This window comes from Conger conger, chromosome 3, assembly GCF_963514075.1.
Source record: "Conger conger chromosome 3, fConCon1.1, whole genome shotgun sequence".
Classification (NCBI taxonomy): Eukaryota; Metazoa; Chordata; class Actinopteri; order Anguilliformes; family Congridae; genus Conger; species Conger conger.
In genome coordinates this window covers 55,289,618-55,577,975 of record NC_083762.1, presented here as the reverse complement: position 1 = coordinate 55,577,975, position 288,358 = coordinate 55,289,618, and the positions used below count along the sequence as shown (strand labels likewise).

At 41.8% G+C, this 288,358-nt stretch overlaps 7 protein-coding genes across 44 annotated transcripts in view; 3 read left to right on the top strand and 4 right to left on the bottom strand.

Moving 5' to 3' along the window:
* Positions 1-78,260: 78,260 nt before the first annotated feature.
* Positions 78,261-103,766, bottom strand: si:ch211-269e2.1 (cohesin subunit SA-2). Of its 2 annotated transcripts, none has more exons than XM_061234718.1 (32): positions 103,486-103,766; positions 101,635-101,758; positions 101,184-101,259; positions 100,639-100,803; positions 100,390-100,486; positions 99,778-99,854; positions 99,607-99,678; positions 99,039-99,243; positions 98,570-98,721; positions 97,902-97,975; positions 97,299-97,422; positions 96,294-96,392; positions 94,983-95,062; positions 93,868-93,975; positions 93,406-93,523; positions 92,940-93,063; positions 91,158-91,261; positions 90,834-90,926; positions 90,432-90,521; positions 89,665-89,868; positions 89,035-89,111; positions 88,830-88,917; positions 88,593-88,673; positions 87,345-87,437; positions 86,215-86,389; positions 82,996-83,135; positions 82,523-82,624; positions 81,829-81,983; positions 80,842-80,970; positions 80,157-80,356; positions 79,570-79,681; positions 78,261-79,472 (listed from the first exon to the last, which is right to left on the bottom strand). In XM_061234718.1, the coding sequence occupies exons 2-32, from the start codon at positions 101,673-101,675 to the stop codon at positions 79,364-79,366; spliced, it is 3,564 nt and encodes a 1,187-aa protein (XP_061090702.1). In that variant the 5' UTR covers positions 101,676-101,758; positions 103,486-103,766; the 3' UTR covers positions 78,261-79,363. The 2 variants fall into 2 exon arrangements, with proteins under 2 accessions (XP_061090702.1, XP_061090701.1); XM_061234717.1 differs by having other exon boundaries at positions 103,490-103,766.
* Positions 103,767-104,988: 1,222 nt separating this feature from the next.
* LOC133124017 (mediator of RNA polymerase II transcription subunit 14-like) lies at positions 104,989-134,635 on the bottom strand. The gene is made up of 30 exons (XM_061234822.1): positions 134,145-134,635; positions 133,048-133,074; positions 132,650-132,755; positions 132,157-132,330; positions 131,244-131,373; positions 129,529-129,657; positions 128,163-128,270; positions 125,803-125,935; positions 124,928-125,078; positions 124,508-124,619; positions 123,818-123,943; positions 123,278-123,356; positions 122,621-122,780; positions 122,122-122,316; positions 121,266-121,400; positions 120,727-120,803; positions 120,253-120,413; positions 118,506-118,652; positions 117,958-118,049; positions 116,155-116,307; positions 115,353-115,622; positions 114,801-114,929; positions 114,208-114,319; positions 111,760-111,942; positions 111,184-111,422; positions 108,511-108,690; positions 107,628-107,735; positions 106,952-107,077; positions 106,171-106,360; positions 104,989-105,720 (listed from the first exon to the last, which is right to left on the bottom strand). The coding sequence occupies exons 1-30, from the start codon at positions 134,315-134,317 to the stop codon at positions 105,647-105,649; spliced, it is 4,179 nt and encodes a 1,392-aa protein (XP_061090806.1). The 5' UTR covers positions 134,318-134,635; the 3' UTR covers positions 104,989-105,646.
* A 3,112-nt stretch (positions 134,636-137,747) lies between these two features.
* Positions 137,748-204,907, top strand: LOC133125293 (probable ubiquitin carboxyl-terminal hydrolase FAF-X). Of its 14 annotated transcripts, XM_061237100.1 has the most exons (48): positions 137,748-138,547; positions 142,248-142,339; positions 153,806-154,059; positions 160,385-160,530; positions 160,898-160,977; positions 161,537-161,649; positions 162,005-162,223; positions 163,475-163,590; positions 163,718-163,969; positions 164,143-164,281; positions 165,352-165,504; positions 166,113-166,217; positions 166,532-166,738; positions 167,765-167,901; positions 169,642-169,680; positions 170,931-171,064; positions 171,880-171,970; positions 172,182-172,524; positions 174,772-174,867; positions 175,644-175,855; positions 176,679-176,919; positions 177,380-177,529; positions 178,965-179,085; positions 179,754-179,884; positions 180,569-180,847; positions 181,847-181,972; positions 182,574-182,711; positions 183,057-183,223; positions 183,648-183,756; positions 184,524-184,670; positions 184,952-185,098; positions 185,513-185,720; positions 186,285-186,505; positions 187,067-187,257; positions 188,916-189,089; positions 189,401-189,542; positions 189,974-190,724; positions 192,267-192,390; positions 192,836-193,070; positions 193,502-193,631; positions 193,993-194,178; positions 194,536-194,756; positions 195,150-195,238; positions 195,750-195,906; positions 196,967-197,179; positions 200,089-200,196; positions 202,621-202,716; positions 203,873-204,907. In XM_061237100.1, the coding sequence occupies exons 3-48, from the start codon at positions 153,964-153,966 to the stop codon at positions 204,017-204,019; spliced, it is 7,827 nt and encodes a 2,608-aa protein (XP_061093084.1). In that variant the 5' UTR covers positions 137,748-138,547; positions 142,248-142,339; positions 153,806-153,963; the 3' UTR covers positions 204,020-204,907. The 14 variants fall into 14 exon arrangements, with proteins under 14 accessions (XP_061093084.1, XP_061093088.1, XP_061093085.1 ...); XM_061237104.1 differs by lacking the exon at positions 142,248-142,339 and having other exon boundaries at positions 187,070-187,257; positions 203,876-204,907; XM_061237101.1 differs by lacking the exon at positions 142,248-142,339 and having other exon boundaries at positions 187,070-187,257.
* Positions 204,908-212,568: 7,661 nt separating this feature from the next.
* Positions 212,569-216,722, bottom strand: rpl8 (ribosomal protein L8). Its single transcript, XM_061235664.1, has 6 exons — positions 216,617-216,722; positions 215,630-215,773; positions 215,135-215,276; positions 214,251-214,469; positions 213,444-213,559; positions 212,569-212,771 (listed from the first exon to the last, which is right to left on the bottom strand). Exons 2-6 carry the CDS (start codon positions 215,765-215,767, stop codon positions 212,613-212,615), a joined length of 774 nt encoding a protein of 257 aa, XP_061091648.1. The 5' UTR covers positions 215,768-215,773; positions 216,617-216,722; the 3' UTR covers positions 212,569-212,612.
* Positions 216,723-227,968: 11,246 nt separating this feature from the next.
* On the top strand, positions 227,969-253,032 carry LOC133124808 (ATP-dependent RNA helicase DDX3X-like). 10 transcript variants are annotated; one of them, XM_061236308.1, is made up of 21 exons: positions 227,969-228,300; positions 230,545-230,599; positions 232,307-232,354; positions 235,825-235,881; positions 236,935-237,006; positions 240,711-240,827; positions 242,363-242,501; positions 243,113-243,226; positions 243,355-243,454; positions 243,575-243,710; positions 243,863-243,960; positions 244,403-244,501; positions 245,009-245,169; positions 245,666-245,810; positions 246,050-246,194; positions 246,642-246,692; positions 248,015-248,196; positions 248,288-248,405; positions 248,618-248,771; positions 248,917-249,041; positions 249,663-253,032. In XM_061236308.1, exons 1-21 carry the CDS (start codon positions 228,256-228,258, stop codon positions 249,734-249,736), a joined length of 2,235 nt encoding a protein of 744 aa, XP_061092292.1. In that variant the 5' UTR covers positions 227,969-228,255; the 3' UTR covers positions 249,737-253,032. The 10 variants fall into 10 exon arrangements, with proteins under 10 accessions (XP_061092292.1, XP_061092289.1, XP_061092288.1 ...); XM_061236305.1 differs by having other exon boundaries at positions 240,711-240,899; positions 248,917-249,035; XM_061236304.1 differs by having other exon boundaries at positions 240,711-240,899.
* A 3,720-nt stretch (positions 253,033-256,752) lies between these two features.
* nyx (nyctalopin) lies at positions 256,753-260,120 on the top strand. Its single transcript, XM_061233954.1, has 2 exons — positions 256,753-256,782; positions 258,703-260,120. Exons 1-2 carry the CDS (start codon positions 256,761-256,763, stop codon positions 260,118-260,120), a joined length of 1,440 nt encoding a protein of 479 aa, XP_061089938.1. The 5' UTR covers positions 256,753-256,760.
* Positions 260,121-267,761: 7,641 nt separating this feature from the next.
* LOC133124929 (peripheral plasma membrane protein CASK) overlaps positions 267,762-288,358 on the bottom strand; it is a 166,170-nt gene continuing 145,573 nt past the window's right edge. For 6 of the 15 annotated variants that reach the window (XM_061236509.1, XM_061236511.1, XM_061236508.1 and 3 more), the window contains 11 exons: positions 287,474-287,542; positions 286,313-286,381; positions 285,021-285,056; positions 282,454-282,492; positions 281,646-281,842; positions 280,964-281,079; positions 275,042-275,122; positions 274,442-274,522; positions 273,220-273,422; positions 272,422-272,505; positions 267,762-269,326 (listed from right to left, as the gene is read on the bottom strand). In XM_061236509.1, coding sequence (XP_061092493.1) covers positions 269,150-269,326; positions 272,422-272,505; positions 273,220-273,422; positions 274,442-274,522; positions 275,042-275,122; positions 280,964-281,079; positions 281,646-281,842; positions 282,454-282,492; positions 285,021-285,056; positions 286,313-286,381; positions 287,474-287,542 — 1,152 coding nt within the window. In that variant the 3' untranslated portion in view covers positions 267,762-269,149. The remainder of the gene's footprint in view (positions 269,327-272,421; positions 272,506-273,219; positions 273,423-274,441; positions 274,523-275,041; positions 275,123-280,963; positions 281,080-281,645; positions 281,843-282,453; positions 282,493-285,020; positions 285,057-286,312; positions 286,382-287,473; positions 287,543-288,358) is intronic. The other 9 variants (XM_061236520.1, XM_061236513.1, XM_061236516.1 and 6 more) reach the window with 4 other exon arrangements.

The window sequence follows — 288,358 nt, the reverse complement described above, 5'->3', positions numbered from 1 at the left end:
CATAAATTCTTCAAGGATCCTGCCACATGTTGTTCTCTGCCTGGTGAAGCCAAGGAGGGGGATGGGCAGAGTGGTGTCCGACAGACTCGCCAACGTTCAGTTTAGGAGCTGGCCTTTGAGTAGACAAATGTTTTCATTTTTTGATGGGCATCTGTTAATTCACGGTTAGTGTAGAACAGAGTAAAATAAACCAGGACCAGCTGATGCGTGTTTTCTCCCTGGCACCCCAGGGGCCTGGCGTAATTGAGCGTATACCATATAAATCCCCTTTTACAGAGTGATAAAACACTATAAACACGACCGCGCTTGAGCCAGTCCCATGAGCTCCGTGGCGTGTGAAGAAGTGCTGTTCAAATATTATTGGAGAGAAAAACTTCAAACAGGTCATAAAAGTAAGAAACTGTAGATATGCATTTTAACTTGATACAAAAATAAAGCAAACTTGAGAACTAAAAACAGCCAAGAGAATCAGGAAGCAAGTTATAAAAGGATAGGTCTGTTGTAACTGTTGCTTGTTATGAGGGGCCGTGAATTGTGCATGGTTTGTGAACATTTAGCATGCATGCAGTATAGAGGCATACAGTGGATTTAGCCAGAGCATAGTCTGGCGTGAAGCATATGACATTACTTATGCTTAGTTGTAGGCATGAGAGCGATCTGTTTCAATATTAGACACTTTCCTGTGTGGAATGTTGAGGTCACCAGAGGTGAAGCACAGGCTTGTAGGAGAAAACAGGCTATAAAATATTTGCCAGCTATGCCAAAGTCTTGCTTCTACCCCATTAAATATTGCAGTAAATTACTGAAAATGTCCCATAAAATGGTTGTGAAACTCAAGTGTGTGTATAATGTGCTCATAGTGACATGCGGGGGAAAAAAAACACAGTTTAAAGAAAGACAGATGGGTCAGGCTGCTCCGTGTATAATAGTCCACCTGTCGGTCATGACCACCAGGGAATATATCCCGCAAATGTGGCATTGTAAATACACAAATGAATAATTATGACATTAATAATAATGATTATGACTTGCAATTATAAAATACCAAATGCTAATTTTAAAATCATAATTCTTATTTGAGAATGCAGATGTACGTTAAAGGTGTCAAAAATTTACATTTATACAGTGTAATTTTAAAAATACATTTTTTTTCATTAATTTTGACATCCAGTTGGTAGGTCAGAGCTGTGTTAATCTCAATTTGAAAAGGACAATCTTGTGAGAAGAGGAATTACACAACGATTAAATTAATATTCTTTAGAAGTGTTGTTCTGTTGTGCTGTGGAGTAATGATGTAATAAAAATTCATGATGTGAGCATATTAACTGCATTACCGAGTCTCTCGAGTTTTGTGACATGAATAAAAAGAAACAATTTTGATGCCTAATTATTTTTGCTCTTGACAGCCTGATAGCATTGTAGCAGGTAGTATATTGTAGGGCATGCAAAGACACACAGCAGAAAGAAATCTCCCAATTATCGGCAGTAATGAGGCCATCATTTAAACATGTTCACCCTCAGAACCTTGAGTGTAACGATACATGCCAAACATGGAACTTAATATGAGACTTATTTCCCTCAGAAACCTTGTATACTTGTTAAGATTTTTTTTTTAATGTATGTTTATATGTCACTTCCTATTTAGAAAACACAATTCATATTATACTTACCTCAAAAACCATCAATGTGCAGCACTTGAGTCGTTTGTCCATCACACATCAGCTGAAGTGGAGAGGAAGGGAATTATTGTTGTGTTCTACAGGTCTCTTTCACTGAATGAACCCACCTCCCTGCATAGATTCACTGAACAATATGACCCAATTCAATGCCTGTTGGGTCCTTCTGAAAGGAAAAATGTAAATAGTATATAAATGTACAGTAGTTAAAATAAAATCTAATATACAGAAAGATACATAGTTTGTATATGAATCAGGACAGCTGCAATTTATGCAGATTTGTCAGCTGCACATTGATGCTGCAAATTTCCCATTGGACCACATCCCAAAGTTTGGATGTGGTAGATTCAGATCTGGTGACTGGCAAGGCCACTGAAGAACGTTGAACTCATTGTCACGTTCATAAAACCAGTTTGAGATTACTTCTGCTTTGTGCTTTGGTGCATTATCATGCTGGAAGTAGACATTAGAAGATGGGTAAGCCTACATTGTGACAATGAAGGGATGCACACGGCAGCAACAATACTCAAGTAGGCTGTGGCATAGAAGCAATGATTGATCAATAGGCGTAATTTACATGCGGACCGCGAGGGAGGTGTCCCCCCCAATATCTGAGAAAGCCTTATCTGTCCCCTGCAATTTTTGGCCCCTAAACTGGGTCAGATGCGCAGTGCCCCATGTCCCTTCTCCCCCAAGCTAGGCTACAGAAATGAAAGGCAAACTAGTCACTTTTACTTTCCGACTTCAACAACTAAACGTGAACACGGCGCAAGAAAATTATCAATCCAGTATCAAAGCTGTTACCGCCCAGAAGGTAATGAATCTATTATATACTGTCAATTCAACAAACATATCATCTTCATGGTTACTCACTTGACCACATGACAAATCAGAGAATATATCCCAAACACTATTCATTAAATTATCTCTAATACTTACAGTAGCCCATTTTCTTCTTTTATGATATGCAAAGACGGTTGGGAAACGTTTGCATTTGTTTGCTTGTCAAGTTTTTTTGTTTAATAATATGATTATCCATCATCATATTTTACTTGGCTTGTTTTGGTGGTGAAATATGAACATCTGCTAGTTGGGATTTCAACAGTCTATGAGATCCCTAACTGCCTAACTAACGACCGAGGAAGAGGAGTGAGATACAGCGAAGTACAAAATTGTTTGAAGTCATTGACGCTTTTTGCACTGCGTGAGGCTGACGTTTCAGTGAGTAGACTGTGCGAATTTCAGAAAGCATTTTTGGGGGATCTGCTGCTCTGAGTATGAACAATTGTGTTTTACATGTTAACAGTAGCTAAATGCTGACCAAGAAATTTAAAACGTGAAGTAATTCAGATGCTCTGTTCCTAAAAGTTTAAGCACCAGATAGGTTTGTAAGTCGGGTTGGTGACAATCAGATGATTATTGATTTAGCCAGCAAGTTAGTGTTTGGCTGTAACTTGCTCCTAGTCCAGCGACTGAGTTGGGAAATAAGTAATAGACTAACATACACATTGTATTGGGCAAATAGGTTGTGTTCCCTTTAAAATTATTGCCTTGTTTACCTCTGAGAAATCACTGCAGTACTGCTGCATGTAAAAATAGTTTTTAGGCTACGCAGTATATGCACAGTGACATTCGCTATTCGCTAACATCACAATCACAAAAAACGAAAAACATTTATCATCTCTGTCTAGATGTCCCCCCCCCCAATGTTCAACAGAAAATGATGCCCTTGGATTGATTGATTGATTGATTGATTGAAGTGTGCCAAGAAAACATTCACCACACCATTACACCACCACCACCAGCCTGGACTGTTGACACAAGGCAGGTTGGGTCCATGAATTCATGCTGTTGGCGCTAAATTCTGACCCTACTATCTGCATGCCTCAGCAGAAATCAAGATTCGTCAGACGAGGCTACGTTTCTCCAGTCTGAAACTGTCCAGTTTTGGTGAGCCTGTACCCACTGCAGCCTCAGCTTTCTGCTCTTAGCTGACAGATGTGGAACCCGACATGGTCTTCTGCTGTTGTCGCCCATCCAGTCTGGCCATTCTCCGTTGACCTCTCATCAACAAGACGTTTCTGTCCGCAGAACTGCCATTCACTGGATGTTTTTTTTTACGCACCATTCTGAGTGAACTCTGTTGTGTGTGAAAATCCCAGGAGATCAGCAGTTACGTAAACCAGCCCTTCATGCACCAATAATCATGCCATGGTCGAAATCACTGAGATCACATTTCCCCATTCTGATAGTTGATGTGAACATTAACTGAAGCTCCTGACCAGTATCAGCATGATATTATGCATTGTACTGCTGCCACACTATTGGCTGATGAGATAATCCCATGAATAAGTAGGTGATCAGTGCTCAGTGAGTGTTTAAAATACCATACAATAGGAGGTAACTCTTCCCTGTTGCATCTAGATGGGCTCTCATAGGGCTCAAAAGTTATTATGACAAGTTAACTAAGTAGTGCATACACTGTAAAACCATTATAGATCTTAAATCACAATAATCTGTATACCTATTTTGGGAAGCACTGCAATATATTTTCTGGCCTTGATAAATATATTTTCTTCCATACAAAATATATTTGTTCATTACAATGTACTGTATTTAATTTCTATAAGGAAGGATAAGTAACTTTACTTGAGCACTGGATGACCCTTTGACATTTTCTTGGATTAACTGCATTAAGCATCCATACATTAAAGGAGGCCTCAATAAATTAACAATTAACCCTCCAAGCCTCAATCTTGCCCATCCCTTTGCATGCATCTGTTGAGCTGAGCAGTACTAATAATAGCTGGTTTCATTCCATTAGCCTTCCATCTATTCACACAGATATTAAAGAGGCCCCTGAGCCCAAATTATCTCCAACTGTTTACACAGGATGTCTGAGGACCCGGAGAACTTCAGGTGTTGATGAAACTCCAGGGTACGGCTAAAGGCTAGGCTAGGGCACCTGTAGGGTGGCTAACGGTATCGAGCGTTCTCTTGTATTTTCCTCCGTAACAAGCGGCAGGATTGCATTCCACTTGGACCTGCTGTAGGGTTTCCTCACCTCCGCCAGGATTAGGTCCAGCCGTGTCAGTGGAGCCCTCTGGGAAATCAGCCAGCTCCAGACAGGTCACTGTGCGCTAGCCCATGCATATATTCATAGGCTGAATATTTCACATCATTTCTGAGCCGGTGGAATAAAATTCATTTCATTTACACCCTCCCCTCATTTATTCCATCAATGCAAAGGGGGGTGGTGCATTCATATGTCTGACATGGTTCTGAATTCGTGCATGAACTAAAATGTATATATGGTATGTGGAAAACTGTGAACTGTTTCCACATCTGTGTTCAGGTAGTGGCCTCCCTGGGAGTCCATTTTAATGGAAGGTCTTTTTTTTCCAAACCGGAATTCAGGTAAGATTGAAAAATTCTTATATAACGCCTGTACTGCAATCATTTTGCTATAAGTCCTCCCAGAGAGTAGGAGAGTAAGTTCACCTCAGCCATAGCATACCAGGGCCCTGATTGCTGACCTAGGACCAGGACGTTTTAGCTCACAATGTCTTTTTAGGATATGGACAGAGGAAAACTAATTCTAGATCTACACATCTATTCCAAGAGGTTTCATGAACATGCCCTGTGCAAATGAGCAGTTAAACCAATTATTGGTTTTGCCCTGTTTTCAATCATTTCCACTGATTCACAAGTTTGAGCACACAGCTTCTTTCTTCACACCATGTTAGAGAAATAAAGTAATACATTAAATGAAGAAAAATCTGTTTTATTTGCTACCCAGTAAGCACACTTATGTGAGTTCAGAAAACAAAGAGTAGCTACATGTATACCAAACAATTTTGAATAACAGCTATTGTAATGTGCTGAATTTTGTGTGTAAATTGAAGGCCGCTGGTTACAGCAGATGGTATTGGTACACTGACTTAATCCTATTGTTAATCATGATTCATGAAAATTATTTCAAACAAATCGAGACAAATAATCAGTCTGTACTTATTATAATGTCTGTACTTTTCAGCTCAGGAACCAGCACTGCTGAACAAACCTAGGTTGGTGGGTTTCGTGTGATTTGCCTGTTCTGACCAGCTCTGTCTTTCGACCCCGCTCATGCATATTCACCAGTTAAGAGACTCAGGACTGCCGCCAAAGACCTAAACAGCAGTGGTTTTAATGCCTGTTCAGAAAAATAGGGGAAATCTGCTGGAAAGTATTCCGGTAGTCTCCAGGAGCTGCGTGCAGAGGCCGAGGAACACGCACCTCCAGCCAAACCCATCTGCATCTGGCAAGAGGGTCTGAGAGCCACCTGCTCTGACCGGTCCCTGAGTCCCCAGCCTTCCCGCCCTCCTGAACATAACGGCATGCAAATTGCCCGACAAATTATTCCGTCAGGGATCCGATCGGGCTATGTGATGTAGCCGATACCAGAAACGGCCCGTCTCTGTTCCCATATTAAGCAGTAATAATGCCCTGCTACCGCAGTTACCACCCGGGCCTGTCACTGCTGAAGGTCCGCCAGCCCCCACCCTCCCCCAGAGGGACCGAGCCTCAGATGTAGATCCCCTCTATTAGCGCAGTCACCCGATCCTCGGAGCGATTATCACTCCCCTGTCGTCAGCCTACAGGTGGACTCTTGCATTAAGTGAATAAATTCATTGGCCCGAGGGGTCGCGTCCCCCTGCACCCATTGCTAGACTCTGAATGGAAACAAATCACATGATAACAGGCTGGGCAGGGATCGGAATCAAACCCCCAGCTTGTTTCAGGCAATGACCCGGCACACGTTCAAGGCCTTGTTGAGCGTACACTCAGTGAGCACTTTATTAGTTATTTATTACTTATTTTCTAGACTTCCACTTTAGTGGTTTGACGCATGGTGTTGGAGCAATGCTCTCCTCCATACCGCGTAATGTGTGGTTATTTGCCTCACTGTCACCTTCCTGTCAGCCTTGACCAGTCTGGCCCTTGTCCTCTGACCTCTCACATTAACAAGGCATTTCTTCCCGCAGAACTGCTGCTCACTAGATGTTTTTTTTGTTATTCACATCATTCTCTGTAAACTCCAGAGATATTTGCATTTGCAAGCTGGTGTACAGGTCTACCTAATAAAGTGCTCAGTGAGTGTATATTGACACAATTTGTGATGCATTTTATTCCACAATGCATCAAAAATGAAAGACATGAAAGACAAAAGCATTCTCAGTCCCTGTCCCCACCACACAGAGACAATACTTATACTATAGAGACAATTCAATAATATACACTCACTGAGCACTTAATTAGGAACATTTTTACACCTACTTATTTGTGCGATCTAATCAGCCAAATTGTGACTTTGACCGAAATGATTGTTGGTGGCAGACAGGGTGATTTGAGTATCTCAGAAACTGCTGATCTTCAGGGATTTTTCACGCACACTAGTCTCTAGAGTTTGCCAAGAGTGCAAAAAAATTATCGAGTGAGCAGCAGTTCTACAGACAGAAACGCCTTGTTAATAAGAGACGTCAGAGGAGAATGGCTAGACTGGTCAAAGCTGACAGGAAGGTGACAGTAAAGCAAATAAGCACACTTTACAACAGTAGTATGCAGAACACTCAATTTATAATAACTCTCAGTGGATAGGCAACAGCAGTACAAGTCTAAAAACTTAGTCTAATAAATATCTAATAAAGTGCTCGGTGAGTGTATATACATAAATTTTTTGGCACCAGGAAGAAATAAGGTGCTGTCCACCAGGGGGAAACACCAGCCCTTCATGCAGGTATGGCCACAGCTGAGATTCATTGCAATCACAGTGGGCAATTATCTTGTTATGAGGGCTACAAAAGAGACTTTCAGTTGTGGCCAATGGTTTGAGTTCTTATGTAATGGTTCTGTGCTGGTTTTGTTTTTAAATTGGACTATTTATTTCCCTTTGTAAGATATTTGGGTTGCCAGATTGGCAGATCTCAACTTTGGTTGAGAATTTTATTACATTGTTTATTTTATTTAATAAACAGCAGTAGCCAACCTGTATTTCGACTTTTAGTGTCTGTTCACCCCATGATGCCAAGGCCCTCTTCAGCCCGACAACGCAATATTTTAATTAGACCTTGTAGTAAAATGAGAAATAACTGGGTGTGAACATTTTCTGAAAGGACTGTGTGCACCTGTTTCAGTTTCTATGATGTAATTTTAAACATTCTGCAGTCTCTACCCTTTGGGCTTAGGTGTGTTTTTTTCTGTTCTATTTTCATGTTGCTTTTCTTCTCATTATTTGTTTTGTTAAAACTGCCCCCCTCCCACAAAAACACTTTACTCTGTCAGAAATCTTTTTTTTTTTTAACTCACCGTAAGCTTCTGTCATGTTTTACAGCAGTGCTGGTGGGTTTGCGAGGGGATTTTCCTCCAATGTGCCCAGAGCATTTTAGAAATGGCGGGAATTGGCACAAAGGCTGTCAACACAACCACTGCCGGCACGCCTTTAGCTGCGCTTCAAATGAAAGACTGTGCAACTCATCCAAGATCTGTTACTCTTCTTTTTTATCTGTGTGTTTGTTTCATGTGCAGATCACGTGAAACGGGAAACCTGAATACGGATCAAAGTGAAGTTAAACTTGCAAGCTGCTCAGGTACTGTAGAAGCTGAGGTGCACCACTGGCATAGCCAGCATATCTGAAGAGGGAAAACACTGATTTAATGAGCAATTAAGCTGACGAAGGCTGGGATTAGACCAAAACTTCAAATATCTATCTAATGTTAATGAAGTTGGTCTCTCTGTTCAAGGGCTCTTACATGTCGAAAGCCCAAATTTGTGATTTTCATTAGGTCAAATATCCTTTTTAATAAACACTAAATTACTGCAGCGTATCCTGTTTCCATTTGATACATCACATTAGTCGGATTGTTTAATGAAACAAAAATCTAATTAGCCCCTTAAGGATTGCCCCTTATCTTGACACAAGCCTAAAAATGACATACCCAAAATAAAATGGCTTCTATTCTTGAACCCTTTTGACGAGAGGCAAAAATCCTGGTCTCTTCCTAAAGGTAACCCTTTGTCAGTCAGAATTACTCCACATATTACTCAAACAAAGCTCAAACACAGTGAAAGTGGAAGCTTTTTTTCCCTCACTGAAAAGATTTTCTGTTTTTGACTGGATACAGATTATTGTAGCTGTGGCTGGTGCGCTTAGAAATACACAGGAGTCAAGTCACAACACTGGACAAATCCCCTTTCATTCTGCATTCTGCCTTGTTTTTTCTAATCTATGTCTGGGCAGTTTTCCAAAAAGGATGTTTATAGACTCCAAAACGACACATGGAAACTAAATTATACTATGGGTCTTATGAGGTGTAAAATATTGCATTTGGCTTACTAAACTATACAACACCTTTTATCCTGAAAAAAGGTGTTTGCACTTCCCCCCACCTGTCACCCTCCCCTACCTCTCTGTCATAAACTCCCTCTCCTTGCAGCTATGCTCAGACACCAACAGGTCAGCAGAAAAAGGTACAATAATCACAATAATACCATCTTCCATCCATCCATTATCTGAACCCGCTTATCCTGATCAGGGAGCCTATCCAAGCATACATTGGGCGAAAGGCAGGAATACACCCTGGAGAGGTCGCCAGTCTATCGCAGGGCACACACACCATTCACTCACGCACTCATACCTACGGGCAATTTAGACTCTCCAATCAGCCTAACGTGCATGTCTTTGGACTGTGGGAGGAAACCGGAGTACCCAGAGGAAACCCACGCAGACACGAGGAGAACATGCAAACTCCACACAGAGACGCCCCGGCCGACGGGGATTCGAACCCAGGACCTCCTTGCTGTGAGGCAGCAGTGCTACCCACTGCACCATCCGTGCCGCCAATAATACCATCTTGATTACTAACATTCATTGAGGTCCATTGTTTTTGTCAAATATCAAACTCCCATCAACATGTCAACATGTCCATAATTTCATATGCTATTTATTATTAAAAAGCAAGCTGGCTCCTTATTTATAAGCATACTGAATAATAATAAAATATTTTGAGAATGTATATCAGTGAGCATCTAAATACAATCGGTTTACAACACAAATGATTGTGTTGTCAGCGGTGTTTCCACTGTCTTCCTCAGAAATATTTACTTGAAACTCTTTCAAATTAAGTTTATTTAGACATAGGCATCACAAAATATTTGTTTTGTTGTAAAATGTCAACAGATGACTCTGTTTTTTTTATTGAAAATGCTACATTTTCGTTATGCAGGTCGAAATAATGTTGTGTTGTTTTATGCAAGCCTAACAAATTATACACCATTGGAAACGTAATGTCATTTTCTAAAATGCTTTTTAGTCGTCACTTCTATAATATTCCCGTCGTCGGTTCTTTGATTATACTGAATCTTCTCACACACGGATGGGGGTAACGCATTTTCTCTGCAACTACATTAGAAACGCTGGGCAGAGATGGTTGTACTTGGACTCATCATGTTCCATAGAGCCTATACAACAATGACGGACAACAATGATAATTGCTCCAGAGAAGTAAACAATGGAAATTCTATCAATGTTTCTCTGACTTTGAACATTTTTATAATGATAAACGATTATGCATTTGCTCCGCTGGACAATTGTCATGAAAAGGACACTGACATTACCTTATTTCTTGTAGTATGTGGATTTAAAAAATGCAGAGAAGGTTACACTTGAGTTACACTTTACATAGTCGGAAAGATAAGCATGGGATATGTTTCAAACATAATGTAAATGAGCATTTTAACTTGGGCAGTAATAATAACATAACTTACAACACACAAGTGAGTGAAGAGAGAATGATCTTTTATTTTCTGCAATTCACTGTGTAAAACAACAGACAATGCCACAATGTAGCGGAATAGACTGAGAAAATAACGGCCCTTCAGGGTGGTAAACAGCCCTCCATAGGACAGGGTGTCACGCAATTCTTTCCTCCCTCATAACCAATTCGTTCATAGGGTATTATCCCTCACATATTTGTGGTACCTCAAACTATTTTGATAAATTAATTTGACAAACTTTACTTGTGAACTAGTCAGATGGTAGCTCAATCAGCTAGCTTGGTCTTTGCTATCTCACTTGTCAGCTACTCCACTCCACTCCACAGAATGCTAACTAGAATGCTCTCATTCACTTGCATTAAGCTCATTCCATGGAGGTTTGTTCAGTGCATAGAGGTTCGTTCGTTTGAGTCTCCGACATTACGTCCAGTGGCTACGTATTTGGAACATTTTGGAAAATAAGTTGTGAAAAATGCCGCTTAACTTGTGTTTGGAAGTGCAAGTATTCTTATCAGCCAGTTAGCTAGGTGAAATAAATTAATATTGTCATATTTGCGGTACCTCAAAATAAATAGGGTTATTCAGTCAACTGAGCTTTGCAATCTCACTTTAGCAAAAAATTGCCAATTTGTGGTCAACTTAACTGTAAAGTTCTGAAATTGAAGAAAGTATATTCAAGCAGCAACTAATACTACAGGTATTACCAAATCAGAATATTAACATAACTTAAAACGTCTCCTGCTATCCACACTCTCTCCACAGATCACAAGATAGCATGCTCTCATTCATTTTGTGGTTATGCCAGCTCTTGAGGCACATTATAACAATGTTAAATTGTTTGCTTATAAAAGGAATACATGGGATATGCATATTATACCTCGTTTTGTTGGTTATTTTTCGGTTTATGGACTTTTGACCCCCTAAAGTAGCCTTGGACACCCCATTTATATAGTTCTAGAAACACCACTGCTTATGATAGACCTTACTGAATGAAGCACAATACCATACCATGGCTAATTTAATGGAAGCATGGTTTACTTTGAAATAAGCAGAATATAACAGTGAATTGAAGTTAAAATAAAAGTTGAACTTATATTGAAAATGAAAACTCCAAATCACATACAGTAAATTAAATTTCCCTTTAAGAAACTGTATTATCAAGTTATGAATTTGATCCCTGTTGGTTTAACTTTTTGGAATGATTCAAACCTGCCTTACCAAGATCTTCAGATCCTGTTTTAATGAAGTAAAAAAAGGAAGTTTGACAGGAGAGCTCTGCTATGATTATGTCACCACAAGAGAATTAATTTGAATAACGCTGGTTGGATTAGCCCCAGTCTAAGCCAGCGCACAGGCTGTCTGGTAGAGAAATGGTTTCGTCTCTCAATTGTCAGAGGATGAACATAAGGCACATTTGCATAAAAGTCAGACCACATGTATATTTATTTTACCTTTCCCACTTGATTTCATTTTTAATGGTTACATCCAAAAAATGGAACATAACACAAAACTTTGACATCGCGTGTCGAGTGATTCAAAGTTCATTTGATGACTGTTCACTCTTTTCTCTTCCTTTTCCTGTTGTTTTTATGGAATGACACAGTTGCTCACGCGTAGCGTTTGAATCCTAAGGACCTCGGGGAGCCGATTTCTCTCGCAAACACCCCTTTCAAACGGGGATTAAGAGGATTAAAAACCATAAAATGACCAACCACAAGGTCCCCCGAGCCGTCACAGCTTTCCCAGCTCTGCACACCCGGGGACAGACTAAAGACTGGTTTACAAAGTTCCCTTGAAAAGGTACTGCTTAGCATGACAAAGAGCCCCACAATTTGCTGATCCACCAGAACAGCAGACAATGAACTGGCCGCAGCCTACCCACCTCATTTTCATCCGAACAAATGGCATTACACTTGGCAATGATATTGTTCTAAACTCGAACATGGAGCTCCTCTTTCTCAGCCGAGCTCAAGGTGTCATATTAATTATTTAAATCTGCAGAAAATTTCAGCTCTATCCCTCCAAGGCCTTCTTCAGAGCCAGAAGGTCTGGAATCTGCATTAGTTTTGTTAATTAGAGCTGAGGCAAGGCTTTGATCTCATGGAACATAGGGAGAGAAAGGGAACTTCCTGAATGCATTATTTTCCTTCTAACCTATTTTCTTTAAAGTTTTTTTTAAATGTGTCTTTTAACACTGAAATGCTCAATTTAAATTTTGGCTGCACATATTGTCATGGCTGTGCAGAGTTCAGGTCTTCTCATGGTTAACAAATCCAGTCAGGGTCAGTAACAAAGATTATTTCTGTGTGCCATTAATCCACCCATGAAAGCTGACAGAACCATTTGCTGACATTGTTACAGTATGAGATGCATGGCTGGAAGCAGGCGTAAATGTAGGAGGCACACGTGATCACCTCTTGATCAATTTACCTTGAAATGTACAGCCCTCACAAGTCACACTGGGAATCTCAGACAAACACAAGCTTAGCATTGTAAGGGTGATGTTAGAATGCATTTTATGTCTAATCTGCAGCTGAGAGGCTGAAGAAGAAGGGCTTGAGAAATCATGTAGCTGTTCTTCTGGGGACTAATTTCATGAAAGATAAATGTGACTGTACTTTCACATGCAGATTTTTATTTTATTTTATGAAAACATGCTTTACAAAATCTTGTCGCTTGCACATCACAAAAAAAATCTACAGCAATTATGGGGTAACTGCCTTTCCCTCAGGTATATGGTGTTCATGATGCTTGTACAAAGAATGTGAAGAACACCAATACTCCTCCAGAGTAAGTCATATTGTGTATATAACACAATTAAAGCCAAACTCAGCATTGCAAGAAGCTGAATTGGGCGTTGGTTAGGTGTTGACTTCTTTATTTCTTTGCCTACAATGTCCTTTATAATGGCACACATGGCTCCATTCATTATGCCACAGAATCCCAATAAAATATATATTTATACTTGTGCTGTGCATTTCAGTGCTCAGTATTTAGTTGGGTTCAGCACCCATTCCCCTCTCAGTTTTTTTCTCTCTCAGTTGTCTGAATAAATTAAGTTCTACTAAATTCTGTGATTCTGAGCTACACATCACTATTTACTTAAATAACTTTGACCAACCTCATGACATTGCGTAATTACAAAATATGAAGACATTGTATTTTACATTGCTGTGTATGGCTATGTCATTATCACCATTTATATTGTGCTGCTTATAGTGGAAAAGTAGCTACTGTTTTGTTTATTGTGAAAAAGAAGGTCAGTTGTAGAGGTCTGCAAGCAAAAGGTCTGCAAGATCAATTCAAGCCAAACTGTTCACCAAGCTTGGCAATCCAAAAACTGAAGGCAAGCTTCAAGGAAGACCACAGCAATACACTACAACAATACAATGATTATTAAACTGTTAGCATGTCTTTAGGTTGTTGTTTCTGTTAACAATAATGATATTAATCAAATGAATATTTAAAGCAGTAGTTGTCACCAAATTATGATAATATTAGTGCATATTCTGTCATTGCCTGGAATACAAGCTGTGACAGCTTTCTCTGTTGGGTTCCATGTATCTCTTCTTTGAACAGTGAAATTGACGAGTTTATGCATAAATGAAGGCTGATTTTATGGAAAAGGGAATGAAGTGCTCAATTTCCCCCATCAAGGGAAAAAGCCTGGGACTGCATTATGAGACCCATCTCCTGACACGCTGCAGGATCAAGCTTTAGAAAGAGAGAGCGAGAGAGAGACAGAGACAGAGAAAGAAAGATGGACAGACACTTGAAATGCCGTAGCTGAAGTGTGCCTCTTCCCTCTCACTTGGGTACAGAGTGTGTCATACACGCACTGTATCATTACAGTCTCTGATGATCTAATGAGTGCCAGGCTTTCAAATCAGATTAGAGCCTGTACTGTACACACAAAATGAATAAGATCCCTTCACTTGTGTGTCAGACTGACACTGCATGTTGCTGCTCTTGCCAAAGGTTGCTTAGTCCTACACGGAAGCCTTGATATCCATGGGCAAGGGGGCGGGGGAGAAAAACAGACTGTGCCAATGCTGAAGTTTGAGCATGGTGATGACAATCTGGATTGAAAGTGACAGGGATTTCATTCATCAGTGGTCAATGGTAACCTACCCTGTAAGACATTGTGTATGACTTCTTCACTATTCACTAATTCACTAAAATTCTTACAAAAACATTAACCAGTTGAAATGGTTTTATTGTAGGGGGGGGGGGGGGGGGTCCAAAGAGCCATGGTTTAAAAACAGGTCAGATATGTTTTTGTTTGGCCCATTTTATAATCCATTTTACCCCTCACAGAAATTTTATATACAAAATATATATTGAAATAAATGTTTTATTCTGAAGTAACTCCATGACTTCTAAAGTATCCGACTGCAGTGATAGTTCTGTCTGGTGTTGTCTCTAAACAGTTGTCCAAGGATGAAGTTTCAGAATGAAGGTTCATTTCCACCAAGAAGGAGAACTCTCTCATGTTTCACAGATATGCTCCTTACACACCTTTATTGTTGACAATGTTTCAATCCCAGTGGATCTTCGTCAGGTCTAAACAGATCACGTTTTACATATTATTTTTCCTGTTTTTACCTCTATACCAGTGCTGAACATTCAAGTCTCCACATTGGATCACTAGGATCGGATTATCAGGTGGTCTGTTACATGTATATCTATGAGTGTGGTAGCACATGATCTGTTTAGACTTGATGAAGATCCACTGGGATTGAAACTTTGTTAACAATAAAAGTGTGTAAGGAGCATATCAGTGTGTGGGCTATCTCCTTTTAATTTATGTGCTTTTCAGCCCAGCACCTTATAAAACTGGATGTGCATCTGCTGCCGATCTTTAAGTCTAGCTATTCACAGGACAACAATATATCATACCAAATATCAAGAAATTCCAGAAGCTAATGTTTGAAGGCCATTCCAGACATTGAAGTTGAAGAGAGCTTGGGTATTCCATCAAGACAATGATCCCAAGCATACCTCAAAATCAACCATGAAGTACCTCCAGGAAATACGTTTTTGAAATAGCCCTTGAATATTATTATTATTGAACTGTGAGATGAACAAAGAAGCTTTCGCAGAAAAGGATTTTTGGTACTAATAAAACAATCCTCAACCATAACGTTATCGTAAATTGCATACTAGAGAGATATGAGTCCAGCTCTTGATGGGAGTCATGATAAACAACACAAATTATATCATGGTAAACTCCAGAAGCCACAACAAATTCGTCAATAGTGATAGAACACTGTAGGTGAGGATTAACAGTACGGACACGTGACCACAATCAAGGATCCATTTATTACATTCAGGTGATGGCAACAAAAAGATAACCAGGTTAGTGTCTTTACCTTACAAGACTTGAGCTCGATGTGAGGAGACACACTAGTAGCAGAGGAAATACATGGCCTAACGGATGAAGGCGAGGGAATTGCCGTAGCCGGTGAGAAGGAAGCCGACCTCTGCGAACATGGACTGGCTCACTGCACCTGAGCTTGAGTAACTTCACAAGCAGTCTGGAAAGTCACGGCTTCCACAGAACAGATCCACTTGTTGAGGCTTCTAACGGTCTTGGCTAGAGTTTGGATAGCTGGGAGGAGAGCTTTGGACGGGTCAGCGCGGGATGATCCAGGCTCTTCTGTACGGATCAGACGGAATGACCCCGGCTGGGAGACTTGTTGGTGCAGATGCAGCATGGCACTTGCTCCTGTGCGGAGATTGTGAAGCGGTACCACCATCTTGCAATTCCACCTGCACAGGATTGGTGGTACCTCCACTCCCAGATTTAAGACTCGGCCATGATGTGAGTAGTTTCATGGGAGAGCTATTTCATCACCAAAGAGAGTTCCACTGCCCTGACAGGCATGGGTCAACCCAAATACTCTAATTTCTGACACACATACTCCCCCTATAGCTACATCAGGGTCCAGCTAAACCAGGCGCACCTGGGCTCACCTATAAATCCAGTGTCTAACCCTTTATGTTGAACAGGCCGTTTTGGGTGGCCGTTGAATGTTCACATGCTCTGCATTGATTGGATAATTGACTGGCAATAACACAAGTGCCCCTCCCATCTCCTTCCCACACTCCAGAAAAGCAAATAAACAAACATGGTGTCCATAGTTTAGCTAGAGAGCTGTACAGTGCATTGCTCTTACTATTGCAGCTGATTATACTTGTAGCTGGAAAGATAAAAAATGGCCTGACATAGCATATTTAACGTGGCCAGTTTTGCGAGCTATGTTTGTAATCTCATCTACTCTTTTGTATTGTACTCTATGGTCATGCATGCATTATCACAAAAAGGCAGGCCTTACCTCATCCTTAGGAGAGGCTCAAAATGATTGTCCGTTTTCACCCAGCCAAATGGTGATTCAGAAACACGCCAATTCTGAACTGACCAGTTAGCCTGGTGATTTTTTTTTAATACAGCAACAGAAAAAGTGAAGTAGAACCAAAATGTTTTCCCAGTATGTAAGTATCATGTCATATTGCCCAACCAATGCCAAAATAAAGATAACCTATTGGCAATGGTTTGAACTGTATATTTCACAATCTATTGTGAAGTGATACTGTGTATTGAAAATGTATTTATTTCATTATTTTCATAAAATTTCCTTGAGGGAACATTCAACATTGGGGGGCCCTTTTATTAATACCACCCCCTCCCCCATTCCGCATTGGTGAATGAAAAGATAATTGCACAGGAGCCCAACTAGCCTGTGGTACTAAGGTTTTATGTTGACCCTCCATGGCCTCTATATCTGCCCACTCCTCAGGCCCATAAGACCAGGCCTCAATACATACAAAGGATTGCAAGGGATTAGCCCATAAGACATTTGGCGTGCATTGTTCTCTTTGCGTAAATGAGGATTGCCTGTCGCACGCAGGGGGGACTCTTGATCCAAGACACCTCCGTGAGGAAATCTTATAATTACCTCTTCCTCTGAAAAAATGACAGCTTTGGCCTGTGGATCTCAAATCTTGGACATTAGCAATTGAATAGAAAGCCTTCATACTGTATGTCATTTTAATCTTTCATGTTTAGATCCACCAGATGGCTTGTTATTGCAGGATTGGGCTGGGGGTGAGGGAGGGGGGTTAAGGGGGAGGGAGACAAATGGCTCCTGTCTTTTTTAAGGAGTGATCCTGAAGAATATGCATTCACATACAGTATGCTCGAGATAACTGTATAACTGTCTGTTTGGTTTTCATGTATGCTGAAATGTTTTTGGTTCCTGTTTTAACTCAAATCAAAGCAGAGAAGTAAATATGCAACATGTATGGCCATAGATTCATACTTTTTAGCTTTTTATATACTTTTTCTATATATCAATAATAATAATAATAATAATAATAATAATAATAATAATAATAATAAAAATAAATAAATTAATAATAATAATAATAATAATAATAATAATAATAATAATAATAACAATTAGATTAGATTACCAGTTTAAAGCCATTAATCCCATTGGTCGACAAAATATGCAAAATGAATGTAAATATGCAGGTACCTACTTCTCATTATAATTAACAAGCTACAGTATTCAGACTGCAAAGGCTATACATTTCGCTAGTTAAAATAGTAGGGAAAACTGGTTCCATCATCCTACTTTGAAAAAAAAATAGAAAGAAATATACAGTGTAGTGATGATCGATAGAGAAATCACACCCAACACCCCTTGGCTTCTTTCAGGATGGTCCTAAATATGAGATGCATGCGTTATTTAATATTGACTGCAGTAACTTCCTCAATGCAAATCATCTCAAAAGTTAACTTTAAAAAAGCAATAATCCAAACCTTGGCTGGGTTTTGTGTTTGAGTACAATGGATGGGGGGGGGGGGTGAGCAAGGGATTTCCCCCCCTCTCCTTATGTTTTATTTCATTTCGGAGCTCTTTGCATTCCCAGCTCCCCCCTCTCTGCGTCGGCTTCCCAAAACGAAACAATAAGGTTTAATCTCCGACCACTGACAATGATGCATAGGCTGCGCTGAAAACACTTATCAGGTATTGTCATTAAAAAGCCATTTTTCCATACCACGTGTGATGGAAATACAAAGAAACCTCCAAAGTGTAATGGTTTAATATCTCCAAAGCTTTTCATTGGCATCTCCAGCCTGCAAGCTGCTGGGATTGTCTTCTCTTTTTCAATTGATCCTTTCAGCTCAGTTCAAAATGAAAAGCGCTACATAGATGCAGTTCTCCATTGTTTTGCTCAAGGACACCTGATTGCTCTTTTTTTTTTCCTTGCTATTTGAAAAATGGCCTAAATTCAATCTTAAGCACAATGTGGTTTGTCCCTCACAAAGTTTTAAGAAATGTAAGTCATTATTTTGTGAATTTCAACAACAGTTTTATGTATGCTGGGGCATAGTCAGACTTGAGATACTTGCATACACTTGCAAGTCATCCAGATTCCAGAAATGTGATATCAACTATTTAAGTGAATTTGGTAGAGGGGGTGGAGTTTGAAGGTGGGCCCCATATTAGATCCAAGACTTTTAAAAATACTTTCAATTCCAGAATTATTGCCATGTACAATTATCATTTAAATAAACATATTCTTCTATAAACCTCATTCTTCTTTGACATCATAACTGTTTGGGACTGCACTGGGGGCGATTCTAGTATTTTATGTCAAGGGGGGCTGAGCCCTGAGTTGTAGCTACATGGATAAATAAAGCTAGGGGGTCCGGGGGCACACTCCCCCAGATAATTATTTCTTGAAATAACCATTTAAAGGCCACTTCTGGTGGCATTTTAGGCAATAATTTTGGACAGAATAGGGCCTTTTATAAAACTGAAACACTACACTGGAGTCTATATGTCTTACTTATCTTACTATCAGAGATCATGTATTTCTCACAGAATAGATGGTCCTTGTCTTAACAATCCAAGCAATTTATCAGACTTTTAAAGGACAATGTCAGCACAATGGCCACTAACTTGTTTCAACACCCCTTGTTGTAACCAGTCTACTGTAGCCTAACTTGTCATTGTAGGCATATATCTGTGTGGGAGGTGGGCAAAAACAAGAAAAAGTGACTACCTGATGATCACCTGGCTCCTGTGCTGTCTTTCAGTGGCTCCTCCCCATCCTACTCTCTCTCCCTCCCTCATCTGTGCCCTCTCAACATTTCCTGTCTCCTTTACTTTGACTTCTTTTTCTGTTCTTTTCTCAACATGTTTGCCACACAACATCTTCTCAACATGTTTTCTACTGTTTCTGTAAGAAATGTTAGCGTAAGAAAGGTTTTCAGCAACGTGTCCCACAGGTTAATTTGTTTGTCCAGTGCTTAAAAATGTGAAATTGTGATGTAATAACCTTATAAATATAATAATGTGCATATAGGCTACAACTGGCACAGCTGAGGAATAAGAGAGCAAACCAACTATTTTCAGAAGATTGCAAGTTGTTGGTTTAGAGTGGGTGTTCGACTGCGATTCTAATGCTAGCAGTTGCAAGTACAGTAAGTAATTTATTTATTGAATGTTTAAATATTTATTTAGTTGAGCCATACCAAAACTGCTGGACTTTGTCTGTATTCATTGTTAGCTTACAGGGCTTACTGTTTATAGCTACAGCAACTTAACTGACTAACTGGTTTATAAAAGCAAGATACCGACTACTCTGCACTTCAGAGATTAAAACAGTTAACTTTGGATAAGGATACGTTAGCTAATTTATCAAGAAAGCCGATAGGAAAGTTAGGTTTACAAATTAATCAACATGAGTGTGGTGTAAGTGTAATGGAAATATAGTAAACACGTTCATATTAACATTATGAAATGTGGATTTTTTTCCATTTAGGCAGTTTATTGTGTGTATTTCTACAGGACTTGCATTTTAATGGGTAAAAGTATTCACTTCTCTCGATTAAAGTGAAATATAAACATTGTGGTGCTTGAAAACTAAATTCTTTTTTTTGAGGAAATGGATCTTGATATGTCATGTCTTTGTGAGAACAATTTGCAATGGCTTATGATTTCTTTGTCGATTTATTTACATACATCTATGTTCTGTTGTGTAATATATTTGATCTGTCATAGATTTTTATTTTATTCAACATTATCAACTGTGGTTGAGTTGTCGACATCCCAAATTATTGTTGCATTCATATTTATATAATACAAAAACTGTGACATAATAAAACTGCAAACCAGCGACACCAGATTGTTAAAAAGAGTCTCCTCTAGCTAGAACAGCAGTTTAGATGCTTATCAGCCTCTTATTTGCAAAGCAGGGCAATAAAACTCCAACCTCCCCCTTGCCACACAACACTCACCTCACCAAAGACTCAGACAATAAAAGGCATATTCTAAAAATCCTTGATACCATTTCTCTACGTCAAAAAAAAATCATGTTCCAATATAAGAACACAAATATGCAATTCAGAAGTCGCATGAATAAACACATTGGTTTTTTTTTCCTAGGTCACTTTTATTGCACTCCCAACCAACATATTTCCCGGTTTTGGTAGACATTTTTCTTTACTAATTATTTGATTCACATATTTATGGACCAAATATCCCACTTGGTTATGAAGCTACAACTGTTTTATGACTAATATTGAAGTTTATTTCATAATCCGTTCAGCCATTTCGGAGAAAACTATATATTTAAGTATGCCTAAGCATTGGGGTGTCTCGGTGGCGCAGCCTGTAGAGCGCTGACCGCATGCCGCGACGTCAGCGGTTCGAATTCGACCGTCTGACATTTGTCGCATGTCTTCCCCTCTCTCTCGCCCCCATTCTTCCTGTCTCTCTATACTATACTGTCCAATAAAGCTGAAAAAGGCCTAAAAAATATCTTTAAAAAAAAAAAAGTATACCTAAGCAGATGCCATGTTGAACTACTTATTGTTACGTAAATGCATTGCTAGGTCATTTCAGTACTGAACTAATGTAAAGCTTCATGTACGGAGTTTCCTACCCTTTCCAATAAGGTATAATCTGTCATATTCAGGTGACGGACAGTTTAGGAATGTTGCATAGCAGAATGAATATACAGACGTCCGTAACCATCCTATGAGCATTTGTATTGCAGGCATATCTTTGTCCAACATAAGTTTGTATGTAATACACTAAGCTTTCACCACAGGGATGGGCTCTATCGCTGTAAAACTATATTTTTAGCTTATCCTGGGGGTATTTATCCAGCTGTTGTGCATACATTACTATAGGATACATCAATATCAGAAGGCAGTTTTTAACGTGTGTGCGTTAAAATAGTGCTTTCGGTCTGAGTATATTGTGATCTTGTATTTTTGTAAATAGTTTTATGTTCATTTGCCTCCTAAAATACAACCCTCCGTCCATATATTACGAGGTAGTGACAATTACAGGATTTTGGATTTGGACTTGATAAACTTGTAATTGTACTGGCTAGCAGGGCTCTGGTTAACCTAATAAAGTTCCATTTTAAATGTGATGTAGGATGGTTAGAAAGCATTAGGCTGAGTAATCCTGTTTGGAAAGCTTTTTGGATACTTTGGGCATGTTTGATAAAAACATAGCCTACTCTCATACTGTATATGCGAATGAAACACACATGATTAATTTTCTTTATATTTTGCATCAAAAAAGGATATGCAGATGTTTTGGATTTGGGGACACTTGAGGACATCTGGGTGTAGTTTTGGGAAATCTTTTGTAGATTTTGAATGCCTGTCGATATCTTTACCATATTTTGTATAAGTTGACAGCAGGTTAATACACAAATAAGTATGGGATGGTCATTGACTTAGTAATTGAGATATTCAGTGCTAAACTATAAAAGCATTCTGTAATGACCCCAATGTCCAAGAAACAAATCCATGCTCCCAAGACTGAAACTTATGAAATGTTTCAAGGGGAGATGATGATGTCATATGAAGTTTAAGTAAAACATCAGGCATGAAGTAGGCTAATTGGGTTAACATGTTTTTTATTTTCCTGTTTAACCTATAAAATTCATTGTCCTATTAAACCTATAAAATTAAAATGGCAAAAGCAAGATGGAGGGGAGAGCCAGAAGAATACACCGTAATCATGTCGGTAAAATTGAATCAAAATATGGGCTGTCAATCTGTGCAAAAAGCCGTGTTTTAAGCAGTGTAAGTCACACATGATGTCAAATTTATGCTAATAATTATGGATGCAAATTATTCCAGTCTCTGACTGAAAGTTTAACCCCTTGCAGTATATACTGTATGCAGAAAGGAAAATACCCAACACACGACAAGCCAGCAAAAAAGGAGGATCAAATAGGTGCTCTACAAACAAATAGACAATATGAGACTCCCAGAAAACTTCACAGGGATTGACACAAAACAAGAAACAGTGGAGCACACAGAGCTCAGAGCAATGCACTTTGTTTAAAAACACTCAGAGGAAGACTTTGTTTGATGTTGAAACAGCACTGTCCCCTCTCCGTTAAAAGGAATGCATTTCTCTGTGCTTTGTGTACTCCATCATCTCTTATTTTGGGCTAGTCCCTGTGAATATACTATATACTGTATATATGTATATAAAGTCTAAATGACACTGAAAATGTTGGAGAGTCCATGCAGAGGCCTCTAATGCAGCACAGCAAAGAATAACTACTTTCATATGCATATGAGTCATATTGCAGCTTAGTAAAAATACAAGAATGGACAAAGTGACAGGGACTGTCCAGATGGTGTGTGTGAAAGCAGGAAAACTTTATTCAGCTCTGTGCAATGTGCAGTGTGCTTCGCTAATGAAATCCCTGATGCACTAATGACTGCTGGCCTTCCCTTGACTCGTGATGTCACTCACTCACTCCGGCCCTCCCTCGCCTTTCCCTGCGCCGCAGAGCCAGCCATCGGACAGCACGTTCGCAGCTGCTGCTCGCGCTCAGTAGGTGTGGCGTCGGTAACCCCGTGCAAGGTCAGGATACGGAATCTGAAGCCCCTGGAGTGGCGTAGCCAGGCCGGCCCTCTGCGCTCCTGTCCACCCGGACACCGTCACCCTGCCTGTGCGGAGCAATCAATCAGCTCCTCTCTCGTTCTTCAAGTGGCCACAACATAACCATACACCTGCTAAAGTGCTCCTTGGTACAGCTATTTTGAGAAGAGAAATAGCGTCAGGCTGGCTGCTGTTTACTCGCTGTCGCCATGTCAACCATGTCAGGGGCCATGTCTAGTTAGCGGGGGGTTGGGGGGTGGCTGCTCTGTGTTCCTGTTGACTGAATAGTAGATACAAGTTTGGTAAAGCTGTTTCCCCTCTTAACGTGCATTAAAAAGATAAAAATGCGAGAAATAATGACGTCACCATCCAAAGGCCGAAATGCGACCTCAGCGCAGTTCGAGCAGCTGCTGGAGTAATTATAGTTAAATCAACTGACAACTGTTGCCTTCAAAGGCGTGCACACTGACAAATGAAAGGCCCGGTCTCTGTGGGATTTCTCCCGTCGTACTCGGAATCGCCGAGCACTCTGCAGCCGTAAATTGTTTGTGGCGTTGCGCACCTCGAGTATCACAGAGAACCCCTGCCTAAATAAAAGACAACTGTCAGTCCCAACAGACATAAAGATGTGGCAGTGGCACACAAAAAAGCCCAACTCAGATCTCCTGTGAATTCTAACTCCTCCATTATTTAACGGTTTCAGGGCTCCTCTTCCTCCAAAATGACAGTTGTAATGTTAAGTTCACTTGAACAGTGAACAGCAGCAAATCAAAGAAAGAAATAGCCAAACCATCACTTTCGATACTGCTATGGGTAGAAACTCCTAATATAGTCCAAGGGTCTAAGTTACCCCACTGTGTGCAGGCAGGCGAAACAGCCTCTATGGAATTTTCACCAAAGCAATGAGGCAGTGTTTGATTGGCAGTCTTATGTGCAGGTCATTGTTAGTTACTGTATAAACTAGGGGGTGTGCTGAAACATAGATGCATCAATGCAAATGTCACAGTTGCATCGATGTGACATGTATGAATCATTTGTATTCAATTGTAAGCACAATTGTCAACAATTGTCAACTCTGAAAGGAAAACTGTTTGTTATTTCAATGTTAATTCACATTTCAGCTAATCGTATCCTATTGTAATGTGATTAATTGTTATTAATTGTATCATATCGTAATAAATTGAGAAATCATATTGAATCTTATCGATGTTCTGTGTATCACTATTGTAAGATATCGTGATCACATTGCACCATTACACCCTGATTATAAACCCTCATTCATGTTGTGAAATGAGGGCTTAATGTCACAATAATTGAAGTGGCAAAAAGTAACCAAATTATTACAATGTAGCAATTATACTTTACTTATTTATGTAAGTATTTATTATTTTGTTGTTGCTGTTGTTGTTTTGTTTTTTAAGGTCACCAGATTCTGTAATTTGTACTGTCATTTTAAAAGAAATCAGCCAAACAATGGTGATAGTGTGGCATATACACTCAGTGAGGACTTTATATTAGGTATTTATTCGACTTATTGGTCGGCATTGTGGGCATTGAAAAAACATGATGAAAGTATTAATCATTCTTTCGCATTGAAGAAGTAGGTGTGTTAAATGTATTGTTCAGTTTTAAACTGGTTGAGAATGTTCTCCTCTTAGTGTGTCACACTTCCATATCCAGGCAGTTTGCACCGCAGGCCTACAGACAAGTCAGTGCACATTTTTGACAAACGTTCGGTTAGGTTCACTTAAATTAGAGTGCCTTTTAAAGACTATTAGATCATATCTGGTTTTAATTTAGCTAGCTAGCTAACGTCACTTAGGTAGCTAGTTTTCATTCATAAGGTGACATGATCGATAATGTTAGCTAGCTAGTTTGTGTTCATAAGGATATAGTTGTACTTTTATCTTAACTTGGCTAGCTAGGTAGCAAAAATTATTATTGGATAAGTCAGCATCCCTACCTTAGCTGTTGATAGTTGATTTACTAAGTTAGCATTTCTGTCTGCAGGACTGCTGCTCACTGGATGTTTTTTGTTTTTCGCACTAGTCTCTGCAAACTGGAGACTGCATGAAACTCCCAGGAGATCAGCAGTTTCTGACATACTCAAACCACTCTTTCTGGCACCAACAATCATTCTGAAAGACAGCTGGACTTGTTGACCAGGTCTGCATGCTTTTATGCATTTAGTTGCACATAATTGGCTGATTAAATATTTGCATTAAGAAGCTGGTGTACTAATAAAGCGGTCACTAACAAATATTTTTCTTTTTAGGGGATTCTTCTTGAATTTTTTAAAATTCACATTTTTAAAATTTGAGGCAGAACAAGACTGAAGGTGTAAACCTAAAGATCATTTGGCAGATGCCCATGCCTTACAGCTGAGTGTCTTTAAAATGAATAAAAACAGCATTGATGTCTTTTGCTGCAGCTCATCGCTTTAGTTTTTAGCTTTGGCTGTAGCTTCAGTATTTTTTGATCTGCCAGACTCCAGGTGTATGAATGAACTGAATTCTGTGTGATTGCAATTAACCAATACACAAGGACATCTCTTCACAATTCAACAATTATTTCATATTCACGTGTTTTATTAAAACAGTACGGTTATTTCTGTGTACCCATTGGGTGTTTATATCAGGCAGGTAACATTAAATTGTACAAATGGGAGCACAGAGACTGTGGCCTTCAGAGATGGTAAGTAAGAGAGTCCTGGAGGTTCTGGATTTTGTTTCGAAGAGTTGCCTTGGGCATGTCACTAAAACTGATCTAATCAAAGAGATAAATAAAGAATGAACTAGCAGATGGAACAGCTGTGTGAGCCTTCCAGCTGTGCCACAGGTATAGAAGGGGACAGACTCCACCCCCATCCAACCCCCCAACGCATTTCCCTGCACCACATCCTTCAATAGACCCTGCAGCTAATGCCTTTACCACCTCCTTGACAGTTACATACCAGCCATATTTTAACTAGTTGGGTGTAATTAATTATGTGCATTTACATAGTGCTTTTCTCTCTGGCCAGCAACTCAAAACACTTTTCAGACACCTCAACCACCACCAAATTGTAGCACCCATGAGGGTGATGCAAGGCGGCCATTTTGTGTCAGACAATCACCACACATCAGCTGTGTGGACACATCAGGTGGGAAGAGGGAGAATGATTTTCTAGCAACTTACTGTAAATCAGGGGATGTTGAGAAAGCTAGGTTGGGAATTCAGCCAGGACACCGGGGAACCCTCTACTCTTCGCAATGAGTATAATGGGATCTTTAATGACCACAGTGAGTCAGGACCTCGGTTTAATATCTTGTCTGAAAGCCGGCATCTCCTACAGCACAGTGTCCCCCCCAGTGTACTCTTTGTGGTTTGTGGTTTATTTGACCAGAGAGAAGATCGCCCCCTACTGGCCCACAAATACCACTTCCATAACAGCTTAATTCTTCCTATCCAAGTACTAATCAAGCCCACACCCAGCTTCAGCCATTTGGCTGAATAATGTCGTATAGTGTCATTTGTTTGGCAATGCAATTTGAAGTACAATATGTCTTACAGACGAAAACAAAATATCTTTCTTCATCGGGCTTCATATAAATTTCATGAAAATAGTACCTTTCTAGAAAGAAAAATATGCCCAGTCAATGTATGAATGTGTGTAAAACAGCCAGACATGATTCTCCCTGATCACCACTCATTTAGTCCTCCTCAGCCTCAGTGATCATTTCCCTGTCATTCCAATGTTCATTTTAAATTATTTAGCTGTGCACATGTTTTGAGTGGTGTAAGCATAACATTAGCGCGTAATGAGGAAAAAACTGCTTTAATGCACACTGTCATGTTCAGGGAACTTGAATAGAGAAACTGATTTCGCCATAATCAAAAATTCTGCTTCAATCACAAGCATGTTCTGACAGACCGAATGTTATTGTACAGTATGAGTAAACATACATTGATATGTTTTCTTCCATGATAATGGGAAGTGTAACAGTGTTTTCCTATGCCTTCCTAACATTCAAGTGAAAGTCTTATAGAGGCACAGTAATCTCTTTTGGACATTCAGTGGATACCTTCAGTGGCTTTTTGGCAAGATCTCAATAGTATTATGCACTGCAGAAGCGTTTGAAAAAGAAACTGTATTCCCTCTTGGGCTACAGCTAGTTGCTAAAGACAACAAGTAAAAAGCGTGTAAACACTTTGACATTGCATTATATCAAGCCAAGAATTTGACTGAAAAGCTACTGTAAGATAATGTTCAAACCACAGGATTTATCAACCACAAGGAAGAGCATATTCATTACTCAATAAGAAATAATCTTATCCAACTCCCAGCAGAGAGGGAACAAGATAATGATAAAGGAATAAGGAATTACCCCTCCGTTCTGAACCGCACACCAACATCGTCCCCGGCTGTCAAAAACAACCGCAGCCACGCTGTTTCATCTCGGCAAGTTTAAAGACAAATTCAGAAATACTCAATTTCCACCCCAAACTCGTTAGGTCTTTGTACCTCATTAGATCAGGGATTTTTTTTTCCCTCACTCTTTCTCTTTATCTCTATTCCTTTCCCCCACTTTATTTTGATTTCCTTCGAAGTCATCATTACGGCTCTTACATCCCCACGCTTGCGGTTTGAAGTTTTTAAATTGAGATCTGTGATCACTCGCAATTATCTGCTGGGTTAAATTTTTCCTTGGGAATTCATCATTTGCATTCAATTAGACAAATTGATCAATCGGCCCGATGCAGATGCCAGGAAGAAAGCACTTCACAGCAGGCCTTCCACACAAACCTACCCAGCCTAATCATCTGAGGTCAGCTGAGCAAAAAGTTTTTCTCCTGGGAGCTGTACAGTAAGGAGAACTTTATCAGGAAATAAAGTCAGCTGTGGAGCATATTAATGCTCATGTGCTGTGCATGAAACATGTAATGTTTTGTTTACACAATCTAGTCAAGCAGTACACATTCTGCTTGACCAAAGAAATCTGACAATTGACATGTGATGCAGAAAACTGAAAATAATTCATTCCAGTCACAGTTTACTATAAGGCTACATGAATGACATGAATTGGTATTAACTAATGTACAGGCAGTTAAAATTAATTCATTAAAGTACAGATATATTAATTAAACATGAAATTGACTTGTCATTAGTTAATGTATTTGTTAACTAACTAATTTGTTAATTAGTTAACCATTAACAAATATATTAGTTATTTTGTTTTCCATTCCAATCTGAATTTGAATTAAGTAGGCCTAATGAAGTTCTTAAGTGAGGAATATTCCACTAAAAGGTGGTCATTACATGGTATTAACGCACAATACGGGGGCCTCCGAGTGTGTTAAAACCATGCAATGACCACCTCGGAGTGGATTATTCTTCTTATACTATGGTCTTTTACCAAAGACAAAAAGCAGGGGTCGTTAATATTTTTGGCCAATTTACCCTCAAAATAAAGTTCAGCATGTTGCTGTGGTTACATATGTTTGGTGAGTTCTGATCAAAATCAGAAGCTGGGCAGCTGGCTAACTCCTGTTTTTATGACTATATTTTAATTTTTTTATCTTGGTTAAATTCAAGGTTTTAAACGAGGCTTAAACTGGTTTCTTATTTGCCACTTCATATTCGCATTTCCCAGTCCACCTTACATTTTTTACACCGGAGTTGTAAATGCCCATGTGCAATTTCCATAAAATCATCTGGGGCTGCACATTACATACTATATCACACAATTTAGACAACAAAGCCAGCTTCTTTGTTTTGTGCTGGAGATAGCTAGCCACTAAAGGAAAGGATTATAGATAATTGAGAGTTGTCCGTTTACAAAAAAGGCCCTGTGCAAAAGTGTGGGAACCCTGTCAGTTAGTACTTTGTAACTCCTCAAGCAACTATAACAGCTTGCAAATGCTTCCTGTAGGCAGCTAAATTCTTTCAATTCTCGCTTTTGGAATTTTCCTCCATTCTTTCTGGCAGAATACAGAAATATTCTTTGGCCTCTTTCATGTACAGCATGTTTGAGATCTGTCCAGAGATTTTCAATAATATTCAAGGGACTGTGGTGGCCATTCCAAATTTTTCTCCAAAAGATACCTTCTTTTGTGGTGGCCAAAAAGATACATTTTGGTTTTGTTAGTCCAAAGCACATTGTTCCAAAAGGCTTCAGGCTTATCAATGTTTTCTTTTGCATACTTCAGATGTTTAATTTTGTGATGAGGTTGTAGGAAAGGCTTCTTTCTGGCAACTCTGCCATGTAGGTCTTTGTTGTTCAAAGTACAATGTATTGTCGTCCTGTGAAAAGCTAGACCTGTGTCTTCTACTCTTTTTTGCAGCTCTTTTGCAGTGATGTGTGGGTTCTTCTGAGCATTAATCACCAGGTGTCGGGCCATTCTGTAAGAACATTTTCTTAGCCTTCCAGACCTTGCCTTGACTTCTCACTGTGGAAATAGGCAGTTTGAAATGTTGAGAGAGTTTTTTGTAGCCTTCTCTTTCGTGGTGTAAATTAACCATCTTCATTCTGACATCCTTGGACGAATGTTTAGAGGAACCCATGGTCATTAACACCAGACAGAACAGCCGGTGCACTTGGATACTTCAGAAGTCATGAAGTTACTTCAGAATAAAAAGATCAGCCCTGGAATTTATACTCACCTGACTAATTGAAGCCCTAACGAGTTAATCACCTGGTTCTGGGCCTTCCCAAACTTTTGCATGCGGCCCTTTTGCTTTTTTTTTCATCTATAAACAGTGAAAATGGAAATTAAAAGCCATCTTGCTTTAAATTTTGCAGAAAGGTATCATGTTTAACTCCTGGTCAAAAGGTCTAATGTAACATTTATAGTTAATGTTTATTTTGTTCACCAAGATATTAATTGGAAAAGGCTTTTTGACTAGGTGTGCCCACATTTTACGACTGTAAATAAGATGCAGTAAAATTCCACTTGCTTATCAGGGGGAATTTTGTTTTACACAGATCACAGAGAGCTGTCAATGTGTGGAAGTGCTTGCCAGATCATGTTGTAGATGCAGAGAACCTTCTGGTGTACAGACCTGACACAGTGCTGGACACTCTCCAGGTCGAAGATAAATGCAGAATATACTGTACTGAATGGCCTGCTCTTGTCATTATGAATTCTCAAGTTCTAAAAAATGACATCATGGCCAGACTTCATAAAAGCATTAGATGAGACAGGAAGGGCAGGATCAAACAAAGTGCTGGATTCAGTCAGTAACACTTTAAAATGCACAAGTTTCCATTCTAAAGTAATTTTCCGGGTTTCAGATGTGAAGTGCTTAAAAAAATACCCATTATAAATATAAAAGGGTCCTGTCAACAAATAGCTGCCTTTATAAAACTGCAAAGCATACATCAAAGTATGGTGACCAGTGCCCTTATAGTGACTTATACTGACAGTTAAAGGTACAATAGGTCCTAACGGTCAAGAGAGGAATTGCAGCAACAAACACCCTCAAACCACAACACTGTTTATCCCTCCCCCTTCTCTGGGAATACGCTATGCTATAGTACAAAATTTTCCCCAAACAGGTGACTTGATGCTGACTCTATGAAATGTTGACTTTATTGTGCTACACAACAGTATTTCTATTTTTGTCATTTTGAAAATCAATTTAGCTAACTAACTGTATTATGAGCAAGCAAGTTATATGGCTATGTTACTAGCTGGCTATATAACAAAGATATGATCGTCTACTGCAAACAATGCAACTGTCTAATCAACTCCAATCAGTGATCTGAGCAGTCAATTGTAAGTGTTCACAGGTTTCTGCAATGATAAGCCACACACACACTGCAAACATGTCCAAATTAAATCACTTTACCCGATACAAACAATAAGTGAAAACACCCTGGAAATTACAGCAAATAAAGTTAAAATATAAGTACTTGGGAACTAGACAGCTCATATAAAAAAGGAGTGATTATAAGTTCAGTCAGCCACCCTATCTGACAAATGTTCTTCTAGAAACCATGGGCGAACCAACCAGTAATGGCAGCTACTGCCAGCAACACATGTTAACTAAGGACATAGGCTACATAATGGGCATATTTCATCATAATCATCATCCCTCTGAAACAACAGGGAAATTATTAGCCAATAGAACTGCTTAGACTCTGTAAACAGCATAGACTCAGCTCACCATACACAATACAAAGTCTATTTGTGAAATGGCAAATTGGAAAAGTGTCATAACACTTTGGCTTCAGCTAGTACAAGTATCTAAATTCGGCAAGTGACATGAGCTGTCATGTCAACATACTGTTTGACAACCTGTCATAACATTTACTGAAGAATTGACAACAGTGTTATGTCATGTCATGTTGTAACAGCTGTTATGTCATGTGTATGACAGTGTTATGTCAGCCTTATGTTGAAGGGTTCAAATAAAATGTTACCTTATTGCCTATATGGCTGCTGCTTGTCATAGCTCCTCATGAGGAGATCGTCATACGGCATCGAGTCCCCGAAAGGCAATTATGCAAATAGAATTCAGGCCCATCTACTGTACACAATAGTTAGTCTAACAGAATGTTTTTTCTTTACCTTTAAGTGTTTTCCTGTTGTTATTTCTGGATGCTTTGGTAACAAGAGTGTGTGCTTCTGACACAGATAAAGCAAATTTAGAGTGAGAGAGAGGAGACAGAGGGAAAGAGAAAGAGAGAGAGAGACCTTATTAATTAACCTCCAGGGTCACACGCTGTATCCCCTGCCTGTCTTCTGATACAGAGATGAGAAGAAGTCAATTGGGGGCAGGATTTCCACCTGACAGGGTTGTTGTTGGTAGGTGGCCTGAGTAAGACCCCCCCCCCCCCCATACACACAAACACACACACACACACACACACACCATGGATCACCCGAAACATGACACTGTGGGTCCTCTCCACGCATTTTAACCTACTCTCTTTAACTGTCAACAGTCATGCATAAATTATAATCTCCAGGCTACACTGTATTTATCCATATAATTACCTCCCAGGAGGCTCCTGTGAGTGAATTCAGCAGCACACCATGTTCACAACACGCGGGCCCATTTGTCCCTCTGATATTTCAATATTCTGAATCTGCAAAGTAGGTAAAGTGATAATGATACATGCATATCTACTGTAGGCTTTTCCTTTCTTGCCTCGTAAAGTGACCTGACAGGTTTAGTTAGCGTGTGTATGCGTGCACATATAGTACATACTGTACAGTGGAGTCCATAAGTATTTGGACAGTGGTACAAATACTCTGCACTTCAGCGCATTGGATTTGAAATCCAACAATTTGAGGTTGACTGTCACCATTAATTTAAGGTTATGTACATCCATATCAAGTGATCCGTGTATTACATCCCTTTTTGTACATTGCCGCTCCTCATTTAAGGGGACCAAAAGTAATTGGACATTTTATGTTTCTGCTGTTTTTGATTAGTCGGGTGTATTCAATTGCTTCCTTCGTGCAGGTATACGAAATAAGAGCTTTCAGTTTCTAGGCTTTTGATTGCCTTTGGAGTTAGTTTGTCAACATGAGGAATAGTGTTAAGCCAATGAAAGTCAACACAACCATTATGAGGCTGTGAAATAAGAAAAAACAGTCAGAGACATAGGCCAAACAAGATGCTTTCCAAAAAAATTTATTTGGAACATAATTCTGAATGTACATTGCAAAAAATACCTCTGGTCTCTTTCTCTTCCTCTGGACAATTCCCATCAACAGATGTGGTTTTACTGGGAGTGAACAGCCAGCGATGATGTCACTATCTCTCTCGATATATTAAATCTGGCTGTGGAGGATGGAGAGATTTAGAGGTTGGTGCAGTAGAATGCATTGTCTCACTTTTTTTCAATTGTCAAATCATAATATCTATTAAGAAACACATGGCAGGGTAAATTTTAGACTGTCATGGTTTGCATCATACAGTCTAATTTATATTAATATAATATATCATGTTATAATATAATCCTCAGTACCCTAGACATAAAACACTGCTCCCATATGCTGCTCCAAAGTGACATCACTCCATACATCTGCATGCATTTAATCAGATGACACCCAGTATATTAAAACACAGGATCCACTAACAGACTACTCAGGCAGAGCTACAGGCTAGAAGATGGGGGGAAGAGAGGGGATGGGAAAAACAAAATAGTGCCAACAAATCAGAACACTGCAACCGGCAGCCCTGCAGGGCAACACACAATTGGTTCTAACATTGGCCTGGATGACTGAATCGCATCGCAACATCAGCTTCCCCTGCTGATCAACCCGGGCGCCCTCAAATCCGCCTGTTTAGCTGAGTTGTCTTCCTTCAGCTCATGTCTGTGTGAAACCATCTTGTGAACTGCAGTGTGATAAGAAGAGGCTGTTGGCATCACATGCTTTGGCGGAGAGGTTGTTATTGTCTGCTCTGAATCAATAGTGGAGGCTATGGCAGTGAGTGCTGATAAATACTGTTGGTCATTCCAAATTGTAGAGAAGAAATGGGAAAGGGTTTTTTAAAAAGGAATAGGGACAGAATGCAGGAACATTTTAAGTGGTAAATCGACTGTGATAAGAGCAGTCAATATGCCTAAACACATTCCATGAAATGCATAAAGTTATCAAAATGCTTATACACTCACTGAGCACTTTATTAGGACACCATTTTTACAATTTGTCAGAAAGAGTTTTATATCTGAAAACAAATTCATGTTGTGGAACATCAAAACATTATTCAAGGTTTCAGAATTGTGGAGTTCCAGCTTCTAGGAAAAACCATAACCATAATTATATCCTATAATTGTGTTAATTAATACAACTGTAAAGTGACAAAAATGTAAAAAGGTTTTAATTGTAGTTTACAGTCTAAGGCTAAGTTTTGGGAAAGGAGAATATTATCAGCCTGGGTATACTATACAGTAAGTCTCCCCTAACAGATGCCTGAGTCCACTGCAGTGTACTGTATATTGAATTCTAATACCTGGCTAAAAAAGCCTGACAGCGGAACTTGACGTGGGCATTAAATCGTTGCCCCAAGGAATCCCCATCCAGGTTCTCCTGACAGAAACGCTGTCATTTCTTCCCATGCCTCACCCATCGCTCCTGACACTGGGTCAGAATTAGTCCCCACATTGGATGTAAATTACCTCTGTTCCAGAATGACAGTGAGAGGGGGGACTTTTACAGACTATACATTTTTATTTATTGTTTGTTATGACTGTTTCACGCGAGATGCTGTTGGGAACCAAAGGGGACAGGCCACGCAGTTTTACATGGAGTTTACATTTTCTATATTTGACTGGCTAGGACATCTACCGTGACATTCCTTGGCATTAAATCGTATACACAGCAGAAGATATTATGTCAATATGTAGGTCCTCGCCACAATGGTAACCTATGTTTCCAGTCAACATTACCACGGCAATAAACCAAATGGGGGCATTCCATTGCTGTCCAATAACTTTCCGCGCCTGAAAAATAAAGATGTAATCATCAATACGTACACAAGGGTGGCTTCTGAATGATATTAGTGGCACTGACAGCATGGTAAGCAGCATAGGTCTGCAGTGAATTATATTGCTGGTAACAAAAACAAGTAGAAATGCACAGTATGATTTGTACAGTGTACATCATGCAATGTTGGAGGCCTCCAAATGAGAATCACATACTGCCATAGACGATCTTCCTCATCTTGATATGCTGCGCATGCCAGATACTGCTTCTCCATCACTACAAACATGACTTGATGATTGTTAACTATACTGTATATACAGTATATGCTAATCGCCCAACATCATTACTAGAGCTTAGTAAGCTTGTAAAATGTTGCACTTCGAGGAAGTCAAAATACATGTCAGTAATGAGGAAAATTGCTGGTGTTCCTTAACCCAGTTTTCTTAAAATTCAACCAAGTTATTTTTGGTAATTTCAGCAAATTAAAATACTGTATATGAATGGAAAAAAAAAACAAATGTCAGCATCAATATGCATGGCAATCTGCTCAATTCGTCCAACACTTTAAACACATATACATTCTCCCACAAATACCCCAAATGGATCTCCAAAATAAACATTAAATAAAAACTAACACAGAGACAAAGCTAAAACTAAACTGAATTGGTAGCATTCATGAATGAAAAGTACTAAATTAATTTTCATGCAAACACAGCTGTATAGTCCCAAGAAAGACAGCAAGTCCTGACTCCATTGTTAATTTGTCAAAAAAAATCAATTGAACATTAACATTATGTTATACAAGCGAGAAACAATTTAGTCTGCTCCAAAATTTTACGCTGAGTTAAGTTTCACTAAGTTGATAATAAGGTCAATTAAATGCAAGATATTCAATGTATTTTACCAATCATTTACATGTCCATCTCCCCAGCTGAAGTCTACTTGAGTAATGCATTTTACATTAGCAATGCAGTCACACCCGCTCTTTATCTTGTAGCAAGGCATAGCTAAGCTAAAGACCTAAGTTTCCAGTGTGTGGACTGATGAGGGCTATATGGACGACATCACACCCACACTAAAGAGATGGGAAGGACTCTGTCTCTCTGTAAATTCTCTAATTGAGAGCATTTAACAAGCATCAGTTTAAGGTAACATAAGAGGGGGAAACATAAGCCAGAGGCTCTGCAGAACAATTAGCATGGATTCCCAGTGGTGCATGTTAGAAAAAATGGAGGTATTTCCTGAAAGAATTCTTTTCAAAGAAAATATGGCTTAATAATATTCCAGTAGTTAAGAAAATATATCCATAAATCACAGGTTTAGAGGTGTATCATTTACACCAAGGCAGTCAAACACCACACATTGCCTTTTTTCAATGTGGATGTGCTGTGATTTATACAAGGGCGTAGGTTTTATTTTAACATTGAACACAATTGCATATCATCCCCACGGATGTTAAGGAAGCCAGTGAGGTAGCCCATAAGTAACCAAATGATCACAGTTGAAGAATTGCAGAGATTGGTTGCATCTTGGGGTCACCAAGTCTCAAAACCACAGAACCATAAAATGGCACCTACATACCAACAAACTCTTTGGAAGGGTGGCACAAAGACAGGCCTTACTGAGTACAATAAACACAAATGAACAAAACCAAGCATCTGCCAAACCTCATTGGAATTAGGACTGGAAGGTAAAACCAAAATTGGCCATACACACCATTGGCATGTTTGGTGGCAAAAGAGGAATGCATACTAGGAGAAGTAACCATACCTGCTGTCAAATAGGGAGGTGGGTCAGTGAGCATCACGCATGGAATGAGCAACGCACATGGATTGTGTTGAGCCATACCTAAAATCATTTACTTACATATTCATCAATATGTTGCTGCTACACAAGGCACCAACCGGCTCATCAGGAGCAATTGGGGGTTAGGTGTCTTCGACACACCCTGGGCAAGATCGAACCGGCAACCCTTGGACTGCCGAACAATTGCTCTTACCTCCTGAGCCAACGTCCCCCTAGGTGTTGGTTATATATGCAGCAGATCCAGTACTGTAGCCTCTGAGGGCTCTCCAGCACTGTCTCAGGGGCAGGGAGTGCCATCCGGACGATATGACATCTCAACTGGCCAGTGCCGAGAGCGGAGGGCACCTGGGCAGGACATGAAAGCCCAAGAGGAGGAAAAGGAGCGCAGCGCGCTTTCAACAGGGGCCCGGACTAGAGACAAGCCTCTGCCAGTCCTGCAGACAGAGGTTGGGGATTGGAGGCGTTCATAGGGGGTGAATTTGGCACTCCATGCAAGCTCTGGTGGTTTAATGAGTGTACAGTTTCCACTGTACAGCAAGCGCCAAATAAAAGAAGAAAGGAAAGGGGGGGGATTTGAAAGTGAATATTAGATGTTTTACCATCCTGCTGCTCCCCCCTGTAATCGCAGTTATGAAATCAGTGGCGATAACAAGGGTCCCCCCCCCCCCCCCCCACCTCCCTTTCACCCTCGCCCCCATCTCCATCCATCAACCCCCCACCCACACACACCTGATCAACTCACACTTGGCATCGATGATCAAAAGAGTCAAAAGGCAGCGGGCTATTACGCCAATGACACTTCGAGTAAGAGTCCGAAGAACAAAAAAATGACATGACAGCCATTAGAGATTTAAAGTGGCGACTTTAAAGGAGTCCTGAAGGACGAGTGTCAGGAGAGAATCAAAGGGGAAGAAAAAGTTAAATCTTCATAACGCGACTCTCTACAAAATACGTTTTGCCGCAAACTAGCTCGGAGATCGCAGTCCAAAAAAATATGAAAACGTACGTTGTGGTAGAGAACAAAGAAGACTGGGTAGTTTTGTTTGAACTTTTCAGAGTGAAAGCTAATGGGAGCTCTGTTCAGATGTGCGAGTATGTATCCTTAGAAGAAGCGACTGGTTTTCCAGGAAAAAGTAAGAAATTAAGCCTTGTACTTTACTGCCATGTCGTCAACTTGAAAATGTGCAAAGTTTTTGAGAAGAGTCCCGCAATTAATGAGAAAGGGCCACTGGCTTTAACACCAAAGCAGAGAATTCACATATTCCTGTGTTTCTAGTACAGGCCTTTCATAGGACTCTACTCTAAAGTTATTTCAAGTTAACATTTCTTAGGTTAAAATCAGCAAAACGAATAAATGGAACACCGCATAATGATGACCAGGGCACTGAATCCATCTTCAGTAATTCTATATTATTAATTTAGCTTCATCATTTTTCATTATAATTAATATACAGTAATAAGCAAGCATGTAAGCCTCCTTTCACTGGCTGACTACTCATCCACTTTCACTCCAAGAAATGTGTTTTGCTGATTGTTTTTTTTAAATATAGAAATGGAATATATTGCAGTATATTGTGAGTATGTAGACTTCCTTGGCAATATTACAATACTGCAAAATGTATACTTGCTATATGTATAGTACAGTATATTCTTTCAAGATTTAGTATATTCAGTTTCACTAAGTGTTATAAGGTAACAAAAATGGCGGACCAAAAAGGCAACTCTGAATACACACTCGGACACTGGTAAAGGTGGTAACAGTCTTTAATGAAGCGGCCCAGAGGTACAAAAAAATCCAGGGGAAAAAAACTCTTCAGGGGCGCAAGAGAGGGGGGAGTCTGGAGAACAGAAATCTACTAGCAGGCTAGCGAGAAAAGAACACTTGTTAAAGTCCATCACAAAATAAGGCTACGGCTGACTGAAAACAAAAAGGAGCTGGGGGGTCAAAAAACAGATACAGCCGAGTACAAGTTACTGCAAAAAGTTCCTTAGCTGATTTGAAGAACTGAGAGGCTTGAGGAGAGTTCATTGCTTGCAAACAGACGATCTGACGAGGGGGAATCTTCAGAGTCACCCTCTTGTACTGGAGCTGATGAGGAAATCTGAGCCTGGTGTGCATGGGGGCGGAGACTCCTGAAGCCAGCATGAGCCACGCCTACAGCCAGTTGGCAGGAACTGCTGACCTCATGACAGTACCCTCCCCTCAACGGGAGCGTCCTGGCGACCCACCCGGCCTGTCATGATTGGCCCTGTGGAAATCCCGTACCAGTGAGGGATCCAAAATGAGTGAACGAGAGATCCAGCCGCGTTCTTCGGGCCCATAACCCTCCCAGTCCACCAGGTACTGATACCCACGCCCACGTCGGCGGACATCCAGAAGCCGGCGGACTGTGTAAGCGGGGTGGTCGTCGATGAGCCGGGGTGGTGGTGGGGGGTCAGCAGGGGGGCAAAGGTCACTGGAGGAAACAGGCTTGATTTGGGAAACATGGAAAGATGGATGAACCCTCATGGAGCGGGGAAGCTTTAGTTTAACCACACATGGGTTAATAACAGCAGAGATTTCAAATGGGCCAAGGAAATGTGGAGATAACTTCCTAGAGTTAGTTCTGAGGGGAATATTCTTTGCAGACAACCAAACTTTCTGACCTGGTTCATACACGGGTGCCGGGGTCCTGTGACGATCAGCAATCTGTTGGTTGCGCTCAGCAGTGCGGAGCAAGGCTGCCTGGGTCTCCCTCCAGATCCGATGGCAGCGACGAAGATGGGCTTGCACCGAGGGGACAGCAATGTCATCCTCCTGGACTAGGAAAAGGGGGGGCTGGTAGCCCATCATGGCCTTAAAGGGTGACATCCCAATGGCCGCGCAGGTCAGAGAATTGTGGGCATACTCTATCCAGGGGAGATGGGAGCTCCAGGCTGAAGGGTTGCGAGCAGCCACACAGCGCAGGGCTGATTCCAGATCTTGATTGCCTCTCTCACACTGACCATTGGTTTGGGGATGAAAGCCTGTGGAGAGGCTCACCTGAGCGCCAAGTGCGTGGCAGAACTGTTGCCAGACGTGGGAAACAAACTGTGGTCCTCGGTCAGACACAATATCCAGAGGGATCCCATGCAGGCGAAACACATGGCTTGTGAGTAATTTAGCAGTCTCTAGCGCAGAGGGAAGTTTTGGGAGAGCAACAAAATGCACCGCCTTAGAGAATCGATCTACTATGGTAAGTATGATGGTGTTACCTTGGGATGGCGGGAGGCCTGTCACGAAATCCAGGGCTATGTGGGACCACGGGCGGCTGGGAGTGGGGAGGGGTCGGAGGAGTCCAGCAGGTGGAGTGTGGGAGGCTTTCCCTCTGGCGCACACAGTACAGGCAGCCACAAACTCCTTCACATCCCGCTCCATCTTAGGCCACCAGAAGTGTTGTTGAAGAAGGCCTAGAGTCCTTGTAACTCCCGGGTGGCAGGAAAAACGTGAGGTGTGGCCCCATTGGAGAACCTGTGAGTGGAGGGAATCAGGGACAAACAGGCGGTCCGGGGGACCATTACCTGGATCAGGTTGTTTCCGTTGGGCCTCCAGGATCTGGCTCTCAATGTCCCAAGAAACAGCTGCGACCACACAGGATGATGGCAGAATGGTGACCGGACTCTGAGCAGCATCTTCAGCAGGGAACTGACGAGAAAGGGCGTCAGGCTTGACATTGCAGCTGCCAGGCCGGTAGGTTATGGTGAATCTGAAACGACCGAAAAACAATGCCCAACGGGCCTGGCGAGGATTAAGTCTTTTGGCAGCTTGAATGTACTCAAGGTTTTTATGGTCTGTCCAGACAAAAAAAGGGTGCTCAGAGCCTTCTAGCCAGTGTCGCCACTCCTCTAAAGCCAACTTTATGGCTAGTAACTCTCGGTTTCCTACATCATAATTACGTTCAGCAGGTGTGAGGCGGCGAGAAAAGAAAGCACATGGGTGAACTTTCAGGTCTAGGTGTGACCGTTGAGAAAGCACTGCCCCAAGCCCCACTTCTGAAGCGTCAACTTCTACAATGAACTGCTTGGAGGGGTCAGGTTGCACTAAAATGGGTGCTGAGGTGAATCTCCTCTTGAGATCAGAAAAAGCCTGCTCTGCTTCAGGGGACCACACCAAAGGTACAGCTGGTGAGGTAAGACGTGTGAGTGGGGCGATTACCTTGCTGAAGTCTTTTATGAACCGGCGGTAGAAGTTGGCAAATCCAATGAACCTCTGAAGCTGCTTAACAGAGGAGGGGCGTGGCCAGTCAACAACAGCTTGCACTTTTTCAGGGTCGGCCTTGATTCTTCCACCCTCCACCACGAACCCCAAAAAACACACAGAGTCTTTATGGAACTCGCATTTCTCTGCCTTATTGAATAAACGGTTCTCCAAGAGTCGTTGAAGGACCTCCCGGACATTCTGGACGTGTTCCTCGAGAGAGTGAGAGAAGATTAGCATATCATCAAGGTACACAAAAACAGAGCGATTGAGAAAATCTCGCAGGACGTCATTAACTAGAGCTTGAAAGAAGGCTGGGGCATTTGTTAATCCGAATGGCATTACAAGGTATTCAAAATGTCCCATTGGTGTCTTAAAAGCCGTCTTCCACTCATCTCCTTCTCTGATACGCAGGAGGTGGTAGGCATTGCGCAGGTCCAGTTTGGTAAACACTGTAGCTCCTTGTAGGAGTTTGAAGGCTGAAGACAGAAGAGGTAAGGGGTATTTGTTTTTAATGGTGATATTGTTAAAGCCAAGGTGATCAATGCAAGGGCGGAGACTGCCATCCTTTTTGCCTACAAAGAAGAAGCCCGCCCCCAATGAAGAAGTGGACATCTGAATGATGCCAGCGTCGAGTGACTCTTTAATATAAGTTTCCATGGTCTCTCTCTCAGGTCTAGAGAGGTTGTATAGGCGGCTAGCAGGGAGGGGGGCTCCAGGACGACGGTCAATAGAACAGTCATAGGGGCGGTGAGGTGGCAGGGAAAGGGCCCGATCTTTACTAAAGACTTCTGCAAGGTCATGATACTCAGCTGGAATGGAGGCTAGGTCTGGGGGTGTAGGAGTGGGTGTCTCCAGGAGGCGCTCAGAGGGGGGCTTGGCTGAACGAAGACAAGTAGAGTGACAGTAAGAACTCCAACTAACTACTTGGTTTAATTTCCAATCTATGTGGGGGTTGTGCTGACTTAACCAGGGATGGCCAAGGACCACTGGGGAATTGGGCGAGCTAATGAGGTGGAACTGAATAGTCTCATGGTGATTGCCGGAGATCAAAAGCTGGAAGGGACTGGTCTTGTGAGTTACCCTGTCAAGGAGTCTCCCGTCAAGTGCATTAGCGTCAAGGGGGAATTCCAGCGGTTCTGTCTGAGTGTTGAGCTGACGAGCCACGTCACGGTCCATGAAATTTTCTTCTGCCCCGGAGTCAATTAAAACCAACACGGGGAAGTTCAGCTGTTTAACGAATAAGGTGGCTTTAAGCTGTAGTCGTGGGCAGTCTGAGGGCGAAGGGTCACTCACCAGTACACCCACGGCTACTGGTGAGCTCTTCCTTTTGGGCACTGGGGGCACGAGGCGATGTAGTGTCCCTTCTGTCCACAGTAGAGGCATTGGCCTGCCATCATACGCCTCTGGCGCTCTTCAAGGGAAAGGCGGGCTCTGCCCAACTGCATGGGTTCCTCAGCGGGGGTGGCAGAGGCTGAGGGGGAGACTGGGGGCTCACTAGAACAAGGGGGTTTGACAAGGGCCTGGACTCAAGACAGAAACTGACTGCGGCCTCTAGAAAAGCAAGCACTACTCTGAGTCCTCTCTCTGCATCTCTCTCTCTGAGACAGTTATCTAAACGAACTGAAATAGATATTAAGGAATCTAGAGTCTGAGGTTCATCGCGGGTAGCTAACTCATCCTTTAAAACCTCACTTAGCCCTCGAAGAAAAGTCCCACGGAGAGACTCATCATTCCAACCAGAATCAGCTGCTAGTGTGCGAAATTCAACTGTGTACTCGGCTACACTACGGCTCCCCTGACATATGGACAGCAACCTCTGAGAGCAGTCCTGGCTAGTAACTGGATGGTCAAAGGTTTTACGCATTTCGGCCATAAAGTTAGCACATGAGGCAAACAGGTGTGGCTGTTTGTCCCAGACAGCTGTGGCCCAATCTAGAGCATTATCTACCAATAACCCCATAATATAGGCAACCCTAGCCCTATTGGTAGCATACAATGAAACTTGCTGTTCAAAAACCAAACTACATTGCAAAAGAAAAGACTTGCACTTGCCTAACTCGCCTGCATAACGCTGGGGAGTGGGAATCAGGGGCTCTCAGGGAATCAGGCCAGGGTTGGGAGCTGCTGGAACGGGTGGATCCAGTGGAGCTGGTGGTGCAGTTTGGGCCGGGGTTCCATGGCTTTGTTCCAACAGGTTCCCGTATTGACTCACAGTGAGGGTTAAACTCTTCAAATGATCCATCATCTCTCGTAACAACTGGTCATGATGTCCAATGAGGGTTTTCTGGGAGGCTATTGCTTGTTGCCAGGGCATGGCTTCCGCGCTGGGGGGTGCTCTAGGTGATTCAGAGTGTGCTGGGTCCATGTGGCCAGATCGTACTGTTATAAGGTAACAAAAATGGCGGACCAAAAAGGCAACTCTGAATACACACTCGGACACTGGTAAAGGTGGTAACAGTCTTTAATGAAGCGGCCCAGAGGTACACAAAAATCCAGGGGAAAAAAACTTCAGGGGCTCAAGAGAGGGGGGAGTCTGGAGAACAGAAATCTACTAGCAGGCTAGCAAGAAAAGAACACTTGTTAAAGTCCAACACAAAATAAGGCTACGGCTGACTGAAAACAAAAAGGAGCTGGGGGGTCAAAAAACAGATGCAGTACAAGTTACTGGAAAAAGTTCCTTAGCTGATTTGAAGAACTGAGAGGCTTGAGGAGAGTTCATTGCTTGCAAACAGACGATCTGACGAGGGGGAATCTTCAGAGTCACCCTCTTGTACTGGAGCTGATGAGGAAATCTGAGCCTGGTGTGCATGGGGGCGGAGATTCCTGAAGCCAGCATGAGCCACGCCTACAGCCAGTTGGTGTAGGCTCACCTACACACAGACAGAGGGAGACACACACACACACAAAAGGGAGGGAAAACAAAAACACAGACACTGGGAAGGCAGGAACTGCTGACCTCATGACACTAAGAGGTTTACCAACCACAAATCCCCAGTTATATTCTATCTTCCTGAAAAAATACATATTTAAAGTGTCCCTCACTCATATGAAAAGCCAAAATATTTGATCTGTCAGAACAGAATGACTCCCTGCAAATCCATTGGATCATTCCCCAACTAATGAATTATTTAAGTCAAACAAACATGTTTACATGCTGATTAGACTTCCACTGTGGTACTCCTCCTGAGTAGAAGCGTCTCATTCTGATATCGCCCCCTACAGGACGTCCCTGTCCCGTCGCACAGCCGCGCCACCACAGGACACTCCTGTGTCCCAGCTGTCGGGTTTCGGAGCAGTCCTGATCCAGCTGTATCCCGGCTAACGCAGGTCTCCTGGGAGGTACCATCATCTGGCACAGCTGGGCCAGGAGACAGGCCCAGAGAGAGCACGTTAATGCTAATGCTAACCTGCTCCTTCCCACAACTCTCCCTCATGTATCTTTTATTCATCTGGTCCCCAGGCGCTGATTCACTGCAGTTAGTTAATATGCAGCTCAGGGCACCAGCGGTGCAATACAGTGGCCCTCTTCCACCCAGAACCGCCAGCCCTGAATGCGTGAAGCTCCCCAGTCAATGAGCGATAGCTGGAGATGTTATCCACGATAGGGAACATCTCAAACACTGCCTTTTTATGTAATTTCATAAAGTTCATAAGGGATTTCATTGGGATTTCCTCTCATGAGCTGTCCATGTATGTTATCCCCTTGTAAAATAACGAAATAAATAAAGCTATCTGCATTTTTTTATTGTGGTTTCAGCATAACGTCTTTAAGGAAAATGAATGATGATGCAGTTATAACACTTTTATCATTTACTGTAAGTGTTCCTCAAGATGTGTACTCTTGGTGTTAACAAATATCATTTGACATATTCACATGTGGAAAATGTAAAGACAAACTAAACCTCTTTATGGTGGACAGCATCATGTATGCAGCACACATCGACGCTGATGCCAGGGAAGGCTCACTGGAATCTGTTGCCTTTCTGTTGTGAATAAAATGTTTTTGTCATTTCTTTTCAAACATTATTTTCAAAAGTAATTGAAGTCTCCGTCAGAGCACGTCAGAGGACCTATTGCAGAAAGACCCCATCAGAATGGCTGTAGCCATGCTCATTTCCTTGGTTATAATCCTCGTTACCATGAACAGACTAGGGGCTTGTCTAACTGATGCGATAAACAACAACTTTCACTCACGGATCACAATTTTTTTTTAAACGCATTTCACCAAATCACTCGCAATTCACAAAAATCTAGAACTTCAGAGTTACCACAAATCCAACTTCTCCCTGCAAGTTTGCCATTAATGTTGCTTGTACAGAGAATAAGACCAATGGATTTTGAACCAGAGATTTTGTGATCGTGCTCATACATTTGATTCCTTTTCAGCCGTTGAATAGATTTTGAAATACAGATTTGTTGCATGATGTACTTGATGCTCAACTCAGTCCCAGTGCTCATCATCAAGTGGGCTCCAACATCTCTAAAAGAGCTCACAGCCCTACAGGTCCTGGCAGCTTCCTTGAAATTGTAGGTCAATGTCACAGAATTACTAAAGTGCCAACATTTAAATGTGTGAATAGAGGTACAAAGAGAATACATTCCAAGCTTACAAACCTTGTATTTCCCCCTGGGGGGTTAGCACTAGACCTGGGTCAAATTCCTAATTGTTTTAAATTCAAATAGCTTTCTGCACTTTACTGGTCTTGTCTGGTGTTTGCACCAGGCTAGATCAATTGAGCACAGGTGGCAGGCCAAAGGAGAACTCAATGCTCAGAGTGGTTTGCCAAGAGTTCTTGCTGCTGTTGATTGTTCCCATATCCCGAGTTGTGCGCCATCTGACAATGCCTATGTATGCGTGTGCCAAAAGGGCTGTCACTCCACCTGCATTCATTTCAAGCTCACCAAAAGGCCATCGATGCTATCTATAGTGGATGCAACCCATAGTTGCATTCGGTCAAATTGACTTCTGCTATCATCATTTTGCGACTGGAGGCATTGAGGGTTAGCTTGCGGGTGACAGTAGGTATATAAATACAGCAGGTAAACAAGTTTCTTATCAGATATCCCGAAGAGCAGCTAGGTCCTTGAATCCAAATCCAGCCCTGGTTTTCTTTTTTCCAGGTAATTAGTGCTACTGATTGGCTAGACTGTCTTAACTCCTGACTCCCAGGTAAAGGGAGGGTGAAAGACCAGCAGTTCTCAGTCCTTAAGGAATGTGAGTTGCTGGTCCCAGACCTACAGCCATTGCCTCCTGAGGCGAATCCATGCACATTACACAGCGCGGCCTGTGATGGAGTGGATGGAGACACTGATGCCTTAACAAGACCAGTGGCTGTCCACTGCACAGTCTACAGTTCTGTGTTATTATGATGCCATTGCGTCTGCTGCACAGCATGTGCAGACAAGACACTCTGGTTGAGAGAGGAGAGGAGGAGACTGAGGCAGACAAAGAAGACGAGGAAGAAGAGAACGACGAACATATCCCAGTTGCCGAAGAACAAAACAGCAGGGGCCATTGCTGGTCGGCTATTAATTGAACAAATCTGTGGATGAAAGATAACTTCACAAGTAATATAATCATTTTCATTTGATTTGTATTTCTCAGACTTTAGTTTTTGCAACCAAATGTTTTAAATTACAGAGTACTGTATGTCATTGCCGTATATGGCAGGCAATTATAAGCTTATTGTTCACAGAGGGAAAAAATAGAATAGAATTATGATTTTTAACATATAACATTTTTCTTTGTCAGACTCATGATTAAATCTTTGATTTTCCTTTTGATTGTTTCTGGAAAACTAAACACAAGACAAGTAATCAAAGAAAATAAATTGTTTATTACATCATCACTCAAATTACAATGTCACTTTGAGATAGAATTGTGCCATTGTTCATACATGAAGATTGTTCATGAGGTCCTTCGAGGGGGTTCCCTATTAAGTCATGAATGTGGGATTGGTACACTCAATACCCAATGCCCCCCCTAAACCCCCCCCTCATTCAGGAGAAACAACAAGAAGGTTCCAGTTCTCTGGGTCTATGTTTTTCAACCCCCCATTATTCCAACCATGATTTTCATTTTCTTTTTCATTTCCTAGTTGCTCCGTTGACTCCTCTTTGTCCATAACCGTCAATGAATAACAGGATAACATTTAACATTAGGAGCACAATTCTCAAAAGACTACAAAAGAGGCTACATTACAAAATGACAAATATTTTTGAAAAATATTTTTTGATAAATTTAATGCCATTTCTTCCGAATTGTTTATGTGTATGTGAATAATAATGGAGGATTATTTGGTCATAGCAAAAAAGTTCTACAATCGGGACCTATCATCTGTAAACGGAATGTTCAAGACTTCACAAGCCCACACATTGACACAACGGGAGACAGGGGGATGGCAATGATTTCCGGGCAGATTATTTTTTTCTTGCAAGTTCAAAGCACCAGATTTGTCAGATGGGATCATGAAACTAAATAGCAATTTTTCTGTGACATGCTCCAAAACAGAGATGGAAAATGGTTGCGTCTCCCAGATTTTAGACTACATAAGGTTTGGGGTTAAGTTGGCCCACTACTGTTGTACACTTGAGCAAGCTGTGTAAATCACTCTGATTGCCAGTGTCTGCTTAATGCCTTAACAAAAAATGTAATGGAAGAGTCTGCTCATTAGGAGGACAGTGTTATGGTGCAGTCACACTACTACAACTACTAGGGATATCAGTCCTGGTGGGCCGTAGCCTCAGCTGATCTTTGGTGATTTTGAGGAGCCACTAAGTACATAATGTAAATCACGGATTGGCTAAAAGGTCCACACTTAATTATCCGGTTGGGTATAGATTCCACAGTTAGCTATTGATGGACACAGTGAACAAGACCCTCTTGCACAATTAAATGGTTTATTTTGCATCTGTGTTCTCCAGACATTTTCCTTTTGAAGTACACATTGTCCACAGAGAAGCACCGGATTATGCCTTTTTCCAGTTTTATGTACCTCATTGTGGACATCCTCTGGGGCTGGAGTTTGCAAGTATATATGTATCTCTGGAGCAATGCAGGGTTAAGGGCCTTGCTCAAGGGCCCACAACTGTGAGGATCTTAACATGGCTACACCGGGGCTTGGACCACTGACCATCCAGTTCACAGTCATGTACCTTAGTCACTAGGCTACGGGCTGCTACATGGGGGCTTGATGAGGCTGCTACTTGGGGAAAGAGTCATGCAGAAGGGGCTTACGAAGTCAGATATCACGGAGAGCATGGTACTGGGGCAGGCAACAGCCCTGTCTGAATGAGACCACCTCGGCAATGATTAGCTCAGACATAATAGGAGTGGCTAGCTGTCTGTTTAGTTGAAATGGATCCCCTGGCCCTTTTTGAAGGGGAGTTTTTTTCAAACCTGCCCCCTTATGATGCTCTATCCACACATTCTGGTGCTTCTCCCCCCTTCCTCTAGTACCCCCCCCCACCGCTCCGCTCCCCCAAGGAGTCCTCAGTACCGATCCGATTTGCGATCGAGCGTCGTCCTGTTTGCCGTCTCTTTTTTTCTCCTCACTGTGGTCTTTTCTTATCTTGTTCCACACTCTTCAGGCTTTTGTGGTTAAATTATGTATTAAGGTCAATGTCAAAGCGCGGAAGACGTGTAATCTACAGGGAGTTTCCCTTTTTATTCATTATTACAGTGAAGGCTGGAGAGTGGCTGTCAGGGAGCAGAAGACACGCACAGCGTGCAAGCTCGTGGCACGGTGGGGCTCCTCGGAGCCCCCTCTGCCTCCTCTTTCTCTCAGGAAGGACCCCTTGATACATTTACCCAGCTAACTTGTCTCACTTTAAATAAAAAAAAAGAGTCCTTGCGTCTCCACTCCAATCCGAAAGCTGTCAAGTGCACCTGCATAGCAGTCTCGTAGATAGAAAGTAAAATGAATGCACCGGAGACACGTCGGTTGTCATGTATTCGTTTGGGATCCTCTGAGTGGAAACCATGTGGGAGAACAAGAGACCGATAAAAAGAGAAGCTTCTCGCCCCGTAAAATAACCACACTGTTTCTTGTTTGTTTCGTTTTAATTAAAGGTAAAGGGCGGTTTGAGGCCAGTAATGCAACAGGACTTTTTGACGTGTTTTTGTTTGTTTGTTCATGTTGGGGAGCTTTACGCGCATCTCTCTCACAAGTCCACCTTAAGACAACAGCACCCAGGCTTCCAACACCTGCCAGTTAACGTCAGCAGAATGCTGCCCTTTGAGATAAAGACAAAACACTCTCGCAAACCTTCTTTAAAATTTTAGAAATAGGCCCGAATCGTAACTGTAACAGGTTTGCGAATCTTTTTTGCCTGTTACTTCTTGGCAGCGTAGCCCTTTGATAAATTTGAGCCGGCCCCTCTCGGAGGCAAGCGTAATTATTTTCTGATTAGATTAATTGAGTTACACTTCAGTACTCTGCCCAGCCTTTGGCATGCCCGGGAGAGCTTCACTCGATCAAGCTAACAATTACGTGATTAGCTGTTGTGGCCTGCTTCAGATTCTACTGTAGCAGAGTTATGTTTATCTAAGTGAAGGGAGGTGTGTGTTTGGGGGGGTGGGCATGCCTCTTCCTGATGCTTAACAGCACCCTGCAGCCAACACACACTCTTCTTCTTAAAAGCCTTCCCCTTTTATTGAAATAAACTCGTCTAATTCAGATTTGTGCAACCACGTGCCGCAATGATGAACAATTTACACAAAAGGGAAAAACAATTTTCACTAATCATTCTGAATTTGATTTCAGAATATTTCCTGTAAAAAAGGTGGTCATGGTTAAATCTGTTTTGATCCTCGTTGTTGGAAATTTTCATATTTTTACAAAAATAGGGATGAGTGTGATGCTCAACATTGTTGCGCATGAAACAAATGCATTCAGTCCTATTTCAAATCACTAATCATGTTTTAGGGCAGATATCCATTGATTAGTAATCCTTAATTACAAATGAAATGTATTCCAGCGGAACAGGTACTTTGAGATTCCAGTATTATACATATTAGTTTTTTTGGAAAACTCCTCATTGTATCTTTCTACCAAACCTAAACTTTTGTTGGGAAGCTTTCCTACTCAAAGGCTGTGTGAATAATAAGACAAATTTCCGAGTTAGTTCTGGTTTTCAGCTCACAGAAACAGATACAGCTCTGTCAGGCTCGATTATATTTCTCTGGCCCACAAAATTCATCAGTTTCCTCTTGTTAGCATAGGCGGTTGATGGGTTCTGTGAAACAATAGGATGGACATTAACAACAGAGACAGAGTTTCTCTGTGGACAAGCCAAATTCTTGGTAACTTATGGAGGAGGCAAACGAAGATAATGAGGCCTTGTTCTGAAACTTCTGAAGAGTGACTGATTTCAGTGGATATGCCCGGGAAACACAAAGAATCATCTTTGCTGTCTAAGCAGACCACAAATTGCGTCACGTTTCAAATTAAGACAGATAAAAGGAGCGCAATGTGACTTTCTGTGTGCATAAATTGTGCATAAAAATGTGTGCATAAATTGGACACAGAATTGGTTGGGCGGGGAAGTTTGTTTCTTGAGTTTGAACTTTGTTGGCTGAGGCTTTGGCAGGCCCTCCTGAGAGAAAATGGATGAGTTTTTTTTTTTTTCTGAAACATATTTCTCTCTTATTCGTCAGGACATTAACAGCGTCATGCTCTTAATGTTTTGATGTTGGAAATTAACTTCTGACAAGTCAGCCAAATGAAAGCCAACAATGCACCTACCTCGACCTGCACCTCCAGTCAGGAATCTAACACTTGCTGATTTAACATGAGCTACACGTAGGACGAGACCCAGAATTAATGAATGCTAATGAATATTAATTACAGGTTCTCTGGCACCAGAACAAGCTACAGGCCCTGAAATCTCACACAATTAAATGGACATCAGCAGGAACAGCTAGAATCTTCCATGAAGGAAACATTTTCAGTCTTAAAAAGCCACATTTCAAAATATTAAGCCTGCTGAATAGTCTTCTCATGGCCCATCCTGTATTTTATATGACACTGCAATGTGTGGAAGAATTACATCACTAATTGGCAAATATTGGAGCTTAATCTAGATTCTAGAATTGAATCTAGCTAAACCTCTAATCTAATGTTTGTTTTCCAGTATACTTTCAGCTTGTGTACCCATTCTCTATACTGTAGTAAAGAAATTGCACTCTTACTTGTGTGTGTGTATGTGTGTGTGTGTGTATGTGGGTCTGGTTTTTACTCCTGGTGTTTATTCTTTTGATCTACTGTGCGTGCACATTACCTGAAGTGCTTTGAATTTAAATCGCATTGCTGTGTAGCTCTTTTCATCAGGTTGACAGTTGCAGGTTTAATAATATTCAACTTTCAAATGGCTATGGAATGTTAAATACATTTTCGAATTTTTAATTAGTATGTACTTACTGATTTCCATCATCAAGTCATTTTCACGTTTTTTTCATTTTCAAACCCACATACAGTTTGAGCCATTAAATCACTCTGGTAGAGCCTCAAAACCAAATCACAGAACTGGTATAGAAGTCAAGAGACAATGTGCATTTTATCATTGGTTTATTTTACTGCTTATTGTTGTTTAATGTGCTAAATATGAGATACACACAAACAAAGAGATAAAGAATGTGTTGCTAAATAATCTAATACAGTATTGTGCTCTACATCAAAGCTGATTCAACAACAACAATGTACTGTATGTACACCATAATGTACCTCTGCTGCCTATTTATTTATTTACTTTTTTGTGAAAAGATAAAAACATGCAGTTGATGATTAGGGGTTTTAGTGGGATGAAATGCCTGGCTAAATATAAGATGAAACAAATGTAGTTTTTTAAAAAGGCATTAGATGTTGTGCTATGAATTTGGTCTGGTTTGGACATGTGTCACAGATAGGAAAATAAAGCCTGTTGAGTTTTCAACCATTTTACAAACAGTCCTCTGTTTAAATGCATTGGGCTAATGCATGGTCACAGTTTCTAATACGTCTAGCTGCTATTTTCAGTCTGTAGAAATGAGTGTTCCCCATCTGTTCTCACTAGCCTCAGGACCTCTCTTGTGTCACACTTAATTCCTTCCCCCAAACAAGTTTTATGGAATCTATTCAAATCCATGTTCTCACCAGCTGTGTTTTCTATACCAGTTGATCAACTATGCACACTTTCCTAATACTAGCCATGGGCTACTCTAAGTAACATTTTGAATAACATTCTGAGACTCAGATGTATTAGAAATGGCAGGTCATGTTTTATGTGATGTTGTGTTGCAGCGTTTTCTAAATCATTTTATATTTTATATTCACTTCAGGTTTCATCAGTTTTTCTGAGATTACCTAAACCAGATTATTCACCAGTAAAACTGTTTAATTGGTGGTTTTTGACATATATGATAAAAACATCATGTGATATATTTGCGTAATTCCTTGCATTATATTCGTCAATTGTCCAGCAGGCAGGTAGATTTCTTTAGGAACAAGGAGTCAAAAATACAAAATGAAAATAATAAATAACGTTCATGTTGGATAAAAACTATTACATTGAGAAAAGAATGCATTTGCATCCAGCAGTGTGGTAATTAACACCGGGATATCTTGAATTACATTTGTAAATCTTGACACTTTGGAAGGGGGGAGGGGGTGGTAAGGGACAGTGGTCTCCAAGGTCTGAATTATTCTTAGCGTAGACCAATTAATAGCCTGTATCTTCTTTTTATGTTAACTTCAATTAAGGCTCTTTAGAATATTTTCTCTTAAGTTCTTTTCTTCTTTATGAATTGAGAATGTCAGAAAAACAGATCAAAGCAGAACACTGAGGTCCAGGCACCATAGGTAACACTGTTTTGCATAAGAATCTGCATATTGCAAAGTACATTTTCATTGAATTTTGCATGAATTAAAAGGCGGGAGAATTCAATGGTATGGAGTCTTAGTTGCATTATGACAGTGGGTACATGACACCTTATGAGCTCAAACAGATATAGATATTTTGGTGCTACCATTTGCATATAATTGCAATGATTGTAGGTGGAGTTTTTCTCGCCTGGTCCTGGATATAGAATTCAGTTTATGTTTTTGACACTTTCTTTTGTGGTATTTCATTTCAGTTTTCAAATAAATGCTTTCCAGCACAGAATGGGGAATAAGCTAAATTAGACATGGGAATTTGAAATGATGTTTGCTTCAGGCTGTCATTAGCTGTTGTGGTTGTTAATAGAATTAAAGACCACATACGGACTTAGATTCAGCTAATAACATAACTCCCGAAATATGCATTTATTTATTTGTTCCAAAGGCATACAACGGCTTTGTTTGTTTTGTACATCTGCAACTGTAAATTGAGCTTTTAAACCCTTCTGAGCAATGACCCTCTCCTCTTCCCCCTTGTTATGTCTCGTAGATGCTTTTGTGTTTTTCATTTTTATGGATTCAAATCCGCATATAGCTTATGGCAAGAACAGGCAATCCCCATGCTGTCTGGAGTTTCAGAACAAAAGCTTCCTCTCCGTTGTGCCTCCCTGGTTTTTGCCACAGGAACTGTTAGGCCCATGTTTTCAGATGCAGGGGTTCAGTTAAGATCATACCAGGTTGGGAAATGACTGTGCTTCCTTGACTTTTCCACCAGTTGCTAAGGCTCCGGGCTTCCTGCTTTCGGCTTCGAATTAAACAGTTCTAATTATACTGCGGAATATTTGCCATTTAATTTTCTTTTCAGGGTGTATTCCTGCGCTTGCCGTAAACATGTGTGCATTAGCATTATTTTTGCCCCACTTAATGTTTTCGATGTAATACAGAAATATATTCAGAATATTAGGTATTAGTGTTTTAAATGGCACCTTAAGAATGTGCTTAGGAGTGTTTTTGTCCTAAAATGCTTTAGCTCAGCTCAACCATGAAAGACTTTAGGGTTGATTGCTGAGGGAGTCATTTCAGGACATAAACGGGTGTACTGGCCCTAAGATTCGGCATTGCATCAATGCTACTAGAAGCTACCAGAAGCACAACAAACTCTAACCCACATTGGAGTGTGCTTGGACTAATTGCTGCAGTTTATTTGCTTCAGATGACGAAGCATCAATAAATCAATGTGGATATTAACTGGCCAACTGTTAGGGAATCAACAGTGCGCGTTGCCTGTCTATCGTCTCATTGACTTTCCACTAATGTTCATTCTCCAGATATCGAATGCATTTCAGTGTTGACATTACAACAAAAGCCAGTGATGAACAACCTCTGGTTGCAGTACCCCTTGGCTCTTTCCACATGGGGAGGTTGAGTGTATAAACACAGTGCTACCAAGAATTCACACACTAGCCACTCAAAACACAGCCAAACTCCTTAGGGACCACTTATGTCTTGTACACACTCAATATGTCACAAACCGGTCCTCTAACTTGTTCATATTTTCATATACAATTATAGGTGTGTATTTGCATCACCTCAGTGCATTCTTTTTCCACTGGATAAACTGTTTTGAATAAATCTAATTGAATGCACTCTGCTTTATTAAAGCTTCTAAAAATCAATGCCAAATAACAAGACATTTTGAGTACTCTAGTGTACTGTATGCTGAACAACATTGAACATTTATAGAATTGTTGAATGCTGCCTGATTTTCAGTTTTTTCCCTCTATCCAAAATGTGACTCAGAAATGTGATAGCAAGGAATCACAGGCTTATACATTCAGATCCAGAATTATTGGCACCCTTATATACACAAAAATACTATAAACTAAAAAATAATACTGTTATTGACATAAATAAATGAGTCATTTAGCTGACATTTTATCTCCAAAGCGACTTACAGTTGATTAGATGCGGGGTTAAGGGCCTTGCTCAAGGGCCCAACAGCTGTGCTGATCATATTGTGGCTGCACTGGGGCATGAACCACCAACCTTCCAGGTACAGTTCATGTGTACTTTAGCCACTATGACCTAAACGTTTTTTTCCAACATGTGTGAAGTAGTGTGCTTTATTAATGATTGAAGGGAGTCAACAAAGTCTTGCATTTTTTAATACTTTTTAAATACTTTGTGCAACCACCCTTGGTAAAGTGTGATTTGTGCATATTTATCAATACTTCTTGAGCTCACTGTAGTTTTTCCATATGTTTCAACATAACATATACAGTAGATAATATATTTGTTTCTTTTATTATTTTCAGCCTTTCTCCTTCCTTCTTCATCAAGGGTGCCAATAATTCTAGAGCTGACTGTACGGACTGCAAATCATTTTCTAACATATAAATAGGCTACATATGTATGTTACTGTAAGATGGATCCCATGTGTCTTGTTTGACCTTGGTGGAAAATCCACATTCTTGGTTTGAATTAAAATGGGATTTTCACATTACTTTTGTGAGGAATTTTGGGCTATTATCGTCACACTGTGTGAGCATGAGTTTGATATACTTACAGTACCAATTTGAGACAATTTTTCAAAAGCTGTCTTTACAGAGGGGACTTAATACAAACATCGATACATTTTCGTCAAGTGCTGTTTCTGTTTTGGTTTGTGTTGATAATCTTAGCTTCTCTGCACATTACTGAAATTTTTTCAGTTGCCTTGTTCTACCCACACACAGAGCACAGGTAATCTCAAACTAACCATCCACAGGATGTACTGCCACCTAGTGGGCAGATAGTGCGATGTGCTGAATGAATATGTACGGACAGCTGAGCATGGGATGTTGTTGATTTCATTGTCCTGCCTGAGCTATGCATAACCTCAGATATATGTCCCTATATTGCACAAATTAAGTAGAATATCCAGCATGTTTATCCTAAGGCAGTCAGAGGCTGTATTGTCACCTTACTCAGCATTATAATTGAGATTTATATTTATAAAGCCATATTTGTCTTATATTTCCCATCGTCAGACTATAGAGATGTCTGTATATGTGTGAATTGCCACAGAACAATTAGTCTTTAAAGCTAAAGTACTAAATAAAGTGATACTACGCTACTGTGATTGTATTCTATTTTGAATGCATGAGGACAGTTGATCCAAGAGCTTCATCAGGACGAGTTTTTGTCTTATTTTTGGGCAGCAGGCAAGTAAAAATGATCACTGGAGTGTATGATTAGTTTGTTAACTGTATTTACTTTTTGTAGAAATTGGTTTGAACATGTATGCAACTGTGTATTTTATAAGAATATACTGTATCTTAGCCCTTTCTTTTGCACCTGGGATAAGAGAAAATATTTACATGGAAGGGTTTGCTCAGATTCTCATGATTTGGAAAAGACAGCTAACACAATATCAACCTGTTACAAGGAGTGTTTTTTATGTTTGAAATGCAATTGCAATTAATGCAAATAACCAGAATGAACATTTACTTTAGTTCTACGCACTGCTTTGCTACATTTAATATAAAACAAGCATACCTGCGAGACTATACCTGTTCTATGTACAAAAGTACATTAAATATAAATCCACCAATAAATACTTGTATTTATCAAGGTCAATATACTGCACGCAGGCACAAAGGGACTGTCAACATGCTGATGTTTCTGTGTTTTTCTCCCTGCTGTTTTGTTTCATAAAATACATTAATAAAATTACAGAAAACATACCCAGACACAGAGAAACATTGCCTGTTTCCTCCCAAACGTTCTTCAATTATGCCATCCAGAGAGTTTTTCCTTACCACTGTCACCTTTAGTTTGCTTTGCAGGGATTTAGGCCATGGTATTCTATGAAATGTATTGTGACAAATTCTGGGTTGAAAAAAAAAGTGCTACGGTATACCTGTATATCAATTGAGAGGAAGAGAGATACACAAACAATGCTTATGATTCTGTTGTAACACTTGACTGTAATAGCGTTTCACATGAAGTGACCAAATTTACAAGAGATTAAAAATAACAGGTTCAAGTTTATGACAGCACCGTGCATACTGACTTATAGTGTGCATCGTTCATGGAAAGTGTTGCCAAATTAAGCTAACACCAAACACATATTTTCTGGTGTAAATACCAAGGAATGTGTGTACAAGGTTAAGTACAACGGCACTATGAGTAAAATTAAACAGGGCAGACATGTTCTGAGAGAATTCAGGCTTTGCAGCTGCAAGAAGGTGTGGCAGCATTGCAGTATTAAGCTAGCTAGATGTCACTGTTAACGACAACTATTCATGCTGGCCACTCACAGGGCTGCTAATGCAATGGCTTTTCTGTGATTCTGTCCTGCTATGTTTTGTCCTATTTTCCCCCAACAACTTCCAGGGCAGGGCCTCTTCCTTCCTCGGTGTGAAAAAAACACTGAAAATGTTGCTTTTCTTTTTTTATAAGGTGAGGTTGAGTAGAGAAGGAAGAGATTTCTAAGGAGACGGTCCAACCAGAAATTGTTCTGAATGATGCTGACATCTCAGGATTTCTTTAGGCTGGGATAATTTTTTTGTTGCTGTTCTCGATGTTGTTGCGGTTATGCTGCAGTTATGGGTGAACTGATAAACTTGCTCAACTGTTGAGAACTCTTGACTAAAACTTGAAGATACATACACTCTGAGTGCTTCAGTGCATATGTGTGACAAGGATTAAGGCAGCAGACAGAGCTAAATTAATCTAGCGCAGTGGTTTCGAACACAGTGTCATGGAGGACCATGTGTATGCTGGTTTTTTATTCCAGCCTCAGATTATATAACTAGGTAAATTATTTACTGCATTACGGCTGTAGTCTTGCACACAGCCTATGCAAAGTGAAATGTGTTATTTGTCTTGTCTGAATAACTGTCACTTATATTCCGTGCTTTAATGCAGTTACATGCATATGGCTGAATGAGTAATTAGAATAAATTAAGGTAGCATTAATTAGTTGGAATAAAAACCTGCATACACACTGCCTTCCATGGCAACGAGTTTGAGACCACAGATCTAGAGTGAGGCCTTTTCACTGAGGTGCAGGATGCCATGGAAAGATTGTGATATAATATCTGGGCACTGCAGGACCGAGACCAAGACCAAGAGTTCAAGACCCCTGGTCCATCTTTTCAAGTGTTCAGCTGACTAGGACGTGCTGGACTATATTCTCTGTAGAATGAACTCCGTGCCCGCTAATCTAGTTCTGCTTTGTTCTGAATAACTCAGATGCATTTGGAGCAATAGTTCCGATTCAGCGCTGAGCAAAGCATGACGGGAGAGTGGCTTTAAACATTGCAATGAAAAATGAATGATGATGTAATTCATGGACCTGGAATGAAAGAAGTTTGGAATGTGTGTTCAAAGGTGAGGCCTTGGGTAATAATGAACCTGCTTCCTTATGCAGGGGCAGAGGAGAAACTACAAAGACCTTGGCATAATTAGCTAATCCTGACCAAGTCCTTTCCCCCATCTCACTGCTAATATGTGATGAGTGGAAAACAAGACTATAGTTAGTAGCTGCAGTATATCCTCCAAACATTTGTGATTTTGGAAGAAACAAAAATGTTTCAAAATTCATTATAATCACAACAATTGAAGGACATTTGAAAATAAAGCAGATAAAGCTCTTGTTTCTTTGGCAAGGTACAGCAATTTAGATGATTTAGATAGTGATGTGGTGCCTATTCCCTTACATTCACAAATGGTACAACTAAACATCCTCCAAACACTGCCAAGAAAGCTTTCAGTTGTTTTGATGGAATTATAGGTGTGAGTGAACTATAATAGAATTGGCTCATCCTGGTAAGGCAATGTCCTATTGCTTGGTGGATGCATTCTGCTGTCGACTTCTCTTGGCCAGCATGACAGAATCCCATTGCACACTAGTGACCCCCACTGGTCCCCTGGGTGCCTGCAGGCCACCTGTTGAGCAGTGCATGAAGCACCTTCCTTCCAGGAAACCAACTTTATGGATCTTGAAATGAGTAAAATTTCCACAGCCAGAGGAAAATGTCTGTCCAGGGAATTAATAACTTTGTTCTAAACCATATCCAGTTGGCTCATACATTATAATTATTATATTATAGGCAAATATTTCTGAAGGAATTACATTTACCAATGGAAGGAATAGCCATCCTGGAATGGAAGATAGTAGGTTTGAATAGATGTTCAGGCTCAGTTTTCAGAAGCTTCTGGCTCTTTAACCCTCATATTATGTTTAGGGTCAATTTGACCCCATTTAGTGTTTGACATCTCTTAAAAATCGGTTAACCTTGTTTCATACTATATGATTTTTCTTATTTTTCTTATTTTCTAACATACTGCTATATTAAGTCCTGTACCAACTTCTGTTCTGATCCTCTGTAACTGTATTAAATGTAAGAAAATTACAACCATTTTTATCTCAGATTTCTTTGCGGATGATTCTGGTGGCACTTTCCCATACAGGCGAAACTTTCACTTACTGGACCTTAGGCTCTAAAATGAGATGTTTCTCACAGATTTTTTATATTTATGGATAAAAGGCTAGTGACTTTTATAAAAAATAAGAAGGTGACAACCGAAGTGTCAAAATATTTCTATTACATTAGTTTGTGTTTATTTAAACTGTTGGGCTCAAGTAGACCCCAAACATAAAATCAGTCATAAAATCTTAACATAATAGGAGGGTTAAGTGTAGATGAGTGGAGATCAGGTATCTAGTTCTGGCAGTTAGCAGCAGTTTCTGCTGGTACTGAGATTAAATTCTGAATGTAAGTCATTAAGCGAACACACCTTTGCAAATTGGCTGCAGTTTGAAAGGGAACTACAAAAATCTGCATGCACTGTGGCCCTCCAGGTCTAGAGTCTCAGATCTCTGCTGTAGATGAAAGCAGTTTCACCTCACAGGGAAATGAAGTGCTTAAGAACAGAACAGAGACTGAAAATATATTAAAAACATAATTTGGACTGTTATGTTCTGTTAAGTTACCTATAGAATAGTTTTTAAAAACAATGTTTTGTTATGTATTTTTCATTCAAATTACTAAACGTTTCAATTGAATTAAAATTCATCCTGAGGACGAATTTCCATTATTTTGTTATTAAAAATGGTTTTAAATATAATTTTGGTATCCATTTTTTTCTTCCTTTGCTTTGTTGTTGCTTTATTATTTGTGGAGTGTTTTAATAAGTCAGCACCAGTAGCTAGTACAAAAACCCTTCTGTGATTTATCATTATAATATGCTTTATTGTTTGAAGATGAAAAGAAATGACTGTAAAAGGACTTGAATTTGTATTATGTAGAATGGGTATATCTTGTGCATATGGGGAAAAAGAAAAGGGGTCGGGGGGGTTCTTCTGTTCCCACCTTCATCGAATTGCTTGTTGACCTTCTCATTTCCTCTGGTTGGATCTTATAGGGTAGTTACAATTGGAGAGCTGACAACTTGAAATTCTTATGATCAAATTTTCTCTCTTGTCTTTGAAGACCCTAGGTTCAATTGCCTTTCCCTTGAGGTACTGTATGTTATTGAACTGAATACAATTATTTATTTATAGGAAAACCCCCAATATATATTTTTTTATCCCAGATCAGCATGATGGATGGTGTGCTGGAATGCCTTTATGCATGAAATAAAATGGAATTGTAGCATCTTTTGAAAGACAATGAGCTGATTCAACAGCTTAATAATTTTATTTAATAATCTTGATATTGGAATCTTTCATTATTTAACATCAAGATGTAACCTGCTAGGTGGCTAGTTTTCACCTTTTTTCCCCAACATCCATGGTCTTCTCCACCCTCACACTTACATTTACTGTAATATTACATGTTACATTTTTCTTTCATTTTAAAGAGGAGGTAGCGTACCATTTCTTAGGAGATTGCTTAGGAGCTGTCCAGAACAAATCTGTTCAGATACCTTACAATTCAGGTAAATGTATTACATTCACAAAAATGTATGATTCATATTATGATATCAGAAGAAAATAATGACTTATAAGAGTTCTCTGAACACGTTAGTTTACAAACATAGGTGCTGCAATGCTTTGTCCTAAAGACCTATAGTATGTGGTACATTGAGAAAATTCAATGATTTTCATTTTTTAAAAAGTGTTTTATTATTTAGTTATAAGGATCATAATTGTCACTGAAGCTAGAACAGTCGTAAGGATTTTAGATATGGTCCTGAAGCAAGTTTTCTTTTCATTACAGTTGCATGTCAAATTACATTTCAGGACAACTCAAGTATTTGGATTAAATAGTTGAATTAATATTTATTATGTAAGCAAGTGTTAGGAACCCTTTTTAGGTTTGGAACCAAGTGGATATGCTTCAGGTACTACAGTGCAGGCAGTAGCACGCACTACCCTATCTAAGAGGGAGCACGATACATCCCCCCTACTAAACAGCAGGCATACCAGGAAAACCCCCCACTACCACAACAGGTGGTACCTGGGGTGGTGGAGGGTGAGCTGCAATTTGTGTGGTATGCAAGCAGAGTATGCAGAAGCAGCGCAGCCAATGAGCAGTACAGGGGAGGTCTGACTATTGGTCAAAGAAAGGCGCTCCCAAGTGATATGAGCATGTGGTTGGACGAGTGAGAAAATGACTTCTGTGTATGAGATTGTGATTGGTTGATTTTGGCTGTGTATGTGACTTTTGAGGCCTCACTTCCCTGACCGTGCATTCCATGTGCCCGCTCATTTTTAATTGCAGGAGTATCTTTGTGTAGGTTTATAAATGTGCCATTAAAGCATGTTTTCACTTAACCAGAGTACTATTGAACCATCCAGATAGTTTCGCTGAGACAGCTTTTTGGATACAGTTCACCATGGGTCTCATCTTTCATGTTTCAATGTGGTGAAAATTTGCATTAGAAAAACATTTCTTTCCAAATATACCTACACAGTTACTTGCAGACATCAACTTAGCTCAAAACATAGCTCACGTTTAATCAAGAGCTAGTTAACTGTCCGCCCAAGCATGTGCAAGTTTCCACCAAATCGCACTTGTATTCTGGGTGAAGTGCTTCGATCAATAACTTGGCTAACTGTGTATATTCGGCAGAAACTTACATGTGCTTGTGTGGACAGTTAACTAGTACTGTGTCGAAAAGCACAAGCAAATGAAAAGTGATGGAACAGAAGCTGAAAGGAAATCGGATTCCATTTTGTCTTTTCTATCTGAAGGTATTTGCTTTAGTCGTCTGTACCCTGTATCCTCTGATTCAGCCTGGCCTTGCTCGAATGGAGGCTGAGAGCAGTCCTACTTCTCACACTGCATGGCCCCATACCTGCTGAAATGAAATAAAGTCTTCTTGTTACAATTGCGGTAATTACAGCCAGACGCGGCCAAAAGGTGAACAAATGTGGATGTGTCATTGTGACAGGCTCGGAGTGTTCTGGAAAGCAGGACCAGATGGTTTTAAGGACTCTTGTAACCAAGGCAACCATAAAGACTTAACACCACCCTCCCACCCCCCACCGCTTCCTTAAAATTCTTACATTCAATTTAAAAACAGCTTTGAGGCCATTTGTATTTATGATTAGGAATCCCTAATTCCAACCCATTCCTTATTCTACTTTCACCTTGCGTCTCCGAAGCATTGCCACTTAAAAATGTCCCTTGATTTGTTTTCTATAAAACATTTACATGTTAACACCATTTTATTCAGTTACAACAGCAAAATATAAAAAAGTAGTTTTTATTAACACCACATGATTTTTGATTTAAATGGCAGGCACATTGTTTACGAGTACTTATACGTGCCCACGTCATGCTGTCGGTACATTGCAGTGAACTGGTGAACGGACACAGTAGAGCTTATCAATAGAGAAGCCACTCAGAGGCACTGAGAGAGAAGGAACACTTTGACAAATACCACAAATTTGCCTTCTATTCTGTGCAATTGCTCAAACAGACTTCCAACAGGCAGTCTGATTCATTGTTATTGAGAACAATTTTCTTTGATTTCCTTTGAAAAATAAAGTGAAGAAAAAAAGATAAACTTATTCAGTATTCAACATTTCTGATAATGTAACATGAGACGGAGGACCCACTAGCACAAGAACCAGATTGTGTGAGAAAAGCATGGCCATGGAAATATAATAAAACACCTAATTGAGGAAAAACCTCAAGATCGCCTGGCCTAATAGGTCCTGTCCTCCTTTGAAATAATCTTCGTAAACATAAAAGGTTACTGTATTTGTTCAACTTAATTTCATGCAAGCCATGTCTTGCAGTTATAAATCAGGCATTTTTGTAAAACCGCATACTTAATTATAAAATCTGTCTGTTGAACCTTTTAATGAGGTTAATGCTGTAGCAACTTTCCATTTAATTGCAGTTTTCTCTGTTGCTATATGAAAACATGATTAGTCTTCAAAGCCAACTTGTTAGTAAACAGAAATCTTGTGAAATGTTTTATGTTGCTGACCCAGACATTCCAGTGTGGAAAAATATTTTATTATTCTTTGTGTATGGATATTATATGTAAATTTGGCTGATTTCCACCACCGATTAAGAGAAGAGGAAAGCTTAGCTGGAGCGGTGTAGAACCGTGTGGAAGGGTTGCTTCGGTTGCAAGAGGAACGGTCGTCTGAGAGGAGGTCTGTAAGTGGTACCTTTTACACAGTTTTAACAACAGTGTTCCCCTGGGATCTCGCACAGGTGCTATATTTCTGCTGACCAGGTCTCCCTGCGGATCTCCAGCAACACACACTGGGATTTTTATCGATGAAATAAAAATCCTCCGATTGTAAACAATTTCCACCTTGAGTTAATAACACTACTTGCCTAAACCTAATTGCCGGGTAGCTGCAGCCCTTCACGTTACAAGTCACACTTACCTTGGCAACCTTCCCCCCCAGTTTCCTAAATAGTCACCCTTTTATAGCGGAATTGTGAAAATATTTTCACAGTCTGGCAAATGAGAGTGTCAATGTTGAAGCCGGCTTTGGGCCTTCCTTCAGGGGGGGAAGTAGAACTTTGGAATGCTTTCACTTTATCGCCCATGTAATGGGCTCCTCTTTCTTGACCCAAGCCTGCCAAAATAGACAGAAATAAACAGCCTTAGCCAAGGGCTCATCCACTTCGCGTTTCTCACCTAAATGTAAAAAGAATGACATTCTAACATTCTACAAATTACATTTCAATTGACCCGTATCCGTAATAGCTGTCAATTAAAATGTTAAAATGTGCGGTGTGAAATGGGCTATGAGTGAAAAGCACTATTAAAATCATCCTGGCAGACGTTAAACTCAATACTTATTTAACTTCTCAAAACCTCATGCCACACAGTGCAGGGATTTCCATCACTAAGCTCTTTTGCACATATCTATAAACAGGTTTATACATTGCAAAATGCAGCATGAATTTACCTCTAAATGTGGTTATTTGTGTACAGTATGGTTCTACTGTATGTAGTGTATTGGGGTAGAATGTACTCTGTCAGTGTTGACATAACACGTTCTGTTACAGTGTGTTGTCGTGTAAAAATCAGTGATTTAAAGGTTGGAAAAAACACTGAATTAAATCCTTGCCCACAACATAAATGAAATTGGCTGAATTAAAGATAATGTTTATTGTCCTAGGGTGGAAAAGTCATATTACTTATTTCAACATATTGTAGGTTGATTTTGTATTGTCATACTGAAAGATCCATTTGCAGCCAAGTTTCAGCTTCCTGGCAGAAAGAACTAGGTTTTGGGCAGAATGTCTCAGTGCATGCTGGAGTTCATGAATACATTGACCTTAAAAAGAGCCTCAGGACCTAGAGATGCTAAATAACCTCATAACATCAATGATTCACTTATTTTTGCCTTAGTTACAATATCCTTTTCAACATACTGTATGCATCTTCTTCGGACACCAGAAACCGATGTGCATGGCCAAATAGTAACCTCATCTGACCATAATAGTACGTTTCATATGAAACTCCAAAGCCATTTCAGGCACTTACTTTTGTGAAGAACCATTTCTCTGTCAAACCTATGAAAAAAGCAATTGGTTTTGAGACTGTGTCTGGTGTTAGTTCTGGAGACTTTTTGGGCCCAATATGCAGCCTCCCATTCCCAAAATGTGGCTTAAGGAAAGATACTTGTTTGAGTATACAGTCTTCTTTGTTTGATTTTATCAAGGGGTGTGCATAATTTTTGAGTGCTCTGTATTTATTACATATCCATTCATGTAATTTAATAAAAATAACTGTAAAATAAAATAAATGTTCTGAAGAGTATAATCTAGTACTCAAAATCCAACCTCTACTATAATCCAGCAATGGTCTAACAAAATTGCATTTTATTTCTAAAACTCAAAACTCCTGAAGGCATATTTCATGCATATTTCATATGTCATGAATCCATATACCACAAAATACAGTGCAGTACGTAAGTATTTGGACTGTGACAGAAATTCTGTTGTTTGGATTCTGTACTCCAGCAGATTGGACCTGAAATTAAATAATATGTAAGTGAGGTTAAAGTGTAGACTGCCAGCTTTACATCCAAATCATATCATCTTATGATCCATATGACCTGCATAGGAATTACAGCCATTTTTATGCATGGTCTCCCCATTTCAAAGCCCCATAACATTGTGTCTTCCTTTAAGCAGGTACAAGAGCTTTCAACATCTAGTCTTGATTCTAGGCTGGAGTTTGTTATTGGTGTTTGTTAATTTATGGGTAGGCGATGGTGCTAGCATTTGGGGGAGAGCTTCTTAGCTTGAATTACACATAGATTCATGTAAGCAAACAAGCCTGCTGTTTGCAGATCCAGACACCCCTCAAAATCCAAGATCACCGCATGTGCTGGCCTTTCTTGAAACACCTCCAAACTTGACTAATCCTCTTACTGCAGTCAACTCAAGCTCTCCTCACTTGACTGAAGTTGCCGACTCCTGGCTTCAGATACTTCAACAGGCGAGCGTTCCAGAGCGAATCCTTTGTAATGCAATGCACTTCACCCTGTCAAAAAAGTCAGCTCCTATATTCATCTCTTTCGACAAAAAGAACAAAATTAATACATTTTCATTTTACACTGAAGGAGAACAGAGTGAAGGAGAGCAGAATATAAATCATAGCTGAAATGCATAAGAATATTATTATTATTATTATTATTACTACTACTACAACTACTACTACTACTATTATTATTATTATTATTATTATTATTATTATTATTATTATTATAAAAATGAGCAGTTCCCAGTCATGCAAGAGGAGCAAATGAGGTACTCTTAACTCAATAACACCAAATCTTTGTCTGACAGCAATTACATCAATTTTCCAGTCCACAGATCCAACGCAATGATGCATATGTATGTGCAATTTGCCCGAATGTGTGGAGGATGGGGGTGTACTGGAAATACCACTGATTGACAAACATTTCCCACGTCTTATTCATAGAAATGGATCTCAATTCTAGCAGAACAGAAAATAACAGTCACCTGAATGCATACTCTCTGCCTAATACACATCCCGGCCCGGCACAGCCAGTGTAAATGCTGTGCATTTTTAGCTAACAGGTGTTTAAGTGTTTCTAGGACAGATAATCATAGCATCATATGCCTCATTTTAGTTCCCATTGCCCCTAAAAATTACAGCTGTGACTAACAGGAAAGGAAACCACAGATGAGTCACAGATGTGCAGCTATCAAGACTCAATGCAGATTTTTTACACACACACACACACCCATACTGGCATTGTGGCACTTATTACTAGGCAGCATTACTGGTATCTCCCAACTCCTGAAAACACAGAACAGACTTTAATTATGGAATACATTCTGAAAATGAATTAGAGCTATCACCTTCAAGAAGAAATATATAAAAATAATAAAATAACAGATTTAAAACTTCCTGTAAGTGTGGTTGTATTTAAGACTGTTTTCAAACCATTAAGCGCATTTGAAACAGCAGCCTATGAAACAAGAAACGTCCCTTCACTGTGTAACAATAGTCAGTTTATGTATTTATTTGCAACACATATTCTGTTTCTGTTTGACCAAAGTAATGAGAGTGCATTCTTCTGTATCTCCTCATAGAAGGCTTGTGTGCTGAAAATGAAGGGCCAGTTGATCATTCAAGTAATAGCGCAAGCCACCTCAGAATTTTTTTTTCTGTCTCCACTTCGCATTTCCAATGTACTATTGTAGTTTGAAATAGCTTACAAATTATTAGGAGATTAGCTTCAATTATGTGAAATTATCTGAATACAATCATTGAGTTAATTTGATTTAGTAACTGCACCAGCAGAAGATTTCTCTAGCAACATGGGTCTTTGATTGTGGAGTTAGTGAGATTGGTGGGTCAATGCAAGCAGGATGTTGATAATTTGAGACATACAGTAACTGGACGGACCCACGGACTGACATTAAAATGTGCTAGCCAGCCACAGAACATTAGTGGGCAGGGTGGAGGATCTGTCCGTATATTACATTATGAAATATACACTTCTCAAATCTCCATAGTTTCCTGGTATTATTTTCTTGTGGTCAACTGGAAGGACAGTCTTGTAGTCCATAATTAAACAGATATGAGGTCAAATTCATAGAAGAATATAACTGACTAATGGCAATATAATGTATATTTATTTTTGACTAGAATTACGGTATGTCACCCATTAACCTTTCTACATGAAACACAAACATTTTATTGAACTCTCTATAGTTATGCAACATTCACTGATGATAGCGCACTCACATAACTCGTCCGTACAATGGTCATTTTTCTCCTGAGGAATGTGGTTTATGTTAATGGTTGCTTATTGACTATCTCAGACACTAAAACACTTTGATTGATGTGAATTGGACCAATAATAATAGAGAAGACGACAAACAGCTGCACAACATCCCAGTGTTTGGAAGACCATGTTAGCTCACGATGGTCTGAACACCACCGTACAAGCCTGCCCAGTTCGTAGTCTCTTGTTAGCAACCGCTTCCCCACCACAATGTCACAGTGGAGCACTATTAGCATGTCACTGTATGCTGAAATGGATCACACATGTGACTTGTACCGAGTTTTTATGAAAACGGAAGGAATTATACTTTACACACACACACACACAAAACTGATCTGGAAGTCTTTTTTCAGTTATTTGTGAAAGTTGCACTGTTCGGAACTTGGTGTTCTTGGCGTTCAGAACACGGTGAGTTTACGTTAGATATTCCATTTTATTTATGCACAAGAAAATATGCTTACATCAGAGTGCATGAATGCACTCATATTAGTTTTAAATAAGACACCCTATGCACCTATCTAGCTTACCTTCATTTGCACACTTTCTAAGCACAGTAAATGTGTTTAAAATATTGAGATCAGTTAGTTAGAGTGTAGTTTTAGATTTGATTTTGAGCGTACATATCCCAAGCATGAATAGGCCCCAAACTGATTCCTGTGTGCCAAGGATTTTTTACTGATGTCAAAGCCAGCTGCTTTAAGTTCTTTCACTTCTACATTTCCAATGTCTTTAAATGAATCATTTCAACGCATTAGAACAATGCATTTGTATTCTTGAATTCTCTTGGCTTTCTTAAAATGCAGCAATGATTTATGCGTGATCGTAATAATATCAGTACACAGTGACAAGCTGAGGACATATGCCTCTTACCTTACTTTGGAATATATGAAATTAATAACAGTTGCTCTGTCTGCTGAGCAGAGTCAGGGATCATGGATGTGACCAGGCTTAAGGAAACACATTAAACAGCAACTTTAAATCAGACTACTTTAATTCAAACAAGCTTATGGTCACCCGCTTGTTTCCCGGAGACTTCGTTATTAAAATGAATTGGTTCCAGGTAAGAAGAGTTGGAATTTTATGCTGAGTCCTGGCTGATATCCATGCATGTAAATCAAAAGTAATGTGTTTGAACTCCTTAACACAAACTCCATGATATTAAAACGTTTTCAGGGTTGGTAAGATGACCATGTTTCCATTACATGTGGCTGCAAAAACTACAAATACTTAAATATGTAGTAATCTTTTATATATTTTATTGTACAAGATGCATTTACTGTACAAACCATTAGCAGAGGAATCTTTCACGTCTGCTTTTCAGTTTAAAAAAGCTTCAGATGCAATTCATGATAACTGTAACAGCAAGGCTTTTTTTTTTTTTTTTCACAAAATGAGTTTTACATACTATCTCTTCATTTCAAGATACATTTTGATGTATCATCATCTTCAGCTTTTACATTGTGTGCATTAACAGAACTACACTCGCATCATATAAAAGTGTTTTTGTTATTTGGAGACAGCCATTGATGAGATGTGCTTGATTTGTCCTTCATCTTCTCATCTCTATTAGTTGCTTGTTTACCTGCTTCAGCTGGGGCATAGCATGTGACTGAAGTTCTGCAACACTAAGGCTAGCAGAGAAGAGACAGGAAGAGAACAGGCAGGAAGACAGAAAAAGAGAGAGACAGAGAAAGAGAGAGAGAGAGAGAGAGAGATGCATTCTGGGTGGCCCGTTCTTGCACTCTATGAAGAAGTGCCGAAAATAAGCTAGCTCTACAGCATGTGGTTTCCTCCCCTGCGTTCACATTAAAAAAGGCTGTCAATATGCATCCTGCCATAAAAGAAAGTAGGATCCCACAGGTAATATAAAGACTTCATTTCCCAGGGTTCTGGGCAGGAGTAATACAAACATATCATGTGTTATAGCAACCACTGCTGCCCAATTTAATTACAGTGGCAGCAGAAATGTAAATATAGCAAATGTCATGGCATTGGATTATGTGACATTGGAGGCCTCTGACGCCAGGGTGGGTATACAGACAGAATAAGTGTTCTGTAAATGCATGGGTGGTCCTTACCTTGGATACTAGTACAGAGAGGGCAAATCAGCCAAATCCAGGAATCTGGTAAGGAAAGCAAACAATTGAATTTGAAAATTCAAAGCCCTCACAGAAAACCAAGAATACATAGAAAATGTAGGCCCCCCAATAGAGCTGTCGTGCATTCAGACAGCCATGTGATCATAGAAAAGCAGGTAAGTCTTACTGTAACTTGAATAAACACATTTTCAGATGCAGTTGCCATCCAAACTGTGTTCATTTGAGCCTTAATGACAGATTGTAGGTGTGTAGGGTGTTTGGATAAAAAAAAGGGCTTTAGCCGTTTTAGCTTTACACAGGAACTTTACGTGCCCACCCGGGTGGGGTTACACATTTGCTCAGTCTTTTTCTTTGGCCATTTCTTTGGAACAGCACAAAGAGGTAAACTTGAACATTGGGTTGCCACATTAACAGTCCTACAGATGGGGCATTGCCAGCTGGAGAGGGGAAACATCATCTGTATTCAGAATGGACGACTCATAGCGGCAGGCCTCCAGTTGCTTTGCAGAGGAGATGCGATTTGGCATCCGCAGTTTAATTTGTATTGTGGGGCTTAGGCAATTGCTGTGACCGTTTTGATGAATGAAATAAGTATTGCCGCAGAGTAGATTTGACTTCCACCGCCCCCCCCTTCCGCCCCCCCTCCCCCCCAGAATCATAAGAGGAATGATTTATGTGTTTTTTCTGTTATTTAATTTCGTGAGGGAAGGAGGTCAAAGAGCACTGCGTTCATCCAAAAATATAAGGCTTTAATTTTATTGCCCTGTTCACAAGTCACATCAGCATTTCACTTTAGTTCACTTTATAGAATTAAAACAAGGGATTGACTTTCATTACTGGGATATATACAGTGTGTTTAAAATTCCGCGTGCCACATGAAAGCCTTCCAGTAATACTGATGCGGTGCTGGAAAATCAGACATCAGCAGCAAAAGCACCGTTTTTCAAGTCCTGAAGGGAAGATGATTGGTCCCTTAGCCTTGTCTTTTGTTCTGGGCTGAAAGAACCTTGCTGCCTTTAACACATATACTCTCTCCTCTCTGCTCATGCTAACTCTCTAATTAGAGCATTGAGAGATATGATGAGCACTTTTGAGCCGCTATACAGAGACTCTTTTACTGAGATACGGGAGAGGAATTTTTAGACAACCCCCTACACAACCTCAACTCACTACAATGGCTTTGCCTATCAGTACTAACTCTCCTTTGTGTCAGCTATTTCTGACATCACTTCCTCTCCTCTCCTCCACCTTTATTCATTATACGTTCTGCTTTGTTTAATGCGTTGTCTGTCTATTTGTGATCGATGTCCAAGTGGGTGGACAAGGTCAACCCAACCCAAAGTCAGGTGCAACCCAGTCTCTGGAATCAAAGCCCAAGTTAATATGCATAAAATGTACACATACAATGACTTAATAAAACCCCTTTCAAATACATACTGTGTCTGCAGATAACGGTATATTGTTTCAATGTGTATCTGCAGTTAAGATTTCCACTCAAACCTCTCACTTGTGGCATGGTGAATAAATTCTTTCACTGTGTCCACCACCAGTTGACTGTGATGTGAGAGAGGGGAGGTCACTGCGTGTCAATGTTGTGTTAGGGAGACATATTGAATTCACACACTGGTCTCACATTTCAGTTTCAAAACATAACCGCACTGAGCAAATTACAAGCTATGGAATTCTCTGGGGGATAGAGGAGAGATGATTCAAAACAGCTGATGGATAATTTATTACACAAACAGTTCAATTACACTGACTTTCAATGTGATTTACTGTGAGTTTTGGGAACTACACAGATCTTAAGTTTCTACGGTGGTCAGAGTATTGGCTCAATAGAATTACCTAGCCCAGATCTACTGTCTGGGTGACCTGGATGCACACTCTCAGGCCAAGCATACCAAAGGGCAAAGGACCTTGGCACATGCAAGAAAAAATTCAAATTTAACGGGAAATAGTGAAGGGAACTTTGCAAATCCTTCAAAGGAATGACTGCCGTTGCACATTCCATGCAGTGGAATAGTCAGGCCAGTGGTCTCCAACCCTGGTCCAGGACAGCTACAGAATCTGCTGGTTTTCATTGTTAGTCTGCACTTAAAGGTACATTAGGAAATATGTTTGTGTTAAAACTTTGTTACAAGACCATTGTAAATCCCTTCCAATCATTGAAAAAGGCTCACTTACATGTTTACTCACCCTCTGTCTGTGTTTATAGTCCTTAAATTGGGGTTTCAAAATATACAGTTGACGGCCCGACACTCAAACATTGTATAACTGTACAATAATTAAATCTCATTGGTTGAAAATTGGTTCTAATTGCCACAGCCAATGACATTTCAACATCAGCGCATTTACAGAGAACGGGGAGGGATAAACAGTGTTGTGGTTTGAAGGTGTTTGTTGCTGCTATTCCTCTCTTGACCATAAGAAGTCCGAAATTGCCATTTGTACCTTTAATTAATCAATTAGAGTAGTTGATTACACAGTTCCTCACTCACCTCACCTGGTTACCTGGGAGTCAACAGGGTGCTGATTGGGTGAAAACAGAAACCACCTGACCCAGTTGCTCTCCAGGACCAGGGTTGGTGACTCCTGAGTTAAGCTATCACAGATAGCTTTTAGCCACATCCTGTTGTCTATGTTCATTTTCTGTATGAGAGCCAGGTACGTAATAAAAGCAATAAAAATGAATTGATAAATACCACAATGTGTACTGTCTATCCATCCATCCATTATCTTAATCCACTTATCCTGAACAGGGTTGCAGGGGGGCTGGAGCCTATCCCAGCATACATTGGGCGAAAGGCAGGAATACACCCTGGACAGGTCGCCAGTCCATCGAAGGGCACACACACCATTCACTCACACACTCATACCCATGGGCAATTTAGACTCTCCAATCAGCCTATCCTGCATGTCTTTGGACTGTGGGAGGAAACCGGAGTACCCGGAGGAATGTGTACTGTATTTAAATTGTGTTTTAAATATTGAAATACTGTCGTTCTTGAACATGAAGCACATATCTTGGGAATTATTTTAATTATATCAAAGAATGCTTTATCCTCATCTGATATGTGTTTTTAAGAATCAGTTGGTTAATATTACATATGTAATGTGCAGAGAGAGAGAGAGACAGAGACAGAGAGAAAGAGACAGGGAAAGAGAGAGAGAGCTTCAGCATCCTGTGGGGTTTTCATCCAGCCTTGAGAATGTTTAAGATATTTCTCCTTATTATGCCAAATAACACCACTATTCAAGCCAAAGGAATACTGCCTTAATCTCAGAATGTTCTTGCCATTAGCTTCTTATAGCCTGAAATGAAATATTGTGATTTTTCCTAGACCTCAACATATGTTCCCATTTGATATCCTGTGGTATTTCAATGTCAGAGGTGGAGCAATAAAGATCAATAAAGCAATAACTTACACTTCTTCTGAAGACCATTTACTCAAGTTTCCATCACATTTTATTCCTTTTATAAATGTCTCATGGAATACTGGGATGCCTGGTCTCATTACTGCTATACTTTGTATCTTTAGATATCTTTAGATCTGCACTTCTAAATTTAACATAAAATAAAAGGATAATCTCAGGCCCTGAAACTTGTTAAGCAACCATAGCCCCCCATCTATCTTAATCCGCTCAGAACTGTATAATTCTATATTATCCAATCCACATGGGATTGAGAGTTCCCTGTAACAGCAAAGATGGGGCCTGTGTGAGAAGGATTAGTTACAGTATGCTCTACATGGGCAAAATATAATATAATAACAGACATTACAACTGCCTGATATTTGTGTGATAAAGTTCTATACAGCTACATAATCGAGACTGATATAAGCTTCTATAACCATCAGGAGCAGATAACCCGGTCTGTTATGCAACTCTATTGTAGGTTTACCATGCATTCATAATGTTGGTTACCATGGAATTGCTCAAATGCTTATCAATGTCACACACATGCAAACATTTGCAGAATAAACACAATAAACATTCTAATGTTCGGAGGTTTATAGAGATTAATTTGAGTTTAGACTGAGCAAGTTATTTTAAATTGGGGACAGATTAATGTTCTTAACATGGGGGTACAAAGGACAACTCGATTAAGCTTTTGTCATGGGAGGCGAGGTGTAAGCAGGTATTCAGGGCATTTAGGCACATATTACAGCAAATATTTTCACAAATAAATTGACCAAAAAATGCATGTGCATAAAAAGTTATTTTTTATTACAATTATCTTTGAACAAACAAGTGCACCAGCATTCATTGAGTACACATCACACATCTAGATTTGTTGTGTTCTATACCATTTTTTATTTATCCATACATACATACATACATATAAAATAATTTACAATATAAAAATCTTGTCATGTAGTATAAGAGGTAATTATCTGTGAGCAGAGCACAATATAGCTTGGATAGACAACACAACAGCATAACACAAGTTATTGCATTATGCTACTGCCATGTCTGTGGTTGTAAAAACACAGTCAGCTTGGTACATTTGTGACAATTAACCTATCAATATTATGAGTATTATGATAATGGTCAAACTTCTGCACTGAAATAAGGTTCTACTGACCTCATGCAATGATTTAAATGCAGGTTAGAAAACATTTGGAAAAAATATATAAGATTGAGTAACACACCAACCTAAAAAGAAAAACATTTGCAGTAAAGCAGGTCTGGTCTTCACACGCAGAGACACTTCCAGACCATGAAACCCTACAGCAATGTGGATCCAGAATGTGCGTGAGTTGGAGGATTACTCTTAATGATGCTGCAGCGTTGTGTGAGTGATAGGTAGTGTAGGAGAGCCGCAGAACCGGGGGTTCAAAGTGCAGGATGTAGCTGGAGGCTGTTTGCACTGCACCATGGGAAACTGGCCCAGAGAAGCTGAAGGCAGTGAACAGCGAAAAAAGCATCTTTCTCTGGTCTTTATTCATCCCTGTAATCCAGCACATGATAAATGAATTAAATCTATTGTTCCCATTAAATGTCCTGTCCCCATTTTATAGTGACACCTATACACAGCAGTAATTCCCTAATAAATCAGACATCTGAATGCTTGTTGCATACAGTAAATGTGTGTGAGTGATTTTTATAAACATGTACATAGAGTCTAACAGATCACTCAGCCTTCATGCTTAGGCCACCCTATTCTTGGGGGGGGGACTTAGTTTCTACCCTCTCTTTAGGGACCACTCCCATTAGCGGGCTTCATGTGGCTTAGGCAAGACACTCATATGTTTCAAGTTGGTACTAAAACCTCCAACTGCAACATAAAAGCAACATAAACAGAATTACAGAGTGCAGGATCAAAACCACAACCTTTTTCTGCATCAAGAAAGTTCCACACTCTACTAAAACAACTTTTTAATGAACTCTTCAGACCTGACAAACCCAATCGAAACAAAGAGGAAGCGTGGAGCTTTGAACCAGAAACCCCTGAGATTAAGAACTGGAGAGCCAGACAAGAGTAAGAACTCACTCGTCATACTTACAGTTTTAAACACAAAACAATCCACCAAAGTGAAATGAATTGGACCACGGAAGGTTCTAGCCTGCAACTTCTTGCAGCCGAGACCAAAGTCGAAGTCAATGCTCCATTGTGGAACTTGTCCACCACACGTTTGATCTCATAAAATGAATGCAAAGAAGAGGGGGCATAAGGCAAAAGTCTCAGCTCAAAAGACCATAGAGGATCCCGAGACACTACTGTTTGTGACCTAATAACAAACAACAGGATTTCAACTGATGTAATCCTAGATTTAGTCATCAGGTTCCACAAGAAATCAACCACCAGACCCGGTTTAGGAGTAGGCTTTTAATTCTACCCCAGCACTACATCAGTGACTAATCATGGTTTTCTATTTGTCTTTCTATGGTGTCTTTAGTGCTGGGCTAAAACAAAAATCGGCACCCACACTTTTCAGATACAATTGGAAACCCCTATGCTATAGGGGCTCCAGTTTCCTGTATTATATCTTATATTCTACCCTTTTCTAGTGAAAAAAACAATATACATTCTGTTGAAACAATTAAATATGTGGACAAGAATCAAGTATCTCTGAATATTCACAGTAAAACATTTTATTTTGTGAAAGCAATCTAGTCTAGCCCGTGATTTCTTTTTTCTTTTTTTTTTACTTTGATTGTATTTATTGATTTATTCTGAGGCAGCTGTGTGTGTATCAACAAAACCCAAACCAAAGCTTCTTTCTGTAGAGAGAACTCACCACAGGAACAAACATTTTACACAGGAAAAGTAAGTTCATTGCATGTCACGCTGGCCAGCAAGAAGATCACTGAAACATAACACAAGTCTGTGCTGCAGTAACCCTCAAAACACTGGTCTTATATCCTGGTTTAGATGTTTTCAAAGAACCGGACATCAGGCACATGTCCTACCTTATCTGGGCCTAAGTGCCTATCTCTGTGTTTAGGAATGCCATACAGTGAGGTCCGTAAGTACTCCCTGAAATTAGAGGTAACAGTCTGCACTTGAGGGCAGACATTGACATGGCGTGAATCATGTAGTGTAATTACAGCCCTTTAAATCTGTGTCACTGTCCAAATACTTATGGAACTCACTGTATGCTTCATTCACAAACAGCACTTGCTCTTACATCTCAGACCTCACCAAAATAAAACACAAACATACATAACTACTCTTATTACAAGACAAGACTGCGAGCCCATCACAGGGTTAACTACACCTGTTTAAAGGTACATCCAGATTTTTCTTTTTACAATGCTTCACCTGTTTAACTACTGCAGTAAGACTACCGTGTTTTGTAATTCGCAGTATAGTTCATTGACTATTTTATGGAGCATGGTTAAAAAATAATTATCATAAAGTTGCTTTGTTGCATTTATGTACATATTTACTTTCTGTTAATGTAGAAAAAAATGTGTATGACTAGCTAATCAACTGGATACATTTTTCATCAAGAATGAAAAAAAAACCAATGTCATTTTAATTTTTTAATTGAAGGATGATATAAACAAAATACACAAAACCAGTATTCTCTGTGTAGTGTTTAAATTTACATCTGCACAATGATTATATCAAATTGAATTATCACACCATTTGGCTGCTTTCTATAAATAAAGACACATTTTCCCATGAGAAAAAAATGCACCATCATAGAAAGGTACAGATGTTGCACAGATAACATGATAACACTTTCTCACCACTTTATAAAATTAGCTGCCATAAGCACAAATAAACAGTTGTTACGTTTAATTTTAACAGTCAAGTAAAGCTATCCTTGTGGCCCCTGTATTATGGGAACAAAATGATACATTACAAAAAAACTATTTTACTAATTGTCTGTAAAACCGCTTTACCCACCCAGAGAAGTATAATATTCAAAACAAAGTAAAAAAAAAAAAAAAAAGAAAAAAAAAAAAGGGTTAAACTAAACTCAGGGACCATGTTATTAGGTATACCTGTACACCAGCTCATATCTAATCAGCTAATCATGTGGCATCAACTCAATGCATAAAAGAATGCAGACATGATCAAGAGGTTCAGTTAATGTTCAGATCAGAACGGGGAATCAATGTGATCTCAGTGACTTTGACTGTGGGACTTTGTACTTCGAAACTGCTGATCTACTGGGATTTTCCAAGTCTCTTTACAGTCCTACCCAGTACTAGAAAGGTGTACCTAATAAAATGGTCAAATTGAGTATATTCATCACAAATTTTAAATAACATTTAAATTATTGCTTTAACGTCAAATAAAAAAATTAAAAACACCACATAACTGTACACACTGTTAAAAGGAATCATTTAAAATGCACCCAGTAACTATATCCTGAGTTCCCATTCCCATGTCAGATAGAGTGACACAACACATCACCAAACTAACAGTTTAACAGTTTCCAGAGCTTACACGCTGCTTCTATGAATACAACTTTGGCCAAATACAGTATATCGCAAGCATATTGCACCCAACTGCCATCGATACAGGTAATTACAGTTTCCCAAGTGGACAACAGTCAAGGCAGTCGAGATGACATTCAGCTGTCAAGAGGATGCAAAATGCTGGTGGACCAACGGCTGGTACGAATATCAGCTCCATAGCTACTTGCTGGGTGGAGAGTTACAAGGTGGCATTTATTTACTGTGCATCACAATGAATCACTGTTGAATTCAATTATGGTTGAAAAAATGGATTTCACTATAAAAATGCATGTTTACATAAATGTACAAGGAAAACTAGTATACACTCAGATCACTTTATTAGGTACAACTGTACACCAGCCAATTGTGTGGCAGCAACTCAATGCACAGAAGCATGGTCAAGAGGTTCAGTTGTTGTTCAGACAAACATCAGAATTGGTTAAAAAAAAAATTCTTTGACTATGGAATGATTGTTGGTGCCAGACGGGGTGGTTTGAGCATCTCAGAAATTTTCACGCACAACAGTCTTGTTAATGACTGTAGTTAATTAAAGTAGAATGGCCAGACATTAATTGAAATAATCATGTGTTACAACAGTGGTATTCAGTATCTCTGAACACACAACACATGGATGGGCTACAGCAGTAAAAGACCAGTAGGTAAAAAATAATAAGTCTAATACATACCTAATAAAGTGGTCACTTAGTAATATATATATATATATATATATATATATATATATATATATATATATATATATATATTTATGTGCCAATATCATCTTCAACTGTGACGTGGTCCACAATGAATGGACCTGCTCTGGGTCACGTGTTATTTGAAAAGTTTCAAAAGCTTTGAGAATTACAGTACTGACAACAGTACCGTACCACAGTATATAGTTCTAACCTACAATACCAATACGTATTGTCCAGACTGCAGGACGAGTACGTGATTAACCATGCCCTGCATTAAAGAACTAACCAGAGAGACTTGTAGCATCTCTTAGCTTACTTCTGGTATGCACTTAAAAAGTCCAGTCACAATGTTAAAACCTGTGAGAACTCAAGTCTGAGCAGTAAGAGAGATAAGTTGCTTTTGTCACCGTAATGCCACCTGTGGCACAGGGTACAGACACAATGCAAAACCGTTCTATGTCCAGAGGAGAAATCAACAGCTGACATTATAAACAGACGTCTTTCTATACTAGGCATGGGGGAATCATGAGCTTCATAGGCAAAATAAGAATCCCTGCAATGACCTGTAATTACCAAAAATGTCAGATGCGAAGGCAAGCAAATCATTTTTAAACAGAATTGATGTTTCAATGCCTGCTGCAAAGAGCATGGCATTTACATGGAAATACAGCATCAGACATTGTATGATCAGAATATGTATATGACATGTTTCTCATTTTCTTTCTTATACCATTTATTTTCATAAATCATGTTTTGAATCACCCTACTATGGTATACTTAGCATTCAGCTTACCTTAACCCATTCAAGTTATTTCTTTAATATCTACCTCTTTCACAGGCAAAATCAGGTTTGACCCCATAGTGGCTTAGGTGCTTGACTAGGACCTGGAATGTTGGTGGTTCAAGTCCCAGTGTAGCCACAGTAAGACAAGTGCAGCTGTTGGGCCCTTGAGCAAGAGCCTTAACCCTGCATTTCTCCAGGAGCGATTGGCCCCTGCTTAGACAAATCAACTGCCGCATTGGATTGAAGTGTCAGCTAAATAACTGTAATGTAATGTAATTGCCACAGTTTAGACATTCTTGGTATATGGCATTCGGAAGTGCAGGACTCCGGGCAGACTTCAAAACATAACACTGAGTCCGTGATGTGATGTCAGCATCCAGACAGAGTCTCCAACCGGCCTACAGGTCAACTTCCACCGTGTCTACATCCACGTCATCGTTGGCGCCATTCAGCTGGCCCTCCGGTGTCACCGTGGTAACCCGCAGCTCCGCCTCCTCCCCCTCTTGGCTTTAAAAAACAAAAAAAAGGTTGAAATTGTTTTCAGGCTCACCTCGGTGAATAGGATTGCTCCGTTCTACACCTCGGCCACGCCCGTACGTCTCACCTTGTGCTGGATTTTAACGCTTTCTTCCCTTTGGCCTCTGCAGATCCCGACAAGGGAGGGGTCTTCATGTCAGGGCTCCTGAGGGGAAGCCAGGCACCGCTCTGCACCTCTCCTGTCCAGAGAAAACAGCAACACTGTCACATGACTAGCTTTAGCATGGTCACACTCTGGCACAATTTAGTCACTTCAGGAAAGGAATTGAAATGTAATGAATTATTTGATAGAAATTTCCCCAGTGGGCATTTTGCAGTTCATAAACTGAATTCAGAATAATTTTGATTTAATTGAATCAGGAACCTTTTCAAATGCTTTATTATCCCTTTTGGCTAAATACAACCCTATGCATGTACAGTGCTCCATCTCTGTGTATCATGAGGAGAATGGTACTAAACAAAACCTCATCCTGTGAACTGTGGTACATTTGCAGGTCATAAATACTGCAGATAAGGACTGCAGATAAATGACACGCCTAGACGAGCTCAGTGGTCCATTCCTGCCATTACATATTCTTATATCCTTCTTATGTTCAGTTATGTTATTATTATTGTTTCGTGTTGAGCTTGGCGTTCCTGGGCGACACCACACACCATCAGAGGGAGGCTGCTTGATTGACGGGGAACGGGAGTGGTTGGAGGGCTGCTTGAAGGTATCAGAGCTGATGAAGGAGACGGCATCTTCTCCGTCGGCCGTGGCCAGCAGAGACGCTCGGTAGTAGACCAGGGGTAGCCAGGACTCATCCCTGTTGTTGACCGTGTGTTCCCCGGCATACCTCTGCAGGTAGCTGTACCTGAGGGACAAACCGCAAGCACTCAATGATGGACCAAGCATGCCTGTGTTCGTGTCCAATGACAAATCTCTTACAGCTTTGATAACGTAAAGACACTGCCCAGGGTTTCGTCAACAATTGTCCTTGCATTTGAAATGCAAACTTCATTTAGCTGCTTTCTTCCCGACACAGATTTTTGTTAATTTTTGTGATCGCTGAAATTTCCAAACAGTGCTGAGGAAGAAAAGTAAAGTGAAACTAGTTCTAGGCTTTAATCAAGAATCAAGATTTCCACCACTATCAACTCTCTATAACCAATATCATGACTACATCTGGCTAGTTAAGGGCAAATGTTGACTGAATAACCAATATGATGACTATATCTGACTAGCAGACCTTAGTGCTGTAACTAGCATGGTTCTGAGCATGTCGGGGCAAAGGCTTACCGCGCTCCGCACAGCAGGCCATGAGCTAGACCGTCTGGTCATGGAGTTCGGCACACTTACACAGTCTTCTTGTCAGGCCTCAGTAGCTTGCTGGAGAACTCGCTGAGGATGGTCAGGTACGAGACGTAGGGCGGGGAGTGCCGCTCAGACTTCTGCACGAATCCCTGGAAGACAAACTCAATGCCGTCCCTGAAACCCAAGAAGAGAGGTTCAGAGAGACACACACTCCACTACAGTTTTTCATTTTCATTTCACAAGCTCTCTGGAGATTAAATAACCTCTTTTGCAAGAGAGACCTGGGAAAACAGAAGCAGAGCCAATGACAATAGACTGCTGAATAAATCAATTAGCAATTCATTTGGGAGGATAACCAGAATTAATAACATCGAAAAACAGTTGATAGTGGTGGAAATAGTGAGATGAGAAGGGCAAGGTGGATTGGACTGGATGGGAAAGAGGAGGAGGTTGGTATAGGTCTTGGCAAAAGTAAGGGTGGAAATAGCATTCAGCAAACCAAATGTCCGGAGGAACCAGTGGAGGCTGGTGAGCCTCTTTAAAGAAACAAAAACATAAAACATAAATCTTTTCAGTGTGATTTTTAGTGCTTACACATCACCCAGTGGCATGTTCAATCAGAAAGCGTTTTGCAACTGTTTCTGTGTTGCATACGTTTCCTCCAAATGATGCGCAACATTTTGCAACAGGTATGTTTGCTCCCGTTTGGTGGGTGTATCAGGGGTGTAGCCCGAATCAACAATGATGTAGGCCTATGCTTTAAATCCCAAAGAATGACTTTGCAGAGCAAACTGTAGTCACTCCACCCATGGTTTGCAACAGGATGTTCAACGTAGCACATTTTGCTACATTCTGTCGGGGCTGAACATGGCCAAGTGGAAATGCCTCCACTGGAACACTGACCTATGTTTGGCTCAGACAAGTCACATGGGGTCTACAGACCAATCAGGAAAGGGTACAGTTTGTGTGCCAAGAAAGAGCCAACATGGCTGCCAAGTGCTGGGGGAGCAGCTCTGTGTGAGAGACCAGTACCTGTGGATCATGGCCAGGGACTCGCGGGACTTGACCTGGTCCCACCCGAAGGTGAGGGAGAAGCGACGGGCCAGCTCCTTGATGCTGCTGAAGGTTTGGACTCCAGAGCTGCAGGTAGTCCCACTGTCCTGCTCCTGTTTCAACCTGAGGAACAGCTGCCCAAACACAAAGACGTGAGTGTCTGACCTCCCACCGTCTCACAAGCCAAAAATCAACAGAGCTACACTGCTAAAAAGTCTGCCTTAACACGTGGTTTCATTTTGTGACTTAAAATCTTTTTTTTTTTTATCATTAGTAACAAATAGTTACTGTGTGCTTGACAATTTACATTTTCCTACCACATTGGCAAATCATGAAATGGGTCTAGCTATCTCACCCCATTGGCAATATTTCTGTCTTATTTATCAAAAATGATGAATGAATTGAAATAGAATTTTAAGCCAGAGCCAGAGGTTATTGGGATACTTTTGCGAGGTGGACATGCATTTAAAACATATAACCAACTGTGGTTTAACATAAGCCAGCCCAGAACATAGCCAGCACATAGGCCTAAGAGACAGGATGCTGTCACAGTTTCCCCAACAGAATATACTGGAACATTCCACTTGCATGGGGGGGGGGGTTGTTCCCATGGGGTTTTAAACAAGATGCAAATTCTGTTTCTTTGAGCAAGGTACCCCCCTCCCCCACATACCTGCTGCAGACACAGAACCAGGGTCCTCGCGCTCTCAATCTTGTCCATCTGCCTGGTCCTGCTCAGGGTCTCCTTGATGATGTCACCAAAGTCGTTGTAATACTACGGTTACAAAATGAGCAAAGGAACTTATCTAAATATAACAACACATCACAGCTTGGGATTAATGCACGTGCTGGGCTCGCACGCATTCAAAGGCACGTGGAAGGCTTTTAATCTTCAAGTCGGAGGGCAGCACGATGTAGTTTTTATTCGTATTCATTTGGAAGAGCGAGGGTGTTAACACCAGCATCCTGGTCAAATTCCAACAAATTGGCCCTCTACTGTACATCTTCCTCTTAATAATCTCCTTACATTAGACTGGTTGTGCAATCTCTTACTTTCCCAACCCACTTTGAATCTCCGGGTAGTCTGAAAGAGACTGTGAGTGTGAAAGAGAACTGAAGCATGCTTAAATAAAGGTGAAGAAGAACCTTCATGTACTGCTTGAAGACCTCTGCCGCCATGCTCATCTCCAGGACAGTGTGCACGATCAGCTTGCAGTAGGCGGCCAGCAGGTTTCTGCGCTTGTGGAGATCCTCAAGCTTATTCATGGCCGAGTCGCTTTCGCTGGCTGTGCAGAGGGACAGATACAGTGGATTTGTAGACAGAACAGAACTACATTTCCATACATTCCAAGTGATGTCAGTGTGCTAGTTCGGGAACAGGAACAGAAAAATGCAACTGGTCATAAAATGTTGCCTCTTCTCTTGGGATTTTTTCCCCCTCTCACGCCAAGTCCTTGGAGGTCGCACACTTTGTGCAGTTTCCATAGCCCTATCTCCAGAACTCACAACTGTGGAGCTCTCTTAAATCCCAAGGGTCACAGAACGCCTTGCGATGACTATTTCGACCCACATGGAACCTTGCATGTGTCCAGTGCTACGTTAGCTGACCACAAGTAATTGCAGTAAAACAACTTCTTTCAAGCAGCAAAACAACATTTCACAAGCAACAAAATTAAACTTTTTGCAACCAGCGGAAGGGACAACCTTTAGTGTCCCTACGGAAAAGGACTTAGGCCTAAAACATCCACTATTTACGGCTCCCAAAAGCTGCACAGCAATCATAAAGTAAAGTAAATAAGAGTAAATAAGGGTCAACTTTGAGGGACCCCACCTCCTGAATTCTTGGTCCAAGTGACTGAATTCTGACAAAATGCCCTATTCGTATTTAAAAAATGTATTTATTTGTTTTAATCATAAATTTAATTGTCATTTTATGAGACTGATTACGTATTGTGTTATACTGCTACACCTACATAACTGGTGCCGCATGTGAAGATTGTTAAGAAGGACACATGTTAAACATCTATCATCACTATGCTATATAGAGGTATATTCCCTACAGATGCACAGCCCCGCTGTGAGGAATAGGCCCCAGAAAAAGAGCACCTAACACCCAAAAAAGTTATTTAAGTGACCACTACATGAGGATTTGATCTTGGTCTGTAGGAGACCATGTTTCCTGCATAAATTACAGAACAGATTTTTTTTACCAATCATTGGCGTGAAGGTTTTGTCACCTTCCAATCAGAAGTAAACCTGAAGTGTATCGTCGTGCAGAATAGACACACAACGCAGACCTCCAGCTTTCGTGTTTAGAAAAGAAGAACATACTTTACATCAAAGTAAAGTGTTTTATTATTTTATTATGTTACCCGTTTGAAGAAAAAAGTAAGCATATATCTTTATCCCGTGGCTTAATGAACACTTTAAACCTAAGAAGAAAAAGTGATTGCACTGGGTCTTTAATAGGAAAAAATCCCCAGCACATTAGATTTACCGCCAATCTGGCTAACGCTAATGTGCTAGGGAAAAAATGACCTTCCTCAGGGTTTGGCAGGACATCCAGCGTGTGGGTTTTTTCTCTTCTTATTTACAAGGCGATGTTGTTATAAGCAACTGGCTACAACTACAAGGTGCACGAACATGAATACTTTAAAAACCGCACAGCTAATGAAATAGCTCGCTAAACGGAGCTGAAGTTAATAATACTTTGTCTTGGAAAGCAATCACTCCAATATCTTATCTTAATGGCCGCTCTTTGTCCCCGACTGATTGAATAGCTGGGTCACCTCCTAAATTAACCATACATCATTATAATCCATCTAAAACATGGAACAAATTACATAACTCTCTGATGGCTGTTTCATTACTGCTCTCGGTCTGGCAGCCTCTTATTGCACTCAGAGTAATTATTGGCTGCTTAAGGATATTTTTAGTGAGGCCCAAAGTCTTAGTAACATGATTATCGATGTGTTGTGTTACCACTTGACTTATTACAGATCTTTGTATAAATCTTTGCAGGTGGCATAGTTTGTAACAAAGGGCTGCTTCTACTCAAGAGCACGAATGTACAGATTTTACCATATTAGATGCATTTTTTGTTTTTAAATAGATGGCTGTGCTAAAAAACCAAAGAATTAGCCTGGACACATTGCCATTTGTTAATGCGGCGAAGGAGATCTTAAGGAAAAGTTATATATAACAATATCTCCCAGAAAATAATAGGGTTAATTCAAAGCATATTTCTATGGTAAAATACGAAATTATTTTATTTTTAGATAATGTTTTTATGTGGTACGGCATAGTCATTAAATAAAGGAACATGCGTGCATTTTATATATGAATCCATTCTGTTTATATCTGCAGTGTGTAAATTGAGTTCGCTGGCTTTCATCTCTATCAGATTATCACAATCATTTATCCTGTGAAAGCCTGCCATCTGCTGGTTAACGGTAATACTGCATATTGCTTAAAAAGGTATGAGCGGAGCTTGGCATTCTATCACTAAATATGTGATAATGATTTTGGTTCGACAGAACAACATTTCGGCCATGTCCCATTTGCTAGCATCTTTTTTGAGCCAAGAACTAATGTTCTGCAAAAACACCTTGACACTGGTAATGGAACAAAAACTGAGAGTAAATCTGAAACAAATGGCATAAATTACACAGTTCATAACCAAAGTATTTTGTCCTTGTGAGGATTATTATACTATTAGTGCTCTCTATTACAGTATAAACCGATTTGCTCGTATCTACTGAAAAACAAAACTTACAAACACCATCCATGGGACACTAATGTAAACATTTAAAACAAAAACCACCAAAGATATTGCAAGATATAAGCAATTTTTTCTCTAATGTTCCAGCTTGACTCATACACACAAGGGTCTCATTCCAATTGCCTATTTTTCACCTCCTTCTTCCTTTCCTTGCATCCTTACCTTACTCACCTGTTGGGGGAGGCTGGGAAGCTAGAAAAGGAGGTGAATACAGGGGAATCAAGAAAAAACGTGAATAAGGCAAATGTCCTTGCTCCTTCATACTTCAGTTTTAAACAAAGTCAGTTACAGACATGGCAGATGGTGAGGTGGATCCCCAGGTCGATTACTTATATGCCACGCTTTTCCCGAAATAATACTTCAAAGGATGCAAAGGACGTGCTTATATCCTAGCTCAAAAAATCTCCAAGAGCCTCCTAGCTCCTGCCTCCTAGCTACTTGAAGGAACATTTAACGCATCGGAATTTCATTAAAGATGGTGGACCTGTATGGCTTTCCGGGTCAGATGAGGACCAAGGAGACAGGGAAGGATAAAATAAGCGACAGGCACACGCCCGAGGCGACAGGAAGAGGCTTGGGCTCACCCCTGCTCTGGCTGTCGAGCTCCGCTCCGGTAAAAACGTGCTCCATGATGAAGGCCAACAGCGCCCTCTGCAGTTTGGGGTCGGGGGTGTAGAGGACGGGTGCGCCAGCGGAGTGGTCCCACGCCTGGAGCTGACAGCTGTGAGCGGTGAGGAGGTCGCACAGTGACAGGAAGGCCTACAGGGAAACGGACTCAAGTGAATGCTCACGGACTGACCCACTCGTGCATTCTTAGTCAGGGTGAATAACAGGGCATGTCCAAACAATCGCATGCTTCAAAACAACAGTGTAACGGCACCGAACCACATCACAAGTTGCATACGTCGTGACAACACACCAGACCTGGGTCAAATACATAATTATCTTGGATTAAAGTACTTTTCTACGCTTTACTGAGCTTGTCTGGTGTATTGGAACCTATGAAATATTCTCAATAAGTGAAAACTCTGCCTTCTGGTCCTCTTGGTTGGCTCAATTGCTCCAGGCGCGATCAACCGAGCCCAGAAAAGCATTTGAAACCAAAACAATTACATATTTGACCCAGGTCTGTGACACACCATGATCAGAAGTCCTGTTGTTCAGTGCAGGAAATTAACTGGAATTAAATAAATGAATTGCAAAAATAATATATGATTGAGATTTTTTAATAAATTAATTTAATTTCAATCATACTCTCAAACACAGGCAATAAATTATCAAAAACCTGTTTTCACTTCATTCTTCATTATGGGTTATTAAGTGTAGATTGATTGGCAAAAATGGATAACATTTTATCGATTTAAAATGAAATCTAAAATACAGTGTGCTAAGCCACTGTATGTGTAGTGCTCTGTTGTGATCAGAAACTAGTGCTGTGGATTCTCTAGCAATCTCCTATCATTACAATTTTCATGTGAAGTGCACAAAGAGCTGAAATTTAATCACACCACATCAGATGCAATCATGAGAAAAGGAATCTTGTTCTATCCTGATTGGCTGGATCTGGTTGTGGGCAGGTGCAGCCCTGTGACAGGAAGTGCAATGGAAACAGGAAATTGAACAGATTTGTAGTTCAAAGTTCTGGTTCCAGTTGAAGTTCTGTTTGTAGTTCCTGGTAGTGGAAGTGTTTGAAAGAGAGAGATGACCCCCCCACCTGTTCCTTCACTGTGAGGTTACTATGGGAGAGACAGCGGTGGCACTTTTCGCAGAAACCACGGAGCTGGTTCCTCTGAGTGAGGGCTTTCTCCTGAAATCACACAACAGCCAGAACTGTGAGACGGAAAAGGACGTCCTTTCAGTACCTTGGGAACCGAGTCACAAAGCTGAACAATCACATCACTGTAGTTATGCACAGAACAGACTATGACTTGGTTGGAACGTGTGTAACAGAGACTAATTTGACAGCCGCAACAGGGGGAGGAAACTTGGCAGTCTTGTCTGATGAAAGCAAGTCGCAGGCTTTTGTAAGCACAGAAGCCTTCAGCTCCAGGACATGCGGTCCCACTTGTTTCAGGCGCTTAGACCCTACAGCAATTTAACTTCTTCAGCATGATTCCCTTTTGATTCCTACAACCGCTCCGTTTCCCGCTGAATTTGAGAATCCAAAATGGCCGAAATTTGGAGGCAAACGCCAGTGGCGTTAGAAATGCAAATCTCTACACAGTCACCGTCGATGACGAACGTTACCGCCCCGCGCTGTCAGTTATTGATTAAAGGGCCTTTGGTAAGGGGCAGCAATCAATGGTCCGCTCCTGCAAGAAAATTCAATGTCCCCTTTACACCTGAAGCGCTCGTAACCGCCGCTAACGTTTTACACGGGAGGTCAAAGGTCGGGGAGGAATGCAAGAAATATGATTACCCAGAAAACGGCAACACCGGGTTTAATAATAAAAAAAAGGCAGATAGGAGGGAAGGCGCGTGAAGCAAAACATGTACAAGAAGCTATTAAAACCAACACAATCCATCACCTGTGTCTACCACACTTAATTACATTGGATGAATCCCCTTCACTGGCATTTGTTTGCCTTATTAAAATCCGCTGGGTGCCATCCTTCATGCTGCCGAAGGGTAGGACTCAGCGTTACCCCACCTGCATTCCAGATTTTTAATAAAAAAGATAAGATACTTAACTTATGGTCTCTCACTTTTAATACAGGAGAAAACTAAATTCCTCCCCCATTTTAACTGTGCTAATTCATTTGGCTAAACCAATTTGCAATAAGATTAAATCCTATGAGGGAAGTGCAGTTTGGGGTGGGTTGGGTGGCTAGTAAAGGTTGATATTTCACTGGGGTGGTGGAAGGCCAGCTAGACTGGGACAGTTGAGGGGTTTGTTAAATATGTAGCAATCCATGAAAATTAATAACAAATAGCTTCCCGGGATGATAGAGTATTTACATACCCTGGAAAGTAAGCCTTCTCCACAGGAGCCGAGCTGCCACAGGACTGCGTAGCACACGCACTGCAAGGCCTGTACAGTGACCTGCGGGTGGGGGACACGTCTTGTCAGTGAGCGAACAGATTCCATCAAAGAGTCTAGTCATCAGCGCCACAGTCAGCTTCTACATAATCAAAATGGTGCTTGCAGTGATCACTTTATTAGGTAGACCGAAAAGACACATGAAGGTGTGGTGTATACCTGGGGAGGCAGAGCTCCACGCTGGACCTCCGCTCCAAGCAGACGAGAAACCGAGTCATAGAGCCCCCATCTGGATAGGTCCTGAGAACTGTGGAACCGAGAAAAGAGGTGAGAACCCTGGGATTCATCCTCTCTTTATCCTCCCAAACACCCTGAGCTGGGTTGAGCAGTATTTGCTGAAATCGATCAGATACAGGATTCTTACTTTTGGAAAGTGGTGACTCTCTTCAGGATGGACAAAATCTCTTCTGTCTGCACTTCATCAGCAGTGAATGTGCCATCCTGACAGACACGAAATAAACTTTTCCGTTGTTCATGTTTAATGTACAAAGCATAGTAACACATCAAGACATCAAGCCCTACTGTAAATAGCTACAGCATATGTGTATGAATTTAATTTAATTTAGCATATTAATTATAGTTTTTGAATTCAAATTGCAATTCTGCATCCTGTTTGCTGCCTAAATTCAGTTGGATTGGGATTAAAGAGGCATTCATGATTTAACTTTGAGTGATGCCCTGAGATGCACACACATACACAACAACACTAACAACCAAAGGGACATGAGTAGATCAGATGTATGTACTTTACACTCCAATAAGAACCCTGTGATTCCAATCTAGATAAAGGGTTCTTTATCAGGGTTAATAGTTCTTTGTCTGGGAGCTTTCACACTTCACACTTTTGATAGAGGGTCTCATAAAGAACTGAAAATGGTTCCTCTATGGAAACAAGCCAAAGTACCCATTGAGTCCCCATTCAGAACCCTTTTTTCTGAGAATGTACTGTACAAAGTTCGTATTCATCCACAGGTAACCAGTTTCCAGTGCCCACCTCCTCCACCGTGTCTCTCAGCAGTGTGTCCAGCCTCTCCGCCCAGCCCTGGACCATTTCGTCCAGGGCCAGAGACGCCAGGCTTTCCCACGGCACGTCATCGGAGCAGAGGGCCTGGTACGTGCGGGCAGCAGCCTCCAGCACTGCGCTGTCTGTGTGCACCTCCAACACAGCAGCCATCTGAGCCAGCAGGGCCTTCAGGTGCTGAAAGACAGGCAGGACATATGCTATGTCCATGAGCAAGTCCCTTAACCCCGCATTGCTCCAAGGGGGACTGTCACCTGCTTGGTCTTATCAACTGTAAGTCACTTTGGATAAAAGCATAACACATTTAATTAAAAACTACAAAACCCATGCTGTCACGCTACAAAACAAAACAGGAAATGCGCTGTCACGCTACAAACCAAAACAGGAAATGCACTGTCACACTACAACCCGAGTAGGAAGTGTCCTGTCACAACCACAAAACAAACCATAAACACATCCAGACACAATTGTCAGAAAGTAATTATGTTTGATAGGAGTGCTAGGGGGCTGGGACTGAAAAGGAAGGTCTTAATTTTAAATGTGATGATGTCTGATAGTTCTCTCTTAAATAGGACTTAAGTAACCTACATTATTTTCTGTAATGCACAGAACTGTTTTCATAAAACTGGCATATGCATTTGGAAGTCACACCTTAATGTACATTTGGGAACAAATAACAAACACACTGAAATGCTATAATAACAAGAGTGTGCTACGGAAAGAGCTAAAATATAAAGTACCTTTTCGGAACATGCTGTGTTACTGGCGTCCATTTGGAAATACTGAGGTATTTTTAGGAAGCAGGACACCTTCTCTGCATCACCTGAGTACTGCAAGGAGAAAAACAGTCTGCTGTAATGTGATCAGAGGGCTCCCTCTTACAGAAACATAATTTTCTGCCATATATTTTGAATATGTTGACTTCTTTATAATTATAACATATTTCACAGTAGTGAATATTTAAAAACAATACACTACTGATTCAACTTGACAGTCAATATCTGAAAGCGGTATTGGTTTCAACATTACAGTATATTCACACCTGACATGGTGGAGTATTGCAATTCTATTGTGAATATATAGGCAACTGTATATATGTTATTTCCATATATGGTGATTGGTGAAAGTGGTCTATGCCCTACCTTAGATAGTAAGTCAGGAAGAACCACCAGGAAGTGTTCGGTCAGCCTTGTGCAGTCGTCAGTCTGGGCCTTTCTCTCTCTGGCACTGATCACCTGTCACACACACATACGCGCACGCACATGCACACACACACACACACACACACACACACGCACACACAGTATCAGCGAGTTACACTCCTAACAGGAAGCCTTTGTCTAGGCACTTCCTTGATAATAAGAGCTAGAGGAATGACTGATGGCACTATTGTGCAGAAATAAAAGGCTCTCTGCTGAGAAAGATAAAAAAACGTCCTCGACAGACAGAAAGTCTCGCAGACTGACCTTCTTGCTGGTGCCTCTCCCTGCCTGTGGCGGACCCTCAGCGGCCTGCCTTACTGATGCCAGCAAGAGTTCAATCACAAGGCCTTCATGAGCGCTGCCCAGACCTGTGGTGAATAAACACACAAACACACACACAACAACACATAAATACACATACACGACACAAACACACATACACAACAACACATAAATACACATACACCACAACACATAAATACACATACACAACAACACACATACACCACAACACATAAATACACATACACAACAACACATAAATACACATACACCACAACACATAAATACACATACACAACAACACACAAACACACATACACAACAACACACAAACACACATGCACAACAACACATACACCACAACACATAAATACACATACACAACAACACACAAACACACATACACAACAACACATAAATACACATACACAACAACACATAAATACACATACACAACAACACACAAACACACATACACAACAACACATAAATACACATACACCACAACACATAAATACACATACACAACAACACACAAACACACATACACAACAACACATAAATACACATACACAACAACACATAAATACACATACACCACAACACATAACTACACATACACAACAACACATAAATACACATACACAACAACACACAAACACACAACAACACACAAAACAAAAGTACACATATAGACACAACTACACACCGCTTAATAATGCAGACAGCATTTCAATAGACACACACTCACATGTTTTAAAAAGCATGAACACGAAACATGTAAACTCACACGCACACAATAAAAGGCACAGAGAAAGACAGACAGCAATCAGCAAGTCTTTGGCAGGTGGGGAAATTCATGAAGCAGGAGTTAACTGGATACGTTAACTGGATTCACAGAGTGAAACCTGCAGCTTGGACATGTACTTAAGTAAAAACTGCTGTTTTATTCAGCTAACTCTACTAATCCTGCTTTGTAATATATCCCCCAGGTCTGTGTGTATCACACAAGCATAACACACAAATAACACACTCTGACAAATAAAGTTACAAAAAGGGCCTAAAAAAGTACAAATGCTTGTTGCTTTGGTGGTACCCTATATTCTAGGTGCATAAAATTGTACCCCTAGCTAGCAATATATAACTAATTTGTACCTTTTTTGCTTGGAAATTGTACTCATTTGTACCCAAAGAGAACATGACTGTACTTTCAAGGTACATTTGGGAAATGTTATCCATGAAGAAGAAAAATGTACCTTCGCTGTGACTTTATTGAATGCACAAGAACAGGCATGGCTGCAAAAAGGGTGTGGTATTGGATGGAAGTCAGGAAGGAGGAGGTCTAACCTTGGAGCTATGGTAGCAGACTCATGTTTTTGAGGTTTTCATATCATATTTTCATATCATCCCGAAGCATGCTTGATTTGCGTTCCATACTGATCCAAGGAAAATTATGACAATTTTTGCTGAAGCATGCATAATTTGGGGTCGAACTGCCATTTTTCTGAGACATTAGTAAAACGTTTTCCCACGTGACATGACGTATGATGTCGGATGACATTGCTAAATGTTAACACAGCTGACCACAGGAGGCGGAGGGGCAGGGGGAATTGGGCTCTGGGGACAGGGTTAGGAACTTCACTGCTCTTTGCGAATGTTTTGTTGGCATTTTAGATACTAAAACCAGGAAGAGACCGCTGATGCCTGTGGGCCTTTAAGGGGTGTGGTACTGGCAGGAAGACTGGGAAGGAGAAGAGGTCTAACCTGGTCCTGAGGAGGAGGAGGAGGAGTGTTGGAGCAGCAGTGAGGTTAGAGAAGGCCAGTCCTTCAGCAGAGCTCCTGCGGAGTCCCACAGGCTGTCCACCAGATACACCACATGCTGGTGGAGCTGAGAGGAGAGCGCAGAGCATCAGTCCTCTAAAACCCACATAAATACTGTATGTACATAGATACATATGTATGCACACACACACAAAATATACACACGGAACATATACTCACTCTTTTACACACGCAAACACACACAAATGAATACTCTCTCACTCTCACACAGTACACACACACGCAAACACAGTTAGAACATACACTCACACCTATATACACGGAACATATACTCTCACACAGACACAGAGAATACTCTGAAATTCTCACACACACACATTCACACACACTCTCTCATACAGACACACGCAGAATACACACACTGACACAGTAAAGCGCGCTGTCCCACCTTACTCTCCCTGTAGAACTGCAGTAGGGCCCGGACCCTGGCACCCACCAGGTGTCTGTGGCGATCCAGGTCTGATACCCCGTCACTGGGCTCAGGGACAGCAGGAGTGCTAAGTAACCTGGGACGGTCGGGAGAAAGGAGGGCCCAGGTGAGTGTGCGTTCCTTATCAGTGAGTGTATGTTCATCAACACAGCAAGAACGAGCATCTTAACAAGCATTTTAGTCTTATAATATGACTTAAGACCTGTTTTATTCTCTCAAGTAGAATGTATTAACTTGTTATACTGTTTCCTTGTCAAGTGACATTTTTTACCCCATTGGCAAATCTTGAAACAAGTCAACTGTCTTACCTCATTGGCAATGTTTGTTTTAATTGGTAAAAAAAAAAAAAGTCTTAATATAAGACAAAAATACTTGTTGAGTTGAGATTGAGCTGAGCTGCGAGGTTGCTCTTACACTCACTTTATGTACAGGAACTCTCCGGCTGTGGCGGCCAGTGGCCTGTGGGAGGAGTAGACAAACTGGTACATGTGCTTACAGTCCTCCGTACTCAGGATGTCCTCACAAGACCTGCAGGAGAGAGAGAGTGAACTGAGCCCGATTGAGCAATGCCTTTCATATGCTGAAGAGACAGCTTAAGGGGATTAGCCCCCGAAATAAGCATGAGCTGAAGATGGCTGCAATACAGGCCTCTCCAGAGCAGAGCATCTCCAGAGGAGACACCCAGCAACTGGTGATGTCCATGAATGGCAGACTTCAAGCCATCGTTGCATGCAAAGGATATGCCATAGAATACTGAACAGGACTACTTTCATTTACACAACATTGCTGTGTCCCAAACATTATGGCGCCCTGAAATGAGGGACTCACTGCTGTAATTTATACATGGTGAAACCAAAATGTATAAAAATACCCTTTAATTAAATCTGAGAACCTGTACTTTAACTACATGGGTATAAACATAATGGATTTTGTCCCAAACATTACACTTTACTTGCATATAATCCAGAAAATATATAGGATATATATCAATGGATAGGGAGGGAGGACGCACACCCAAAAATGCAGGGAGGTGCAGACTAACAGAGAGCAATCATGATGAGAGCAAGAAAAATAAAATGGCTTCCTTGACTGTCATGGGAACAACTCTGGCCCTCATGTTGACAAACGGCAATAACATACTCCGAAGGCAATCAAAAGTAAATACTGAAAGCTTTCTTATACCAGCACTCCAAAGCGATTGAATATGCCTGACTATTCAAAAGCAGCTGAGAAGTCAAATTACTTTTGGTCACCTAAAAGGGGTGGACTATGTCTACAAAGGTATTTAATTTCTACACGTATCACCAATATGGATGCAAATACCCTCAAATTAAAGGGGATAGTCTGCACATTAACCTCACCTTTCCAATGTTTCCAACAGCAAAGGAGTCAAAGGAACAGAAAGTGTACCAACATAATAGAGTGTGCAACTGTGTTTCTCTTTTTAGGCATTTTTCAGTGAAATTATTTGAATTTGTCTCCTGAATTGACAGAAATGAAATCTCTGTGAAGACTTGGCATGAGGTGTGACTCACTGAGACATGACCATTAGGAGCCTCATAGCCTGCACTGCCACTTCATGATCCTTATCCAGAGTCATGGACACCATCCTTTCCTGCAGGAATACATATCAAATATAAAGGGGGATAATGTACAAGCAAATATATCAGCAATTGCCTCAATACAAATTTAGAATGGCGTATCAATTGTATTCATGCAGCAAATTTCCACCTGCGGTCTCCTGGCAAGTGAAGATTTAAAAACAATCAATAAAACTGAAGATTTATTGATTGGAGAGGAACGGAAAATTGACATTTGATTGACATACACGCCCACTGTATGTCACTACATGATGACATAAAATTCCTTTTCCAGGAAGTGGATGGAAAAAAACACAAGTTTTCCAAGTATGTAAAAAAAACATACAAATATAAAAACATAAAAAACATTTGAAAAAAATACAATTTCATCAAAAGAGAACTTGGAATATATACTTTAAGAGGTGTTTGTATGGTTATGCATAATTGATTTTTGATTTCAGCTTGTCTTCATCTTCCTCCTCCTTTCACATTGCCGGTTCATTCTATCTGTTAAGAACCGCCCGTTGTTTCCTTGCACGCTGACGCAACGTCTTGGCTACGCTTCCGGAGCTGGTGCGGGGCTCGCGAGTAATGACATACCAGGGTCACACCATCGGGGTGGCTAATGACCTAGCTGAGGGGCAACACTGCCTGGGGGGAACCTGGGGGCCCTCGCAGGCTGTCAATCACTAAAGTCCCGCTAATGGGTGAACTTTCCCCCCTAACCTGCCACAGACACGGGCCCCTCGCACCAGAGAGGGAGAAGACTCTCTGACTTGCATGGCTCCTCAACAGCTCTTCTCATTCTTGTGTGGCTTTTCAACATGGATCATAACAAAAGAGAGCAGACTAGACTCAAGACCAGTTACAGTGAAAGCACTTGCGTTTATGGTATTTATGGTCAACTAATTTACAAAAGAAGGGGGATGTATGCAAATAGAATCTTCTGGGTTTTATCTTTAGAATGGGAGTCTGTGGTAGGGCCTCTATCTGGCAACTGGGATGGTGTTGTTATTGCCATAACAGGAAAGAGGAGCAAAAAGATATGAACAGGGAGAGGAGAAGGGACAATAGAAACAGCTCAGAGGAGAGGGCCTGCATGTATATGGAATGTTAACACCAGCAGAAAGCTACAGTTTTCTACACATTGAGGTAACTGCACTGGAAAAAACTGGAGTTCTAAATCCTTAATATTGAAAAATAAAATCCCAAATCGTCAAAAAACCACCACCAACTTTAGTGTCTAGAAATTACAGACCCACCAACCTTAAAACGGCTTGTGAAAAGGTCCAGTTTGGAGTTTAAAAGTGTATCGCCGTAAAGTCCCTGGAGCCCCAACACACACTTTAAACGGACGTCAGGTTGCTGGAATAAAAAAAGGATTTTAGGCTCATTTAACTCATGCTCTGGGGACTGCCTTAAGAAAAAAACCCATGTAGGGCTCTACCTTCATAGTCTAAGTACATAGTCAAAAGCACAAGACCATTTAAGGCATGGTCAGATGCCCCTTTGCTAGTTTCAAGACAAGATAGTTCTAGCGCAAAGAAAGGTCATTGTTAGTTTCAGAGCGAGGCAATGACATTTTTCCCTCCAGCACCAAATCAAAATCAGGTAAAAGTCATGATTACAGTGTGTATTTGGTACAATAAAATATGTCATATGTTATTAGACACTGATAATAATTACACTAATCTGATAATAATTACTGAATCTTAATGCCACAAAATGAGTGTGCTATTGTTGCTAATGGTGGTGCTAATTTCAAGATGCTACGAACATCCTCATGCAGAGGCTAGACACATTAAAGCACCATCCAATTTTGTCATGAGGTTACTGTTCAGCAAAACAACTAGACAATAGGAAAGACTACTCAATTATAATCCCAGTAAATTCAGTATAATGCGTTACAACATTTGACATATCTGCACAGGCATTCCGAATCGCGATAAGCTCTCTTTCCTGACATTTCCATAGATAGAGGCTAGGCTAGTATTTATGAATAGTTCGCTGACAGAAATACCCATCCACTGGCAGCATCTAAACTATCCATTATTTCTGATGGAATGACATCTCACTGAGGGAGCTTAGTCCAGGACTAGGACAGTGACTGCCATCAGGGCCGCCATCACAAACTCGCACTAATTGAACCCAGAGGTAGCATGCTTAAATTTTTTTTGACAAAACAATGACTTAAGGAGTCGAATGCCATCTGGACCTCCCTGTGTTTTTCTGCCACGGCAACGTACAGGAGACTTCCATAACCCTGCACACCTTGTCGTGCAGCATCCATCCCAGGTATTTTAGGTAGCTGTCGTTGAGGAACACCGGACTGTACAGCCTCATCCAGATGCCCAGCTCTTCCATGCAAATTGATCTAATCTCTGGAATCAGGTCCCTGCAATTACAAGCCACATTCACTTAAGGACTTAAAAATCTACGCTCTATTAGTGAGCACTTTATTAGGTATTTATTAGACTTCTTTTTTAGACATATTAAGTCTTCTGCTGTAGTCTATCCATTACTGTCCCCTTCCTGTCAAGTTCGACCAGTCTGGCCCTGCAGAACTGCTGCTTACTGGAAAGCAGTTTCTGAGATACTCAAACCACCCTGTCTGCCACCAGCAATCATCCCACGGTCAAAGACACTGAGATCACATTTTTTCCCCATTTTGATGGTTGATGTGAACATTAACTGAAGCTCCTGACCCGTATCTGCATGATGATATGCAGTGCACTACTGCCACATGATTGGCTGATTAAATAATTGCATGAATAAGTAGGTGTACTAATAAAGTGCTCAGTGAGTGTACATGCATTATAGTGATTGCCAGCTTTGCCAGGACAGAGTAAAAGTTGATTAAAACGGCCATCTTACCGATATCTCTTAAGAAAGACCCCTTTGAAAATGGCATCCATCATGTTTTCTATTTCGCACCTCTTTTCTTGCAGCTGGGTAATCAGAAAAAACATTTAAAATATGGCTCGGCATTCAGTGAAGCAGAAACCATGGCCAAAGATCCAGGGTAAAGTCCAGGGGTCAGAAAGTAAAAGTCCAGCCAGTTAGTTTTTTCCACCCATGAACTCCACCCACTGACCCCTAGCTGAAGAATTGTGCTAATTAGCTTATTTTGCTGACTGGAACAAAATACAGGGGAGGACTTTTACTTTCTGAACCTGGACTTTTCACCTCTGATTGTGGCCCTCCAAGGCTTGAGCTTGGGACCCATGATCTATGATATGCCTGCCAGATCTCAAGAGCGTGTAATTCAAATATACTGAGATAAGACAAAAAGAAAGGACACAAATTCATATGAGGCAATCCTATTTCTGACTAGCGCAACAAACACTTACAGAAATTGAATATACTGCAATATACACAAATGAATGTGAAGAATTATATAAAAAAAGATATAACGCAGTATCTGAAAATTCCAATAACTTGTATAAAAAAGAACACACATTGCGAATTGTCACAATATTTTAACATAGTTCATTTAAATATATTTAATTAAATATATATTAATTTCCAGCAATCTGTCTCACCTCAGTGATCTTAGCCTGAATTCTCTCGAGGCGGATTCCGGCTCTTTTAGAAGTAGCCTTGCCCTTCTCCACCTCATAAAGCCTTTGACTGTTGTCCACACTAACACTGAGATTGAGGGCCACACCCACCAGGGCACTGAGGAGTTTGGTGGCTGTGCGGAAGGAACAAAGCAGCAGTTTTGACAGAAAAATAATGTTTAGACCAGGTTCACAAGAATCAGATTCACAACAAAAACAGCAACGTCAAATTGTCTTTTTTTCAGATTTATCCTATTTTCTCCACATTTAGTAGCCAATTATACCCTATCTATTCCAATTGCCTGTGTGTTAGCTAGGAACACACAGCCTACACCCTGAGGTGTCACCCTGAGAACGACATTCCTTCTCCAAGCCGCATCGTCCCACCCGCGAAGAGATTATCATCGATGCAAGTAGTCGAGTTCAGTAAAGCAATAAAGTCAGATGTTACCTGCCAGCGTGCAGGTGTGTCTGAAGGCCCGCACCCTGGAATCGGACAGCTCGGTAAGCAGCGAGATCAGCGTGTCCATCAGGTGGCTATCGAAGATGATGCTGTATTGGCACTGGGACACCAACACTGACACAAATTCGCAGAAGTTGCTGCGGAATCTCTTCCAGTAGAGGCCAGGCATGGTGAGGGGGTACTCCCCACTGTCCTGAAACAAGTGGCGGGAAACATGAGGACCCCTCCTACCTGTACGATTCCCGCTGCCATATTACCTGATTAGAGAGATCCTTTTAAGAACAAAATAATGTTAAACTCTAGGCATTACTGATATCAACACTTAAATGCCCATATGCTTGACTTTTTACCCAGGGCACAGAATCTGGCTATGGGTATGGATATTTTCAGGGAACTGATGTATTGTGTAGGATTTTTTTTTTTTTGGATGATTACATTTAAAATGCGATTTCTATGATTTATAATATTATGCCAAATACATTTTTCTGAAAATTATTGTGGACTGTGCCAAACTACTTTGATGCTAACAGTAGAGCTAGATAAATCATAACCTTACCATGTCCAAAGGCCATGTGACTGTAAGAATCCAAGGAAAAGCCAGGAACTTTTTATACTGTAAGCCAGACCCCTATAACAGATTGGAAATTCAATACACACTTCTCGATTAAGGCGTTCCAGAATTTAACACAGCAATGACACAGGACATGTACACACAGATAACTCCTACCTCATCAAGTTCCTCCACCATTTTACTCATCACCTCGGTGTGCCGTTTGTTCTGGAACATCTCGGCCGTGACCACGCCTGCCACAGAAGGAACAGGCGTTATGGCTTTCATCAACCAATGCAGACTGGGTTCCTGGTACCAATAAGCTGTCCTTGCAGCTAACGGACCTGACTAAATAAGCTATTCAAATGTTATTCAGACATTAGACAGGACAAACACAAAGGAAAAAATCCAAATATTTACATTATCTGAGTGCACAATGTATCTGTGTGCAACACAAGGCCTGTTTAAAGGGAAATACATTTTGATGGTAAATGTATCTGTACACTGATAAAGTTAGTGGTGAAAAGTTCATTAGAACATATAAGAAAACTTTTGTTATCAGTCTCCCACCCGAAAGAAATCTCCCTACATGTTTTGAATCACCATCACAGCCACATCCACATCCACTCAATGTACTAGAATTGCACGTGGGTCAAAGGGCCATGTTTTGGCCACAGGACAGGCAAAATAAGATATATAGACACCAACAACAACAACAACATTATTTTTAGCACCCCAAAAGTGGAGGGATTGGTAAAGAAACAATACTGACAAGCAAGTAAACATTACCTTTGCATCCAGAGCACTGTATGAAGAAGCTGATGAGGTCCAGCAGGGCAGTGTCTCTGTCAGCATGATAGGCCTCAATCCAGTCATCCACCACTGCCTTCAGAAAAGAGGCGTGGGAAATGTAATATAATATATTTGATGTGCAAAACTTTACGTGGCCTGGGAATGGTAAATACAGTAAAATAGCAGTCTGTGATGACATAATATTAAAGAAAAGGCTTTTTTTCAGACACAATCATGTGGGTGTACCTGAATGGCACTCCTCCCCATGGTGACCACCTCAAACAGGGTGACGGCCTCGATGTCCCCATTTTTAAGATGGTGGCGCTCCGCCCCGCCTGGACTGCCACCCCTGGGCTCGGAGAACCTGCGCTTGGAGTTTTCTGACACCTCCCGTGCCCTCCTCTTCCCTCTCTATGCATGACACACAACTTCTAGATACAGTGGCTTCAGAAAGTATTCAGACCCCTTCACTTTTTGAGATTTCAGTTCTAGATTTTTAATAAATCTGCAAAAATTTCTAAAAACTTTTCACTTTGTCATTACGGGTAATTCAGTGCAGAATGATGGGCAAAATTTGCAATTTGCAAATTCAATCTACAACACAAAGAAGTGTGCAAAAAGTGAAGGAAAGTGAATACTTTCTGAAGCTACTGTATACAGTAATTCAGGTACACAGTTCATATATTTTGCCACAATTTGAAAGGTTATTGTGGCAATAATTATTCTCTCCTCATTGACAAATTATAAACTATAATCTCTGTTAAATCTCAGGAATAGGAGTGAACACCTACCACATTCTTTTGTCTGTTTTCATTGCCATTGTGATTTGTAGAACCAGAGGAAGTGACTTCAATGACTGAGTTCTCTCTGAAATTCATAGAAATAACGGCCAAACTGCATGCTTGTAACTGACTGTTGTTGTGGATGTTATATTTTGAGATTTACAATACTGTAACAGCATAACATTTCTGCCTTTTAAAACACCACTTGGGCTGTGAAACATGCATTACCAGATTGTAATTTATAGTGATCATTTAGCATGTATATTTATTTGCAAACATACATTTCCTTGGATAATTTTAATCTCAGTAAGTTTTTGAAGATTTTTGGCACAGGGCATATGCATAAAACATGGAAAATCATAAATATATAAAACGTATTTATTTGCCATTTCCCCGGGAAACCCAAAAGTAGAGAGGTATTGAAAACTTTTAATATAATTTAGATGAGCATGTGTCTTACTTTTGAATTGAGGATCTGGAGGCTATTGGTTCAGCTATCATCTCTTTTCAGGTCATGTTCATACTTGGGCAGTGAATATATGTCAATGGTGCGTTCAAACCGCTGTCCAACAAAAGATCAAACCCTGGAGAAGGGAAGAAATGAACTTACCAGCCTGAAATAACAACATTGTGTTTATACTATATACAGGCAGAAAGTTTTTAATTAATACATGTATCCCGTTTAAAAAATATTTTAAAAAAGATTATTAATACAGGATTTTACAAGATTTTGAGTCTTGACATCTTAAACCTGACAGCACACTGTCTCAATGGACCGCTCAGTTCGACAGGTGTGTGTTACCATGCCAGTAGGATTCTCTCGGGTGAAGCTAAATAATTGCCATGACTTCAGCACCCGAGAGGTTGGTATTCAGGTAAGACACAACACACAGAGCCAACCGCAGTCAAACAAAGAGGAACTCACAGTGCAAAACTGGACTATCATTTATTGAGAGGTAAGTAAAAAAATAAAAATAAAAACGTGGCATGGGCAGTGGTCAACTTCAGAGTTAGCCAACTTAGTTTAACATCATTACTAGTCTACGGTTCTGAGGTGACGGGAATTAAGCCTGAATCAGGAATATGCGCCTAAAGTTTAGTAAACCTTGATTTAACATGAAACACTACGTCGCAATATTCATGCGCGCTTTAGGATAATGTGGTTGTAAGGTGCCTATATATATACATATAACTTAGCGAAGTTACAAAATAATTCAAACAGGGAGTAATGTTTGAAGAATTAATAAAAAGGCTAGCAAGATAGCAGTTAGCTGATAACATATGCTATATAATTTGTAACGGTATCATGTGGGCTAGACTAACATGTCAACATTTAACTGTTAACAGTTAACGTTAGACAAACTGCTTTTACTGGTTATCTATCAGACGCGAGATAACGTTCTAGCCCAAGCTTTTAGTCAGGAGACATAGCTTATTAGACTAAAGCTAGCTAATTTAGTTCTAACGTTTGCGACCGGTTGGTGTCAGAAAGCAGCACAGCTGGTCTGGATTTTCGGTCTGTCCGCAGCATGACAAACTGGCTGGCTGGCTGATCCGCAACAAAGGTGGTGGCGAATCAGACAAGGAAATGCCATTTTGCTTAGAGCAAGGTTGCAGACTTGTAAGAAACGCTAGCTACCTAACAAACATAACTTAAATACAAATAGTGAAATCATTCATATCAACAGATTTCTATTTATGCAAACGAACCAGTGCTTGTGATAGCACTACCTACAGCTAATATTTGGTCCCATTGTATGAAATATTTACTTAAAACAAGGCTAATGTTAGCCAACTAGCTAACTTCTCAAGTGAAAAAGCTGCCGGCTGTGATTATCCATTGGCTACAATCACAGACATGAACCTCAGATCGAGAATATGATTGGATACCCAAGGTGTCACTCGGGATTCCTTGAAATTTGTTCCTCCGGCTTCTGTACCCTTCCCCCACAACTCTATTTTGAAAACACACTAAAACTTGAATTCTGCTGCAGTGGTTTTGTAGCTAGCAATAACTGGCCAAATAATCTACCCAGTGACACTGAAGTCTGATTGACTGCACTGAAACTCATATCGGTACATTTAAGACGCCCATTTCGGTAACAAGGGTACCTTGCTAAGTTAATGACAGCAATTTCAGTTATGGCATGTCTGTCATATAGTCTAGCTAACGATAGCATGCTAGCTATACAGTGTCGTGCCATCTGACAATCGTTGAGACAGCTGGGTTGTAATAGTATTCCATTATTTTACACGGTGAGCAATTAAATAAACCATAATACATGTGTGCAGAAACGTAAATTTCCCTTACCTACCGATTGACAGCATGCATATTTGGGTGGGAAAACAATCCTTGTACAGTAGCTAGCAACCAATATGTGAATCTCAAGTACGCCATCCTGTGGTTTTCTCTTGCAATAACAAAGCAACAATGATCAGAACAACGGAGGGAGGAGCGTTTACAATCGGATAAAATACGTAATCCAAATCTTCTCACGGTCTCAATAATGTAATCTCAGTATACACTGAATAATGTCATATCAAAAATAAAATGTGGTTCCTTGATAACATTAACTTCAGTACTCCACTCTTTCTGACGTGTCGCCGTTTTCCAATCACCGTGAATCCTACGACTCAAGTTTTTTTTTCTTTACCTTAGGGATAGTCGGAAAACTACGAACCTTTCTCTTCCATGCACAGAGCAATACTTGCGATTGTAAGATAAAAACAGGAACTTCCTTTATACCTTTTGTCAACTACACAGGTAAAATTCAAATATGTAACAGATACATAATACGCTGCTCCAGCCCCACTGTAATCAGTTTAACCAGGATTCTTCATACCTGTACACATGTAACCGACAGTATTTCTAATAAGTGATGTCCATCGAACTGTCCAGACATTTACAAACGGAAATCAGAATGTTGCTTTACCATAACATGGCTGCAGTACAATATAGTTGTAATTTAATTCATTTAATTGCATTACATGTAATCCAATTGTGATATCTGATGCAATGATGCAATTGAAGTTGCTCAATTTCACATTAGAATGTAGCATCCCCTGGCTTAAAGTGACGAATGCACTTTAATAAGTTTTACGATTGCGAGACCATACCGGGATCTGATTAAAAGCGAGTATACGCTGCTTCCCAGTAGCTACGTTTTTAGCAATTAATGTAATTGAAATAAATACTATGTAATGTATCGCAGGGGGATACTCCCAGTTCAAACCGTATATATATATATAGTCACACAGCAAAATGAAATAGATCTAAAATGACATTTGAAATGTGTCGGCGCAAGGCAAATGCATACCTTGTTTCATCCTGTAAAAAAAACTATTCAAATATTCCTATCAATGTCAATACAGGTTTCAAATGAAGTTTGCTGGGTAGTGTAGTATTATACTCTAGTTGTATAATCTAGTAGAGTGTTTCTCAACTCCACAGCCAGAAGGTTTTTGTTGTAACCAGGAACTCGCACACTGGTATAGTATACAGCACAGGTGTCAAACTCCAGTCCTGGAGGGCCACAATAGTCTGTTGGTTGTCACTCAGCACAAGTGGTTCATTCAAGTTATTGATTGGCTAAAGATTCCATACACATTGTTCTCAATGCCTTATTTGACAGCTGATTGAATGGAACCACAAAAACCTGCAGACACTGCGGCCCCCTGGGAATTTAGTTCGACATCCCTGGTATATAATATTACAAGTGGAACTTGTTTTAAAGGAATCAGTCATGGCATGTGAAATTGCAAACTAAAAAATCCATACAATCATGCAACTTCAAAAAGCACAACATTTGATGTGTCGTTTTAGTTTATAGGTTTATTAAATAGTGCTTCAAGACAGACAATCAGTCTTAGATTCTTGCTTTAGCCCTCATAGGCAACCATAATAAAACAATGCTTATAAATGCGGATTTATAGTAATAAAATTGACAGCCTTAACAGAAAAGTGTTTAATTTCTGTCATGACATCAGAAAGAAAGGATATTTACTGACAACATTAAGAAAGAAAACTGCTCCAATTCCTCAATAGTATTGGTATAAAAATGAATCTGAATAAAGTTTCTTGCAAAACATCATCTGTATTCTTTTTAAAACACTGTAATATACAAATGTACAGCTGTAGGTATACAAACCTCAAACTCACTGGCTTATTACCTTTTCCCAATGAAAGAAATAAGTCTGAAAAATACAATTCTCATTTACTTCAAAGAGATTTACCGCTTGCAAATTCAAGAGGTCCTTGATTGCCTCTTTAAATATTACAAAATGTATTTGTATAGAAAAACAAAAGGTTTGATCGCTGATCACAGTCCACTCTCTTTCCATTTCTGATGAATGGTGTACACCTGGGATAAGCGAATCCTATAGCTGCAGTTGAAAGGTTTCTTGACTTGACCGCCTAATTTGTAACCAGTGCATACAATGTCCAGAGCTGCTTCGGAGAAATGGAGGTCAATCTATGGACGTCCACCAGGGGACAGTGTGAGGTTGGCCATGAGATCATGAACAGAAGCAAATATTGTGCATTCACCTGAGGAGGGAAAGGAAGGAAATAAGAGATTAAAGCCAATTATGATATAGACGGAAGCAACAGAATTACAGTGGGCAGTATTTTAGCACCCTATGAAGGCTTTCTTTTCCAAATAACATTTCACCCCAAGATTGCATTCTGGAATATCTGTATAGATGCTTTTCTTTCCTTAATTACAGCTTTCCTTCTGCTTAAAAGGTAAGTTATTGCATCATACACTTAAATGGAATAACCTTAATAACAATAAAATATTGTACCAGTGAAGTGCCTTTTACCAATAGAACAAATGAACCTCCAAGACAGAGACAGAGACAGAGACAGAGACAGAGACAGACACAGACACAGACACAGACACAGACACAGACACAGACACAGACACAGACACAGACACAGACACAGACACAGACGCAAGCGGGTTCACGGAGTAAACGCAGACAGAAAGGCTCTCACCCTGGCGGGGCGGGTGCACTTCGTTGAACCTCCTGAGGATGGTGCTGACCATGAGAGCAGCCGCCCCAGAGGAGCTGTGCTGACGCGGTATGTCTGCCTGCTGGGTCAGCCCTGTGGCCATGTCGTACACGATGGGCACTATGATGCTCATGGGCTCCTGGGGCGCTACCAGCCGCTGGGTCAGCTGGAGCTGGGGGGGTTGGACGGGACATGGATTACAATCTACACACACTGTTCTTAGCCTTTCAGTCGCAAGAGTGCCATATGCCACTGTAAAATAAGTTTTCAAAGAATCTACATGAATTTATTTATTTTTTTGAGCCCCAATTAAAACCCTCCTATCTTCCCAACTTTCTCAATTTTCTCAACCAAAACCAAAACCCCCTGGGATTTGAGTGGAGCCACTTCATATGGACTGAAAGGGTTAAGGCAAGGTTTTGGCATGTGTAAAAGTATTCGCTCCAGAAAAATCAATACATGGTAGACGCAGACCTGGGCTCAAATAGCTAGTTTTTTTTTTGATACAAACACTTTTCTACATTTGACTAAACTTACCCATCTGCCCCTCCTTGCAAATGCCTCAAATTACTCAAATTCCCCAGGCAAGATCAATGGAGCACACAAGAGTATTTTAATAACTACCATTTGAACCCAGGTCTGATGCTTACACCGGTTTCCTACAAGACAATGGGTGCAATGCATAAAAAAGTATTGGTAGAACCACAGTGTCTTTCCTTGTGTTGCCGATTCTCTCCCAGTATAAGAGAGCGGGTGTACTCACAAAGAACAGCATCTTGGATTTGAGCACCACAGCTATAGTTCCCGGGGGTGCAATGGGCGGGGCGCTGGGGGGAATGGTTAAGCAGAACTGCACGTTCCATTTGAGCTGGGCCGCCTGGTCTGGGGACTGAAGCACATGAGAGCCAGCATCATGGACCTGGACACCTGGACACCAGCCGTGTCCACCCACCCGTCCACCCCCACACACAGTCAAACCGCAAAGGCATGCTTTCCCCACATTTGCTATACATCAACCAGATAAGTCAGGTTCATACTCTTAACTTTGAATGTTCCATCACTAGATCACTGAAGAGGAAACATCCCAGATTTATGCGCATTCAAGAAGGGGTTTGGCCAAGGGGAAAATAGCAGTGACAATGGATGTTCTGTTCTTGGGCACACCTCTGCATTAATACCCGTCAAAAGAGTGAATGAATGCAGCACTGGAAGCATCTGTTGTTAACAAGAACCTCATGTTGCTAAGAAAAAGGAAGGGCATGGAAAAGTTGGAGCTGACCACCTGGTTACTATACACCCATATGTTACGTCTATCAGAGTTGAGATCAATTCCACTTCCATACAGTCAGTTCAGGAAAATGAATCCGGAAACTGTGGGACATTGATGCATTTCCTGAATTGAACTGGACACTGATGGTAGCAATACTCAGCAGACTCACCAGCTCCAGCTTCATGATGCGGACACAGTCTCTGAGAATGTTGGTGGGCGCGCCCAGAAGCTTAGTGAAGGCATTTAGCGTGTTGTACTTAAATGGAGGGCCAGCCACCTGATGGGGGACATTGAGAACAAGAATGATATTAACTACAATGTGAGAATGACTCCACGTACCATACACTCATCTTGACCCACCAGCACAAGATGAGCCCCCAAACCAGACACCTGTAACTGAAGTGACTTACAGAAGCTGCATTTAACAGGTCCAGAAAACAACTGCTAGAGCTAAACATAAGCAAAGCTACAAACAAATTGGTACAACTGCAGTGAAATGCCACACAAACTGCATAACAAAGGCTGAATCACATGTTTCACTTCCTCTCTGCTCTGGCCCTGCTCTTGCATGAAGCGACATGGTAAGAACACGGTAAGATCACTTAACACCACCACCCACGACCGAATGCTCACACGCCCCAAGTCACTGCTCTCGAAAAGATGCAGGACACGCTTGACGTCAGAGATCCGCCTCGGAAACAGCAAGCGCAGCCCAGGGTGAGTAGGCAGGGAGTGAGCCTCCTTTCAACTGTCAGGAAGTGGGTCTCACAGGAAATCAGCTGAACGCCCACCACACATCAAAGCAACAGAGGGGGCTTTAACAACCCTCATGGACTCATTGAGAGGAGTTGGTAGGTGGTTTCACACATTAGCCTGTTCTGCTCAGTCAGTCTTCTAGCATCGATCAGGCCGCAGTTAGCTCAAGTCTGCTTTACTTGCACGTAAACACAATGGGCTTTTTGCATTCAGATCCTTTTCATATGGACATCTTGTTTACAATGTTTTCTTAGTTTCAAGAGGAAACGTGTGCATGTAGGTGCGTGTGGTCTCACCCTTGTCTCAAAGAACTTCTCCAGCACCTGCAACTCCTCCTGGGACCATGGGCCCACATTTTCAGGGGTCACCTTCAACTGCAGGGTCTGGTAAGTCTTGGGGTTCAGTGCCACCCTGCACTTCAGTGCATCGGTCTTAAAATTGATGACGCCAGGCTCATTGGAGGTAAGGATGTTGAGCTGCAGAGGGAACAGTCCAACCATAAACCAAACATACTACCCACATGCATAAGATGAATCAATCCCACAGTAGACAAGCACTGTAGACAAGCAGGAACAAAGCAGTGATCTACTGGGCCTTCAAGTGGCCACTCCCCTCAAGTGCGTTTTTATATATATATATATATATATATACACACACACACACACACACACACACACACACACACATATATATATATATATATATATATATATATCAGACTACACATTTAAATGGAGAAACAATAAGCAAGCAGATTACTTCAAATGCTGTAGGTTAGCAGGATGGGGGTGGGTTTTATGTGCTTCCCAAAAAATGGCTACTACAATGTAAAAGTAACAAAGTAATACAAGATAAATCCTGTAGAGCTGGTATGTGGTTGACAGAATTTTAAGTGAGGCAATGAACACTGAATCATTAGCATTCACCTCCAGAGCCTCTTGTACAGATATCTGAAAGGCATGGGACCAATGGTTCACCACCTGTCCATCAGACCAGCACCCATCTCCATTTGCCCACATGGTTAAAGTAACAAAGCTACAGCAGATGCAGTGACCTCCCCTGGTAATTGGACTCCTGCATTCTGCGTGCATCCCCAGAGAGAGCAGAGGTGGACAGGCTTGAGTTTCCCCAACCTGCTGAGAGGGCCTGCTTAGCATAATGTCAATTTTCACAGGAGTCATTCCGGGCCATTCCAACTCAACCAATTAAGAAAAGCCAACTGAGCTTGCAGATTAAAGTGCGGAAGACTGCTAATGAGAGAATCAAACACTTCAGCTGACATTTACATTTTAAAGTACAGACATGTCATTAGAGAAGAATAAGAAATACAGAGAGATATGAAGACCTGAAGAGAATGGCTCAAAAGAAAGAAGAGAAAGATGGAGAATGATGTCAGAATGTAAGTCAACTAGATGTATGCAGAGAGACTGGGACAGAGAAGAATGTAAAGACAGACAAATGGAAAAGGAAATGTATAGATATGGAGATTGATAGGGTGGGGGGAGAAAATAACACAATAAATAGAAAGACATGCACAGACAAATAGATAAGGGTTGTTTTCACTGAGGTCATAATTTTATATAAACAAAGGTTTTAGTGCCATTGTCCTTCCCTCTGGTTTCCCTGCTCAACATTACAGTAATAGTAATTTACTAATTTAATGCTGCCTCCTATTTACCAATCTAGCTTTGTGGTTTTTTAAAAGCGCAATTTGTGTGATAGTCAGTTGTCGGAAACCAAAGACCAATGACCAAGATGTGAAATTGTATACAATTTCCAAAATCATTTTAAAGCAAGAAGATTGTGGAAGGCTGCAGTCAACAGTCATTCCAAGAAACTTCAAACTTGCAACAAACATTTTGTTCTAGGCAAATTCAATGAAAAAATGTGAAAAATTAATGCTCCCCTTAATTACTAAATCAACCAATTAACCAATGTAATTAATAATGAGATCCAGCTAATTTAATACCAGCCAGGGTTGATTGCAGCTGTAACTTCACTCATACTGAACCTTACCATCAAAAGTAGTCACCACAAAACTTGTACAAGCACACTACGCCACAAAGGAAATTTAGATCAGTGTAAAAACAGTCTGAATAAAAACAGACAGTGTATCAGTCTGTATTTCAGTCTATATATCAGTCTGTATTTCAGTCTATATATCAGTCTGGAAAGGCTTTCAAAGTCATTTCTAAGGTTCTGGGACTCCATCGAGCCACAGTGAGAGGCATCATCTCTAATCAGAGAACAGTTGGAACAGTGGTGAATCTTCCCAGGAGTGGCTGGCCTGCCAAAATCTATCCAAGGACACAGAGACCGCTCATCCACAAGGTCACAGAAGATCCCAGAAGAACAACTGAAGAACTGCAGGCCTCTCTAGCTTCAGATAATGTCAGTGTTCATGACTCCACAATAATGGGATTCCTGGGAGAGTAGCAAGGTGGAAACCACTGCTAACCAAGAGAAACCTCAATGCTTGTCCCTGTCTAATATTACATTTTGTCTGAAGATCTGAAATAAATTGTCATTGTACTGTACCTTACAAACTAACAGGCATAGTCGGCTAGCTAGCAATCAAACGGAATAATTTGGAGTTGTTGGCAACTTGTTGGTCAGCTAGCTAGGTATCTAAGAGAAAGATGAGCAGTTGGACATTTAAAGACATTTGGATAGAAAAGGACATGTTCAGACAAAGGAAAAGATGGAGAACAGGCATGTACACAGACAGACAGATGGACATTACATTACATTATTGGCATTTGGCAGACGCTCTTATCCAGAGCGACGTACAACAAAGTGCATACCCATAACTGGGGATAAGTTCGCTGAAAGACCCTAGAGGGAAGTACAATGGACTCAACCTATTAAGAAAAGCCAACTGAGCTTGCAGATTAAAGTGCGGAAGACTGCTAATGAGAGAATCAAACACTTCAGCTGCCATTTACATTACAATGGACGCAGAGGCTTACGTTGGGCTCCTGCTGGATGATCCTCTGCAGGTGTCTCCTCATGATAACGGAGCCAAGGAACCGCTCCAGTGGGGAGCACAGGTAGCTGGCGGCCAGCCCGGGCACCAGGCAAGGTGTGGGAGACGGCAGTAGTAGCACATGCAAGGCACTGTGGGTAAGCACAGTGGGGATGGAGGCCGCCCAAGAGCGCTGAGGTAGCCTACGATGGGGTGCCATGTTGGATGACATTGCTTGGGAGCCTGTTGATGGAACAAATTCATTTGCATATAAATAGGCAGGGCACTGTGAACACCATGGTTTTCTACACTGTCTCCAGTCTGTGGACTGAGAGTCTCTTCTGTAGACTTGAGCCTCTCAAGTAAACTACATAGCTAACTGGGCACAAAAAAAAAAAAGGGGGTCAAGTCAACAGCTCTAGGAGTGTTTCAACGGACTAATGTATAAAACAGAGGAAATTGTTTGGATGAAGACTCAAGGGTCAGAATGTGAACTATTGCAAGTGTTCAATTATTGAACGTTTTATTGGCTAAAATGGCATTGAATGCCATAAAAGATGTAGTGGACTCAACGACTTACTGGTCCCAGCGCGTGGAGAGTGTGAGACATCCGGAATGGGGGAGTGAAGCGAGGGGTTTCCTGGCGACATCCCGTGGATCCGTGCCCCAGGGGAAGGGCCAGGAACCTGTGGCGACCCGGGCCAGGTGCCAGGGCGCTGGCTGGGTGAGACCATGGCATAAGGAGAGCTGGGGTCCAGAGCTCCTGAAACATAAATGCAAGCTATCAGCTGTATCGCCAGTGAATACTTCATTACATCCATCACCAGAATGAAGTTGCTGCATTATTGCCTAGCCCATGTATGCGTATTCATTTATGCCACTCTCTTGGCCATGTGCCCCTTGAAGAAGAGATATTGCAGCGTGTAGTTCTGCGCTCGATAAAGGATAAGTAAGCGAGGATTGAGGGGTGCGTGGCTATAAGGAACTAAAACACGACAGGGTGGTCGATGTGTTCCTGAAAAGCAAAGCAAAGAAGTTGAACACCATGAAGTGGTTTATTTCCATACAATTGCACAGCTCAGTGGTTTACTTCTCTTTACAAATAATGCAGGGGTGCACAACTCCGGCCCGTCAGCGAGCTTGTTTCTGTTCTAACCGATTACCTTAATTTATTTTTCTGACAGCTCTAGAAATGATGTTGGTTTACTCCTGTACTTGAGCACAGTACAATCTTTAGGATACACCTGCAGTCTGCACCTGTAGCTGGTGCATATAGAAATGTCTAATAAAGACATTCAGTTAAATAATAAAGTTTAACTGAAGTTTGCACAAAATCCTGAAGCGGATCGGCCCTTGCTGAGCACCGCTGAAATAACGACATCTCTACACTGTGAGGTACACTCCCAATTCCAGAAACAAGACTAAAGCAACACACAATGGCATATGCCAGAGAGCGCATTTAAATTCTCCTTTTGTAAAGTTCTTGGGCCAGGCTTCAGGAGAATGAAGAAATGCAGTTAAGGAGCAGAGAAAATAAATTAGGAGATTGGGCTGCTGAAGCGAGAGAGAGACCGTCTGACCGACAGACGGAACTCAAACCAAGCGCCACGGCAGACTGCTGTGATACGAGACCAAGAAGCTGGTCTAGCTTCATCACTGCCTCTTAGAACTGATCTCAAACCTATAACCAGGAAACCACTGTTCATTGCCATTGGTGAAATAAGACATCACTTTCACTTTAGAGCCACAAACAGGAGGAAATGGTGTGTAGTCTCACTATCATCCTTTTCTGAAGGTTAAACTGAGACATTCCAAGGTATATGCCCATAGAACAATGACTGCAATATGAATTCTCAACTTATAAATATCACACACACACACACACACACACACACACACACACACACACACACACACACACACACACAAAGATGACATTAAAGATATGAAGTGGTGATGAATGAATACTTTAGAATAGCACCAGTCACTCTTGCTGTAAAATTCATATTGTTGTTAAATCCCTGACCCTTGTCATTACATCAAAAAATGATTAATGACTCATGTTGTAGCAAAAGGAGCTGAGGTATTAAGTGCCCACCTGGAAATATAGTAATTTACACATTGGTAGACTAGACTTGTAGACTATCTGCACAGACTTTCAACAGGATATTACATTCTGTGATCATAATAATGAAGAGCATTTTATATGGCACCTTAAATCACAAGATTTCAAAGTGGTGCATGCCTTAACTGCCACCACTGTGCAGCCCCAACCTAAGCACATAAGCATCCAATGAGAGGAGTCCGTCAGCCCGCAATCATCCTATTAACCAGCTCCATCAGACATCAGCGTAACAGTCGGCATGCACACAGGCATAAACAGTACAGTGGAAATTCCACCAACACCTCTGACCAGAAGGGTGAGGGTGACCATAAATGCATTCCTTTAAGGTCTGATTTAATGCAGGCACATCTTTCCTGCACTCATTAGGTGTAGCTGCTGGTAGGCCCAGTGTAAACGTGCTTGCAGATACAAGCATTCAGAGGGAGAAAATGAACGCAGACATACACATTCACAGTGTAAACTTCCCTCAGGTTTACTCTCACTTCGGGCATATTACAAATTCAGTCACTCGCACATCATTACACCCAATACAAACTAGGCTGGCCATCCTTAGGCACATGTGGACTCCATGTTTTTATATAAAAGCATTTCTATATTTAAGTGGACTCCTGTCGTTTAATGCGAGTGGCTTCTCCAGACTACAGAGAAATTTTTCCTAAATATTTTCATTTTCTCAACTTGGACCAAAATTCTTTTTAATGAGATATGGTGATACATTTCAATGAATTACCCTTGGGCGTATCACTTTTTGTAAAGAATATAATTGTGATAGGCAAGTCTTCAAACTGCGTGATCCTTTATACACTGTCTTTCATGTATAATTTATGTATGATTTTTCCGCATTCGACATTTGGCAGTAAATAACACTATACAGGTGAAATGACACAAGGAAGACAGACGTACCTGGAGACTGCGTGGGCATCATGGTAGGTGAGGGTGCCACGTTGGCATGGTATGGGGCAGGCGGGGAGGTGAGGGGAGGGTACACTCCGGCCCCTGCCTGCTGCTTCACAAACTGCAATAATGGGAGAGAGGAGAAGCAAGAAATACATTTAATTTCTATCAATTTATTTAATTTATTAATTTATTAATTTATTAATTTATTAGTTTATTAATTTATTAGTTTATTAATTTATTAATTTATTAAATACATTTCCAAGAATCCATCTTGGTGGTATTTGTTTACCATATCTATTGGATCATGCCTGGCTTCTCGTAAGACATACAATGGTGAATGACTTAGCCTATATTCACCATGTGAGCTTGATATGATATGATGTTCATGGCTGTAGACAACTGATACTTGTGAATTGTACCTTACCCAACCAGCGTTCTGTTGTTGTTACTATGACCTTTGAGACCTTACTGTATGTCAGTTGTGCCAACTAAATGTAATGTAATGGAATGGATGCTGAACAAATTAGCAGAATACAGGCAAAACAGAGCAGCAGCAGTGTGTAGCTGCTCATTGGCCTGTATGATGAGGCCCCTCCCACCTGCTGGGGCTGCAGCTGGTACATCAAGTCCACGGAGTCCCCGCCCACAGGAGAGGGCGGGTTGTCATCCTCGTTAATGGAGCGTCTTCGTGCATCCTGGTTGCTGTCCACAAACATGTTCAGGAAGGTCTGCAGGGTGACAGGAGACAGGACACAAGCACATCGACACCCACACCACATCAGCAAAAACACCGCCTTATCATTACATTTGGACTCATCAGGTCCATTTAATAATAATAATATCAACAACATAAACACTATTTGGCCTGCAAAAACACTTCATGTAACAAAAGTAACTTGTTCATGTTCATGATTGACTGTTTCTGTTTTGTATGAACTTATTGCTTAATGCTCAACAAATTCCTGAAAAAGAACTAGAGATAATGTTATTATATGGTTGACACAAAATACACAATAAGAAGAACAACAATAATAACAACATACAATATAATATAAGAACACAGATTTATTTGGTCAGTAAATGCTCTTGTTTAAAAGCAGAGACATAATTCTAGATAAGAATTATTCTTCGAAGCGAGAGAGAGGGTATACCTTGAGTCCTGGAGCTGGGTAGAAGCCCTCCACGATCTTGGTGTTGTCGAAGAGGCTGTAGGCGCCGTCGCGGATGGCCACCACGCCCCGGCTGCGGCAGTAGATGTCGATGCAGTACATGTTGCGGAAGGCCAGCCGGATGTGGGTGGGCGACTGTGGCAGGATGGAGAAGCACTGGTAGGCCGTGTTGGTCCTCTGGGTCAGGCCCAGCATCGGCACTGTGGGCAGCTTGTTGATGGCATTGAGAGGGGCCTGGGTATCCGACAGCACCTACGGGAAGGAGGAAACTAATTATTGGCAAATCCCTCTTAAAATAGTCAACGTTTCATAACATCATTTCTATTATGCTAGCAGAAAAAAAGAAAAAGAATAAGTGGATTCTAGCAGCCAGGAACGACTATCCAGAATTTCATGAAGACCTTCTTTCATCCAACAACCACTCTCCACACTGGGAAAGTTGGAGAATTGAAGGTTCCCATAGCACTATGATTGCACTCAAACCCAAGACAAGGAGTTATGATTCATTGATTAATTGTAACTAGAGTTCTTTAGGAATGTGCTAAAGAATACACTCAATTTCTACACAGAAACAATCAGCATTCAACACTAATGTCTAATACTTGGTAAGTCACCCTTTGCCAAATAGGTAAATGTATAACGTCAAAGACATGGCTGACGATATCAGTTCCATTTCCTGAGATGTCGTCAGCCCATTCAACATTACACAGTATCAGCAGTTCCTTCAGATGAGGGTCAATATCATGAAGTCGCTGTTGTAATGGACAGAAGTGGATGGGGATACCTGCAGCAACTGCAACACTGTGGGAGTCTTGTTGAACATTTCTTGCAGCTGGTGCAGGATGATGTTGTGGCAGTTGCTGCAGCCGGAGTTGGGCCCCACCGTGCCGAGAGAGATGTGGAACCGCTGAGTTGAGGAGTTCCACTGGATCGTGACCTGGAGGAGAGAAATTGGAAAGCCGAGTCTCACCAAACCTGATAAAACTGTTCCTAATCCGGGATAGGGACATTAGCATACACTAAACTATGTGCAACATTATACGAGACAAGTGGCAAGCTTTCATTTTAAATATTTTTTATTGTTTCCGAGTACATGGTCCACATCAAAATCATGACTAGCAAATTCCATTTGTTTTCTTAATGACCATTCAGGAGTTTCTGGAGATCCATCACATCCTTTAACTCTGGACTCTGGATTTGACATGTTGGACTTCTAGGAATATGGCAACCATCACCAGACATGCACATCAAACACCTCAATCATTCTCAAAATGCTGAGCAGACATCAAGCTGGTGCCAAGAACATTAATACTGAACCATAATACGCCCCACGGGCAAGCAAACTGTGGTGAGATTCCCAAGGCTGAGGCAATGACGCTAAACTAAGATTTGCGGGGAGCAAGGCAAGACAGAGCAGTCTTTGTAAGCACATGAGTGCCCAACCAGTCACAATACAGCTTCTGTGCTTGCCTACAAAATTTTCTGGGGAATAAGAGCAGGCTCACCCTCAGACCATAACTCAAGGGCAGCATTTTTCACAAATTTCACTGGCTAGGAACAAAATGGATGCTCTGGGCAGTTACTGTGGAGCTGCATCACAAGCTCATATAAATACAATATAAAGCCTCACTAAACTCTCACTAACATAATCCTTACAGTGATGGTTCAGTAGTCACAGTCACATTTTATATTCTTACCACAATGCATAATGAAATAGTAAGTATCAATACTACTCTGCCCTCACAGCCTGACAAAGCCTGCTTTGGTGTCTGTTTCCCGTTTGTCCATTTTACCATTTCTGTGGACACAGCAAAGGTTTTTTAATATATCCAATACTACCTAGGAGCTTTTGAAAGGAAGCCCAATTTGTACATCTTAATTTCGACTACGTTTTCTTTCATCACAAATGAGAAATAGCCTTTGTTTCAAAGAGCACCTCACTGCCAAGATGTTAAGTTATGATACGCAAGATGTGAATACTCAGTGAGCATTTTATGAGGTAGGCCTAATGAACCCCAACTTGTTAATGCAAATATTTAATCAGTCAATCATGTGGCAGCAACTAAATGCTTAAAAGCATGCAGACGTAGTCAAGAGGTTCAGCTGTTTTTCAGACCAAATGTCAGAATGGGGAAGAAATGTGATCTAAGTGGCTTTGACCGTGGTATTAAGAACGCGTTGTTAATGAGAGTGAGAGTTGTTAATGAGTCACAGGAGAAGGGCCAGACTGATCAAAGCTGACAGGAAGGTGACAGTAACGCAAATAACCACACAACAGTGGTATACAGAAGAGCATCTCTGAACATACAACATGTCAAACCTCTAAGTGGATAGGCTACAGCAGCAGACTTATTAAGTCTAAAATATGAGTCGAATAAATACCTAATTAATTTTCCAAGTGCTCACTGAATGAAGAGCTGCCATTTGTCTGCTGACCGTTTACGGTAACATCCCATCCATATTTGGAGCGGTTTGTTTGGCAACATACACCCTGCGAGCGATTCACAACCCAACCCTGGCAGGAGCTGAGGCCTCCATGCCTGCAACTTTGCTTCCATGCAAAGGAGATTCCCCGACTCGCACTCACCGAACTCCCCCTGGAGCTGCCGTAGCACAGGACCAGCTTGCGGTAATTAAACAGCCGGATCTCAGCGAAGAGGCTGAGATAGGAAGGGATGTCTGTCGGGGGGAGGGAGGGTGGGTGAGAAAGGAGACAGGAAAGGGGGTTGAGACATCATGAATAAACATGCGGGAGAGTGCTGAGCTGCGACACGTCACACACGCGAGACGTCTCCGTTCCCAGCTGGCCTGGCACTCGCGCGTCGGCAGAGTTGCTTTCGCTGGCGAGGGAACGCTGTCCACACATGCCATCAAATGAGTCTCTAGCTGAGGAGATGGATTATTCCAAAAATAACAGTACTTTCTGTTTTATGTAATGGAACACAATGAAAATAGACTATTAAGGCATGTATGCGTGTGTGTGTTTGTGTGTGTCAGACCTGGGTGAAAAACAATCAGTATTTCAATCCAAAACAAATACATATTTGACCCAGGTATGGTGTGCGTAAATAATATGTCGGGTAAAATTACTTGCATGAAATATAGTCATTATATTCAGGGCCGTGTTGTGCTCACCTGGCAGGGACTGAGCAAAATCCTGCACACACTGGTAAAGCCGGTTGATGCTGTCCCAGTCGTTCAGGAACATCTGCACCACTTTGCGCCCGCCCACAGGCTCTGACAGAGGGTTCTCATAGGTCAGATAGACACGGCGGGTGGAAGCTGTGGACACAAAATGCTGAGGCGTAAACACATAAAACCATGATCCCTACAGTATTCACTTCTCACAAGATCTGGGTCAAATACGTGCATTTTGGATTCAAATACTTATCTGTGCTCTACTGATCTTGCCTGGCACAGAAGAGGCAAGCAAGAGCACCAGAAGGCTGAATTTTCACTTTGATAGTATTTCATAGGTTCCAATACACCAGACAAGCTCAGTAAAGCTTAGAAAAGTATTTGAATTCAAAACAATTACGCATTTGACCCAGGTCTGCTTCTCACACGGAAAGGCATCTGCAATGACATCAGATCCTCTCCATTTCCTATTCTTGTCCCTCCAGCCATTTTGTTCAGGCTCATTAATATTCCCTCGCTGCCTGCGAGACACTTAAAAGGCCCAGAAATGAGCTCCATTACACCCGATGCCCTCGCTTTGGCCACTCACCCACATGTCATTAACTCAGACCAGATCCAGAGACTGTTATTAGTCATGTTGAAATATGACTAGCAGATGTATAGCAGACACGAACACAATAAACAACATATAACATTAAACCGCAGCGCACCGAACAGGAACTACATACAAATACCATAACGGCACACAGCAAGGCAATCCAGATATTTCCACTACCATTTCTTAATTTAGCTATGCAAAACACAAACCTCAAATGTTTTTCTTTTCTGAAATTATAAAAGCGAAAGAATGCTTTTGGACTGTCAACAATTCAAATCAAAGCATTTTTATCACCTAAGAGCTGTTGCTCAAAACAAAGCAACATTTCTCTACTATTTGCATGAAGCTCCTTGGGGAGTCAGTACATCATTTCACAGCTTCTGTTGTTGGTGACACAATGCAGATGGGATTACTGCTACGAAAAGCCAAGAGTCCTCCATAACTATCCATAAAGCATTTTTACATTACAGTTATTTAGCGGATGCTTCTATCCAAACTGACTTACATTTGATTACATTACATTACATTATTGCCATTTGGCAGGCGCTCTTATTCAGAGCGACATACAGTTGATTAGACTAAGCAGGAGACAATCCTCCCCTGGAGCAAGGCAGGGTTAAGGGCTGTGCAGATCTTATTGTGGCTACACCGGGGATTGAACCACCGACCTTGCATGTCCCAGTCATTTACCTTAACCACTACGCTACAGGCCGCCCTTGGTGATTAGGTGAAGTGGGGACAACCTCCCTGGAGCAATGTGGAGTTAATGGCCTTGCTCAAGAGCCCAACATGGATTTTATCATGGTTACACCGGGGCCTGAACCACCAACAGCCCAGGTCCTAGTCATGCACCTTAGCCACTAGGATACAGAATGCTGGTACAGGATGGGAACTCATAATGGATAAGGATAGCGACAAACACAAGTAAATCAAATCCTAAATCAGTGCAGTTATGCCAAGACTGTAAACGGATAAAAGCCCTGATCTTGGATTAGCATTGGCTTTTGGTTTCACCTGTCCACATCCATCATAATACAGGACTGTAATACTGGCCCTGATCCAAGATCAGCCTTGCATTTTTAGCTCAAAATGGATGTGGTTCCGATATGACCGGGGCAAACCTGATCCCAGATCAGCGGCACTGACCTTGCTCCTTGCTGGAGGTGCTGGAGAGGGGGCAGTTGGAGAACACCAGCTCCGCCACCCAGGTACGGTTGTTGCGGCCCTGCAGGCGGAAGGTGCAGTCCAGCAGGGAGCGCTCTAGAGCCTTCTGGGTCTCCACACCGACTCCTTTACTCCGAGGGATCCTAACAGGAGCAGAGAGCATCTCCTTAACAGTAATGTACATATGGCCTAATGACACAGCTATAAAACATGGGTTTTTACATTTAAATTTATTTACCCATAATTTATTTTAGCATGGCTATCACTGGGCTTATGGCAATGGAAAAATACTGTAATATATTGTATTGTGAGGTGCTAACCCAAATATCCATGCGAGTACCCGAAGCCCAACAGGGAATAAGCCCACAGCACAGTCGAGCTCAGTCATCCTGAGGAAATTGCAAAGGCATCTGGGATATGCTGAGGCTTCACAGGTGCTGGCAGTCCCTCTCTTACCTGAGGATGCGGATGGCATGACTGCAGCAGTCCCCCTCCACCTGAACACCCTGGTGAGGGACATCCATGTTGGACAGCTGTAATCAAAAGAACACAAAGAAAAATCTGTCTCCAAGCAACAATCGAGCATGAGGGAAGCAGCTCGAACCGCAGCCCCCACAAGCCACTTAATGAGCGGATGCATTCACCGTGACATCACCGCTTTTGTGAAATGGTTCTGTGCCAATTTGATAAAATGTTTGAATCGTCTGGCCAAATTTTCATTGAAACTGATGTGTTCTTTTTTAAATGTAGATGAATCCTTTTGCCCCCGCTTTTAAATCAAAGGGCTGAAATAAGCACACGATCAATTTCAAACACATAATTTTTTTTCATATAACGTCATATGCACTGCAAAGAGCAAATTGCGCATAACAAGTCCTCTATATAATTTGATGGTTATAAATGTCAGTGAAAATATACAGGGAAAGTTGTTATTGGCACAGGCATTTTTCTTGCCCCCTCAGCTCCTCCCTGACTCACGAGGTAGGACCCCTTACCTCACAGCGCAGGCCAATGAAGGGCATGTTGGTGTCACACATGGCCACCAGGTGGGCAAGGACCTTGTTGAAGGCGCACATCTCCCCAGATCGTTTGGGCTTTTTGGGTTCGACGGCACCCTGGTCCCCAGACGGCTTTTGGAAAAGACACAAGACATGCGGTTAATACCCTGCAAGGTCTATAGCCTCCAGATGACTCAGACCACATCCTCCACTAAGACATACAGACATTATTAAATCGCGAGGCATCTGTGTGCCAGAAATACAATGTTCCGGAGAATTCTCATATTCCGTTTTTCCCCAAAGCTGATGTTGTCAGGTCTAATGTGGGCAGCTGAGTCAGAGAAGACGCAGAGCACAAGATGGTTTCCGGGCAGAGCGGCTGTACATTTATACCAGTGGTCCTCACTCTCGACCCCGGACAGCCACAGGATGTGCTGGTTTTTGTTTTCACCTTAATATCAGCAACCAATTCAGCCCCAAAAAACCAGGTGAGGGCAGTTAACTGTGTAATTAGCTGCTTTCATTGATAAATTAAGTGCTGAGTATAAAAACAAAAGCCAGCACACCCTGCGGCTCTCCAGGATTGTACGTATGAGGAAAAAGAAAAAACAAAGCCCCTCCCTCTGACTCAACAGGCAGTCCCTACAAAGCTGCCGGCTTGCATCTTGAACCTGCTGCGTTTCACTGCCCATTGTTGGAGTTACAGCATGAGGTTAACACAGCACAGCAAACTATCTGTAGAGGTGGCCACCTCACACACCCCTTCCAGCATGCATAGTAAAACTGAGATATGTTTAAGGGCCTGGCCACGCACAGATCGGACCTCTCATGGGGGGTGGTGTCTGTAACCTACCTTCCTCTTGGCCCCTGGCCTGGCACCCTTGCCTGATGAGGGCTCCAGCACCAGCTGCTCCAGGTTGGGCTTGAACTGCTGGAAGAGCTGGGCACTGGGCAGGCCCTCGTCGCCCTCCACCTGGGTCACTGACAGGAAGTAGTACCTGTAGTCCAGCTCGGTAGGGCTTCCGGGTACATCCAACAGCTCTACCACCTGAGGAGGCCAGGACAGAGAGTCACACTCATGCACATATGGCAATCTTCAGAGCAACCCAACATCACCCACATATCTCAAGATCTTTGCAGGCATGCTCAGTGTAAGTGGAAGTAAAGAGGAAAAGAGCTGAAGAGTCACAGAGCTAGATAAATAGTTTAAAAGCTAAACAGAGCCCACTAGACAGTCAATGACTCCAACTTGGAGCTAGAGCTAGAGGAAGAGTTATAAGAGCTACCCAGAAACTCAGAGAGACTCAACCACTTGAGCAGACTTGGGGAGACGGGAAGGGAAGGGGTCTTACAACATGGTACTGCGGGAGGCGGGTAAGCTTGATGAAGAGGCGGTGCTTGGACAGGCCCCCCACAGGGTGGGAGGAGGCGTTGGAGAGGTGCAAGATGTCACTGCACAGGGTGGGGAGGTGCTTCACCGACTGCCTGCACCGCTGCTCCCCAAGCCAAAATCTACAGCAAACGAAAATTCACCATCATCACCCCCACACATCATTACAATCAGCACTGCGGCATTTACCACTGCAGGCACCATCACAGACAGTATCATTTACAGCAAGTGCACAAAACCACCAATACAGCAAAACAAACAACCACCTGGAGCTCAAAAATAAGAAAAATAACAAAAGTGAACTTCGCAGTTAAGCATGAGCTCTCAGTTTAGCATGAGCTCCGACACTCAACCTCTGAATGTTTTAGCTTGCACAAGTAAAGCGGTCTGGGGGTTGTTCCAAAACAATAATTGCAGTTTATTTATTAAAAATTTTCTCTCAAACTACCACAGATCCATAAGCCCACTCAACGGTGCATTTGTATGATGCGCACAAGCTAGTGTAACGTAATGTAATGCAATGTGACAATAATGTCCGGTTAATGTTTGGAAGTACAGTGGAAGAGTGACTCCCCCTGGACCACACTGAGGGGTGAGGAAGGTAAAGGCGGGCACTTACTTCAGCTGTTGCAGCCAAGAACCAATGCGCTTCGAGTCATCGTTGATGGACTTTTCCATGTCATCCAGCACAGACTGATCTACAGCAAAACAGAAGTACAAGAAAGCAATCAGCATCCCCTCTTGGGACACGGATATTCGTATTTACAATGAACTTGTGCAAGTACCTAATGATGCCATTGGATTCTGTGTTTTTTCAACCAAAAAATGTTCCAAAGAATCGTTCCACCCCTGAAAGCTGGGGTCAGTTTCATTTCAATGCAGTCAATTGAAATTATGAATCCGTGTTTGATTCAGAAAAAATAAATCTCAGAGTATTTGAGTATTATAGTCATTTTCTCAACTCAATTTCAATTCATTTCCTGTAGTTTACAGTACTGAAATAGAATTGACATCAACCCCAACCTCAACACACACACACACCAAAAACTATTAACATTCAAATAGTTTTCAGTTATTAAAGTTGTTTATTTTTTTTCCCCACCGCTGCAGTGTTTACACGAGTAACAGTCCTGGGTGGTCTTTGGCATCGGTTGCTTACCAACTCCATAAAACATGGGCTGGAACATTCCAGAATGCAAATCCACGAATATGTGCAGGCACTCGGAGCGGCCGCAGGGTTCCAGGACAGGAATGACCAGAGTGGGGAGCGCGGTCTCGATGAAGGCTGACAACAGAGAACACAGCTTCACCACACACTTCACCTCTCTGCTACCTTATTTCTTCATTTTATTTATCCTTTATTTTACCAGGTCACTAATGAATTGACCCTGGATAAGCAGCTACAATATTTAATTTGCAACACAAATGTAAAAAAAAGCATGTGTAAAAATACATACAACACAGATCATTCAACAATGCCTAGCATGATTCAAATACAGGCATACACCAGTTTCTGTTCTATTGATTCTTCTCAGAACTACATCCCGCTCACTAGTTAAAATAGTGCCATTATAATTACACTGATCCCAAAACCCAGACAATGCTTGGATTAATGACAGCTTCATGTTATTGTACAAGCTCATTAGGTTTAGCTTTGACAGGGCTAACAGAATCCAGGAATAATGTTTCCTTGCATCTCTAGCTCTAGTCACCCCTTGACTAAAGGCATTGCCTAAATGGCTAAATGGGAAATTGCAAATGGAAAGGTCTATACTACTGTGAAAGAGAAGGCCTCATGTGGCAAAACATTCGCGGGGCATGCCTCTGTCCGCCCTGCAGTGAAACTCACAGTTCTCGTTGGGGTTGTAGCTCTTCACGATGGCTTTCAGCTCCTGCAGTTTCTGATTGGAGCGCGCATGGACGCTGTCAATCAGGAGTTTCTCCACTGACAGATGGTCGATCTGCAGGAAAGAGCGACGACAAACACAGTGCTGGACCATAAGTGCAGGCGACACAGTCTCAGTTTATGAGCGAGAATGCATACGGGATTCTCATGGTGTGGGTAAATCAAAACTCAAATGGCTTCTCAAATGGCTGAATGTCACCATGCCAACCAGCTTATTCAGTCGATAGACGACCTGGACATACGGTCACTATTTACACAATCTGAGTGTGCACGGTCCCAAGAAACCAGGCAGGTACCACGTATGTCAACATTTTAAAAAACCTCCAGATACGTTTTTGTATTACTAAAATGCCCCGAGCTCACCTTCATGGCTCTCTCCAGCAGTTTTGAGTCACAAGCAGGAAGTGGGGGATCATGGGATATTTGCAGTGGTTTGGAGCCATCAGCTTCATCAATCTTGATATTGACCTTGTGTACAGACGCTGTGCCTGTCTTACGGCCTAAAACCTGTTGGCTAGGGAGGGAGGCAGGGTGCAGAGGTATGAGGTATGGGGCCTTGCATGGCTTCAGTTCACCTTCCTTCAAAATCGCTCTTGTTACTTTGAATTTGAATTTACATATAGGACAGCTAAAACAGTGATAAAACATACAGCTAGAAGGGCAATTGTAACCAACATAGCACAAATATTTTCCACATATTTAAACCTCAACACCACAAATCTACATAAGATTGGAAGAATTATGACTAATCTGTGAAATACGGGACAGTTGCTCCAATTGTCAGGTCTGTCATCGAGGGGTTTAAATCTGGGGTTGGTAGCAATTACCCCAGTAAGACAAATCTACCATCTATTACAGGATAGAGTTACTATAGGGTATAAAACAACTAATTGCAGCATAACATATATAGTATACTGCTGGCAAACATGAATGAGCTGTAGATCAATGACAGCTGAACCCAAAAGCATAATTTCTGGATTTTAGGAACTTGCAAATGATTTATTCTGTGATAGGAGTAGCAGGGAAATTGTTTTACTTTATTCTAATCTCTAGTTCAATTCAATTTTCCATCCTTTCTTATCCAGAGCAAACTCACATCTATGGATTTTTATACATATATAATCCATCTTGCACTGCTGTCTATGACAATGAGTTGCAATTCTAGATGCCTATCCATTAGACACTTCTGTACAAGCTTATTTAAAGCAAAAGGAAACACAGGGATGAAGTCCACTTACTTCCAAACGGAGAGGGTGAGGCACTTGGCGGGCAGGTAGCGTTCCACCTGGACGAGGTCACCCCAGCGTTCCCGAACCAGAGTTAGAGTCTGAGAGTGCAACACCTCCAGCTGCAGCGACAGGCAGAAGGAGTCTGGGAAGTCTTGGTCAAGGAATGTCAACAACAGCACAACCAAACCACAAACCCAACCAGTTCATAGGGAATCCCAAAATCAAGGCACAATCGAACAAACAAGGTTTCCAGGACCTGACAATGGGTGGAGACACAATGAGGTGTCAATCAGTGACTTGCTTGAAGCATCACTCATTTTTGATTTTAACGAAACCTTATTGTCTTTTCGCTTCCAAAAATCACTTCCCATGACTGACTGAGACCTACCACCGACAATGACGCTTCAACATAATGACAAGACCCACGCTTCACCTTACTGACAGCTTTCCTGGCAATCTGACTTGCATGGCAGCCATTACAGGCCAGACAGAGGCTGCTCCATTTGCAAATGGAGCCAAGTCAGGAGAACTCTGGCCAATTTCAGGCCCAGTAAAGCCTGATGAAGACACACAGTGCCAAAAGCAGCAGGTTGTATTTTGTCAAATACATTAAGGAGCAATGAGACTAATCTTTCTTGAGAATGATTATCCTCCATTGATCTGCACCTCATTAAACCTGAATGTTTCTTCTCATTTATTACTAGGACAATTTCCGATATTACATTAGTTAGATTCACAGACAGAGAGATCGACAGATGGACAGAAAGAGGAACTGACAGACGGACAGACAGATGGACTTCACTTCAAAGAATTTCAATAGCCAGTAAGGAGAGGCTCATCTTGCTAATCAGCTCATTATGTGTCATGTCTCCTGCAGCTAAGATGAAGATGGTTTTTTTATCTCCACAAATATGCCAGGAGAACCAGTTGGGACTCAATGGCAACATAAACACTGCACAACTGCAGTAGTTTTCCCAATGATCTTCCGAACAAAGACATTTTGAACATTTAATGGCCATACTTTTTGTCTACAGCAAGGCCTTATTAATTATTAATGTTAACAGAGCCCTGGTTTCCAGACATATGGAGCTGTAAAAAGCTCCATAGAACAAAGGACTGTGCTTTGCAGGTACAAGGAGAAAACTGCCGTTTCAAGACTGAAGGTTTCAGTCTGATTTTTTCCAGCATCTTCTTTCTGATGATGACATACTTTCTAGACAGGGCCACTACTAAGTGTGTTACAACATGGCAGAATGATGGCATTTCAAACACGTTTGTTGCTTGGAAAAACAAAAGGCAGATTCCTGAAAAGAGTGGAACGGCCTGATTTTTTAAAAGCCCACATCATTATCAGTGGCACGGAGAGTACATAAGATCAAATATCCCTCTGCACTAAAGGGCTACAAACAAGAATACAACAGGCCAGCACAAAATGCACGTCTTTCAAGATAACTTGGGTAAGATAATGGACTCTTGATAAGCTGCCTGCTGAGCGTTTGACAGGTCTGATTCTTGTCTGGTGAAAGCAGAAATTTCCAGCACATTCTCGGCACCCTGGTCCTTAAGGCCTGAGCAAACACAGCATGGGTCACGCTGACAAACTGCACTCCCATGATTCAAGGCAGATTCAGGGCGCATTCACACAAGGCAGAATGAAATTCATTTATTAGGACCCCTGCAAGCACACCACCTAAATTACAGTACTACATCAAACAAATTTAGCATCCCTACAGCAAGGACACCAGACCTGAAGGTTACCAATGGAATACTGCGTTTTTAGAACGCAAGATATTTCTAAATCTGTGATTTATATGAATGTACTTGCATTCTAATAAAAGTAGGCAGACTATTTGTCCCAAAATAAGCCAACAATACTAACACAATAAATGTATAGTATGCCCTCACACAGGCAGAAACCATACAACCATAAAAACCTCTAAACACTGCAACCTTCCAGAAAAGGAGTTTGAGATCAATGCCCAGGAAAAGAGGGGTCCAATCTCATTTGAAAAGGGCCAGGTTTTTGCCATTAACTACAGCACCTGATTCCACTAATTAACTACTCATGGTGTTAAGCAGAATCAGCATCTCAGCACTGGGCTAAAACAAAAACCTGCACCCAGACCTGCCATTTGCAGATATGACAGGACACCAGGACACCCCAGCTCCACAGACTGCATCTCATCAACAGGGGGCAGAGCAGAGTTGATGGGGTGAGAGGGACCAAGGTGCACAGAGACCTGGGCCCTGTATCACAAAGCAGGATTATGGAGTTAACAGGATAACTGCACTAAGGAAAAACCCAGAACCCCCCAAATCTGTAACATAGACTGAAGTAATAAGAGCTTGCAGCTGCTGAGAAAGGATACGCAGGCAGTTGTACATATCTTGAAGTGGTTTGTCATCAGCAAAGAGGCGAGACTGCACCAGCTCGTGGATGAAGTTCACCTGCATGCTGTGGACTAGGGCTCGGCCATCTGGGGGGTTTGGAGGCAGGAGAAAGAAACTCTAGTTTACATTTGCATTCATACATTTCTCTTTGTCAGGTTAAAACTTAAATCGAAGACCAGGGAAACTCAAATCGGGTCCTCAAATCCAGCGCTAGATATATTTTCTGCTGGGTATTTAACTGAACAATTAGCCCTATGGATAAGCCAAACTGTCTTCACACCAAACTCCCAGGTAAAGGGAAGGTGGATAAAACTTCAACAAGGCATGTGAAATGTCAGCCTGTTTGACCTTTGGAATGCTGAGACATCAGCAAAACCCAGAACGAACAAACCATTTGGTGGGGTGAATCAGAGGCTTGGTTTTGTTTATTATGCTCAGCAAGGGCTGTCTTCGCGTCACCCTTCCAAAGAGTTTGTTGGTATGGAGGTGCCTTTGTTGTTATGGTTATTTTTGAGAATTGGTGACCTGAAGATGCAAGCCATCTCTTAAATTCTTGGCTTACTTATGGCCTCCCTCACCATCTTCATTACCATTTGTGGGCATAATATGCACTTGCGTCGTCTTCCTGGCAAGTTTGCAACCATTTGTTTTATGCTATTATTGCCCTTACAGTGCTAAGTGGTATGTTTTAACGATTTATGTATTTTCTGTACCCATTACCCGACTTGGTACGGTCAATTACCATCTATGCCTTCTGAATTCACAGTTCTTTGGCTTTTCCCTCACTGATGATTGACAAATGGATTTTGCATGCCTCATTTTTATACTCCAGCAAAAGTGAGAGAATGACACAATATAGTTAGTTTAGACTGAGATTAACTATATTTTTGTACGACATACTTTGTTGGACGTTGCTCATTAGTGTAATGTATATTAAGTAAAATTGTATTGCCAACTTCACTTTGTTTCTATTTGCAATAATTGTTAGGGGTGCAAAAGATTTTCCACCTGTGGTTTTCAGAAAAAATTGGATTCCTATATAAAAATTCAAACATGAGCAAATTGAAATAAAAGTACATAACACATAGATCGTTATCCATGTTTAATATATGCAACCTTTGTTTTTTTGTTATTGATTATTATGGGTTCCAATAATTCTGTAAACCACTTGTAGGCCGAAGGCCTGCAGGGCTCTGCTCCTGAAAGGCAGCAAGTCGCACAGTAATGAGTGAGTGCCCCTCTGCATAACACACTGGCCAATCAGGTGACTGTGACTCCAAGGAACGGCTCCTTTAATTGTGTATGCTCGTCCCAGAATCCCCAGCGATCTGGCCACAGCCTCACCTCCCGTCTCTTTGTCCTCCACCAGAATCTCCAGCTTCAGTAACCTCCAGGGGATATCCGGGTCATCCCCCATCACAGTGAGCGTAGCCTCAAACTCGCCCTCCACTCGAAACTTCACCCGCCCGTTGGCTTGAAAAATGAATAAAAAGACACACAAATTCCAATTTGAAAGCAACCTTGGGGTTTCCTAAATTGCAAAGGGCCTCTGTAGGGCATTTTACATGAGTGTGCCTCTCTGCAGACTCCCAAAAGGAAACGGACTGTGCTGACCATGTTGACACAGGGTCAGCAAGGTTTGATGAAGACAGTGCTCATCAATACAGGACTATTGCTCCCATCATTGAGCTGCCTCTGCACAATTCTGCAACCTCAGTGGAATGCTCCCAGAACTGTTGAGTTGAAAAAGCTCTGTATAAACCTTGGGTTTACCACATACAGTGTTTGATGTCTTTAGATAGCTAATGTTGTGGGAAATAGTTTGGTGTCATTAGTGGTATAGTACACTGGTTGCTGAATAAAGATCTTGAAACACCATTTAGAAATAAACCACAGGTAATGCAAGTTACCTGTGAGTCAGCATCCAGCTGTGCTACAAAGGTTAACCAGGTTTGTTAGACATACAGAGATAAAATCAGCAGGACCATTGTTGTTACCGCCGTCTTGTGACTCTATTTGATGATTTGTTATTTTCCTGTAAACCCTGGGTATATAGAGGGAAACGTGGAATGGTTCGAGGAGACTCGCTAATACGACCTCCTGTGCAATAATTTGCATATAGCCATTCATATTACACCAGGTAATTCTTGTAACAATCTGTCTTATATTTCTGCAATGCACATTGTTTAATAAATTGTATTAATTTGAACCTGCACCCCCACTATACACTTAGCAGTTGTCCTAACAGACATAGACAACCTAGGATACTTGCACCCCGTAGTCACTCGCCTATCCACCAGTGCCGTCACAAGATACAATAGTGTATCATTGTAGACTATACAGGCCACAGGCACGTCTGTGTCAACACAGTTAGAGCCACACTATTGGCGGACATTTGCAGTTCCTTTTGCTGAACTGTTAGAACAGTCGAGCAGTTGAAAGGTATCTTTTGCAGTCAGATAAATGAGAACAACATTTTAGCGTATTTGGGGGGTTCTTACACCTCCCCCCAACACACACAGACACCCTGCGGTAGCGATGAGCATCACCACACCTGATTTAGAAATAAATATTGAGTTTACATTGATATGCAGAATACAGTCAAAAAATGATTTGCTATCAAAAATAATGGGTTACAAATATCGAAAAAAAAGTTGTTCTTTTTTATGAGGAAATCTTATTGGAGGACTTGCCATACATTAAAGGCGAAAACAATATATATATAAAAGTATCTAAGACCAAATGTATATCTTAAAAATCTAGGGGTGCCTAAGACTTTTGCACAGGACTGTATAATCTTCAAGTGAAATCATATCCTGGTCAGACCTGGGTCATGTATGCATCGGTTTTGGATTCTAATGCTTTTCTCAGATTTACTGAGCGTGTTTTCTGTATAGTAACCTATGAAATCCTCTCAAAGTGCAAACCTCACTTTCTGGGGGGGCTCTTGGTTGGTTCAATTGCACCAGGCAAGTTCAATCAAACACAGAAAAGAACAATGACATATTTGACCCAGGTCTGGCTCTGGTGGTGACTACATGAGTATGTAGAGTCCTTACCCACGGTGAGGTTGGCCAGTTGGGGGGGCAGGTCTGTGGTGACGAGGCGATGGCGTAGGATCTGGCTGAGCTGGTTCAGGGTGGTCTGCTTCTCCCCTCTGGTGATGGGGTCCGGGGGGATGATTTTATCCTGCAGGGATAGCGCAGAAAACCGTCAGCGGACTGTGACATTCTGGGCATGCGACTGCATTTAAAAATTTAAAGTGGAAATTTCACAAAGCGGACACTGATGGGTCACACATGGCAAAGGAGTGAGGCTGATTAAGATGGTCCTCGAAAAGACAACAACGATTTCAGGAATGTTGGTTAGAAGATTCAGTTTTCATTTTTCATATTCCACAGAGACAAGCCATGACTGGCGGCATACAGTGTTTGTTAGAGGAGGTAATGAAGGCAAGAGGATTGGACAAGATGTAGTCAGAACAATATCCAGTAACCCATAATTTGTAATGCATCATTAGGTAACATGGGAAATGAAACTGGCTAACTGACCACTAAGAGGAAACTAGATGAGCCAGAAGTACCACACTGGCACACTGCCTCAGTAAATTAGTGTGAAGTTGGGCAAGCAGCATATACCACCACATCTGTCAATCAGTGCACCTCCAGACTGCAGGTCTGTCATGAAGGGTATCCATGCACAATCCTGGTCTATCACTCCAGGGTTGTCCTTATTCTCTCAAAACCTTGCACACATATAAACTGACACTTTCATGTCCAATAAAAGACACTTACTGTATTACTCTGCACACTATTTGCTCCCTTTAAACCAGAGCTCTCACTACTGGATGGCGCAGCCAAGTTGCGAATTACACTATTAAATTAAAATAACACTGTGGTCCTCCAGAACTTGAGACCGATACTTAGGCTGTCTTAAAGCAGGCGGCACAGCGCCGAATGCCAGATGGCTTACTCTGATACAGGTGGGCAGGCGTGGGTAGGATCCGGTGGTCAGCACGTCTATGGCAAAGGGGATAGCGAAGCTGGGCAGGCGGGCATGAACCAGGGCATCCCTCGCCAAGGCCGCCAGCCGGTCGGCAGTGTCCACAAACAAGAAGGTTTGCTGGTCCAGGAAGCTGGAGATCATCTGTACATAAAGACAGCAGTCTATTAAATGCCTAATAAAGTGCTGACTGAGTGTATAATCTATAGAATTATATCAAAATAAATACCATAAGAATAATAATATGGACAACACCATGGTAACACATGAAAACAGTGCATAATATGTAGTACTGGTAGTAAGAAGAGTAACATAACACAAAGTTACAATACAACATGGCATGGGCTTTTCTCTACCCAACACAAAAACTGAGCTGAATGAATTGTGAGTTTGGGTGTTTGAAAAGTAGGATTACTGCATGCACACAGACATGAATATCTATGACTGAAGCAAAATGCCGTACCGCACACTTCTCAACCTTCCCAGCATTGCTGGCCCACTTCACCAATGCCAGGAGGCGCACAAACATCTGTCGAGTCCGGCTTGCAAATTGTACAATCTCAATTTTCCTGCAAGAGACAGAAAAGAGCCAACATGTCAGTGTGATAAAATAAAGGCGGTATAATACAACAAATAACTGTACTCTATTGGGTCACCAAGCTATACGAGAGAGTCTATAATAGTGTTTATAGAAAAAATAATAATCACAGGGAAAAACACTTATCTTTCCATCTCCACCATACTGCATTAAACCACGTCATGTATACAGTGGAGCCCCATGTCTCACTAAGGGATAATATTCTAGTCAAAATTAAGTCTCTGTGGTAAGATGCAGAAGTAAAACTCTTTTGATGAACTTACCTTTCCATGTCCGTCTTCCTAGGAAGCCTGTAAAACAGTCAAGTGTCAAGTGCCGATAAAAGACAACCTGCATCCTTTCACAGTCTCTCACAAAGCTACCAAAACCTACCTCACAAATAAAATGCTACAAATGCTACAGATATTAGTATTGTAAAATAGTACAGAAAACAGCCCAATAACTAAAAAAGCTGAAAAGATTAAGATGATCTCCCATACAAATAACCACCATTTCTCAAATTATCAGTAATAAAGCATTTAAAATCTATGAAGCCAACACTGAAGATTTCATAAAATATGCTTGCATCTGACATGCCCAGCATTGAACAATGCACATGAGGTGCCACAATAAATCATAAAATATCTGGAACAGATACAGCAATATTTGTCATGACATAACCCAATCACCTAAATGTATGAATGAAAAGCTTTGTATGACACCTTCCCCAAGGTGTGCTCAAACTATCAAGATGCTGAGGACAAATACCTACCCATGAGTACCTGTATGTGACAACAGGAAAAATATACTGCACTCGTTACAATAGAGTCGTGAGGCTGCATAAACAGGTTGAATTACATATGGTCGCAATCAACTTGGGTATTGCTGCACCATAATAAATCTAAGTAAGGTTACTACAATGGCATTTCACATAACTATTTTGACTGGCTACGCCATTAATGAGATGTTATAAAAAGTTGTCATTTCTCACACTGCATGACAACACCAGATAGCAATTCTCGGTATGTACAGGCGATGTAGTTTGCAACACTGCGACATGTCAAATCAACTAAGCTGAAATGTGCCATGGTTAGTGCTGCCATCAAAGTAAAAGCACTGCTTTTAACGGCTGTGACAAGAAACAAAAAAACAATACCAGGATGGATATGCTATCCACCATGTTACGCTTTGGTGAATCGTCGCATACCTGCACAATAGTTTTTGTATTTTTTGTTTCTCATTTTATTTTAAACTTTGTATTGGATTTACAATTGCATACCAGTGAGTTACCCTTAAGACAATTACGTTACTTTGAAATCACGTGTTGATATTATGAATTCGGTACCAATGCAAAACTGTAAACCAGTGGGTTCATACTCACAGTTCGGCCAGCAAGGTAATTTCATGATAGGTCCTCTGCAGAAGGAATTCTATTAGCAGGCTGAGTCGGACCCCGTGCGTTGCCGGGACACTCGGTTGAGCAGCCATTGGTGCCGACGTTGGACCCCCGATCGGGACCAGCTGGCCTTCTGATGCAATTTGCACTGGAGCCATTTTAACGAAGAGATTGGACCGATATAGCTAGTTAGCTAGCTAGCTCTAGCTAGCTAACTTGGCTAGCAGGGTATCTTGCTTGCCAGGCTAGGTATCTAGTTAGCTTGATCGATGGACAAACGGTAAGAACAAAAAGAAAGATTACGAATGCAGAAGTCTTCGTTTATATTAGATCACTTTAGGAAGGAACTGACCCTCAAATGTAACACTACGACTTATTCGTTTCGATCGGGCTCTTGCGACTTCGGCCCATGGAAAAGCCGGCATTCACCGCTGTTAGCTATATGTTATATTGTAACTCTTCAGCCCCGCCATCATTTCGCCTTCACAGGAAGTGATTACAATAAAATAAAACCAAGACCCGGATGCGGAACCGATGGTCGGTCGGAAGAAAAACAGCCAATCATATTTTTTGTAACAAAATAAGGGATCTTTGTAAAATAGCACCACAATGTTAAGCGTGTCAGACAGTCGGGTACACGGCGTACTTATTCGCGACTGTATAATGAAAACAAATGTTCCTATTAGCAAATGATCTGTATTTTACAATAATTGCATTTGCAAGCTGTTTTCTAACTGCAATTTAACGTCACACCTAACTATAATCATGAGCCTACTTCTAATAATATTAATACCACGCTTTAGCTGGCCATGTCACCTGAAGAAACGCTTCAAATTATTTCCCAAATTGAATACAATGTTTAAACGTCCGTGAATTGAAAAACTAAGGGAGATTGTTGATGAGCCTATTTGCCTCTTTGTAAAGCTCAAGTGCCAAATGTTTGGCAATACAGTGATTGTTCTGTAATATCATCATTACAGAACATTATATTCTGAGCATTACAGAACATTATAATCGTTGGGCTGAAGAATGCCGTGTGCTTCTCATTATTCTTACTGAGGTTTTATATTCTGGAACATTCTTTCATAATTGACCTTGGAATTATAAGGTTCTATCTGAGTTCTGAGTGGTTTTGAAATGCTGAGCTTCAAATATACCAGAATCAATGAGCTCCAAGCAGATACCACCTTTACATTTAGCATTTCTTCTTACTTTTGAACCGAATTTTTGTGTAAAACTTCACACACATATATAGTGCCCTATGACACTAAATATTTTTTGTCAACTATGTCAGTTAGAACCGTATAATTCTAAATTCTCAATTTGGCAAAATACAACACATTGCCCCATAAATTGGGAATATTTTGACAGAGTTAGTAGTTGATATATTGCTGGATTCTTTAATTCTCTTGAATAAATGAAATGTGGATACTTTTCCCCTTCCCTTCACTTCCATTCTCATCATTTTTGTTTTTGAATGGACAAAATGCATGCTTATTAGTATTATTATTATTAATTTATTCCACATATTTATTTACTTATTTTCAAATAAAACATTTGGGCATTTGGAAACATAGCTGTATATGAAAACTACTCTTAATTATGGAATGAAGGATACATTACAATACATCTCATCTCAGTAAACGGTATAATATGTCACAGCAAACAAACCTTTTGCCCATGTAATATACATAATGAGCACTTGCTTTTTCATGTAAAACCACAGAATCCAATACATAGTACAATGTTTTTATTTGCTTACAATTATGCCATGCTCCTTCTCATGTGCATTGCCATGTCTGAAGTTATACCATCTGACCACATCAAGTCAAAAGATCCCTTGTACATTTAAATCTCATCTTAATAGATGAGATAGGCTACTGCTCTGATAAGTGGATGTAAAATGAAATGTAAATTGCAGATTCACCAGGCTTGTTCTTCCACCAGCAAATCTTAAGAACATCTGTATATGCCTCACATTGTAAATTGATGGTTGGGCAAAAGCCCCATGAAACACAATATAAGATGGGACAAAAGGAAAATGCTAGAGAAAAAATGCATTTGTCCATGTGGTGTGTGTGTGTAAAACAGTGCACACACAGCAGCCCAGGAAGGGGCCTGTGTGGCAGGGGTTAATCCCGCCCTGGCCGCTAGCTTCTCTGTGGCTGTGAGTCAGCATTTGTGTTTCTCTCGCTGGATCTAGTCCTCACAGCTGTAGAAGCATGTCTGACTGCTCCCGATGCATGAATGCCCACACAGTTCTGTAAAGTTCCATTCGATCAGACCCCATGGCCAATCCTTAATCCTGAATTCTGGCATCAGGGTGTTCTGATGGAATTCCACACGCCATTATGGTGACCTGGGATTAATTGATAGCCCAAGATTTTTCACCTGTGGAGTGACTGTAGCACTTTTGAGTAGAATGCCAAGTATCCTCATTTGCTCTCGCTATAATTTGGTGTGAAGTGGTAGAAAGAGCATTCAGAGGCAGACATCTGATGCCAGGTGCTAGTCAACACTACAGCTGGGTAAGGGGAAATCACATCCACACTTGCATCGATACACAATGCCTGTTTCAGCAGTCAGAACACCTTACACTTAAACTTTACTTATCATTAAAGCAGTGACAGTAAAGATGGAATGCCTATGCAGCTTTGCTTTCCTCTAGATTCTTTATAGACCACTGCTGTTTTATATGTTACCAAATAAGACATATTTAGACTATTGTTCATCTGAGAACCTTGGGATCTGTTAATTATTTGTGTCTACTTTTTGATAATATTCCTTTTTTTCCCCAAAAAAAACATCATCTTTTTTAAATCCACGACTGGCTACCTATTTCAGTCAGTGGTTCCTTGATTGGTTCTGGTCAAATGGTTATGTCAGGACATATTTAGTCTTCACAGTCTTCATTTTACTTAATTTCTTACTTTAATTTCAGAGCATAAACCAGCCAGATATTTTTTTAGTCACCCACTATACCAGGTACACAGTTGAAACCAACCGTCCTCCTCGAGTTGATTCACATTCGGGTGAACTCTGTCCCTGAATTTCTCCATGCACCCCTGATGTTAAATGTATTATCGTGTGTCAGTGGTCTACTTTCCTCAATCTGTCACTGCTAGCTTGCAAAAAGGTGCATGATAAGGTAGTGCTTCATTCTTATGCCTAAATATTTCAGTTACTCAATGGAGGCTGCACATGCCAGAAGATGACCTGGAGAAGAAGATTTTTCTGGTATTTTTTCCATCTGAGCTTGATTGCTCAGTGATTGATTACCAAGAGCCTGAATCTGAACATTGAGAGTCCAAAATACCGAGTACCTCCAACACACGATCACCTATGTTCATCCAGCTAAATGATTAATCCAATCTAGTAAAGTACCAGCCACTGGACCATGCTCATACAATGAAGATAAGTGATTCGGCACGTCACTGAAAAAAATCCCAGAAAACAAACACACTGTTAGGACCATAGGTCACATTAAAATACAAAGGTGCGGTTTTAGGATAATATCATCCTGATATTTGTCTGGCCGTAACACAGTGATGACGACATGAGCAACCGCCTGTGGCATGTGGAGAGAACTGTAACAACTGGCTAACATTTCCACTGTGCAGTCAGTACAAAATAGCCTTAGCTGTACCTTGCGTTCACAAACAGAATATCCTTGTCTTGGAACTAGGTGTACTGTGAAGATAATTTTCGCTCTCGGAACGTTCAATGTTAAATGTATCATTTTGGTTCGTGCAAAGAGCCAAAATGTCAAATGTTTTAAAACCTTGCATACGCGGAACAGACTCGTGACAGTAGGAGGCAACACGAAGGCTGGACTGGAAGCACCTCAACAACACCGTTTTTGCAGGAACGGTGAATAGCGACAAAAGCTGGTGAACATCAGCGGAGACCGAATCAAGACTGGAATTGCTCGTTCTATAATATTCTTCAGCGCCCGAAGTAAACTCCGATCACACCTATTATTCGCCAGGAATAATATATCAGCGGTCTGTTTCTGAAAAGTAAATCTGTAGTTAGTATGCACTGTGTTAAAGCGGTGGTGGGTCAGTGACTGCGCTGCCGCCATATTGAGATGAGGAAAAGCACTTGACTGACTGGCTGGAGCTGAACTGACAAGAGACCGAAGCTTGCTAGTGAGTTGGGGGGGCTGCTGTTGGTGACGCAGGAAAACACCCAAGAGCAGACAAAAAAAAAAAAGGAAAAAAAGAAAAAGGGGAAAAAAAATCAAAAGGAAGCGAGATCATCTTTTACAGGCATATTACAAGCGAGGACACTCCATATTCATCCAGATGATTTTTTTACAACGATTTTATTAAATCAAAGTCTCTGGAATAAGTTGGTGGATAGAAGAAAGTCATATCTAATTTCTGGTAAGTAGCTAGCTAACGTTAGCCAGCTGGCGAGTTCCTGTGGCTAGCTGAAATGCTTTGTTATATTTTTGTCTTTCAAATGCGCCATGATTGCACATAATTGAAGAACACTATTCGTAAAATAAAGCGCTCAAAAGGTCAGATAATAGCTGAAGATGACATGATATTGTGTGGTGCATGGATGTGTAGAAGCCGGTTGTTGCTGTAACGTTATTTTACTGTGTAGTTAGCATAGTAGGAAAATGGCTGACGGGTCCCAGTCTATAGCTACATCCCGCTCTAAATGTGTGTTATTGGCCAAAGACTGTTGTGTAAACCTATTTAAATGTTAAATGAAGAGCCCACTTTTGCATTTAACATTATTGCGATGGTCAAATAGATAGTACCGGTCTACTCAAGCGAATTGACGCTCAATTGAATTGATGTTTCTTGTGCTGTGGCCGGCGGTTTAACTAGTGGTGCTCTTGGAGCGGAACGCCATTACTGAGGTGGAGGGATGGTGGAAAGTAGGGGCTAGCTAGCAATAGCAGGCCTAGATTGAGGAGTAACGCTACGCTGGAAACTGTGGCCTTGTTGATTTTTATTGGGAGTGTGTTAACGCTAACCAGAGGTAAAGTATGATACAGTAGCAACGTTAGTTAGCTAATGTAATGGAGCAAGACGTTTGTCAACCCAAATAAAACCTAAACTGTTACATACCGGAAACGCCCATATGCATGTTAGCTTACCAAGCTAACGTTAGATGTTAGCTAGCTAACAAGCTAGTTTGCTTTTCCATTTCCGAGAGAGCGAGAAGTTGGCTAGCTACCTAGCAACCAAATACGTTTGTACCATAATTTCCCAATACCAGACAAAATATGCCCAATACATTGGAGCTAAGCTCATTTGAATGAAACATTTTTAGATAACGTGCAGGCAAGTAAGTTAACGTTACTCTTGTGTTTTAGATCGAGCATTGCATAAGTTATCATAGCTGACTTGCAATAGTTCTGCTTTCTATACAGGACAAAAGCATTTCATGTATGTGATCAGTGTTCACTGGTTAGCTAGCTAACGTCGATAGCTAGCTAGCTAGTCTATTCCTGTCCTTGTCTAAAGAAAGGAACTCCGTCGAGATGAGGGGTGTAACGTTATCGCAACACAGCTTTCTAGATTGACAAACTATTTTCCTTGTCTGTTCAGCTGTTAGCTTGCCTCAATGGGTATCTATGTTGGTTGGTCGGTAACGTTAGCTAGCTAGCCAACTATGACTACGATATGTTCATGAAGGCCTCTGGGCCAGTAGAAGAACTAACGTTAGCTAGCTTGATAGCTCCGTCGCAAATAACTTTAGCTAGCAAGATACCTGGCTCTACTTGAACGTGTAATTTAAGTAGGTAGACTAGATGGCTAACTATAAGCTATGTCATGTCATAAGCCATATTCTGACTGCTATCAGCTGGGTGGTATTTCAGTTCCCCCCCCCCCCTTAAATGGCAAGCTACCAGCTATCTGCCAATAACTTCAAGCTAACGTAGATATTGGGTATCATGACGGAGGGAAATTAACCGTTTACTAAGTTACCAACACTTACCTCGCTAACTAGCAAGTTTGCGAAATGACCTTTATGCCAATTTAACTTGCCACACGAACGTTAGCTGGCCATCTGATCGATCATAGCTATGTCGAATACCGATGGGTATTCTCGTTTTGTCTGTACTTGGCTTCCTTGCATGCCATTATTTAGGGAAGATGAAATCAGGATATGACAGTGAAACGTGAGATCGACTTTTCTCTTCATTTGAAAAGGTAGCTGGCTATGTAAAACTGTTTGGTTCGCTAGTGTCAGTTAATATGAACGCATAGCATTCACTTCATCCGAATGCATTCGTTGCCCTTGCTGACTACCGTTTTATAAAATAACGTTAGCCACATTGACGTTAGCTAATAACTTGGCACCACCCATGCAGGACTTAATATGTAAAACTACCGTTTTATAAAATAACGTTAGCCACATTGACGTTAGCTAATCACTTTGCACAAACCATGCAGGACTTAATATGTAATATTGTTTCAAAGTGATTTTGAAGTTACGTAGCAAATGTTTTTTTTATATGTATGCTTGAAAACGCAACTTTTAAGATCATTATTTGCAAGAAGGACAAGCCTGACCACTCTACAAGGGAGCGTTCCCTTTCTGTTGTTTTTGATGTGATTTCATTTTTTAATGTATGTTTTTGTGTTGCAAAGAATAATGTAATTGTACAAACTGCTTAGCTCGGCGTTGTTTTAAATCATTTTTTATTTACACGAAGCTCCAAACTCGTAATGCCCTGTACCAGACTTTGTAAAGTCGGCAGGTCTTCAGAAACTTTGATAAATGTATAACGTATCCTTAATTTCACACAAAAACGGACACAATCGAAAACATCCACAGAAACTCTAATGTTTTTAAAAAGAATCCAAAATGCTCATGTTAACCATGCTCAAACCTTGAATTGATATGGCACAATAAATATTTACATATCATGCTTGGTGCTTCTTCCAGATAAAAGACTTGGATTAAGTCATGTATTTCTCTGTTCAGCTATTTTTCTGAGTACTGATGACCGTTTGCAATGTTAATTCCTGAATTTCACTACCATAAATGAATGAATCATAAAATATCAGATTTAAACTTGACCACAGTTCTTTGTTAAACTAGCTTCCCGAATAGAGTTCCTGTGGGAATTGCAGCAATGCTCATTGCTTTTGCTTTCATACTAGCACATCTTGAAATCATTACTACTCAGGTAATTCACATGAAAAATGTAATATTTGAAAATGATAATCCAGTTTTCTCAATATGAGCTGGATAGAACAGTTGGTTAATGCAACTTAGTCTTCATTTCTCATTTGGGCCTTTAACCCTTACTTCTGCTCCTTGACCAAGAGGCAAGAGCTTAGTTGGAGTAGATATTGAATCCATAATGTTTTGGACAAATGTATGTATCCATAATGTATTTGCCTCTGTACTCCACAAAAAAAATCACATGTGGATATAAGTGCACATTGTCAGATTTTAACAAAGGGCATATTTATGCATTTTGGATTCACCATGTATAAATTAGAGCACACACACACACACACACACACACAATTCAGGGCTCCGTAATGTTTGGCACACAGCGATTTGTGAATGAGAGTATTCATGTTTAGTATTTTGTTGCATATCCTTTGCACGCAACGATTGGTTGAAATCTGCAATTCATGGACATCAGCAGTTGCTGGGTGTCTTCTGTGATGCTCTACCAGGGCTGTATTGCTTTAGCAGCATGTTTGGGATCATTGTCTTGCTGTAGAATTAACTACCAATGGGTTTTAAGGCATTGAACTTGAGCAGATGGGATGTAGCTATACACTTCAGAATTACCATCAGCAGTTATATCATGCGAGAAGATAAGTGAGCCAGTGCCTTTGGCAGCCATACATGCCCAGGTCATAACACCCCTACCACCTTGTTTCACGGATGAGGGGCTATGCTTTGGATCATGGGCAGTTCCTTCTCTCCTCTGTGATTTGCTTTTGCCAATCACTCTGATATGTTAATCTCCCTCTAATCTGTCCACAAGACCTTTTTCCAGAACTGTGGTAGCTCTTTTAAATACTTCTGGGCAAACTGTAACCTTCCTAAACCTGGCCATTCTGTTTTTGCGGCTAACCACTGGTTTGCATCTTGCAGGGTCGCCTGTATTTCTGTTCATGAAGTCTTCTGCGGACAGTGGTCATTGACAAATCCACAACTGACTCCTGAAGAGTGTTTCTGTCAGACAGGTGTTTGGGTATTTTTCTTTATTATGGAGAGAGTTATTCTGTTGTCAGCTGTGGAGGTCTTCCTTGGCCTGCCAGGCCCTTAGTAAGCTCACCAGTGCTCTCTTCTTAATTATGTTCCAAACAGTTAATTTCGGTAAGCCAATGGTTTGACTGATGTATCTAACCGTTTTATTCTTGTTTCTCAGTCTCACAATGGCTTTCATTGGCACAACTTTGGTCCTCAAGTTGATAAACTGCAGTAATTGTTTATACTACGTATAAATGCAGATTTTTCTACATGGTGAAACCAACTAGAAACCACATGTTAATTGCGTGATTCCAAATCTAAAATTGTGGCAAATCAAGACACAATGGGTTTTTGTCCCAAATATTATGGATGGAGGGCACTGTATACTCAATAAAGAACATCAGAACATTGGCCTCATTTGATTTGTCATTCTAGAGATATTGGTTCTTTTTTATGTGCCACCTACTCCTTATTTAAGAGCCAATATCTCTAAAATGACCAATCCAATGAGGCTAATGTATTGGGTGTTCTTTATTGAATGTATAAAAAACAATTTTTACACAAAATTTACACAAAATTGGAGTCATCAGCTCCCACATCTATGGTTGATTTTTCATGGAATGACCCTTTTATAATTTTGTAGCGGAATCATAATTTTATTTTCAACTTTCTTTTGAAAAGGGTGATAATGGAAGGCAGTTTCAATTACCATTCTCTAGGTATTGTCAGACATTTATTTATATGAGCGCTCTTTCTTACAAGTGTGATCATCAGTTGATTGGCAGGCTTGCATGACTAGCTAGCTTGGCCAATGTTGCTGTGTGATCACTTTAAATGTTTTTATTTGATCCTTGTAATCTTCCCATCCAAAGTCATATAGCCTACCAGGGCAATCAGGAATACTCATTAGCTTGTTAGCTATTTTTGGTCTGTAGAACTCATGTTATTTCTCACAAAAGACATCACTGATCACTCAAGCTCAGGGGAATTTATAACACAACTGGAACATTTTGACGTTTCTCTTGTTTCAAAATTCTGTATTTTATGCGTTTTACAATTTGACTACTTCAACTTATATACCATATTGTCACTAAAATGCTCCTATGTCTCACCTCGTCCTGGGTGGGTTCTTGTCTGACGTCAAAGGACGGAGCTCGCATTCCCAAACACAGAAAAAGACTGGGGCTTCCTGAGTGCGTGCTTAAGTTGTTGGCTAGAGTTCCTGGGTTTCAGTTTCCTATGATTTCCTGGCCTGTAGCCCCAAGTGGAAACGTGGCTAATGCTCATCAGTTGTCTGTGCCTCCCACGATAGCCTTGCTGTGGGATTGTATGATTTTGGAGCGGATAGTCGGTTGTGGTATGAACTAGATTAGCAGCAAAGGGTAGTGTTTCACATCACCATATTGTTTCTTCAGAACAGTAAATGTAGGCTGGTTATTTTATGCTGGTAGATATACTGTATGTGTTTATTTGTTATTTTTGTTATATTGTATACATCTGGGAGATGGTGTGTAAAGGGCATGTTCTCGCTAACCAGTGAGTGCAGGTTCTTCAGTGCAAGTGATTTGAGTGCGAGTTCTTATTAAATTCTTAGTCATAGCTTAGCCAAAAAGAGAAACTGGGGGGGGGGTAGTCACTCATTTTTGATTCCTCAGCAAATCCAAGGCCACAGGAGGTACTAAGGACTTTGAATTTCAACTCCTCAGATGTCTGGAAATGAGATCATTCACTGCACTGCACTGGAATGGTGTATGTTACTTGTTTAAATCTCATTACTTTGAAGTCAGGATTTGATGATTTTTTTGATCAGTCGAACTTGACTGACTTTGTACACATCCTTGAGAATATTATCTGTGAAATGTTTTTTGGGATATAAAACAAACATAATCCTAAAATTCTTAGTGGTGGAGTTTTAGAATTTTTGAGGGGCTGTTGCTTTCAGGCTCAGAAGCTTCTTGCACATAGGAATAGAGCTGGACAATTAATTGAAAATGAATAGTTATCAACGTATCCCCAACCAACCTACTTTTGCTAATGTCGGTATGTTCGATAAAAACGTTTTAAAACTTATTTGTGAGAAAACTGTTGCTCAACTTGCGCTGTGTGAACTATCCATTTAAGCTACAGTGGGCTGTAATGCCTTGTCACAGTATGAGTATTAAAGTTAAGATGAGAGAATGTGATATTTGCAGCTCATGTTAGTCATCTCCAGTCAGTGACGCTAGAAAGCATGTAGTTTTATGCCCTCATTAGCTGCTGAATTGTATTTGAATGTAGCTAGATGGCTTATATTCTGTTATATTTGATTGAATATTTATGTTTATGTACTGTGTAAGATTTGAGACACTTAGATTGAGTTTGTATGTGCATTGTGCAATATGTTCCTCATAGATAATAATAATAATAATAATAATCTTACATTTAAATGTGCTAATTGTTAATTTGTTAGTGTGTGTTAAATAACTAATTATAATATTAAATGTTTAAACTTTGTTTAGCTGAATGATTTCCTAAATATGCTTGTAATACATAGCGATAAGATGAGGTGCCTGCAAGCTTGCCTTTATTGTCAGGAAGCTGTGATGGTAGTTGTGTTGTTTTTTAACCACAAAAAGTATTGTGTGTTTATTAGGTAATCAAGGTTATCGAGGTAAATGTATCAAATGATCATAATATTGATTTGAGGCCATATCGCCCAGCTCAACATGGGACATATTTCCCACACTTCAGTATTCCTAGCAGTTGGAAATGGTAGAATACACATTTTCTCTGCCGTTCTTACATTTTGCATTTTTTGCACCTCGTGAATAGCCTCTGTCGTTCTCACTAAAATCCCAGGCAGTGACTCCCATAAGCTAGGCGAAAAACTTCCTTCCTTCCTTCGAAATTCCTCAATTATAGAAAATGAATAGCTTTGCAGTGCTGCACAGTATCACGATGACTTGGTATAGGACTATGTGTGAAAATGCCATAAAACCTTCATGGAGCTCCCTCATTCTCTTTTTTATTTTTTATTTTTCTCCCCATCAGTTGTAACCAAATTATTATTATTTTTTTTATTTTATTAATTTTTTAAAATTATTTTTATCCGATATATATATATATATATTTTTTTTTTTCTTTTTCTCCCAATTTGGTAGCCAATTGGACCCCGTCTGATTCAATTAGAGCCAGTATTAGATACACGGCCCACACCCCGTCCCTCGGCGGCCAACGGGAGAGCGACACGCCTTCTTCAAGCCGTCTCGCCTCCCAAGCTGTAACCGTGATTCCGAGGCGCCCGAGGTGCTTGTTTGTGCGCCTATCTACTAACCCTCCCTCTGGAGCAGCGAGCCAATTATTGCTGCTCCACGTGAGCCGGCCAAACTTGGCTTTTGGCAGGACCGAGAATCGAACCCCGGTCCCCGGTGTGCAACTGCAGCGAACTGCAACCGCGAGTCTGCTGCGTCTTAGCCTGTTGCGCCACCGCGGCTCGTAACCAAATTATTAAGATATGTTTGAAGCATTTTGAAAAGTTTGTTTTAAGTTGACTAACTTTTGGCTTTAGGCTTACATGTTTACTTTCAACAGATTGCTTTTATTAGAAATGTATGTGTGACTGAGCTGAACATAGCCTGGTGTCGCAGTGAAAAGAAATACACATTCCAGAGTGTGCTTTGATTTCTCTTCCATTGCAGTAACCCTGACTAATGGCGATTCAATTCCATCCACAAACTTTGACAAGTGAGGTATAACGTCAACATGAGTGATAGTGTACCACGGGGTGCAGTGCCTGTCAACATTGTTGACATGTTTTAAAACGATGTTAACACTGACGCCCAGAATACTGACGTGCTTTGGTTGAGACTTAGCGTAGATGTACACAGTTAGCACAGTTTTCGAAAAAATGGCACATAAAGGTCTGTGGATGTCTGTGAGTAAACGTGTCATTGTGTATTTGCAAAGAGACGTCACTGTTGAGTTCTTCAAATGTAAATTTGCCACATCTTGCCCCTCTGAGGTCTATTGTATCAGCAGACCTCTAGAAAACCTGTCAAATCTCCAATCTCTTCCATTTGAATGGCTCCTTTAAAGTGAACTACTGAATATTTTTCAGGTTAAGTAGCGCAAGTGGACATATTCTAGTTGGAAATCAGCTTAGGGTGATTTCGGGGCTGGTATCAAAGTATTTTTATGCAGTTTTCAATATTTGGTTGCAAGGTTATTTATTTGAGACAGACTGTCAGGTGCTCTATTTCACAATTGATTAGAATACAGTGTGCTCAACTCACAACTCCAAAAACTTTACTTGGTCCCCGGCTCAGAATGATAGAAATATGGAAATATGCAGTCCAGAAAGCAATGGAAACCCAGCACTATTGAATATGTATTTTTAATTGTATCGGCAGCAATGCAAAATATGTGTGGATGTTTCAACTATGCAGCCTCCATCAGCATTGAACAAACAGTCATTCCAGGTGGCATCATATAGTCCTAATGGCAGGTAGTCATGTGACTTAATCAGTTACAAATCTCCCCTCATTTACACACAATTGCCTAAAGAAAGTGGCCGTGTTTGCAACTGCATCCTACTCGTTCTACATTTCAATGAAATTGGTTTGAATTTTAATATGAGTAGTATGCGGTTTCCAACATAGCCAATGACGGTGCAGAGAGAACATAAATCCAGGCATAACAGAGTGCTGTAAATCTTTAGTTTGTAAGCAAAGAGATGTCTGTTGATTCCAGATGGGGTGGTTTGAGTATTTCATCTCAATTGCTGATCTCCTTAGTTAACAGAGAATGGTGTGAGGAAAAAAAACAAAACAAGAAGCATCCACTGAGTGACAGTTCGGTTATAAAAACACCTTGTTAATGAGAGAGTTCAGAGGAGAATGGCCAGACTGCTTTAAGCTGACAGGTAGGCGTCATTAACCATGCATTAGTGGTAAGCAGAAGAGCATCTCTGACCACGCAACTCGTTGAACCTTGAAAGGGATCGGCTACTGCAGCAGAAGAGCAATATGTCTTAAAAAAAGTCTTACAAATACCCAATAAAGTTGTCACTGAGTGTATCTTATAAAGCAGTGGTGCATTATAGTTTTTACAACTGTACATTAAGGTAGGAAAACAACATTAACAACTTTCCAAACAATAAATGTGGACCGTATTGTTCCTATAAATAGCTAGCTAGTCTTGCAGAATGCCAGGAGGAAACAGGAAGTGGTGATGCATGACAAAGTTACTGTAATGTGAAGTTCAGGCATTAGAGTCCAGTCGGTGTGCAGCTGTCATTTTCTGGCTCTGTAAAGGGATAGAAAACTGCTTGGCAAAATTAGGACAAATGATTTGACTAGAATTCTTGGAAATGTGTTGCAGCTTGCTAAAAGCATTTAAATTGGTGTGTTGCCAGGAACGTCAATAGCATTTTAAATTGTACATTGCCAAAAAAAAAGAATTAAATTGCCTTCACCAAGAGTTGGTGCACAGTGCTTTTGAGAAGCGGTTTGCTTGGGAGCAGTTTACCATTTAGCCTTAATAATAAGTTTCTCAAATGGTCTCATATTTTGCCCGAAGTTTGTTTGGTTCCAGCTAATCTGTGCATCCAGTATGGCAGCAGAGAGGGAATGGGGTTATCCGTGGGTTCAGTCAGCCCCTCACGGGCAACCCCTCATCAGCCATGTCTGTCGGCTGCACAATTACAGTGACACTCGCAAGAACACATTTTTGTTTAGGGTAAAGATACTAACCTATATTTATCCATCATCCAATTTTGTAGAATGACTAATATTTCTGGTGTTTACATTTTGCATTGCTCCCAATAATTAATTGTATCTATATTTCTATCCATTTTAGCAATTTACTCAGTGTGTATATAACAATTTTTTACATTTTTTTATTCAAATAGTTTATTATAATAGTTAAGCTGTCCGTGCCTCTACGGACTGCTCAAAGCACAGTTAGGCAGCATTTGTTATGTATAGCTTAAACTGTAGGAGGTAGGTCCCCAAAAGCTGATACAGAAAAAAATGACCCTAACATATAGGCCTATTTTGTTCTCCTAATGTACATATACTCAGATTAATTTGGTTGCAAAATTATACGTGGTTTTACATTTTTTTTATTTTGTATTTTCAACCATGGCAATTGTGTCATGTAATCATTCTGTCAAATATTGACCAGAAATGAAGACAATATAATACCTGTGGCCTAACCCCTTTAATTAAGCTGACACCGTTCAAGTGCTTGGGATGAAGTGTTGAAAAGAAAATGGCAAACTGAACCCTGAACCTGTCTGTTACCTCTCAAGTGATTGTCTTGATGTGTGACCTTTTCCTCCCTCACTAACATCTTTTGTGACACAATTCCATGTTGCTCACAGAAATGCTGTATTGTAAGGCAGAAGCTTCGATCACACATTCACGGCTTTTCTTTTTTCATCGTAGCATACCTACAGCTGATATCTGGCAATGGTATTCTTTTAATTGTGGTTTAGTGCATGCATGCCCGCCCATCTGTCCAATTTGTTTTCCCACCTTTGAGAACACATCCCAGTGATGTTTTTAGATGCATGGCAGCTATAAATTCTGACATACTGTACAGTAAGTATTTTGTCAGTGACACGTTACTGTGGTTATAGTGCAGACTTGTAGCCTTAACGTTCCATATTGGGTGAACAGTGTTGGAATTGTAGCCGTTGTTATATATATAATTTTTGTTTTATTTCAACTTTTTGTTTGCTGGGGTATAGAGCAAAAACAACAAAAAAATGTATCACTGTCCAAATACTTATGTTTCAGTAAAGTGGAGGAGCAGTATTAAAACCAGCCATGCAAGAGCTTCTTAAAAAAAAGAAAAAAAAGAAAAGAAATGTGTGTATATATATATATATATATATATATTTTTTTTTTTAAAGAAGCTCTTATATATGTATATGTATGATGATTACTGAGTGTTCATTTCATTAAGGTGCTTGATAAATCTTCCCTTTTTCACTGTTGACCCATTATTAAGATACTTCGAATAGGGGGAGGGAATTGTTTATTTTCCAATGGATAAGTTTTTCAATTTAACAGAGCCATCCATTCGTGTCAGCCTACGACTCGTCTGCCCATGTTGTTTTCCTGAGACTGTCAGAGTCAGCTGCTCACAATGGACAGCTTAATATCCCAAACTCCTATAAAATGCCGGGATTACGTCATCTCCGCGCGTCTGCCGCAGAGCGCACTAACCTGACCGGTATCTCTGTCGAAGTCGGCAACAGCCATTTTGACACTCCTTCTTTGAGTAAAACCACTTGAGGCTCTTGGAGTAAAATGTGATTTTGTTATTCAGTGACACCCAAGTCGTTAAGAGCCTTTACATAATGGCGCATGCCAAAACGCTGGCACAGATTTTAGGAGCGGTTAATCTAAACATAGCGATTTGCAACCGGATTTGAACTGGCTGGTGCTGCCCAGCCTGCAATTTGGAACATAAGGGAGGTTATGGTGTCAAACAATCTCAGCCAGTTAATAAGGCTGACTGGGGAAGGACATGGCAGACAATCTAGTGACCGGCCGGCGTAATGAGCCAGCCGGTCTGTGAGTCCACCTTGTTCCGTTGGAAAACGGGCTCTTTATTCAACCGTGGGCGGCCTCAGTGTCTGCAGGTATTTGTGGTTTCCTTTCAATCAGCTGCCAATTAAGGCCTCGGGAACAAGGTATGTGGATTCTTAGCCAGTCAACAATGAGTCACTGGTGCTGAAACGCACGGAGAACTGGCAGACACTGCAGCCCACCCCTCTTCTGGCCATTGAAAATAAGATGGAGTTTCAGCACTTAAACGCCCACATGCATAGTTTTCCTGTGTTTCAGCTTTTCATTTCATCTTGGTGCTTTGGATTTTTGTTCCTTAATGATTCAAATTTTTTTTTAATTACATTTTGGTTAAAGTATGCATATTTTACAGACAAAGTGCTATTTATCCGAGCTGTTCCTAAAATTATTTCCCTTGTGACATGACATATGTTTTTTGCATAATTATCGGATGACGTCGCAAAATGATGCAGAGTCCTGACCTTTGGTCTCGGGGCTGCTCTGGGGGCAGGGTTTAAAATAAATAAATAATATAAACTATGTCCCTGCTCTTTGCGAAGGTTTTATGGATGTTTCAGATACTAAAACCAGCAAGGGAAAGCTGTTTCATGTGGCCCTTTTAAAGAGATTGTAACTTTCTTTTAATATGTTGGTTCCGTTTCCATATACGTTTTCAATTTGTCAAGGCAGTCTTTTTATGCGATGAAATCTCTAGTTTCTAAGTTTCTGATAAACAGACAGCTTCACAATTCGATCCATCGGATCATTTGGGCAGCTTGTCCAGCAAAGTTCATTTAGTGGTGTAGTACTGTACTAATTATGACTGATGTGTCTGCTTTGTGGTGAATTATGACAGAGATAAGTATCGGTGGGTATAATTGCAAATCTAATGCCTGATATAATAAAAGTGAGGCAGTGAAGTTTTTTTTATTCTGGATTGTTTTGTTGAAGATGAATACAAGAAATCTGCCATATGAGGTGGCATATATGAAGGGGATAATGGCGGTTGGAAAAATTGCTGCAAAAATGTATCCTCCTGCTATGCCAGTTTCATTTGTTTTCACCATAACACTCATCCTCCAGGCCTTTGACCTTCTTGCTGTCACATAATAAAAGCTTGTGGTCACTCAAGTCTAAAATTCAGGGGTGAGAGATGTTAGTTTAATACATTTCTAAGTCGAAAATAAAAAATTCCTTTTGATGTGAAGACCGTCATTTCAAGTACGCTAACTGGAGGTCTGACGCGGCTTGTCCATTCTTGGGCCAGTTACGTAACCATATGACTTAGTCCTTCCAGTAAATCAGACTCAGAACTGTAATAGGATCGAGAGCACAATATTTGATAGTTATGACATATTGAGACGCCGGCCTGAGAGCTAGATGCCTTATTAACAAAGAATTCATGTTTCTAACTTCAGTTTCCCAGGGGGTGAGTGGGCTCGTTTTGATCTTTCATTGATCTATTATTGTGTTATTGTGAGTTCGGTTTGTGGAGTATTCAGTTTTTGTTCTTCCAGTTTTCAACTGCAGTGCAATGTGTGATATGTGTCTCTTTGGAGAGGTTCCTGACAACCTGCTGAGGCTGGATATGGCATTCGCCGTAATTGGTTATTTTTCATGTTTTTAAACTTTTCATATCGTCCTCAGCATTTGCTTTGTGTTCATACTGATAAGTAAAAAAGATATAATTATATTTTTAAAAATTGGTCATAGTTCACATATTTTAGGATCAGCCTACTATTTTTCCAAGCTGTTCGTAAAACAATGACGCATGTTTTCGCATAATTATCGGATGACATTGCTAAATATAAACCTCTGCGCCCACATAATCTGCTTCTTCGAGACCGAGCCAAAAGCCTTTTGAGAACCCTTTGGATCTTCTAAATTAGTAAGTTATTTACTGGTTATTTTGCTCCTAGGTCCCTCTCCTTCACTGTTATATTATCTCCCTTTATCACTGCTCTCCATATTAAAACAGAAAACTGACCGCAGAGGGGGAGGGGTTAGGGACTTTTCAAAAGAATCACGTCACTGCTCGTTGCAAATTTGGTTTGTGGGTGTTTTAGATACTCAAACCAGGAAGAGAACGCTGATGCATGTGAGCCTTTTAAAGCAGAAGAAAACACTTTCAGCAACTCCAAACAAACGTGCACAGTGGTTTTTACATATGTAAGGATTGTTTTTCCTACCAATAAGTATTATTATAAATATAATTATGATCAAATAATGTTCAGTTGGTACCGTTTGCGGTTGCACCTGAGCCTGCTGTGCTCAAGGAAATTGCCGCACTGGTTTAGCATTGAGAAGGAAAGAAGTAAATCTCCATATGGCCTACATACACTTCACCCCTGTTCCTCAAATCATGGTCCTCAAGGGCCAAGACCTGCTGGTTTTCTCCCCTCTCTTTTCCTGGGAGTGAAGTCTGGCCAATCAGTAGCACTGATTGAAGGGAGAAGGGAGGGAAAAGAGAACCAGGACCCGATTTGGATTCGAGGGCCAGATTTTATGATCCCTGCACTACGCCATGTCCAAAAGACCAGTCCCAAAATCATAAGATTATCTTGGCAGTGTAAAAATAATTAAAATGTGTAAGTATAAGTCTATAAAGAAATAGCCTTGTGCTTCATTAACTTTGGGGGGGGGGGGGGGGGGCTCTTTAAGTGCCAGGTTTTAATTTTGCTAATGGCAATATTTAGGTGGCAATTAAAAATCATATTGTATTTGGCTGTGCAGGTGGCAGTGAAAAATCGCATTCTATTATGTTGACTACCACACTGAGACTGCACACTGTGTCTCCAAGCCTAATGAGGGACCCAATGTAGGCGAGCACTGTGAAAAATGGCTTCACGGCAAAATAATGCAGAAAACTGAAGCAGCAGAAACCCTGCTCTAAAGTTTTGGGCTCGATAGTCTTGAGGGCTTTTCTTTGCCTGCCCTTTGGCAGAGAACGACTGAGGGGGAAAAAAATGTCACTTTCACTGCAGCTTTTAATTTAGTTTTTAGGCCTATATTAACCCTGTAAATCATTGTCATAGCCTACCTCTGAACCTGCTCATGGAGGTCCTCGCCTAAGGCAGTTTGTTGTGAATGTTTTAGATTTCTGCTAAGCTTTGAGAACGAACACTTTTTTTGTTTCTTGAAAATTATGCCATTTTAAATTTGAATAAAACCTTCTTTGCATTCTTATGTTGTTTTGAAAGCATCTCCTGAAACAACCATGACACTAAAACTAGGCCTAAGGGTCTCTGAGCAGTGCAATGTGTGAATGAGACTGAAAGTTTCTAAACCTTCTGATCTGTGCACAATGAGAATGACACTAAAACTAAACCCCAATGGGTCTGGGCTGTACAAAGGGAATGATCCTTTGGCCAACTCAATCTGAACTGTACAAAGTGTGAATGATTCTGAAACTAGCTGTACAAAGTGAGTGTCAGACACTTGGCCTAAGTGGCTCTGAGCTGTACAGAGTGAGTATAACACTAAAACTAGACCTCAGTGGTGCTGATATGTGCGAAGTGAGAATGATACTAGACGTCTGTGGTTCTGAGCTGGGCCATATGGGGATGACATGGAAACTAGACCTCAGTGGTTTTGGGCTGAATAACGTGAACGATCCGATGGCCAAGTCGCTCTGAGCTGTACACAGTGTGAATGTTGCTATCCCGGAGAGGCTCTGAGCTGTACACAGTGTGAATGGTACTATCCCGGAGAGGCTCGGAGTTGTACAAAGTGTGAATGATATGAAAGCTGGATCTAAGTAATGAGCGTAAGGGAGAATGAGAATGAAGCTAGGCCTAAGAGGTGTTGGGACAGCTGTACTAATGAGACTGGAAATACACTGGACCTAAATGGTGGCCTGGGCCATCTCATGGCTTACTCTCGTTTTTTCCTTTTGTCTTGCAGGTTATGCAATGGTCTCTGCAAATCGCCCAGTGCTCCAGGTGCTGCGTTCGTATACAGATGTGTGCCGGCTCTCCGCTATCCCCGAGGAGGCAGTGATCTCGTCCCTAGAGCCAGCGACATAAGCGGACAAGATTGCAAAGATCTGCCCCGTGTCGAGCATGACGGCCACGACCCGTGGCTCCCCTGTGGGAGGGAACGATAGCCAGGGCCAGGCTCCGGATGGGCAGACCCAGCCCCCGCTCCCCCAGAACCAGGTCCGTACCTCCTCTTCCCCCCAACCCCCCCCCCCCCCCCTTCCAGCGAGACGGAACCACGGCCGCGGGCGGTATGGTGAAACTCTAGACCGTACACCGTGCGTGGGTTCACGGCCCGGAGAATGGGTGCTTTTATCGATGACTGATGGCTCTTCTGATTGAGGCTGCTGGTCTTATGGGGTTTGCACAGCGTACGTAATTCAGAGATTCAGTGCACCTGCATGTCGTGTTGCATTTGCAGAAGTGCCTTGGGGTTTCCCCCTGTAGTTTGTAGCGGTGGGTATGTGTGGTAAACATGTGAGTGGTAAACACTCTGTGTTTCTCAGGATGCGTGAGGGTGTTTTAGAAACCACTGCGGTCTGGTTAGGTATTCGGTGGAAATAATGTTTCTTCCAAGGACACTGTGACTGCCAGCTTGAAACATTTTCAACATTTCTCAAGTCCTAATCCACCAATGACATCAGCAGTTATTATGCATTCTTTCCACGTGCTGCTTGTGAACTACCAGGTTTTGGAACACATACGGTCTGCTTGTGTCATCAGAGATTCAGTGCGAGTCTATGTGATCGACAAGATTGTTTTTATTCTGTAAGTTAGAAAAACTTGCCATTCCCCACTTATCAGCTGTCCAAGTTTTGATGTGGTCTGGGCTTAATGCTTTGTAAGAGGTTTTTTTAAATTTAATTTAATTCATTAATTACATTTTTTTCTTTTAATAAATCCACTGGTTGTATAGCAGAATGGTAGTCAGGCTTCATGTGTGACGATGAGATGTGGTCTAACTGTGGCTCATGGCCACTGTGTAAGAGAGATGTGGTCTAACTGTGGCTCATGGCCACTGTGTAAGATTAGGATTTTTTTTAATTAGGCAAAGGAGCTGCACTTTTCTTTCATATGTTTATATGATTTGCATTCATTAGTTTAAAGTGTACTCGTAAAAATGGTCAACTGGGTTTCCTGGAGATTGACTCACCGGCAGCTGATGATGACGTGTACATTTTCAGTCGAGTAAACTGGGTCAATCAAAAGCGATTTGGAGAGCAAACTGCTACCCGGCTTATCATTGTTCTCCCGCTGCGCCGCCGTCTGATTGGCAGCTCGGCACTGCATCTCCGTGGCGACCAATGAGTGGCGGCGGTTGTGCGGGGAGGGGAGAAAGCCGCACTGATATCTCGGCGTAGAGAAGGGGACGGGGAATTGTTCGCTTGGCGTGTCGAGTGTTCCTCTCCGCTTTGGTTGGTGTGAGCCCTGCGTGGAGAGCTGTCTGACCGCGCTTCATTCAATCCCCGTAACAAGCCCGGGATTGCTTTTGTGATGTAGCGCTCTGCGTCTGAGCGCATTTCAGTCACCCGAACTAGTCCGGGCTGCTAATGTGATATATATAATGTGTTAATTCTCCTCTTTTGTGCCCCGTCAGCACACTTTCAGACAAAGGAGCAACGGTAGGGGTTCCTTCTGGGTCAGTTAACCTCTGAAAGCAAAAGCCTGGGTTTTTTTCCGGGTAGTTCAAAAAGAAAGTTCACTGGAAAAGTCCACTATACTAAGTAAAACTACCATTAATTTTTTAAGGATTTTGTTCTATGCATTTCAAGAGTTTCCATTCAACATATTTGTTTTGGAGCATATTTCTGGCATAGGGCCAGCATGAACATGAACTTTGCCAAGCCTCCTAAGCAGATGGGAACATCAGTTATCCCCCCCTCTCCCCCCCCCAGCCACCCAGCTCTTCTCCACAATTTGGAATGGCCAATCGTATATCAGTGCTCGTAGCTCTGGATTTCACCAACGCGTTCACCTCCAAAGCACGCAATGTCAAACGCCACTTCCTGTCACACTGCCGCAAATCTCTCACACATGCGAGTTGGAGGAGGTAGCTTCATGTGCTGCTTTGGCCAGCAGGCCGTGGGTGTCCATCGACCTGTGGTCGTCGCCAGAGAAGGACAAAATGTGGATCCCTACCCTCTGAGCTCTTCCTAACCCCCGGCTGCCAGCAATTTGGTGTCACCCTGCTCTAGCCATAGTCAGCATTGGCATGGTTGAAATTTGATCTCTGGGCTGTTGGGCCTGTCCATGCATGGGAATGAGAATGGTGCCTTTACTGGATGATCGGCCCAGCGGTCTCTGCTTGTTTGTTATCCGATTTATACGATAAGGGAACGTATCCATGTCCTGTTTCATCCTTATGAAGGAATACAGATGGCCAATTTGTGTTTGGAGACGCAAATCGAATTGCGTGTTCTCGCCGCAGTTGCGCTTGGCTAATTGCTCCGATCCGATTTGTAGTTGCACCTTTTCCGGTCCTGTTGCTCGAGAGACCGCTGAAGTAGGCAAATATTGTTAATGTAGCATAAATGTAGCGAAAAGTGATCTGACATCTTGCTCAGAGGGGAAACGAGTTCTGGTAGTAGTTCATTGGGAAAGGCAAAGGGATCTTTTCATCTCATGTGCTAAATATTCCGGATTTTTCACTATTTTTCTCCTTGAGTAACCTCCGCCTCTGAGCTTTTTGGATATTTTGAACTGTAGTCCCACTTGGAGACTTTTTATTTATTTATTTAGCCTCCATTTTTCATGCAGGAGAGTATAGACAAGCATGTGATGTCACCAGCTGCTTTTCATCTTTTCACACTGCAGCCCCCGAGCAACGCGTTCACAGATATCAGTCTTGGAGCGGGGCTCTTCATATCCGCAGCCTTATGCCTGCAGACCGCGGGCAGCAATCGGCAGAGGGCGATGAGACTGGGACCCTGGCCAACGGAACCCTCTCTAACCCTCGGCTACAGGCCACAGTTGGTCTCCGGCACAGTTGGGATTCCAGTCTCGCACCTCGGGCACCGCTTGCAGGCGGAGAGAGGAAGCTTAGTATGATGGCTATCGGCTAGGGGGTTCAATGCCAGCGTATTCACTGAGAAGGGGGAGGGATAAACGGTGTTGTGGTTCTGCAATTCCTCTCTTGATCGTTAGAAGTCCGAAATTACCTATTTAGTTGAGTAAATATTCTGATGTAAAAAGGGGCCCATATGTAAACATGTACACCGCCTAAGATCATCAAAGGTTTATAAATCTGGCAGCGGTGTCGCCGGAGGAAGTGTGCACATCTGCATCGCACCATGTGACACGGGCCCCCTATGTAGGTCAGCGGAGAGGGAGGAGCCAAGTCTGCCCGCCCCCCCAGTTCCCAAGTTTCGCGGTGCCTTCCCGACGGCTTGGCCACCGTGGCGACAACAGTTCGTGCGAGCCACAAATAACTGTGAACACAACACTGGGAAGATGTGACGGTGCCAAAAGAAATATTACTGTTGGTGTATTGCCCTTAATGTGGATTTACTGTGTATAGGGTGCTATCTGTATGTAATGTATCTGTTTATGCTTTTTTCTGTGGACAGAAGTTGATTCTCAGCTAGTTTAGAATGCAAAGCTCTGAATAGTGTATTGTTGGCATAGTTGTTTAGTAGCAAACATGACGACACTCCTTCCTATTTTTATTTTTTAAAATACTGTAAGGTATTTAGCTTTCATCAAGTTTTTTGATTGGTTGTCAGTGACATTGAGATCATGCTCCTGCCAATAGCCATTTGAGAGTGGCTCTGCAATGTTAATGAATGTTGCTCTGCTGCTTCTACAGTAAAATGCTAGTGTTAAATCGACTCTTACGAAGTTCATTTTCGCCAGAGTGGACTAATACAAACTATATTAGAATTGAAGTAAAACATACTGTGGATATTGTACTGTGTGCTGGACTTCTCCCTGGGGTGGCTCCCTCACAGTCCCTCACAGTGTGCTACGCTATGCAGCTTCACATACAGTCCATAAGTATTTGGACAGTGACACAATTTTAGTTGCTTTGGCTCTGTACTCCCAGCGCATTGGATTTGAAATAATACAATGAATATGCGGTTACAGTGCAGACTGTTGACTAATTGTGGTGGTCACCTGCATTGTGTACCAGGCAGATACTCCCAAGGTTTGGGTAAAGTCTGTGTAAAAATGACCAGGGGGGATTCCGTCAGAAATCGATCACTTTCTGTCTTCCCCTTAGATTTTAACAAACTTTCTTATGCATGTTAACCTGCATATAAGAGAGTATTGGAATGTAGTTTGATTGACCGGAATGACCAACCATTCAGGAGAGAGGGGCCCTCGATATTGACCCATATTGGACCACCCATCCTTCCTAAAGACAAATATATTCTTTGCATTTTATTACACAAATGGTAAAAACAACACGTAACCTATTAGAATAGCGGTATTCACAAGCAATGCCCTGCAATTCAGTCCATTGCCTGGAAATAAATATCCTCATTCCCAGAAAGTGCACTTTCCCTTTCACCTTTCACCTCTTCAATAGAATGAGGTACGGCTTGAAGTCCTTCTTCATTTTATGCAGGTATGTTTCTGAAGTACTACACTCCAGTGCAGTGTATTCTCCATGTTCTTTATGTGCTTTCAGCAGGTACTGCTGCTGTTGACGAAACCAACAATATTTAGTGCGCTGTAGGCATGGTTTTTGAAACACAACTCTGGTCAGACAATTCCACATATGTAAAGAAAGAAGTTCAGAAATAAGAGTTATTTGACGGAGATGAAAGTGAGTACTTTATGATGTCATCCATGTGATGGGCAGCTTGTTGGCAACACACAGGTGCATAGATGAGTCCCATGGTCTTTGAATGAATCCAGACCTTGCCAGTGTGAGGACTGTGGCAGGTAGCTCCATAGGGCGATGCGCAATTAGTGATTGCATTGCCCAGGGTATGGGATGGTTTAAGGTTGGTTGACATGTTCAGCCCCATGCTAAACCCCACTTCATAAAAAAGGGGTTTAATGACTTATGGAAAGGCCGCTGACAAATCTTCTTTGTTCCTGGCAGCACGTCTTGCCGAAAACTCTAAATGCTGGTTCACAAGGTGCCAAATGGAGAAAGACCGTCTTGCACAAACAAGCATGCGGTTTCCAAAAAAGAGCTTTTATCCATAATTGATAATGGTCATGTAATTCTGCATAATCACTAGAAATGTTTCAGTTTCATTTTACATGTACGTGTTCCTTAACCTATCGATAGATACAGAATGCAGTGAGTTATGGAAATTACCTTATCATCAAGGGCAGGAATGCCTCTGCACTGATTCTTATCTTTTCCTGTGCGACTGGATGAGCCTCATTCTCAATGCAAAGGGAACACCTTGAATATGTAACGACATTTCCCTGGCCACCCTATGTTGCACTTATAGCTGTTGAACATATTTCATGGCTCTGAAAATTTTAATTGTGCCTGCATCTGCAGTACTTTCGCCTTATCATGGCCTTATCGTGAATTGTTTTATTGGGTACAGTTGTCTGGAGACTTGAACTCTCACCAAACATGAAGGCTTTGGAACTGTTAAAGGAAATGACTGCTCAAACATAACAGACACCTCTCAAAAGATTGTTTCTGGCCAAAATTATGGAACTAATAAATGTTCCGGAAACACACATGAATTTCGAACCCGCCTTCAGAAGATTTATTACTTATTTAATGGATGTTTTTTTTCATTCCGGATTTTCTTTTTACGGGTACAGCTGTGCCAAGGCATTCTGAAACTTAAGTTCCAGAAATACTTTCTGTTTCTGTTCAAGCTGCCAACGTTTGTCTCTCTGTCTGACAGGAGATGATCAGTGATGAAGTCACTCTACCTCTCCCCATCTTCAGGACTGCTTATCAGGCTGTTGTTGTCTATATCAGTTTTCCGTTGCTGGTGTCCTCATGTTGAGGTCTGGTTTCGGGATCACCGACGACCGTCTCCGCCTGTGCCATCGCTGTAGAGAGAAGGGAGATAGTCCATGTTGGAATTCTGATCTTGATTTTGAGGCTTTGACTAAAGCTTGTGCCCAGGCCAAAATAAAATTCAGGATTCTAGTTTCCACACAGATGAGACCCTAGGCCAGGGGTGCACAACAAGGGCCGATCTGTTTCAGGATTTTGTACCAACTTCTGGTCTTAAGATTTGATTGAGTCAACTAAGTAATTATCTGACGTGTATGAGTACCGGCTACAGCTGCAGACTGCAAGCGTATCCTAATGATTTTACTGTGCTCTCAAGTACAGGCTTGAACCAGGGTAATTTCTAGAGCTGTCAGCAAAAAAAAACAAGGCAATTGTTGTGCGCCCCTGCCCTAGGCGATAGCATATGTCGCCCTTGCCTTTGCCTCAAACCAATGTGTATGTTTGTTTGTGTTGTGTTTCTAGTGTTTCTAGTGTGCGTTTGGGTATGTAATATGTGTCTAACTGCACTTGTGCGTTTGGGTTCCTAATGCTTGTGCGACTGCGCTTGTGTGTACATTTCAGACATCCTCCCCAAGCTCCTCCAATGAGAACTCTCCGGTCAGCCCGCCTGAAGACCAGGGCCAGGGGGACAACCCCCCTCAGCTGGAGGAGGAGGAGCCTGCCTTCCCCCACACTGACCTGGCCAAGCTGGACGACATGATCAACCGGTGGGTGTCGCCAGCCGTTTGCAGTGTGCCGTGTGTTCACCATTATGTGTGGCTGCTCACACCTTGTGTGTTCACCATTGTGTGTGGCTGCTCATACCCTTTCTGTTTGCCATTGTGTGTTACCGCTCACACCTTGTGTGTTCACCATTGTGTGTTCCTGCTCACACCTTATGTGTTCACTATTGTGTGTAGCTGCTCTCATTTTGTGTGTTCACTGGTGTGTGTTGCAGCTCACGCCTTGTGTGTTCACTGATGTGTGTCGCTGCCAACACCTTGTCTGTTCACCAGTGTGTGTCACTGTATGTGCACCAGTTTCTGTTTTTCTGCTCATCCATTCATTCACCAGCAAATGTTTTTCTGCTCACAGCCCCCGGTGGGTCGTTCCAGTTTTGCCAAAGGGTGAATTAGAAGTTCTTCTTGAAGCTGCTATCGATCTCAGTAAAAAAGGTAAGTCTGCCCATCTTCGCCTCTCACCCAGCCGCAGCTGTAAGTGGGGTGGGGGTGTATCTGCAGTTTATCTGTATTGCTGAATGGTGTATCTGTTTAAAGGCCTGAAATTAACACGTGGCTTGTGCCACTGTACATAGCAGCTTGTCCCGCATATTCCAATCCACAACTTCAGTCATTTTGTTTACATTACATTACATTACAGTTATTCAGCTGACACTTTTATCCAAAGCGTCTTACAGTTGATACGGCCAAACAGGGCACGATCTCTCTTGGAGCAATGCGGGGTTAAGGCCCTTGCTCAAGGGCCCAACAGCTGATCTTAATGTGGCTAGACTGGGGCTTAAACCACAACCTTCCTGGTCCCAGTCAAGCGTCTTCCCTACGAGGCTATAGGATGCCCTGATATGTTTATCGCTCGGCTAGCAGCAAAAGCGTCTTTACTTTTGCTTTCTCTTCCTACGCCTCAACTGTGTTATCACGGCGTGCCCTCTGCTGATCTCGCTTCTCGTTCTATGGATGGCAGCTTCTTACAGTTTTACTTCCCTTTTCTCGCCAGGACTTGATGTCAAGTGTGAAGCCTGCCAGAGGTTCTTCCGAGATGGCTTGACCATTTCCTTTACTAAAATCCTGACCGATGAGGCAGTGAGTGGCTGGAAATTTGAGATTCATGTGAGTATCGTTTCATAGACTCCTGGCTTGAAATCTCACCCTTTAAGACTTAATCACGAATATTCTTAACTGAGCATTCTAATGTTGATGTGAAAATCACTACTGGTAAGTGAGAGCAATGGTTACGGACTAAATTGAACTTAAATGAGTGAGTTTAAATTGATAGCAAATTCATATGGTTCCATGTATATGACCGCGACTGCATGTTCTCTGAACTAATGCAGTGCATTTAACTTATGTAGTGTCTAAGGAATGTGCATAGCTTGCCCCACCAATGAGCTTTATCACACAGTTTTGGGCCTATGTCAGTTCTTCTTTGTGAATCACATTGGATGACATTTCTCTGTCCCCACAGAGATGTATAATAAACAACACTCACCGCCTGGTAGAACTGTGTGTGGCCAAGCTCTCTCAGGACTGGTTCCCTCTTCTCGAGCTGCTGGCCATGGCCGTCAACCCCCACTGCAAGTTCCACATCTACAACGGGACCCGGCCCTCCGAAACGGTGCCCGCTGGAGTGCAGCTGGCCGAGGACGAGCTCTTCGCCCGCCCCCCCGATCCACGCTCCCCCAAGGTACACCCGGGTTTCGGAATTGGGGTATAACCCTCGCCCCCCTCTCAGAGTCTGTGCCATACCTTTTTTCAGTTAGCTGTGAGAGAAGATGAAATGGGACTGTAACTTGAAGGTTGCAAGTTCACTTCCCAAGTGGGGCACTGCTGTTGTACCCTTGAGCTGCTTACCCTGGAGTGGTTCAGCAGAATATCTGGCTCTCTAAGTGGGTTGTATGTGATCTGTCCCTCTGGTTGAGAGCCTCTGCTAAATGCCTAAATATGAATATAGAAACGTTTGATGGGATTCAGAAATGGCGTATCTATCGAGAGCAGTTTGAGTTTTGCCAGTGAGGTTGAGTTTGTACAGGAGTTTTACTGCACTGTAAGGGTTTGTTGCCCGCAGTTGTTTGTAGGGAAATGGTGAGTCTAGGTGGCCTGGGTAGCCTGTGCTGATTCTTGTGCTCTCTTATCCTCTCCAAATGGCGGATATGCTAAAATGTGTGTTTTCCGTTAAAACGATAGCCGATAATGGCAACAGCTTAACAAACACATGGAAATGAGGAGCGTGTTTGAACGACGCAGATGCTTTCGGCATTAAATCTATGATAAAAATTCATAATAATAGGGAGACGTTTGGCACAGTCCGTAGGGGGAGGCAACGTGAGTCATATGCATCCCCCACCATGGCACCTTCTGATCGACTGGAATTAAATGTTACATTTCCCCCTCCCGCCTTGTGTTCTATGTATTGTCTGCTTTTAGTTTGGTCTGAAATGGTAGAAATAACCACTGCACTGTGAATGGAAAGTGGTAACTGTTTGAATACTCTCATTTAAATTGACGTGGCCACCCACTGAAGACAGACACGTCACTAAATGGATGTGAACAAAAGAAAAAAGGATTTTAGCGAATTCCTGTGGGTGAAAGCAAAAAAATATGCTTCTGACACATCTAGGTTAAAGCTTAAGTGCTTTATGAAGCTTAAATTAAAATGCCTAGGTGATTTGGGATTAAAAGTTGTCTGAATGATTTGGGGGCAGAGATTGGTGATTCGGAGGCGGTCAGCAGACATGGAACACTCCGGAAAACGGCCTACCATGATAGAATGAAACCCAATATGGATGATGTTTTATTCATTTATTTATTCTTTTTTTCCCCCTTCCCCCAGTTTGTGCAGGATGTGTTTTCTGAATTTAAGCCAATTTTTGTGAACAAAAATGACAGGGCCTCAAATGGGTTTTTATTGACCAAATCCTTTTCATCTCTTTATCAGGGCTGGCTGGTTGATTTAATAAACAAATTTGGGACATTAAACGGGTTTCAGACACTGCACGATCGCTTCATGAGCGGACAAGCACTCAATGTTCAGATCATTGCAGCACTCATCAAGTAAGTTCACTCGTCTACCCTGCATATTCAGTCCAGCTTTCAGAAACTGGCCTTGACTTCGATTGGCTGCTCTGTCACAGTATGTTCAATGCGTCCAATGAATTTGTGTTATTTGTTTTTTTTCCAGGCCTTTCGGGCAGTGTTACGAGTTTCTAACATTGCACACGGTAAAGAAGTACTTCCTTCCAGTTATAGAAATGGTTCCCCAGTTTCTAGAAAACCTCACGGACGAGGAGTTGAAAAAGGAGGCGAAGAACGAAGCCAAAAATGACGCTCTGTCAATGATTATCAAATCGTTGAAAAACCTCGCTTCACGGGTACCCGGGCAAGAAGAAACAGTGAAAAACTTAGAAATTTTTAGGTTAAAAATGATTCTTAGGTAAGATTAATTCAACACATTTTTTGAAAAGGAAATAGTGCACTCAGACACAAAAATATGCATGTCATGTCATTGACATGCATGCAACCTATTTATACAATTCTTTACACGCTGTCTCATGGCAATGGTTTGATGATTGTTTTTTTTTGTTTTTGTTTTTTTTAAATCAACAGGTTATTGCAAATTTCCTCTTTTAATGGAAAAATGAATGCACTAAATGAAGTAAACAAGGTTATATCAAGTGTTTCCTACTACACTCATCGGCATGGCAACCCTGAGGAGGAGGAGTGGCTGACGGCGGAGCGCATGGCCGTAAGTTTTGCGGATAATAAAATTTTGATGCATTTTACAATATGTGCTCAGTACATACACCTGCCTTCCCAGAGAGAAAGGTTAGACCAGGGGTTCCCAATTCAATTTCTGCCTGGCCCACTTTCTAGGATTCAAATGACTTGGCGTAATTAAAAGTTTGATAGTTTGTTTGTTGCCGCTGGCTATTGTTGTGTTCTGCATCAAGTTGCAGGTTAGTGTTTTCTTTGGCAATATGTAACTGATAGGTTGTTTGTTTTATAATAAAAGTACTCTGCACTCCAATTTTTATAATTAAAGCGGCCGCTATTGTCTGAGGAGAATATTTGTTCTTTTTTTCTACATTTGACTCATAGAAAACGCCTTACGGGCCTGATGTGGCCCCCAGACCAACTATTAGGAACCCCTGGGTTAGACCGTCAGACCGTTTACACCCCATAATTGTGTCCCATTGTTTTGGCAATCAGTCTTCTGTAGTTGTGCCTCCACTAAAATGTCCCTGGTCACAAAACAAGGCACGGACCAGGTTCCAGTTCTGTTCCCAGGCACACGCTTATGCAGTTTGCTCACGGAAACCAATGACAATGCAATTCTGGAGGTGCCGATAGTGATCAGACACGGACCAGGCATTCTCCTACTGCTGCTGAATATAGATCAAGATCTGGAAATCTTCAGGTCAAACAGGCCAGGGACAGGAAATTTCTGTTCTAAATGCTGACTGATATTACATGGAGTATTTGAACAAATAGACATTTAATAAATATGTGTTTATGAATATAAATTGGAGCGAAAATGCTGATGAGACTCTTTTATTGTGATGAAAACCTATGGATTGGTCAGCACTCTCAGCAGCTTTTCATTTGTGATTGTGACCGGTTGGTGCTGCTTCTTTTGGGCAGCTGTGAATGGGTTAAGGATGCTCTCTCTCTCTCTCTCTCTCTCTCTCTCTCTCTCTCTCTCTCTCTCCTCTCTCTCTCTCTCTCTCTCTCTCTCTCTCTCTCTCTCTCTCTCTCTCTCTCTCTCTCTCTCTCTCTCTCTCTCTCTCTCTCTCTCTCTCTCTCTACCTCTCTCAGGAGTGGATCCAGCAGAACAACATCCTGTCCATCGTGCTGCGGGACAGCCTGCACCAGCCGCAGTACGTGGAGAAGCTGGAGAAGATCCTGCGCTTCGTCATCAAGGAGAAGGCCCTGACGCTCCAGGACCTGGACAACATCTGGGCGGCGCAGGTCAGGCCCCACCCGTGGCCCTCCCGCACGCTCTCAGTCTCGTCACGTCCGCCCCGGCCGCTCGGCCCGCGTCCTCAGGAGACCCCAGCCGCCAAGAGTTACGGCTCTGCCTCGCCACGCTAATGTTTTAATCTCCCGCAATTCGCCCGGACGCGGAGCTGAATTGCCATTCCGGGCGGGTGCCAACATTCGATCGCGGCGCTAAATCAGAATTGCGCCGCACGGTCTGTTTCGGAAAGCCTAGTCGAAATTCCTAAGTCCAGATGGAAAAAGGAGCTCTTCTTTTTCCATTTTCATGATGGCTGCACGACTTAATTGTTGTACCTGTGGCTTTTTGTCATTTATTCCATAATGTTTAAAGGAAAATGCCAACATTTTGGGAAATATACCTTTTTTCAGACTTACCCAATTTCCATGTTAGTATAATGCGTTAGCTTAGCATAAAGACTTGAAGCTGGTAGCCTTCCTCCTTCAAAGTGAACTTAAAGCAACTCCAAAGCTCTTATTTACACAAGGTATCATGTGTATTTGAAATAAATGTTTTTAAAGGAGAGATTTTCTGAGAAGTTAGACCATTGGAACTATATATTTTTCTTTTGTTCATCCAGGCTGGCAAGCACGAAGCCATCGTGAAGAACGTACACGACCTCCTGGCGAAGTTGGCGTGGGATTTTTCACCCGAGCAGCTTGACCACCTCTTCGACTGTTTCAAGGTGAGCGAGACCTCGGGGCGCTTTGAGACACGTCTGCGTGCGCAGAATCTGCCTCACTGTCCGCATGGCTGTCATGCTAATGAGAAGCCTGCCACCTGTCACGTCTGCACAACGCTAATAGCTAACAGTCCTGAAGCTAATAGGACTGACACTGAATTGATGCTGATTACTTTTGCCCTTGTGGAAATGAAGAAACGGCCTCCGTAAAATTACTTCACTTGATACTTTTTCTGTCAACCCACCCTGGCTACCACCGCACGGGGGGAGCGAGGCCAGCAACCCGGGTGACGAACAACCTTTGGTCTGGTTTCTAGGCGAGCTGGACGAATGCGAGTAAAAAGCAGCGGGAGAAGCTGCTGGAGCTGATTCGCCGCCTGGCCGAGGACGATAAGGACGGGGTGATGGCCCACAAGGTTCTGAACCTGCTGTGGAACCTGGCCCACAGTGACGACGTGCCTGTCGACATCATGGACCAGGCGCTCAGCGCACACATCAAGATCCTGGACTACAGCTGCTCCCAGGTACTGTACCATAGTAACAATAACATTAATAACGATAATAATAGAAGTAATAATCATAGTTCTACGAGTAATTATAATAGTAATAATAACGATAATAATACTAATTAATAGTAATAATCATAATTAATAATCATAGTGTTGTATTATTACTGGTAGAACATAGAGGAGCTGTACCAATCACCAAATATTTTTGCAATCACAAACCGATACAGTGGCCTTGCTGATTGGTCGATATGTCCAGGCGCCCTGTGGTTATTCTTTCGGTTATTCTTTCGGACTTCCATATAGTGAAATCAGAATGGTTGAAAGAATTTAGTAAGTGATGGAATTGTTAGGCCTATCATGTATATACATACAGCACAGATACATACAGTGCAACCCGTAAATATTTGGACATTGGTACTGTGTACAGTTCGTTTGGCTCTGTACTCATGCACATTGGGTTTGAAATGAAGCAATGAATAAGGCAGACTGTCACCTTTATTTTGAGGGTATTTGCATCCATATTATTGGGTGATCCGTGCAGGAGTTGCATCACTTTGTATACATAGTTCCTCAATTTTAGGGGACCAAAAGTAATTTAACAGTTGGCTTCTCAACTGCTTCTGATTAATCGGGTGTTTTCAATCACTTCCTTAGAGCAGGTATAAGAAAGCTTTCAGTATCTTGTCTTGTTATGTCAACATGATGACCAGAGTTCTGCTAATAACAGTCAAGGAAGCAGTTATGAGGCTGGGGGAAAAAAACAAAAAAAACAAAACGGGCAGATATTATTTCTTATTTCTAAATAATAAATACTTATTTATGAACTTTGCCATATTTGACCTTGGGGCTTTATGTCCTTGTATGCTCTCATGTTTTCAGTTTACCAGTGTTTTGTGGACCTTCACGGTGTTGGGTAGTCAAGTCTGGCGTAAAGTCTGATTTCACCTGACCTGTGAGGTGTTTGTGTACGACTATCTGCTGGTAGGTGGGCGTTGCGTGCACCCTGAGTTCTGACTAAAAAGATTGGGGCTTTGCCCGTAGGACCGGGACACGCAGAAGATCCAGTGGATAGACCGCTTCATCGAAGAGCTACGAACCAACGATAAATGGGTGATTCCTGCCCTGAAACAAATCCGGGAGATCTGCAGCCTGTTTGGAGAAGCTCCTCAGAATCTAAGGTAATTGAGTTGTGTGGAGGCCTATGGATTCAGCACCTCTTTGTCTTCTAACAGCTTAGCTTCTCTTTTAGCACCACATAGTTAACCCAAAATATCCTCTTTGTATTCAGTGGGTGAGTGGCTTGGTTATAACCATAATACACTCTGTGAGCACTTTATTAGGTATTTATTAGACTTTTTTTAGAAGTATGAAGGCTTCTACTGATGTGTTGCCTATCCACTTAGAGGTGTGATGTGGTCAGAGATGCTCTTCTGCATACCACTGTTGTAATGTGTGGTTATTTGCTTTACTGTCACCTTGTCAGCTTTGAGAGGTCTGGCCATTCTCCTCAGACCTCTCATTAACAAGGCCTGTAGAACTGCTACTCACTGGATGTTTTTAGTTTTTCGCACCATTCTCTCCAAACTCTAGAGACTACTGTGCATGAAAATCCCAGGAGATCAGCAGTTTCTGAGATACTCAAACCACCCTGTCTGGCACCAATAATAACCCCATTCTGATGATTGTTGTGTAACTGAAGCTCCTGACCCATATCTGCATGATTTTATGCATTGCACTGCTGCCATTGGCTGAGTAGATAATCTCATGGATACATATGTGTTCAGGTGTTCCTAATAAAGTGCTCAGTGAGTATATACCTGAGTGGTTTTGACAATAGATTGCATCATCATACATTTTGTTAATTTGCACAGACAATCAGGCTGCAATATTAAAAGGTTAATTAAGTTTTAATGAAAGGGTAACTTCACAGTTGATAAAAATGTTTAATTTAGTATGTTGCTTTCCAGGAGGTAATCAATTTGAAAAGCTCTTCATTTGTTCCAATAAGAAAGCTACACAAGCTAATTTCTTTCCCCTGAGCTTTTACATACTCCAGGGCAACTTACTCTAATGCAGAGAATACAGAGAATCACAGAATGCTTTTATTAATTTCATTTCACACTGGATTGAAGCAATTTGTTTACTTAACACATTTTAATGTTGCTCTGTCTTACAAAGACATAATTAAATGGATTGTACTCAGCACTAGTTTGGTTATACATGTCACTGTAGAATTGTATCTTATTTTTAACACAGTGGGCATAGCTTTTTCTGCACTGTGAAGCAAACTATTTCAGTTCAAATTCTACTCCTATTTTGAGATGCTAGAACTTCAGTAAAATTGGTATGTTGAATTTTTCAGAAAAGTTGTATCAGAAGTAAGGTACATCAGTTATTATCATCTCGTTATTAATTAATTCAACATTTGTCACTTGTTTTAGTTGGGAATGACAATTGCTGACAAACTGGTTGCAGGAAATTTAAATTCCCCCCCTCAATTTCTTGCTTTCAATTTGCATGCCTACTAAATTAGGTAAAGAGCAGCATATTAAATGTGAAATTTCCCCTTGTTTGGAAAGGCAATATTTTCGTTTTTTTAGTACACAGTTCTGTCTAGCCACCCTGGTTAAATTTTCATGGTGAACACTTTTTTTAAGTTGAATGTTTTGTGTCCTCAGACAGCCATGTTTAAAATATTTACACTATGTCTCCCCAAAACAGGAGCAATTGTGTAAATGTGCAGCTGATACTAGTAAAATTAAATTTCTGATTCAGGCCTAACCAAATATCCTGAAAAGGATATGCCTTGTCCTTGTCTACTAGAACCATATGGTTTATTTGAAGACTTTTCAAAGTATCTGCAAATGTAGAATGTAGCAACACAAAAAAATGTAGCGCACATGCCTGTTGTTTTTCAGAAAGAAAATACCCATAAACATAGAAAAGAGCTTAGTGGGGTAAGTTGACAGTTAATCTGGGGTGTATTTTCACCACTTAAATTCTCTCAATCTAACTGAGTTGTGCTTTGATGCCGGTTGACATAATTTGTGGCATTTAAAAATTCAGCTTCCGCATACTTCCTTGGTTTCCTGTGCACCAGCTGCTCCAGTCACAGATCACCTCCCTTGTCCCGGCAGTTCTGGCAGGACTACATTCTTGGGGGCATTATAGGGTTGCTAACTTTTCCAACACAACTAAGGGGGATGACATTCATTTGAGTAGGTTTTGTTCCTCTGTGCCTATTCCATTTTTTTTCCTCCCTCAGCAACTTGAGGGAGGTGGGTGTGCTCTCACTCTCCCCCTCTATCTCTTTTGCTCTCTTTCTCTCTCCATCCCTCTCACTCATTTGCATACACACATGTTGCTGACTTGAACAAAGGGAGGTGGGTATATTCTCTCTCTCCCTCCCTCCATCCCTCCCTCTGTCTCTCTCTCACTTGTACACACACACGCACAGATTTTGCCGACTTGTATACGAACAAAGACTGCCGGTTGATACATGCAGCCAGAGAACTAGCTTTTGCACAAATAAGCTTCAGTGCTCTCTGAAAATAGTCAATTCTCGTTGCATCAGAATGGCGTTGCGAAATGAAGATGCAGTTCTGCTCAATGCGGATTACTTGCCAGATGCAGTCAGCTGTTGAAACTCTTATGTGAAATAATGGCTTAAATTACCCCCGACTCCAGATTCGCCCGCTTACCTTTTCTGCTGCAGAATCCGAGCAGGTGGCTGTACCGCAGGGATCTCAAACCGCCGTCCTATCGGTCCCCAGTGCCTGCCGGGATTTGCCACGTATAGGCACTTAAGTGCTTAGTTGTCACTGTCTTGTTCTGTGGTCTTGAATTAGCTGTAGTCTAACATTGCCTTCAAGGTTCGAATGGAAACCTGAAAACTGAGCAGGTGTCAGACCTGACTTAAATTCTTTTGGTTTGTTTTGGATTCAAGTGCTTTTCGGTGATCGATTGATCTTGTCTGGTGCAATTCAGTCAACCAAGAGGACCAGAAGTGTTTGTGGTTTTCGAGAGTACTTCATAGGTTCCAATGCACCAGACAAGCTCAGTGTGTTTGAATCCAAAACAATTACGTATTTGACCCAGGTCTGGCTGAAAGCGTGGCCCGCCAGGCCCGGAGTTTGAGATCCCTGACGGTAATGCGCGCCACGCTCGAGGCGGTCCGAAGGCTGACCGTGTTTCTGTTCTCTCGCAGCCAGACGCAGCGAAGCCCGCACGTTTTTTACCGCCACGACCTAATAAACCAGCTGCAGCACAACCACGCACTCGTCACCCTGGTGGCAGAAAACCTGTCGGCGTACATGGAGAGCATGAGGCAGTTCTCCAAAGGTGAATTTCTTTGGCTATTTTATACATTTTTTTGTGTAATGTGTACATTTGTTGAAGTAGTTCTTGGTTTTCATTTTGTTTTACGAGAAGGTTTTGCTTTCAAGTTGAATCAAGCAAAAGGGCTACCCAACCCTGTTCCTGGAGATCTACCGTTCTGCAGGTTTTCATTTCAGCCCTAATTTTGGCAACTGGTTCTACTAAATGCAGCTCAACAAGATCTCTAGCGGTTTAATGAGGTGTGCTTTGTTATGGTTAGAGTGAAGACTGAAAACCTACTGGATGGTTGGCTTTCAGGAACAGGGTTGGGCAGCCCTGTCACTATGTAATCTTGGTATTTCACTTGTCATTCATCACAAAATGCTTTTGTTTTGAACATGCACCATTAGTCAGCACCTCTTTTGAACTTAAACATGAATCCCTTACTTTCTTGTATTTATCGTTCTGTTGATTACATCACATTGAAGCTTGACATAAAGGCTTTTGTGCGCTGTTCTTTTTGAAGGCCCTGGTTTGTAGCAGGCAGATCTGTGTCTTATACGTTTGGTTTCTGTAAAGTAGTGATTGGAGAGTGAGATTTCTAGAGCCCCATAATGGGTTGAGCCTTCATTCACAACAAGCCATGAACATGAAATGATTGGTTTAAGCTAGCGTGTCACCAGTGGTATAGTCATGAAGTGTAGCTCCACTCTGTTTTGGTTGCTTGAAACATCACTCTCCCATTGGTTTAGTATCTCGTCTCATAAATTGAAGTGTGAAGCCCTGAAAACCTCGAAGTCTTGGCGAAGTAAAGGAATGTTCTGGATTTTTGCCCTCAGCGGAACAGGCAGAATTCGATCCGCAGACGGTCCGGGCTGGCAGTCGCTACAGCCACGTGCAGGAGGTCCAGGAGAGGCTGAACTTCCTAAGGTGAGGGACAAGCTAAATATGTCGCTAAATATGTCGAGGTTGCGTGCGACATATGTGTGTGTGCATATATGCGACATGTGAATGTGAGTATGAGCGTGTGTGTTTGTACTGAAGTATGTCATTCTGCTCTCCAGTTTTATATGTAGTGAAAGTATCGCTTCTCATGAATGCACCTTTCTCAAATGTGTTTGCATGCGTGTGTGTGCTACAGGTTCCTTCTAAAGGACGGGCAGCTATGGCTCTGCGCACCCCAGGCCAAGCAGATCTGGAAGTGTCTGGCAGAAAACGCCGTGTTCCTGTGCGACCGCGAAGCCTGCTTCAAATGGTACTCCAAGCTGATGGGCGACGAGCCCGACCTGGACCCCGACATCAACAAGGACTTCTTCGAGAACAACGTCCTGCAGCTGGACCCGTCCCTGCTGACGGAAAACGGCATGAAGTGCTTCGAGCGCTTTTTCAAAGCTGTCAACTGCCGGGAAGGGAAGCTGGTGGCCAAGCGCAGGGCCTACATGATGGACGACCTGGAGCTGATAGGGCTGGATTATCTCTGGAGGGTAGGTCCTGCGTCCTGGCCTGGAAACGGCTCGTTCTCACCGTCCAAACACGGAAGGAATGGATCCGGTCAACGTCCTGGAGAGCTGCAGACTACTGGTTTTTGTTGCGGCTTGGCTCTGCAATAGTCTGGCCATCCAATACTTTCATTTCCTCATGTGCTATGTAGCAAATAAGACATTTAGGAGGCAGTCTCCTGGGTTAAATTACCAACTGGCGGTGAAATCACTGAAGCGAAACCATTTTTGGACGAATGAATGGTGATTTTAATGAGTGAATGGCAATTAGCCAAACATGAATTTTGTTAAAATAAGTTGAGGATGTTAAAATGTGAAAGTGTTCAATGTTGAAAGAACTGATACTTGCATGGGACACAGACTTTGGTGTTCTTTGTTAGAAAATGGGCCTCTTGTCACTGCCATGTCTGGGCACATCTTCCCAAAGTAGGACTGCTGATCTTGAATCAGTTTTGCCTTTTAGCAATCCTGGGTCAGTGCTCCAGCTCTGAGACATTTTATGAATAGAATACCAAAGTTTGTAGTCCTGAAAGCAGGAAATGAGTTTGCATTTTTGAGCCATGGGTTCCCTTGGCAAATTTCCCATGCTTTTTCCCCCATGGATTTCGATTTCTGCCAAAAAATAAGGGCTGTGGTTAATATAAGCTTAAGAGTGTTTCACATTATGTTCAGTTAATATAGGTCATTCCGTGAGTGGAAATTGCTGTTTGTGTCGATTTTGGAGCATCATATCTTTGGCATTAAATCAGAGAAAAACCTGAAAACGTGTAGTATGACACAATTTTATGTCTATTTTCAGATTATGAAATAATACTGCCCAGAAAAAAGTTATGGTCATTCATAATTCCTAAATCGTGCCACTTTTTATTTATTTTCCTATATTTGATGGCTTACTACAACAGCACCATTTGGTGTATGACTTCCAAACTTTTATGACTCGTAGATATTTTAGCTAAGAACAGCCACAAAGAAAATGACGTCAATTAGATAATTTATTCAAAAATTAGCAGATCTTTCACAAACCATTTTCTACACAACTTCTCTCCTGAAGAAACATTTGTAATTTATTTTGAACTTTTTTCAAACATGCATAATGGCTTCGAAATTCACAGTTGAGGATTGAGAGAATTTACATCCACTACCATCTCGTAGGACAAAACGTGAAACTCTTAAATTTACATGAACCTTATTTTCAGCATATATCAAAATCCCTATGGGGAAAAAAAGCATTGGAAATCTGTCAGGAACCCATGTCAGCACTGTAACAGTATACAGACCTGGAACCAGGTTATACGTGTGCATTCTGCCGCCAAAAGTTAAGGCTCAACTTAATCCGTTATGATATTAGTCGTAAAGAGATGAAGAACTTTTGCCAACATCTTTTGGAAATGCCAGCAGTTCAAAGCCATTTAATTAACCGCTCTGTATACTTGGAACGCATTTGAATTGTCTTTTTAATAAGGGCTCATTACCATTGGATTTAAAATGCCGAAAAGGGCTATGACCCATTTAATGAAACAGTTTTTCTGTTAATGCCGTACATTTGTGCGTTAATCCAACAGTAGGCTCACTTGTTACGCAAGACAAAAATTGTGATGTGGATTGTGGAATGTATGATATGCATCTACATTTTTGATACGGAGAAGGGGATGTATATAGCCAGGTGGAAACGGCGATTAAGATGATGGACAAATGGGTTACTTGACACTATGGAGATGTCTCAACAATGTCTATTTTGACAAGTTCAAAATGTTCCTCCGAACTTGAACGCCACTCATAAATGGTAAATGGTTGGCATTTATATAGCGCCTTTATCCAAAGCACTGTACAATTGATGCTTCTCATTCACCCATTCATATACACACACCCACCCACCCACACACACACACACACACCAACGGCGATTGGCTGCCATGCAAGGCACCGACCAGCTCTCAGGAGCATTTAGGGGTTAGGTGTCTTGCTCAAGGACACTTCGACACAGCCCGGGTGGGGGATCGAACCGGCAACCCTCCGACTGCCAGGCGACTGCTCTTACTGCCTGAGCCATGTCGCCCCTGCTTGCTTTGCACTTCCCTGTGGCTCCGTCCGCCCCCATACGTTTGGACGCTTAGGACGTGAGCCTGCGGCCCCATTTTTAAGCATCACCTGGCTTGGTCGCCGGACTGATTCAGCTTGTTATTCTTATTTACATTATTTTAATTTCTCTTTTTTCATTTGCCACAATAACAGGTCGTGATTCAAGGCAGCGATGACATCGCCAGTCGGGCAATAGACTTGCTGAAGGAGATTTACACGAACCTTGGACCAAAATTACAAGTCAATCAGGTGAGCTGAGCTTCCCTCAAAGGCAGAACACCCCTCCAATCGGCTTGTATCGGTGTGAGCGGACATTCAGGACGGCACTTCGCAATATCCCATCGTTCAATTGATACATTTGGAATGCAGGCCTCTCTGTATGAGTGAGATTATTGTTGTTCCTAACCACGTCCTCAAACTCCCTTTGCTGAGGAAGTGGCCACGGCTCTTCCAGAACAGTAGGCTTTTGGAAACGTTGATGGATGCTTTGCGTGATGTATATTCGCTCTGTCGGCAAACGTGTGGGCACCCTGCTCCCTGAACCCAGGCTGGCTGAAACACAAAGAGCCATCTCATGGAAGAGGCAATAACATGTCTGAAAGCCTTTGGACAGCCAGATCTGTCGCACGCCTTGAGCCGAAAGTGACAAAATGGGCCACATTTTCGCATATAATTCAGAATGAGATCCTTCATAATCATGTAGCTTTGGCTTATTAATGTTGCAATGGTTTGTTAGATATCAGGGAAAGACACAATTGTATTGTGTTTGTCATATCTGCCTCTTGCCTAGGTGAAGTGTATTATTGTTTTAGATTCTGTTTTCCTTAACTTGTCTGGTGTATTGGAAACTATAAACAGTTGCTCCAGGCAAGATCAGTCGAGCGCAGAAAAGTATTTGGACCCAAACCAATGATGTAGTTGACCCAGGTCTTTCATGTCACGTATCGTGTGCATGTTGAGTTTCAGCAGAAGATTCTAGAAGCGCTCTTGTCAAATTGTTTGTTCTGATCTGGTCGGACCCGTAGGTAGAGATTCACGAAGACTTCATCCAGTCTTGCTTCGACCGGCTGAAAGCCTCCTACGACACTTTGTGCGTGCTCGACGGAGACAAAGACAGTATCAACTGCGCCAGGCAAGAGGCCATCCGAATGGTGAGGGTGCTCACGGTCCTGAGGGAGTACATCAACGAGTGCGACAGCGACTACCACGAAGAGAGGACCATCCTGCCCATGTCACGGTAAGGCTCCTCACACTGGCCTTCCGCGCGCAAGCTATTCCCTCGCTGAGGTTCCTGTACTTGCGTCCTGATGAAAGTGTATTGATTTGCACGTGACATAATTTTTTAAGATACGGATCCATCTCCCTTGCCAGTGACAATGTACCGATGTTAAACAGTGTCATATATTTCTGTTTCCTGTCCTGGAAATGTGTTCCCGGGTGTCGTGTTTCGTGTCACGGGGAAAGTGCAGCCATTCTGAAAAAAGCCTTGGTGATGATTTGCTGAGTCAGAGTGCTGTGTTCCTGATGTAGGACACAGCATCGACCATTCCAATTAATAATTTTAAAAAAAGCCTTCCAGCACTGCTAGGATCACTGGAATGCAATAGCATTCAATTGACTGGTCATTGAATTTGGGTGAAGCTCCCAATTTTATGTACGTAAACATGCATAACTGTACTGTTGAGACAAGAAACCTGGAATAGGCTGATATAGGGACCTGATCTATTAGATCAGTGCTACTCAACTCAGTGAAAATGGTGAAATCTGGTGGTCTCGCACGGTTGGAGCAAATGCCTGCAGACACTGCGGCCCGCAGGACGTGGCGTTGAGTAGCGCTGGTCTAGATAGTCGTAGTTTCTTGCTATGGCCAATGACCATCAAGAACCACGATGGAAATAAGTCCAGGACTTTTTTGTGTTATCCTTGATAGTTTATTCACATAGTTTGTTGAAACATGGGTTCATCTTCTCAAATAAACTAAACTAAGTAGTCTTTTTAGACTGTGGCAAAATCTGGTCTTGGAATCTTACTGTGTCTATTTTTTCTCTTTTTTGTGGCAGGGCGTTTCGTGGCAAGCACATCACCCTGGTGGTGCGTTTCCCCAACCAAGGCCGGCAGGTGGACGACCTGGACATCTGGTCCCACACCAACGACACCATCGGCTCCGTCCGCCGCTGCATCCTGACCCGGATAAAGGCCAACAGCACCCACACCAAAATCGAGCTCTTTATTGGCGGAGAGATCGTCGACCCAGCCGACGACAGGAAGCTGATTGGACAGCTCAACCTAAAGGACAAGACCGTAAGTGTTTTGGCCTGAAGAGGGTCATTTCTTTTTTGGTATCATCCCTACTTTTTTGAGAGCCAGTATATCTGGAATGACAAATCCATTGACGCTAATGTTTTGGATGTTTTCAGCAAAATTGGAGTGGTCAACTCTCCTACCCCTTTTCACGGAATAAGGAATGACCCATATCTGAACTGTCTATTTCTAAGCTGTTGTGTGCTTTAAAAATGCAAGTTGCTGAGAAGTTGCTGCATTGAAACTACCTCTTCTGTAATTCTTTTCTGGACACCTCTATTTTAGAAGCTTAGCTTTACAATAGCTATAAATGAGCTTTATTGCTTCAGGCAGGGGAGATTATTTCTTCAAGATAGCTTATTACCATTCATAACTTGGAGGTTACTTATTCAATACAAGTGCATTGTGTTCTCTGGATGTTAATATTGTAATAATGATTTCTCCACCCCTCTTTTCTCAGTTAATCACAGCCAAGCTCACCCAGGTCAGTTCCAATATGCCTTCAAGCCCCGACAGCTCCTCCGATTCGTCCACCGGTTCCCCCGGCAACCACGGGACCCATTACAGCGACGGACCCAATCCCGAGGTGGAGAGCTGTCTTCCAGGAGTGGTAAGGGGCCTGTGTGCTTTTGCCTTTCATTTAAATGGACTGTGACACTTCTCCCAGTTCATGAGAAATGGTAGCTCGGCTGCTAGTCCTGTTAAACTGAAGTTCCCTTTGGTGGTTGAAGTAATGGCATTTTCAAGTAGCAGCTTTTGCACGTTGCCGTTCAGAGTGATTTAACTTTGAAAGGTAAATGTGAAAGTTGAGATGGTAAAGTTCTCTGTGGTGCAGGTACATTAGATTAATGAAAACATTTAAGAACAATTGTTCTGCGCATTAAACAATCATGGCAGTACCAGATCCCTAAACCTGCTCTTGGAACAATGGCTCCATCCTTCCTTAATCCATCCTTCTTCCATCATCTAAAAACATTCGGAAGAAACCTCAAGCAATACTGGTGGAAATGTAACCTCTGCAATTAATCACTGTGAAGTGGCTTTTATCCAGGAAACTTATGCAGATTACTGTATTTAATGTGCAATCCATTAATGCATCGGCATATTTTATTGAAGCAATTCAGATGAAGTACTTTGCTCAAGGGTACAACGGCAGTGCCTCAGCTGGGAATCGAACCCTTAACTTTTGAATTGGAAGCTACGTTCCCTACCGACATGGTACAAAGTGTCAGAGAACATTGGTTCCTGTAATGGTATGGGTACTGTGAGAGTCAAACCTGGGTTTAAGTGGTTTTGGATTAAAATATTTTTCTGCACTTGACTAAGCTTGCCTGGTGTATTGGAAGGAATCAAATGATCCCAAAAGTATAAATCCCGCCCAACTGCACCTCCTCACAGTCTCAAATGCACCAGGCAAGTTCAGTAGAGCACAGAAAAGCATTTGAATCCAATACAAATGGTGTTTGAACCCACGTCCAGTGAGAGTAAGAGTAAGAGTAAGTGTTTTTTTGGGGGGGGTTTTTTGATCAACCAAGTTAACTGTCAAAAATGGAACCTGGAGCCTGTAACACAGCAATCCCATAGTGCATTAAAGGAAAACGCCAACATTTTGGGAAATATACCTTAAAGAAGGTAGTAGCTGTACCTTCAGAAGGTCCACGGACAACTGCACTCAACCAGCAGAAGACAGAAGGATTTATTTCAGATGCACGTGATACCTCGTGTAAATAAGACCATTTCAGAGTTGCTGTAAGGTGTATTTCATCACTTTGAAGGAGGTATATTTCCCAAAATGTAGTTTTTTTTCCTTTAATGCAGTGTGTTCGCAAACAAAGAAGCAAGCCTTCTTAAATGCAATTGACAAAAAAGCCCTTTTGAAAAGGGACCAAATGAGCCGTATGCATAATTTACCACGTCCTGCATTTTTAGTTCATATGTTTTGTTTTTAAAAGGGTCCCTTTAATGGCCGCCATAGATGATGCACATTATGCAGTGGCCGAATGACATTTGTGGGCTCCTAAAATGTGAACCTTTTTGTTTGGTAGATTATGTCACTCCATCTCCGCTACATCTCCTTCCTGTGGCAAGTGGCCGATCTGGGCTGCAACCTCAACATGCCCCTCCTCAGAGACGGAGCTCGAATCCTCATGAAGCTAATGCCCCCCGGTATGTGATCGCTCTGTCCCACTCTCCCTGTGTTTTCTGAAATCCTGCTCTTCTCAGCAAGTCCTGAGTGTTGGGGGACTTTTGGCTCTGTTATATGTGACCACTTTCCAGCAAAAAAAAAAAAAAAAAAAATGTGAGTTTTAACTGAGGTAAAATTAAGATTGGTGGGTGGGTAGATTTGGGCTAATTTACTTCAGTTTTTCCAGATACTTTTTTTCTTTTTACAGATAATTTGGCTCATTCTGCAAGAGATTTTATGACCATACCATTTTAGATTAAAAAAAAAAGAACATGTTATATATGTGAGTGTTTAGAATGTGGTTTGATTACCCAGAATTACCAACCATTTAGGAGACAGGGGCCCTCAAAGTTGACCCATATTGGACTACCTAAAGAGACATATTTTATTCAAAAATAAACAAAACATTATGATTCTCTTATTGGAAAATTAGCAAACAAGTTTATCCACAATTTCAGTACTACAATAAATCCGCAAATTAGTAGTTTTTTTCCCCCCCCTAAACCTTCTCTAAGTGTTGAATAAGGTGTGCTTTGTTGGGTTTATATTGAAACTGTAGATATCCAGGAACAGGCTAGGGCCACCCCTGTTGTAGACTGTCGTTTTTCTCCTTGTGAGTGGGAGCTTTTCTTTTCCGTCTCCTCTCCAGATAACACTACTGTAGAAAACCTGCGTGCCACCTGCCTGGATCACGCCAAGCTGGGAGAGAACAGCCTCAGCCCCACACTGGACTCCCGGTTCTTCGGGCCGTCGCCCTCGCAAGTGCTCTACCTGACCGAGGTTTGCATCGCGTGGCACCCAGTTGGATGGCATTTTTAGCTCTTATCACCTTCAGATCAGTTGGCCATTTAAAGAGCTATGTCCTGAAGCTGTTTCTGTTCACTGGTGTCTGATGTGGCCCTTAATGTTGTGTTGTTGGCTTATGGGGTCCATCGTTCAATTTCTTGGGGGTCTGTGTATGCTGGTTTCTGTTCCTTTTTCCATCACTACATTTTCTAAGCTACTTGTATACAGCAACACTGGTTGACTCCTATGTCAGACCACAGTAAAACATGTGTCAGCTGTCGTCAGCTGTAACCCAGGATTTTTTGACTCAGGATTTTTGGCTGAGTTATATAAAAGCTGGCATGAAATCCCAAAATGGACCCTTCCTGGTTTATATAATGGCTGCTACTTGTGATTCCTTCCTTTGTCTACCCAGTGTGTTATTTATTTTAATTTGGTTGCAAATGTTGGGCTGTACATATCCAATTCCCACCCTAATTTAGAATGTCAGATTTGTATAAGACCAAAAATTTGAACAGTAAAGCATTTATATATTGTCAGCTCTTGGTTGCCAGTACTAAAACGGTTGCATGGACTTTTGTGAGTGGCTCCGGGTAAGAGCATCCACCAAATGACTTGAATGTAAACAACACTGGTCTTAAACCCCTTGGTGACCTCTGACTCCTGTTCCTCCCACAGGTGGTGTACTCTCTGCTAATGCCGGCCAGCGGCACACTTGGAGAGGAAGCCAGCGAGTTCCAGTACAACTTCCTGAAGAGCGGCGGCCTGCCCCTGGTTCTGAGCATGCTCACTAGGAACAACTTCCTGCCCAACGCCGACATGGAGACGAGGCGGGGCGCCTATCTGAACGCCCTGAAAATCGCCAAGCTGTTGCTGACGGCGGTGGGGTTCGGCCACGTCAAGGCAGTGGCGGAAGCCTGCCAGCCTGTCGTGGAGGGAACAAGCCCCGTGTCACCAGTAAGCGTCTTTCCAAAAGACATCCCACTACAGAACATGCTCGCAAGGCTACAGCTAAATTAGTCATCGATTTGTATATGACATCTAAAATACATAGACCACCCCTACTTGTGCCTCTAAAGCAGATCATCTGTGCTAGGCTACAGAATTCTCATCTTTAAGATAGTCTTAACTCTGGTCTCTGTTACAGACCTGAGTCAGTATGACTGAAAGATGGCTTTAATTAGCAAACACAGTGTAATCTAATTAGATGTGCCACGTGAACACTCCACTAACGGGCAATGCAACAACAATGTAGTTGCAGACAGTGAAGCAGAAAAGAGACTTATGCCAGGCAGAGCTATAAGTATTTCTTGATGTAACATTTTAGGAACTTCAATCGCCATATTTGTGTGCATGTGATTTTTCTGACCTTTATAAATCACCCTTTCATTCCTGAATCTCAGCAGAGGCTTCAGTGAAATGTCAGTGGTGTTTGGTGTCTGGGGGAATGGTGTTCAACCAGTACTCCCCTTAAGGTCTTCTATTTAAAGTTGAGAGACTGGTGAATTCAAACCAGGGATCAGCAACTTGCGGCCCTCAAACTGCTAGTTTTCCACCCTCCCAGGCAGCTGGGAAGACCAGCCTGGCGAATCAGTAGCCCTAATTAGAAAATTAGGACTGGATTTAGATTTGAGGGGCAGAGTTGACGATCACTTATTTATACTGACCTGACCGGGAAGAGAGAGAAAAATAAAAAAAGAGTAGGATCTATACTGTCTGAGGTGTCAAACCAGGTGGTCCTCAGTGTCTGCTGGTTTTCATGGTGTTCTTTCAATCACCTACCAGTTATGGCCTTGAGAACAAGGTGTGTGGATTCTTTACCCAATCAATGAGCACTTGTGCCGAGAACACCCTGAAAACCGGCAGACACTTGCACAGGTTAAAGGCACCTCCCCGATTTCAAAGTAAACTTCCGTACGTTAGTGCTAAATCTTTTTTGTCTACCCCACCCCACAGATAAACCAGGCGACTCACGACCAGGCCCTGGTTCTTCAGAACGCCCTCCAGAACATCCCCAATCCTTCCTCCGAGTGCATGCTGCGGAACGTGGCAGTCCGCCTGGCTCAGCAGATCACAGATGAGGTCGGTGTCCACAGGCTTTGGTGTCTCCTCTACAGTGTACTACTATTGGACAGAGAGTGGTCAAAATGCAAAATGCTCTACTACGGAGATCTATGCAGTATATTGGAGGTTATGCTTGTGCTTTGATTGGTTACTCTACCCCAGTCAGAGAGGATTGGCCCCTCATTGTGAAAGTTTGAAAGGATAAGTGGTGTTTCATGCCTGTCCCCATAGTCTCTTTTATTGTGCGAAATTATAAGTTCTTCCTAACTGACATGACAAAAAGCATTGCTCAGCCATTTAGAATGAAAGAATGGCAACAGCCCATTTTAATTTGGGCTGTTTATGTTTTTTTTTTCTTCCTGGAAAATATGAGCAATTCATATTTAATTGCAGCCCCTTTTTAACAGATCGCAGGAGAATAATTTGGCTTGTGTGCTCTGCTGGAAAATTCTATTTCGAAAGTGATGGCGCTGCTGTCAAATCTGCAAAGGAGCATTTTTCTTTTCATTTATTTCATTCTTTTACGCTGCACTGTGGTTTAAATTGTAACATAATCTGTGTCTTACCTGCTTTGATGACCTCAGAATGAAACCAAGGTGTGTTGTCTTTTTTTTTACAGAACTTCTTCCAGGCTTCCAAGTACATCCCGGACATATGCGTGATCAGGGCGGTGCAGAAGATTGTGTGGGCTTCAGGCTGCGGGACAGTCCAGCTGGTCTTCAGCTCCAACGAGGAGATCAGCAAGATCTATGAAAAGGTAGGGCCTTACCTTTTTACCTGCTGCAGTTGACACACTTTACAGAACGGTAGGGTCTTTACCTTCACCCACAGTTCATTGCAGCATTTGTCCGACATATTGATGAGACGTGGGAGAAATAAATGCTTCATGGGATTTGTAGTACAGTGCCAATTGTATTCTAATTGTATTTCCAAAGTTGGAAAATAGGTCACCAAGCATGTGATAATGTAAAACCAGTTGCTTTCAAGCTTAGGAAAAATAAACGGCCTCTATTGCTGCCACAGTAAAGATAAGTTGTGACAGACGCATTTGATAGAGCAGGGCCGGTTTTCCCTTTAACGACCATTTTGTCCACGGGATCAGACGAACGCCGGGAACGAGCCAGACGGCGAGGACGAGCAGGTGTGCTGTGAGGCGCTGGAGGTCATGACCCTCTGCTTCGCCCTCATCCCCACTGCCCTGGACGCACTGAGCAAGGAGAAGGCCTGGCAGACCTTCATCATCGACCTCCTGCTGCACTGCCAGAGCAAGTGAGTCACCAGCAGTTCTGCACTGTGTGCATGCGCGCGTGTATGTCTGCGTCTTCTTTTTTTTTTTTTTTCTCTCCCAAGATCAGTCTTCATGTCCATGTGCAGGTTGACTTGTTGTAGGAATTTGCTAATTACATAGTAGTGTTGTTTTGTGTGTTTTTATACCCCACACCTGAAATACAATGCAGGTTACTGTCCCTGATTGGGTGACAGGCAAACAAATAGACATTGTTACATGTGGAAGGAAACCTGTTACTGTCGATAAGGAATGCCTATTGACTCCCATCTGACACCCATTTATCAGTCTTCACCCTGGTTATAAGACTTTGTTTCTAACCCCACTTCATAATTGAGTAAGTTTGTATTAGGTGACCATTTAAGAACAAGTGAACGTTTGTGCTAAAGGGCTGTCTTGTTTGCACAGGTCTGTTCGTCAGATGGCCCAGGAGCAGTTCTTCCTGATGGCCACCCGCTGTTGCATGGGCCACCGGCCCCTCCTCTTCTTCATCACCCTCCTCTTCACCGTTTTAGGTGTAAGTTTGTGAAATGGTTTAATATTTGAGCTTTTGCATCGCTGTTGTACATGATGTTCATGTTTTATTAACCCACTAGATTAACTAAAAACACTTGAATAGTTTCATGTTTTAAGAAGCTTTCAGTATCACTCTCCTTAAGCCTTGAAGCTAACATGTCTCTAGTTGATGTAGCAAGTCTGACTTATGCACCAGCTAGTAGCTTTCCTGGAAAAATACTGAACGTACGCCTTCCACAGATAGTTCTCTTAAAAGCAGTGAAGAACATTTCCTTGAGAGTTTGTCATTTGGAGGGTTATGAATGGTGATTTCATTTTTTAGATAAGCCATGAATGGATGGCTTGTTTTTTTCTTTTTTCTTTTTTCCTGCAAGTCACCCTCTGTCAGTAAGATATATGAGCGCCATCTGTTTTTTAATAAGTTCGCGTTTTGTCTTTTTAATCTTGTTCTTTCTACCCATTCCCTCCCCCCATATTGTAGGAACAGTGTTTTCTTTATTTAGAACAATATTTCTTGTGTGTATCATCCAAAATGATAAAGTTTAGTCTGCGAGTGAGTTTCGGGATGGGCCTTTTTGGCCTAGATAATGCATTTAAAATGTTGACTGTCTGAAGTATTAATAAAACTAATCACCTTTACATTTTGTTTTTGTTTCAAGTTTACCTTTTAATGTGGTATTGTTGTGGTTTCGTTTTTGAAGGCAGTTGGCTTAGTGAACTTGTGACCTGTAAGAGCTGAGTCAGTGTGTGGCTGGCCTTGTGTTTCAGAGCACTGCAAAGGAGAGAGCGAAGCACGCAGGCGATTACTTCACGCTGTTACGGCACTTACTCAATTATGCGTACAACAGCAACATCAACCTGCCTAATGCTGAGGTTCTGCTCAACAACGAGATCGACTGGCTGAAAAGGATCAGGGTAGGTCAGACCAAGAGTGCTTCCCTCTGCTGTTTCAATTTGTTCATTGGCTGATACATTTGCTTTTTTTTTTGTTTTTGTTCTTGTTCATAATATTTTAATGTCGCTGACATTTATTGTGTCTGTCTTATAGTGTTATTAGATTTTTACAAAAGCAGTCTGTTTTATTGTCAGTACTTTAAATCAAAAGGGTCCATTTTAATCATGCTTTTTATTGTTCAATGATAATTCCCAGAAAAAGGTTTTTGTGACATGTTTTTGTTTGAATGTTTGGTTGCCAGGATGAAGTAAAGAAGTCAGGAGAGACCGGGGTGGAGGAGACCATTCTGGAAGGTCACCTAGGGGTCACCAAGGAGCTCCTGGCCTTCCAGACTCCGGAGAAGAAGTACTATATCGGGTGTGAGAAGGGTGGGGCCAACCTCATTAAGGTGAGTCTGCCTCTGCCTCTGGCGCATTGATAATGGTGGTGGAGGTGGTATGATAGCGGTGTGATGCATTGTATTTATATAGTCTAATGATCTCCGTGCAGCAAAGCTCTGAAAAATGTGACCTGCAAGTGACCAACCCATACGTGGGAGCCCATCCATGGTTTGGGAAAACTGTGTTTATGGAAATGTTGGGCTGTGGGCCCGGTGACAATACCCAGGATTCAGAGACTAACAGTCCAGCCATCACCCAGCACTGATGCCGTGTAGGCACAGCTTGTAGCTGAGGGCAGCGGTCAGCACTAGAGCACTGTGTGGTGTCTGAAACTGCACAATGATGTGTTGTACGACACAGGTTTTCAACAGCAGATGTAAATGAAACAGAATAATTGATAACCGTCTCTCTCACCCCCTCAGGAGCTGATAGACGACTTCATCTTCCCGGCCTCGAACGTGTACCTGCAGTACATGAAGAGCGGGGAGTTCCCGGCCGAACAGGCCATCCCCGTCTGCAGCTCCCCCGCCACCATCAACGCCGGCTTTGAGCTGCTGGTAGCGCTGGCCGTCGGCTGCGTGCGGAACCTCAAACAGATTGTCGACACTCTCACCGACATGTACTACTTAGGTAGGCAGAACCCGGCCGGCCTCTTATGTTTACATTTAGGTGAATTCAGTTTTCCTCTATGGAAATTGGAACAGCTACTGGTTGATTCGGTGGTATGGATTTCCCTTGGCTCTTAAACAAACATGCAAAAATTTGCTTGAAAGTTGTAGAAAGTCATGAAAAAAAGCAGCCAAATCTCCCAGTCCAGGGAACGTTGGGCAAATTTTTAAAAGAAGATAAGACGTGATTGTGAGCTAATTTGTTTTTCTCACTAGCTTTCTGTCCCTTGATATTGTATCTTGCAATTTTACTATGCGAAGAGTGCTAACAAATTGGTAAACTGATTTCAACATTGAATCCACAACCCAAAAGTCATCAAGTCACCAGAGATTGAAGTGTTTGCCCGTGTGGATGGCAATTGCTTCAAAATCTTTGTCCACCTCGCTGAAGTAATCCAACATTTATCCCTAAAATGTCATAGGAAAATGTAATCAAAATGTCACAGAAATGTCACAGAAACAAACCTCTTTTGAATGGGAACCATGCAAAACATTTTATCACCACAACACCCTCCCTGCATTCTAGGTTGTGAAGCACTTACGGAATGGGAGTACTTGCCCCCGGTGGGACCCAGGCCGACCAAAGGCTTTGTGGGGCTGAAGAACGCGGGGGCCACCTGCTACATGAACTCAGTGATCCAGCAGCTGTACATGATCCCGCCCATCAGGACCAGCATCCTGGCCATCGAGGGCACGGGCACGGACGTGGACGATGACATGTCCGGGGACGAGAAACAGGAGAACGAGGTACTCGAAAGCAGGACCGCACCCTCGTGACTAGTGCAGCGGCATTCAAAGTGCCCTTTACGTAGTGCTCGCTGCCCGGTGACGATACTCATCCTTGCCCAGGATTCAGTGACTGACAGTCCAGCCATCTCCCAGCACTGTTGCCGTGTAGGCACGGCTGGGAGCCAAGGGCAGCAGTCAGCCACTGTGTGGTGTGTGAAACCGCACCATGATGTGTAGTAATACACACAGGTTTTTCACAGCAGTTAATCATAAGGAATTGTGGGAACTTGCATATATATATGTATGGGTTTTTGAGGGAAAATCTTAAAGATTATTCTCTTTGGTTTCTACACCGTTTACCAGTAATTTTTACATTTGTAACATAATTCTATTGAAGTGGTGCGCTTATATCATCGTTCCAAAGTATTAAGCTCAAAGGTAAAATGCAATTGGTCAATCGATAGAAAATAAGGGATAAGGATACCTTTCTTACCAAGCTCCCTGATATAATTCTTTGTTTGAATTTACAATATGAAGGTGATGCACGGTGTGTAACAGTCAGTGTTGCCTTTGCACCAGCAGACCAATGTTGACCCACGGGATGAGGTGTTCGGCTATCACCAGTTTGACGACAAGCCCTCCCTCACCAAATCGGAGGACAGGAAGGAGTACAACATTGGCGTGCTGCGCCACCTACAGGTCATCTTCGGGCACTTGGCCTCCTCCAGGCTGCAGTACTACGTCCCACGCGGGTTCTGGAAGCAGTTTCGGTAAGATCCTCTCCCCCTCTGGGTCCAAAATGGCTGTCTCGGAGCTCTGCTATTCAGTATGTGCTGGCTTTGACTTGGTTCTTCTGGCCCCTGTAAGGGTTGTAGGTTTCAGCAACTATGTGATGGTTCTGATCATCTGTTCTCAATAATTGCAGGTTATGAACCATCAGTCTCTGCAGGTTCTGGTTATATGTTCTCAGTAATTCTTGAGTTTGGAATGATAAGATTCTGAGTTGTTTTGGGATATTGAACTTCAAAGCTTTCACATCCTAAGACAGCAAAATGCAGCACAGTTCTTCATGGATCAAAATGACAGACACCCTAAAAGTGAATGTACAACATCAAAATCCTTTCAAATTGCCCTATAAACAACATATTCATTTTACCAACTCATTTTTGGCAAAAATGTGAGTTAGAAACCTTATAATTCTAAGGTCTCAAAGTGCAGGTCATTAGCTATCACTGACTCTGGATAACATTGGTCTATTTCTGCAGGATATTGATTTTTCTATCCTAGTGTGCAGAAGAGTTCAGTTACCAAGAACAGGTTGCAGTGTCTAATCAGGTTACACTGATGTTTCTGACTGCAAGTAAGCGCATGTCATTGGCAATTTGTGACTATGGATAAAGACTGGATATCTGAGTAAAGAGGCTCTTTCTCTGAAGAAGGTTATGTTCTTTTCTGTGACCCTGATCACATTGTGGTCTTTTGTGTTCTCTTAACAGCTCAATAATAACTCATAATCCAGTTATGATCATCGGTCATCAGTTAAGTCAATAGCTGTCGGTGATTGTGGATCCATATGTTATTGTTCTTATGGTTTTATGTTCTCCGTAAGGGCAGGCTATAACCTGTCAGTCGTGTTATGGTGTTTACTCAGCATAGTCTCATCCGTTGTCAGTAGCTCTCATTGGGTGTACTCTGCAGGTGAACATTTCTGTAGCTATCTGATCGTACGTGCAGGACATTAGCATTCAGTGCGCCAGAACTGTCTCAGCAGGTCATTGCCTGTCCTGTTCTCTGTAAATGCAGACCGCAGTCATCTCAGTGGCTCTCAATACCTGCGGATGGAGAGGATGACGGTCTTTTCTGTGCCCATGAGCAGGCTATGATCTCTGGTCAGGTTTCAAGAGTTACAATAGAGTGAGGTCCAACCTTGATACCGCGGGTATATTGCTCCATGCTTAAATCTACTTATGCAGACCTCAGTGCTGTTTTTACAATGGGTCCCTATGCCAGAGTTTATGATGTTTGCTCTTGATTGATATTTTGGAATCTTTATTGGGTTCGTACGAGTCACTGGATAGCATAGATCCTTAGGTAATAAACAGAAGGTTTATTTGGGCGAGATATACCCTTTACGCAGAGGAAAAAAAACAATCCATCTTGCATTGGATTGGATGTCCATTGTTCTCCGTTGTCTTGAAATTGAATGCTCTTTCTGGCTTTTCTCAGAGAGGAGCAGTAGACTTGTATACTACCTACACATCCTCTTAGCACTTCCCAGTGCGGCTAGGCTAAAGCGGAATCGGAGCTGATAGATGAGATTGCCATCCTTCTCCTTTTACCTTTATAACGGCCCTTTCTGTTCTCAGTAAAGGCAGGCGATTGGCTGTGGGTAACTATGCATGAACGGGGTCCCTCCCTCTGCGCGCAGGTTGTGGGGGGAGCCGGTGAATCTGAGGGAGCAGCACGACGCGCTGGAGTTCTTTAACTCCCTGGTGGACAGTCTGGACGAGGCCCTGAAGGCCCTGGGCCACTCGGCCATGCTGAGCAGAGTGCTGGGCGGCTCCTTCGCCGATCAGAAGATCTGCCAAGGCTGCCCTCACAGGTAGGAGGAGAGGGCCGTCCGTGTTCTCAGGCCCTGTGTGGTCCTCTGGGACTGAATCATTTCAAACTGTGTGTGTGTCTTTCTGAAACTGTGTATTTCAGGGGTGAATGATGTGAGGCTGTGTATTTCAGGGGTGAGTGGGGTGACTTGTCTATTTCAGGGATGAATGAGGTGACCTGTGTGTATTTCAGCTGTGAATGATGTGTTTGAGTGTATTTCAGGGGGTGAATGATTGTAGGCTGTGTATTTATTGGGTGAATGATGTGACCTGTGTGTATTTCAGGGGTGAACAATGTGAAACTGTATTTCAGGTATGAATGTGAGGAGTCCTTCACCACACTGAATGTAGACATCAGAAACCATCAAAACCTCCTTGACTCGATGGAGCAGTACGTCAAAGGGGACTTACTGGAGGGGGCCAATGCCTACCACTGTGAAAAGTGCAACAAGAAGGTGTGTGTGATTACAGCCAGAAATGTGTCTGTTATTTAATAAACTCTGCTCTTCGATGTGTACCTGATTACTACATAAATACTTCACTTATGCATGTGTAAACACTTGACCTAGCAATTGACATCATATTGGTACGGGGAGGGAAGATGGACCTAGGCAGGGATCAGCAACTCACAGTCCTCAGGGGCCAAGAAGTGGTGGTTTTCCACCCTCCCTCTCAGGAGCGCTAGTTACCCGAGAGAAAAGAAAACCAGGGTTGGATTTGGGTTCAAGTTGACTATCCCTGCTTTAAGGTGTAAGGTGTAACCGAACATGCTTATGCGGATGTTACAATACTTAATTTTAGAATACTGTCACTAAGAATTATGAAAAATATATTCCAAAAGGCCTACTCTTCAGAGGGTTAAAGGTGGATGTGCTGCGTCCCGCAGGTGGACACGGTGAAGCGGCTCCTGATCAAGAATCTCCCGCCCGTGCTGGCCATCCAGCTCAAGCGCTTCGACTACGACTGGGAGCGCGAGTGCGCCATCAAGTTCAACGACTACTTCGAGTTCCCGCGCGAGCTGGACATGGAGCCCTACACGGTGGCGGGCGTGGCCAAGCTGGAGGGCCACGACGTTCACCCGGAGAACCAGGTGATCCAGACCGAGCCCCCAGTGGAGGAAGAGGCCCCCGGGGGCTCCCGCTACCGGCTGGCGGGGGTCCTGGTCCACAGCGGCCAGGCCAGCGGGGGCCACTACTACTCCTACATCGTCCAGAGAAGCGGGGGCGACGGCGAGCCCTACCGCTGGTACAAGTTTGACGACGGCGACGTGACCGAGTGCAAGATGGACGACGACGAGGAGATGAAGAACCAGTGCTTCGGCGGCGAGTACATGGGCGAGGTGTTCGACCACATGATGAAGCGCATGTCCTACCGCAGGCAGAAGCGCTGGTGGAACGCCTACATCCTCTTCTACGAGCGCATGGACGTGGACAAGGACGGAGAGCTGGCCAAGCGGGTGTCCGAGCTGGCCCTGGCGGCCGCCCCGCGCAACGTGAAGATGCCCACGGCCATCGAGTGCAGCGTGCGCAAGCAGAACGTCCAGTTCATGCACAACCGCATGCAGTACAGCCTGGAGTACTTCCAGTTCGTCAAGAAGCTCCTCACCTGTAACGGGGTCTACTTAAACCCGCCGCCTGGTAGGTACCTGTGTCCCATCCTCCGAGAAGCTGTCAACTGTACGTATGTGACATCACATTCGGGGCTTTAGCAGATGCTCTTATCCAGAAGCTCTTGGCCCTGGAGGTTGTCCAGTCTTATCGGAAAAGGGCCGGTGTGGGTGCAGGTTTTTGTTTTATCCCAGCACTACGACACCTCATTTAGCTAATTAACTGGTAATGGTCTTCAGTCAAGACAATAGAATGGTCTTGACTGACGTGTCTTTTCACTGCTCCCACACCGGCCCTTTTCCAATAAGATCGACACCTCTGTACTAAAGCGTACACAAAAATGGCTGCCCCACCCTATTCCTGGAAATCTGCGGTCCTGAAGGTTTTCATTCCAACCCGTTGAATTTGGCACAACTGATTCTACTAATTAGCAGCTCAAAGACATCTCTACCTGTTGAATGAGATGTGCATGATAACCTACAGCAACTCTAAGAACAGGGCTAGGCAGCCCTGATGTAGGGCAAGGAGCAATCATCATATAAAGCTTCATTACATTACATTACAGGTATTTGGCAGACGCTCTTATCCAGAGTGACAGCAAAGCGCGTAACCATAACCAGGTACAAGTGCGCTGAAAACCCTAGCGGGAAGTACAGTTCCCACTGCTAGAAGTGACCACATGGATAAAAACTTCAATCATTGAATCAAGTTGGCAGCGTCACAGCCAACGTTTGCAGTCACTGGCCGTGATGAATAAACCTGCAGCACAACCATGGGTCCCCATGCAGTAGCTGCATTGAGGATATCATGCTAAAGTAGCTAATGGATTTCATGGTTGCACAGCATAGCGGAGTTGCTAAGCGTAGGCCTTGGTTGCATTGGCTCTGATACAGCGTTCAGGTAAGTGCCCGTGTGGAGTGTTTTTCTTCCCCCAGAGCCTGTAGTCACGCCCTGATGCCGCCCGGGTGCTGTCTTCGCTGTGGGGGATGATTGAAGAGCGGCTGGGCCTTTTCCGCTGCAAACCACAGCCCGCCCTGCATTTGAAGCATTGTAGTAATGCATTATTAATGAAGGGATTGAATATGCAGCTTCTTTTTTCTGTTATTCTTTTCAGTACTTTTGTGCTTGGAGTCTTTGGACTGCCGCGAATGCACCGGGGTAACAGTGAACACCAGAGAACTACCAAATGTTAGAGTGCATGTGTGTGTATGTTTGATTTGTTTTAATGGTCCCTGTAATGCTTAATAACGGTACAAATCACAGAAGTTAATCAGTCCAGACATCCATGTTATCCTTCCTTGTGTTCATGAGAATACAGCCCTCACTACAATTTATGACTTGAATGTTAAGACGTCACATTCTTTATCTGAATTAGAACTCAGATGATAATGATGATAGCTCTTTGGATTAATAGCTCTCGGATGCTAGCTCTTTGCCCCCTTCTGCAAGGCTATGGTCCATTGCATTTGTTGAACGAAACTGCTTTTTGCTACCCGCTCTTTAGTCTACGGCACGCCCATCACGTTATAGGTCAGAGTTTTCTCCAACGTTCTTCACGTGTGCTTTGATTAGGACAAGATCATCTGTTGCCTGAAGCAGAGGAGATGGCGATGATCAGCATCCAGCTGGCCGCTCGGTTCCTGTTTAGCACTGGCTTCCACACCAAGAAGGTAGTCCGAGGCCCTGCCAGCGATTGGTGAGTTTTATTAATTATGAGCTTTAGCCATGCCCCCCCCCCACAGACATAGAATATACAGCTGTATATTGTCAATATATTGACGGTTTTTAAAATATGGTATTAAAAGTGGTATAAAAAATAAAAAAACTATATTTTTCAATCTGACCTGGGTCGAATACGCAATTGTTTTGGATTCAAATACTTTTCTACACTTTACTGTTGTTTGGTGTATTGGAACCTATTACATACTCTCACAAAGTGCAAACCCTGCCTTTTTGTGGCTGATTGTAGTATATGAAAGCAGTAGTCGTTTGTATATTTGGCCATATATTTTTTAATGTTGCAAAGTCTTTTCCAAGCCCTATAATGTTTGATTTCAATAAATTGACGCTATATTGTATTTCCGTGAGACTCCTCCCCTTCCCGTGAAACCGTGTGACTCACCGCTCTGTCCCCCTCTCAGGTACGACGCCCTGTGCATCCTCCTCCGCCACAGCAAGAACGTGCGCTACTGGTTTGCGCACAACGTCCTGTTCGCCCACGTCAACCGCTTCTCCGAGTACCTGCTGGAGTGCCCGAGTGCAGAGGTGAGGGGGGCCTTCGCCAAGCTGGTGGTGTTCCTGGCCCACTTCTCCCTGCAGGACGGGCCCTGCCCCTCTCCCATCGCCTCACCCGGGCCATCCACCCAGCCGCAGCCGGTGAGCATCCACCTCCACACCTAAATACCAACACCGCTTAAAGTGTACCGCAACCTTCACCTGTGAATACCAACACCGCTTAAAGTGTACCGCAACCTTCACCTGTGAATACCAACACCGCTTAAAGTGTACTGCAACCTTCACCTGTGAATACCAACACCGCTTAAAGTGTACCGCAACCTTCAGCTATAAATACCAACTCCGCATGAAATGTACCGCAACCTTCAACTGTGAATACCAACACCGCATAAAGTGTACCGCAACCTTCAACTGTAAATACCAACACCGCATAAAGTGTACCGCAACCTTCAACTGTAAATACCAACACCTCATAAAGTGTACCGCAAAGTCTGCTGGAATGTTTTTTTGGTTTGAAAATGGTGGCTGTATTTTCAACATGCCGATCAATTCCCTGTTGTTCTTATTGACAGGCCTGTGATAATTTGAGCCTGAGCGACCACTTACTGAGGGCGGTGCTGAACCTTCTGCGGAGGGAGGTGTCTGAACATGGTCGGCACCTGCAGCAGTACTTCAACCTGTTTGTCATGTATGCCAACCTTGGTAAGGACCCGGCCCACCTCTGCCCCTCCCGCCCCACAGGCCTAAACCCCGCCTCTCTGTCTGCCCCTCCCTCCTCCACAGGCCTAAACCCCCTGACAGCTAATTAATGGAGAGCTGTGCAGCCGGACAATGATAGAAATTGACCTTTAGAATTATGTGATGCACTAAACAACAAATTAGTCGAGTGTTCCCAAAATGGCATTCATAAAATATTTGTCCCTTTCTTTAAAAACCTATTACCCATTATCCATTTTTAAGTGTGTAATATTATCTTCATATCCAACCATCTCTTCCTAAAACTCCACCTCCTTCAGTTTGCCCCTAACCTTCCACGGGATTAATCTTCTCCTCCCTGGTTCAGGTGTTCCAGAGAAGACCCAGCTGCTGAAGCTGAGCGTGCCTGCCACCTTCATGCTGGTGGCCCTAGACGAGGGCCCGGGGCCCCCCATAAAGTACCAGTACGCCGAGCTGGGGAAGCTCTACACGGTGGTGTCTCAGCTGGTGCGCTGTTGCGATGTATCATCGCGTATGCAGTCCTCAATCAACGGTGAGACTAGACCCCCTTAAGTCCAACACTGCAAAAAGTATTTTGGTTCTTATATCTACACTTAAAATCTACTTTATTTTTTGCTAAATATGACAAAAATATTGGCCATGAGATGAGACGAGCTTGACTCATTTCAAGATTCGCCAGTGGAATAGGAACATTTCACTTTGCAAGCGACCAGTAACTTGAAACAACGTCTTTTTTCTACTTTCTACTTGAGAGAAAGTGGAAAAAGTCTTATTGCAAGACAAAAAAATACATTTTTTTGCAGTGAATCTATGCGCTCTGGCGGTCGCCCGCGATACCACTCAGGCCCGCTACCATTTGTGTTAACGGAGCCCTGTCCCCCACCCTTAGGTAACCCTCCTCTTCCGAACCCCTACGGCGACCCCAACCTGCCCCAGCCAATCATGGCGCTGCAGCAGCTGGTGGCGGAGATCCTGTTTGTGCGCACCAGCTACGTGAAGAAGATCATCGAGGACTGCAGCAACTCCGAGGAGACCGTCAAGCTGCTCCGCTTCAGCTGCTGGGAGAACCCCCAGTTCTCCTCCACGGTGCTCAGCGAGCTCCTTTGGCAGGTGAGCCTCGCCATCTGTCTGTCTGTCTGTCTGTTTGTCTGTCCATCCGTCCTGCAGCCCAGGGGGAGTAAAGGTGATGAAGACCCATTAGTAGCACATTGTGACTAACATGGACGGCCTGTAGCGTAGTAGTTAAGGTACATGATTGGCACCCGCAAGGTCAGGGGTTCGATCCCCGGTGTAGCCACAATAAGATCCGCACAGCCATTGGGCCCTTGAGCAAGGCCCCTTAATCCTGCATTGCTCCAGGGGAGGATTGTCTCCTGCTTAGTCTAATCAACTGTACGTCGCTCTGGATAAGAGCGTCTGCCAAATGCCATTAATGTAATGTAATGTAACATGCACTGTAAAATGCGCTAATGCATTTGTATTTGATTTGATGTAATTCCTCAGGTGGCCTACTCCTACACCTATGAGCTCAGGCCTTACCTGGACCTGCTGCTGCAGATTCTGCTGATTGAGGACTCCTGGCAGACCCACAGGTGAGTTTCAGTGCGGCTGTGTTGCTCTTTTCACACATTGCTCTCCAGACCTGGGTTAAATACTTGATTGTTTCGGATTCAAATTGCTTTCTGAAAAGCTTGATTGATCTTGCCTGGTGCATTTGAGCCAACCTAGAGGACCAGAAGGGGGGGGTTCCATGAGAGTATTTTATAGGTTCCAATACACCAGACAAGCTCAGCATGAATAATGGAAAAGAATAGAAAAGTAGCTGAATTGAAAACAATTATGTGTTTGACCCAGGTCTGTTGCACACACCGTGCGCTCGATGAGATTTGCAGACAACACCTTGCAGCAGATGCAATTAAAATACACTTGAATTTACAAATAAAGACATGGTATCAGGATGACATAAATGTTAATGTGTGGGAAAATAAGCAAATCTAAAAAGACACACTGTGCAGTTTAAAACACCTATGCTTTTGCTCTTGCTTATCACTTGGCTTGTAAAGGCAAAGAGTAAATGTTAAAATGTAACGACCTCTCCTCTAGGATCCATAATGTCCTGAAGGGTATCCCTGACGACAGAGACGGACTCTTCGACACCATCCAGCGATCCAAAAACCACTACCAGAAGAGGGCGTACCAGTGCATAAAGTGCATGGTGGCGCTGTTCAGCAATTGCACAGTGGCCTACCAGATCCTCCAGGTACCACACCCTCTCTGCTGGCCTTTTGTTTTAAAGTGAATGTTTCTCTGCTAGCTGGAATTCCATTACATCACTTTTAAGGTGTTTAACAGATGCCGTTATCCAGAGCTTCTTGCACAGCTCACATTTGTTTTCTTTTTTACCGAGAAATTGGTTGAGGCAGCTGAATATTTCGCTGTAACAGTTCAGGGTTAGTACCTTGCTCAAGGGTGCAATGGCAGAGCGCCATTCTGGGAATCAAACCTGCTACCTTATCGTTATTCTGCGCTGGACTTCACGGATCCTGAACAAGAAAAGGCGTAGCTTTTACTTGATATTGCATTACCACCATTAGGTGGATGCCTTATATGTTGTTGAGAAGACATGGGTTATATGAGAACATGGTACATCTGCCACTTATGTTCGCAACAATACCAAACCTAGCTTCCAACATTCCCAGAGGAGCTTTTACATGCACAGCTTTGCTAAAGCACAGCTGTAATGGCTGGATCTTTACAGATCTTCTTTCCTACACTTCTTTGTTTTTGATCTGTTTTCCCTTCCTGAAAACGATAAAACGATAGCAACAATAAAGCGATACATTTAAAATGAATGCAGTGAACAATACAATTATATACATGTATAACTTGTGTAAAGTTAGTAAAAGAAGGAACTTGAGAACTAGGTCAATAACAAAATAACAAAAAGAAGAAACACAAATCAAATTGTTGTTTCTGAAATCTGTGCCTGAAATCCAGCAACAGTTTTTCTAGCTCTGTTGCACTCAGAGGGGGTCCCATGGTTGTAGGCATGGACATTTTTGGGCGGCCTGTAGCGTAGTGGTTAAGGCACATGACTGGGACTTGCAAGGCCGATGGTTCGATCCCCGGTGTAGCCACAATAAGATCCGCACAGCCGTTGGGTCCTTGGGCAAGGCCCTTAACCCTGCATTGCTCCTGGGGAGGATTATCTCCTGCTTAATCTAATCAACTGTACTTCGCTCTGGAAAAGAGCTTTGGGGACAAATGGAAGAGGCTCCGGTGTGCGTTGTGGTTTAACGGCGCGGGCTGTGTTTTAACAGAGCAACGGGGACTTAAAGAGGAAGTGGACGTGGGCGGTGGAGTGGCTGGGGGACGAGCTGGAGAGGAGGCCGTATTCAGGGAACCCCCAGTACACCTACAACAACTGGTCCCCCCCGGTGCAGAGCAACGAGACCTCCAATGGCTACTTCCTGGAGCGGTCCCACAGCGCCAGGATGACCCTGGCCAAAGCCTGCGAGCTGTGTCCGGAGGAGGTATGTCCTCCGCCCAGTCCCCGCCCGTATTTGTGCCTTGCTTTGTTGGTGTAGGGATCTCAAACCGCAGTACTGGAGAGATGCAGTCTCAGTTCGCTTCTTGGTGGGTCTGCCATCCACCAATCGCTTTACAGGGTTTCCCCACATAAATGACTACGAGGATCAAAGACTCTCTTACCTTAGAACTTATCCACCCTCCAACCATATACAAACGAACAGAACAGCATTTTTTCAATAATGTCGAATGAGTTTATTTAACTTATTTCCAAACTCTAAATTGGTTGCCCGTTTCATCAAAGGCCGCATATACCAGACCGCCCAGCCCTCCAGGACTGCAGATTGAGATCTCTACTCTATGCTCAACCCAACATGCTAGCCCCATGCATTGACGTTCTTAGTCGTATTTGGAATTCCATCTCTTGAAACTGCTAGACTAAGATTTTAGAGTGCATGGTAGGCATTCTAGTGTTCAGAATCCATTTTGAAAGGTCTACTCTGCAGTAATGTGTATAAGCCCCATCACTTTTGGTGCTGTTGATAATCAGAAACACTGTCAGGGGCTCACACAATCCTGGTACTGCACAGCTGAGGTGTTGTACATTACCAGGTGCTTGCTTGGTTTTATTTATTTTATAGCAGACCTGCAGATAAGACTCAAGTAGGTTTTTGACTGGGGAATAAACCTTGCATTGAAAAAATAAAGCGATTTCCAAAGCAGAATAAGAAATACAAGCTGCAACAAGTTGTGAATCACAATTTCAGTGAACAGCCCCAGGTTAGTGGTTGGTGAAATTGACGTAAAGTTATTTAGCAGCAGGCCTACTTATTCACTCCCAATTTATAGTTACATTTCAGGTTGAGAACAAGTCCTTAGGCAGGAATCTGGAGGGAATCTTTTCAGTCTGCAGAGGTGTTCCTCTCCTTGTGGGTGTCGTCCCCCCCCTCTGCTTGGCCAGGTCACGACCAAAGAATTTGCGAATTTCATAGTCCATAGAAAATTCCATTGTCCTCCCAACACCGTAGCTGAGCATCTCAACAGTTGGACTGCGCAGCAATAAGTAGCGACAGCTGGCTTCAGACTTTTGGCATTAGGCAGTCTCTCAATCATGACTGGGCATTCCAAAAAGAGCTTTTAAAAATTTTTAAATGTAGTTATAAAAAAAAACAAAACTATGTTTATAAAGTTAATTCAGGCCAGCATGCTCTTTTTGGAACGGTTCCGAACCAAAAATAAACCCAAAATCATGACTTAAAAAGCTGCAGAGTTATTCTGTCATTTATTATGCTTTTGTAGAAGGATAGTGACTCATCTGCACAATGTCCATTTCTGATTTGCAGGGAGTTTTGCCCCATTTGTTCACATCTTTTTATTTATTGGTTGCTTTCTTTTAGCTAATTTGAGTGTGCTTATCATTTTCATAATTACTGACGACTGACAATAACAAGCATCATAGTAATTGGTAGTCTATAGTACACATCGTCTGCAATATTTGGTGAGACTGAAACCTACATTCATGGGTGGCTAGATACAATGTATTGTTATGAATTGTCTAAGTTAGTGTTTCTCAACCGTGTGGGTTGCCTTGTGTTTGCTGGTTTTGAGATTTAGTCATAAAAGCATACACATACAGAAGTTTATTCATGTGGAATGTTTTAGTCTGACCCTTAAATTCAGGAAGTGTGGGGGGGTTTGTTGATGAAACCTAGTTATTACATTGTTTGTGGGAAACCCTAATTGTGCAACCACTGTAACGATATACAAGAGTTGGATATGAGCTTGTAGAAATTGTCATCCATCTTTCTGTTTGAAACTGTACATTTGCAATAGCACGTACATGAAGTGTAGGAATGTGTGAATATGAAATGAACATAAGTGTACAGTGTACTGCCTGGAATAGTGGAGCCCTGGTTTAAGGCATTATCTTTTGATACTTAGACACTGGTTATGGGTGCAGCATGATACACCCGAAATACAATTCTGACCTGCGGGGTGTCACATATTTGGCTTGGTGTCATCCAGGGTGGGAGGGCTCGAGTTGGTGGGACGTGGTCTCTACCTCATTGTGTAATAACGACACCTGTTGGTTTATTGGGGGCCTGCATTCGCCCTGCACTACTACATCCTGTAGAACCTTCTGGACCACTGAAGATGGTGGGCGGCATAGTGGACTGAAAGCAGTGGCTGGCTGCACAAATTTTGTATTTATTTATTTATTTATTTATTTATTTATTTTTTGAGAGGCCCTGATAGCATTTGGCTATTCCACATTTACATATAAAAATTGGGATATAAAGTTTTTTTTCTGAATTTTCAGGTTAAGGGTGTAATGCTGTTTGAATGTACATTATACATTTAAATATTAACATGCATAGGTTTTTTTGTCTGTCTAATTGTAGTTCTTCCCGTTTCTATTATTAAATCATTATTGGTTTTTGGAATCTGTTAAAATCGGTATGTATTTTGGAAACTTGTTGTAAGAACAGTTGTAAGAAGTACTTAAACGTCATTCATGTTTATGTTTACTATAGGTAGGGCTTTGAGTTTTCGACTACTGTAGTTGCATATAATATGGCAATGTTTGTCCCCCTTTCAAATTGGTAACTATTTGATGATAATGTATATATTTCTATAAGTTCTTTGTTGATTTGTTCATCAAGCTCTTTGGCAGCTGGTGTATGTCTTTCCCTTTGTTTTCTAATGGTTGGCTTCATTTAATTTATTTCCTTTTTTCGCCAATTGAGCAAACAGTCGAGTCAAATAAGCTGTATGAACTTGTGTATTACAGTCTTAGTGATAATGCTGACTAGCCCCTAAAGATGAGAGAACTTGCTAAAGCAACCACAATTTGCATCATTCATTGACCCGTTTGTCTTATATGCGATAATTAATAACTGCCATTTCAAAATAGCGTCACTTAACGAAGCACGAGGTGGTGTCTGAAGAAGACGCCCAGCGGAAATCGCCCCCTCCACAGCAGCTTTTGCCGGGGGAAGTGGCAGGAGAGCAGCAGCACACTGTAAGGCTCCAGTCCCAGCAGAGTGGCTTCCTCAGCCCCATAACCGCATTTACTGTACCCGCCTTCTCTTGGTGTTCACACAGGGCAGGCCAGAGACACGCAGGTTAGGGACTGCAGATGGAGATGAGCTCACCCTGGCGCATTTACATTGATGTGGAAACTGAAAATGTTGATTACTGTGCACTGTCCCTGATAAATAAGTTTAAGTTTAAGGCATCGTGTAAACACGGTTCATTCTGGTTTCTGATGGCAGGCCCCGGGCCTGAACCCCTCGTCCAGTCTCATCTTGAAATTTGTTTGATTGAAGCCGTCCTAATTCGCACCCCAAAAAACACTATAACTTAAGTTGTGGTAGCCTCTTCGAAAACTCTAAGCCTTGGCTATAGCATTGAACATACTTCACGCTATAATGTTATGCCTGTTGAGTAGTGTAATGTTTTGTTTCACGGTAAAAAAAAAATGGAAAAGCATGTTTTGTAGCGTAGTGCAGTTTATTAGGCTTATATCTTGCCATTTTAGCTACTTGGCATTGACTAAATGGAATAACCCGAGCGCCTTAGTCTCAGCCAACTGAAAGCGTACGTTGCGCATTTTTTAGTCATGTTGTAATCCCTTTTCAGTCCATCCTTGGCATAGAATGATTGAGATGAAAATTGGTGAATTTTGTTATTGCAGAAGTTCATCCATGTGCCATTACCTCATGTCACAATTTTGTTAAATTCAATAGACCAGACTGGCAATGCGTCGCCGCCATAGCCACGCCCCTTTTCAGGGGTAGGCATAACACAGCGGGAATAGGGTATTTGAGCTAAATTAGCTTTATCGTTTAACAATATCCGATAAACAAGCTGAAAGTCTTTTTAGCATTTCCATACTAAGTTGACATCTTTACTATGAGTAGTTTTTGAGAGTGAGAGCTTTGTTTGACGCCAGTCATGGCATTATATACAAGACACAGAGCTAGCTAGCTTGCTAATATTAATAGCGTTTGGCAGACACTCTTATCCAGAGCGCATGGCATTTGGCAGAGGCTCTTATCCAGAGCAAATGGCATTTGGCATTTTATCCTAACGCCACTTTACACTGGTGCTGAGGCAATCTTTATAAATTATATACAAGACACGGAGCTAGCTAGCTATCAATCGGTGTCGAACAAAGCTCTTGTTCTCAAAAACTACTCATCTTAAAAATGTCAACTTAGTATGAAATGCTGGAAAGACTTTCAGCGTTGGATAAGAAATATATAAATATATTGGATATTGTCAAAAGATAGCTAATTTAGGTCATATACCCTATAACGCTGTGTTATGCCTACCCCCGAGAAGGGACATATATATCAAAGTGCCCGGATTTGCTTGTCTGGTCTATTGTATTTGTGTAGCACTATTTACAGAGACGCTGTTAATTTAGAGAAAAAAGTGAAGTAAAAGAAATAAACAATTATTGCAACCTCATGCAAACAATGCCTTTGCCTTAGCTTCAATTTATGGAATAGAATATTGGATATACTTACCTGTGCCCTTCCAACTGACTGCTGTTGCGCCACCTATTGGATTAATTGGGCAACTGCAGTTGCAGCCTGGAGAGTGTGCCATATGGCTGCATGATTGCTGTATTGTTGCTGCATTGTGATAGGAGGGCAGATGTTGGCTATATTCTATTCAGGAGTTACAGCCTACCAGGAACAGAGCCTATTCTGAGCATGTTTCCATTTAGAAGCATTTACAAGACCAGTTTTTAGTTTTAGAGTTGTAGAATCCAGCGGTCTGAAAGTGAAAGTCCTGCCATGTGCTTCTTCCACCAGTGAGCCTGTAGATTTCACTAATTCTTCTGGTTGTGCTTATGAGCAAATCCAGGTGAAGAAAATCCAAGTGACATGGATTGGGCTGGACTTTCTGAAGCTGGATTTTACACACATAGTTTTTTGGGGTCTATGTTTTCTCATTATTAGATTTTTTTTAGTTTTTCTATATAGTGTTTTCATATCATGCCTTACATTTTTATTAAATTATCTAGATAGATTTTATTATGATTATCTAGATAAAATTATATGGGCAACATTGATCCTATGTTGACTTTCATTCTCAGTTGCAGAGCAGTAGCTTGTCACTAATAAGACTGCTTAGTGATGGTTTCACCATTTTGATATGCAACTAATTAGACCTTAAACCATTTGTTTTCCTTAGTGTGATCTGAGGCACACAGTTAGACAGAATTATTATGAATTATTGAATTATAATTAATATTCCTGAGCATTTGTCTTTGTGTTCTAAATTTAATGTGTCGTCACTTCATAAGGTTATCTTTTTATGGAAACGGAATTCAGTATTGGAAGCAAAACATGACTGCATAGCATTTTGTGATTCACTGTGCTGAGCCAAACGGAGCCAAGGAGATTAAATGTTTCATTTTTCCTTTTCTCAGGAGCCCGATGACCAGGAAGCTCCTGACGACCATGATTCCTCCCCACCTGAAGACACCACCCTGTACCCCAACTCCCCAGGAACGCAGTATCAGCAGGTAATCCTCACTGACCGTAAAAGGCCTGTCCAGCTATTGCCCAGCCGACACCAGAACTGTTTCACCAATTTGCCAGCTTATCAATTGGGGTTTAAACCAATGCCGCCATTTTGCCCTCACTCAAATTGACTATCAAGGACATCAGATAGTCTGCTCCCCACCTCGTTCATTGATGCAGATGTTGATGGTGATGACCATGATTATGATGGTGATGATTGCATGTGATGAAGTGCAGTGCCTGCTCTTCTCGTGCACGTTCATCATTTTGGTTTTAATTGCATCCTGTTACTTAAGTTCATTATTTTTGCTCTTCAGTACATGCTTGATGGTGCACAGGCTCTATGTTGCTTCCAGATGATGGCGGTTCTGGTATGAAAGGGCACATACAGTACCAGGATTTTACGCCAGGGGTCAATGAAGGAAGATCAGTTAAAAATGTCTTCATTTTTGGTGTGAAAACAGCTTTTCTCCTCAGGGGAATGCTAGCACAACAATGCAAGTACTTGTTTTTCAAGTGAAATGGAGAGCCTTTCTCCTTGGCTTCGTCAGAGTAACTATGAGCGTGTCAGATTTGTGACATTGGATCCGCATGATGCATTTTAACCAGTGAAATTTCTGCCTACAATGCTAGCAATGGTTTCAGCATCTATTTCATGTACTATTTATTGAAATGCAAAGATGGGCAATTCAAAGATGGGCAACTATGTATGTAGTGTGCAGGGAATCAGAATGCCAACTATTTTGCTTTTGCAATGATAATGTCTGCCATCTGCATATAAATGAAATGCAGTGAGGCGATCCTTCCTATGGTGATCAGGAGAGCAGACGCTGGCAATCTTCTGACACAGACTAAAGACCTGCCTTTTAGTTCCCCTAGCCCTCACCCTTTAAGCTATCCTTTGCTAGCCTATAAAATGTTATTTATTTTGCCATAGAAATAATATAATGACAAAATGTACTTTTTAACATAGAACAAATATGCAACTTTGAAAATGGTTCAAAGCTACTTTGCTGTTATTGGTTGTGAACATGCCTAAAGTGCCTTCTGTCGTGTTGTGTTATGTAGCATGCATTTCCTCTATTTACGCCAGGCAGGTGTATGTAATGTAATGAACTGTAACGCGATGCTGAGTGAGGATCCTCTCTCTCTCCTCAGCAGAATAACCACCCTCACACCCAGCCGTACACGGGCCCCGCGGCACAGCACGTGAACAACCCCACCCAACCGCGCCCGGGCCAACGAGCACAAGAGAACTGGGAGGGCACCGAAGAGCCCCCGCCGCCCGCCCAGACGAAAGAGTAACGCCGGCGACCACCCCCCCTTCCCCTCCACTCGGGCCGGGGCCCCCGCCCCGTTCGTCACCCCCCCCCCCCCTCTCTCCATAGAGACGCTTGATCCGAGTGCGAGACCAGGCCTTTACAGTCACATCGCTCCCCCCGCCCCCGCATTTCCACTCCTTTAAGTCTCTGTAACCGGCCTGGAGGCGGAAGCCCATTCACCGTCTGCCCTGCAGAGTTATTGCTGTCAAAAAAAAAATAGAAAAAAGAATTTAAAAAAAAGAAAGAAAAGAAACTAACCCGCCAACAGTGGGGGGGGGGAAGCTGTACAGAGCTGAAATAAAAACCTGACGCTTGTGTGTAAATGGTGAAAGGTGTACATAGTATGTTTATGTTCCGAGTTCGGTTTTGCGGCGGCCAGACTCCGTGAGGTTTGCGGATCTTTGAAAGCAAAAAAAAACAAAAAACGGATGAACGGGAGGAAGAAAAAGAAAAAATGTACAATGGCAAAAAAAGGAAGAGAGCTTTTTTTTTTTTTTTTTTTTCTTTCCGGCCGTTGGGCGCGCTGCCTGTGGGCGGTTTGAGGAGGATGGACGTTATCCATTTCCACCTGCTGGATCCTGCCAGGCAAGGTCCTCTCCTGGAGCCGGGATTCAGTGCAGGATGTTGGAATGGTCGGGTTAGTCTTTGACATTTGGTTGATGTGGGAAAAGTGAAGATGTTGCGTTGCTCTAGATCTTTAATTGCCTTTTCATTCTGATATTAATTTGCAGCTCTAGTTAAACACGCTGTAACATTTAGCATGGCTTCACATCGACTTAGTGTAGCCAGAAACCTATGACCATTACACAGCCAGCAACCATAGACCATAATTGACAGCGACTCTGAAGAGCATTTTTTTTTTGGGGGGGGGGGGGGGGGGTTATTTTCTATCTTTTCTTTCCTCTTACACATTGAAGGCGATATTTGGAACAAATGTAAGCATTAGGGGCTTTTTAATTGCACATATATTCCTCAGATCTAGCTAACATTTTGGAAGTCAGTTGTGGTGGGACAGTAAACACATTTTCAATAATAGGAATTTTAAAAAGGAAAAGATATATGCAACATTTTGCTATGCCAGGATTCCTGATGCATAATAGACTGTATTTGGTGTGCTTGTTTTTTTTCTTTCCTTTGGTAGATCCATCTCTTACAGTAACTTAATGGCTTTCCAGATTCTGTAACCTAGACAGTGGATCAGCCTCATCACCTGGATTCCTTTCTTGCACAGTTCTACTTGAACGCAGGCATCGTCTTAGAACTCTCCATCGATATGGGTTAAGCAAACACACACAGCAGGGTTGTATCATAAAATATCTGCTTGGAAGTCACATTGCCGCTGTTCTAGGTCTTGCTAAGTGAAGCATCATTTATATCAAAGAAGGCATCAGTAAATACTGTATTTAATTGGTAACTTGAATGTGTATTTTTTGTTGAAAATACCAAATACCCCTGCAAAAGGAAAGAATAAACCCACCCATAGTATATTTAAATATTTTGCCGTTTTATTTTATAGAAATTATTTTGCTGAATTTCACAAAAAATAGAATTTGATTTAAGAGGAACATTTTTGTCCTTGTGTTATTTTTAAAGAGGATGTTGACTGTACAGTCAAGAGTTCTGCGCACTGTTTTGCCGACTTTTGTTTTGGCCATGGTGTGACATTGAATTCTGGAGCTACAGTCGCGATGTGAACTTTCACTTTGTGAAGTTTTTTTGTTTGTTTTTTTGTGCACAGAAATATAAAAAGAAAAAAAGTGTTGCGCCCATTAACAAGAATAAAGAAAATGGAATCTTGACACTGAAATGGTCTCATACTTTATTTATGGTACATTGCAAATACATTGTGCACGTAACAAAAACAAGAAACGGCTCATGGATTATCAAAAGACGGAGAGTGTCCAATCCGCGAACCGACATCTTTAGAAAGCACAGGAATTTGTGAAAAGGTGAGCCTGAAAAGTCTGCCAAAAACCAAATAAGTGGCTTGCATAGATGTGGTTTCCCGTTCTGTGGAAGCTGAAGGCGGAGCGCTTCACCCGCAGCGAAACGTTGCTTGGAGAACCATGAAGGGACATGAGGAGCCATACCGTTCTATCGCTTTACACTGACTCTCCCCACCCCTGACCCACAATGCACTACAGGCCATTTCGTTTTCACATTATTCCTTCAGGGTACAACATTGTTTTGTTCTAGCCTGTAAGGTCTTAGCATTTTACTTTTGCTTTGCTTTTTGTTTGTTTTGGGTTTACTTCTGTAATTGCTCATTGAATCAGACGACTGCCTTCTGTTTTCTTTAGAATCTTTTTGTTCTTTTTCTTTATTTTGTGAAAATAATTGATAATACTGATCCCTTGATCTGCCTTTGAGCACTGTACAACTATAGCACACTGTAAAGCTCTGCTTTGAAAGAAAAAGGTGAACTAGCATTTATTTGAATCGTTCCTTGCAGTGTGCAGACTCTGACCTTCACAGGGCCCCTCTCTTCTCATTGTTGGCATTGTGGAGCAGTCTAGCGGAGTGCCTGTCTGGAAGGGTTTCCTCAGGCCACAGGTCGCTGACTCCAGAATGAATGCGTGAGACGGTATAATCTCAGGTCTGCAGTCTCTCCCTGAGCCTGCAGGCCGGCTCCTCATGACTAAAAGGCGTAAATGTCCTTGTAGCAAGAAAAACTTTTCAACATAATCGTTTGTTCATCTGCACTGACAAAAGTGGTTTATAAAACCTTTTGTTTATAAAAGTTGACTTTTTTTGTATTAACCGCAAGCTCCCTACCTTTTGTTGACTCCACCAACATTTTGAAGAATGCATTGTAAGAGATCATTAAAGATTGTCCTTTTGAATTTATTTGGTGTCCCATCTGCTTTTTGACGACCAGGTTAATTTTCCTCATTTTTTATATTTTTTTCACGGTAAAAGTGTTTGCAGAGCAAAAACTACATAGTAGAGCAACCAAATTTGGCTGGTAGGTTCTCTTTCCGATATACAGCTCAAATAAGAAAACTTACATAGGTTGCCCCAACGATGCTGTAGGAAGAATGTTTTGGGCTATACATTTTGAGCAGTTTGGTCTTTCTTTAGAATTATTTTTTCCTCCCATTCTGTGGCTCATTCCAAACAAATTTGCCTGAAGGACGATTAAGGTCCACCATATTGGATTTTGTGTTAATAAGCAAATGGAAAATTACAATCAGAATTTCGATATGGATGACTGGGCCCGGGCGGCACGGATGGTGCAGTGGGTAGCACTGCTGCCTCACAGCAAGGAGGTCCAGGGTTAGAATCCCTGTCGGCTGGGGCCTCTCTGTGGAGTTTGCATGTTCTCCCCATGTTTGTGTGGGTTTCATCCCACAGTCCAAAGACATGCAGATTAGGCTGATTGGAGAGTCTAAATTGCCCATAGGTATGAGTGTGTGAGTGAATGGTGTGTGTGCCCTGCGATGGACTGGCGACCTGTCCAGGGTGTATTCCTGCCTTTCGCCCAATGTATGCTGGGATAAGCTCTAATTTGTTAAACCTTATTTTTTACTCTCTTTGAAGGATTCTCATGGGCTTTATATTGCCATATGTGGCTCTGCAGAATACAGAATAAATTTGCCTGAGTCAGCCATGCCCAGTATATTGGATTTCTGCACTTTAGTATTATTTGCAAAACATTTTAAATGATGCCTCTACAAAGAACTACCAGTTTGTACAAATATAGTATACATGCTCTCTAGATCAAGGTCCATCAAACTTCTATTCAGAATTGGGATGTTAAAATATATACGAATAAACAGCCGATAAACCTCAACATTGGTGTGGCTTATCACAAAAATATAAATTTGGGGCACCCTTATGTAGTGATTTCACCACTGATTGGCCAATTTTTAAGCGGTGTAATATTGGCTGTGGGTGGGTAAAAATAAATTAAAATGTATTTTGATATATTTCCATTTTGGGTTTTTTGTATCAAAATAAACAACAAAATACTGCAACCAAAAAAATAGATCAAAATAAAATGTATTTTGAAAATTCAATAAAATATATTTCCTGGTGAACATTATATCGGTGGTTCAAAAGCCTCCACACCATATACAGTTCATGTCGAAAGTATGGTCACAATAAAAATAACAATTTGTAAATTTAGCTATATACACCATTTGTATTTGAGATCAATAGCCAATCAGCTTTAATTGCATGGTATTTACATGTGTATATGTTTTACCATTTTACAGAAAAAGCCATTTTTGTATTGAGTCCCCCCATTTTCTGCTCTACAAAAGCAAGTTCACAGATGAGGGACAGTTGTTAACTGTTGCTCAGGTGTTTCCTTTTGTATGGACTGTTCACGCATAAAAGAGCAGTGAATCGGTGTCTTGTCTTTAAATTAACCTTTGTTTTCATCCGTGGAGATTGCATTTGGAGTCAGCAGACATACACCAAAGAAACCACTGTTGGACTGCTGTAAAATCACCAACAGTCTCCGGAATGTGAGGGTAGAAATGCCATAATATAATACTATACACTCAGTGAGCACTTTATTAGACTTATTTTTTAGACTTCTACTGCTGTAGCCTATCAACCCAAGAGTTATGAGGCATTGTGTGTTTAGAGATGCTCTTCTGCATACCACTGTTATATGTGCGGTTATTTGCGTTACTGCCACCTTCCTGTCTGCTTTGACCATTCTGGCCATTCTCCTCTGACGTCTCTTATTAACAAGGTGTTTCTGTCTGGAGAACTGTTCTTACTGGATTTTTGTTTTGTTTTTTGCACCATTCTATGCGTGAAAATCCAGGAGATCAGCTGTTTCTGAGATACTCAAACCACCCTGTCTGCCACCAACAATCATTCCATGGTCAAAGTCACTTAGACCAAACTTTTTCCCCATTCTGATGGTTGACGTGAACATTAACTGAAGCTCCTGACCCGTATCTACATGATTGTATGCATTGCGGGCGGCACAGATGGTGCAGTGGGTAGCACTGCCGCCTCACAGCAAGGAAGTCCTGGGTTCTAATCCCTGTCGGCCAGGGCCTCTCTGTGCAGAGTTTGCATGTTCTCCCCGTGCCTGCGTGGGTTTCCTCCGGGTACTCCGGTTTCCTCCCACAGTCCAAAGACATGCAGGTTAGGCTGATTGGAGAGCCAAAATTGCCCATAGGCATGAGTGTGTGAGTGTGTGAGTGAATGGTGTGTGCCCTGCGATGGACTGGTGACCTGGGTGTATTCCTGCCTTTCGCCCAATGTATGCTGGGATAGGCTCCAGCCCCCCTGCAACCCTGTTCAGGATAAGCGGGTAGGATAATGAATGAATGAATGAATGTATGCATTGCACTGCTGTCACTCAATTGGCTGATTAGAGAATCGTATTAATAAGTAGGTGTAATAAAGTATGTTCCAATAAAGTGCTCGGTGAGTGTATATAATACATGTATAATACTTGAGTAAGGTACTTACCTGTAACTGCTCCAGTAAAAAAAGTAAAAAGGCCCCATGTTATTCAAGTCTCTCTGGGTTAAAGCGTCTGATAAATACATAAATGTTGAGGTGCTACACTAAAATTGTCAGGTTCAGGAGGATGAGCATTCTGATGTTTAAGAGGGGCCTCCGCTTCCCACGCCATACTTTAGTGCCCTGGCCCTGTCCTCTTGGCAGAGTTCGGGTGTTATTGATTGACTGGAGTGTTGTGAAGGGCTACTCTGGAGCTCGCTATGAAGCCATATTGCTGCATGATTGGAGAACAACAGCATTCTGTTATTGACTCTGGATTGGCACTTAAGCACTCAATGCACGTCCAGCAGTCATGTCAGAATAGATGAATGCATCACACACTACCCCAGTTCACCTCTCTGCCTCCGCGTTTAAGAGAAGATAAATTCTAGGCAATAGTTTCTTTCAGGTGACATTGCAGTGTTGCTATTGTTTTCTGGATGTCATTTTTAAGAGAAGCTAGATGTATTATAATTTATCTAAGGAACGCAATGCAAGATACAAAATAAATTTTACCAAGAGTATGTTTACAATGACTAATAAAGAAGGATGGAAATTTATTTTGTGTGACAGTGAGCCTGCTAAAACAGGGTTCCTACAGAAATTCCAAAGTTTTCATGGACGTTACCTTTAAAGGAGTAACATTAAAGGACTGTTTTCAATGGACTTGATTATATGTTCTTCTCTCACACTGCAGCTAGTTTATCAATAGATTCTTTCAGTCGCTGACAGTGACTTTGGACCCCATGAAAAGATTATATTGAAGGAACTCATACATGGTCCTACTATACAGTGCCCTCCATGTTTGGGACCCATCATTTATTTATTTGCCTCTGTACTATTTGAGATTTGCAATAAAAAAATCACATGTGGTTAAAGCTTGCCCATTTCAATGAAGGGCATTTTTAGACATTTTGGTTTCACCATGTAGAAATTACAGCAGTGTTTATAGCAGTGCACAAATCAGAGGCAAATCAAGACTTAATGGGTCTTTGTCCAAAACATAATGGAGGGCACTGTATATATACACTGCATAGTACGGAAAATAGAATGCAGGTCCACCCATTTCAGGGCATAATAATGTTAGGGACAAAGCAATGTTATGTAAATGAAACTAGTCATGTTTAGTATATTGTTGCATATCCTTTGCATGCAATGACTCCATGCAAAGGCCTGTATTACAGCCATCTTTAGCTCATGCTTGTTTCAGGGGCTAATCCCTTCTCTCTTCAGCATATGAAAGGCATGCTCAATTGGGTTCAGATCGGGTGATTGACTCGGTCACTCAAGAACTTAACATTTTTTAGTTTTGAAATACTCCTTTGTTGCTTTAGCAGTATGTTTGGGATCATAGTCTTGCTGTACCACCGGCCAAAGAGTTTTGAGGCATTCACTTGAACTTGAGCAGATAAGATGTGTCTATACACTTCACAATTAATTTTGCTACTACCATCAGCAGTTAATCATGAAAGAAGTGAGCCAGTACAGACCCAGGCCATAACACCTTGTTGTTGATGAGGTGGTATGCTTTGGATCTTGGGCAGTTCCTTCTCTCCTCCATACTTTGCTCTTGCCATCACTGATGTTAATCTTTATCTCATCTGCCCACAAGACCTTTTTCTAGAACTATGGTTGCTCTTTTAAGTACTTCTGTGACCTGTAACCTGGCCATCCTATTTTGCTAACTGGTGGTTTGCATCTTGCAGTGTATTTCTGTTCATGAAGTCTTGACAAGTCCACACCTGACTCCTGAAGAATGTTTCTTATCTGTCGGACAGGTGTTTGGGGATTTCTCTTTATTATGGAGAGATTATATATACACTGCATAGTATGGAAAATAGAATGCATGTCATTACATTCAGAAGACACTTCTATTTAGGGACTTGGCTTTTATATTCTATCCACATTTATGGATAGAAGGTTCAGTTGCCTAGTGATACGACAGCAGGGCTCTACCTGGGAATCAAACCAGTCACCTCTTGAATTATGAACCCAGGCCAATCATTGTAATACCATGTAGACATTTAGTTTATTAACTTGGGTAGGAGTGTTTTGTGACATACACACACCAAAAAGAAATCAAGCAACCATTAATTCTGCATCTGTGAATTTTCCATATTCAAATTACATGTTGGCTGATATATCACCATGGCCAACCTTGGATGTAGTATTCTGTATTCTGAATCTGACTGTCAAATTTCTTGTGCAAGCACTCCCTCTAGTGCTGACATGGATCTCCATCGCTTGAGACTCGTGACTGTGGTGTTCCTTTCAGACAACTGCAACTTGACACAGATGGGGTACTGTATGTATAAATGCCTAATATTGAACTTCAGCAGGAATCCACACTCAACATTCCCTGGCACCTTTAGGTTTATGAAGCACCTTGATTAGCTAATATTTGCTTATAGACACTGATAAATTTACTGCACGACAGATAGTTCCAATAGTGTCAGATTAGCAATAATGGGATTGCAGTCCACAGCACCAAACACAGGCTCCAGTTCACTTTCTGAATTGCTTTTATTTCCAAAAGGCTTTTTGGAAGAAAAGAAATTAACTGCAATTACCAGTAGATTGTTACAAGCATAGACCTTTCAGTAAAGAACACTCAAATGACAATGTTGTGATCTTATACCTTAAAGCAGTGCTTCTCAAACTTCCTGGTGTACCCGTGTGCTGGCTTTTGTTACAGCCCATCTCTCACTCAATTATAGCTGTTGAACATGCATTTAGGTTCTTTCATAATGTGGTTTCCTGAAGCTGCATTTATTTCCACACTGCCTACAACTTCAATATGAGTATCAAGATATTGGTGTTGGAGCTCTGCATCAAGTATCCCACATACTCGTCCTGCTGACCTTAAAGTAAAAGACTTGGAGACAACGCAACCCTACTGGCGCTTGAAGATCCCTGGCATGAAAATGTGTTTTGATATGAACTGCAGGCCTCCAGCACTGAAGTTTGAAGTCTACACATACACACATTACAATAAAGTTAGCAGATCCTCTTACCCAGGGCAACTTATCAAAGTACACGCACACAAAATGCATAGTCAAATTTCAATTTTTCTGAAATAGATTTTTATTAAGAAGATTAGCACGTTAGTTCTCCTTCTCCTGGACGGTCTTGGTTCCACGCAGTCTGCCGGTACGGCGGGCAGCGATGAGACCGACCTTACGACCGGCTGGCGCGTCCCTCCTGATCGTGGAGGGCTTCCCGATGTGCTGATGGTTACCACCACCGAAGGGATGCTCAACAGGCTAGAGGGAAATACAGGGTCAGAGGTCAGGCAACAGACTCGCTGCAGTCCTTTACTGGTGCCACATTATGGGTATGCATCATGCCACATTTACTTAAAACACTTCCTGCAGCACCTCCTATAGCACTTACTACAGAAACTTACTGTGTAATGCGGACTACTTCAAGCCGAAACTTTTGGTGACTATCAGTTGTGGTGGCTACTTGCATAGGTTCTTCCAAGTCACCAAAAAAACATCCCGTATCCACTTCTTGGGTCAAATTATCCAGACAAACCAACTTGGGATTTTGAACAGCCTTCCATTTTTATGAATTGTACACCAATCAGCCTGTAGCCTAGCGGCTAAGGTACATGACTGGGACCCAGAAGGTTGGTGATTCAAGTCTCGGGCTGTGTTCCAAACCGCATTCTAGCATAAAACTTGTACTAAATTAGAGGCAGATTTTCACAGAAATCGAGTACGAGTAGTATGCGATTTAGAACACAGGCGCGGTGTAGCCACTATAATGGCCTTTGAGCCCCCCGCATTGCTCCAGAGGGGATTTTGCCCTGCTTAGTCTAAAGCGTCAGCTAATGTGCATGTGCAATACTGTCTCGGGCTTGGGCCTGCTGCCTGAGGGATGGCACCCGTTTGCAATGGCAGAAAGAAAAACTTTGGATGGACAACACTTACGTTCATGGCCACACCACGCACGCGTGGCCAGCAGTTCCTCTTGGCCTTGTACTTGTGGTAGGCACGGCCAGCCTTCAGGATGGGCTTGTCAATACGACCACCACCAGCAACCACACCTGAGAAACACCACATACAAGCACGCATCTTAAGACTAGAAAGACAGGTTTTTTTGTTTATTATAAAACCAAATGTCACGAAACTATTACTATTTTCTTTGAAATAAAGGACACAAATGCAGGGCTCAACAATGAGGATTGCCTGATTACCCGGGGCATGTAAAATGCCGTCTCGGGACAGTAGCCTTGTAAATCACTTGTCCAGTTGGGAAAATAATGTTACAAGTAATTTTCATTTTTTTCCCCAAACAATATGTCCAATTAATAACCTGCAGTATTTGCACATTTAAACAAGCCAAGTCATTATTTGAAGTGTCACTCTTGAACACCCACTCAATGCACATTAAAATGGAACAACGTTAATCCAGTTGAGTGATAGTTACACCTGCCTTGCATTCCATTAAGAACATTGAAATGACATGTGATCTTACAGTGGGTTTAATTCAGTTTAAGGTCCATTTGATTGTGCGGTGGCTAAAACAATCAATCAATTTGAAGAACCCAGAAACAGGGCTCATTCTAATAGGTTATTTTTTTTTGGCCATTTTCCCTCCTCCTAACCTCACCAATCTGGAGAGGCTAGAAAATAAATTTCCAATCGAGAATGGAGCTAGAATAATGAGTGATTGGAATGAGCCCAAGGTCGAAGCTTCAAGAGGACCAAACTGAATGGTCCGGCGCCTGCCCTTACCGACAACAGCCCTGTTGGCGGAAGAGATGACCTTCTTGGAGCCGGAAGGCAGCTTGACTCGGGACTTCTTGGTCTCGGGGTTGTGGGAGATGACGGTGGCGTAGTTGCCGGAGGCACGGGCCAGCTTGCCCCTGTCACCGGGCTTCTCCTCCAGGCAGCAGATGATGGTGCCCTCGGGCATGGTGCCCACGGGGAGCACGTTGCCGATGTTCAGCTGGGCTGTGAGGGGAGGAGGGGGGATTGTGGTGTTGCTTTTAACAGACCAACAGCAGAGAACTCAGAGCATGTGATAGTTTAAGAGTAGAGATCTTAACTTGGTCCTGATCAAATAAAAATTTGGCGACCCAATATTCCCCACCATTTCACTGGCTACACAATCACTTGCATTCCCTACCAACTTTGACTTCCACATCAGTGCAAAACCTATTTGAGTTCTTAATTGCCCTCCTTGGTTAAATTCAGATAAATACTACTTAAATAGCACTTAAATACAACAATCGGTTTGACTAATGACCGTTAAATCCTAAAGTGGACACAGGCTGCAGGACATGGTGAGAAATCAGTAAGCCCAAGAGGAAACCTTCCTATAACAGATTCACAAAAGAGAAAACCAATGGAAGCAGGTGTGTGAAGACATTTACAAAGAAAACATTTCTGACAGCACCTTGCTAAACTAGCAAGCGGTACAAAATAAGCAATGACGTTTTAAAAATAAATAAATTAAAAAAGATTTTAAAAAGTCTAAAGGTATGCGGTTTACAAATTGTCCTTTCTGAAACCTTGAAGACTGCAATAGGTTCGTTTCACAAAGTATTATCCTCTTCCCTTGAACCTGAGTGCAGAGTGTTTCTCTATTAGCTGAACGTCACAGCCACTATCCTTACCCTTCTTGCCACAGTAGATGAACTGTCCGGTGTGGATGCCCTCAGCAGCAATGAAAAGCTCTGTCCTCTTCTTAAATCTGTAGGGGTCACGGAAGGCCACTTTGGCCAGGGGGGCTCCACGGCCAGGGTCATGAATGATATCCTTAGAACAGAGGATGGGTTAAATTCAGTGTGCATATCCAAATCTATGGCACACGTACCAGGGATATTATGTTTTCTATGAGGTATTAGCATCCTTCAAACATGTTCACAAAAGCCAATTTACGCACAAGAAACGAACCAAAACATCCATTAAAAAAAATTCTTAATCCGTCTTCATATCAAAGTACATACGAAAATGATTGGATCCAAACATCAACGTCCAGACGCATTTGATACTGTGTAGAGGACTTTCTTCCATCATCAGACCACAGACTAACAGGCTACATCTTTCTTTATGGTGTCTGGATTTAAAAAAAAAAAATTATATTAAATCATATTAAAATAACACCTTACCTTCACGATCCCTTTGATGTAGCCATGGCGTTCAGCGAAGTCGATGTGCCGGAGTTTAGCAGCACCTTTCCTGTGCTTAACATGGGCTTTGAAGACGGAGCCCGCACCTTTTCTCTGTCCCCTGATCACACGTCCCATTGTGAACTGCAGAAAAGCAAAGGGAAAAGATGCATCAAGTTAACCAACGGTAGCAAATTTTTACGCACGTTAAACCCACTAATGCTTACTTCTTATAATCGGCGTGTTATAGATAACCTGAACGAGAATAGTAATACACAAGTCAGTTCGTACAACAAATTAACTTAGCTAGATGTTAGTCACTTTTAATTTCATATCAAAGTTGTCAACTCAAGGAGCTAGTTAGCTTGCGAAGTTACCCATGACAGGTACCGTAAGTTCATAGGTACGGAGTAGCGCCGTGGCTATCTAATGCACCAGCAAACCAAACAGACTAAACTAACATTTTAAGTTAACTACACAATTTCTCGTGAGCGTTCGATGACAACTTAACGGTATCCGTGCATTGTTATGATCAGGCCTCAGTTTACACAGATGTAAACGTGTGGTACGGTATCGAAGCATGAACCATTTACAGCTGAATGGCTAGCTGTACGTATTGCTAGGTGGCACATTTGCGGTGATGAACATCATATAACATTTTAACGTACTAGATCGCACTCTAAAATGTAAAAAAAACAAAACACTTATGTCTACATTGTTGAAGTTAATCACGTTGTTTGAAGGGAGTAGAATTTAGCCATTAGACGACACGCAGCATCACGTCGGCTGAATGTGGGTCCATACCAATACACCCAATATATACAAACATTTTCACTGCAACACTGGCAAATATGGTTTCAGAAAAAGTAAAGATGCATTCTATAAGTTATATTCTGTATTGAGATGTGATACTTTTAAATAGATGGGGTATTTTTTAAGGAGATTAAAACAGATTCAAATTAGGAAATGTTGTCGCCGTTCTCCTACCTAAACCCGGTTGACGCAAAGAGGAAGTTAAAGAGAGCGACACGCTTTTTCTTCCGGACAAATACACGAGGAGGTTGATGGGAATTATAATCGAAACAAAGGAAACGTTTGCGAAGACTATATTTTAGTTGAAAATATACATTTGGTAATGTAATCAGACAATTGGTTTGGATAACGTTTGTTTTATATGTAAAAGTAGGTCGAAACGTTTTCGATAGCTTATACTGGTGTATTATGGGAAATGGAGTTGCGAATTACTTCTTTAGAAAAAAAGGATAATTCCCTTGAGTGAGGCTTATTTAACCAACTGGTCGGGATGAGTCGCTTGGAATGTTTACATTTTTGGGACATTTTAATTAATTAATTAATTAATTAATTAATTTATGTATTGTTTATTTATTATTATTTTTATTTTTATTATTTTTCATTATCGGAGTGCCTTGGAGCAATATCATCTTCACCAACAGATGGCAGTCAGATGGGGGTATACAGTTGTCCACTTGAAATAAATATAAACAAATCTGGCCACTGAAGCTGTATGATATCTTGGAATCGTTACAAAACATTCCTTTTTTCAAAATAACGATGCAAAACACTGAACAAATTAACTCATTTATATTGATTATTCTATTGAATATGTGGATGGTGAGGAAATACAGTGCAGTCCATAAGTATTTGGACAGTGATATAATTTCTGTTCTTTTGGCTCTGTTCTCCAGCACATTGAATTTGAAATGAAACAATGAATATAAGGTTAAAGTGCGGACCGTCTCCCTTAATTTGAGAGTATTTGCATCAATATCGGAATATAATATAAGAATTACATTTCTCTTCAAACATTGTGTCTCCATTTTAGGGGACAAAAAGGAATTGGACAGCTGTTTCTGATTAGTCAGGTTTATTTCATTAGGGTTCGTATAAGAAAGTGTTCAGTATAGTGTTGATTCTAAGCTTTTGATTGCCTTTGGGGACTGTTATCAGGGATGGGCAATATTTCTGATACATGTATTTAAAATCTGTATTTGAAATACAAAATTAGTATTTTATGGTGTAGGAAAAAATCTCATGTCATTTGTGTCAAAATACTGTTCTGTATTTTTGTATTTTCAAAACACCAAAAATACTTTTCCTACCCATCCTACAAACCCTGTCATGCCCCAGTCCAAGTCCTCTCCATAGGTCAGGGCCATGGTTTTCATTGCATGCCATTATGCGTACACTGCCTCAAGATGTTTTACACTCAAACAACCAATCAGCTGTTCTTTTAACCCTTCATTAAAAATCTAGGTATCTAGGTAAATAAGTGCAAATGTGATGGTGATCAAATTTATTGCAACTGGGTATTTAAAAGGAGATTAAACAATATTTCATGATCGGTCATGTCCCTAATTACTCTTTTGCCATACAGTACCTTGCTTTGGTGGTATAGACTAAATGCAGTGCCCTACAAAAATATGGACCCTGCATTGCTCCAGGGGAGGATTGTCTCCTGCTTAGTCTAATAACTGCACATCGCTCTGGATAAGAGCGTCTGCCAAATGCCAATAATGTAATGTAATGTAACGGAACAGTTGAGTGAACTTTGCTATTTCAAATCAATAGATGAATTTGAGAATAAAGTACAGATAATCAGACGTGGTATATTTATATGAATGTTTTTTTTAATTTTATTTGTATATGCGTTTTACCATTTTACAGAAATATCTATTCTGGGGTTGTGCCCCCCATTTTCAGCTGTGAAAAAGGATGAACTTAAAAGTAAAGAAACAAAAGTTGAATATTTGGTAGCATAGCCCTTAAACTGCATCAAGTCTATGACCCATTGACATCACCAATCATTTGGTATCTTCTTAGAAAATGCCTTTGCAGGCCTTCACTGCAGCCGCCTTCAATTGATATTTGTCTTATGGGGTTTCTGTCTTCACTCATCCCTTCAGCAAGTGAATTGTATGCTCGATTAAATCAGGTGATTGACTTGGCAGGCCAAAACTTTCCATTTTTTCCCACTGGTCAATGCTTTGTATAGGCAGTGTGTTTGGGCATTGTCTTGCTGCATGATAAGGTGCCAGCCATCCTACTGCTTCTGTAGGGGAAAATTCACAGAACAAAAGATCTCCCTCCTAAAAGCATGATAAACAATCACAAGTCAAAATCAGACTGAACCTTGATGAGCAGGCTGGTTCCTCCAAAACTCTCGATGATTTATGCTAAAAGTGTATCTATATGTGAGTGACTTATAATCAATATATCACCTGTACGCTGCTTGTTATCAAATCAAATGAACCTAGAACCTTAATTATAGCTGAGCTTATGAAAACGCAAGAAACCACAGTGAAAACTGTTGAAATGAGAGCAAAGAATGCAAAGAATGCAACGTACATTTACTCACTTAGAAGAGAATATTAATCAAATGTTGAGTATGTCTGTATATTTTCAATGATTACTGCTGCTTAGTTCGTTTTCGAAAAGTGACCCATATGTGGAAAAATACAGAGTGACGTGTGTGTTAGAGGCAGTTCGCGAGGGCGGGGGCATCCTGAACTTTGTACAGAGTTGGCCGAGCATCCCTGAACTTTGTACAGAGCTGGCAGAGCATAAGGACCTTTGGTGATTTGCCACAATGATGTTGTGGGAGGAGATGTGGGAGGAGTTAAGATAAGAACAGTGTGGGTGATTTGCCACAATGAGGTTTGAGGAGGAGTTGTAGGAGGAGTAACTGTGTATAAAATGGGTGTAAAAATGGCGGCCCAGGTCCATGTTTATGAAAAAACTGGTCCGGCTTTACGCACTTGTGCTAAATAAAGTCTGATTTTCCTGAAGAGCTTGCTGCCATGGTGTCTTTTCCCTCGTGAAGATGTTTTTTGACAAATTGGAGATTTGGGCTCTGTCGTTTCCTAGACACGACACCCATTGCCATGACACACAATACCTCCTCCATATTTCAGAGTTGGTGTCAGTTAGTGAGCCCAAAAGGCAAGAGGTACTCATAGTGGCCACTAGGGTGTTGAAGGCTGTTTTCCACTCATCACCCACACAGATGCTGACCAGGTGATAGGCATTGCGAAGGTCAAGCTTGGTGAAGTACTAGCAGTCTTGAAGGAAGGAGAAGGCAGAGGAGATCAGCGGAATGGGGTAGTGGTTCTTTACTGTGATGTCATTAAGCCTGCAGTAGTCAATGCAGGGACGGAGTGACTTGTCCTTGTTTTCAACAAAAAAGAAGCCAGCTCCAGAGGAGGAGGGACGGAGCAGATCGGCAGCCAGGGAGTGGTGCTGGGGAGCAGGTTGATCGCACAGTCAGAGGAGCGATGAGGAGGTAGGAAGCAGGCCTGGGACTGACTGAAGACCTGTCCGACATCATGGCAGACAAGCGGGATGGAGGACAGGTCAGGAGGGGTCTCAGGAACAGCAGGTGAGGAAGTAGGCTGACTGTAGGCAGACAGGAGACAGGATTGGTGACAGTTGGGTTCTCCAGACCCAGTCGACTTGGGGGTTGTGCTGGAGTAGCCAGAGATTCCCAGCCAATGGACCAGAGTAGGGCAGATAAAGTTCTTGTCAGCTCCCGAGTCAAGCAGAATCCGCACTTGGTGTCGTAACTCCTCCCAGGAGATGAAGGCGAGCAGGGTGGAACAGGAGGTTGGATCCATGGTGGCGCCCATCAGGACCCCCTCTTTCACTGATGGGCGTTGTCTTTTAACAGACCAGGTCCGGCCCAGTACAGGCAGAGGCGCTCTGATATCCATCTCTCTTTTGCGGGGAAAGACTTGGCGCATCCGACCTGCATGGGTTCAGTTTTGGGGTCTCTTCTCGGGAGTAGAGCCTGGAGCAAGGAACAGGAGCAGGTTGGGGGTTGTCCAGTTCCCGGACTGGGAATGTTCCCTCAACCGAGTCCACATGGATGGCCAGGTCGAACAGGGCATCCAAAGAGGAGGATAACTTGCACGTGACCAGCTCATCCTGGATCCAGTCAGAAAGCCCATTGCCAGCCTCGGCTATGGAGTTCTGTGTGGGTCCAGCCCGCCGAGGCTGGCAGGATTTGGAACTCAATGGAGTAATCAGCAGCGGAGAGATCACCCTGGCGAATACGGAAAAGTTTGCAAGTGGCAGCAGGTCCAGAAACAGCCCGGTTGAAGACCCTCCTTGTTGCTGCAGAAAAAAGGGTGAAGAGCCCACTCTTGGGCTCTGCCAGACAGAAGGGTTATGACATAGGCCACTCGGGAACATTCAGTGGGGAATCTAAATCCGAAAAGCCAAACACAGCGGGTAAAATCAGAACAAGAGGGAAATCCAAAAAACAGAAATCCAAACAAAACAGGTCACACGGGAGATCAGACAGAAATAAATACTGGAGAGTATGGCTATGGCACATGACACATGAGTGCAACAAACAGAGGGGTTTAAATACACAGGTAATGAAAGGGAATAATCAGGTGTGCAAAACAATCAGGAAGTGACAGACAGATGGTGCTTTGGACCATGTGCTGTTACCATACTTTTGGAAGGCACTGGATGGAGAGGAGGCATTTGAACCAGCAGTGGAGGCTTTTTTAATGCTCACCAAGATTATTTTATTTTATTGTTTTATTGTTTATTTCAAAATACAAAATACTGTATTTTATTTTGATAAATGTTTTGGTGGCAGTATTTTGTAGTTTATTTTGAAACATTTATATTTGGGGTATTTTTAAATAAGAAAAAAAGCTCAGAGACATAGGCCAAACAGCAGGCTTATTAAAATGAATTGTTTGGAACATCGTTCAGAAAAAAATGTTAGCGCTGGTAAGCTTAGTATTTGCAATGGGGCTGGTAGGCCAAGGAAGACCAATACAGTTGATGACTGATGAATTCTCACCATAATGAAGAAAAGCTCCAAACACCCATCTGACAGATCAGAAACTCTCTTCAGGAGGCAGATGTGGATGTGTCAATGACTACTCTCCACAGAAAACTTCACAAACAGATCTAGAGTGGCTATAGCTGCAAGATGCAAACCACTACAGTAGTTGGCTGAAAACAGGATGGCAAAAACAGGATGCCCAGGTTACAGTTAGCTAAGTACTATCTAAAAGTGCCTATGTTCTGAAAAAAAATTAAGTCTTGTGGACAGATGAGACAAAGATTCACTTGTATCCGAGTGATGGCAAGACCAGCTGGTCCAGAATGCTGCAGCCCGCCTGATCACCAGTCAGCCCAGGTCGGCTCATGTCACCCTGCTTCTCATTGGCCTCCACTGGCTTCCTATTGCCGCACGCATCCGATTCAAGGCCCTAGTGTTGGCATTTCAGGCTGCTAAGGGGACTGCCCCAACTTACATACAATCCTTGATCATTCCCTACTCCCCAGCTAGACCACTCCGGTCTGCCAGCTCTGGTCGCCTTATGGTTCCCTCACTACGAGCACCTGGCGGTCGAGCTGCACGTTCACGCCTGTTTTCCGTTCTGGTTCCTCAGTGGTGGAATGACTTACCTACCACTGTCAGGACAGCAGAATCCCTCCCCCTATTTCGACGCAGACTAAAAACACACCTTTTCAAACTCTACCTTAGTCCTCTCTCCTGATTTCCCCCGCCCCCCTTTCTGATATCCCTATCCCTTCTTGTCTAAAGAAAAAAAGAAAAAAAGAAAATTGCACTTATGATGACTATATGTTTAAAACAGCACTTCCTATGTATTTTCCTAGTTATGGATGTGATGCTTTGACTTGTGGAAGAACCTATGCACTTGTAAGTCGCTTTGGATTAAAAGCATCTGCCAAATGACTAAAATGTAAATGTAAATATAATGCAAAGTGTGGAAACTAAAAGGAACTAAAAGAAAATGCCCTGTGAAATGTGGTGGTGGGGGTGTTATAGTTTTGGCATGCATGGCTGCCACATGTGGTGGCTTAGATGCCTTCATTGATAATGCTGATGATGCTGATAGCAGCAGAATGAATTCTGAAGTGTACATTTAACAGTGCTTCATCCCACAGCAAGACAATCATCCCAAACATGCACCAGCGCTCTGTTTCTTCTCAATGATGTTCCAAACAGTTCATTTCGGTAAATCTACTATTTGGCCTATGTCTCTGGCTGTTTTTTCAAATTTATCAGTTGTTCATATGCCTCATAATGGCTTCCTTGACTGTCACTGGCACAACTGGTCCTCATCTTCGTAAACACCAATATCAGACTCCAAAGGCAATCAAAAGCCTCGAATCAAGACAATACACTGAAAGCTTTCTTATACCTGCCCTAAAGAAGCGATTGAATACACCTGACTCATGTACAAAATGGGATATAGTTAATACACAGATCACCTGATATGGTTGAAAATACCCTCAAAATAAAGGTGACAGTCTGTATTTTAACATAGTTAAACATTGTTTAATTTAAAATCCAATGTGTGGGAGTACAGAGCCAAAAGAACAGAAATGTCCTGTCAGGTTCTGTGTTTTTCGGTATCTGTTTTGTCTAAGTTCTTAGCGTTTTTTATTCTTGTCACCCTCTGTGCTCACCGTAGTCTGTCTGTCAGTTCATTTACTATCACTCATTCATCTCACCTGTTCTCCATTTAGTATCTCTGCCTCCCACTCCATAAATGTACTTCCTTCCTGTCACTATATCATGTGCCTCATCCATTTCTCATTGTCTGTTTGTTTGTGTTGTATTTAAGCTTGTCTTTTTCAGTTCTCATTGCTAGTTTGTGTCCTGTATTCCGAGTCTGTCCCTGTATATTCCTGTCCCTGGTTCTAGTCTCCTCTTCCCTTGTATTTTTTCTGTCGGGTTTTTGCTCTGGTTTTTGGACTCCCTGTGTTGTTTGGATTTTGTTTTTTTGCTTTTGCTGGTTTGGTCTGTCTCTTTGGTTTTTAAACTCTGCCTGCTTTATGATTGTGCTCAGCCTACCCCTAATGTGCCTGTCTGCCTGGATTACGACCACTGCCTGTTTCTGGATTGCGTTTTCATAGTGTTAAGTCACGTTAATTTAGATTACATAGTAGATAACGGTGATCTACAAATGCGGAGTAATTTTAAAAGATGTGTGAATATTTCATTTAGCCATGGGTGTCAGGGTTTGGGACAGAGGAACCAATCACAGACTCTGGGATAACGTGAATAAGGCAGGCTTTAATGGCAAGGGGCAGATCCAAACCATAGTCAAAAAACAAGTAATGGTCAGAATCAAAATAGACAGGTACATGAAGGGCAGGCAGAGTGAGGAACATGCAGAGTACAAGTACGGGGAAGCTAGACCTGGGGTAGGGATCAGAATAATAGAAAGACGAACTCGCAACAAGAAACTGAAAATGACAGGTTTAAATACACTACTGATTGACATACAATGAGACACAGGTGAGAGAAATGGCAGGAATGACAGGAAGGAAGTCCATATAAGGAGTGGGGAGGTGGAGACACAAAATGGGACACAGCTGAAACAAATGGATGAAGGTGAATGGAGCAGGAAACAGACAATGGAAAGCACAAAGCTAACAAAAGGCAAAAATGCTGGGGACTTAGACATAAAACAGATAGCAGCAAAATACAGAACCTGACAGTGGGTATATCATGGATATTGGCATGGATGGAACGCAAACTGACCAATAGAGACAATGGACCGGACCTATCCCTTGTATAATTTCCTTTAACATGTAGAATTCTGCATTTATTTGGTTTGAATGTTCCTGTATCAGGAGTGTTTATATGTTTTGCCAGGAGAGTTAATTGGTGCATAGCGGGCTGATGGAATCAGTGTGTGCAACCCATCCTGCACTCTCTTCCCCATATTTAACCTGGCAGCCTCCAGCACACTTTGCAACATAGCCAACAACCTCTGATTCACTTGATACTCTGAACAGATGCTCATGCGGCCTCACAGTATCCAACAAAGTAAACCAGTTTAGCAGGGGCTGCAGCTATTGTGTGCACTGGGCCCCCAATTTGCACAGTAATTATACATGAATTGATGATGAAAACCTTGTTGCTTTCTGGTATCATGGTAAAGGGCTGAGCAGATTAAACAAGAAACTGGGCTCCTAGTAACCCTTGAACCTGATTAAAAAAACAGTAAAAGACTGAGGCTATTTGTGTAAACATAAGTAAAAAAGTTTTACCGTTATTTTTACAGAAAGGTTTACAAAAAATGTTTTCAGTAACATTCCTGGGGAATTAAAGCCACCATGAAAAGGATTCAAGATTTGTGTGTGTTTTGTGGCTGACCCACTGTAATTATGGATTATTAATTTGTCAGACAGAGATCGTTTTGGCAGACCAGGACGCCAAGGTCAACACCCTTACCCTTCCAATAAATTTAATCAGATCTCTTCAAACCCCAGTGAATCAGGACCCCAGTTTCAGAGCTCCAACAAAAACAACCAGAGCTCAAAATAGGTTTCCTAATTTCATACTTATCATTTCCCCTTTCCAACCAATATATTCTATGTGTTTTGTTAAAACACATGGTGCTCACTTCTTCTCTTGCCTCTCCAATGGATCTATAGATTACCAGGCCATGTAAGCTATTATTGATGTACGTAGCACTAGAATACTTAGCAATATTCACAAAGACTCACTTCCGGTTATCCCTATTGTGTATGCATTAATAAAAAAATATTCAAAAAAATAAATATCTTTGTATTGTATAGCCACTTTTTACATCAAAAGACATTGTGAGGTTTTCTTTTTTTTAGTTTCTGTTCATCCATTTACAAGGTTGAACATTATTCAAGGGCTACATTAAAAAGGGTCACATCGTCATAATATATAATCGTTCTGAATATCTTCCAGAGACATTGAACACAAAATCTATGTATTTATTTCATCATTTTTTCATCTGAAAGTTCCACTGGGATGTGAAAAGGGAGAACTGATCTAAAAGAGCTGAAAGGCTTCAGAGCCAAAAGGGATATAGGAGAACAATGCATACAATGCACAGACAACAGAGCACAGAAAGGATTAAAGTAACAAATGCTTGCTGAATGACTTTTCAGTCATTCAGCGTTCACAAGTGTTTAAAGAAATTACCCATTACTTGTAAATGAAAAGAATTGAACAGTTTTGAATAGAAGGATTGCTTATTTTAACACAGATCAGTACATCCTGAATTGGGGGGGGGGGGGGGTCAGTTTTACATTGTGTAATGTTTTACCACGAGATCAATTCTGTTTGTGCAAATGTATCTCTGCTGTCAATCCTTGATTACATTTCTGGTACTGAAGTAAAACTACTTTTTGGCCCTGAAATAACTTTAAGAAAGCATTTAGCATTCACTCAAAGAATTCAACTCAAGACAGGAAAAATGTTTTTACTCTGATCTTTATTCTTTATTGTGTATCACTGGTATTATTCTATTTATGTTCTGTGTATCTAAGATGCCCTCTTGGCCAGGTTTCCTTTGTTGATGATATCTCAGTGGGACTGCCTGGCTAAATCAAGGTTAAATAAAATAAAAAATATTTGATCTGTACACTGAATTGCTTGGTTAACACAGGTCTCCAGCATGAGGAGGCCAGATTTCCAAGATATCTTCCAGCGAGAAAGACAAACTATTTGTAGTTTGAAGAGCTTCCCATTACTCTTAGAGATCCTATGCTGTACATGAAACCATCCAGTGGAAACTTGACACACTGCCAGTCGATCTGGACACAAAAGCATTTCAGTATCATTTAGGGCAGACATGTAATATCATGTAATAAACAGTTGTCCAAGGATTTCAGAATGAAGATGGTCCATTTCCACCAAGAAGGAGAAGGCTACAAAAATGTTTCAAACTACCAATTTACACTGTCAGAAACATTATTAGAAAATGGAAGATAAATGGAACAGTTGAAGTCAAGGCAAGGTCAAGAATACCAAGAAAGATATAGAATGGCCCGAGGCCTGGTGAGAAATGCTCAGAAGAACCCACAGATCACTGCAAAAGAGCTGCAAAAAAGAGTAGCAAGCACAGGTCTAGCTGTTCACAGGACAAGACCTACATGGCAGAGTTGCCAGAAAGAACAACCTCAACACAAAATTAAGTGTCAGAAGTCTGCCACAGAAAACATTGAGAAGCCTGAAGCCTTTTGAAACAATGTGCTTTGGACTGACAAAACCAAAATTGAACATGTTGGCCATCACCAAAGAAGGTATATCTGGAGAAAAAAGGGTGAAGCCTTTATAGAGAAGAACACCTTGCTAACTGTGAAGCATGGAGTTGGAACCAGCATGCTTTGGGGTTCTGTGGCACCTGGGGGAACAGAAAATATGTGTGAGTGGATGAGTGGAAGGAAGAATGGATTCCACCAAATATCAAGAAATTCTACAGGCTAATGTTCAAAGGTCAGTCCAGTTGGCTATTATAGCAAAACAATGATCCAAAGCATACCTCGTAAACAACCATGAAGCGCTTCCAGGAAAGACTGATGAGGGTTTTGGAATGGCCACCACAGTCCCATTGGGAATCTGTGTCAAGATCTCAAACATTCCATACATGCAAGGGGGCTGAAGAATATTTCTGAGCTAGAGGTGTTCTGCCAGGAGTAATGGGGAAAATTTCCAAAAGCTAGAATTGAAAGACTGGCTATAGGAAATGTTTACAAGCTGTTTTTTCATTGCCGGAGGAGAAGTTACAAAGTACTAACTGGGTTGGGGGGAGTGGTGCTATAACTTTTCTTTGTTTCACATAAACTTGAGTGTAAATTAAATACCTTCATATGTATGCCATGATAAATGAAATATGGACATAAAAAGCTGACACCAATTTAATTATTATAAAACATAATATGGAATATTTTTTTAAATAAAAGCAACTAATATATCAAGTCTAAAGTTACAGTTTTACTTGAGTAAATCAAATGGCATCGCTTGGTCTCCACTCATAAGAAACTGCTATACCATGCAATATATTAGACAGTCGTCTTAAACATAAAAGGTTTTTCCATGTAGGTAAGTAACTACATTTCAGATTTGCCTTCCTTGTTTGACCAGTCTAGCGGAATACTTCAAGCTTCCTTTAAACAAGACAGTACTTGGAAATCATAATAATATTACCGATAAGTACCGGCATTAGATCATGTAAAAACAGGCCTATTATATTAGGGTGATCAATTTTTATAAATGCAATTATCCCCAATTATTTTATTTAGGCTACCTACTACGAGGGAAACCTATAAAATTAATAAAAATGAATGAAAAAGTGTCGAGTTTGAAGTCGAGTGAGTCGACTCTATGTTACATGAAAACCTAATTCCGTTTAAATTACATGCGGCATATTATCATCTTTACATTGTTCTTTCCGGTAAAGCATTGCGATGTTGTGGATGTTGTAGCGATGTCTCTCCACCAGGTTGGTTCGACCCATAAAATCTCGCGGTATCATAACCGGTTCCATTACACCACGAACCAGTGGAAGGTGTCGGTAATAAAGCTCTTGTCGTACCTAGTTCAGATACGGACGTTGTTAGCTACCGTTAGTTCCGTAAAATTTAAGGGTCAATAAATTTAACGCTATATAACATATATATATAAAGTATACAAACATATTATCTTATCTTAATCCGTATACATTCGGCACCGCACGAAAAACAAAAAGACGAAGACAAGCACGGAGACGTAACGTATAGCTGGCTAGTTCGCTAACAAAGAAAGCCCTTTCTCAAAAGACCTGAATCCCCATTATTCTTTAGTTATGAGTCATGTGGCCATCGAAAATGTACACGGTCTAGATCAGCAGGTGAGTATCTTTGTTTTTGCTTGTTATTTTCAGTTGTTGGAAGCGCAGAACAAAGTTAATATTGTGATAAAATTAATTTGTCAATGGCTAAAGTAGCTGGCTGGCTGGCTAACGTCGGCTACATTGCGAACGATGCCTAATACATTATCCGGCATTGCTGCGTGCTTTCAGATGTGACTGGTTAAAATGGTGGTTGGTGGTGTTGTAGGAGGTAATGGTGATGATGGCGGAGTCTCATATTTCAGTGCGGAGTTTCACCAGCATCACAATGGCGTCTTTCTGTCAGCGCATTGGCAACATCGTGCTGCTTTTCACATCTTGTTGGTGTCCTCAATTCTGACAGTTCATTGCATTGTTATGATGGAAACCTAGTCAATAACGTATGGTGTTGGATAAACCAAACTCTTTATTTTTCCATTTGGCTCGCGCTAGCTAGCTTATGTTTGGAAGGCACTGGCCTCCTACATCACAGGTAACGTTAGCCTGCTCGCTTTACGTTAGCTAGATGTTTTTTTGCATTACGCATTGATGCGTAGCGCTAGCTTGTTAGCTTCTTTGTTCGAACCCCTGCGAAGCAATCATAAGTGGTTAACTTAGTCTAGGCACTCGTTTGCTGCACGACTAACGTTACTCGTATAGCTATCGTTAGAGTTGGCGAGTGAACATTAGCTAACCGGTTTCTTGGATGTTATATTTAACGTCCTGACAGACGATGTTTACTCGTATAACGATAGTTAACTGGCTACGAGTAACGTTGACTTAGTAGCTAATACGTTTGTAATGGTTCGCTAAAGCTGTAGCTAGCTGAGGTAAAGGTGACAGTTATTGCGAACTGGCTTAAATTGACCAGATAAAACAAACTGGCTACCGCTACTAACTGCTTACAGTAACGTTAGCTAAAGCTAACATACGCTCATATACAACGCTGTGGCAGAGAGCCAGTCGGTAACAACGTAACCACTGATGTGATGAGTTTTAGATGTGGACAAATGTGGTTAGCTAGCATAACCAGAAAACGCAAAAACCAGCTTATGACGCGCTTCCCGGCCTAAGTTAGATAACACGCGGCGAAAGTCTTAATGTATATATATTAAAAAAACTGTTTACTTTGCAGTGGCTGTCTAGTGAAGGCGGTAACTGAGTACACGTTATCTGGGTAATTTGGGAGATTAGCTCATTGTAAATTGCTAGCCATCATAGCTAACTCACTTTCATCTAATGTTGATTATTGCGCTGGATAAACATTGATTCCGGTGACATCAGCCTGCGTCGGCCTAGGTACCGTTCCAAGCCCTTCGGCTAAAGGCTATGTTAGCAAGCTTTGAAAACAATGGGTTTCGTTGAAACATCACAGATGGAATGATGGGCAATGACGCATGACAGCCACCGACGGTAGAAATAAATCTGGCTACTCAGCAGATTGTAAGATGACACTGGTGCCGGCTTCTCAGAATACACTAAAAGCTAGGTTGCTGACTAGATGCGTATTTTAGAAGACAAAATTTCTTTATTGGTTACATCTTGTAACTTGATACACTTAGCTAGCTAGCATAAAGAATGTGCTGTCGTTTCCATTGCAAACTGCAAAGTAGGTCAGTTGGGAAAGTCTCTATGGATCAGGAAACACGTGACCGGTGTTGATCTTGCTGTGCTCTCGGAACTGTCTGCCCAAAACGGCCGATCCAGGATCAGCTTACCCGCCTCTAATCCTACCCGAAAGCAGTGTGAAGCAAAATTAACCAGATCCAGAATGTGAATTTGAGGGCACAATTTTGCTTGCTTTGATAAGTTTCCAGCACAGACATCGATTTCTATTCAAACGCTATACATTATACGTCTCGTCTTTTCTTGCATTTATTAAATGTGTTTTTTGGAAGAGAGATAACAAAAACTTGTTAACTTATTAGCGTTTACCCCAATTGTATTAAAAGGATCAAACTAATTGCGCTTGTGTACATTTATTTTTATTATTCTAGATTTGATTATTGTATATTGTTTTTGGGATTGTAGTAATGTTAGCAAATATGGCTCACAGAACATCATTTGCATTGATAGATTTTATTTTTATTTTTATTTTTACACATTTTAGTCATTTGGCAGACGCTTTTAATCCAAAGCGATTTACAAGTGCATAGGTTCTACCATAAGTCAAAGCATCACATCCAGAAACTAGCAAAATACATGATGTTGATTTCATTCTAAAATGCAGGCTTAAACTGACTCAACCTGTCCTCTTTCTTGCAGCTTGCTGCCCTAGACTTGAACTCAGCGAACGGGCAGGGTGGAGGTGGGACCGGCAGTAAGTATCAGAGCTCTCGTCTCTGAAATTTGAGACTTTTCATGGTTGAAGATATTGCATTTTTTTTCTAGGGCTGGGTCATAAACCGCAACGATAATTGTTGAATATGTTTTGAGTGCCTCATTGGCGCCATGTTGCATATCTGCCTTTTCATTCTTTTTTTTTTTGTCTGCATTCACACCTGATGCCTCTGTGAACCTCTGGACTTCAAAGGCCAGACGAGCATGTGGAAACTGCACTGCAGGTCTTATGATTGAGATATGATTGCCTGTCTTATCCGCAGCCATTCGATGGGGTAACATTTTCCCTTGAAGCATCTCACATGGCCTCAGAAGTTTGGTGGTTCACTGCTGCATTAGATACTATTACAAAAATATAGACGGAAAGAAAGCTTGTGTGGCACATTATAGTTGAGGTTTAATGCCCAATTCTTGTTTTATTTTTCTCTCCATGTGCACTATCAATTTGCTCCATGGTTTGCAAAAAATACAAAAAACTGCATTGGTAGGGCTGCCTCGTGGCTCATCTTGTTAAGGCACTGTAGTTAATGGATAGGTACTGAATCCAGACTATGCCAATTGGCTTGGAACCCTACAGTGTGATTGGGATTTGGCTGCAGAGGTGCTCAGGGATGGGAGGGATTAAAGGGGCAGTTCATTAAGATATGTTTTCACTTACCCAGAGTACCATCTAACCATCGAGTTAGTTTTGCTAAATTGAGAATAATTTGAGAATTGAATACTTTTGAACTTCATTCACCATGATTCAATGGACCTCTTCAGAGCTCATCTTTCATGTTCATTAATGCACCAACAATTTATGTTCGGAAAAACTCAACAGGAACATCTCCAAATATACTGTCATAGTTACTTGCAGACATGAACAGAGCTGCAACAAATGCGCATTTAGTCAAGAAATTAACTATGTGCAAGCACACAAGTATCCACCAACAATACAGTTTGGCAAGTTACTGTTAAAAACAATGCGACCCTTCACCCCAAGCACTTAGGCAGAAACTTGCTGAGGTGGTAGTCTGTAAGTAAAATTAGTAATTTCTTTTTTGGGTGAACTGCCCCTTTAAGGCAGCTAGGGATGGTGGTGCTTCTCTGTGCATTAGCAGAAACCCCTACTGGTCGACCTGGTGCCTCTTAATCTGTTATGTGGTACAAAAAGCATCCTCTTCTGACTTTGGAAAGTCTCACTTGCAAACTACATTGCAGTTCTTGGCATCTCATTCTTCGGAGGAGGACAAGCGCTTGCCTGCTCTCTCCCTAATTGATAGTGGAGGTTGCAGCAATAAGAAATGACGTACAACTGGGGTTTTCAAATTATGGAGGGAAAGAACCATTAAAATAATGACATTGGTGCTGTATGGATTAATCGGAAGCAAATAAGATGGCAAAGCCAAGTGATCACGTGACCAAGACTTTCAGTGTTGCATGCCAATACCTTTTTCTGTTCAGTTTACTTGTGATAGGTTGTGGTTAACTTGGATTATTCAAGATAATCTCTGAATATTTAATGTTTAAGGTTATCAACTAATACAAATGACTGCCGTTAATTTGTACAGTGCATATGAAATGCATTCACTTGCAGCAGATGTTCTAAGAGTGTGTGTGTGTATCTGTATGGCTTGTAGTGAATGAGTTTTTAGTCATCTGGTATTGCAGTTTTTTTTTTTCTAAGCTCTGCGTCTCCTTTTTTTAGGGCGTTACATTCCACCTCATTTAAGGAACAAAGAAGCCTCTAAAAATGGTAAGGACAATCTTTCATTTTGTAATCTTATTGTATGCGGATGGTAAAATGTAATATAACGGCTAAAATTTGCACATGTATTTATTTTTTTCCAATTCTTGGCATATGCTTTAAATATGTTTCCATATTACATCAAATTAGCATTTGATGTATGTCCTCAAAAAAAACTAAAAGCAGTTTATGCATGCATTTCATGTATTACTCTACTTCATATAAATAATAGGACTTAAAGGGGTTTTATTCTTTGATTAAACTACCTTTACACTGGTAATGGTTTAATGCGTTGAACATCTGCTCTGTCAAAAGTCGATAAGGGAAAAACAAATTGTAGTTATGCCCCACTGATCAAGAGAAGACTGCCTTTATGCCAGTGGCGCATTGGAGGATTGAGTTTCTCGGTGCGCCGTCTCTTGCTATGTGAGACATTCATAACAACTTTGATCATAATGCCTCGATCAAGAAACCGTACTTCCATCTTTACCATCACGTCCACTTTCCCAAGCCCTCCGTTTCAAAACAAACTGACAAAACTCCAGCATGCCGTTTCCTCGATTTCCTATTAGAGGTTTTATTCTCTTCAGCCCTCTGTAGATGAATTCATCTGGCGTGGAAGTCTCCACCTCAGCCCACTGCATCAAAAATGCAGCACCGAAGCCCACAAGGACACAGCAGCCTGTGTGTGCCAGCAGTCCTGCTCTTAGCAGGCAGCTGAATTGCTTTTGCTCGCAGGCCGTGCGGCCCCTCTGCACGGGTTTGCCGCTGCCAACCCGACATTAGCAGAAATCGAGGTAGGCTTGCCAAGCATCAGGCTCCATGTTGTCTTTAGCAGTGGATCCGCACTGATGGGCATCGGCAAGCCAGACGCTGGTCGTCGGTAACGAGTGTCATAACCTGAGAAGTGCTTCATGGTCGCAGTACAGCACTTTGATGGGTTTATTCTGGCCTGCCTGCTTGGAATGATACCGATGGTGTCTTGTGGGGTGGGGCTGTGATGTGGTGGAGGACAGGCCACTTGTGATGACGCAGGATATGCTGGCGGGACGCGTGTTGCCTGTCACCTGCTGAGTCCCGCCCACGTTGATCAAATTTGTTGAATAAATTTGCCAGTTTGCTATTAGCGTTAGTCTAAGTGAGGGCTGTAAAGGTGTGAGTAAAATGTATGTTGTATTGTGTTGTATTGTGTAGCTATTTAGCTTTTGAGCATGTGCCTACATTAGATTGGAGAATCACTCATTTTTATGGATGCTATTGCACCAGGATTGGAAAAATACCGGTGAACGCAAAATGATTTACTCCTGATGCGAATTCATCGTGAAATGGATTCATTTGAGCGGAAATGAGTTGCGTATGAATTACATTTAATTTCCGAACTGAACCAATGCGATGCAGTTAACTCGGTCGGTGCATATTCTGTATAATGCCAAGAATGTGTATATAGTCTTAAGAACGTCATCAGCGTAATCAGGAAATGAATTAATCTCCCCATGTCATGACTGAATCCGATTCAGTGGGCGTTCACGGGGCATCTGTTCCCTCGTGATTGTGGAATCACAGAATTGGCAGTTGGAAATTGAATTTTCCATTCTGAGACTGGGTAAACTGGAACGAGCGAAACAGGTTTGCATTACAGTTGCTTATGCAAGATCATAGGGAATTCCCTAGCAATTTAGGGTTACAGGCAATGGGTGGGGTTTCACAATGGCACTCGTAATAAACACGCCATGTCAATTAACTTTTGCTTCAGGTCACCTGTATCCATGGCAACCAGTTTCAGCATTCCCAGGATAGTTGTGGTTTGTACTGATGGTGGCCTGTTTTATGTGCTTTTGTTACTGGCGGTACATTTCAGCTATACCTGGATCTTCACAAAACATCACTAAGTCGCATCTTTGTTCAGCAGGTTTTTATGTGGGACAGACACAACAGCTCAGTCCTTCTCTTGTTCAATTTGGCTATTGACGGTGGCTTTGCTTCAGTCGTACCATAACATGGTTGTCCAACTCGATAGATACACTGCACAGCACACTCAAAGTCTTGGATAATTTGTGGTAGTCTGGTTTGTGTGGTCCTGTGTGGAATTGGAATGAGTGCATTGTGTACAGTACAAAGCTGATAGACATGAAGCCAGCCTCCCAATGCATGCTGGGTACTGTAGGCAGACAGGAATTTATTTCAGGTAGTCAGAATAGAGAATACATAATGAAAGTTAAACTTATCAGGACCACCACCTATGTTTGCAATGGGGGTACACATGGAGAACAGGGGAGAGATGGGCTTATTCCAGGGTGGTATAAATCACATAGCTCCAGCTTTAACATGTAGGAAAGTCATGTGCTTTCAGTATGTCAGTATAACATTCCTGTAGAAAGAAATTGGCTCGTTTCCACAGTCCAGTTACTTGCTGATCTGCTATATTTCTTGGTATAGAACTGAATATTTATTTTTATTAAGGTGACTCTTTAACAACAAAGTAAAATAGGGTAAGCTTTCTTTGGATTCATATACTTTTCTGTGCTTGATTGATCTTGCCTGGTGCAATTTAGCCAACCAAGACGACCAGAAGGCAGGGTTTGCACTTGAGAGTGTTTAATTGCTACCAATACATCTGACCATTTCAGTAATGCATAGAAAAGTATTTGAATCCAAAATCGATTACGCATTTAACCCGGTTCTGAGGCCATTTGGTATTTCTTCGACCAAAGTGTCTGCTATATTATGTACTATAAATGTATACAATTGATTTATTTGTCTTTAGCTTAACTGCCTTCATTAGATTCTGTCTGTACAAAGAACCTGTATTTGTTATATATAATGGAACAGCTGAGTGAAGAAAACAAGGGTGCGGCCTGCTGTTAAAGCATCAAATGGTTGTCAATGGAGTGACTCGATTTGTTTTATTGAAAATATTTATTTTTTATTTTTTATTTTCTTATTTTTTCCTTTTTCAAATTTTCTATTTATTTGCCCAGGTTTACTTTTGTATTGTAGGTGCCATCCACAATGACTGTTGATAAAGCTAAGAGCACATGTAACTTTACCTGCTTCGGTAAAATTCAAAGTAGAAAAGACAGCCATAATCGTCCATGCTGTTCCCGTGAGAGGTATCTTGGTGTGAAGGATGTGTGGTTTAGATCGTTTAACATTTTTACTATCCCTCAGACACTGCAACGCTCTGACCAGACTGCCACGTCTGCCACTTTGCAAGATGTACGTTACATGCTTTTCATAATATGAATCCTGCATTCAGGGGTGCAACTTGGAACTATCAAAGATGCTTTTTGCAGTTGCAACGGTTTACAAAATGGCTACACGTCATTGTACACGGGGATGTGAAAGAGGAAATTCCTTTAGTCAGCGTAGTGCACCGCAAACAACCAGCATGTTTTCATATGTATATTTTAATCTTTGAGGTTATGTATGCTTCAACTTTCAGATGGAGTTTCTTGACTTTATTTTCATTTTTTTTGCAGCAGGAAATTATGCCTCTGGTAGACAGAGCGGTTATTCTGTGGCACCAGTGAGAAGCTGTAAGTTTGTGTTCGTACAAGCTTTTTGCTCAGGGAAGCTCTGCATTATATGCATGAAGTTATAATGAAATGCAGTTTGTGCCCACACACATAGGGGGCACCAGTGCTTTGAAAATAATCGTTTCAATTAAAACGTTTTTGAGGGGGGTGGGTCATAAACATCTGCAATTTGATTACTGTGGTGATTTTTGCTGGCCAGTGATTTGGTAGTGGGCAGATTGGCTATCTGCTAATTGTAGTGAGGGGGGCTTGCTTTTTCAACTTTTGCGAGGGGGTGCGGGAAGGGGCCGTTAATCATTCAGTGTGGGAATGAGTGTCTGCACTAAGTATCCTCAGCGATCGCAGCACTTGCATTGGCCTGAAGTAGGCCTCAAAGTATTTCTTAGCAGCTTTGAATGCAAGCCATTTGGCGTTGCCTCACCTGAGAGAAAATATGTAAAAGGGCTCACTCCAATCGCATATTTTTTTCCAATTTTTTCCTTTCCTTGCCTGACATGAAAATCGATCAAGCTCCACCATCTTTAAGGACATTCCAACCCCATAAATGTTCCTTCTAGGAGCTAGAAGTAGAGGTTAGAAACTTCCGATCTTTCCTTTGAGCAAGAACTCATCCAAAGCGCATCCTTCCAAATTTTATTTTATTTTTAATTTTTTTGGAAAGCCCGACGTGTGAGTGACTTGTGGATCCACCTCTCCCCATCCGCCACGTATGTAACCGGCGTGGCTTTGGACTGACGTTTGAAGGACTTTCTATTTGTCTGATTCACTTTTTCCTGGCTTTCTCGTCCTCACTTTTTCATCTTTTCCGATCCGCTTCTGATGGGTGGAGCTAGGGGCAAGACAAGGAAAAAACGGGGTAAAATAATGGATTGCAATGAGCCCAAAGTTTTTCTGCCTTTTCCTTAAGACTTGACTGATGTGGGAGGAGGGTGGGTGAGCGGGGCTTCTTTTAGAACAGGTGACAGGCAGCGAAACTCAAAATTCAGAAATGTTCTTTTGCTTTCTTCACTGTGTGTTTTTAGTTTTGATGGAGGGCCTTTCACTTTTGCTCAGGTTACCCGGGATTCCCTCCGCAGGAGCTCCCCTTTTCTCAGAACTACTGTGGCGGCTGGCCAGACAGAAGTGGTATACCTGGACGTGCCTGCATGTGATAGGGCAGCAGCACTTTTAACTTGTCCCAGCTCGTTCACCCCCCTCCCCCCTCCCCATGTCTCTAATCTCTGTACGTGTGGTTGCTTTTTTTTTTTTTTTTTTTTTTTTTTTTTTATTATTATTTTTTTAAATGGACCAAATCTAAACAACCTCAACTCAGGCTGATTAGCGGTTAACGCCTGCTCTGCAGCTGACTCACTTCTGACATTATGTAATTACGGCAACGGTTTTAGCACCAGGATTCATATCGGTCACGGCCCACATATGGGCAGATGGCAGTGAGGTTTGCCAAAGGAGCTGTTCACCACACAGCAACGCACAAAAAAACACACACTTGCAGTGCACACTACGAAATGGTTTATACTAGGGATTTCAAACTCTAATACTCTAAAAGTCTGCTGACTGTGTACTTTGGCTCTCGAGTGGCTAATTTAAGTCATTAACGTTTCCCTGGTTAGAAACAACCAAAAACTTTGAGTTTGAAGTCCCTGGTTTTTACACAAGGCAATGGTAGCCCTTAGATTGTTTATTGCGTTTCTCCTATAATAAAGTGACTGATAAGCTGGCAGCTTCCTTCTGTCAACAGGGTATTTTTATTTGAAAATAAATCTGAAGCCCTTGAATATTGTCCATTAACACCTTGGATACATTTCCATTACATTCTCTTGAAATACAAGAAGGGTCCTCATTTAGTGATGGAAAGTCATTTTGGTTGGCCTTGCTTTGACCAAACCCTTAGTTTTAACAGCAGCAGGTCAAACAATTCATTGGTTTATCCACTCCTTCACTACTTCAGTTATGTTCAGTTTTCTCTGAGACCCAGCCCAGCTGACAAGGCTGTTTTCAGGTTTGGTGTTCCAAAATAATTTCATATGACAAGCTGCTCAACACTTCAGTCCTTCGCTTTAATTAAGTTTTCTAGTTGAGTATTGAGGTGGACTTCTCTGCTAGCATTGCACATGCAACCTTTTTGTGTTAGCAACTCATGCACTGCCCGGCTTACCTGTGACCAATGTTCTCATGGCTTTGCAGCTTAAGCCTAACAAATTGGGTGCCTATGACCCCAGTGGTAGAATCGTAGCCTTAACTACTGTATGGTTCAACAAACTTCTTCGGCATTGGCTGTCGGAGGCCTGTGCAAGTTTTGAGTAGCTGCTTTGTTACAGCACATTCAGAAGCTGGAAAGCAACCACATTTCGAGTAGCTTGCAGTTACCTTTGATATTTTATAGCAGTGGTACTATGCAGAGATCCTATCCTACAGTGACTATACACTTTGAAAGCACCAGAGCCTAGTGTAGAGTGAGTTGGAGAGGGAAAGCATACTCCGTAATGAATGCGGAGTACTGCATAAAAGGTAGCATTATCAAAGTGTTTCCTAGTAGTTAGACTGATTTTTATACTTGAGGACCTCTGCTGGGACGATGACTGGATTGGCCCAGGTTTTATAAAGTATAAAAACAAGAATAGGTCATCTAGGCATTCCATTTACCTGTGAGCCTAAATAATGCGATCTTGGTCTTTGTTTAAGCTTCAGATTCAGATGGACAGTTTTAAGCATTAAGTAGTTGTAGTAGTTTTGCGTTTCTGTGGTCTTCAAGTAGGGAAATTTCCTGAATTTGAAACTTTGCGATTCATATTCCGTTCATGCACAGAAGGTAATTTCAGTGGTTAAATATAAAATTGTATGCTTTACTCAGCAAATGGAACATCAGGGAAAATTTGCAAACATGCTTCAGCCACAAATGGGTAGTTTCAACACTACATGTAGGGTGTAATATTAGTTAATGTGCGGTTTAGTGTTCTACATTTTATTTATAAACTGTTGAAATGGCTTAATAGGCTAGGGGGCTCCCAGCTGCATTTGCTTTTGTTGGTGGCTTGTGTTGCAAGTCCTGATTGGTTGCCCGGGCGATCGGCTTCCAAGCCATTTTCTGTAGCATGGGACACGATCCCAACGTTACCCTGAGCAGCGATGTACAAAGTTTACCTTTATGGACGCTAGTTGGCTGACAACCCAAATACATTTTATAAACATAAAGCTTACTTACTCACCCAAATCCAATACATGGTGTAACCAAACTATTTCTGAGAACTGAATTGCACTGTGTACTCTATTTTGGTAAGTAAAAAAAGGGTTTATTTTATTTTTTCCATGTGTGTCACAATTGAGTGGTTAACATGTGCTGCTAGTTGCTTTGCTCAAATGAACTGGCTTGCTTTTTTGTTCACCCAATCAGGCTTCTCCTTTTGAAAGCCATTTGTTGCCTTTGAGCATGTCATAAACAAGTAGTTACATCATGAATTATCTACGCAACCTACATGTGTTGGTGAGAGCTTGCTGTTTCACCAGTAGGATGTTGCTGTTAATTTGAGTTTCCACCCAACTACACATTGAATCAATTTGGTGCATCTCTGGTTAAAATTCTATGGGAATTTGAGGTTGCCGGGGGGGATAAAAATAAATGTACGTAAATTGATTAGATGTGCCATTGTGGCATGACTACTCTAGAACTTGCACTAGTCACTGTACTTCCTGTGAAAATATGATTATTTTGGGTGTACATGACAGGTCATCTTCACAAACTCCATCCATTGATGTGATTGAGAAGAACCACAGTTTAGAGTGTGTACTTTTCTCTCTGATTGGTTGGATGATAAAACCGTTGACTGTTGACCATGATTCAGGAAGTTGAATCATGGTGACACTGACACTGCAGAAATCTAGCCAACGGATGTGCCATTGGGGTCTCCTTCCCAAATGTCCTGCGTTGTTGGACCACAAAGTATTGTGTGGTGTGAATTTGGCTTTAGTGATGAAGACTAAAACAATTTGCAGATGTTCATTCAAGTCTTATTTCTGTGCCGCTTTAAAGAGATGGTTCACTTTCTATTATTTAAATATTTCCTTTTGTGTATACTTTCCATTTGCCCCTGGCAGTTTATGTACAATTTTTGACACTGAGGTTTAGACAACATGTCGTAAGTTCAAAGCTGTTTGTCCAGCAGCATTATCAGAGGCTGTACATATGAACAAATGACTTTTTAGCATTAACTCACAATTGGGAACATAAGCAGTTATATTGTACCAGTACTTCTCAGTTCTCCAGTGGGACACACTCTTTGCTCCCAAGGAGCTGTGCAGTTCTGTTGATAGCGATTTGTGCCACAATCTTCTTGCTCGGGTTACATACGCCATAGGTAGTTGTTCCACCTGAAAATAAGATTAAAGCAATTTTTTTTTTTTGCTTTAGACCATAGCCTGAAATGCATCTATACCTGCTGGTGAAACTTCCTATTTCACACATGAACTGCCTGGGCCAATCAAAAACATGCACTTAAACTGGAATGTAGAAATGGTGAACTATCCCTTTAAACAAGGAATTCATACCTTTTGCAGGAGTAGCCTAGTGTACAGGCCTCATCCACATTAATCTTGTTTGCATATGTATACAAGTTTATCCCTCTTCCAAGGGGGATGCACTAGATAGGAAATGGTTACTTCCCATGTGAATATGCTGGAAGTTGACCTTCAGACTTTTTGGAGTTCAGGCCAAAAATCGGCTACTTTTTTATTTTTTCTGCAGTCTTGCTTAAGTCCACTCTGATTTGGTGAATGTGTGCATTTGCCCGCCTTGACCGACTGACCGACTGACTTGTCTTCCTCTCCATACGAAGATTCCCCTGGATGGGACGGCCGCAGCAACGGTTTTGTGAATGGTTACCATGACGGCAACCGCATGAATGGAGACCGTAACAGTTTCGGAGGACGGGGACCCACTCGCACAGACAGAGGTGGGCGTGGAGGATACCGTGGCAACCGGGGAGGCGGCTCCTTTAACCAGTCTCAGCCCATGCAACATTCAGGTTGGAGAGCAATCTCGTTGCTTACGGCCTTGTGTTTTTCTGTTAAGACCAGGGCTGCCCGACAATGCGCCACGGTGGGCCAAGCGTTCCAACCAATCACTACGCGAGCTGATTTCACCGATTAACACATCTTCAACCAGAGAGGTCATCACCTGGTACAGTGATTGGTTGGAATCAAGGCCTGTGTACTCTCGGACCTTCGTGGCATGTGATTGGGCAGCCCTGCTTAAAGGAGTAACATGACGGTTGAATGTGACACTTGCCAGTTGTCTTTAGGCAACAACAAAACAAATGCGCATATTTTATATTATTATTCAGTCGTTAAAAGGTATTTTAAAACGTATCTTTTAAGCCTAAATTTCCCACTGTAAAAGTTCGCCTGACCTGTCTCGGTGTGGTAATGAGAACTGTCAATTAGCTACGCACTTTTTATTGTCGTTTACCATAGCTACCTCCATTACACGCACTGATCTTGGGTGGCTGTATTTTCACAAGCTAGCTAACTTGGTATATCAACTATTGAGCTAAGCTAATGATGCTGATTTATCCAATAATAATTTTTGCTGGCTAGCTAGCAAATTTAAGATAAAAGCACAACTATAACGTCACCTTATGAAAGCAAACTAGCCAATGTTAGCTAGCCAGATTAAATTCATATAACCAGAAATTATCTAATAGTCCTGGAAAGGCACGCTAATTTAAGTGAACCTAACGTTAGTCAAATATTTGCATTGTCTTGCCTGGAGGCCTGCGGCGCAAACTGTGGGTCACTAGTTGCATTGGGTCACGAGCGGGGGTAAGGGCAATGGTTATCCTTGTGTGACTACGAGGAAAACATTCTCAGCCCGGTTGCAAATGGGACGATAAATTTTAAACGCTTACTTCTCCAAAACTAAAGAACGGACATATTTAATATTCATCGTGTTTCTTCAATGCAGTCTTGTGAAAATTGCATGTATAAACCTAGAGAGCTGACCAACCGCCATGTTACTCCTTTAAGATCATGTGCAACAACCATTAAATGTAGTTAATTGTACATGAAAATACAAAAAAAAACGAAGTCTATTTCTAGCCCAATTCATTCAGTTGAGATTTTGAGTTTTTATTTATTATTATTTATTATTATTTTTATCTTTTACGGAAATAGCGACATTCTTATACAGCTCACTGCAAAGGAATTGATAATGGTCTTTTGGAGGCCAGGTTGCTTGCTTATATAAATTGGCTTTTTACATTTTAACCAATCAGCAGTCCAAATGTTTACTGGGCTGCCAATCTGGAAGCAAAATGATTGAATATAAAACGGTCTTTCTCTGGACAATCGGCTATTGGAATTAGCTGGGGAGCAGATTTTTTGCCATGACCGTTTCTGACTGGAATGAACATTTGACTGCTTTGGACTGAATGGGCTGTGGATTGCTTTAGTGCGCACTGTGAAATGATTTGTTTCTGCCTGTTCTCAGGATTTGGCTATGACAACAAAGATGGCGGTGGATGGAATGCCATCAAAGACAACAGGGATGCCTACACAAGTTTCGGCGGCCGTGCTGACAGAGGGAAGTCTGCTTTCTTCAATGACCGCGGGTCTGGCTCAAGAGGAAGGTAAAGGATCAACGGCTCGTTTAAGCAGCAGGGAACGCCAGAACGATGAGTCACTGGCCTTGATCTCTTTGTTGGCTGCTAATCGGCATTCAATTTCTTCCTTTGAGTAAATGGTCTTGCTCGAGTTCTGCTGCTGTATTGTCATTGGTTCACATGAAGCATGAGTCTTAACCTTAGATGGCTAACTCCAGGGAAAGAGATTGAGACTTTCACAAATGCCAGAAACATTTCAGTGTTAAGTCAGTCATGTTTCCTGAGTGAGCACTGTTTTGATGTCTGAGTTGTGATTGTTGATGGTAATAAACAGATTATACAGAATTTCTTGTGATCAAAGCAATGGAATTGTGATGGAAAATTAAAAAAAATGCTAAATTAATTCATAGTGAGCAATAAAAGTATAATGAACAGTGAAAATAATGTAACGGGTCATATGAAGTATTGTTTCATGTATTTTAAGTCTATGAAGCCCTGATGAGGCAGAGCATTCCTCATGTTAATCAATGAGGGTGCCAGTGGCGTTTTACGGAAGACAGGCTTATGAATGAGGACTTTGGCGGTGTTTCACAGAAGAAACCGGTCTCTAAAACGGTCTGCGGGTGGTGTTTTTGTAGGTATGAGCGTCCAGGGTTTGGCTCCAGAGATGGAGGGAACAGCCGCTGGGTGGAGGACTCTAGGGATGAGGAGGACTGGTCCAAGCCTACATCTCCCAATGAGCGTCTGGAGCAGTAAGCGCACCCGTCTCACACCTCTCACACGTACCGAGTGTGCACCTCTCCATTTGTCTCACTCAACACTCGCTCTCCCTACCGCTCTTTCCGTGTTGACTGACCCAATGGCGTTCCGCTCTCCACAGCGAGTTGTTCTCGGGAAGCAACACCGGGATCAACTTTGAGAAGTACGACGACATTCCTGTCGAAGCCACTGGCAACAATTGCCCTCCCCATATTGAAAGTGTAAGTGCAACCGTCTAGCCTGCTCCTTTAGGGCTGCCTTTCTGAACTGGGTTTAGAAAGGCAAGAGTCTCAAGTTTTGATAAAAAAAAGAAAATGATGATAATTTTGTTTGCTTTTCAGTTTCATGATGTTGACATGGGGGAGATCATCATGGGGAACATCAACCTGAGTCGCTACACCCGGCCGACTCCCGTGCAGAAACACGCCATTCCCATCATCAAAGCCAAGAGGGACCTGATGGCCTGTGCCCAGACAGGTCAGTAGCCCAGGGGAGAGCGGCCTGTGACTGCCTGGTGTCCCATACAGCCCTGTTAGAGAACTCGCTGTTTCAGTCAGCTTCTTTACAGTATACTCATTCACCTGGCTGGCCATGTGGCTCACTCGTTTTCTTATTTTCCTGTTCTTCAGGGTCTGGGAAAACTGCAGCGTTCCTCCTCCCGGTTCTGAGTCAGATTTACACTGAAGGCCCTGGGGAGGCTCTGCAAGCTGTGAAAGCCAGTAGCCAGGTAACATGCTAACGAAACTCGCTCACTCGCTTGCTAACCGAGCCGGTAGCCGGGTAGCATGCTAATCAGACAAACTCGATCACTAACGCAGCCAGTACTGCGCTAATACGACTGGCAATCAATCAGCAACAGTCAGCAGCCTGATACTGTTGGAATATAGCCACCTGCACCCTCGCTCATCCAGGATGCATTCTGCCCCAGCAGTGCACATGCAAGATTTGTTAGTGTAGTTTAAACAGTCATTCATAAATAAAAAATCATTGAGGATAGCACAAAGTTTCAGAAACTTGCAGATGTCTGCCCACTTGCTTGTGGTCAATTTGCAGAAATATTGACTTTGACATTGGTGCGTGCGTGCGTATATATATATATATATATATATATATATATATATATATATATATATATATATACATTTTATTTTTTCCTCTTTCCACAACAGGAGAATGGAAAATATGGCCGGCGCAAGCAGTACCCAATCTCCCTGGTCCTGGCCCCGACCAGAGAGCTCGCTCTCCAGATTTATGACGAGGCCAGAAAGGTAAGCGCCTCTGATACACTGGACCTGCATTATAAGCATGCACATCTATAAAACCTGAGCGAGCATCCTTTAGCCTCGTGGCAAAGTTGCATAACTGGGACCCGGAAGGTTGGTGGTTCAATCTATGGTGTCACCACGATAAGATTCATGCAGCTGTTGGGCCCCTGAGCCAAGGCCCTTAACCCCATGTTGCTCCAGGGGGGATAGTCCTCTGATCTGGGACTGGGACACGCAAGGTCGGTGGTTCTAATCCCGGTGTAGCCACAATAAGATCCGCACAGCCGTTGGGCCCTTGAGCAAGGCCCTTAACCCTGCATTGCTCCAGGGGAGGATTGTCTCCTGCTTAGTCTAATCAACTGTATGTCGCTCTGGATAAGAGCGTCTGTCAAATGCCAATAATGTAATGTAATGCTCAGTCTAATCACTGGTCTAAGTTGCTTTTTGGATGAAAGTGTCAGCTAAATAACTTGTAATGTGATTCTAACTGCGTCTCCACCTTCTTGTTAGTTTGCGTACCGCTCCAAGGTGCGCCCATGTGTGGTGTATGGAGGGGCTGACATCGGCCAGCAGATCCGTGAGCTGGAGAGGGGCTGTCACCTGCTGGTGGCCACCCCCGGCCGTCTGGTAGACATGATGGAGAGGGGGAAGATAGGCTTGGATTACTGCAAGTGAGTCGTCTTCAAATATAGCGCATTTGCGATAGCTGTGGCTAGACTGATTATGGATGATTTCTTTCAGTCTCCAACAACAACAAAACACCACCAACAAATAAAATTCCTTGTTAAGAGTTCTTGGATGTGTTCAGATAAGTGTATCCTTCCAAAGTTGCTCAATTCGGTGTTCAATTCAGGAAATGAAATGGAAAAATCTCATGAAATTTATGGAGATTTTCCAATGCATTTTAAAACATTTTTATATGGAATGAATTGAATTGAAATGACCCCAGTTGGTTTATATTTTACTTCAAATGTAAGTAAAATTTTATGTTTTCCTTCAAAATGTTCTTTGTCAAGCATATTTATTCATTTATTTAGGATTTGGTCTATTGTTATTAGTGATGGTGTTCATTAACATTGTAAGAATCTAGTCTATGAGTGTCTGTTGTCATATGCTTTGTATTGTTCGTATTTCTGTGGTTTTGTTAATGCGTTTTCCCCCCCTCAGCTATCTGGTTCTGGACGAGGCAGACAGGATGCTGGACATGGGGTTTGAGCCCCAAATTCGCCGCATCGTGGAGCAGGACACCATGCCCCCGAAAGGCCTTCGCCACACCATGATGTTCAGCGCCACCTTCCCCAAGGAAATCCAGGTGAGAGCGGGCCCTGGAAGAAAAGAAACAACAAAGAAATAGGTGTAATATTAGTTAATGTGCGGTTTAGTGTTTATTTATAAACTGCTGAAATGGCTTAATAGGCTAGGGGGCTCCCAGCTGCATTTGCTTTTGTTGGTGCCTTGTGTTGCAAGTCCTGATTGGTTGCCCGGGCGATCGGCTACCCAGTCTGGGTTTTTTCCGTTCGGGGCCCCGAGGCTGACGTTCTGTATTTCCAGATCCTTGCCCGTGACTTCCTGGAGGAGTACATTTTCCTGGCTGTGGGCCGTGTTGGCTCCACCTCTGAAAACATCACTCAGAAAGTGGTTTGGGTGGAAGAGAGCGACAAGAGGTCCTTCCTGCTCGATCTGCTGAATGCTACAGGTAATTACCAGGTCGTTAATTCATCAAGAGTAACCGTTTGTACACTTTGATATTTTTGGTGGTGTACTTGTGCGTGTATGTGCAGGTGGGTAAAGATAAGGTTCAATGTTTGTTACGGAATTAGGATCTCCTTTCCCTCAACTCCCCATTCAAACAAACGGCAAAGAAAGTAATATAATTAAGAATAAATTAAATGTCTATTAACATGCATGTTTGTGTGTATGCCTCACTGAAGTAGCATACAAACAGGCACAGACGCATCTGGAGTTGCTTCTTCATGGTAGCCGTTCGGAAATAACCTTTCAAATAGCATTTTGTGTAGATACCATGCAAAAATAGGAAAAATAGCAATATATTTACTGTAGCTAAACTGTTTCGTCGCTGAATTTGTTTTAGTCCTGCTGTGCAATGCATAAAGTTTATCGCAAGGTTTGGTTTTATTCAAAGTCATTCCCAGTGAGGTTCAGGAAAATGCCAGTGAGGGCCCAGAGAAGCCTGGTAAGTTGGCTAATTTTTAATACGAAGTGACCGTAGAATGCCTGCCTCATTTCACTTAATTTTTCTTTCGTCAAAAATTTTGTTTGTCCAGCCCAAATTCAGAAGGACAGTAACGCACGACAGCTGCCCTTTAAGGAGGTCCTCAGCCCGCTGCCGTTGAGACTTTCACACGTAGCCTTCCACACCGCCGGTGTTTGAAAAGGGAAACTTTGTGGCTGGGCGTTACTGTCTGACTCGATCCGTCACTACATTTTCAACTGCCTGTGAAGTGACTTTCATTTCTTTTGAAGCATGGTCGACATTCCCGCCGCGGCGTAATTTCGGTAGCATTCGGTGGCGAATGTATACGAAAAGCAACGTCCATACCGTACCGATGGGGGAAAAACTGCACTGTTTCCCCTTCATTAGATATTTGGAACTTATGAGTTACTGGAACGTGTATGGGTTTTTTTATTTCCTTATTACAGAAAAATATTTCCGGGCGATTAGTATGTGTCTGTGGGGTTTAAAATGTCGGGGCCCCCAAGATTATGATAATTTTCTATTGAAAACCGTCGCTGACAAACCAACTCCCATCTCCATTGTGATGTCTCCAAGGTCTGCTGCCATGGTTACTGATACAATAACCACAACAGTGCATTAAAAATAGATTTATTGGGGCAGCGTGGGTTTTAGTTGGCCCTTCACCATGGCAACGTGGCCATATTAAAGCGGGAACGCAGTTGGTGCTGTCGAGCGTTTCCGCTACTCTGCCACCTTTGCCCCCACGACCAGGCTGGCATCAGGGACCAGGGTTAGGGAAGAAAGTCACTTCACGTGGATCTGCAATGCCTGTTTCTGTGTCAACCCGCCATACCATCTTCCCCCCCCTACCCCCCCCACCAACCTTTTACCCCCCAGCCTTTGCTATGATGGCCATTAAAGAAAACCAATGCATTTGTGACAAACATTGAACCCGACCAAAGCCATACCAAAGATTCAAATGCCTATTTAAAGAGAACTTTTTCGAAGGGGACATCTCTTGCAGTCAGCGGCTCTTAAGTGATTCACTGATGTTTCGGTGAAGCAGAACTGATTTTACTTAATGGTTGTCAGTCAAGGCAAAGAACGCAAACCGCTTGTCATGAGTCTAGTCTCTGCTTTGAGTGGCGGCGTTGCGTTCGTGACGCAGAATGAGCTCGCTGGCCTCCTCGTGCGCTCGGAGCCCCGTCCGTTTCCGAGGGTGGGCAGTGAGCTCACGCCCTGCGCTCGCCTCCCACCCCCCATTTCACGACGGCTGTCCCGTCCCCCTGGCGCGCTCAGAGCTCTCCTCTTTCCCGCAGGCAAAGACTCCCTCACCCTGGTGTTCGTGGAGACCAAGAAGGGCGCCGACGCACTGGAGGACTTCCTGTACCGTGAGGGCTATGCCTGCACCAGCATCCATGGCGACCGCTCCCAGAGAGACCGCGAGGAGGCGCTCCACCAGTTCCGTTCCGGACGGTGCCCTATCCTGGTCGCCACGGCGGTATGTGCTTCCTGCCCCACCTGCTTTGCCTTTTGTGATGTTCCTCTGCTGTTTTAGACCCGCTGCTCATTTTTAACGGGTTTTTTTGCAGGTGGCTGCCCGAGGACTGGACATTTCCAACGTGAAGCATGTCATCAACTTTGACCTGCCCAGCGATATCGAAGAGTATGTCCATCGCATTGGCCGTACGGGTCGCGTTGGAAACCTTGGTGAGCCGCTTTTTCCAAGTAGTACCATTTGCTGTAAATATTTGCGTTTTTAACATTAATGTGAAATTGGATTGTATACACGCAACGCACAGGATTTAAAATGTCTGCCTAAATACCTTAACTGTGTTATGCGTAAGTTTCACATTTTCTAGTGAAGTCAGGTCGACTTCACAGGTCGTGGTGCAGGAAAATGACCTGAAATTGCCCTTTAGGCCTGGCCACGTCCTTCTTCAACGACAAGAACAGCAACATCACCAAGGACCTCTTGGACATCTTGGTCGAGGCAAAGCAAGAGGTTCCCTCCTGGCTAGAGAGCCTGGCTTACGAACACCAGCACAAGAGCTGCAACCGGGGCCGCTCTAAGCGGTAAGTCCTGCCTGCAGTCCTCACCGACTTCACGCCTACCTTCACGTGCTTTGTTGCCAAGAGAAAACGCAATGGTTCAAGAGTTGTGACTGGAAGATTGGACCCGAAAGCAACCTGTTAATTATCTGTCTCTCTTTTCCGGAAGGTTCTCTGGTGGGTTCGGGGCCAGGGATTACCGCCAGACCAGCAGCAGCAACAGTAGCTTTGGCAGCCGTGGCGGTCGCAACACGGGTGGCCACGGGGGGAACCGAGGGTTTGGTGGTGGTAAGGGTTGGTTTCACTTGTGTGTCTCTCCTTATTGGGGGGGGAGATATCCTCGCATCTTATTTGCTTTATTGTCTATTTAAAATGTTTAAAGACGTGCAATCAAAATATTTTCAGAGCACTGGAACTATCCAGAGTAAATCCCACATAACGCTACCATTAGCATGACATTAGATTTGTCTTAACCAGCCATGACTGTTTTACAGCTCACGATTGGTGTCTGATTTAAAAGCCTTGCTTTATAGGCATGTACTGTCATGACTGGTTTCATGGTGGTGTGCACTTGTTTTAGGTGTCATGCCATGCTTATGTTGACATGGTGTATACTTGTATATAAGTGTAACCAATTTGAATAATACTATTTGTAAAGAACCAAAGAACTACAATCTGTATGTCTTTAAGCATCTATACAGAACAGATGCACCATGTTTGTAGTCCATTTTACAGTTTTCCAGTTTGTAAATTTAAGAAAATTATGTACATCTCTCCTAGCTTAGTGAACACTAACTGCACAGGGAAAAAGGTGATTGCATGGGGCATTTTAACTGTAAAACTGTATTGCGTGTCATATACAAATGGGTGAAATGACCTAGTGCCATGCTCAATTCCTGCCCGTATATCCTTCAGGTGGCTTCGGAAACTTTTACAGCAGCGACGGCTACGGAGGAAACTACTCCCAGGTGGACTGGTGGGGAAACTAAGAGCCCCATCCCCAAAATGGAGGTCACCACGCCTAGCTGAATGGAAACCACATGTAACTTAGCCAGACTATACCCTGTGTAGCTTCAAGAACTCGCAGTACATTACCAGCTGTGATTCTCTGACAGCGGTCTGAAAGGGAGCCTGAAGAGACTGAAAGACAGCCCGCAAGAGAACCAGAGCGTCACAACCCGTAGATGAGAATAAAAAAACATGGCTGCTGATGTGAACACCTGAATAGTATCTTGGACTCTAGTTTTCCCACTGCGCATCATTTCTTTTCTCTGTAAACCTGAGGATCATTTGTTTGTTAATGTACTGTGCCTTTAAATTTAGACAGGATTTTTTTTTTCTTTTTTTTTCTTTTAATTTTCAGTGTCATATTACTGGCCGACCTCGGCCAAGAGCTCAATTTTTTTCTAAGGCATATGTAAAAGATCTAAAGTTCTAAATCAAACCTTGGCAAAAACACTGGGATAAAATGACTGAGGAAGTCATTATTCCATTTGAACTTCAAATTGTCACAAAGAAATCAGAGCCTTCAATATAGGCGAGAGCACAGGCGGCTCAGGGAACCATCTCGGAAGTGTTTAAACGCTTATGATTCCTTGTGTGGCAACTGTATTTCACGGGACAAAGAGTTCTAATTTTTTGCTCACTCTATCCTGGATCGGCACCTATTAGGGATATGGTAGTCTTCAAAAAGAGAAAAAAAAAGCCATTCCAGTTGTGATCTAATATTCGTTGAAAGGACAAAAAAAAAAGAAGAAAATACACAAAGTAATTGGATGCACACAAACAGATACACAAACACAGGTGTTCTGACACTGTTCTGGAATGCATAATTCCACTTGCAATTGACTTGACAGTGTTAAGGCAGCTAGTTAAGTATCACGAGCTGGCTGATAGAGGGACGGTGTTTCCTTTAAGTTTTATTTTTTTTATTTTTTATTTTTACTTGAAACATTTAGGAAGCAACTGAAAACAACTGAAGTTTTTGATAAAGTTTCTTAAATTTTACAAACTGGGTATACCTGAAACAAAACAAAACCGAAGGAAGAAAACATGCCTGCCGTAGCATAGCGGAGACTGAATGGCTTCACGAGGACCACAACGCCGGCTCAGCCTTGCGCAACCTCTCGGCTGACTCGGTTCTAATACGCATGCTAGTGTTGGTGTTTTTTGGTCAAGGAGATAAACAAATGAATTGTGCAGCAGGCTTAACGTTATTCCAAATTGTGTACACACATCTTCTCTTTTCAAGCTGCGTTGAATTCCGAAAGAGATTCTTGGCTTACTTGGAGGCATCGCTCCTTTTCGAAAAACAGGCTGTTGAGGGGATCGCAGAGGTTCAGTACTGTCGAAGGCGAGAAGGAGAACTAAGGAAGAAAACCAAACCGAACTGCACAGGGTTGTCTGCGAGAGTGGTAGAGAGTGCAGTTAGGTGCACCACCATTTTAGTTGCGTTAGGTTTCCATTGCATACTGGCTGTGTATTCCACTTGATCAGGCCAAAGACAGGAGTTCCCCCTCCGCAGTGTGCATTGGTGCTGTGGGCTCCCAGAGTTCCCGGCCCACAATGCGCGTGTCTAGAATTGCTGGCCGGAGACCCAGCATCAGCTTCTCATTCACACCGAAAGCTGAGCAAGAGGAGGAGGAGAAAATGGCATTTAACTTAAGTGCAATAGATTTATTCTCAAGTGTGTTGTGCCTTGAAAAAGTTTTTTGTTTTTTAAAGAAGTCAATTAGATGAAGCGGATGCCCTGACAGTATTGAGGTAACTTAAGGTGACTGGTGCTATTTAAGATAGGTCTAAGCCCTTGTACGTCGTGCCCATCAAGTTTTACAGAGTTATTTTATTGCACATCTAGTTTTATATATAAATGTCTTGAGTACGTGTCCTTAAGCTTCCAAATATAGTGTGGAGATTGTGAAACGCAGCTTGTTTGCAAAAGGGGAAGGGTTCTTGATATTTAACCAGGATTTATTTGGGACCAGGGGGATTAGCAGTTGAGGAATTTAGCTATTTGCACACAGATTTCTAGATTCTACTTTTGCTGCTAGTTTTGTGTAATTTATTAATCCTTTTTTGAGAAATATTTATTTTTGTAAGCCTAAAAGTGATTCTTTGAAAGTTTCAAGAAACTTGACCAAAAGACAGTACAAAAACACTGGCGCTTGAATGTTGAATGTCACCCGTATGCGTGAAATTAATTTATTTCGGGGTAGTGTGAGCTTTTTAATGTTAGTCATATTGGACTCGGTCAAAATCCACACCTGCTATTGGCCTCACGGCCAAAGGTTTCTTTAGAATATTCAATTGGCTATCAAAATTTGAAAATGTAAACAAACATGCCAAGGTTTGGATAAAAGTTATCAAACTAATAAACACTTTTCCTATATGTATCAGTGCAAAGTGTCCAGATTCTCCAATTTTGTTTTCATTTTTTATTTTATTTTTTCTCCAGTGAATGTCTGGCACATGGCAATCTTAAGAAAAAAAAAAACAAAACATGTGGTTATTCTCTATTGTTGCATTAGTGTATTTGGCAACTCTGATGTTTGACTTTTCAAAAGCATTTAGCAAGTTACAGCTATAGCAATAAGTCTTACGGAATAGAGGAGCCGGCTCAGATCATAGGAGAAACTCAGTTGGAAAAGCTTCCGGCTTGCTAAATGTGTGAAGAGAAATGTCAGAGCTCATTAGATTTAGTATTTGCTTTATGTACTAGTTTAGAAGCTATGCACTGCATGAGAAGACTCAGCTGTGCGTTTATTGTATGATTTTATCGAAATAATAAAAATTTGAAATGCAAATACTTTACAAATCAAGCATGTTTTCTAATACATTGTATTAATGTAGAATGGTGAAACCATTGTAGCAGTTGTTCATAATGTGACTGCACCATTAGGTTAAGTTGGAGTTCGTTGAAATCCAGTAGAGTAAGTTTGTTCTTCGCTATAGAAACTTCATTTTTAATAAATACCAGTGTCATACATGGCTTCTGAGGTTCCGTTTGATGACTCTTAAATGTGAAGTCTTGTCTTTGGTGTAAAACCGATGCATCATAAACAAATTATGTCTGCGTATGCTTCAGGAAGTGACTGCATACCTCCCACTGGTACCAGAATAGATGGTGGCAATGAATAATATAAAAATACAAAGTACATTAGAAATGCACTGCAGGTATGTGTAAAATGCGGCATACGCATTGCCTTTATATATTTGGCCGTAAAATGTTTTTGCACTGTACCATGTACCATTTTTAATGCCCATTAAACTGGACGGAGTAGTTGTAGTAATGCTACCTGTTTTCATTCCCACAGCCTGGCTTTTCACTGCAAACCCATGAAACTGCCTACCAGTAGCCCTGCGGTTTTAATCCTGCTCATCTGGGAAATGCACCACCGTCCCAGGGATTAATGAGCCGAGGATTAAGATTAATGTACGTGGTAATGTACGGGTGCCTTGCCCCTGCCATAGTCCTGTACCTCCAGGTATTTAGTCGGCACTCATGGATGGTTGCGAACTTTGAACAGCAAATGGGAATTGCTGTTAATGGTGGGCTAATGGTATATGGAACTTGGGAGGCTCACTGTGCTCTCCTGAGTTTGCATTTGCATGGTATTGCTTTTCAAGTGCGTGTCAAAATATGGCCTTTGTGCAGTGGGTGTGGCTTATCAAAAATGCTCATTCCAAAATAGTTGGATGTTTTGGCCCAATCCAACCGCATGGTGACACTATAAAGGTCAAAAAAACTTTTAATCCGCTTGAAATCACTGATCAGATTGGTTCCTAAATTGATGGCATGGTCCATCATCTCAGGACATCTCATCGGTTGAACCACAACATTCAAAAATTCATTAAGGTTCCGTTCCACTGAAAATAAAATTTTTGGTTAAATTTACATTTTTCTGTTTACTGCTGCAAATCATCCCTTAACTATTCAACTTTCAGAATAATACCACCTTTGCAATGGTTACGCCATGTGTATGGTGAAATTTGTATAATTATTTACCATTTCTTTTTTTGGAGTCGATTTTCTCAACCTAATTTTGGATGATATTGCAGGATTCTCGACCATTTTTCCTATCATGAAACTTTGCAAAGCTTTGCGCCTACTTATATCCATGAGTGTTTTCAGCCAATTATTTTCTTCTTGTAAGCTTTAGGGGGGGTACAGCATCACAAATCGCATTGTTATTTTTCTTCATGAAAAATCCAAAGTTTATAGAAAAATGACTTTCAAAAAAAATGGCTGATTAAAAAGAAATGCCTCAGAATAATCTTAAAACATTCTTCAGGTCTTATTTAGAATCTGAAAGAATTATAATATCTTACTTGGTTCAGATTATAGACTGCTACAAAAATGTTCACATTTGTAATTTCTGCCATCTTGAATAAAGTATGCAAATTGACTAATTTACTTATGCCAGAATTTATCTTTTCAACTCCATACCTCATGATAATTGAAGTACAGTTGTGTTAAAATAAATAGCAGTGCCTTAAAAGTGAATAAAGTCTGCGTTATTCTTTTACAGGAAGCAAAGAAAAGGAATATTAATCCGTTTTTAAAAAAGGCAGTGTCAACTTTTTTCTCTTCAAACTCTTCAAACTCTTAACTTCACTTTAAATTACTGAACTAATATTTAGTTGCATAACCATTGTTTTTGATAACCGCTGCGCATCTGCATTGCATCGAGTTAACCAACTTCTGGCACCAGTATTTCAGCCCAGGATGAATTAACTACATCCCACAGTTCCTGTGAATTTTTGGGTTTTGCTTCAGAAACTGCATTTTTAATTTCACCCCACAAGTTTTCAATGGGGTTGAGGTCAGGGGATTGATCTGGCCACTCCATTACCTCAATCCTTTTTTTCTGGAACCAAGATGTTGCTTGCTTACTCGTGTGTTTGTTTGTGTCTTGTTGAAACACCCATTTCAGGGGCATTTGCTCTTACACCATAATCTCTTCAAGTATTTTGATGTATTCAAACTGATCCATAAACCCTGGTATACAAACCCAACACCGTAATATGAAAAACGTCCCCATACGATGATTTTTGCTCCACCATGCTTCACTGTCTTCACAGTGTACTCTGGCTTGACTTAAGTACCCGGGGGTCGTCTGACATACTGTTGACGACCACTAGACCCGAAAAGAACGATTTTACTCTCATCAGTCCACAGAATGCTGATGAATGGCTGAATCTTTGCCATTCTGACTATTCTCCGATCCTTTTTAACAGTTTCTCGTTTTCTTCCGCTTGTTTCAGGTATTTGTTGCCATTTTAAAGCATTTGAGATCATTTTAGCTGAGCATCTTATAATTTGCTGCACTGCTTTATACCTTTTACCCTCTCAAATCAACTTTTTAATCAAATGAATAATGTTTGGAATGGCCCATTTTACTTAGCAATTCAGAAGGAAATATATTTTATAAGAATGTGTGAAACATTTGCTTCCCTTCTTCCTTAATAAAGGACAATTCATGACACCTGTTTTTTTTCACAGAATGAATGAATTCTCTAATTATTCTCATACTACTATTATTTTCAACACGCCCCTTTCAATGAATGAGTCAATTATTCAGAACAAACCGTGTGCATGTCATGTCAGTTCGGTCTGTTGTTTTTCTATTACACTATTGCAAGTAAAGTATTTGCCATGCAGAAATATCACTACTGCTAATAACAGTGGTTCATCAGGTTACTGATCTTGTACTGCTATTTTCTTGAACACAACTGTATGTACCGCCTAAATTATCTGGAACATAACCTTAATCACCTTTCTTTGCAGGGATTTCACTTGATACTATGACAAAAGCCTGCATTACAAACATGGATATATGTTTATTTAATGGGCACCGTCTTTATATTGTATTTACTTATCTATTCATTTTCTGAGTTCTTCCTTAGCTGCTTGGCTGATTCCTATGAATCACTCTATAATCCAATACAGAATTCCTTCACGATTGGCCACTTGGTGGTGCTATGATGGTCAAATACAATTACAACTCCTGTTCTGTTTGACGAAGAGAGTTCAACACACTTAGTAAATGGCACTCTTCAGAACATATCTCACTATTTACAAATTTCCCTCAAGTAACTACGACCACCTTGGGGTGTTGCAGTTGGATCTTTAGTTTTCAATTGCCACCAAACATAATGATGGGCATTGTGGGAACTGTAAATGGCCCCAAAGTAAGCATTGACCACCCCCAGCCCCCTACATGGCCTGCATGTTGCCCTAGCTTGCAGAGGAAAGAATGAGAATACAGGGGGTATAGGGGGCCCATATGGGGTAAATAGCCTGCAGGCTATGGCCTCCGCAGGCTGCTTGTTTACTTTGATGGTGGAAGGCTGCTTTACTGACCTAATCCCACCACTGATCTGGTGGATTTTACAGCCATTAAGTGATGGCTTTCATAAGGGAGGGTGGGTGAGGTTGGGGGTTTAGACTGGAGGGTACTGTTAACGTTAAGCCATTCCAGCGAGGATCTAGGAAGGGAACAAGTGGTTCAGTGCTGCTTGGCAAAAACAGGTGAGTGGGTGTCGAATTCTGTACCTGCATGGGAGTATTTACTCAACTTCGGTTTTGAAGGTGAATGGACTGATGGAGAATGTGAATTTTATCTCCCGATACAAGGAGCATTGTCATGTAATGCATGCAAACATATTCAGTACATTTGAATAAGGCTTTACATGCATAATCATTTGTAAAGATTCTGCTTAAACCGGTTTAATTTACATTGCAAGTTGTTGGCAATTGTTGCTGAAGAGGAGTAAAGATACATTTTGAAGTTGTTTGGCATAAGTATGTTCATACTACAGATTTTACAGTTATGTAGAAAGGAAAACTGAAATGATAGTTTTGGGTATGTGTGGTCTTCAGAGCTTAATGATTTAAAAATTATTCTGTTCTATATGGTGCAATATGAATGACAGTAACTGCTTTTCATTTTTTCAGATCTCACACTTCATTACCATTTAGTCCTGACATGCCACAGCTTATACAGCCCTGTGATGTTTTTCCTTCTAATAAACGGTAAGCATCTCTGAATTTTACTGTGACAATAGTTGCGTATACTGTATGTCATTACTATTTTCATATTGTCTATAGATTACTGTTATTATATTGGATACTAATATTAGATACTATTAAATATAAAGTGGTCATCACAATTTTCCCACAAGTCTTCATTCACATGAAGATAACGATTCATGTCGCTGGCTGCCAGGAGGTCCCACTCATCTGGTGTTCCATGTCTAAACCAGTCCCTGATTAGAGGGGGAAGAGAATACCAGTCACACTACTGGCCTCCACAGGCTGATTTCAGTATCCTGTTCTATGTCACAGAGATTCATGAAATGGTTAAATGGTTGCTTGCTCAAATGTAATTAAAATGTCAGTTAAACTTGTCTTGCTTAATTAAAAAAAGAGAAAAAGCTGGCCAATGCCTATTGTTTAGTCACTAATCTGAACCCTTTTTAATCGTAATATTCTGAATGGGACTTAAGCATATTTTCACAGCACTCTGGATATGTTCACCAGCAGTACGGAAGAGATATCTTAAAACCGCTGCCCACCAATCTCATTTACACACGACTACTATATCAAATTATTCCCACTGCAATAGTTAATTCTCATATACCAGCCAACCTCTTAATCTTTGAAAGCTGATTGGAATGGAAAGAAAACCTCGTTTGCAAAGTGATTGTTTATATAGTTCATCTGACTAGCCATTTCATTGTTTGCTTATTGGACAGATCACTGTAACGCGCGTCTCATAAATGGCAAAGATTTACTTTGAGATCTGGGGTCATTTGCTGCAACGTTTTCCATTTATTCCAAGAGCCTGAAACTCAGCAAATGGAAAACTGCAGGGCCTTCTGTTTTCTGCTGTTGCTCTTAATGAATCCATTAAAGTGGTCGCTTCCACAGTATATAATACAGTATATGGCATGTAACTCTCACCTAGATTCTAAGGTCTGAAATGATTATGTGTTCAATGGTAAAAACTAAAACTACCAGACCCTGTGGCTCTCATTGGGGACCCCTCATATTTCATTTTATATTACTTTATTTGAATAGAAAGGCAGGAATTTGAATGGTGACTGAACATTTAGGATGTAATGGTGTAACTGATGATACTGTAAATGTGTTACTTACTGAATGCATTTTAATAAGGAACCGAGTCATGACCACAATGCAACTGACATATTGTTCCACATGCATAATATCAGAATTACATTTTTGGCCTACTTGGCATGCACATAGTCTATTTTTCAATATTGAGTAATGAATGCAGCTTCCTGTTCAGTGTCCCTGATTTTATCTGTGCCAAACCTTGCCCTGTCTACAGCTGAGGTTTTTACGTAAATGGCACAAATTTATCAGACACAAAATCCCTCATTCTTCAGTGACGCAGGAAGCTCAATTAGAATATTGTTTTGGCTGAGTTAATCAGGACACAGCACTTGGATCAGTGGATGTATTTTATTCATTCTTCAACTTGGATATGCCTCTTATCTTCTCTTTTTAGTGCTTATCAGGTGGATTTCTTTAGTTAAATGCATAAATTTGGGCATATGAATGGTTTTTCATGATCTAAGAATAAAAGCTAATCTTTTTTACAACCATAGACACATGAATTTCCTTCATACATAGATAAAAAACAGAAAGCTCTTAGTTTTTTTTCCTTTTCAGATCAACTCAAAATGTATATAGCATCTTACAAAATGTATGACTTACAGTAGAGCCCACATAAAAGCCCCACAAATTTAAGCCTACGATGACATTGAACTATGGAACAAATAGGAAGAAATCTTGGTTGGAAGCCGACTCCATAGGGAGATCCCATCCTCCTTCGGCCAGCTCAGAGAGTGTTGCCATGGAGTCATAGTTGCTTAATTAGAGCAAGGTTTCTCATCTGACTCCCTCTAAATGAATGCTGTTGTCCCACAGTTTCTTTCCTCCTGATCCCTCCTGTACTGGCACCCTGGGCCTGCGCCCGCAACTGTCCGGCAGGCTGCTTGTGCACCCAGGAGAGGAGCTGCTCGGTTCTGTGTGACCGTGCCAACTTTGCCGACCTCCCCAGGGAGTTCCCCTGCGAAGCCTCCACCGTGAACCTGGACAAGAACAGCCTCAAGTTCCTCTCAGAGCGTGCTTTCGGAACCCTGCCAGCATTGCGCTCGCTCTCCCTCGACCACAACAACATCTCCTTTATCACTCCAGGAGCCTTCAAGGGCCTGGCAAACTTGCTGGTGCTTAAGATAGCTCATAACGAGTACATCCGCTACCTGCACACGCGCACCTTCACCTCCCTCAAACGGCTGGAGAGGCTGGACCTCTCCGACTGCAACCTCTTCAATATGCCAGACCGGATCTTCCTGGAGCAGATAGCCCTAAAGGAGCTGCTGTGCTTCCAGAACAACTTCAGACGCATTCCAGGAGCCCTCCGGGGAATGGAGAACCTGACCCACATCTACCTGGAGCGCAACAAGATTGAAGCCATCGCCTATAACTCCCTGCTGGGCCTCACCAGACTCCAGTACCTCAACCTGCAAGAGAACCGAATCAACGTCATCCATGACCAGGCCTTCCAAGACCTCCGGCGTCTGGAGAACTTCTACCTGAATGACAACCTGCTGGAGGACCTCCCAGTGCATTCCTTCAAGGGTCTCTCCCGGCTTAAAATGCTCAACCTAGGTGGGAACCTGCTTACCAACATTTCTAAGACCTGGTTTAGCGACCTGGTGGAGCTGGAAGTACTCTACCTGGACCGGAACCAACTGTCTGGCATCGAGGAGGGTGCCTTCGAAAACCTTACCAGCCTCATCTCCCTCCACCTCAATGGCAACAACCTGACTGCCCTGCCTTTTTCAGTCTTCCAACCCGTCTACTTCCTGGGTCACCTCTACCTGTTCCGCAACCCCTGGGAGTGTGATTGCAGCCTGGAGTGGCTGAAGGAGTGGATGGAGAGCTACAAGCTGGTCAGGGACATCCCCTGCGCGTCCCCCTCTGCTGTGGCTGGCCTGGACCTGAGCGAGGTTGTCTACCCCAAGCTGGACGGCGTCTGCGTGGACCTGAGTGAGCTCAACCTCACCACCCTAGCACCCGCACCCTCCGAGTCCTGGCGCTCCACCACGGAGAACCGGTTCAGCAGCCTGATCTCCAAGCTCCTCCAGCAGGAGCTGAGAGAGGAGGAGGTCAACATCACTGACGGTGAGAGAAATGGCTCCCTGATCGACCAGGCCGAACTGTCTGCAGGGGGCTGCTGTGCCCTGGCCAACCCATCCCTGCAGCTCCTCCTCCTCCTCTGTACATTGCTGATCCCAGGGATGATGATGGGCTCTCTTGCCACATATATGGATGGGTCCTGAAAAATGGTGGGATGTTTTGCAATAATAATCTTTCCTTTTTCCTGCTGATCGAGGCAGAAAAAAAAGTTTGGAAAGACAATGAGGGAGGTGCTTTTAAGCCTCATCCAGTCTGCCTGGAAATCAGAGACTGTTGGGACTTCTTTGTTTAAAGCAGACCCCTGAAAATAAAGTTTTTGCTGATGGATACAAATCTGTACAAAAACAGTGGAAGATGTCCTGAAATTAAGGTTGTAACAATGGATAGAAAAAGGAACACTTACTAGCATTTGGCTAACAAAATACATTTACATGGAATAAAAAAGGAATAAAAATGGAGAGCAGTAACACTGCTATCTGCGTGTAGCATAAAATTCAAAGCCCTGAAATGGCTACACGCTGAATGCAGTGAAACTTTAGCAGTGTGGGTATGGTGCAGTTCCTGTTGTATGATACAGTGGTTTTGTAAATATGTATAAGATATAAAGGTGATTAAAATGTTAAAGTAGTTGTTTCAGTTGATATTTGTAATCAGGTGCCGTACGTATAAATCCGCTCAGAATTACTCCTAAGAATGGTCTCAAACTTTGACTTAGTTTCTTTCACACTGGTGCCATAAAGAGGAACTACAGCCAATAGCAAGCCTTCATACAACAGCCCATTGTATGAACTGGAACGATTTAGCAATTCGCCCGTGGCTCCATTCAGTTTATATTAAAAAGGAAGATACGTTGACATATTCGAGGGACTGCTTCTTTCTTGTCACAAAATGTTGTCCCGCCTTACAATTTTCAACATGAACAATTAGCAAATGTGCTCGTGCCTGCATTCAGTTTAAATTCACGTTTTCAAATGAATTTCTGCTAATCGTAGAGTATCTCAACTCATTGTTAAGAGCTGTAGCATCGACAATAATACTACGTGGTAGGCCTAAATTGAGATTATAATGGATTCAACAAGGAAAATCTAACTGGACGCAGCAAGAAATCGTAAATTAGCTACTTAAAGCGGATTATTAAAATGGAAAAATGTAGCAAAAAGGACAAAAAAGCATGGCAATAAATCTCGCGAACTATGAATTCCCTCCTCCCGTTCCACTAAAGGAACTCCAGACGAATGTTGAACGAGTTGATAGACTACCACGTAGGCTACTTTCCACATCACGAAAAAGGGAGATTTATATGAGAATATCAGAGCCATTGGCAGCCTAAGGTCTTGTCCGATACTCATCTCATGATTTAAATGTATACATAGACGCGTGCCGTCAATAACTATAACAACCCAGTGAAAAGCCCGCAATCCAAGCCGGATGCTTCTGAAATGCGTAGGGAAATTAGTGAACTGCCCGACATTGTTTGGCGCGGTCAGAGCCTTGATATTGACCTCTATAGCTCTACTTAGCGTACTAATTGGTGACTAATGGGCCGAAGTCATCACTTGTGCATTATTTTTCCAGTCGCATCGTAATAATCGTAGTGTCATGATAACTTTAATGTAGCCCATGCCGTGGGAGCATTATTGCGTGCAGTATATCTTGCAAGATCTGTGACAAACAGAAAACCCGACAATCAAGACGCTAGTTTTTCAACAATTCCGTCTCATTAGACATTTCCAATAGCCTATGTCCCTTGGTAAAAAAATGCGCCGTCTCCGCATCTGTGCACGCACCACAGCCATCTGCTGGCAACTCCGAACCGAGTTAAGACACCTCCTAAGCTCTCTTTAATCACTTAGACCATTTTTGACACCCAATAATTTTATACAATGCACTTATTGTTACTCCTACAATGAGGACCAAAATCGCGTCATTCTCAGAATTCCGAGGCATATAAGTTTTACTCTGAGCGGCTTTATACATACCACATACCGCCCTCGTAGTTAACTGCAATGTTGTTTGTAAGGTACTACATTTACTGACCTTTAAGTCTACTTTTTCATATTCACCAAATAGCTCTGATGCTGACTTTAGTTAAGTTGCTAAAGAGTAGCCAAGCAAGCCAGCGTTGCTTATTGTTAATGATGTGCTCTTCTTTTGTAAAATTGTATAAAAAATGTTTTTAAAAAAGATATGGGGAAAATATTCACAGAATTCCTCTTTAGAACAGATGGCACTATGGCACTCTATGCAAAATTTTCTTGTTGTATTCATTCACCTAGATTTTTAATACCCAGGCTTTTAATAAATGCATTAATCTCCTTAATGTCAGGCTTATCTCTACTCTGCACTGTAAGCTGTCCACTAACTTCACCAAATGGAATAACTTTGTCATTTCATTTTTCTACTTTTATGTGCATTTTCTTGCTTTATTTTCCTGCATGAATTACACACACGTATTGCCTGGACAATGTACAGTTTGAAATGGGGGTAGAAAGGAGGGCATGAAAAAAAAGCTCTCGAATCTCACACGAATTTAATATGCATGAACTACTTATATTCTCAGAATTGTTGCATGTTTGTTTTTTCACTGCCTATATTCTGTATTATGTACGTTTGCACACAGAAGTGTGTCTTTTGTTTCTTTAAATAAAACAAGATAAATGTTTATTTTAAGCATGATGTATTCAGCATTCATCAGCACCTCTGTTGAACTGTACTAGATGTAGGGTATGCTCCAACCCTGCTTGCCTGAACCTGGGTTAATCTATATAGCATAGATGCTTTTCACCCCTGAGTATGGATCTGAGACCAGTGACTCCAATCCCATAAGCCTGTGATTTATAGGACAGGTCAGTTCTTAACCCCCTGGTTTTATTTTTAATGTACATATTTCGTGGAATTTCACACCCATTTAAATACTAAAAATAACAGATACCTTATAATTAGGGAGGCCAGTTTATCTGGAGTTATCTTCTGACCTGCAGTTCAGCCATCCCTCAGCAAAATGTGGAGATGTCACATTGCCCCTCCCCAGTAATAAGAATAAAATGTTGATAATTAAGCACAGATGATGACTGACAGCAGTGCTTCCAATGCACAGAAGAACTGCAGACATGCAGGTATTTTGAGAGTTGAGTAATAACTTACTTAATAACACACAACACACAATACACAATAACTTTGTCACTTGTGTGAAAGTAATCAATAAAATGATCTGCAACAGTGTAGGCCTAAAAAGAGTCAGATAAAAACAGTTAAGGCAACAGACTGGTTCGATGAAGTTGCGCACTGACAACTGGGGTTCCTACTAGATCCGCGTATGGCCTGTACATGAGGGAGTGGCTATAATTGGGCCACCGAGGGTTGGGGAGGGACTCGATGGGGAGGCTTGCCGCATGCAGCAACCCCAGATCGCCTCGGAACCACAGTCCGATCAGAAACTAATGTTAAAATAGTTAGTTGTTTAACGGTCTCCTCGGTCATTCTTTGCCCTTGCTCATTGTGAACTTGTCCTTAGGAAGAGATGCATCTTCATGCATCATAGTGATGGACTGGACAAGTAAGAAAAGATTTGGGTAGACTTACCCCTGAAAAACAATTTTGATTTATTCCTAAATTATAATATATTTTGATTTCAGTGACAGTCGCGTGCAAAACTTTATGCACCCAAAAAGTCAAAAAGCCTTTTACAATTCATATGTAAGTTAACAGAAGCAAACCTGACTTCTAAATGGCACACATTTCTTAAAATTTTAAAGCAAGATTACTTTTCATTTAATTTTTTTACAGTTTAAAAGGGCCCTGTTCAAAAGTTTGGGAACCCTGTTAGATAGTACTATGTATCTTCTCCTCGGGCAAATATAACAGCTTGTAAAAGCTTCCTCAAGCCAGCTAAGAGTATTTAAATTCTTGCTTTTGAAATTTCCCGCTATTGTTCCTGGCAGAACGCCTCTAGTTCAGAAATATTCTTCATCCTCCTTGCATGTATGGCATGTTTGAGATCGCTCCACATATTTTCAATAATATTCAAGTCTGGGGACTGTGGTTCCAAAACCTTTATTTGTCTTTCCTGGAGGTACTTCATGGTTGATTTCAAGGTATGCTTTCAGATCTCAACATCCCAAATTGGTGTTGCATTCATATTTATACGATAATAAAAACTGTGATGTAATAAAACCAAGACCGCGATGCCTGATTGTTAAACAGACTCTCCACTTGCGAGAACAGCACTTTAGATTTGTATCTACCTCTTATTTGCAAAGCAGGGCAATAAAACAGCAGGTTCCCCCATGCCACTTGAATGGCTTACGAGTCAGAGACTGAGACAATAAAAGGCATATTTTAACAATCCAAGGTACCATTTCTCTATGTCAAAAAATCATTTTTCAATATAAGAACAAAAATATACAATTCAGAAGTTGCATGAATAACACATCGTTTTTTAGTTTTTTTCTTTGCTCACTTTTATTCCACGTCCAGCCGACATATTTCCAGTTTGGTAGAAATACAAGTTTGTTTTGCAAATTATTCAATGAATTTTTATGGAACCAAATATCCCATCTGGTTATGAAGCTATGACTGTTTTCTGACTAACGTTGACGTTTATTTTGTAATCTGTTCATCCATTTGCGAGAGAACTATGTTAAGCAAATGCCATCTTGAAGTACTTTTGAATTTTGCAAAATTGCTTGCTAGGTCATTTCAATACTGTACTAATGTAAAACATGGCACATCTTGTAGGGGGTTTTCTACCCTTTCCATGTATAATGTATCATATTCTGACGATGGAGTGCTTAGGGATATCGCTGCGTTTGCATAGCAGAATGAATATACAGTGCGCAATTACAGGATTTGGACTTATGGATGTAAACCTGTAATTGTACTGGCTAATTTGCAAAAAGAAAAGGGTTGAAGTTCATTGTATTGTTTTCCTATGAACAGCTAGACCTGTGTCTGCTAGTCTTTTTGTTTGCAGTGATGTGTAGGTTCTTCTGAGCATTTCTCACCATGTCTCCGACCACTCTGAAATCTTTCTTTGGTTTTGCAGACCTTGCCTTGACTTCAACTGTTCCATTTATCTTCGATTTTCTAATAATGCTTCTGACAGTGGAAATAGGTAGTTTGAAACATTGAGTTTTTGTAGCCTTCTCTTTCTTGGTGGAAATGAACCATCGTCATCCATCTTCAGTTCTGATATCCTTAGACAACTGTTTAGAGGAGCACATGGTTGTTAACACCAGACAGAAGTTGGATACTTTAGAAGGAATGGAGTTACTTCAGAATAAAAAGTTCAGGCTGGAATTATAGTCACCTGGCTCACTGAAGCCCTAACGAGTAAATCATCTGGGTCTGGGCCTTAGTAACAAAGAATAATCCAAAAGGGTTCCCAAACTTTTACACCTGGTCCTTTTCCTTTTTTATATGATTTATGAACAGAAAAAATGAAAATAAAAAGCAAACTTGCTTTTAAAATTTGCAGAAAGGTCTCATGTTTAACTCTATTTAGAATAACATATGAATTGTAATGGACATTTAAACCAGTGGTGCCAAAATCCTTTTTTTTTGTATTTACACAATGTATGTAAAATTGCATTAAAATAATGCACTTTTTGGGAAAACAGTGAACAATTTCATAGCTATAGCTCAAACAAGAAAATCATGAGAAAGCATGTAAAGTGGACACGTTTTTCTAATTGTCATCAGATTTTTACAAACATTATTTAATATTTTAACTTTAAATGTATCTTTTTTTGTTATTTACACTTTCAACATTAAATTACCTGTTTTAAAATAAAACAGAGTGGCTCAGTCATTTCTACCAACGGTTGGTATAGTTGGTAGTGCTGGAATACTCAAGCTCCTGTTATTTGGGTATCCCTTTGTCTTCCAGGTCGAATGTAGCTTCTATGAGTCCGGCTGTGCTGGAAGGAAGGGCAAGAGTGTGGATTCAGGTTTGATTTCTGTACCGGCTTCAGTTCTGGTTGTCTACCTCACCTGTTGGTGCCAGTGTATGGGTACGTTCTGTTCTCCTTTCCTGCAGTACAAGGGTGACTCAGTCCTAGGCCCCATTGTTGTTCAGGAGACTCAAATGCTTCACAGGCCAAAAGGTAATCTTGTACCTGTCTGCTATGTTCTAGATTGGAGTGGCTGGTTGCCAAGCCTTTGGATGAAACTGATTATTTCAACCACTCTGCCTCCAGGTGCCTCTGAGGCAATGTTTATGGCTGGAGTGATGGCTGTAGTAGGACTGGTCTACATCATTGTACCGGGATGGTGCTGGTGTGGAAATGCTACAAACCGGTTTTGTAACTGGGTGGATTAAAAAAGAAATAAACATGAGGCAACTTCTGTGGTCTCGGATAGATGCAATTGGTTTTAGTCTGTATCCTCATTGCTCTTTTGCCTTCAAATACTTGTGGGGAAATAGTCTGGCTGCAGTCCAATCCATTAATATATTGTTATACCCTTAAACTTTCTTCCAGGAGGATGTGATGCAGCGCCAAAAGAACACAAGTAGACACTCAAAACGACAGGGAGGAGCAAGGGAGTGGAACTATTTGAATTGAAGGCACTTGCATACCTGAAAACAATAGAGCTGCCTGTTGCCCATCATTCATGCAATTTGTTTGGATTTCATATCCCATTCTAACCAGAGAATGTTTTTTTAGGACGAATGTTTGACGAACATGATGTAACATTGCCGTTTTACCTAGCTGGATAGGTTTAATCTCTTACATTTTAGTTATCACAGTGGGTACATCTAATTTGGATGGCAGTGTAATTGCAGTTCATAGAATATTTCGGTCACACTTGAACTCCTTGCCATAATGCTGACATAACTGTCATACACATGCCATGGCAGCTCTCACAAGATGGCATAACATGTCAATTGAGAGAACTGTCACTTATCAGTACATTTACCATGTCATAGCATTTACTGAAAAGTCTTGTGACAGCTATCATGTGTAAGACAACATTGTCAGCCTTGTGGCAAGAGGTTAAAGTCGTGATACCAGTATTCCATATCTGAAAATACTTGGCAAGCTTCTTTGTGGTTCTGGGTTTTTTGGTAGCTCAACACTTGAACTGATGAGATTGCGGTTACATTGTCACATTGAATAAGGAATAGTGTAAATAATAATAATAATAATAACAATAATAGTTTAAATGTATGATGGAGAAGACCATTGACAGGTTTGTGGATACTTTACTACAGTAAATTGTATAAGATGGCAAGCTCCAATAGTGAGGGCATTGGCTGGCTAACAAGCTTGTCGTTCCTAGACCGACCTGTTCAGGATCTGCCACAAGGGAAATCCAGAAGTAAATGCAGATCCGACCCTGTCCCTCATTCCTGGAACATTCAGCATACGACCCAAGCTGAAAATATCTCAGCGATTTATATTCACCAGCAAAAAACTGATATCCCTCTGTATTCCAACTGAATGTAAATAAAGTGATCTGAAAAGGCTTTTCATTAAACAAAGGGTTTATATTCTATAAGAGTTTGGTTGGCTATATTTGAAAATGTGTATTGTTAATCTGGTAAACGGAGGCGGAGAATGAAATGGAAATGATTAGCCTTGTTAGGTAGAGTGAAGTGGGCAGGTTTGAGAATGGAGGGGGGGGGGGGGGGGGAGGGGATTTTTTTATTGTAAATAAAGGTCCACAGCTAAAAATCCCGCATAGCCTGCCTTTTCAAACTAAAAGTGAAATGCAACTCTTTAGTGGTGTGTGTGCACATTTTCATCGTATGTGTGTTTGCAAGAGAGAAAATGCAGAGGCCGTTTACTTTTTGAACACATAAAAGGAAATATATTTAAAAAAGTGTTCATACTGAAGAACTGCTTTATCATTAGCAGAGCAATTTACACAGGGCAGTCTGAAGTCAACAGTTTGTCATGTACATAGGCTTTTTTGATACACAAACTGAGTCTTCATTTGCAAAGTGTTTCACTTTGCGCAACATGTGCACCCCTCCCCCCATTTGAAACAATTACACACAGAATAAAAATTGCTGTTTTCTTCCCCGTTGATTAAATTTAATTAAAACATTAATACTCTCAGACGACACGTTTCTGAAATGGTGAATCTGGAACAGTCTCTTCCCCCCCCCTTGTTCTTACGACAAATTAAATCGAGACAATTTTACAAACACATCTCACAACATGGCTGATAAAAATCGGTTCCTTTAGAAAGTTGACCAGAATGGAAGGGATGTGCATAGGTGTCATTCCCTCTTCTTCTCCCCCTTGGGAGTCATTTGTCTTTTTTTTTTCTCTTTTCCAAATAAAAGGAATGTTCTCTGCTGTAGATAACAGTAGTCTGACACTGATAACACAGACAGCATGTAAGCTCTCAGAATGACCACATGCATGAGACCTCATTCAAATCTCTAAAACATTTATGTATTCATTTAGAGAGACAGTATCTATGCAGGGGGACACATTAGCCATTGTGCAAACCAGGAAGCGTACGCACACACACCCACACACACCCACACACACGCGCACACACGCGCACACACGCGCACACACGCGCACACACGCGCACACACGCGCACACACACACAATCACACACATAGGCACCCACAACAAAAAAGCGTGTACTAATAAAAGAAGGATCCATCAAGGAAATGAACGTGATCATAGTGCTTTATGCCTTGGTTAACAAAACAGAGGTTTAAATAAATAAACAAACAGGTGAAAGACTGGAAAGAAGACACTGCAGTGTTCATGTGCTTTTCATCTTGTCTATAGAGGTGGTATCCACAGGCAGTAGTGCAGAGAGAGGTTACCTTCCCAATGTGAAGAACTATACGCACAAAAACGAGGACACTGTTAAAGACACGGTCTGACATCTCTCTCTGGCTCTCTCTCTCACTCACTCTTTCTCTATCTCTCTCTCTCACCGTGCCCATTACTGCTCTTAGATACTGTCCCTTTAAAACCAAAAGTCTAGAAAAATGTTGTCTCCTAGCTATAAGGACATGACAATATTTAAATTTTTATACAACACTACGTCTAGGTAGTCTTTGGGGGGGGGTGAGGGGGACGCGGAGTCTGAGTGTCTGAGGCTCTTCCAGGGAATTAAGTTCTGTAAAGACGCATTGCAAAGAAACAGGGCTGGGCATGGTGGACTGGGACGGGGCTAGAAGGTGACGGGATTGGGAGCCTAGTAAACCCAGGAAACGGGCACCCATTGGCCTGTCGTGCACACAAGGTCGATGGCCTCCTCGAGGTATCTGATGGTCTCGTCGATCTCGTTGTTGATGATGGTCTGGTCGAAGTAGTGCGCGTAGGTCTTCTGCAGGATCTCCGACTCTTTCTGCAGCCTCTGGAGTGACTCGTCCTTTCGGGTGGAGATGGAGAGACATGGCAGGGCTCAGTTAACAGCAGCTTAGGAGCTAGAGGGACCCTTTACCTGTCGCGCCTAAGCACAGGAACCCCTTACAGAAATTGAACATACTACAAAAATATTTCTCACAAATATACTCACCAAGCACTTTATTAAATATTTATTAGAGTTCTACAGCTGTAGCCTAGCCACTTCGATTTATGATGCGTTGTGTGTTCAGAGATGCTCTTCTGCATACCACTGTTGTAATGTGTGGTTATTCTCCTCTGACATCTCTCATTAACAAGGCGTTTCTGTCTGCAGAACTGCTGCTCCCTGGATTTTTTTTGTTTTTTTTGCACCATTCTTTGCAAACTCGACTAGTGTGCATGAAAATCCAAGGAGATCAGCAGTTTCTGAGATACTCAAACCACCCTGTCTGCCACCAACAATCATTCCATGGTCACTAAGTCACTTAGATCACATCTTTCCCCCATTGTGATGGTTGATGTGAACATTAACTGAAACTCCTGACCCATATCTTCATGACTGTATGCATTGCACTGCTGCTACACAATTAGCTGATTAGATAATCACATGAATAAGCAGGTGTAATAAAGTAAAAATGTTCCTAATGAAGTGATCGGTGAGTGTACAGTAGTGTGCAAAAGTTTTAGGCACATGTAAGGACATTAGCTCAGGAGGTCGCAGAGTTGCCGGTTCCCCTTCCCTGGGTGGGTCGAAGGTTGACACCTAACCCCCAATTGCTCCCGATGAGCAGGTTGGTACCTTGCATGGCAGCCCATCACCATTGGTATGCGAGTGTATGTGAATGGGTGACAGAGAGGCATAAATTTGATAGCCTAAAATATATATTAAAATATATATTAAAAAACATATATTGCAATATCTGTACCAATAATTTCTTATTTGTCTATATATTGTGAAGTGTTCATTGTATATTTTCAAGACATGCAGTATATTCAATTTCCGTAAAGGAACACTACAGAAGACACAATATCACCAAAACCCTACAGCACATGTATACACTAAAAACATTAAACCCAGGAGCAAGACTACTCACCATAATCAAACACACAAACTGTAACATTCGGGAATGTGAACAGTATTTTAAACGCAGGAGCAAGACTACTCACCAAAATCAAACACACATGAACTTTAACATTCAGGAATGTGAACAGTACTTTAAACCCAGGAGCAAGACTACTCCCCATAATCAAACACACAAACTGTAACATTAGGAATGTGAACAGGGTGGTGGTGCACACCGCTCACCCTAGAGTTCTCTTTTCCTCAAAGACACAGTCGGGTGCACAAGGGCTGCCAAAGCCAGATAACACCTTACGCATCCACCCTCGCAATGCAGTCTACAACACGCTGGCAACCCACCTCTTACTCAGAGGATTAGAGGGAGGGAGGGAGGGAGGGGTGGGGAGACTGCGCGAGATGGAGGCACAAGCTACACGTAGCACTACTACAGTAACACACGAGCACCCCTATGCTCCGCAGCTGCGACTGACAGGCGGGGGTTTGACGCCAAAGAGCCGGCCTCTCTGCTCATACTTACGGGCAGCTTTCTGCACCACCGGGGGAGCTGAGAGTGAAGCAGCGAGAGGGAACGCAAATGAAACCGGGCTCATGCAAAACCACAAGAGTGCACAGGGTCAGTCATGCAATCGACAAATAAAAACCAAGAAAAATAAATAAACAAAAGGACACAGGGGCAATTCCAGCTGCTGGGTATTTGGGTGGTAAAGCCTGATACAGCTACATACAGTAATGGACAGTCATTTCCGGCTGAGGGTTATAAGCGCATATGTAAGTCTCTGATGTATATGTATTGGACTTTACCAGGTGAATATCCTGCAGTTGTAATGTCAGTTACAGTGAAATTGCCCACAGGAAGCTGGGGGTTAGGTAATGCAGCAGGCAGGGGGTGCGGTCTCCCGGTCCTGTTAGAACACTGCTGTGACGGACAGTCCAAAAAGGGAGGTGTGGGCAACTGCTTTCGTTGGACAGCGATTATCGGTAATACATTCACAATGGAGATTAAATCTCTACTAAAACAGATAGAGCTCCTCTTTAACTCTGAACACTCGACACAGGGTGCTTCTTTTCTCAGTTTACACAGCTGAAAATATTCTACTGCTCTACTTCAGATACTGCAAGACAGGAAAGAAAGTTGATACAGAAACTTCATCCCTCGAAATGTTCGTCAAATGCATAATAAAGGAGATGTAACAAGATAAGCTCAAAGTAATAGACGAATCAGACTAAATTACATGCACAAAATGCATCCTACATCCAGTACTTTTCCAATTGATCGCCAGGGACAAATGTATCAAAAAAGGATTTAAAATGTCTGCTCACTGTCTGATCCTGAGAAAATAAAAAGGCAGTGCACAAACCCCTGGGTGAATGAGGGATAACAATTACATGCAAAGCAGAGGATACCACACAGATATAGATCAGCCATTATGCAGATAGCATACCAGCATGCATAGGGTCATATATAAAAATGCACGTCAGGCCTGGTTTCCTGTAGTTACGGCTAATACGACCACAGCAGGAGACCACAGTAACTCCGAAAGTGGGTTGCATGTTTGGCAGAAGGCGCTTCAGTGACCGAGACACCTCTAAGCACAGCTTTGAGTGATGCCACAGAGAGCATTTTCCAATGCTGTAAACTAAGTGTGACTTTCCCGTGATATAGTGTGGCCATAACTCCTACGCCAGAATCCCAGAAACTGGTAAACTCTCTGCTATTGTGCAGAAATGCCAAAGGTGTGGAGTCCATCACCTTAAGTGACTGCAATTTCGGAGCATCTCATACACATAACGGTCGATATAACAGGACAGCAGTGCATTACTCTACAACTCAGCGTGAAGCTTATTATTTATGAGTCGGTCTCCCAGAAATGTTGCGGAGACAAGCTTGTGTGGTAAAACAGTCATGACCAGCAGAGCCCACGAAGACTAGATGATGCTGGGAGCACAGAAAAGAAGACTGAGTGAGTGAGAATGCGTACGAGTGCGTGTAGGCATACGTTTGTACATGCTTGTGCGTACGCGCGTCAATAGAACCTCACCTCATTAATGCCAGGGGTGATGGTTGGAGCAGCAATGAAGACGACGTATGGTGCAAACTCTGCTGTCCGCAGGACCTTCAGGGCCTGGAAATAAACAGACAAAACAGTTCAGCAACTCCCTCTAATAAGGCTAAACCATGAGCAGAATCTTTTATCATCATTTAGTGAGGTGAGCACTGGAAAATGCAATTGTCATTTTTAATGCATAGACTTCACCCAGCATAGAGAGGGAAGGCAGGTTTCTGGCAGCAGTATTACATATGTGGGGAAAGCCTAAAGCAGAGGTTTCAGAAGCCAATCCTGGAGGGCCACAGTGTCTCCTGGTTTTTAATGCGTTTCATCAGATTCATTGAAGTCAGTGATTGGCTAAAGAGTCCATGTACCTGGTTCTTGTGGCCTTAATTGGCAAAGGAAAGCAGAAGACACTGTAACCCTCCAGGACTCAAGTTCTGGTCTAAAGAGTAGAAGAGGGTGGTTTTGTAGGCCTCCGCCAGAAATATTGGTACTTTTAACAACTTTCGTTAAATTATATATTATTTGCCCGTAATTTTCACATCTGCAGCAGAATTATACAAAAGCAGTGCAATTCCACCTTCTTTGAAAATGAGTAGATCTTAAAATAAACTTCTAGCAAGTCAGCGGAGTCAGTATAAAAGTTTCAAAACCTATTCCGCCTGCCGTAAATGTTAATTGTCTTGCATTTTTTATAAGAAGAGAAAAAGGGTGAATAGGCAGAATAGGTGGGAAATGAGCTCTTTTTGAAACAAAATGGAGTCTGTGGACAGGAAGTGGCCGTACCTGCGGCTCCACGTCCAGTATGGAAATGAGACCCTGCTCATGGATTTTGCGTATGGTCTCCAGCCGCGTGCCATACATTGCGTCTTCGTGGCTCCCATATTCCAGGTAATCGTTGTTGGAGATGTCCTGCATCATTTGGTCATGCGATACAAAGTAGTAGTTCTTCCCGTTCTCCTCATCCTTCTTTGGAGGTCTGGTCGTGTCTGTTCAAGAGCAGAGGGAGGGGTGTCAGCCGGCACAGCAAGGCCCAAATATGTGTGGAACTATAGTAGGATATGCCAGGGAACCCACTGGTTATTGTCATTGTGAGTTGCTGTGGTCTTTTGAACATCCACTGCTATGTTCCTGCACTGAGAATTATATTATATACATACACATGTATATTTTGTAGAACTGCATATATTTTTAGTCTGTATACATTGCCATATTTTGTTTTATTTCATATATTTTTATTGTGTATATTTTTTATATACATTTCTCTATGCTTATTCTTAGCTTTTCTCTATAATTATTCTCATGTTTCTTACTTCTATACTTATCTACTATGCAAGTAATGCTACCCAAGAATTTCACTCATATTTGTACCCATCACTAGCATTGGTACTCTGGATCAGCAGAACCAATTAGCACCTTGCGGCGTATGGTTGTGGTTGGAATATACTGCTATGCATTCTTAATCTCATTACTATGACAATATAATGATAATATATTTCACAGCAGAGCAATTTGAAACATTTTTATATTTCAAAGCAGCTACAATTTCTATATTTCATCATTCATTGCAATGTTCAATTATACTGATTATATACTGATATTTCAACTGGCGATTCAACAGCATTGCCCCCATAGCTAAATGACCCACTGATAAACATGCAGGAGTTTTTTTAGTTGATGCAAAGGGGTGTCAAGCATTGAAAAGAAAGACCAAATCCTTTTGACAGGGCTTTCCATTTCTCTGTTCACTCTTCTGAAAAATCTTAGCCCGCAGTAAGATCAGTCAGTTTTATCAACTAAAAGACCAAGGCCGGGATCCGAATTGCCAGTATGAAAACAAGCATATTTCATATGACAGATATATCACAGTTCTCCTTTCATTTGGTTAAAATGACAGAAAGAAACTGAAGGCCGCCATAAAACTCAGCCTGACAGTCTGGCTTTTCAATAGCCTGATGTGAGGGGTTTGTGCCCGGTTTTGAATACAGAACCGGGCACAGAGTCTTACGCGGAATGGGGTAGGCAAATCTGTCAGGGTGCTTCGTGATCAGCGTGTTCTTGATGTGTCTCCTGCCTACACCGTGGGCACCTGCGGGAAGGAGAGGAGGTCAGTCAGGCCCCGGTCATCCAGGGGCAGTGGGTAACACTGGATGACTGCTTTATATTAAAATGATACATTCATCAAGCCATTATACACACTTCACAGTACAGACAAATACAACGTTAGAGCCTATTGTTACTTTCAGATTAAAAAAAAAAAAAAAAAAGAAGATATTTATTACTATTCACATATTTATTAGTATATACCAATGGCCCACACTCCAGGTCCTGGAGAGCCGGAGGGTGTACTGGCTTTTGTTGTTACTCAGCATTTAATTGAGCAATTAAAGCAGTTAATTACACAGTTAACTCGCCTCACCTGGTTTCTTGGGTCTGAATTGGTTGCTGATATTAAGGTGAAAAACAAAAACAGCACACCCCGCGGCTACCCAGTACCAGGAGTGAGGACCACTGATATATACATATATTAATCAGTAACCACATGTTTATCATTGGAATGTAGACTTGTATTTAATTTTCATAAGGGACTTGTCACAGTGTCACCCACCTAACAAGACTAGCGTTTTCCTCTTGAACGCCGGTAGCTTCACCACTTCTTCGTACGTGACGAGATCTAGTTGATCGAACACTGGAAGGGAGGAGGAGGAGGAAGTTGTGAATTCACCGTGGGGGGAGGGAGAAAGGGCCAATGTGTGTCAGCTCTGACCACAAATGGACCATTAAAAACCCCAGTGAAGAGGTTTGCAGTGGAGGATGTGCAATGGCTGAACTGACAGAAACGTATATATATGTGGGTGTGTGTGTGTGTGTGTGTGTGTGTGTGTGTGTGTGTGTGGGCAGGGGAAGACGAGCAGAGTCGTGAGTGTTTCAGAAACTGCAGGAGCTTGAAAAAAAATCTGTACACGGCACATAAACATCAACATTTTCAGCTATATAAGGCCGTAATCCAATTGTGCTTTTTTACAGAACTGCTTCAAGAAGCTGCTTACAGTATTCCGATATTCTACCCACGCGACTTGATCATGTGACGTCTGTGTGAAATGAACATGCTATTTGATCGCGGGTTAGCCGAGGGATTTGGGGGAATGGGCGGCTTCTCTGTGCAAATTTTGGGTTTTGTGCAGTTTTACTATTATTTTCACTTTCACTAGTTTACGAGAGACTAGGATTCAGGAACCCTATAATAAGTAGAGCTACAATGACATGTCAGACCAACTTGTTTTGAACAAATCAAAAGAAGCACATAATTATCGTTTCAAACACTCTGCCCATATGTGCATAAAACCTCAGTGCTCCATCTCTAACTGTCGCCTCGGCGCACACATGCCAATAAACACTGTGTTGAATATTTCTCGGCAGGAAGAACAGAGTTTAGGGAATCAATTCAGGTGTGAAACATCCATCAGTGTCTGAGGAGCGTAGGCATCAGCATAAAATCGCAGACATAAAATTTGTTTGGATATATTCCCTGACTCTCTTCAAAGAAAACTTTGTGAAAATGTCCTTTTGAAAGTAAAAAGTGTACTTCTGTGACTATGCCCAACCAATTTTAATTGTTAAGTATGTTGTTAATTTTATATTATTTTTAAAAAGATTAAAAAAAAGAAAAAAGATAACCATTGTCCCTGTGAAAATAAAGGCGAGAAAACATGGATTTGGGAACAAAATTAAAGAAATGGTTTCCTGGGAAACTAAAGAGACAGAAGTGAGTAAATGTGCCTGACAGAATACCGACTAAATCCAAACCTCCATGTTATAACATTCCTACTGCATATGAAGGTGTGCCATGAGATTAACTTGAGACTGCAATGCCAGTCTCTGGTTATTCAATTGCAGGTTGTTACTGTAAACTACACTATCAAATCCAAAGACTCCAATACCCAGAATTCTCAGCTCCCTCTGAAACTCTGACTCTCATTTGGGTCTGGTACTGCTACCCTTGTGGAGGGTTTGACGCTTTCTCAATGCTCAAGACCAAGTGTGGGGAAACAGCATGCGATGCTCAAAGCGGCGATAAAACAATACTAGTTGTGAGGTTTTGGATAGTTCCAACTTGGCAGAACTGGTTTGGTTCACAGAACGAGCAAGGCCATTGTTTTGACCAGTCTTTTGCTCAATTTATGACAATGGCAAACCTTGACAGCAAAACAATTGAGAATGGGGAAAAGAACCAAAAGAAAATGAAATGAAATCACACAGACACAACAGCTTTCTCATCACGGTTTTCCTTTTTGTCTTTATCCTCTGTCACAACAGAGACAAAAGGGAAGAGAGTACTCTCATGTTAATAAAACTGCTTAATGACAAGCACTCATAGGAGAGGTTAAAACAAAGCAAATAAAAGCATCGTCACTCAGTGTTACTTACATGCAGAGGGGCCATTGGGAGGAAGACAGCATGTAAAATGGACAGGGGGGAGGGGAGGGTCATTGAGATATGGTTCAGTTAATTTGGTCAACCAAAACACAACCGGAAAACAACATATACCTTATAAAGCTCTGAAGCAACATTGTTAATAACAACAAACTGAAAAGCAACCAATATTAACTTGTGATGTGATCATGCTCGGTGCGACAGAGCGGAACCAATGTGAGGTGATTCTGGTAGCAGGTAAAAGGAACGTTAAGACATGCAGGTGTGCCAGAAAATGTCTCACAACGGAACAGGACAAGCATACTTAAAACAAAATGGCCGCTTGAAGTGAAAATGTGCATCGAAATGAATTAATATTTTCAACAGCTTTGCAGTGCACTTTCCTGAAATCAATATAATGGTCATTTAAAATGAAAAACAACAGTGCTGAGTGTGTGGATGAAAGCAAGGCAAAATATATATATAAAGCTGTGTGAATGCACATTGCTGGTGAATGGACAAAATCACTTAAAATGAGAAACCAATCTATTATGGCGAAGAAGAAAAAGAAGAAAAAAGGTGTCTCAGAGTGGAACTAAAGGTGTTTTAAACATCAATCAATAACAGAGATCTTCTGTGGTCATGCATTTCAAATATGCTCAAAGAAACATGCAACATTTCAATCAGCAAACATGTCTTTACATTAAACCGTTTTTGCTTCAACATGGTTCAAAAATGTTCCAAAACATAATCAATACACAGCTGCTTGGTACATAAGGGATTTTGTGAACAAACAAGCAGTAAATGTCCTCGAAAAGAGAAGCTAAACTTTCACCTTCCGCAAACCCAGCGTAGAGAGCCTACGCAAAAGGCTGATTTGCACTGGTACATTGGTAGACAGGATTATGGAGTAAAACTGCTGTGCAGACAGGTAGCTTGGAGTGTGAAGGCCTCCAGGTTAGACAGGGCCATAACCTCATTCACAACGGGGCGTTTTTTAGCCTGAATGGAACTCCTTAAATCTGTACAACCGTGCCCGCATGCAGAAAGCAGGGTGCACACCATGGGGAGAGAGTTCATTCTTCCCACCAGATTTCCCCGGTGGCCTGATATACCCTGCACAGGCAGACAGGCAGGCAGGCAGGCAGGCAGTCAGTCAGTCAGTCATACACACACACCTCAGCTCGGCCCCACCCCAATGCGCCGTACACACGCAAAACATCTTTACACAATTAAAAAAAACAAGGGGAAAAAAAATGCTAAAAGCAAACAAAACCAGTATATCACAGCAGCCTCCTTCTCCTCCCTCCCCCATGTATCTCTCTTTAATCTCGCACAGGAAACTGGGACAGCTGGGCTCAGGGGGAGATTAGCGTTTATCCGCCCTCCATCCAGCGCCTGGTGTAACGGCAGAGCTGGTCTCCCCCGTTTCCTGTTACGGATGTAAATGCAAGCTCCGTGACATGGACGTGGTAGCAGAAATCCGTTACCCACGTCCCCCTGCCACCCACACTGGCGAGTGACAGCGCAGACAGACGCGTTGTCGGATGCGACCCGCGTCAATGCTCTGCTTACAGGCCACGGGGTGCTTGAGGTTAGAAGTGCGAACGTTAAGCCTTTGCTTGTTCCACGATTTTGTTAATTAGGCTGGTGTCATCTTGTTGCAGTTCATGTTTAACACGTAAAAAGAAATAAAAAACAAATCTCTTTGCTGTATGTAGAGCAGTGGTCTTCACTCCTGGCCCTGGAGTGTGCTGGTTTTTGTTTTCGCTGTAATATCAGCAACCAATTCAGACCCCAAAAACCAGGTGAGGTGAATTAACTGTGTAACTGCTTTAATTGATCAATTAAGTGCTGAGTAACAACAAAAGCCAGCACACCCTGCGGCTCTCCAGGACCAGGAGTGAGGACCACTGATGCAGAGTTTATCATTTTAAAGCACAAGAGCAGGGGGGCTGACACAGCCTGTCCATACTGTAAGAACAGCCATGTCAAATTTACTTCTGAATGGCAGGTCTACATGGTGATGCAAATTGTCATGCTGAAAATGTAAAGAACATATTCAAATACCAAATCCAATGAGGAGATAGTATAAGAACGTTGTTTAATTTGTGATAAAAAAAATGTAAACCTCAACTGAATAAAATAGACTTAATACCGCAGTATGCCATTTGTTTTCCTAGTATTTGTTCTTTATGGAAAACTATTTTCTTAATAATTAATATGTGAGGCTTCATGTCATTCCTTAGGGCAAGGACCGACACGGCTCTCTGGTACCAGTCCACAGTCCAGGGCTACCCAAAGAAAAACAGAGATGGGGATCCCACAATTACACTGAGGCTTACGGAGGCAAAACATGAAGGAGAGCTGCTCACCACTTCCTTCATGTTTTTGAGGGACCTTGTCAAAGATGGAACAAGGTGGGTGTAGGATGCATCAAACATGGCTCTGACCCACAGTCCATTCAGATGGGCTTTAAACAGTCTCACAGAGAGTATGTAGTCCCATTACTGCCTATTGTCCACCCTCCTCCCATCGACACCCAATGATTTCTGGGACTTCCACAGCATGCCTCAGGCAGTGGTTCATCCAATCAAGCCTGAGTGCTCACTTTATACGCTGGTTTTTGTTCCAACCATTACTTGTGAATTGCACCAAGCTATTAATGGTATCACATTTAATGTCTATTACAGGATGATTTACCCTTATAAGGCCATATGTAACAAATAGCTATGCATGACGAGAATGAATGCTGTATAGTTGAATCCCAGGACGAATCCTCAGTCCCATTCAGATAATGCTTTAATTTTATGTTATGTGCAATATGAGTGATCCATAGATAGAGGTTATATTTTTAATTTGGTCAATTCATTATTGTAATTATACTGTAATATTAAGCGGAAAGTGCGGACACCTGGTCCATGAAACCTGTACTTTGCTGAAAAAATATAGTGGCTTTTTATAATAAGCAGGAACAAGTGGCAAAAAGTAGATTTAAGGAATAGGCTTGATAGTTGTGATGTGATCACCAGATGTGATCAAGATCCGGGGTTGTGGTTATCATTAATGACCCTCTCTGTATATGACATCTGCTAAAACTCCATCATAGAACACATTATAATATCACCAAATGGCTGCTGACTTATCTATGGCATGGAATTTTGTAACCCAACAACATTTTATTGGCCAACTCTACCGTTGTGTGACAGCTTTGTCTAACTAATGTACCTCCTCTTATTATTCCCCAATTAATCATAATCATTTAGTATGATTATATTCCTCTATTCACAAAAACAAGTTTGAACTCATATTATTATACTTCATTAACTGAATAACAGTGAGGAATGTGAAGTTGGACAGGCAAACCAATTATTTGCGAAGGGTCCACTTAAAAGCTCCTGCCTCCAGCCTGCATGCCACGATTTCCAGGCCACACCTGTTTCTCTTTTTATTTCCAAACAAAGCTCACCATTTGTTTGACTGAATATAGAGCAAAGTCTGGTTTGACTGAATTGCATATGGCCTTAAACCGACTCCTTATGCATGGCCGAGTACAAAGGAGAGTCATGGCAGCATGGCCCACATTTTAAACCAGTCCTCTTCGCATCATCACACCTGTATAAGCATCACATGATATTATATCCATGTTCAACTCCAAAACAATGGTGGCACCATGGAAACCGATCAAAGTTGTGATCAGTGCACAACACAGATCACAACATAGCTTTGCAACCCTTCTCTTTTACCGAAATGTTCTCTCTGCAATGAACAACAGCAGGCATAAGTGTAGTTCTTAGGGGGAGGGGGCTCAATGTTAAGAGAATGTCAAATTCACCGTCAATTTTGGGATTTTGAAGTTATGTGATGCTGCTAGCCAAAGGAAAGGAGTGCATCAGACAGCAGGGATTCCAAAGAGAGAGGGAATGTGGACGAGTAACTTGCTCCAGCTCTCTCACACACTAGTACGAACAGACTATATTGCTGGTCAGGGTCATTCCTCTACGCTACAGTCTATGTGCCGTGAGATCACAACCCCACACCATGGCAACTTCCTGCAGGATCCGGCTAAGATGGCGGTGGTGGCCTTCCCTCCAGTGTGTGGCCCTGGCCGTCTTACCTGCGTTGTGCTTTGCTAGGTATTTGTCTTTGTACTGTTTCTTCTTCTTGCCAAACCAGGTACAGCTGGCCTGCTGCTCTTGCTTGGTTTTCTCCATGGCTATACAAGCCACACGCCTACAAAAAAAACAAAACAAAGATTCATTAATTAGATTATGTGAGTGATTATGCTAGAAGTACAACAGTGGGCGAAAAATAATTTATATTCTTGTAGTTATATTTATTTATAAGGTATATAACATGTATGTACAGGCATGTATAGTCAGGATTACGTGACGATATCAGGCATTACTTTGCAACCTGTCAGAAAACCACTAGCTCTGAACATGGGGGCTGAATTGCAGTAGTAGTAAACAAGATGTTTCAAACATAAAATGCCTAGCAACCTGACATGTAACCAATCATTGAAATATTGATTGTTGCCATCCTGACAAACCAGTGCAATATAATTTTACTGAGTGTACAGACTTTGTATGAAAACCCTTCATAACCGGTATCATCTCTGAGATAAGTCAACCTTGAACAAGATTGCTGGTGGTTGCAGTCTTCACCAGAGCTCATATTAAATTAGCCCGAGAACTGCATTCCTGACTCGGCCCCAGCTGGTGCCTGAACTCTCTCTCCTCTGGTTCCCCCGGGTCCTGCAGTGCATTGTAGGATGAACCCCGGCGTATTTCCCTCACCACTCCTGCAGCTCAGGGGATGGGATGAGGCCCGCCGTGCCGTTCTTGGTGTTCTCCAGCTTGCCCTGCCACCAGTTGTGGTCGTCCTTGCTGATGATCTGGATGATGTCGCCCACCCTGAAGCGAATGCCCGCCTCTTTGCAGGGGATGAGGTCGTCCTTGGCCGGGTCGTACTCAAACTGCGCCCGGACGTAGATCTAAGTGGAGGAAATGCGCAAGGTTCACGGGTGGCCCTGGGTGGACGGGGCTCAAAGTGCTGGTGGATTAGAGTTTGAGAGGGACAGAGAGTGAGTGAGCGTTTGAGAGAGAGCTGGAGAGAGACTGACAGTGAGAGAGAGTTTGAGAGAGAGAGCAGAGCCAATTTGCAGCTGAAGATGCGTGGTGATTCCGGGTGAACTTGAAATGGGCATGTTGTTGCTGCAGGTTGGCAAAGGGTCCAGCCAATCAGACTGCAGCATTAGTAAACGGGAATCAGCAGAACCCCAATGGAATTGCATCACCTTGTGAGACACCTGTTTTTACACAGGCTCCTGCTGACACACTGTACACATCCTTTTTCAACCTTTTCTAGTGAAGCCAATGCAGAGTCCAGACAGTACAATTAAATTGTTTTTTTGTGACCTAAGAGTATGGCACAGGCATTCTTCTAACAGTGGGGAGGGGGGCTATTTAGACATATACATTAAAAAAATCCATGAACTTTCAATACAGCAGGTAAAGCAATATCGGGCAGGGAAACTGACCGATGTGCAATGTTTTCGAACAACAACACCGAGCTACATCTACTGCATTGTTCTGCAAATCTTACCTTGTGTGACATTTTATCCTTGATTGCAGGTCTGGAGATCTAGGATTTGAAAGTATCACACACATCATGCAGTGAAAGAGTAGCCTGCTGTTAACATGAGTGCGGTTGGGGTAGGGTGAGGGGTGGGCGGCGGGGCGGGTTGAGCAAAATGGAGGCTGCAGGGAGGCTAACTCTACAGCCATGTCTGAGGGAATGTTATGACAAAGAAAAACACAAGCTTGGCACAGGGGTCAAGCACGTCGTGTAAGCCGTTACTTGTGTCCCGAGTGGTGCGTTGCTTCGTCTTTTTTCCGAATGTTTTCTTTTACCCCCGAATAGAGTTAAACCTCAAACTCAAGCTTTTTCTCTCTGCCGTGACAAAATGGCAAGCTCCCACGTATGCAGATTAAATTTGGTCCAAGTCGCCCTCTACTGGCTACTTTTTATTTTAACAAGCTGCACTGTACTACACTGGCTACACAGAAACACAGTTATTTCTTCATATACCACTATATTTAAATATCAGCTTGTCCGGGTAAAATGTTTGATTAATCCTCAGATTATGCTATGAAATTCAAATGATATAAACTGTCAGATTTATTCAGTTGTACTGTTGCTTTACCGGATACATTTGACAGTGAGGAAAATGGCAGAGACAAGACTGCTGTGAAATGAAATGTTTTTCCTGATTAGGAAAATACAAATTTTTCAGACAGATTCACAAATAATTGGCTTTAATGCTGAACATTCTCTCCTGTTATCAGCAGTGAAACTGCCATTGACAACTGTTAAATCCGTAAACCTCTGATTAATGCATTTCATTCAGAAAAATCAATGACTCATGATTAATTAGGAAATACTCCAACTCCACTGTTAAGCAATGCCTGTGCCAGGCAAGTTCTGGGACTCTCACCATGAAATTACAAGAAAGATTCAGCTAAAATGCTTCCAGGTAGAGAACAGCCATCACTGTGAATAAACTCACTTTTTACGATGCTGGTTGGTAGTTCAGAGGAAGGAAGAGAGGAGTGTACAGTGTGTGAACAGGGGTCCCACCCAGACCTCTATTATGGCAGGGGCAGGGGAGCAAGGGAGTAGTGGAGAGCAGGGATGGGGGGTGGGAGTGTTGTCTATAGCTAGGCAGGGGAAGCACCTGGGGACAGGCTGACAATCTGAGAAATGCAAGAACCCTTTTTTTACACAATGTACCCCTCTCAATACGGAAAGGAATTCAACATGCCCACGATTTTGACCAGCAGCCAAATTAAGAAGGGTACAATGTTGACAAATTATGATCACAGGAACATGCAAGAATTATGTTTCGAGTTCCAACTATAAATCACCATTTTAAACAGTCCACCCTCTGTATACACCCAGTTTTCCGAATCTGGCAAATTAAGAGTGTAATTCAAACGAACGGATGGGGAAAATCGAAAAAGGCACTGTCAAGCGATATCTCACTGACAGACAGCTATACCTCCAGCCACCCAGGCTCAACTCCGCCATTAGCATCGCAGAGGTCAGGGCTTAGGAAAAGGCTCTTTAAGAGCTCAAAGCCCCTGATCTCAGGCCTACAGGGAGCTGGTTTATCATCCGTATGGATATTTGTAACTCAATCTTGTTGGGTCCCCCTGTGACTGCAGTCCCCAGTTTGTCAGTGTGGATCCTCATATTAAACTCATGCTGTAGACTCAGACATCAGCCTCTCCCCAGATTACATAAACAACCATTGTTAGCAAATAATGGAGAAAACAAACAGGCGTGTGTGTTTATCAAGGTCGGCGTTAATAAGCTGCGTCTATTCATGGGAGTGAGATGCTGGAACGCACTCAAATGCACACACATGTACACACAAACGCGTGCACACACACACACACACACAAACACACACACATGCGCAAATATAGCGTATGTATACACAGATACACTCACTGAGTACTTTATCAGGAACACCTGTACATTTACCATTAATTTACCATTTACACCTACTTATTCATGCGATTATCAAATCAACCAATCATGTGGTAGCAACTAAATGCATAACAAAATGCAGACATGATCAAGAGGTTCTGCTGTTTTTTGTCAGAATGGGGAAAAATGTGATAAGTGACTTTGACCGAGGAATGATTAATGAGTATCTCAGGAACTGATCTCTTGGGATTTTAACGCACAACAGCCTCAAGAGTTTACTCAGAATGGTGTGAAAAACAAAAAAAATCGAGTGAGTGGCAGTTCTGCGGGCAAAAACGCCTTGTTAAAGAGGTCAGAGGAGAAGGGCCAGACTGGTCAAAGCTGACAGGAAGGTGACAGTAACGCAAATAACCACACATTACAACAGTGGTATGTAGAAGAGCATCTCTGAACACACAAGCCGTCAAACCTCTCAGGTCACAGAAGACCAATAAGTCTAAAAAATAAATCTAATAAATATCGAAAGTGCTCACTAAGTGTATTATTCATGCACAGGTATACACACATATTGTACATTCAAACACACAAACACTCACACAGGTGTGTTTCATGGGGTAGAGGGGTGGCACTATAAGGTACAACTGGCCCCATTGGTAAGGGGTTAGAGCTCTATTCACCTGTCGTCCTTTTGGCTGGATAGTAGCCGGCAGGTCCTGCAAGGCAAAGGCCGGTGGTGACAGAAAGATTGACCGTTAAGTGGGAGAGAAGAATGGTCAACGCAAACAGATTAGATAAGTAGAGATTCCACACAAACTTTTCTCACTTGCAAACAGCTGTAACACACTAAAAACCAGGCTTTCAGACAGTGGAGGGGGGGGGGGGGAAGAAAAGACCCCAAAATGCTTCAGGCAGGCTGTGTTTAGATGAAACACCACTGCTGCCGGAGCTCGGCCTCCTTGCAGCGAAGCAAGCTCGAAGCAAAAGAGCAGGCAAGCATCTTCAGCACCACACTGCGTCAACACCGCGTTTGCAGGCCTGGCCTCCTCACGAGCCAACCCTAGAACTCTCATGCTCAACCAATTAGGATTACGTAGGGTAAGCCTCTGCTACAGCCATGCCACGTACAGCACTTCGCTTCAGGTCCTGGGCCGAGGTAACTACGCGGGATTCGCTCTGATCCGCCAGATGATACTGGATGGTTCTCCGACGGGCGTGTTTTCCGGGGGCTTAGCCTAGCATGGCTGCTCACAGGGAACGTGTGTGAGGGTAAACGTGTTTTCTGACAGGAGTCGATGTGAGCGAGAAGCTGAACAGGGGCATTAGAGGGAAGATCAGAAAGAAGAATCCCACCAGTCCACAGAAAAAAGAGAACACACCAGAAAAGCTCTACAGCTGTATCCTGTTGTAATCTCATAAGCTAACGGTGCATGTGGGCACGTCTGTGTGTAGGCTTGTGTGTGTGTGTGTGTGTGTGTGTGTGTGTTTGTGTGTGTGCTGTGTCTGGGTATTGAAGGGGGCTATAGAATGCGTGGGTCAAAGCAGCAGAGAGCACACCAATTTGAGAACTGAGATAGCGGAAGCTAGACTCTGTTCAAAGCTCCCGTTCTCCTCTCTCCGCGATTACCCAACGGTAGGGGGCTTAATCATGCGTCACCTTGTAAACCATCTTCAATTCTGAACCATCTCGTTTTCAGCCGAAATTGTTGATACAAACAACTGCACGTTGCCGTCAGTAAGGTGAAAGCTCCAACGTAAAACACGAGTAAACTAAACCCAAAAGGGAGACTGATTGACACCTGGAATAAATATACGTACATAACTAAGATATAAGTGGAAGTAATTAGCGGTCACCGTGGGCAACATAAATGAGGAATAATAACTGTCCTAAACAGGGGAAGAATACTGTACGTGTCTCAACTGTCTTGGGGGTGAGGGGTTCTTGGTACAAGGGAATCATGGGAGTTCTTACCAAGATAGAACTGTTAATGCTGGAGTGGCCGTTAGCGGGTGACTGTCTGGAGGTGGGAGGGGACTCTTTCTGAAATAGGACACAGAGTTCAGCCAATCACAGCCACCGAGCTCTTCGCACTGAAACACAGGAGACGTGAGAGAGAGAGAAACGCCGACAGCGGCCTACCCAGGGGACCAAGCGGGGCAACAACAGTTCACAATTTAATACCAGGGGAAGGGGAGAGTGGAGGAGACGAGGCAGGAAAACTAGTCTCTATCAACAGTCCATACTTATACCATACAGCTAGAACAAATCAGGTATACAGACATTACTGGGGAAAAAAACATTAAAAACAGCTGCATTGGTTAAGTGTACTGCAATTTCCTTTCTCACCACTGGGTGGGATCTGGTCATGCTAATTGTTGATATTTTTCACACCTTTTTGGGCTTGCTGATAGGATGCTTTTTGTGCTAATATTTAGACTTTTGGGGCTCTCAGTACAATCAGTCAAAAAGTCAATTTCTCTAAACAAACAATAAATCACAGTCAAAACCATTTGCAACCTCAAACAATGGACCAAAACAGCAATACACAGTTCCTTTTGTGGGAAATTACGAAAACAGAAACCAAACCTCAGATCTGTCAGATCTGCTTTCACCCTGGGTTTAATGGCACAAAACCATAGAATGATTAAGAAAGAGAGAGTGACTGTTATTTGGGGCCGTTATACACATAGGACTACCTAGGTGCACAGACTCCAGGAGCAGTAAGCTCATTTAGGCTGGAAAGGGGGGGGAAGAGTGCGAGCCTATGAGTGAGATTGTGACTGGCAGGTTTCGCGTGAGGGAATAGCAGGCCTCCTAACGGAACCACTGACTGGGGGTCGTCCTAGAACGAGTTCGGACCCGTTCTCTGACCGTTTCCGGTATCTTGGTTGTGAAATTGGTGTGCAGCGTCTGACCCCGTCTGAAACCCCGTCCGCGGGGGGGTAGGAGGAAGCGTTACGACAGCCACCGGCAGGCAGTTAGTCACAGGGCTATGAAGGGGGAGGGGGGGATGCCCACCACAACAAGGGACACAAAACACAACACCACAGAAAAAGAAGGAGGACCTAAAAGAAGGGTGGGAGGGAGGGGGAGATGGAGGGGATGGGCAATGGGCAGGGTCAGACCCGTTACCTCGCAGGACGAAGACTGTGTGCGGTAGCTGGGGACAATTTTGAAGGTGATACTGCCCCTCATCTCCCTCTGTGGAAACACAAAGCCATTTAAAAACATACAATGTATTTTTCCTGTATTTATGAGATCTAACATATAATGAAGCCATATGGGAAATCTACATTGAGAAACTGTAGCCAAAAAGCAAGAAATAGGCTTCTCTATCTTTATTTCGCCTGAACACATGAATTGTTGTGGATGCTGCTGTACTGTGCTAGCACGCTAAAGTGCTAGCAATCTGGTCTGTAAACTAACATTAGTTCCCTTGCTAGCAAGCAAGCAGCCATCAAGCTACCCAGTAATATTCGCGGTAGGTAGTTAGTGCTTTATGGAGATACAGTTTTAAATTCATTTATACAGGTATGTGTCAAGTACAATGCAACAGTCTGCCATGATTATGTGGATAGCAAAAGACAGCCAATTTGAAAATACATTACATTCAATAAGGTTGCATTATGGCTTTCAGCAGATGCTCTCGAGAAGAGCCAAAATGTATTTTTTGTCCATACATTTATATATCTGGATCATCACATATGTAATTTAAGCTTATGTTGGGTTCAGACACTAGTACCATAGTTAAGGGTACCTGGGAATCAAGACTGCAACCGCCAGTTTAAAACTCCATTTGTTCACTGCAGTGTAGACATGGGTCGAACACATTGTTTCGGATTCAAATACATTTCCACACTTCACTGAGCTTGTCTGGGGGTACTGGAACCTTTGAAATACCCTCAAAAACTGCAAACCCTTCTGGGTCCTCTTGGTTGGCTAAATTCCACCAGGCATGATCAATTGAGCACAGAAAAGTATTTCAATTCAGAACAATTACGCATTTGACCCAGGTTG

Excerpts from the sequence above, each read along its gene's own strand:
- si:ch211-269e2.1 (XM_061234718.1), bottom strand. The coding sequence starts at position 101,675 with ATGATAGCTGAACCAATAGCCTCCAGATCCTCAATTCAAAA. Across the intron at positions 97,423-97,901 it reads GTCTTTCTTAAGAGATATCG|GGACCTGATTCCAGAGATTA; the intron begins GTAAGATGGCCG and ends TTGTAATTGCAG. Across the intron at positions 79,473-79,569 it reads GCGTTAAAATCCAGCACAAG|CCAAGAGGGGGAGGAGGCGG; the intron begins GTGAGACGTACG and ends TGTTTTTTAAAG.
- LOC133124017 (XM_061234822.1), bottom strand. The coding sequence starts at position 134,317 with ATGGCTCCAGTGCAAATTGCATCAGAAGGCCAGCTGGTCCCGATCGGG. Across the intron at positions 132,756-133,047 it reads AGGAAGACGGACATGGAAAG|GAAAATTGAGATTGTACAAT; the intron begins GTAAGTTCATCA and ends TGTCTCTTGCAG. Across the intron at positions 115,623-116,154 it reads CAGTGTTGCAGTTGCTGCAG|GTGCTGTCGGATACCCAGGC; the intron begins GTATCCCCATCC and ends TCCTTCCCGTAG.
- LOC133125293 (XM_061237098.1), top strand. The coding sequence starts at position 153,964 with ATGACGGCCACGACCCGTGGCTCCCCTGTGGGAGGGAACGATAGCCAG. Across the intron at positions 172,525-174,771 it reads GGCTGGATTATCTCTGGAGG|GTCGTGATTCAAGGCAGCGA; the intron begins GTAGGTCCTGCG and ends CCACAATAACAG. Across the intron at positions 194,179-194,535 it reads TATGCAGTCCTCAATCAACG|GTAACCCTCCTCTTCCGAAC; the intron begins GTGAGACTAGAC and ends CCCCACCCTTAG.
- rpl8 (XM_061235664.1), bottom strand. The coding sequence starts at position 215,767 with ATGGGACGTGTGATCAGGGGACAGAGAAAAGGTGCGGGCTCCGTCTTC. Across the intron at positions 215,277-215,629 it reads ACATCAAAGGGATCGTGAAG|GATATCATTCATGACCCTGG; the intron begins GTAAGGTGTTAT and ends CTCTGTTCTAAG. Across the intron at positions 212,772-213,443 it reads TGCGTGGTGTGGCCATGAAC|CCTGTTGAGCATCCCTTCGG; the intron begins GTAAGTGTTGTC and ends ATTTCCCTCTAG.
- LOC133124808 (XM_061236304.1), top strand. The coding sequence starts at position 228,256 with ATGAGTCATGTGGCCATCGAAAATGTACACGGTCTAGATCAGCAG. Across the intron at positions 228,301-230,544 it reads TACACGGTCTAGATCAGCAG|CTTGCTGCCCTAGACTTGAA; the intron begins GTGAGTATCTTT and ends TCTTTCTTGCAG. Across the intron at positions 249,042-249,662 it reads AGGGTTTGGTGGTGGTAAGG|GTGGCTTCGGAAACTTTTAC; the intron begins GTTGGTTTCACT and ends TATATCCTTCAG.
- nyx (XM_061233954.1), top strand. The coding sequence starts at position 256,761 with ATGTTTTTCCTTCTAATAAACG. Across the intron at positions 256,783-258,702 it reads GTTTTTCCTTCTAATAAACG|TTTCTTTCCTCCTGATCCCT; the intron begins GTAAGCATCTCT and ends GTTGTCCCACAG.